A 227,952-nucleotide genomic window follows, 5' to 3' on the forward strand; every position below is an offset into this window, starting at 1 on the left:
CCCCGGGGTTAGAGGTGGGCCTGGAACAAACAGGATAGACTTGCTTTCCTCATCCATGCCAGCTCAGCTACCAGACTGCTTCTTCCCCTCTGTGCTTGCTCTACTGTGAACTACGGACAAGAGGGAGGAAAGGGAAGGAACAGATGCGGTAGGGCTGTTAAGAAAGGCACTCAGGGGAAGTCAGTGCTTGTGACTTGAGAAAGAAAAAACTAAAACTACAAAAAAGAATCAGAAAGTACGGTGCTCCCCCTGCTGCATGCGACCCCCTTTCTTTCCCTCTCACTTCTTTCTCAAGCAGGATTTGTGGTCCTGAAATCTGGAATCTGGTGCCCTTGGGTTCGGGTGGGTTCTAGTCTGATCCTTACTTTCATTAAAATGTTGATATTTTGTTCATCATGACTTTTTTCTTATTAATTTTTTAAATAACAACTTTATTAAAACATAATTCACATACCATAAAATTCATCCTTTTAAAGTGTACAATTCAGTGGTTTTTCAGTATATTTACATTTGTGTAACCAACATCACTATCTAATTTTAGAACATGTTCACCACCCAAAGCATTCATTTTAATTTTTAAAATATTACTTCGAATATTATTTATCTTGATTACTGAGTTTTTTGACCCCCTCCTTAAATTCTGCCCAAGGTGGCCAAGGAAAGCACTTCATTCATCTGACCCTAGTCTTGGCCCTGCTAGGCTCCACTGATAGATGAAATTTGGGGCATCTCTTATCTTTAGTGACTCTACTGGACAGAGGTACTCGTCAGCGTAGCAGGCAAAGGTAAAAGCATCTGTTGAGGACGGAAATGGGAGTCATGTTCACGGACTGCTTGCTGTGGGCCATGCGTTTAGTATATGCATACTACTTAATTTTTATAACTATGCACGGTAGTCATTACCGTACTATTTTACAGATGGGGAAGCTGAGACTCAGAGAGTTTGAGAAACTTGCCCAGGGTCACACAGTTAAAGATGGAGCCAAGATTTTCAGAGATCTATTTGATTCTAGATTATGAGTTCTTTCCCGTTGTTCTTCTTTTTGACCAGTAAGCAGAATAAACATGAGATCAAAGAAGGCAGAGAGGAAATAACAGATAAATTCAAGGGGTTCAGAGAATTATTTTCTGTAAGGTCTGTTTTGGGAAGGCAAAAAGGGTGGGATAGTTCCTATTTCTTCTAAGAAATAGGTTTCCTAAGCACACAGCTTCATAATTTGGGAAGACCAATGTTTGTCTTCTTAGGACAAAGGTTGATGCAGAAAAATGCTTTCTACACCACCTGATATTTTTAGTCCATTATCCATTATGAATGTGTATTTCACAAGTCTTATAAAGGTCACGATTGTTCATCTTCCAGTTTTCATTGAAACTCATGTAGCATGTTTATTATTTCCCCAAGTCCCACATTATGTTGTAGCAGATCTTCATCTTTTTCTAATTAATTTCATAAAGAATGCTTATTTAGTTCAAATGCTATGTTCATGCTTGTACAGATGGAGCTAAATAAAGATAGACCCACCTACAAAAGGTTAAAGTCTTAAATGGGTGGTTCAGAGAACCTCAAGCTGGCAAAAAATACGATCATAATGCCGTTTCACACTGAGCAGGATTCTAACCCTTTCGGGGTCTTAGATTGCTCTTCTCTAAAATAAGAGAGGACTGCACCAGAGAAGTATTTCTCAATTAGAGGAAAAAACAGTAACATCCAAGTTATCTAAGGAGCACTGAACCACTCTCTCATCCCCACTCTCAATCAAGGTCTAAGATTCTGTTAGTTATCACCCCCTCCCCCATTATCCTAAATGAGAACCACTAGCTAGCGTACCTCTGATCTAAACATTCTTCGGGTCTACAAATTTCCAGGACAGAGATGAATAAAATATTAATACTGTATATAAACAAAGAAGCTGGTATGTAGCCTCAGAGATGTGGCTTAGACTCAGGGATGCTAAGAGGGTGAACACACAAAACCTCAGTGTGGGGAACTTCCTTGGTGGTCCAGTGGTTAAGAATCCGCCTTCCAATGCAGGGGATGCGGGTCTGATCCCTGGTCAGGGAACTAAGATCCCAAAGGCCATGGGGCAACTAAACCCGCGTGCCGCAACTACTGAGCCCACAAGCCACAACTAGAGAGAAGCCCGTGTGCTGCAAATAAGAGCCTGCGCACCGCAATGAAAGATCCCGCGTGCTGCAACTATGACCCGACGCAACCAAATAAATAAATAAATAAATATTAAAAGAAAACCCCTCAAGGTGAACATTCTTGGGTAAACCCTTTTCTCCTGAGTTCCAAGAGAGCACATTGAAGGCCATGCCCAGGGCATAACTGAGGAGGCACTGTGTTGGAATCTCACTGCCCACTTGTGTCTCAGGCATGACTAACCCAAAGGGCAGGGACTGAAGGTCTTCTTTCATTCACATTCAACCTGCTCTGAGCCAGAACTCAGTGTATCTTCCTGGTACCTGGCGACAATGGAAACAGGATAAGCAGGTCAGACAGAAAAACTGCATAATGGTGACTTGGCATTCCTTCTTGTAGGGTCTTACTGTTACATAGGACCTACAGCACACACCTACTAACCATACATACACATGTGTCATAAACATGTGTACACTGGTCTATATGCCAACACAGTAGAGCCCCATCCAGTACATATACTCTGTCCTGATACACACAAACACACATACCCTTCTCTTACACTTGTCCAAACATAAACATATAACCTGTCCATACACAAATAACTTACAAAAACACATCCTACGCATAAATAAGCATAAACGTCCCAGAGGTAGCTTCCTCTTTCTCTCTCTCGCTCCTTCCCTCTCTCTCTCTCTCTCTCTCACACACACACACACACACACACACACACTACATCCAATCCCACACCTCTAAATATCCTATCACGTACATCCACATACTTTGTCCCTACCACTTTACCCCACACCATACACTTGGCTACCACCAACCATTTTCCCGTACACACACAAACATGCTCACAGTCAGTCCATTCACACTGACTTTTTCCTCTTTTATGTTATACAATTAGGGGCCCACACCATACTCACCTCCACCCTCATACAGACCTAAACCACATATACATCTACAACCTTTGCTCTACCATCCTATCCATATCACATACTTGGCTTCCACCTATCATCCTTATTTTTGCGTGCACACACACACACACACACAAAGCCTCTACTCAGCCTTCACATCTGACACACACGTCCCGAGCCATCCCATACTCCCTATCCTGGCCCCAGGGACATCACATAGCTTGCCCCTGCTCTCCTTTAACACTTTCTCTCCCTCCTCCTGACCCCACTGCCCACCAGCACCAGAGGCACTGCTCAGATATGCACAGTAACTCTATCCCAAATATCCTGTCCTTTCCTTCACACATTACAACATTAAAAGAATTGGGAGATATATAAGGATTCCAGGGTTATTGGGGGGAATGGTTATGCCTACTACACCTACAGTTACTTTTTTCTTTCATGTTGAGGGACTAGTTTGGGATTCCATTAGTGACTGTAATTTTGGGTAACACATAACATTTCCCCAATGGACATGTAGTCAGTTACCACACATTTTCAATTATTACACTGTGATCTTTTTGAAAAAGGCCAAGGAAAGCCTGGACACATATAGACACAGAAACACATAAATCAAAGATAAACTGAAAAATTAAGGGCTTTTTACTTTCCATTGACAGGAACTGCTTCCTTATCTTTATGCCCTACAAGATCTGAAACCAAAAGTAGTTGGCACATCGTTAATATGTGCATGCAACCGTTACACCTGCTAGGTCTCAGAAGAGGATTCAGGAACATAGGCAACTTTCAAGCTTGAAAAAAAAAGTGTGTGTGGAGAGAGTGCATTAGCATCCTTGAATCTTAGGGTTAGAAGTAGTCTAATAATTAATTCTCACTGCAGTCCAGAAATTCTGTCTGTGGCAGCAGCTCCTTACCAGGTGAGAATTTGGCTTCTTCCTGAACAGTTGAGCAGCTCTTGACTTCTCAACACTACCACTTTGACCTCTGATAGTAGGGAATTTGGGGCCGTGTTGAAGTAAAAACGATTTTCCTAAATGTTAACACTGTTGGCCATAGTCCTCCCCTCTGGAATAAAATAGAACACTCTGTTCCATCTAATCTAGCAAACAGTATGTAGGGAATTTATTCTTTAACTCATTCAACAAATATTTATTGAACTCCACTGGGTGCCATGCACTATAGTAGCATGGAGAAATAATGGTGAGAAAATGAGTCACAATCTCTGTTGTAAAATCTAATAAGCATGACTTCTCTGGGAGTACTTGGCAATGAAATTATGAAAGAGAACCTGAATAAATGTAAAGGATTAGTAATGTGACTTGGGAAAGATAGGTGATTGTTCAGTTAAACTCAGGATCCGCTAGTCATTCCTGCCCTCTTGATGAAATGGGAACTAGAGAGAGGAGGTGGAAATTGCAGGAGCCAGAATCTGACATTAGACAAATCCAGGAGACAGTTTTGGTTCCAGAAAATAAAACTGAAGAGATGCCAATGGACTCCAAGGAGGTTAGATGGTAGGCATATCTTGAATGTCTGGGGCAGCCCAGGATCTATGCGTGCCCATGATGCTAGGCTTCCAAGATAAAATACAGGACATTCAAACAAATTTGAATTTCAGCTAGATAACAAATAAAATTTTTAGCTAAGTATCTGTCATGCAATACTTGGAACATATACTAAAAAACGATCCATTGTTTATCTAAAATTCTAATATAACTGGACATCTTGTATTTTTATTTGCCAAATCTGGCAACTTTACATGATGCCACTGATAGGTGAAGAAGACAAGGTTCTCCAGTTTGTGTAACTGGCCTTTCAATGGGCTAGTAAACAGAAAGTAAATGGAGCCAAACTGAAGAAGCCTGGAACCTCATAGATTTCTAATGGGTAGAAAGAGACAGAAGGAGGAGGTCAGAAACAAGGGATTGGCAAGTGATAACGAAGCTGCAGCCAATGACCTAGGGCTCATTTCTTGTTGCCAACCAAAATCTACCTCAGGTCATGTGCATATCTTAATTTAACATTTGGGGCAGCTAAAAATGAGGTGGAAAGGAGCCAGAAGCTATAGCCCCTCTTAACTGTGCTAATAGCATTTTTTGGCTGAGTTCCAGTTCACTTTAGGATTAATCTGTAATCTGAAAGTTTATTCTTTTCTAGCTATTGGTGTAGCTGACATTGTTTGTTTGCTAGATCATCTTCATAGCAAAACTTCCTTTTGGAAAACTCCAACTGGTCTAAGAAGAAAAGAATGTTTTCTATACCCAACACTGGCTACATAATTTGTGAGGCTCAGTGAAAAATAAAAACGCAGGTGCCCTTGTTCAAAATTGTTGTGAATTTCAAGTGGGAGACATTAAACCAAGCATGGGATCCTTCTAAGTGTAGATCATACATCCACGAAGGCAACACTTTCCATACCTTAATCATGATAGGGAAAATCTGTATACTTATAGCTAGGGACAGTTATGGAAGAAATTTGGACTCATTTTAGAACTCACAGGGATAAAATAAACTGGGCAGAGACAGGGGACACAGGTAGGACAGACTGACCTTGGAATGGGTGAACTCATCTAGCAGGTCTCCTCCTCCTTGTTTCCTTCCAAGTTTTTTGGGTTTTTTTTTTTAACACTTTCATCTGACATGATTTATTTATAGACCCTCTTAGTTTTATTACCTCTCACTGTCCTTCCCTCTTCATCTACCTCTTTTCTGCCTTCCCATAGAAAATCATGTTTCACATATGGCCAGACAACACACAGTAGAGTAAGACAATTCCTCCCTTTGATCTGGACCCTACTTTCAATCACAGTCTAATAATATGTTAGCCTTTTCAACAGCTGCTTCATGCTTTGGACTTGTATTAAGCTAAGATTCAATTAAAACCTTTCAATCTAATCCACATGACCCAATCTAAGTCAGGACCTGAGTTTCTAAAAATTCCCTTTAAATTTAACATGTCAGATTTTATATCTGCCTGATTTAAATTTCAGTTTGTTGGTTTCATATAGCATTTCAGCCAACTGAGATCACTTTGGAAACTGATTCTATCATCTACGGTCTTAGCTGCCCTTCCTGGCTTTGATCCACCTGTAGATTTGGCAATTCTACTATCCATGTCTTCATACACATCTCTGTTTAAAATGCCAGACAGGACAGGGCCAAAGACAGACAGGATCCTCCACAAGAGGCTTGTTCCAGAGTGACACGGAGACAATAATACCATTCCTCTAGGTATGGTTCTGTCAAGCATGGGAGGAAGTATGCGAGGAATCGTAAGAGGAGGTAATTTGACATTCCTTGAGAAGTGAGCAGTCTGAAGAGTTATTTGAAATATTTTCTAAGGGAAAGTGTTAGAAACCCAAGTATCACCAGCAGAAAAATTTAGATGCGCAAAGAGATAGCTGTAGGCATAAGACAAATTAAGAAGGGAAAAAAATAGGGAGACAAAAGAAAAAGAGATTGGGCAAAAAGGAAGGATGAGGATCAAAAGGAAGGATGCAGAGAGATCAAGAGGGAAAGATGGAGAGAGACCTCAGTGATATCAGTTTTAAAAGTCATGTGACCTTGTTTTAAGATTTATCACTTCCTGCCTCTGCATGCAAAATGAGGCTAATAGCCAGTCCTTAAATAACCTCACCTCTCTGGTGAGTACAATAATTGGACTTATGGGCCACATCAGATAAAAATCAGGATTTCCTGCACCTAATCCAAACTGACGTGGAACTATTTGAGGTTTGGATTCTACTTGATACAAGTGGTCATATTCCTCTCTTATGAAAAATGGAATTAACAACCTTCTGAGTTGAATGAAATACTGCCAGGAAAATCAGCTGAGAATAATTGAGAAATTATTCCCGTGACTCTACTCCTATTAATAACCACTGCCCTCAGTGAAAGTTAAAGGGATGAAAAATTTCCTTTGACTTTCCTCTCCTGTATTTGGTAGTAAGGCACTTCTGATTAAATGATATAGAATCAAATTTTATTCTTGTCAGTTTTTTAAGGATTCTGCCAAGAAGAGGATTAAAATTAAGAGCTAATTTTATTTTTACTGCAACGCCATCATCAGAATAGGTGAGCAGGACTCCCCTTTATCCATATTCACACATGCTCAGCCATGCCACCCGTTTCCAACTTCATGTGCTCTCACTCTTCCATGGTGTGGCCCATGATGTCCTCCTGTTTGGAATGCCTTTTCTCCTTTACCTGCTTGGCTAATTGCTTCTCATCTTTTAAAGGATGAGTTCAAGCACCACCTCCCTAGAAATATTTCCTAATCACTCAGTTGAGTTAAGGAATATAGATGTCCTACCTGGGCTCCTGGATGTAGTAACAAAGTCTCTCCTTTCTCTACTAGACAGAGTATTAAGACAGGAACTGATTATTGTTCATCACTAAATCCTCAATAATTAATATAGGATGTGGAACATTGTGGGTGCTCAGTAAATGTTTATATAAAAGGAGGAGAGGGAAGAAGAGAAGAGAGGAAGAAGAAAGGGAAGGAGATAGGAATAGATGATAAAATCTCATCCTATGGAATGGCTTTTATAGTATAGTACCTGAAAAGAGTAGGTGACCTTTAAAAGACTCTTCTAGTCTTAGCATTCTAGCCTGTCTTTTCATTGACAGGTTTTCATCTATCTGAATTCTGTGCGATGACCTATGATTCAGAGAGAAGACAGATGACCATTTGGCAGCGCTGCCCTGAAGACAGTCAAGTGCACTGATGAACGTCATCCTCAAGGAAATCTTCAAGTTTCTGATGAATGTTCAAGTGCACTTTGTGATGATATTGATAACCAGTGTGTTATAGTGAAAAAATAATATGTTGATTAGTTTCAAGCAATAGAAGATAAATTTTAAATATGTAATGAAGTAGTTGAGGCTGAGAGAACAATTATCCATCAGAGAAATAAAGCACAACTTTATCTGAGTGAATCTGGAATATAATAAACTTCTGAGGAGTAGTTTCAACCAGAGGCCAAAGACATGCTACCCAAGAGCTCATCAGCATTTCTCAGCCTCTGCTTCTTTCTACCCTAAATGTAGCACATACTATGTTAGCAGATGTACTCCAAAGGGGAGGTTGACACATCTGTACATTAGTGCATATTAGTGCATTTTGACTCCCAGAGAAATAGTAAAGTTAATTTTTATCAAGAGTTTTGGGAGCCTTTCTTCTAATAAATATGGCTGCACATTGTCCCTAAGTGATTCCTTAATTATAGAAAAATATAAAATTCCCAACAAGGACCCAGAGTCACACTGTCATTTCCTGCTCTGTCATAAGACTAGGTAATTTTTTTCTGGATTCCACTTCTGGAGATTGAGATGAAATTCAGAGTTGTAACATGTGGGTTTTCAATACCACTGAAATATCTTTAAAATCAATGCATTAATATGCCAAAAACTTAAAAGCCCTTTGGAGGAGAAAACACTATGAAAAGAAATACTCAGGGACCACCCCCTCCGTCCAAGTTCATGCACAGTTACATGCCTTTGATGTATCAGAGTAAGGAAGAAATTTGAATGTCTCGGACTGACCTCTCTCCTAAAGATACTACATGTTTGCATCTCCAAACTTCCTACTTTACATTTATACTGGAATAGCCCATCAAACTGTGAATTTAAAAAACTAAATTCTCAGTTCCTAATTCCTGTTCCTAAAAATATTCCCCCTTTTCTGACTTACTTCTATCAATGGTGTCCCTGAAGAAATGCTCAAAGAGGATGTTTCCCAGGTGAAGCAAAGGCCTAGGGAACAAGGACCTACCTGGTCTAGAAGCTTCTGAGATGCAAGTAGAGAGGGAGACAATAATGACACTGAGAGTTAACTGATGGAGTAAGGCCCATGAGGAGGTGGAGAGGGATAAAATTCACAGCACAGGTAGCTTCGGCTTTAGATTAGCTTTTGATCAGAGGATTAGCTTTAGACCAGGGGAAGGAGGAAAGGATGTGAACAGATGAAGGTAATTTTGCATACTGGAGATGAGGAACAGAACCTTAAGTAATTACTCTTTAATACTTCTTATTTTCTCTGTAAGGTAGCAAATGAGGCCATCTTGTAAGAGTGAAGAAATAGGGTGGGACACAGAAGCAGTAGAGGTTTGAAAAGAATAGAGAAGTCTGAAATAACTGCTATCCGGAAATAGAAAAGAGAGCTGACCAGTAATGTGTCATGGAAGTCCCAGCTGTTTTTCCAGGTAGGTTAGGTAAAAGGTTAAGGGGACAAAAGAAAAGACACTTCTGTCAACACCGTAATAGATCTGAAGGGCTAAGAATTTAGGTTGGATAGGAAAGAGACAAATAGACTGGAAGAAAATGGAAGAATCAAGTACTGGGAGGTCTTGTTAGGACCAAAGAGGTCTAGAAGGAGCAAGGCATGAGAGAAATGGAAGATTGAAGCCACAGAGTAAGATACTAGAGTTTAAGATTCTGGAGATAGAGTAGTTTGGGGCAATTGACGAGATCCAAGATTTGTTTGTGAATGGGGGTGACTAAAGTTACATGGAGGTAGTGGGGTTGAGAAGGTCAAGAAGCTGTTGGATAGGTCATCCATATGGACATTGTGGTCACCCATGGTGATTGTGGGACTGGAGGTGGATCGGGGTCACAGGTAAATGTGGGGAAGGGACACAAGAAATATGGTAGTTTGAGTCACAGAAGGGAGCTGTGATATAGAGAGCCTGAAATTCAACAGAGGAAAATTATTTACTTGAGGTTATAGGAGTAATGGTCTGTAAATGACATTGGGATGTAAGAATGCTGCTCTTTCTTCTGGGTCTTGTGGTAGATGGAGTATGGAAAGGGCAGTAGGGGAAATAGTGTCCTTAGGGGAGAACCTATGTCATTTACAATAGGAAGAAAACGTCAAAGATGTAGAGGACTTTGGTTATTACGGTCCAGGGGTGGGAGTGAGGGGAAAGTGGGAAGCTGATCTTGTAAGTGGGAGTAGAGTATGAAAGACCACATCCTCCAGGGAACTTTTCCCCTCATTCCCCTTATCCCTCATTCTCTGCACTTCTAAAAATGAATGTCTTCAAGTATAGAAACTGAATGGCATTCCTCAGCATTCAGATTGTCTGAGTCATTGTAGAATGCTTCCTTCCAAGTATCCTCCTAGATTCTGATGAGTTACATACTGCCCTGAGTTCAGACTTCGTGAATATCCAAGCTTTCCTCAGCTGGCCCAGCAAGTTGAGAATGATCAAGGGTAGGTAGTCAGTGCATGCTCTGACTGAAAGAAGCCTTAGTAATCCCAACGCATCCTGATTCCTGCTTTTTTTTTTTTATGGCAGGGTAAATGCCAGAGGAACACTTACTGCAGATTCTCTGCTGTATCCTTTCTAAGGACTCAGGCCTTCAGCACCAAAAGCAAGCACTCTTAGGATTCAGGCATGAGCTCATAGCCAGGGGTAGCTCTTTTGCCTTTTCTTCTGCAAAATACTCTCCATCAGGTACTCCAAGTCCAGGTGAAGCCATTTGGTCCCTGACACAAGTTGCATATACTGTTCACAGCAGCAGACTGAAGTAAAGGCCATGAGCTAGAAATTCCAGAAGATGGTTGGGCCATGACCATCAAACTAACAATGCCAAGATGGCTGGTGATCAGGAATTCACAGACTTTCTGACATTAGTGGGCTTAGCTGTCCCAGCTGGCAGAGAGGGGAACTTGAGCTCTCTTATATGATCAGGCAGGAGATCTATAGGCAGAAAACTGCCTTTCACGTTGAATATCTTCTATTTGCTTTTATGGTCTTTCCTACCAGTTACAATGGTCTGTCTCAAGATAAGGTTTCTTATCTTGAGGACCTGAGGCTGGGTATATCTCAGAACCAGATGGTGCAAGTTCTAGGTACTGGCTCCTCTCCACCTACCCTGTTCTACTGCAGTTAACTGGGCCATTCTCAGCTTTGTTCTAGGATATGACAACCTATCATGTGGAGAAAAGATCATTATTAATAATAATAGACATTTATGAGAACTTATTATGTACCATACACTTTATGTATATAAATAGACTCACTTAATCACCTCAATAACCTAATCAGGTTGGCCTTATCGGCCCCATTTTTTAGATAAGGAAACAGAATTTAACTATACCCAAGATCACAAAGCCAGTAAGTAAGCAGTTGACTCATTCTTCAAAATCAAACAGTCTGAATATGGAGGCCTTGCTCTTAACCAGTACGTTATACCAACTTGCTTATTTTATAAAGATAGAGAAAACATACAGATGACCAACCGACTCCTGAAAAGATGCTCAACATCCCTAACCATTAGAGAAATGCAAGCCAAAACCACAATGAGATATCATCTCACACCTGTCAGAATGGCCATCATCAAAAATACCACAAATAACAAATGTTGGAGAGGGTGTGGAGGAAAGAGAACCCTTGTACACTGTTGGTGGGAATGTAAATTGGTGCAGCCACTGTGGAAAACAGTATGGAGGTTCCTCAAACAACTAAAAAAGAACTGTCATATGATCCAACAATTCCACTCCTGGGTATATATCTGAAGAAAATAAAAACACTAATTCGAAAAGATATATGCACCCCAGTGTTCATAGCAACGTTATCTACAATAGCCAAGACATGGAAGCAACCTAAGTGTCCATCAACAGATGAATGGATAAAGAAGATGTGGAATACATACATATATATATAAAATGGATACTGCTCAGCCACAAAAAGAATGAAATTTTGCCATTTCTATCAACATGGACAAACTTGGAGGGGATTATGCTTAGTGAAATAAGTCAGACAGAGAAAGACTAATGCTGAATGTTATCGCTTATATGTGGAATCTAAAAAATAAAACAAACTAGTGAGTATAACAAAAAAGAAACACACTCACACGTATAGCAAACAAACTAGTGGTTACTGGTGGGGAGAGGGAAGTGGGGAGGGGCAAGACAGGCGTAGGGGATTAAGAGGTACAAAATACTATGTGTAAAATAAAGGGTAGGACTTCCCTGGTGCCCCAATGGTTAAGACTCCACTCTTCCAATGCAGGGGGCACAGGTTCAATCCCTGGTCAGGGAACTACGATCCCACATGCTATGCGGCGTGGCCAAAAAAAAGGGTATATTGTACAGCACAGAGAGTATAGCCAATGCCAATGTTTTATAGTAACTATAAATGGAGTACAATCTTTTAAAAATTGTGCATCACTATGTTGTGCACCTGAAATTTATATAATATTGTAAATCAACTATACCTCAAAAAAAGAGAGGTAGGGACAGTGTGTGGTTGCTGCAGATTGTACATTTCACTAAAAGAGAACTCTCCACAGATGGAATGGGTGCCTAAGTGAGGGGGTAAAATTCCTCGAGCAGTGGCTCGGTATCAGGGACACCACAATGGGGCTTCAAATAATGGATGGATGGCAGGAGACAGTCAATTTAACAGAGTGCTGAGGCTGAAACTTAGGTGAACCTTCCAATGCCATCTGAGTGGACCCATTGGATGCTAAGCTCTTCCATCACACACATGTAGGATTATCACATCCAACAAAACCGGGGACACCCATCACTTCAGACAGAACAATATGTTCTTTCATTCTAATGAGACATCTCTTCCGATGAAACGCATACTGAAAAAATCTCAGGGGTGAGATTTTGAGCCACAAATAACCCAGTGCATACCTGTTTCACGCCTGAATTTGTGTCATTAGCCAGTCAACCCAGGGTGCAAAATTGTTAATTGTCTTTACTGACAAGTGCACCCTGGTGGGGGGCAGGGAGGATAGAGGGGAAGGAGAGGAAAGGAAGTGATCATGTATCAGCCAGGTCCAGTGCTACCTGCTTTTTAGACAAAATTTCATTGAATCCTCACAGAAACTCCATTACATAACATTATTATCTCCACCTTACAGATCAGGACACTGGGAATCAGTCACATAACTAATAAGGGGTGGAACCGGGACTTCAAAGCTGCTGGGTTTTTACTGTAGCATTCTGCATACTCATGTACAGGTGGGAGAGATGGCAACTTCCACAAGGCCTTAATGAACAAAAGGAGAAGCTGAAGCTGAAGTCGGTATAAGTAATGTTTGGTACGCCGAGAGCTATTATATCCTTGATTCACTCGGCTTGAACTGAATACGGAGAGAAGCCAGGGCTCTGTGCCTGTCAACCATATCTTCCCTCTTGTCCTAGATGCAGGCTCCGCAGAGCTTGCTGCCAGTTCACCTTTCTGCTTCCAACCTCTGGAAGCCAAACTGGGTATAACCGCAGCCTGACAGAACTAAATAAAGACCCAATCCTCTTATTGTACAGACCAAGAGACTGAAGCCCAGAGAGAGGTAAGGACTTATTCAAGAGCAGGCAAGAGTTAGCATCAAAGCCACGACTGGAACCTGGACCTTTATTCCGGACAGGTTTTTTAGGTAACAAAAAGGCTGGCCCTGGAAAATTAGCGATTCTGTGCCACATCTCCTTAAATCCTGTGTTCAAGTCTAATTGTATCTTTCTGGGGATTTACCACATGAAAACGTCAGTGAGGATGAAGATACATTGTATTTACGTTCAGGAGACATATTTATTTGGGAGATAAACATCAATAGGACTAATGTGAAGAAGTGACTGGGTAGAAACCAAGGGATCCATTATGAAGTCCAAACCCCAAGTAAGAAATGTATCAGGACCTTCAGAAAAACCCTGGCCCTCGGTTGTTTCAAAGAAGGGGACCAGGTGTGGATGGACAGTGATATTCACTCTGTACCTTGCTCTGTAAAGCCTGTGCTTTTCCACACAGTCTGTGTTCCCATTCTGGTTTATAACTCCCTGACCTTCCCATCAGAAGATTACAATCAGAGTACATGGATCTGCTTCTTTGGGGAGAATGAGAAAAATGTGCCCATCCTCTGGGTCCCTAGCCTCGTGTCTCAGTGAGCAGAACATGGGCTAGATTTCTGCCCTGACTTACCTTCTCCAGGCACTCCTCTACATAGCCCAAGTTGCTCAATCATCCTGGGCAGTGGCTCTTTCTGTCCCTCCCCCAAAGAGCCCGTCCGTGTACTTACAATTGCCCACAGAACCTTACCAACCAAGTGTGGGTGTAGGACAGGGTGTTACTCGGGCTGATGCAACTCTGATGGGAATTACTCAGTTTTAACTGAACTCTGTTCTACTTATTGCTGAGTTACGAGTCTGACAAAAACCCACTTCAGCTCCTGATGTTGGGATTTTTTAGACTTTCTTAAATTGGAAGTTGGCATATGATTCTTAGCACCTTCTTACTGAAGTAGTATCTGGCACACATAGCTCATATGATGTCTGGTGAGTGAAGGAAAGAAAATGGGAAGAAGGAAAAGAGGGAGGGAGGGAAGAGCAGGGATGGAGAATCTTCCGTGACAAAGATCATGTCTATGTGATGAAGAATATAGAATTCCCGGATCAACCTTGGGCCATGCTGTATCCAGATGGCTGATGCATGATTAGTTGGGTTGAATGGTATGTCTAGGTGACAATGACCTGCACATGTCTCTCCCCCTACCCCCAGTCTGCAGGTCTGCAATTGCCAGACAAAGCTTAGTGGACGTGTTCGGCACCAGGGAGACAGGAGCACATCACTTAATAATACGCTTTCTGTGCATGATACTTCGTTTGACTAGTTAGCACTTACGGCTTCCTGAAAGGTGGGTTCCTCCCAAACACGGTGGGTTGCTCTCAACCACAGCATCAACTACTGAATGGAGAGAATTTCTAGAGTCAGGGTTACCAGAGCTGATGATGAGATACCTGGAAAAACCCTTTGGGGGGCAGAATGATATGCTGAGAGAGTATAGAGGAGAGACTCTCTATAGCAGGGAGAAGCCATGCCAAGGGGGCTCAGCCCTGAGGGAAATGGGCAGTGGCATTGTTGACATGCCATTCTGGGGAAATCAGCGTGTTCACGCTTCACAAAGAAAGCTCCAGTGCTTTGCCTTATGGGATGATGAAATGAGTTCTTGCTCATCTCATTATTGGCACTATGATGAACATTATTTGCAGTAATAACACCGACGTCAGCACGTAGTTATTGGGTGCCTACTCTATAAAACTGTCAGCAGGATCTCTGGGCTTAGCTTCTGAAAGCCTTGCTCTTCTTAAAAACCCTTATACAGAGAGCCTTAAGATTAGTAATATTGTCAATTTTAGATTAGTAATATTGTCAATTTAAGATTTAGAGATTAGGGCTTCCCTGGTGGTGCAGTGGTTGAGAGTCCGCCTGCCGATGCAGGGGACACGGGTTTGTGCCCGGTCCAGGAAGATCCCACATGCCGCAGAGCGGCTGGGCCCGTGAACCATGGCCGCTGAGCCTGCGCGTCCGGAGCCTGTGCTCCGCAACGGGAGAGGCCACAACAGCGAGAGGCCCGCGTACCGAAAAAAAAAAAAAGAATCATCAACATAAATCATCTATACTCTTTATTGGTAATTGTATGGGTAGAGATGTAAATGTCACATTTCAGAAGTTTTTTTTTTTTGTTTGTTTGTTTGTTTTAATTTATTTGGCTGTGCCGTGTCTTAGTTGCAGCATGCGGGATCTTCGTTTTGGCATGCAGGATCTTGTTTTTTTTTTTGTTTTTTTTGTTTTTTTAGTTGCGGTATGCGGAATCTTTAGTTGTGGCATGCAGGATCTAGTTCCCTGACCATGGATTGAACCCAGGCCCCTGGCATTGAGAGCGTGGAGTCTTAGCCACTGGACCACCAGGAAAGTGTCGCATTTCAGAAGTTTTTGACAAAAGGAAACCATGTAAGGGTCAGTCTCTTTCAACAAGTGCCAGTTCACAAGAAATAAATGTTTCTGATGTTGTACAGACATTTAGATACCTCTCCATGAATGTCCTTCTAGTTAAATAAAATCTTAACTAGATTTTAACTCAGGATGCTGAAAGGAAATGCAAATTAACTTCATCATCTTCATAATAAATATTAGGTCTTTGCCATTATTATAATGTCTCCTTTGGCTTCGGTGAATCCTACCAGGCTCTTTGCTTCCAAACTTCTCCATGTTTATAGAACACAGGTCATAAAAACGGGGACTATTTTTCCCAAGCAGAAAGAAGCACACCATCTTCTTAAAGTTAATGGGCACCCATGTGACTGTCCCGTATCATGTGATATCAGAATGGCTAATTACTCACTGGCCTCAGACAATGTTCTCCTAGCACCAATTTGTGTCATCTGAAGGCTCACAGCGTATCCAACACAGGAGGAACATTATGTGCCAGCACCCTGCTGGTGCTTGTGCACCCCTGATCTCACCTATTTCCACAACAACCCTAAGAGTATTTTACACCTGAAGAAACTTAATATTAGAGTTTAAGAACTTTCCTCCTACGACCACGTAGCTATAAAGTGACAGAACCAGGACTCAGACTCAGACCTCTATGACACCAAGCCCAGGATTTTCCTGAGATGATATATGAAAAGTATTCAGAACAGTCTCTGATTCACAGCAAGTTCCATTTAATATTGGCAATTCTTTAAGTCATTATGAGACATTCCAGTGTTTCTCAAAAGAGCACTCCCTCTTTCTTCTGAAAATGATTCCCATTTGCCAATCATGGGGAAATGGTTGAATATGACTTTCTTCCCAGATCTCATTCATACCAGGAACTTGAGAACAGATATTGCCCAATTTATAAGTAAGGACATCCTATTTCCCACTTTAAAAGCCAGTTTTTAGAAGTCGTTTGAGATTATAACTTCCTCCTATATTTTGCCCTCCCCCTGACCTTTCCGTCAGATGGGAAGTTGCTGACATTTTCTTGAAGTCCCCAGGGGACACTGGGCCGGCTGTCATAGGTTCACCTCTTTCTTTAACTTTATGAAGACAGGATCACATCTTGTGACTTGTGTGGTGTGTGCCTCTAAAGCATTTAGCTCAGATACACAAATTTATGAATAAGGCAGACTTGTTCGCTCTTTGCTTGGGGGAGATACGAAAAGCCATGTGAGCAGCACATAGGAAAGACTCAAGTGCTTTCACCACAAAAAAGACACGATAATTATGGGACATGATAGTTGTGTTAGCTACCGCCCCAGTGATAATCACATTGCATTATATAAGTGTATCAAATCAACATGCTGTATACCTTAAACATACAAAATGTTAGATGTCAGTTGTACCTCAATTAAAAGAAGAATCAGGAGGGCTTTATTGATCTATAAGCTACTCTGCATAAAACTTCAATTTCTAATTAACATTCTAACACTGCTGATTTTTTACACACCAGAAAGGGGGCATAGAGTTCCTGCTCTAAAGGACAATATGAAATACGGACTTATCTTTTACATAAATGGTGTACCTGTCCAGCAGCCATACTGATAGCCACTCTGGAGTTCCCCCAAAACTACACCTGTTTTGCTGCTAAGTGTAGCTAGCCAATAAAGTTCAAGTATGTGTGAAACTAGTTTAATTTTTATGTTGAATTCCGCTCATATTCTAATGGATAAGAATGAAAAAAAGTAGCTGGGGTTATAGGAGAAGCCATTAGGAAACTCTAAGGAAATGAGGACAGAAAATGAGAAAGTAGATGCAGGGAGAGAAACTCTCCAGAACTCCCTTTTCCTCCACTTGTAAAATCCTGAGTATGTTTACACAAAATGTAGTTTATAATTAGGGTGACAATACTCCCTGGTTTGCCTGGGATAGCCTCCATTTGTTCTTGCTGCCCTGGCATGATTATTAGTTTTCTTCTTTAATTCTTAGAAGTATCAGGTTTAGAGAATAAATTATATGGTCACTTTATTTATAATCTAATCTTCAAAGTTCTGGCTTCATGCCTATATAGTATTTTTCAACTATCAAGGATTAGATTTCAGCAAGTCAAAATTTTTATTTATGTTGTGAGTATAGAAATGTTGGCACCATTCAAAGAAGGTTTGACAGACATTCCAGAATTAGCTGAATTAACAGAAGTTAAATAGCTTTAGCAGAACTTTTGAGATCATGTACTGTCTTTTAATACAAAATGGTTTGTTTTCTTAGATTGTCATATGAATTCCAAAGTCAGATTCTGTACAGGGTTATTTAGAACTGTCTTTATTTTTTTTGGTCAGCCTTCTGCCTTCACACCTGACTGGTTGAGGTAGGATGGTATAAGAGTGGGGAACAGTCCTATTCTGTAAAATAGATATGTCTGCTGGGATAGAGTGGTATTGGATCGAAGCCCAGCCAGACACCGTAGCTCAGAAACAAAAAAAAGTAAGTAGTAGTAGACAGACCACTTCAACATCCTTATTGTACCAGACCTACCTGCCTGGCATCAGCTCGTTATTGTTAGGTAGTCCTCACAAGACAGTTAGTTAAATCTTTCAGCATTCACACTTTAACCTAAGGTACTTTTACCAAACAGCCAGATCAAATTACTTTTGACTAAGAGGAACCTCTGCACATATCAAAACCCATGGGGTGGGCTTCCCTGGTGGCACAGTGGTTGAGAGTCCGCCTGATGATGCAGGGGACACGGGTTCGCGCCCCGGTCTGGGAGGATGCCACATGCCGCGGAGCGGTAGGCCCGTGGGCCATGGCCGCTGAGCCTGCGCGTCCGGAGCCTGTGCTCCGCAACGGGAGAGGCCACAACAGTGAGAGGCCCACATACCGCAAAAAAAAAAAAAAAAACAAAAAAAAACAACTCATGGGGTGATTATATCATGATACTTCTTAAACTCCCTCAATTCTGAATTTAGTGGAAGCCTCTATAATCATTGGAAATCAGAAACCGACCACCTGAAGCTTGAAGAAGCAAGTTTTTCTTAGTTTTCTAACCAGAATTTTTGACTATTTACTTAGAAATTTCTCAAAGGATGAACGTGCCCTTAAGATTTTACATCCAATTCTGATGTGTGGGTTTTTTCCCCATACCAAGCAATTTTCTGACACCAAGATGGGTATTCTACAATTCAATAAAATTCTGAAACTATATACCCAGAAAGAGCATCAGATCTCACAGGTTAAGGGCTCAGTCCTACAAGACTGCCTCCCACTATCACCACGACAGATGCCAATCGCAAGTCCAGGTTGTCACCAGTGCTTCTGACCACCTAGCTGTAGATCGGAGGGCGTCCAAGAACCTTCTCCTTGGGTTTGATCAAATTGCTTGATGGACATACAGAATTCACAGAAACATTTTACTTACTGGATTACCAGTTTATTATAACAGGATATAACTTAGGAACAGCCAGATGGAAGAGATGCATAGGTCAGGATACAGGGAAAGGGATGCTCTCTCAGAAAATGCTGCTCTTCCAGAATCTCCACATGTTCACCAATGCAGAAGCTCTCCAAACTCTATCCTTTTGGGGTTTTATGGAGGCCTCCTTACATAGGCATGGTTGATTAAATCATTAGCCATTGGTGATTGGACTAATCTCCAGTCCCTCTTCTCTCCCAGGAGGTGGCAGGGGTTGGGGGTTGGGAGGAGGTGGAGGGGATGGATGGAACTGAAAGTTTCAACCTTCAAATCCCATGGTTGGCTCCACTGTTGTGTTTTCTAAAAGTCACTCCATTAACATAACAAAAGATAACCTTTATCTCTCTCATCACAGGAAATCCCAAGGGCTTTAGGAGCTCTGTGCCTGGAACCAAGACAAAGACTAAATATATATATTTCTTTTAATAAATCACAATATCACAACCACATTCCTTTTGGAATATTTCCCAGGTATATATTTCCTTTGGGAAGAGCTGTACTCTCCCCAGCTTCCTCTCATCTCAGGCATCATTATATGTATTGGCAATCCAATTAACTTTTTCATAGCATTTTTCAATACTCTCCCTAGACTCTTAGACAACTGTACCTTAGTACCACAGACAGTTTCTCTGAGTCTATATTTCTCCCTTCACTGCTTACGTTAGAAACAACCCATCATTTGTGTTACATAAATACAGAAAATAAGAAATGACATGACTACGGGGTAGGGGGGAGTCAAAAAAAGGAAAATGAGGAATAGAAGTAAAAAGAAAATAATTTAAGAAAAAGAGGAATAAGAGACAAAAACATAGGGGGGAAAAGATGCAAGAAGAGAATATAGGCAATAAAAGCCTCAATAAAATTTAAGGGTTTAAGGAAGTTGCTCTTGGGACCTCCCTGGTGGCGCAGTGGTTGAGGGTCCGCCTGCTGATGCAGGGGACACGGGTTTGTGCCCCGGTCCGGGAGGATCCTGCATGCCGTGGAGCGGCTGGGCCCGTGAGCCATGGCCGCTGAGCCTGCGCGTCCGGAGCCTGTGCTCCGCAACGGGAGAGGCCACAGCAGTGAGAGGCCCGCGTACCGCAAAAAAAAAAAAGAATCTGCCTGTCAATGCAGGGGACATGGGTTTGAGCCCTGCTCTGGGAAGATCCCACATGCTGCAGAACAACTAAGCCCATGTGCCACACTACTGAACCTGGGCTCCAGAGCCCGTGAGTCACAACTACTGAAGCCCACGCACCTAGAGCCTGTGCTCCGCAACAAGAGAAGCCACCGCAATGAGAAGCCTGTGCACCGCAATGAAGAGTAGCCCCCACTCGCTGCAACTAGAGAAAGCCTGCAAGCAGCAACAAAGACCCAATGCAGCCCAAAATAAATAAATAAATAAATTTATTTTTAAAAAGTTGCTTTCAAAATCTGAAGTCAAAGCTATCTTGAGGAAGAACAAAGCGGGAGCCATCACACTTCCTGACTTCAAACTATCTCCCAAAGGAAGAGGGGTCCAAGACCCACATCAAGCTCCCCAGGCTGAGGGTCCTGCACCTAGAAGGCAAGCCCCCAGAACATTTGGCTTTGCAGGCCAGTGGGGCTTACTTTTGGGGGAGCCAGAAGGCTGTGGGAAATAGTCTCCACTCTTAAAGGACACACAAAATCTCCCAAGCTCTGGGATCCAGGGCAGAGCAGTAATTTGAAAGGAGCCTGAGTCAGACCCACATGCTGATCTTGGAGAGCCTCCTGGAGAGGCAGGAAGCAACTAGAGCTCACCCTGGGGATGCAGACTCTGGTAACAGCCATTGTGGGGAGCTTGGTCTACCACAAAGACACTGGTGCTGGCAAGCACCATTTTGGAATCCTCCTTCTAGCTTATTAGTGCTGAGAGCTGGCTCAGCCCACCAGCCTGTCAGTACCAGTACTGGGACACCTCAGTCCAAGCAACTAGCCTGGCAGTGACACAGCCCCACCCACCAGGCTGGCTGCCTTAAGACTTCCTGAACCCATAGCCTCCCTTAGGGCCCTGCAGCCAGAGACCCTAAACCTGGCTCCACCCACCAGAGTGACAGCACTATCCCCAGGACCAGCCTCATCCACCAGTTGGTGAGCACCAGCTCTAGGATCCCCTGGACCCTGGCCCCAACCACCAGTGGGCCGAAACCAAGACCCAGGACCACCACAGCCTGACATCCTGTCATGTCAGGATTCAGTCCACCCACCATCAGGCTGGCACAACCTGGGGACCCCCTGGGCCCTAGACTTGCCCAGCAGCAGTCCAACATGAGCTCTGGGACACCTTGGGCCCTTCAGCCAACTGCCCAAGGATGCAGCCCCACCTACCAGTGAATGACACAAGTGTTGGGACACCCCAGACACCACAGCCAGCTATGTTAGGAACAGGCCAGCCCTGCCTACCGGTGGGTTGACACCAGGCCTGGGACCCCCCGGGGACCCTACAGCCAAAGACTCTGGGGCCAAGGTCTGCCCAACAGTAGGCGAGCTGTAGCTATGGGACCCCCCTATGTCCTGGTCCCACCCACCAGCAGCCAGCACCAGTTCTAGGACACCCAAAAGAGAATCACACAAAGACACCTTGTAAGTGAAATGGCAAAAATGAAAGATGAAGTGAGAATATTAAAAAGCAGCAAGGGAAAAGCGACAAATTACATACAAGGGAACTCCCATAAGGCTATCAGCTGACTTTTCAGCAGAAACCCTGCAGGCCAGAAGAGAGTGGCCTGATATATTTAAAGTGATGAAAGGGAAAAACCTACAACCAAGAATATTCTTGTCAAGGCTATCATTCAGATTTGAAGGAGAAATCAAAAGTTTTACAGAAAAGCAAAAGCTAAAGGAGTTCAGCACCACCAAACCAACTTTATAAGAAATGTTGGGACTTCCCTGGTGGCGCAGTGGTTAAGAATCCGCCTGCCAATGCAGGGGACATAGGTTCAAGCCCTGGTCTGGGAAGATCCCACATGCCGTGGAGCAACTAAGCCCATGCGCCACAACTACTGAGCCTACATTCTAGAGCCTGTGAGCCACAACTACAGAGCCCATGTGCCACAACTATTGAAGCCCTTGTGCCTAGAGCCCGTGATCCACAACAAGAGAAGCCACTGCAATGAGAAGCCCACGCACTGCAACTAAGACCCAACACAGCCAGAAATTAAAAATTTATTAAAAAAAAGAAATGTTAAAGGTACTTCTCTGAGTGAAAAAGAAAAGGCAACAATTAGAAACATGAAAATTACAAAAGGAAAAAATATCATTGGCAAAGGCAAATATACAGCAAGGGTAGTAATTCAACCACATATAAGGCTAGTAAGAAGGTTAAAAGACAAAAGTAGTAAAATCATCTATATCCAAAATAATTAGTTAAGGGACACACAAAACAAAAAGATGTAAATTATGATGTCAAAAACAGTAAATGTCTGGGAGGAGGGGTGAGTAAAAACAAAGGGTTGTTAAAATGTGTTTGAACTTAAGAGATCAACAACTTAAAATAATCACATACACATATAGATAGATAGACAGATAGATAGCTAGCTATATATAAATCTCATGATAACCACAAACCAGAAATCTGTATTAGATACACACATACAAAAGAGAAAGGAATCCAAACTTAACACTATAACAGTCATCAAATCACAAGGAAAGGGCTTCCCTGGTGGCGCAGTGGTTGAGAGTCTGCCTGCTGATGCAGGGGACACGGGTTCGTGCCCCGGTCCAGGAAGATCCCACATGCCGTGGAGCAGCTGGGCCCGTGAACCATGGCCGCTGAGCCTGCACGTCCAGAGCCTGTGCTCCGCAACGGGAGAGGTCACAACAGTGAGAGGCCCGCGTACTGAAAAAAAAAAAAAAAAATCACAAGGAAAAAAAGCAAAAGAAGAAGAAAGGAACAAAAGAGAACTACAAAAACAAACCCCAAACAATTAATAAAATGGCAGTAAGTATACACCTACCAATAAGTACTTTAAATGTAAATGGACTAAATGCTCTAATCAAAAGACAGAGAGTGGCTGAATGGATACAAAAACAAGGCCCACATATATATGCTGCCTACAAGAGACTCACTTCAGATATAAAGAAATACACAGACTGAAAGTGAGGGATGAAAAAAGGTATTCCATGCAAATGGAAATCAAAAGAAAGACAACATAGCAATACTTACATCAGAAAAAACAGACTTTAAAATAAAGACTGGACACTAAATAATGATCAAGGGATCAATCCAACAAGATACAACAATGATAAATAAATAAATATATACATATGTACCCAACATAGGAGTACTTAAGTACATAAAGCAAATATCAACAGACATAAAGGGAAAAATAAACAGTTATACAATAGTGGTAGGGAACTTTAACAGCCCACTCATATCAATGGACAGATCATCCAGATAGAAAATCAATAAGGAAACACCGGCCTTAAGCAGAACATTAGAACAGATGAATTTAACAGATACATATAGAGCATTCCACCCAAAAGCAGCAGAATACACATTCTTTTCAAGTGCACATGAAACATTCTCCAGGATAAATCCCACACTAGGCCACAAAACAAGCCTCGGTAAATTTAAGAAAACTGAAATCATAATAAGCATCTTTTCTGACCACAACGCTATGAGACTAGAAATCAATTACAAGGAAAATAACTGTAAAAAACACAAATACACAGAAGCTAAACCCAATGGGTCACTGAAGAAATCAAGGAAGACATCAAAAAAATACCTGTAGATAAATGAAAATGAGAACACAATGATCCAAAATCTATAGGATGCAGCAAAGCAAAGCAGTTTTAAGAGGGAAGTATATAGGTATACAAGCCTACCTCAGGAGAAAAGAAAAGTCTCAAATAAATATTTTAAGTTACACCTAAAGGAACTAGAACAAAGAAAAACAAAACCCAAAATGAGTAGAAGGGAAGAAATCATAAAGATTATAAAAGAAATAAGTAAAATAAGAGACTAAAAAAAACAATAGAAAAGATCAATGAAATTAAGAACTGCATCTTTGAAAAGACAAAAAAAATTGATAAACCTTTAGCCAGACTCATCAAGAAAACAAGAGAGAGGGCCCAAGTCAATAAAATCAGAAATGAAAAAGGAGAAGTTACAACCAACACCACTGCAATACAAAGGATCATAAGCGATTACTATGAACAATTATATGCCGATAAAATGGACAACCTAGAACAAATGGAGAAATTCCTTGAAATGTACAATCTCCCAGGATTTAGCCAGGAAGAAATGGAAAATGTGAACAGACCAACCACCTGTAATGAAATTGAATCAGTAATCAAAAAACTCCCAACAAACAAAAGTCCAGGACCAGACAGGTTCACAGGTGAATTCTACCAAACATTTAGAGAAGAGTTAACACCTAGCCTTCTCAAACTATTCCAAAAAATTTCAAAGGAAGACTTCCAAACTCATTCTATGAGGCCAGCATTACCTGATACTAAAACCAGAAAAAGATATCACACACAAGAAAAGAAAATTACAGGTCAATATCACTGATGAGTATAGATGCAAAATATTAGCAAACTGAATTCAACAATACATTAAAAGGATCATACACCATTATCAAGTGAGATTTATCCCATGAATGCAAGGATGGTTCAATATCCACACATCAATCTGTATGATACACCACATTAACAAATTGAAGAATAAAAATCATACGATCATCTCAACAGATGTAGAAAAAGCTTTTGACACAATTCAGTATCCATTTATGATAAAAACTCTCAACAAAGTGGGTATAAAGGGAACATAACTCAACATACTAATGTATGACAAACCCATAGGTAGCATCAACAGTGAACAGCTGAAAGCAATTCCTCTAATATCAGGAACAAGACAAGGATGCCCACTTTCACCACTTTTATTCAACATAGTATTGGAAGTCCTAGCCATAGCAATCAGATAAGAAAAAGAAATAAAAGGAATCCAAATTGGGAAGAAAGGAAAACTGTCACTGTTTGCAGATGACATGATACTATATATAGGAAATCTTAAAGACATCATTAAAAGACACCATTAGAGCTCATCAGTGAATTCAGTAAAGTTGCAGGATACAAAATTAATATACAGAATCTGTTGCATTTCTATACACTAACAACGAATTATCATAGATGACACAAACAGATGGGAAGATATACTGTACTCATGGATATGAAGAATTAATATTGTTAAAATGACCATACTACCCAAGGCAATCTACAAATTCAATGAAATCTGTACCAAAATATCAAAGACATTTTCCACAGAACTAGAACAAATAATTCTAAAATTTAACAGAAACACAAAACACACCAAATAGCCAATAGAATCTTGGGAAAGAAGAACAAAGCTGGAGGTATCATGCCATCTGATTTCAAATTATACTACAAAGCTACGGTAATCAAATCAGTATGGTACTGGCACAAAAACCAACACATAGATCAATGGAATGGAACACAGAGCCCAGAAATGAGCCCACACTTATACAGGCAATTATTCTATGACAAAGGAAGCAAGAATATACAATGGAGAAAAGACAGCTTCTTCAATAGTGTCAGGAAAGTTGGAAAGCTACACGCGAATGAATTGAACTGGATTTCTCTCTTATTCCATGCACAAAAATAAATTCAAAATGGATTAAAGACTCAAATAAAATACCTGAGACCATAAAATTTCTAGAAGAAAACATAGGCAGTAAGTTCTTTGACATTGGTTAGTAATTTTTTTTAGATATGTCTCTTCAGGCATGGGAAATAAAAGCAAAAGTAAACAAATGGGACTACATCAAACTAAATAGTTTTACATGGCAAAGGAAACCATCAACAAAATGAAAAGGCCACCTACTGACTGGGAGAAGATGTTTGCAAACGATATACCCAGTAAGGTGTTAATATCCAAAATTTACAAAGAATTCATGCAACTCAACATCAAAAAACCAAACAACCTGGTATAAAAAATGGGCAGAGGATCTTTTTCCAAAGAAGACATACAGGTGGCCAACAGGCACATAAAAAGATGCTCAACATCATTAATCATCAAAGAAATGCAAATTAAAACCACAATGAGATATCACCTCACACATCTCAGAATGGCTATTAACAAAACAGCAAGAAATAATAAATATTGGTGAGGACGTTGATAAAAGGGAACCCTCATACACTGCTGGTTGGAATATAAATTGGTGCATACTTTATGGAAAACAGTATGGAGATTCCTCAAAAAATTAAAAATAAAACTACCATATGATCCATCAACTCCACACCTTGGTATTTATCCAAAGAAAATGAAAACACTATAATTCTTAAAGATATATCACCCATATTTCATTGCAGCATTATTTACAATAGCCAAGATATGGAAGCAACATAAGTGTGTATATATATATGAAATTATTCAGCCATAAAAATGAATGAAATCTTGCCATTTGTAACAACATGGATGGACTTAGAGGGTATTATGCTAAATGAAATGTCAGACAGAAAAAGATAAATACTGTATGATTTCACTTATATGTGGAATCTAAAAAAGAAAATAAATGAACAAAAATAACAACGGAAACAGAGTTATAAATACAGAGTACAAACAGGTAATTGCCAAAGGGGAGGGGGTGAAGGAGATTAAGAGGTACCAACTTCTGGCTGCAAAGTAAATGAGTCATGGTTATGGAATGTATAGTGTGGGAAACATAGTCAATAACTATGTAACATTTTTGTATGGTGACATATAGTAAGAAGACTTATTGCATTAATCATTTTGAAATGTATAAAATATCAAATCACTATATTGTGTAACAGGAATGAACATAGTGTTATAGGTCAATTATACTTCAAAACAAACAAGCTCATAGAAAAAGAGATCAAATGTGTGGTTACCAGCGGCAGGGGGTAAGTGGAGAGGGAAATGGATGAAGGCAGTCAAAAGATACAACCTTTCGGTTAGAAGATAAATAAATACTAGGGATGTAATGTACAACATGATAAATATTTAACACTGCTATATGTTACATATGAAAATTGTTAAGAGAATAAATCCTGAGTGCTCATTCACAAGGAAAAATATTCTTTTTTCCATTTCTTTAATTTTATATCTATATGAGATGATGGATGTTCACTACAGTTATTGTGATAATCATTTCTTGATGTATGTAAGTCAAATCATTATGCTGTCCACCTTAAACTTGGAAGGAAGGAAGGAAGGAAAGAAGGAAAGAAAGAAAGGGAGAGAGAGGGGCTTCCCTCGTGGCGCAGTGGTTGAGAGTCTGCCTGCCAATGCAGGGGACATGGGTTCGTGTCCTGGTCCGGGATGATCCCACATGCCGCGGAGCAGCTGGGCCCGTGAGCCATGGCCGCTGAGCCTGCACGTCCGGAGCCTGTGCTCCGCAACGGGAGAGGCCACAACAGTGAGAGGCCCGCGTACCGCAAAAAAAAGAAAAAAAAAAAAAAAAGAAAGGGGGAGAGAGAGAGAGGAGAGAGGAAGGAAGGAAGGAAGGGAGGTAAGAAAGGAAAATGACAGTAATTCACAGGAAAGCGGAGCCCTCTGGAGGCTGAAATTTCAGTTTAGCATTTTATTGGGACTGTACCCTATAATCACAATTAATAAAGTAAAAACCAACAGGAAGATAACAGAAAAAAATATCTCATTTGTAATAACAATGTATAAAACACAATTAAATTTAGTATGTAACATGAAATGCATACAGTATATAAACACATAAATCATTAGGTAGTACTTATATGGTACTTACTATGTGCTAGATACTATTTTAGGTACTTTATGTATATTAACCCATTTCATCTTCACAATAAGTCTAGGAGGCACTATTATTATTGTTCCCATATTACAGGAGGGAAAAATGAGGCACACAAAGGTGAATGAATAGGTTACATGATTAGTTAATGGCACAGCTGAGTTTGGAACCCAGGCGGTCTGATTCTTGCATACATGCTCTAAAGCACTATGCTCTACTAAAGGGTTCATGCATATACACACAGCTATGCAAAAATTGTAAAATTATAAAAGTAATGGGAGAAATGAGAGAAGGCTTGAGTAAATGGAAAACCATATCAGGGTTTCTGATTTTGAAGATTCAAAATCAGACGTATTAAATATGTCAATTCTCCAAATTAATCTGTAACTTTTATCCCATCTAAATCAGAATCCCAGTTTTTTTAAAAATGTGGAATCTTGACAAAAACTTTTCATATGCTGATTTTTTTTTCATATGCTGATTTTTAAGAGGGTAGCCAGGAATATTTCTTTTAAAGAAGAGTAGTAAATGAGATTGCCAGCCAGAAGTTAAAACTTTAATAATTAAAACAATATAAATAAATAAATAAAAACAGCTGAGGAGTAAACCATCAATAGAAAAAATGACAGATCTAGAAAGTTGATATATTTATACACATATGAGAATTTAGCTTATGGGAGTATGTAATTTAAAGTCAGAAGGGTAAATCAATAAATAACTCACTAAACTATATAAGAAAAATATTAAATTATAAACCTATGTTATGCCATACACACATACACACACACACACACACACAATCCCAGAGATTCTAAACATAAAGGATGACATGATTAAAACAGAAGAAGACATACTTGAATCTTTGGAATGGAGGTGGCCTTTCTAACCATGACCCTAAAAGCAGAAACAGTAAGAAAGAGAATGATAAATTTGGCTACATAAAAATGAAAAACAAAAATTGAAAAATTACTCTCCCATTTTCTTCCTACTCACTGATTTTAAATAACATAAAAAAACTCGTTTGTTAAAGGTGTGTGGCACTGGTGTTTTTAACTGGATAATACAGACTTCAACCTAATGTTGCCTAAGATATTTTATCAGAATGGGAGGGTTTGTTTTTCCTTCTGCCTAAATGAACAATAAATATCATGTATGGGGATGAGTCACATCCTGAAGTGCTCTTATTCCTGGTGGCCAATAAATCTCTCATGATTCTCAAACTGAAAGAATATGTTCTTAACAGACATTTACTCATTCATTCAGAACATATTCAATAACTACTCAGACCAAGGTAAAGTGCTAGAATATATGGGGGGAACCAAACTCAGAAGCCATAGGTAGTGTAGTAGAAAGAGCACTTAACTGGAGACATAACTCTTGGGCTAGAGCTTAGAACAATTTTGCTCTTTCGTAGGTCTCTTGATCTCTCTGAGCCTCAGTTCCCTTATCTTTTGTAAAGTATAATCACACCTTGGAGAATTGCTATGCAGATTAGAATCAAACAAACATTTATTGAGCTCCTACTCTTTGCCAGGTTCTTAGCATGTATAAAAGAGTTTTTGTAAAATTCTACACAAAAGTATGTTATTATTACATAACAAGTTCCCTGCTCTAAAGGAGGGCAAAAAGCATACATATGATTAATAATAACAAAGTCTGAAAGTGAGGAAAGCTCCACCAGGGGGATAAAAGGAAAGAAGGAAGGAAGGAAGGGGGAAAGAAGGGGTAAAGGAAGGAAGGAAGGAAGGAAGGAGGGAGGGAGGGAGGGAAGGAAGGAAGGGAAGAAGGAAGAAGGAGGGAGGGAGGGAGGAAGGAAGAGGGGAGGAGGAAGGAGGGAGGAAGAAGGAAGAAGGAAGAAGGAAGGAAGGAAGGAAGGGAGGATCAGAGAAGATTAGAGAATTCATCTGGGAAGTTTGAGCTGGGCTTGAAAGGTGGGTGTGTATTTGGACCTTTAGAGTTGTATGAGAAGGATGACATAGACAGAGGGTATGATACAAATGAGAGCAAATAGAAGAAAAGAAAGCAAAGAGAATATGAAGAAAACAACAGCACTTTAACAAGAGTGTGGGGTAGATGAAGGTCAGCAGTAACTGGAAAAAGTCTGGAGCCAGATCACAAAGAATCCTGAAGGCCCAACTAAGGAGCTTAGACTTGATTCCTTAGGGAATGAAGAGTTCAGTAAAATGTATGACTTTGGTATAAGACTGCCATGGATTTGAAACCTGGCTCTGCACTTCCTAGCCATATAGTTTTGACGCCACCTAACCTCTCTAAGCCTGTTTCTCTTCTATATGATGGAGATACTACTAACTTGGGTCAAGTTCCAAGCACAGCACCTTGTAAATAGAAGATGCTTGATATGGCATAGTTATTATGTATAAGCATTGGCTGACTGCTGAAGGACTCTGATGAAAATAGTGGACATAATCTAAATTCTACAGCACTATGCAGACTACATTAGAGGCTTAGGAGAACAGTTAGGAGAAAATTACAGCAGTCTAGGAGTCCTAGGGGATACAGAAAAGTTAAAAAGTAGAAGGATCAAAATAAGTTTTAGAGAATATTTTAGGATAGAATATAATTAAGCAGACTTTGGACACAGTGAAAATACAGTACAGCAGAGAGAATGACGATGTACACGAGAGGAAACAAGCTATGAACTAAAGTCTGGAGGAGCTGAGTGGGGATGAGATAAAGAATCGAAGAGAAGGGACTTCCCTGGTGGCACAGTGGTTAAGAATCTGCCTGCCAATGCAGGGGACACAGGTTCGATCCCTGGTCTGGGCAGATCTCACATTCTGTGGAGCAACTAAGCTGGTGCGCCACAACTACTGAGCCTGTGCTCTAGAGCCTGTGAACCATAACTACTGAGCCCACATGCCATAACTACTGAAGCCCACGCACCTAGAGCCCGTTCTCCGCAATAAGAGAAGCCACCACAATGAGAAGCCTGTGCACTGCAATGAAAAGTAGCCCCTGCTCACCACAAGTAGAGAAAGCCCGCGCAGAGCAACGAAGACCCAACACAGCCAAAAATAAATAAAATTAAAAGAAAAAGACTTGATGCTGAACTGTCTCATTCTAATAAAAAAATATTCATCAAAAAATTTTTTAGGGCTTCCCTGGTGGCGCAGTAGTTGAGAGTCCACCTGCGGATGCAGGGGACATGGGTTCGTGCCCCGGTCCGGGAGGATCCCACATGCCGTGGAGCGGCTGGGCCCGTGAGCCATGTTCGCTGAGCCTGCGCGTCCGGAGCCTGTGCTCTGCAACGGGAGAGGCCACAACAGTGAGAGGCCCGCGTACCACAAAAAAAAAAAAAAAAAAAAAAAATTTAAAAATTAATAATATAAATAAATAAGAATCCAAGGGGAATAGTACTCTTTGCCTGATTTCTTATCTGTTTTTATTCTGTGATAATGTATTTTTGTAGGTGGCATAATTTGGGGAATAAGGTAGGGCATAAGTATTGAACGAAAATAGTCTTGAAAAGAAAGAGAAATACTTATCCATAGAAAGAAGACAGTAAGAAAATGCCAAATGAGGATACATAGACATTTTGAGACAAAAAGAGAAAAGTGAAGGAACACAACTTCTCATTCAAGAAGAATGTGAAGCCATCTGCAAGGAATGCGGTAGGTTTTATATATAAGACTAGAAAAGTGTGGAAATAGTTTAGTCTTTAGTTAGTTAATATCAGGATTTCTCAACCTTGGCACTATTGATGTTTTGGGCTGGATAATTCAATCTTTTTTAGGGAAGATGTGGGGTTTTCCTCTCCTTTTTAGAATGTTTAGCAGCATCCTGGACTCTACCTATTAGATGGCAGTGGCAGCCTTTCCCCCCCCAGCTGCAACAACCAAAAATGTCTGCAGACATACTTACATGCCCCCTGGGAGACAAAAATACCTCCATTTGAGAACCACTCGTCTAGGTGTTGTTGGAATATGATAAGGGGCCTAAAGATACAGACATTGTCTTGTTTGAAGCTATTTCTCACATCTAGGACATTGTTGGCACATACTGACTCTCCAAATAGATAGACAGATAGATAGATAGATAGGTAGATAGATAGGAAGAAAATGAAGGAAAATAATGATTGATAATTGGCATTGAAGGACTAGATGAAGTTGCATAGCATATATTTGTAGTGGAACCAATGAGACTGATTTTACAGTTAATATTTTCTCCCAAAATTATGGAGGTTCCAGGTCCAGAAGAGGTGAGAGAAACCAGAAAGCTAGAAGTCAAAAGAGGAAAGTATTGGGGCTTCCCTGGTGGCGCAGTGGTTGAGAGTCCACCTGCCGATGCAGGGGACACGGGTTCGTGCCCCGGTCCGGGAAGATCCCATATGCCTTGGAGCAGCTGGGCCCATGAGCCACGGCCGCTGAGCCTGCGCGTCCGGAGCCTGTGCTCCACGACGGGAGAGGCCACAACAGTGAGAGGCCCGCGTACCGCAAAAAAAAAAAAAAAGAAAAAAAAAAGAGGAAAGTATTTAAAGGAGAAGTGTTAGTTGTTTTTGCTTCCAGCTATTTTTCTTTTTGTTCTTTTTTTTCCTGTAAAAGACAATACAAGTTGTTTAACTTCCTATTAACTTTGTACATACTGAGCACATAGTAGTTGTTAAAAAATTATTTGTTAAATTAATTTATATTCTAAAGTACAAGATTGGGTCTAAATTCAAAATATGAAGTGGTCTGAAAGGGAAGTTGAGAAATAGGATAGAGATAGGTTAAAAAGTAGACCTTAATTACATCCTTTGTTACTAAAAAACAAAACAAAACCTAGTTGAAATAAATAATAGAAAAATTGAATATTTGTTAGTTCTGGATGGTGGGAATATCTATGAAATATCAAATAAATAGAAAAATAAGGAAAAATAAAATAAAATAGAATAAAATATGAAGTGGTGAGAATTGCTGTTTACAATTCAAATCTTTTGATTTATGGGAAAAGCACTCCCTCAGTTTTTCATATAATTATTTTTCCTGCATTTGGAAATGTAGCTATTAATGTAATATCCTCTTCCCAAATTTAGTTTAATCTCCTCCATTTAAAAAATATAAAGTATAAATACAATCAAGGATGCCTCAAACAATATTAAGACTTCTTTTGGAGAGAAAAACAGAAGTAATAGTTTTCCCACCTTTTATAAGTATGATATTGGCTACCTTAGATATTTGTGACATTTGTTATAACTAATTATAGTTTGAATTTGCAAATTTAGACCTTAGGAAGTTATTTATTTTATGTTGGTTCATTTTTCATTAGGTACATAGTAGTACTGTTACTGCTTTTGTGGTTCAAACAGCTAGATTTCCTATAGTTGTGGTTAATCTGGTGAAATATCTAAATGAGTTACCTAATCAATTATTCTTCTGTATCTCTACAACTTACTTGTTAAAATAATACAACATTTTCTCCTTTTTATACTCCCATAACTCTCATGACATTAATTTTCTGAGGGAATAACTAGTTATTTATGTGAACGTCTTCTTTTCCCTGACACAGTGACATAGTAGAATCATCTGCTCTCCCCCAACTAGCATGGTTCCTCCATATAATATATGCTTAAAAATAATTGATGGAGGGCTTCCCTGGTGGCGCAGTGGTTGAGAGTCTGCCTGCGGATGCAGGGGACACGGGTTCGTGCCCCGGTCCGGGAAGATCCCACATGCCGCGGAGCGGCTAGGTCCGTGAGCCACGGCCGCTGAGCCTGCACGTCCAGAGCCTGTGCTCCGCAACGGGAGAGGCCACAATAGTGAGAGGCCCACGTACTGCAAAAAATAAAATAATAAAAAAAATTAAAAAATAAAAATAATTGATGGATAAATCAGTGACTGAACAATTACACCTCACTGGTTGAAGACTTGTGTTCTAGACCCACCTATGTAATTTTGGGCAAATCGCTTAACCTCACTGGACCATGAAGTACTGTAACTGAGCAGGACCTTATGGGGCCTTCCCAGGACAGACTTCTCCTCCATATCCTCTGCTTTAACTCCTCTCTGAAGTACCTACATAACAGTATCTGATGCATATTTCCTGAGTTGTTTTACAGATGGTAAAACCACCACCAAATGGAAGAAATGAACTACTTGATGATCATAAGCACGTAGCCCCCAGACCTACTGGCGCCTAAGGATTGATAATGTTGGCCCCTGTCACATGCCCTGTTACCTCACTATCAACCAGTCAGAGAATTGTGCATGAGCTGATCACATACCCTGGGATGTCCCTCCCTCACCTTGCCTTTTAAAATGCCTTGCTGAAACCCATTGGGGGAGTTCTGGCTTTTTGGAGCACTAGCTGTCTTGAACTCCTTCCTTGGTGCCCTGCAGTAAATGTTGCACCTTCCTTTACCACAACCTGGTGTCAGTAGATTGGCTTTACTGCATAAGGGTGAGTGGACTCAAGTTTGGTTTGATAACAATATGAAAGGTGTTAGGGTAAATGTTACCCAGGGAAGTGTTAAAGTGTAGAGCTGGCTTTTTCATTTTTCCTAAGGAAATGGACACTCAAGCATAACTGTTTATTCCAGCCTGTGTTTTCTTTGGTGGGTACAGAGTCAAATATAAGCATGGATAAAGTTTTCATCCTGGCCAGAAACTTCACTTATGTGAATTTTCAATGCGTGTGAAAGATCTGATAAACATGTAAGGTATGAGATGGCTCATAATTAGAAAAATGTTAAGGGGTTGGACATGTGGAACAGAGAAAAGTGATAGTGTTTATAGAGACAAATGTTGCAAAAATAAGCTACAATAACATTTGGCTTCTTCATGTAAAAAAAGAAGTAAACTCCATGAATATGAAATGTTAGGTTTCTCTTCTATACTTGAGAAAATTTCTTTACATGCTGATGCTACCACAGCTCTTTTCTAGCACTATTATCTAGGTTAATTAGATTAAATATGTTGTGCTAAAATGTTTGCTCTCAATCTATTTATGTGAAATAGTCCCTTACTGGTCAAAAGATAGTATGTGAGGCTACACCCATAAATTAGCAAACAAGACAATAAGCTACTTATGCAACATATTTGTGCAATATTATTTCATTTTATATATCCAGATTTTCTCCATTATCAGTTTCAGACTAATCTGCAATTCTGTTTCAAGATGATTATCTGCCATATTCATGCCATGTTCCCTTTGGCTGATGTGTGTGTGTGTGTGTGTGTGTGTGTAATATTTCATACACATTAGTGCTCTTGCAAAAACATCAAAAACCTAAAAATACCAAAAAAATTTTTTTTGATAGCTATTATTTCAAAGTGACCTAGTGCCAGATTTTAAGTAAATTAAATATTCATTTCAGAGCTTATTCTAGATAAAGCATTGTGCTAGTTACAAAGTATATAATTAAGACATGGTCCATGGTCTACCATCTCAGGAAGACTGCAGTCTAGTGGGGGAAGCAGACACAAACAAAACAATTACAATGCAAAGCATGAAAATTTCCTAAAGTGGGATGTTGACAAAAACTCTAAGAGTGCTGAAAAGGTAACAACTAATTCTAAAAGTATCAGTGGGAGGAGGAAACATTTGAACTGAACCTTATAGAATAAATAGGGTTTCAACATGTGATCAGAAAACAAAATAAAACAGCAGGAACAAAGACTTGGAAGTGGGAGGACCTGGGAGATGTTCAGAGAATGGTTAGTGGTTCAGGGTTCCAAAGTAAATGGGGTTGAGTGAGTAGTTGTTCCTTGGTAAGGATTTCAGATTTTATCCTGTATGTGAGAGAAAGATGAAAGAATGTGCAGCAGAATGATATTCTCAGTTAGTTGTTTTAGAAATATCATCCTGGCAGCAGTGTATAGAATTGTCTGAAGAGATGAAAAACCACCTCAGACGAGGATTTGTGAGCTTCCTAAAGGTAAAGATTTGTTTTCCTTATTTTTGCATCGTCAGTGCTTCGTATTGTGCCTGGCACAAAGTATGTTCTCAAAAACATTGAACATTATTACTATGGCCTCGACAGCACAGCATGTGAATATAACAATGAAGCTTAACATCATCACAGGAGATTTCCCCAAATGTGTGGAATTAATCTGGATAGAAAGGGAGTTTTCCCCCTTCTTTTATGGCTCCTCAACTTAGTTATATTCAAGTGTATCTAAACATTTATTTCCACCTAGATTCAAAATAATAATGGTGCAAATAATGGTGAATTAAAACTTATGGGGAAAAGTAATTGTACTAAGATTCTCTTTAAATGCATAATTTTAGAAATTATGCAGAAACATTACTGAGAAAAAATATAGATGATTTAGATATGATAAAATTCACTGTAGATATATAAAGAAAACTTTTAGAAATTTCCAAAGATAAGCAAAGAGAAAATATTCGCAAAACATACAGCAGACCAAGAACAAATATTCCTTTTAAAGAGTGTATGGCCTAGCTAAAAGCATGGATTCTGAACCAGACTGTCTGGGTTTGCAATTCTGTCTCATACTTTCTAGCTTAACACTACTTAAATTAGATACTTAAGTTCTCAATGTCCCAGTTTTCTTATCTGTAAACTGGGGTTTGTAATATGGTATCTAGTTTACAAAGAGTGGCAAAGTGTTTATAATAGTGTTTGTCACATAGTAAATGCTCAATGAAAGTTAGCTGTTTTTAAATTATTATTCTTAATGTGGCAGACACTTACTATGTATGTCCCCCAGATCTGTTCTCTCCTTACTATTTTAGTAATAGAATCTCCAAGTTGTAACTATGCACATGACTGTGCAGAATAAAACCTGAATCTTCTAATCTTTATTACAGAGAGGACTGACCATGTGACTAGGGCCTGGCCAATGAGAGGTAAGCAGAAGTGTCATGTGGAAGCTTATGGGAACCTTCCTTAAGAGACAGCTAGATACAGCTTCTTAAGGAACCTTCCTTAAGATATAGCTAGATACCAGATTCTCAAAATTAAATAGAATGAAATTGATCAGGGTCAGTGAGAATGTAGAGCAATAGAGCAAACGTTGAGCAATAGAGCAAATGTAGAGCAAACGTTGCTGGTGGGAATGTAAACTGGTATAATCATTTTGGAAAACAATTTGGCATTCTTGAGTTAAATGTAAAAATATGCACATTTCTCAATAATCAAGAAATTCATTCCGAAATTTATATTCTAGAGAATGGTATATGTGTACTAAGATACATGTACAAGGATATTGACAGCAGCATTATTTGTAATTGCCCAAAACTAATAATCCAAAGATCCATCAATAACAGAATGGATAAACAAGTTGACGTATATTTATACGAAGGGAGTAATTCAACAATGAAATTGAATTAACATATATACGTACAACAACATCCACTGAATGGAAGAAGCAAGAACCAAACTAACACAAACAGTAGGATTAAAAAATATGCGAAACTATATCATTTATAAATGCATACTTGGGTGAAACTTTAAAGAAAAGCAAGGCAATGATTATCATAAAGTCAGGATTATAGTAATCTCTAGATCTAGGAAGAGACTTCCTCTAGGGAGAGTTATGATTAGAAAAGGAAACGGAGAGCTCCTGAAATTCTTGTAATGCTGTTTCTGAGTAGAGTTTGCATGGATGTTTCTTTAAAATAATTTTTAAACTATACATTGTCTTATGGACTTTTCTACATGCACATTGTATTTCACAATTTTAATTACAGATTATATAAAGGAACATTGTGCTCTTGGTCTCTCCTCTTTTTCATTCCTTCCTCCATCCTGATGCCTGAAATATAGATACTGTCACCTGAGACCATGAAAACAAGGATCACAACCTAGGAATATCAGAGTAATGAGCTGGAAGGTAAGTCCCTGAGGACTTTGTGAGGACAGCTGCCATATCAGTTTTGAAGCTTTTACCTCTATGCTTCATTTACACGAAAGAGAAATAAATTTTATATTATTTTGGAATATTCTGTTTTTTACACAGCCAAACTTGATATTAACTAATATACCTATACTCAAGATCTTCAAAAAGACAACCTACTCAATAGAAAAATTGCCTGATCTCACTCACACATACACACACACACACACACACACACACACACACACACACACACACACACACACACACACACACACAATTCCTGAGCAATTAGTTCCTGGAAGAAGAAATCCAAAGGGCTCATAAACTTCTAAAAAGTGCTTAATCTCAGCAGCAATCAGAGAAATGCAAATTAAAACAAGATAGTATTTTTCACGTATCAGATCAGCAAAAATATTTAAAGAGCAGTATATTCATTTCTGTTGAGTATTCAGGAAAATGGTTCCTCTCAGGCACTGTTAACATAAAATGCATAAATTTGGGGGAGGTAAATTGGTAATAGCTATTAAATCTGAAATGGTCTCACTTATGTGAGTCAGCAAAACAACAAAATATATACCATAGAAATAACAGCAATAATATTCAAGACCATATGTCCAAGAATTCTTACTGCGGTATTATTTTCAAGGTAAAAAGCTGGAAACAATCTGTTAAAATCCATCAGTAGTAGAAAGTTTGGATAAATTATGGCACATCCTTACTATGAAATATGTGGCTGTTTAAAAATGAGTTAAATCTGTATGTCTTGATCTGGAAGGTTGTTCAGAATGTATTGTTTAGTGAGGGAAATAAGTAACCCATTTTTATATAATTGGCCAAACTATTTTGTGCATGCATACCTGTATAAATTTGTATGAACATGCAGGAAAGTGTGAAAAGATACACCCCAGATTGTTAACATCATCTACCTGGGAGTTGGGGTGGTAACAGAGATTACTTTTTCTGTATCCATCTTGGGATGGTTTTATTGGTTAGGATGAGTATAACTACTTCGTGTTACTTTTGTAATTTTTGCAAAATTAAATTAAAATTGGTTTAAAAAAAGGTATACATCCAAGAACACAGAATAATTAATGTACTTCAATGCCAGATGAACACCTTTACAACTGATTCTTGCTAAACATAAAATCCGTACCGCTGTAGCAAACTGCACAAACCTCTACAACGTAGAATGAAGTAGGTAACTTACTGTGGCTTAACCACTGAGTTTCATAATTAGTATTTCGTTAATAATTAACTTGAAAGAAACCCATGTGTTAGTAAAATAAATAAGTCTATGTTACTTCTTGCAATCCTCTGGGAAGGAATCAAAGGCCAAGCTATGTCAGGAAGGCAGGAGTTAGGAAATGGAAAGAAAGGGACAAGTCTCCTTCCTTCTCGGGTGGATCTAGGGACTCCTAAATGAGTCTGCCGGTGAAAGGGCGGCTGTGATCAAGGTATACAATTTGCATTTCCCCAGTCTAACTCGTTCTTTTCCTGCCCGTCCTCGAAGGTTCTTCTGCTAAGGCATGACCATCATCTAGCCAGAAATGTCTGGAGTCACGTTTGCCTCCTCCCTTTTGCTTTCCTTTGCCCCTGAATCTGGCTGCTAAATCCTCTCATCTGCCCTCCGGCTCGCCTCTGCCCTTGTCCTCATCTGGTCCCTCCGCGTTCGGCGCAGCCACACCAAAGAATTTCAGACTCCTGTGGCCGTCGCGACTTTTCACACTGGCTCCTCCGAGCTTCCCGCCACCATCCCCACGGTCACTGTCCATCTTGTGCCGCGAAGGTTTGCTCACCTGTGAGAACCTCGGCGCTGACCACGTCACGTGCTTGGGCCGTCTCCTGCCTGGGCGTCCCAAGACGTGGGCCACCGCAGACGGAAGTGCCCTCATACCGAGGGGCGGGGCAAGACGGCGTGGTGGGGCGACGCCAGGCCCGGCTGGCCAATGAAAGCACTGAGCGCACGGTCAGAGGTCACGTGTCCAGTGGGCGGGAATTTTCTCCTGGGAAGAGCGGGAGGACGCGATTTCACCTCTGGTGAAAACTCTGAGAGGCTGGAGAGAGGACGGAGGTAAGGTGTTCTCGAGCTGAGGGGAAGAAAAGGTCGGGCTGGGGCTAGAGTATGGCGGCTCCGAAATCTCTAGAAAACAGATTTGTGAGGCCCGGCTGATGTGGTTCTGTGGGGACAAGACCCCAGAACCAGCGCCCACCTAACCTAATTGGGCAAGAATAGAGGGTGTGAAGGGAACAGAAAGGCCAATAGGATTTCTAGCCACTATTAGGTTGTATAGATTAAACAACCGGAGAATATCCGTGAACCTTACCGCCTCTGCGATTTGACAATGGTGAAAGTGTGGTTTTTGTGCAAGGAAGTGAGGAAGGGAAGAAATCTCCCGATGCCTGAGGCTGGTGGAAGGAGATGGGAAGCCTGCAATCCACCCTCACCTCTGTGTGATTTTAAGTACTCTTGGGAATAATATTCCATTTTATATTTGTACGCTATAAATAGATACATTTTTTATTGTATCTATTCTGTCTCAATAAAGCTGGGTGGAAAAAACTAACTTCTCTAGCATTGTGCATAAGAGCCTGACCTAATGATTTGTATGCATTTCTATTCTGACCCAACAGAGTCCTGTCAGGAGGTAGCACAGGAGCAATAAAATTTTTAGGAATATGTAAGGAAAACTATTTCAGGAATTGCTGCAATTCAGAAGTTGATTATTTTAAGATACCTTCTCTCTAACCATGATTTTGCTTGTTTTCTCCCTTGTCTTGGATTTTAGAAGTAAGGCCAGTTTCTCTCTCTTCATGTCCACCCACCGCTATGAGATGGATTCAAATATCTATAATGCAATGAAATACAGTTGACAGATGAAAGAAATTTTATGAATGTATATGATGTCCGGTATCTTATTTAAGTACTATACATTTAGCATGAATTTAAATGATTAACTTCAATACAACAGTAATTATTGTTTAATGAAGTTGATGAGAGTGATGAATCCAAAGCTGATAGAATATTAGGCTTCACAAGAAAGGAAAATTTAAGATAAACGCTGACAATAAACTGAATGGATATACTAGGTAGAGGTGGTTGATTTTTAACTTTTTCTACTATCGGGCACATTCAAATAATTTTTCCTGAAAGTGCAATATCAAGAAGTAGAAATTCTAGAATCAATATTTGCTTCAAAGATCAGTGATACTCTGTATGGAAGTACAATGATTGGAAGTATTTCCAGAGAAGTAATCACCAGTTAGAAGATGCTTATGTTGGCATTAAGAGTGAAAGAGGGCACCAACACTATGTGTTCCCCACACTTGTTGATATCACAGAATCTAACAACATTAAAAAGTTTTCACATAACTTATTGGGTTTGTTTTCATTGGAATGCTTATTATAATATCCAAAATGTCTTCTGATTCATTAGTGAAATAAAATAATTGTGCTCTATATTAAGAAGTTTGCACTTAGATTTTTAACCCAGTAATTGAGTAGTTAAGAATGTTCACTTGACGATAACTGAAAATAGGAATAGATTCATAGCCAATTAACGTAAATGAGATCTTCAGTTCTTCTGGAGAGCAGTTTTACTATTTGGAAATAGGTAAACCTCAAACAGATTTTAAATGATAATGAAACTAAGCAAGACCATTTGGATTAAAATGTGTATTTCATTCACTGAAAGCTTACTGACAAACTACTACTGTATGGAAACTTCTAGTTTATATCTGAATTCCCAAAAACATTTTAAATGATTGATCAAAATGCTAAGAACTTTCTGATAAACTGGACTGTGTCCTAGAGTAAATATTCTAAGCTGTAATTCCTCTGATTCTCACGTAAATGAGAACCATTTTGGACTCATTCAGCATTCAAAATTTATTGAGACAATCTGGGACTAGCAGATGCAAACTATTATATATAGGATGGATAAACAACAAGGTCCTATCGTATAGCACAGGGAGCTATATTCAGTATCCTGTGATAAACCATAATGGAAAAGAAAAAAAATTTACTTCATTAGGTGAATTTGTTGATTTACTAATAATGACCCAATGACCTAAAAATAATATACTATAGTTGCTTTATTCCAAATGAGCTAGTAGGGAATTCTAACTCAGGCTTTTTATTTTCTAAGAGAGTGGAATTTTCCAAATCCTACTCCACTGAGCACAGTTTTACCCTTTTTCAAGATCACTTAGGAAATACAGTTATCCTGAGAAAATCACTATCAGTCTTGTGAACCCCAACCTCTTTTGCAACAAAATGATCACATTAAATATATTGCAATCCACCAGCTAGGAGTTGTATGGATAAAATAGTATGAAAAATATATGAACAATTTTATACCAATATATATTATTTTCATATTAGATTTAAATCACAGTAATAAATGTTATTTTCATAGTTAAATTTTTATCATTCAGAGCCTTTTTTAAAATGAATGAACCAATGGTTTGTGATTAAGAATGGTTTTCTGCTCCTGGCTTTGCTGTTTTACCAACATTTACTTTTAATTTTTATATTTCCGGACGTTGTAATTTGTACTGCTTCCAAAGAAAGAAGACATGTTTCCAGCATTCAAATATTGCGCAATAGACTATTCATATGAGGTAGAGTATTACTGGATCACTACCTGTTTACTAAAAATTATGATATAAAAATGTTATCTACGTTCACTATATGATTATGATTATTTTTCAGTAGTCCTTAGAGTAATCCTTAGTCTAATTACTTTGAAATTCATTTAAAATTACTTTCCACTTTTAATATACCTTAAAAATGCTACTTTGGGAAGGAAATTATTGACAATTTAACATGAATTTGAAGCTGTCAGCAGGAAAAAAATATAGAAACTCTTGACAAGTTTGGACTGCTTTTATGAATGATCTTGAGCGATCTTGAGACGAGTGGGGAAAAAGCAATCCCAGTTATCTTTATGATAAAATGACAGTAACAATATGTATTGGCCACTTACTATGGGCCAGATACTTCGCTCTTTTGATGGATTATATCATTTGATCACTTGCTCTTTTGATGGATTATGTCATTTTGATGATCATAACTACTCCATGAGGAAGATACTATTATCTTATCAGGTTTTACAGTTTTACAGGTTAGAAAAATGGTGTCTAGAGAAGTTAAATAGCTTGTACAAAGCTGAAATTCAAACCAGGCACATCGTTAAGAAACTAATTAAGGACTTCCCTGGCAGTCTAGTGGTTAAGACTCTGCGCGCCCAATACAGGGGACATGGGTTCGATCCTGGTGGGGGAACTAAGATATCGCATGTCACGTAGCAAAAAAAAAAAGAAAGAAAGAAAAAAGAAACTAATTAGAATAGTTGTCACACAACACAACAGTTCATAGTTCTTATGATCTTAATTAACAAGTTAAATTTTGGTTTTCTTTATAAACTTGACCCCCATCAATCAGGAAAAAAATTGCTCCACTATAACTAAAACTGTGTTATATTTTATAGGAAATAAAAAAGGTATATAGGTATCTTCAGGTTTTCTTATTCCCTCATAACCGAGGAAGGCAAATGTATCATTATAACACATATATGGTAGGGAATCAGAGGTCATCGTTACACAAATATTTATGAATGTATTCTCCACTTGCAAAATTAGTCTATACTCAAACATCCTCACACTTTCATCCTCACCAATGGTATCTTAGTTTCTTGCTGGTATCTTAGTTTCTTGCCATGATACAATACAGATATACTAATCAATGGCAAATCTTGCAAAAGATACTGGGTTTTGTAAAGTTCGTGAAAACAGTGTTGAAGAACCACTCAAATAACAGGTAAAGTTATTATCAGACGAAGATTTTACAAAATTAGACCAGATTACAGACAAGAGAAAGAGAATGGTTTGAATATCAAAGGAGTCAGAGATGCCTTGGGAAAATTTGATTAAATCTTCAAATATTTTCTAGAAATATTTATGATCAAAGGTGAAGTAATGACTAGTATCATGCATATCGTCATATAACACGGTTTTGAGGGAAATTATGACAAAAAATCAGTTATAAATATAAGCTAACTATGAACAAAATTTCATTAAATATAAATTTTAATTTTTATAACTTTATTTCATTTTTTAGACAAAGTTCTAATCAAGCTTTTCTTTCCTTTTTACTATGAATCTTTGGTCCTCATTTTATATAAATTACTTTAACTGAGCTTTTCTTTGTACCATTTATTCTTAGATAATGAAGACCTCTTATTTAATATGTTATTATACCTTCAGCAAACATAAAACTCTTGGGAAGTAATGCAAGAAACTATTATTTGTCCAAATACGTAGAATAATGAATTCTGTGGGAAGTTGAGAGTCACTGAGGGACGGCTTCATAGAGGAAATATTGCTTAAGATGAGCCTTGAAAGATGAATAGAATTTTGATAGCTAGAGAAGAGTATCAGGGCATTTTTCAGAGGCACAGTGTAGACCACAGTGTTGATGAGGAAGTGACCACTAAATGTTAACGGGGTAGTAATTGATCTATTTAAAGACTACAGTTAGTATTAAAGAGTAATGGGAAATAAAGCAGGAAACTAAAGGCAGACCCAAGTATAGAGAATTTTGATTTATAAGCTTACTTAACTGATTTAACATCCTTTTAAGGTTTAATTATTAGATTTTTAAAAAAATTAGTAACATATTTGCTGGATGTCACAAGTGAAACTGTGCAAAGATGTAGAAAACAAAAGTTAAGATAGCCATATTATACTGTTAAGTGAAAAACAGCACATTGCTAAATGGTATATAAATGATGTGATCCCATTTTTTTTGTCACACGCGCGCACACACACACACACACACACACACACACACACACACACATATTTTAGCCTAATCTAGAAAAGAAAGTATCTAGGAAAATACACCAAACTATTACTGATATGACTAGGGACCTTGACTTTCTCAGTTATGTGGTTCTGTGTTAGATATTTTATAGTAAGCATGTATTACCTTTAAATAAAAATAATATAAATTTGAGAGAATTTTAGTATTCTGAATATTGACAGATAAGTATTTTAAACCCACTATATATTAAAAGATTTTATAATCTTACTTTCTTACATAGAATGTAGTTAGAAAGAAGTTTTGCAGAGATGCTTTATTGCTTCGAATCCCTTCATGTTTATATCAAGATGAAAATTATCCTGCAAGAATTACTGATAATAAATTTAGGAAGCCATGGACAAGAGGTATGTTTTATTTTTATTTTTTAAAAATTTATTTTTAAAAGTGTTTCAGAGTTTAGCATAATAAATTATTAAGAAAATGCAGTGATTTTCTCATTATATAAAAGTGTATTCATATCAGAATTCCAAGAAGTTTACAAATTAATATTTTTATGACAGAATTTAGGTGACAAAGTAAGGAATTGGAAAGTTTGTACTAGATATGAATAGAATAAATAAAAGATATGTAGGTGATGAAGTCTTAAAATATTCTAACATTGTAACATTTGTTGTACTATAATAGGATCTTGTTCAACTGTAGGAAGGCTACTTTAAGTTGTAATAATACACTGAATATAAAACTATTTTTAAATGTATATGTACAAAATACCATCTTTTGCTTTTATCACGTCATAGACTTAAGAAAGACTAGCCTCCCTGGAGGATACAAGTCAGTTAACGACATTTATTTACCCTGTATTCTGTATAGGCACCGTTACAGGTGCTAAGAACACAGTTATGAATAAGTCATAGAAATAGTCCCTGCCTTCACTGGGTTTTCAGACAGGTAAGGAGGATGCAACAATAAAACCATTAAACATGTAAACTAATATTTGGTATTGATAAATGTATAGAGAAGATACATAGTGTAATGTTACATGAAATTTCAGGAGTAGGGAATGCTATTTCCTAAGATGGTTAGGGTAGGACTACAATGAAGAGGTGGACATTTGAGTTGAGATCTGAGTAATAAGACGGCAGCAGCCATAAAAAGATATAGGGGAGAAGCCTTTCAAGCAACTGCAAAGTTCCTGACTCAGGAGTAAACTTGATGTGTGTAAGGACCAGAAAATTAGGCCATCGTGACTACTTAATGAAAAAGGGGAGATCTGACAAGTAGGCAGATTCTGAAAGATATGAGGCTTTGAAGGCCATAAGATGGAGTTTGTTTGTTTGTTTGTTTATATTATGGCTGATATGGTAAGTCATTGGACAGTTTTAAGAAAAAGTGGCATAACCTGATTTTTGCATTGGAAAAACCATTCTTGTTGTTTGGAGGTTGGAAGGGGTAGGGATTGGGAGGCAAGGGTAGAGGCGAGAAAATCAATCAGGAAGCTACTGTATGGTTCAGAATCTAGACTACTAGGTGAATCTATACTCTACATAAAAGATGGTACCTTAAACTAGGCTTATAGTAATAAAGATGTGAGAAGTGGTTGAGATTGGGATAATTTTAGAGGTCCAGCCAACAGTGAGAGGGTTAAAAAAAAAAATAGAAGAATAAAGAGTTTCTTCTAGGTTTTTGACCTGAGCAACTGGTGGATGGCAGTGCTATTTCCTAAGATGGGGAAAGGCTTGTGGGGAAGCCTATTCGTGGCTGGAGTCAATAGCTCTGCTTTGGCCAGGTTAAAATGCCTATTAGGCATCTAAGTGGAGACATCAAGAGGCAATTGGTTATATTAATCTTGAGCACAGCTGGAGTTTCAAATTGGAGTCATTGATATGTAGACGCACATTAATTTGTAGAACTGTATGAAGTCACTGAGAGCATTAGTATAGATAGAGCGGAGAACCTAGGACAAAGCGGTAGAACACTCCAGCCATTAAAAGGCTGATATAGAAGGTGAAACCAGCTAAGAAGACAAGTGAGGTAGAAAAACCAGAAGAGTGTGGTGTTGTAGAAGTCTAAAGAAGAAAGTGTTTCAAGATGGAAGAAGTGGTCAAAAGCATTGGTCCCTGTTAAAGTGTCAAGTAAGATGAGAATTGTGTGTTGACCATTAGCTTAATTAAATGTAGATCATTGATGACCTTGGTAAGAGCAGTTCCACTGGAATATTGTGTATGAAAGCCTGATCAGAGTATGTTGAGAAGAGAATGGGAAGTGGGATGTGAGATGGTAGTTATAAACAACTCTTTTGAAGAATTTTGCTATGACGGTAAATAGAAAAATAGAGGTGCATTAGCTGAAGGGAGAAATGGGGTAAAGAGTTTTTTTTTTAGATGTGCGAATTAAAAAAATATATGTGTGATAAGGAAAGAGACTATAAAATGTTTGTCTGCCAATGGAAATAATCTTGGTAAAAAGAAAGAAAATGATGATGCAGGAAATAAAAAGGATAACTTAGTAAAAGAGGATAATATCAAGAGCACAATGGGAGGAGTTGGTATTAGAAGCCAGGATGGTTCTTCCACTATGATACGATAGGAAGGCAGGGTTTGTAGGTACTTATGGTAGTGAGATGTTAGAATTGGTGGTAGAAGATGAGGTCGTTCTTTTCTATTTATACTAACTTTTTGTGGGGAGGCAAGGACATAGAGAGTGGGTAGGGGGATGAGTATCAAAAATTTGAGGTGGGGGGAGTGTCAAATAGTTGTCCTGAAGAATGAGAAAGTCAGTTTTATTAAGAAGGATATTAAGATGAATTACCATTATCATCTGTCAATGTTGGATGCCCATTTAAAAGTTATGGTCAAAATCTCAAGTGAGCTTATTCAGAATGGCTGGGGTTTTTTTCTCCCAAATAATTTTCAGCTGTTCTAGTGTACATATACAAAGTGAAGAGTAGGGGGTTTCCTAAGTTGGTATAAGGGAAAGAGAGGCAAGGGAATTAAGAGTCTTTGTGAGGGAGTGATTGTGAGACTGGCCATGGAACCTAAGCTGTATGAGAAAGGAAGTGAGGACATGAGGGAGGATGAATATATTGTAAAAATGGAAGGATCAGTGGATTGAAGGTCTCAGTCAGGTTGGAAATAAAGTAAAGAGTAGCTTTCATCAAATGCTTCTCTAAAACTATAGAAGGAAAAAAATGAGTTAATTATTTTTCCTAATTCTTTTCCTTTTCTTCTTTTTAAAAATAATAATAACAATAACACCAAAATTTATTAGGCATTTACACCATGTCAGGCACCATTCTAAGCAATTTACATGTCTTATCACATTTAATCTTTACAACACTATGAAAAGGCCATTATTGTTCCTAATTTGTAGATAAGTAAACTGAGGTAGAAAGAGGTTAAGAGATTTACCCAAGATCATGCAGTTAATAAAGTAGCAGTATAAGTATCTAGGCAGGGTGATTCCAGAACCTGTATTCTTAACCACTAAACTTTTATATTTTCAGTGACGCACAGACTCAGATGTTCAGTTATTTGTTCAAGGTAACAAGAATAGTAAGAGCTAACTCTTAGGTAGAATACAGGTCCTTTGCCTCTTCACTCAGTTGCTGCTTCTGACACTAGCATATGACGTGGTTCCTCTTCTCAAGGAATGAAGGGTCTAATTTGGGAGACAAGCTATAGATACAAATAAAATTTTAAACTATGACTGTATATGATTAAGTACTGAAGTGAGTGCCACTGACAATATTATGGCCCTTCAAGGGGAATGTATCAGAGTGAGCTGGAATGGTAAATAAAGGCTTTATGAGAAGTTACATGAGCTGTTGAACAGGATTATCTGGGATGGTAGTGCTGTATAAGCAAAAGAGAGGCTGTATAAATGAGAATGCTCTGTTCAGGTGATATTGTTCTGACTGTGGTGAGGCGGGTTTTTTTTTAATTTTTTAGTGGGTGTTGTAATAATGAGAATGATTATTTAAGTATTTGGAATCTGGTATAACTTGAAAAAATTACATTTGTGAACAAATAAAGATAACACCATAATGTAAAAGGTGAATGTTTGGCTTCCTTGTATTAAGTTTAAAAGAAAATTCCAGAAGCTAACGTTTACCATTCTCCTTTCTAGTTTCAGCTGTTTCAGTTAGTGAAATGACAGAAATCTCACTCTTGGATCAATGGAAAGCAAGTCTCTTTGTGGAGGAGTTCCCTGCGAAGTATGTATCCTTAATCCCAAATTTCCCCTTTACATCTAGAAGATGAATAGTAAATTCTCCAGATAGCTAAGAGAGAAGATCCTTTCCTTTACATCCTCACAGGTTTTCTTCTTTTATCCAAAAAACAAGCCCTAGTCTGAACCACAAAGGAGGGGTTAATCGAAATGATTTACAGCCTCTTTTCTATCTTTTCCTCATTTGTCACATATTAACAGTTTTCTATGCATTTGTATTGGAAAAGACAGAAATAAAGCCAAGACGGTATTATGCTTTTAACAATAAGTAAACTTTTGGTGGAAAGTGTCTATAAAAAATCCTTTATATTAAAATCAGTCTTTTTAATCCCTGTAGTAGAAATGCAGATTAAGGCTATTTTCTAACATACTTTGTCAAAATGTTATTTATTATTAGTTCACTCATTCATCAGATATTTATTGCATACTATTCTGTATGCTGGATACAGGATAAAAAATGAATAAGATACAGTCTCTACTCTCAAAGAACACAAGAAAATAGGGATAGAGATTTATAAATAAATAATTACGATAGAATGTGGGAAGTACAATGCCAGAGATAGGAACACAGAGCATAATATGAGGAAGAACATCTAACCCATTCTATGATGTTCAGGTAGACATAAAGTAGAGATTTTAGTGCAAATGTAAATAATTTACTCTGCTGCTTCACTTCATGCAAAGAGTACTGATCAGACCCAGGAAGGATTTAGTTATTGTTCAGATTTCCAGTTTTAGTAATTTAAGTTTTCCTCAGTTACTCTTGAAAGAAACAAATAACCAACTTAAATGTGTCCAGCCTCTAAATACAGAGAAGCCCAATTTACTATTTCTGTCATCTAGGAATTTGAAAATCAGATTAGGAAGATAATATATGAGCAGAAAAAAATTAACAATGTTAAGAATTAAATGATAATATAAAATGACCATCAAAAGGTCTATCACAAGGTATAAGGTCACTACAAAGTATCTATCACATGACTAAACTCTAGAGCAGGGAGGAAGCAGAAAAGTGTAGTAAAAAGAGCTCTGCACTATGAAATAAAAGATGTGGACTTGATTTGAAAAGTCAAGTAGTGACTCAACAAGTCATTTTCTCTCTCTGATCCTCACTTTCTGTATCAGTATAATGATGATGAGTCAGTGTTTCTCAAACTTTAATGTACATATGAATCGCTGAGGATCTTATTAAAAATGGAGATTCTGATTCAGTCAGTCTGTGTTGGGACCTGAGATTCTGCACTTCTAATATGCTCTTAAGTGTGCTGATGCTGCTGGTCCAGGAGCCTACTTTGAGTTACAAGATACAAGATGCTCTCTAAAATTTCTTTTCACCCTAAGCGTTAGATTGGTAGGGCTGTGCCTTTATAAGCAGGAGAGATCAGCTTCACAAGGAAGTAGGAACTGAGCTTGAGCTGGACAAAGAAGGATAAACTAAGTTGAGAGAAAGCATTTCAGGCAAAGGAAACAGCCCGTCTGAATAGAAGCAAAAATGTGCAATAATTACTCAACAAAGGCAATGATCAGGCTCAAACAAAGGATTCCTGTATGAGAGAAATGCGAGGCCCTGAAGCAATGGGCACCCCATCATAACCGACCCTCCATTTTGCAGTACCAAGATCATGTCCATGGCAAAGAAGGTGGACTCTGTGGCACCACGTAGAATAAAATTTATATTTCTCTGCCTCCCTGTAGCCACGTGACTGAGCTTTTCCCAAAGCATATAATCAAAAGACGCTTATGCAATTTCTGAAGAATGTCCTTAAAAGGAAATGGTGTGTTTTTCTCCTCACTTTTCTCCTTTCTGATGTTATGATAGATTACAGATGTAACAATTGGTTCCAGCAACCACCTTGGAGTATACAGGATAAGAACTAAATCTAGGAATGGCAGAGTGGAACAAAAGAAGCCTCAGCCCCTGATGAATTGAAACTGTCTCACTAGCCATGACCTGCTAGCCTCGAGACTTTTTGTGTGTGTTTTAGTCATCATTAATTTCAAGTTTGTCTCATGAAGTGAAATTTAATTTTTAATAGCCTTTACTTTTTAGATCACTTTTTGGTTCACAGCAAAATTGAGCAGAAGGTTTAGAGATTTCCCACATCAAAATTTAATTTTAAATTCGGGAGCTTTGTTACCTAATGGAAATTAAGAATAAACATTCTGATCATTAGCACTACCTAGATTTCCTAAACCTTGCTTTTCCTCTCTTTCTCACCTCTGTTTCTTCCTCCTGTTTTGTTACTTCTTAATATTGATTCTAAGATCTCAGTTTTTTTACTTTTATTAATTTGTTGGTACACTGTTTTAACATATATAGGCTTTTTCTGTCATGTGTCCTGAAAAACCTTATGTTCTTCAAAACTGCACACTAAAAATAACAGGGCATACAGGAAAATTAGCTTCTGTAGTCACAGCTATGCTACTTGCAACAGAGCACTAATAAAAATAATAACTATTCTAACTTGTTTTAAAAAAAGACCACCAGCATACTTGAAAAGACATGTTAAATTCCTAACAAATAAATACATATTAGGGTAAATATAGAAATTTGAAAAAAATGAAGATATCTTAATGGGCAGGCTAAAGGAGGAGTTGAGGCTACTGAATTATGGAGACAAGGGCAAAATGCAAAAAGATCATGGAGAACCATGCAGTAAGCTTCCTAGCTTCCAGGACAGAGCTCATGGCCAACTAGAGCAAGAGGAAGAACATATAACAACATTCTCTATTCCTCTGTGGCTTGCTGCATTCAGATGAATGCAGTTGAATACAGGACATTGCACATATATTTAGTTCATGTACACCTCATAATAACTATGTGAGATGGGTATTACAATCCCAAGATTACATGTAAGAAACTAAGACTCAGATTAAGTCAATTGCCCACAGACATGTAGCTAGTCAATAGTTGGAGTGAGGATTCAAACCCTCAAACCCTAGTCTGTATGACCCTATACTCTGGTTTGGTTTATATAACATCTTTATTGAGATAAAATTCATATCCATATAACTCCCATTTAAAATGTCCAACTCTGGGACTTCCCTAGTGGTCCAATGGTTAACACTTTGCCCTCCAATGCAGGGGGTGCAGGTTCGATCTCTGGTTGGGCAGCTAAGATCCCACATGCCTTGCAGCCAAAAAACAAAACATAAAAGAGAAGCAATATTGTAACAAATTCAATAAAGACTTAAAAAATGGTCCACATCAAAAAAATCTTTAAAATTTTTTTAAAAAATTAAAAAAATAAAGTGTCCAGCTCAGCAGTTTTTAGTATATTCACAGGGTTGTACAACCATCACTACAATCAATTTTAGAGCATTTTCATCAACACAAAAGAAATCCAGTACCTATTAGCACTTACTCCCTATTCTTTCCCCCTTCCCCTGGACAAACAACCACTAGTCTTCTTTCTACCTCTCCAGATTTGCCTATTCTGTACATTTCTTTTAAATGGAATCTAACTAAAATCATACACCAATCCCAGCGGGGGCTGGGGGGGCGGTGGTGGTGATTTCCCCACACCATGAAGCAATGCTCTAACACCAGCTGGGTGTCTTACAGTTCAACTCAATTCTAACACTATCAACCTGGAGATAGCATCAGATACCACAAGTTAAGGGTTTAGTTCTATAAGACTGCCCCCGCACCCCACACTTTAGATGCCGTTTGCAAGGTTATCACCTGTGCTTCTGACTGACCATCTATAGACTGGAGGTTCCAACTCCCTCTTTGGGTTCAATCAACTTGCTAGATAGACTCAGAATTACAGAAACATTTTACTTACTGGATTACCAGTTTACTACAAAAGGGAACAGTCAGATAAAAGAGATACATAGGTCAAGGCATGGGGAAAGGGCATGGAGCTTCCATACTCTCTCCCATCACCCCACTTTCCCAGCACCTCCATGTGTTCACCAACCTGGAAGCTCTCTTAACCCTGTCCTTTTGGGTCTTTAGGAAGGCTTCATTACATAGGCATGATTGATTACATCACTGGTCATTGGCAGTTGATTCAACCTCCAGCCCCTCTCCCCTTCCTGGAGGTCAGAGGGGTAGAACTGAAAGTTCCAATCTTCTACTCACATGATTGTTTCTCGTGGCAACCAGTCCCCATCCTTAGGTGCTTTCCAAAAGTCACCTTATTCACATAACCAAAGATAACTTTATCACTCTCATCACTTAGGAAATTCCAATGGCTTTAGGAGATCTGTGCCAGAAACAGATATGAAGACCAAATATATATCTCATGTTATAAATCACAGTATCGTACATACAATATATGATCTTTTGTGACTGACTTCTTTCACTTAGCATAATGTTTTTAAGTTTCATCTATTTGGTAGTATGTATCAACACTTTTTTTTTTGGCCACGTGGCATGAGGGATCTTAGTTCCCTGATCAGGGATCAAACCCTTGCCCCCTGCAGTGGAAGCGTGGAGTCCTAACTACTGGACTGCCAGGGAATTCCCAGCACTTCATTTTTTATGACCAAATAATATTCCATTTGATGGATATACCACATTTTATTTATCCATTCATCAGTTGATGGATATTTTTTCCCCTTTCTGGCTATTATGAGTAATGCTGCTATAAACATTTGTTGACAAGTTTTTGTGCAGACATATGATTTTATTTCTCTAATGGTGGAATTGCTGGATCATATGGTAACTTTGTGTTTAACTGTTTGAGGAATTGCCAGACTGTTTTCCAAGCAGCTGTGTCATTTTACATTCCCACCAGCAGTATATGAAGTTACAATTTATTTACATCTTGTCAATACTTGTTATCATCTGTCTTTTTGATTATAGACATCCTGGTAGTTGGCTCATTGCATGTCATTGTAGTTTTGATTTGCATTTCCCTGATGGCTAATGATGTTGAGCATCTTTTCATGTAGTTATTGGCTTTTAGTATATCTTCCTTGCAGAAATGTCTATTCAAGTCCTTTGCCATTTTTAAATTGTGTTATGTGCCTTTTTATTATTGAGTTTTAAGAGCTCTTTATGTATTCTAGATACAAGTCCCTTATTAGATATGTGATTTGCAAATATTTTCTCCTGTGGATTATCTTTTCACTTCCTTGGTGGTATCCTTTGAAGCACAAAATTTTTAGATTTTGATGCAGTTCGATTTATCTACTTTTTCTTTTGTTATTTGTGCTTTTGGTGTCATGTCTAAGAAGCCTTTACCTAAATCAAAATCACAAGGATTTACTCCTATATTTTCTTCTAAGAGTTTGCCTGTGATATATATTTTTAAAGACATAAATCAGATCGTGAAATGTCTCAGTTATTGGTGGTTTATCCATTTCATCAGTGGTACTCAGTTCCAGTCACCCTGACCTTTCTGCTTTTCTTAGACTATGCCAACCTTGCTCCCCTATTTTAAGCCTCTGTATGGCTTACTCCCTACCATTATTCAGGTATCTGTAGCTCCTCAGAAGGCCATTTACTAACTACACTCTCTAAAATATACCTTTTGTCAACCCTCTGGCTGTTACTTGATGTTCTAATATCTCTTTTTATTTCACTCATAACAGTTTTTCACCACCTGACATTATGTTATTTACTTATTTATATATTTGTCTATTGTCCCATTAGCAGGTAAACTTCATGAGCGCAAGAACTTTGTTTTGTTCACCATTCCACTCCCAGTGCCTAAAGAGGTGTTAGCACATTGTAGACACTCAATAAATATTTCATTTAAGTTAAGGAATTAGTGAACTGCAGTGGATGAATTTACTCAAAAAGAATGACATGGAAAGAAAGCAAAGACAATATAGACTGGAAGCCTGGGAAACATCAGCACTGCAAGTTAGGCAGAGGGAGTGGCACCAATGAACAAAGAATAGATAATATTGGACAAGGAGGAGATCCAGGAAATACTGGTCTTTACAGTTCACTTATATCTAGGGAAAGAGAATTGATGGGGTTTTCTCAAAACTATAGTACCAAGGATTTTTATAAAGTACTGACTCTGTCAGTAATATTTATTTTTTTAAAAAGCAGTTATCTAAGCACTAAATTTAGAAGTCTATAGAGATCCACATAGGAATCAGTGTTCTTATGAGTAATATGGACCTCGGTGAGTTGAAATATTTTTTCTTGTACCTTGTATTTTCTTAAAGAGTAAAGCAGAAACTTTAGAGATTTTTCTATATATGATTTGGGTATGACATGTTCATTATTTTTCTCTAATTACATTGGGGAATTATATTGATTTTGGTTCTTTCAGTCTGTACAGAGAATTATTAAGGCTAAAATATTTTAGGATATCATAAAAATGTATATCAGAACGTGTAGCTCAATTGCCAATAATATATTTATCTGTTGCAAAAATCAGTGGAAAGATCTCTTGTAAGTCCAAATACCCCAATGATATAGACAATGGCAGATATACCTGGATCAATCAGGAAACAGGCAAGGTACAGGCAGGGTGTCAAGGGAGCCAAAAAAAAAGTTCCCAGGACTAACAACAGCTGGAAGTTGTTACCACCCTAAGCTTGAAGGAGCAGTAACCAAAACAGTAAGAACTGCAGCTATGGGAGAGAGGCTGTCTGATAAAAGATATAACTGTTGGTAGAAGAATGCAGCCACTTCTCCAAACTGTGGCCCAGGAGGGAAAGATTTGGAAAGAATAATATTTCAACCTGTTTGTTTTCCCACCTTTGATCTCCTGCCAGTGCTTCCAGTGGTTGAACGCAACCAGAAGACGGAGCAAGGGAGCCTAGTTGGTTCACAGAGATCAGTCTCCGAGGTTGTAGAACAGAATGTAAAAGCTTGGATAATGACATGGAAAAGCAGACATTCAATATCCAGCACAAGGGCATTTTGGCAATGCATGGCAAAGTCTAAAAATCTATGTATCTTTAACCTCATCATTTCCATTTTTAGGAACTACATTTTGAGAAAACGATTAGACAAGTGCACAAAGATATTCCTTGCATTGCTGCTCATAATAGCAAACAATTACAACAAGTTTACATTTCCAATACTAGGGAACTGGTTGAATAAATTATTATTTACCAATACAATGGGTTCTTGTTCATCCACTCAAAAATGAAATGAATGTACATTGATTGACATATAAATGTGCTCATGCTTCATTGTTTAGCAGGAGAAGAACAGGTTACAGAATACTATGTACTTGAATCCACTTTTATTTTAAAATATTCCAAAATAATTGAGAAAATACAAAATTTTAAAATTCATCTCTTGAATGGGGGAGCTATGGGTAATTTTTCTCTGGATCTGTTGGAATTTGATAATTTTCTACAGTGAACATATACTACTTGTTAATAAAGATGTTTTAAAATAGGACATACACAAAATCAGTAATTTTCTAATGTCACAGGAAAACAGTTACAGGAATGATGACCGAGCTTAGCTGTGAATTTGAGGAAATTGTTCCAAGTTCAAACCCAGACTCCCAAACTGAAGTAGAAGAAGCCAGCTTATATAACCATAAGGACTACAATGAATTCTTTACACTTGTCAACTGCTTAGAAGAATGTCCATTACTTCAAGCACAGAAGCAAGGTAAAACATTTGTTATTTCCATTGTTATAAAACATTTCTTACTAATATACAAATTTTCATTTCGGTGATTTTTTTCTTTTATCGGATTTTTAAATTTTTTATTTTGCTAAGGGTATTCACCCACAAAATTGTAATTCTGAGTTTCACATTAGTGAAATATTTTCTTTCATATTAATCCCCTTTTTGTAAATGTAGTTGTTTTTGGAGTTTAAGTGTGCTGAGCTTGAGAATAGCCTCAGAGGTTTGATTATAGGTTGCTCACAACATATTGCTATAACGATATTAGCATCTATGTACAGATCTGATGACACAGCAGTCTGGTGTAACATTAAAGTAGTAGATTATTAAGTGAGAGTTATATTTTATTTCCCCAAATATGCTAAACATTTTCAATCTTACCTAATTTATATGAAACCATAATTCAAAGTGGAGATAGAAAAGTTGCAGAATTAGGTCAAGAAATTCACTCTGTTTTTACAAATTTACAGTAAGTAATAATTAAAGATACATTTTATCCAAACTATATGCCAAATCTCTCATCTTACTAGAGGGTGATAAATTTTTCCAACTGTGTAAAAACTTGCTGAGAACTACCTTTCTTGTATGTATAACAACCTATTCCCTTTTTATATTGAAAAACTTATGTCTCCATTATATAATTGCTACTATCATTTAAGATATGCTTTAGCTTGAACATGAAAAATAATTTGGTTCTTTTAGTATTGTTTTTATGTAGATACATTAATGGTGTATAAAATTTTTAGTGTTGGCAAATATGTGTGTGATATAGAGAGAGTTAAATCCCTCTTATAGTTTGAGAAGATAGAGATTGCATTAAAGACTAAACTTGAGAGCATGCTATAATAGGAAGAGCCTGAATTTGGAGTCAGAAGATTTGATCATAGTCTAAATCTACTCTTAAAAAGTGGTACAATTTTGACAGTTATTAAAAAGTTTATGGTTTTCAATTTTCTTCTATAATTTCTTTCTTTTAGTTCATTCTTTTAATTTCTTATAAACAATTTTGTGGGGATCAAATTATATATACATACATGTAAAGATATGATTTGTAAAAAATAACAGGCTACCCAACCACAGCTGTTATTATATTAATGTGTCAAGCTAGAAGCATCTATTGGCAAATTTCATAATATCTGTCATCAGCTAGAACCAGAAGCTTCTTTAACTATTATACACTGAATGAAAATATGCTTGAGTTTCCCAAATACATATGAATTGTCCATATCCTATATCTCCTTAAGGGTCCTGTGTCATTTGACGTCACTTAATAAATTTAAATTTACAATTCCATTTATTTTCCTTGCAGTTATATTGATTGCTACCAGATTTATAGATACTTTGGTCTCACTGTCTAAATTTAAAGGAATGTATTATACTTTGAGATTCAATTGATACTGTAAATTTGCTCTGTCTTATAAGAAATATAGTTATTACTAAATAATAAGTTAATTCCAAACATATTTCTTTAAGACATAAAAACAGTGGGTATTTTTTTTATTATTTGTTGGTTTGTTCATATGTACTAATTTTTCTATAATATTCACATATTATTTGTCAATAAATGTAACCATTTTTATGAATATCCTTTTAGACATCCCAGGAATATATAAATAAATACAAATTTTTAATTTTTAAAAATAGTACATGTACATAGTTTAGAGAGTCAAATAGTTATTCAATGTTTATAATAAAAAGCAGCAGCCCCCTAGCTTCATCAACCACCCACATGTATTTTAGCTTTATAGAGGTATAACTGACAAATAAAATTGTAATGTATTTAAAGTGTACAATGTAATGATTTGATATATGTATACATTATGAGCGGATTCCCACCATCAAGTTAATTAACACATCCATCACCTCACATATTTACCTTATTTTTTCTTCTCTTGTTTTTTGGTGGGAACACTTCAGTTCTACTCTCTTAGCAAATTTAAACGCTACAGTATTATCACCTATAATCACCATGTTATACATTAGATCCTCAGACCTTATTTACTTATAACTGCAAGTGTGTACCCTTTACCAACCTCTTTCTATTTCCCCCACACCCCAGTTCCAGACCCTGGCAACCACCATTCTACTCTCTGTTTCCATGAGTTTGGCTTTTTATTTTTTAATTAAAAAATTTTTTTAGATTCTGTATATAAGTGATACCATGTGGTAGTTTTGGTTGTTCTCTAACTTATTTCACTTAGCATAATGCCCTCCAGTTTCATTCATGTTGCAAATGGAAGGATTTCCTTTTTCAAGGCTGAACAATATTCCCTGTGTGTGTGCGTGTGTGTGTGTGTGTGTGTGTGTGTGTGTGTGTGTATCACATTTTCTTTACCCATTCATCTCTCAACAGACACTTAGGTTGTTGGCTATTGTGAATAATGCTGCAGTGAACATGGGAAGACTCTCTTTGAGATAGTGATTTCATTAGACATCTGTTTCTCCCTTTACGACATTTACATCTTTTGTGGTATTACTATGCTGGCTAGGATCTCCAGTACATTGTTCAATAGAAGCAGTAATAGTTGCCATCCTTGTCTTGTTTGGATAGTAAAGGAAATACTTTGTTTCACCATTAAAAATGATATAAATATTATTTCAATGTTTACATCATTTTCAACGGCGAAACGTTAGAAAAACTTACATACTTTATTGGGTTGAGGAAGCTTCTTCTATTCCGAGTTTGCTAAGCTTTTGATCATGAATGAGGACTGAATTTTATCAGTCCTCATTCATTTAAAATTTTATTAATGAATTTTATGTTTTCCTACATCTTAAGTATATAGAATGTCCCTTTACTAAAAACTTATAATTCTATAATCTAAACAAAATTGTTTTACTATTGTGATCTTATTGTATATGCCTTATAGTATTTTTAAATGTTAACAGTATTTTGGAAACATTTCACCATATATTTAAGTTTTCTTCCAAATCATGGCTTTTAATTACTGCAGCTTTTAATCTTATTCATGTATTATAGATTTCCCAATTAATGTTGTTTTTAATTTAAAGTACGTTCCTAAATGTATTGTTGACCTGAAATAAATAGATTGCCAGATATTTCTCCTGCAAAGATGGGTTTATTTGGGATCAGCAGAGAATTACAATTCCAGGTCTGCAACCATGGTGAGCCACATGTAAGTCCTTGCCCAGCAACAGGGGAACTCTTTTATAGATGGGAAAAGGAAGTTGGGAGGGCTATAGTAAACAAAGAGTCTATGGCTTTTCATTGGCTGAGTCCTTGCCAGGAAAAAAGAGGCGTCTTCCTTCTGTTGGGCTCTGCTATCATAGCAGAGCATGAGAGCTTCCCCTGATCATCTCCCAATTCTATTTAATGAGGTTTCTGTTTCTTAATTTTTTGCATTATGTTTCCACTTCCAATTATTTCCTTAGAGTGAATTTCTGGAAATGAAATTATTGATGTAAGCATTTTTTGGCTATACGTCCACTAGCATGGTATGAGAATACCCTATTCATGCCAGCCTTATCATCATTACTATTGACGTTGTAATACATTTATCCAATGTGATGGGCAAAAAATTATATTTTTACTTGCATTTTTAAAATTACTGGTGTTTAGTGTTCATTTGCATATTTTCATGTTGTGAGATGATTCTCTTCTTTGTCTCTTTTTCTATTCTTATATTTTATCTTTATGTATCAAAGATATCAATAACCCCAAATATATTTAATTTGAACCTAACCAGTCCTGTCAGTGTTTCCTTTATGATTTCTTTCATTGTTTTTAATACTGAGAAAATTCTTCCTTGGATTAAATAAATATTTATTCATATTTTGTTTGAGGTTTTCTTCAAGATTTTAGCATATGTTTAAAAGTAAAAATAAAAAAATTTTTTCCTAAATGTTTTGGCAGTTTTCCCAATATTGTTTATGGAATACTCTTTCCTTTCCCCACTGATTAGAAATACCACTTACATCATATGCCAAATCCTCATCCACATTACTGTTTGTTTCTGGATTTTCTATTATGTTCTATTGATTTACCTATTACTGTGTCAGTATCATACAGTTTTAACTATTTAATACACTAGTGTAACATGTATTAATAGTCTCCTCATTTTTTTCCTACTCTCACGTCTATATTCTTCCAGACTTACTTTGTAATCAGTTTTCCAAGTTCCAAGACAGACCACTTGAGATATCGAAATGTTATTGGTACCTTTTAGAATTTTTACCATAGTTAGTCTTTTTAGCCAGGAAAACGGTTTATCTTGCCTTTTCTTCAAGTTTATTGATTGATTGATTGATTGATAATGCTCCTCACTAACATTTTATGGTTTCCTCCATATACTTTCTGCACATTTTTGTTATGTTTATTCCTCAATATTTGCATATTTGTGGCCGTCATGAACGAGTTTTTCCGTTAATTTTTGACTAGGTTTATATATATATATTTGAAAACCATTGATTTTATAATTTTTTATCAGACACTTTAGTGAACTCAGTTGTTTCATTTCGTTATCTTGGGTTTTCTAAGTAGACAAAAGTATCTTCTGCAAAGAATAACCCTATCTTCTTTCCTGTCAGTAGACCTCTTTCCTTCTGCTTTTTTTCATAGTTAACTAGCCAAAATTTTGTTTCCTCATGACAATTTAACACTCCTCTACAATAGAGGAAAACAGTCTCCTCATATCTGTGTTGGTACATATACTAGTGGTAATAAGGTAAGAAATCCAGGGTATGCTGGATTTCGTAGAATATAAGGAAGTAACACCCCTAGTAAAACCTTTGATAGTTATAAAGAACATTAGTTGTGGTGTGATGCTGCCCTCAAGTGGCTCCAACAGAAAAAGGTGGTTACAATGTTCATTGCAGCTCTATTTACAATAGCCAGGACATGGAAGCAAGCTAAGTGTCCATCGACAGATGAATGGATAAAGATGTGGCACATACATACAGTGGAGTATTACTCAGCCATAAAGAGAAATTGAGTTATTTGTAGTGAGGTGGATGGACCTAGAGTCTGTCATACAGAGTGAAATAAGTCAGAAAGAGAAAAACAAATACCATATGCTAACACATACATATGGAATCTAAAAAGAAAAAAAATGGTTCTGAAGAACCTAGGAGCAGGGCAGGAATAAAGACGCAGACGTAGAGGACGGACTTGAGGACACGGGGAGGGGGAAGGGTAAGCTGGGACAAAGTGAGAGAGTGGCATGTACATACATACACTACCAAATGTAAAATAGCTAGTGGGAAGCAGCCACATAGCACAGGGAGATCAGCTCGGTGCTTTGTGTCTACCTAGAGGGGTAGGAAAGGGAGGGTGGGAGGGAGACACAAGAGGGAGGGGATATGGGGATATATGTATACATATAGCTGATTCACTTTGTGATACAGCAGAAACTAACACACAGTTGTAAAGCAATTATACTCCAATAAAGATGTTAAAAAAAAAAAAAGGTGGTTAGAAAACAAGACCTCATAACTGATATGAGGCATCCTCATGGACTCCCAGAAATACCAGGATGAGCCTGTAGGAAGGAAAGACGGCTAGAGGGGCTGTGTTTGAAAGTGGAAGGTGGAGATGGGGATATAAATGAATGCTGTTTGGGTTTTTACTGTTAACATGACTTCATTAGCACTTACGGAATGGATTTACGAACAAACCGTCTTTAAATCGTCTCAGCTAAACCCTGCTTAGACATGGACCTGATTTTGGATAGCTTTCTGCTGTGTATCATGCGTGGGAAGCTCTTGGCCACAGGATTGTCAAGAACTTAACAGGTTCCAATAAACAGATGAACAATCTCTTAGGAGGCTAGCTTACACAACAAGTTCTCTTTTGGTATTTTAAGTTAGCACTAGGCAAAGAGATGGTCCCTGCCTCTCTACTCTACACCACATATTTATTAAGCACATGTATACCAGTGATGTAACTGGTCATGGGAGACATCACTTCATGCTATCCTTCTCTCATACCATTCTAAAATTACTTAACTGAAAGGCCACTGCCCAAAACAAGAGACCATTGCTTCCCCTTCAAGGTGGCTTTCGCTTTGGGGAGCTTGGTTTTCTGAGTAGTTCCTCATCTGAGTTTATATTTTCCTCTTTCTTTTTCCACTCAGAGATTATTGAGGAATGGGAGTAGGTTTTATGTTCTCTCCTGGGCCTAGAAACTGCTAAAGCACTGACACTGTTAGCTAAGATTCTAAAGTGGCCCAAACATGATAGGGTGGGGATAGAGAGGAGAAAGCTTTTCCAACAATTAACTGTTAGCAGTCGTGTTTCCTAATATGCAAGCTGTGTCACACTTCTCTAGTAGATACTTCACTACACAGCTTCCATTGTAATTAATTTTATAACAAACGTGTTTGAACAACCTTAGCGTGCTAGAATCAGAGTTGGCCTCATTTATAGGCTTTTTAGACCATCTCCATTCCCTACATGTCAGTCTCTGGGGATGAATTGGAGACCTTAAGAGATAAAATCTTACAGAGAAGAAAACACTAGGGTCAGCAGAAGTCAAATGCTTTTATTTCTTTACAATCTTGCTGAGGCTAACCCTGGCTGTTTTGAGGCATAAGACCACAAGATGTTTTCCTCCATTGATTACATTAATTTTGTTGGAAAAAAATATGAGCCTTTACAACTCTTTCAGGACATTTGGTTACTACTCAGTGTACTAAATAATGTTACATTTTATTGAGCTTCTGCCTGTGTACCAGTACTATGCTACATGATTTATTTGCACGGTACAGTGAGGAACTAGAGAATTTAAAATGTGTTTGACTATTATGTATAAAATAAGCTATAACAATATATTATACAACACAGGGAATATAGCCAATATTTTATAATAACTATAGAGTATAACCTTTAAAAATTATGAACCACTATATTGTACACCTGTAACTTATATAATATTGTACATCATCTATACTTTAAATAAATAAATAAATAAAATTTTAAAATGCGTTTGAAAACCCCGACTGTATCAATGGCTGACTACAGTAACTATCTAGATCCTTTTGTATAACTTTTAGATTTCTTCTTCTTCCTTTATATTTCTTATTTATTTTCAGATTTGTATATTGATGATGAAGAAATAATTTTTGTAAATAATTTGATGACCTATAGAAGTCAGCTACCAACTTCGCATACTCTGTTGAGTAGGCTAAAACTATTTTTGGTAAAGGATCCCCTGTTGGATTTCAAAGGACAGATGTTCACAGAAGCTGATTTTTTCAGGTACTTAGTTGCCCAGTGTTGTGAATATTTTTAAGAGAAGAAAATATTCTTTGTATGCTCACAAGTCTAGATGTTATCAATCATAGTATTTTATCATTGTTTACCTCAACTCTAATTTTAATCACTATGTATTTTGATTAACTACATTTGGTATGTACCTTGCTTTTAGTAAACACTAATTTAATGTTTTATTTTTTTGTTAAGGGAGTGTTTCTCTTTTCAAGGAGATATGAAAGGTTTTGTGGAAGATTTTTACATGGATAAAGAGAACTTTTGTCAGGAGAAGCTAGAAGATACAGTAGGTTTAAATGAAGCTGTAATATTTGCTTTCAGTAATTTTTAAATAAAAGTTAGTAAATCACACTTTTACAAGATGTAGTAATATACATTGGCCGTTTACTATTGTCAAGTTAAAAAGACTTGATAACGGATTGAGCGTGTATCAATTAAAGAGTCAAATTTACTTCAGAGACAGTGGTCTAAACCTTGGCTACACATTGGAAGTACTTGATAAATTTTAATAAAATTCTGAAGCCTGGATCCTACTCAGATATATTCTGATTTAATTGGTCTGGTGTACAGCCCAGATATAGGGAATTGTTTTGTAATTTTAATCAATATACCTGGTATGGGACATTAAGTGGTCATATACATATTGGTCTTAAGGCATTTAAAGGTTTTTTTTTTCTTTTTACTAAAAACTTTAACACACATGGTAAAAAAATTAATTCACCTATTAGCCCCTTTTCTCCAGTCTCCCTCTTCCTCCCCTGTTAATTCTGAGAGTTATGCACATACAGTCTCACTTGTTGAAGAATCCAGTTCTGTAGGAATGAAAGAGAAATAAATTCTGTGGAATGCAGTAAAGATCCATTCCATTCCATCTGCTCTTTTTACTTCTCCATTCACCAGCTCTCATTTGCTGCAGTGATTGTTTTTAATTTAGAATTTTGAAAATTTGTTATTAACATGAAAGAAGATACTTCTGCATCTAGGGATATTGTATGTCACTAATGTAATCGGTGGCCATGAAGGATATTACTCAGAGAGAACATTGCTTGTAATATATTTTTTTGGCTGCTACACTTACTTTTTAAATAAAATGTATGCAGAGCATTAAAGTTTTTGAGTGTGGGTTTAGTTTAAAATTTGGTACACCAATTAAGCAAATGTATCTATTTATGAACTCAGAAATATTTATTTGGAAAACCTCACTAAAAACTAGTTTTACCTATATGTTATTTCAGGCATCAGTTTTTCCTGAGTGTGAATTCTTAATATCTGCAAGCCTCAAACAAGAAGTTGATATTCCATCACTCTCAGAACTGAAGGAGTCATTAAACTTAATGCCAGAAATGATAAATTATGTAGATGAAAATGAAAAGCTTTTCAGAAGAGGTGAGAGTTAAATTTAAAATCTATTACTTGTTAGAACTACTTAATAATGTTTGTTATAAAAATTCTTGTTCATTAAACTTTTTTCTGAACCTTCAGATTTTTTAAGTGTCCCGTAAATTTGCACAACGAAATCTCAAAATTATTATTGATAAGACACTTTTCTCATTGTCTCCTCTTTATACACTTGCAAGCTTAAAATGTCTCTGAAATTAATTTAACATTTCAAGATAATTATAAAAATAGAGCTAAAACACGTATGACTGTATTAATTTTTTTGAGTTATTTTCTTATACATAGTGACAAAGCACTAACAACTTCTATGCTGACTTTAGAAGCTCAGAGTAAGGTTATGATTCATGGAATCAGATGACTGGGAGAGTCATAACCTAGAATTTAGATGGTTTCTTCCCGGTTAAACTAGTAAATATTGTCGAAGTCTTTTAATATAATTTGAGCCCAAATGTTTAACTGTCCTCTCATACATTCCAGTTGAAATAATCGAAGATAAATAACATTAGGGAGGAGTGAAGGGGGATTTGTGATATCCATTGAGAATAGGGATGCTTGCCATCAACAGACTTGAAGGAATTCTTGCAGACAAGAGTAAATCAGGGGATTACTGATGAGCCTACAAGTCAAGCAAGGTAATGAAAAGCCAACCTAAGTAAATAGATCAAATTTATACCAGAACTTGAAAGTCTAGCAGAGCTCAAAACTGCAGGTGGCCCATGGGCTTGTTAGAAGGACACAAATCTATGCATGGTAATGGAAAAGGACAGGTGAATGTACTGAATGACTGTGGTGCTACACTCCCTGCCTTCACTTGGCCCTGATGGTGTACTAAATGACTCCTCAGAATCATTGCCACTGAAGAATGAACAAGACTACAGAAAAACTAATATCATAGTACTTTTGCTGGTAGTAGGCTTTTTCCTTTTTTTTTTTTTCCCCAGATCTTACTATCAAGCATGGAATTTACATTGAGGATATAAAATGCAGCTCCACAGAAATTTTGGCCATTCAAAGCCAATGTGAATCAGAGTACAAGGAACCAGGTAGAAATTTTGAATAAATCATGGAGCTTATCAGGGGATACCTATATATGATGTAAAAGTACAATACATTCACATATAAAGTCTACTATGAGACAGTTTTCATGTTTAAAATTTGATTATTGCAAGCCAAGTTGTTCTTTTATCTACCCCTTTACATTTGTTACTATCATTAACATCCTAGCATCAAAAGAGGAGATTTACAAAGATTGAGGAAGAGGAATGGAGGAAATAGCATTAATATTAAAAATAGAAATCTTGTAATTTTATAGCTCAGTTAAAAAGAACTTTATATTTTACCTCAGTATTAGCAGTCTTGCTGACCCTTGTTATACTTTTGTAAATTTAACTTTTTAATCCCCAAAGCAATCCCATCATTATTGTTACTATCACTATCCTACCAAATTTGGAATCTCAGAATCATCTCTTGTTCCAGTGTAATGCCAGATTGTATTGCTCCCTAACTATGTTGATGATGCTGTTATTTAGTTACATTTATATCTGATCATGTTAATCATCTATTTGGAAGTATACTGCTTTATTTATGAAAGTGACAGAAACACACTGACTACTTATGATAAATGAGGATTAGTTTTTCAAGCCCACCCTATAAAAGATATAACTCTGTGCTAGGCCACCTAGACTCCATACTTTGTAAGGTAAAAAATTACTGTCTATTAATACTATTTGTTTAACATCACCAGTATTTAGTATGGAGATAAAAATAGTACTACCTCTTAAGTACTGACAACATAAGTTGTCAGAATTGAAAACATTATTACACATAAAGTCTTAGAATTTATCTTATATAATAAACAATAAAGTTTAGTTGCCAATGTATTTTTTAAAAATCACTAGTATATAGTTGAGACACCATGTGGTATATGTGTAATCCTTTATATAGATGGAAATTTAAAACTGTTATTTTGTGTTTCAAACAACCCAAATTTCTTTTGATTGAAAATTTCTGTTGTAACACAATGATCAAACATAATAGTTGCTTACAAAAAGTTATGAATTATACATAATTTTATTCAATGTTTATGTAACATGATTTTTTTAATTTTTATATATTCTAGTAGAGTTAGAAATGCCATTAACTCATCTACACCTAACAAACCAACATTCTTCAGTGAATTCATTATGTGCAGAACTTCAGAAATTTCCATCTTCTCCTGCTTGTAAAATGTAAGTAAAGATTAAATCTAGAACTCAAATTGCAATTCAGAAGAAGCAATCTTTAATTAAATCTCTCCATGTAAAGTCAATTTCCCAGATAGCTCTGTGAAAAAGAATGTAAGAGATTAAATGGTGTTCATAGTAAGCAACTGAAGGGAATATATGAATATATATGTACATAATTGTTTTTATATGCATAGAATATCTTTAGAAGGGCACACAAAAATCAGGTACTGTTGGTTGAGCCCAGAAGGAAACTGGGTAACCTGGCAATATAAGAGGTAGTAAGTGATCAAGCTAGGCTCTTTTATACTTTTAGTATTTCGAATGTGAATATATTACCATTAAATATAAACAACTTAAAAATTTTAATTTTAAATTTAAAATTTAAATAATCTGCTTAGAACATTGCCAGTGGATGCTTACCAATGACACTGCCTCTATTGTCACTCACTACCATGAAATACAGTGTAGCAGTATATAGGTTTGTTAGGGCTGCCATAACAAATACCATAGACTGGCTGGCTTAAACAACAGAAACTTGTTTCTTCACAGTCTAGAGGCTGGAAGTCCAAGATCAAGGTATCAGCAGGATTGGATTCTTTCTGAGGCCTCTCTCCTTGGCTTGTAGATAGCTGTCTTCTCCCTTTGTCTTTTTTTTTTTTAAACTTGCTTTTTAATTAATTAATTTATTTATTTTTGGCTGTGTTGGGTCTTCGTTTCTGTGCGAGGGCTTTCTCTAGGTTGCAGCAAGCAGGGGCCACTCTTCATTGTGGTGCGCGGGCCTCACTATCGCGGCTTCTCTTGTGGAGCACGGGCTCTAGGCGCACAGGCTTCAGTAGTTGTGGCGCACAGGCTTAGTTGCTCCGTAGCATGTGGGATCTGCCCGGACCAGGGCTTGAACCCGTGTCCCCTGCATTGGCAGGCAGATTCTCAACCACTGCGCCACCAGGGAAGCCCCTCCCTTTGTCTTCATGTGGTCTTTCCTCCATGCACGTCAATGTCCTAATCCCCTCTTCTTAAAAGGATACCAGTTATTTGGATTAGAGCCCACCCTAATCACCCCGTTTTAACTTAATTACCTCTTTAAAGGCCCTAGCTCCAAATACAGTCATTCTAAGGTACAGAGAGTTAGGGCTTCAACATATGAATTTTGGAGAGGACAAATTCAGCCCATAATAAGTAGTTAAGAGCCCTGAACTAGAGCCAGATTGCCTGGCTGTATCATTAACTCTCTGTGATCTTCATTGCCCTGTGCCTCAGTTTCCTTATCTGTAATATTGGGATAATAATTGTACATACCTCATAGGGTTGTTTTGGGGTCTTCCAAAAGATTTGTCATACCTCTCTGACCAGGAAGAGCCAAGGATAACAGAGCAGTGTGTTCAGTGGTTGAACAATAGATTTGGCTTTCAACTTACTTCCCTAGGAGTACCAGAGATCACATCCCCTCTCTAACAGAGGACATCCACTGACCTTCTTTACCTGTATCAATGTGGTACTGGTGTTGGGGAAACCAGATACGTAGAACCAAATACTGAGCCACAAATCTGTTCAGTACAGCCCAGGATGGTCTGTAATCTTCTCAGAATTTATACTGCAGGGTTAGATCATTGTATTCTAGTTTGAGCCAAAGTTGCATAGCTTAATAGCCCAGCATCTTTGTCCTCTGAGTCTGAGATAGCTTTGACTGCTATCTTATACCATACAGCATACCTGTAATTTAATGTTTTTTATCTTAGATTAGTCTGCCATCCTGGAATAAAGTCACCTCATTCCCCTACTTCTTATGCTAGTTACACAACTAAGAACATAACCAGTACAACCCCCTTTATCCCCACTGTAATCCTGGAACTTAGTATGTCCTAAAATAACACATTTTAAGGAAAATTACAGGAACATCTCCAAGTCTCTAATAAATTATTCCCAGAGTGGACACTGTGTGCTGGGTTTTGAGTTCTTAGCTGTGATTGGCTGATCTGCCAGAGGAGAATGCTCTTGGATTACTGGAAGCAACTGGAGCATCTCATCACTAGCTGCTCAGGCTTCTATTAATGGTCTCAGGAAGGTGTCACAGCATAAGATGGAGGAGCCTGACTTTGAGGGCCCCAATTATCTTCATCTTCTGGCAAAGAGGTATTTCCTTTGGGGGGTAAATTTGTGCTATACAGAACTCTACCATGAACTAGAACTGCCCATATCAGATATGAACTCTAAAAAAATAGCATGGGATGAGTACAGAAACTATCTATAATTGGTTTAAATATTTTTAATCCCTTTGTTAAGGTGCAAGGCGTTTATTTGCAGGACATGTACTTCTTTTTTTGTGTGCTCTTTTACTCTTGTTTTTACTCCATATACCCTAATCCATCTGTTAAGGCAGATTGGCAGTTAGAAACAAAAACTAGCTGAAATTAGTATAATCTTGAATTTCAATCTGATATTGAAAGTATTTACTTAAACTGCAGTAAACTCTTTAATCACACAAGTCATATACCTACTTATTGTTATAATTCAAATATCTAATGAGAATTTATGAAACTTGTCTTATCTGTGTATTATGATTTGCCAAAGTTAGAACAAAAAGACTTTTTTTTGGTGTTTTAAATAGCTGTGTTATTTTATTTTATTTTATTTTTTAACATCTTCATTGGAGTATAATTGCTTTACAATGATGTTAGTTTCTGCTTTATAACAAAGTGAATCAGCTATACATATACATATATCCCCATATCTCTTCCCTCTTGCTTCTCCCTCACTCCCACCCTCCTTATCCCATCCCTCTAGGTGGTCACAAAGTACCGAGCTGATCTCCCTGTGCTATGCGGCCACTTCCCACTAGCTATCGGTTTTACATTTGGTAGTGTATATATGTACATGTGTAGAGAAAAGGGAACCCTCTTGCACTGTTGGTGGGAATATAAATTGATACAGCCACTATGGAGAACATTATGGAGGTTCCTTAAAAAACTAAAAATAGAACTACCACACGACCCAGCAATCCCACTACTGGGCATATACCCTGAGAAAACCATAATTCAAAAAGAGTCATGTCTATTTACAATGGCCAGGACATGGAAGCAACCTAAGTGTCCATCAACAGATGAATGGATAAAGAAGATGTGGCATATATATACAATGGAATATTACTCAGCCATAAAAAAAACGAAATTGAGTTATTTGTAGTGAGGTGGATGGACCTAGAGTCTGTCATACAGAGTGAAGTAAGTCAGAAAGAGAAAGACAAATACCGTATGCTAACACATATATATGGAATCTAAAAAAAAAAAATGGTCATGAAGAACCTAGGGGCAAGATGAGAATAAGGACGCAGACCTACTAGAGAATGGACTTGAGGGTACGGGGAGGGGGAAGGGTAAGCTGCGACAAAGTGAGAGAGTGGCATGGACATATATACACTACCAAATGTAAAATAGATAGCTAGTGGGAAGCAGCCGCATAGCACAGGGAGATCAGCTCGGTGCTTTGTGACCACCTACAGGGGTGGGATAGGGAGGGTGGGAGGGAGGGATATGGGGACATATGTATAACTGATTCACTTTGTTATAAAGCAGAAACTAACACACTATTGTAAAGCAATCATACTCCAATAAAGATGTTTAAAAAAAAAAAGAGAGTCATGTACCACAATGTTCATTGCAGCACTATTTACAATAGCCAGGACATGGAAGCAACATGTGTCCATTGACAGATGAATGGATAAAGAAGATGTGGCATATATATATACAATGGAATATTACTCAGCCATAAAAAGAAACGAACAAAAAGACTTCTAACACTCGTTCAAAGCGTTACACTCGTTCAAAGCGTTACGCTTCTTAAAACCCTACACTCGTTCTCTGTCTAGCTGTGACCGGCTGAGGCAGCATAGGGACGGCATAGGGACAGTAGCCTTGCCTGGCTACTGCAGCACTAGGGTGTCAGTTGGTCCCGCCCAGAACACTTCATTTCTGCCCTGCAAGGATATATTTAATAACTGATTGTTGTGTCCCTTTAATACAAGAAAATGGAAACTGAACAGCCAGAGGAAACCTTTCCCAACACCGGAACCAATGGCGAATTTGGTAAACGCCCTGCTGAAGATATGGAAGATGAACAAGCTTTTAAAAGATCTAGAAACACTGATGAGAGGGTTGAATTACGCATTCTGCTTCAGAGCAAGAATCCTGGGGAAGTGATTGGAAAAGGAGGCAAGAATATTAAGGCTCTCCGTACAGACTACAATGCCAGTGTTTCAGTCCCAGACAGCACTGGCCCCAAGCGCATATTGAGTATCAGTGCTGATATTGAAACAATTGGAGAAATTCTGAAGAAAATCATCCCTACCTTGGAAGAGGGCCTGCAGTTGCCATCACCCACTGCAACCAGCCAGCTCCCGCTCGAATCTGATGCTGTGTAATGCTTAAATTACCAACACTATAAAGGAAGTGACTTTGACTGCGAATTGAGACTGTTGATCCATCAGAGTCTGGCTGGAGGAATTATTGAGGTCAAAGGTGCTAAAATCAAAGAACTTCGAGAGAACACTCAGACAACAATCAAGCTTTTCCAGGAATGTTGTCCTCATTCCACTGACAGAGTCGTTCTTATTGGAGGAAAACCTGATATGGTTGTAGAGTGCATAAAGATCATCCTTGATCTTATATCAGAGTCTCCCATCAAAGGACGTGCTCAGCCTTATGATCCCAATTTTTACAATGAAACCTATGATTATGATGGTTTTACAATGATGTTTGATGACCGCTGTGGATGTCCCGTGGGTTTCCCATGTGGGGAAAAGGTGGTTTTGACAGAATACCTCCTGGTCAGTGTGGGCATCCCATGCCTCCATCCAGAAGAGATGATGATGATAGGAGCCCTCGCCGAGGACCTCCTCCACCTCCTCCTGGACGAGGGGGCCCGGGTGGTGGCAGAGCTCAGAATCTTCTTCTTCCTCCACCACCACCACCTGGAGAAGGAGATCTAATGGCCTATGACAGAAGAGGGAGACCTGGAGACCGTTATGATGGCATGGTTGGTTTCAGTGCTGATGAAACCTGGGACTCTGCAGTAGATACATGGAGCCCATCAGAGTGGCAGATGGCTTATGAACCACAAGGTGGCTCTGGATGTGATTATTCCTATGCTGGGGGTCGTGGCTCATATGGTGATCTTGGTGGACCTATTATAACTACACAAGTAACTGTTCCCAAAGATCTGGCTGGATCTATTATTGGCAAAGGTAGTCAGTGGATTAAACAAACCCGTCATGAGTCAGGAGCTTCGATCAAAATTGATGAGCCTTTAGAAGCGTCCGAAGATCAGATCATTACCATTACAGGAACACAGGACCAGATACAGAATGCACAGTATTTGCTGCAGAACAGTGTGAAGCAGTATTCTGGAAAGTTTTTCTAAGATTAGTGAAGAACTGAAGGAGTCCTGCATCTTTTTTTTTATCTGCTTTTGTTTAAAAAGCCAACATTCCTCTGCTTCATAGGTGTTCTGCATTTGAGGTGTAGTGAAATCTTTGCTGTTCACCAGATGTAATGTTTCAGTTCGTTACAAACGGATGGGGGGTGGGGGAGGGTGTGCAAAAACCCTGAAATTTTGAAACAGCAGCAGAGTGAGTGAATTTTAAATTTTGCTTGTTGGTGGTGGTTTAAAAAAAAATCCCCCCATGTAATTATTGCGAACACTTTGCTTTGTGGTCACTGTAACATTTGCGGGGTGGGACAGGGAGGAAATAGTCCACATGTCCCTGGCATCTAGTCAGAGCAGTGTGCAGAATGTAATGCTCTTTTGTAAGACACGTTTTATGATTTTTAAAATAAATTTAGTGAACCTAAAAAATAAATAAATAGATTAGCCAAAGGTTCCAGGGCCATTTGAAACAACTTAAAGGAATTGTCTCATCACTGGCGAAATGTAAATAGTTTCCATTGGTTCATGAATACAAAAACTTAAAAATCCCTATTTAAAAAATAGATTTACACCTCAACTGTGAAACTAAAAACAAAGAGAAAAAGTGTTTTAAAAAAAAACAGAAAGGAAAAATAATATGTAATGTTATTATACTCTTAATTTGCTTTTATGGCCCTAATTACTTTTATTTCAGAACACAACATTTTGGCTGGAGGTATGCCCAGTTAACAAATATTCTGAGTTCCTGCTACATATAAAACTCTATGCTAGATTTTATGGTGCTAAAAAGAAAAGTCTGTGTGGCATTACGTCTTTATTTCCACACTGATTACTGAATCGTGAATATATTTCTATACATGAACAAAGAAGATATCAAATTCAGACATATCTTCAAAAAGCTCCATTAAGAATGAGAATAGGGACTTCTCTGGCGGTCCAGTGGGTAAGACTCCACGCTTCCACTGCAGGGGGCACGGATTCCATCCCTGGTTGGAGAGCTAAGATAGCTTTATGCTACGCAGTGCAGCCAAAAAAAAAGGAATGAGAATATTTGTCTACATTATTGTCTTCTGCTGAACATGGCTTGCCTAAATATTTTCTCCTCCTTTCACTTTAAAATAATCGCCTACAATATGAGGTGTCTAGTTGTCAAAGAGACCTTGGTAAGGTTGAAGAATTGTCTAGATTCTCAAATATTGCCACCACATGCCAGATTTTTTGATTATGTGGGTAAATTGGATGGTTTAGACGTAAGACTTAGTTGTCTGCTACTACTCAGAACTGTCAATTTAACTAGCAGTACCTACAATTAGCATGCTCATGTATGCTCCATATGAACAGAGAAACAAAATACAATTCTCACTTAGGAGGGAGTGGGAGGTTTGGGGCATAGATTAAAGGGTTCGTGAATTAATGGTCTCTTCCCTACCAAGGCTAATAACTTCATACCTACTAATAAGCAGTATTTACTGATTTACACTGCTCGTCGTACATACTTCCTTCTCTCCTCAGCACCCAAAACACACAAACAGACAGACATCACTCACTCACACACAAGACTGAAGGACTTGAACTAAACTTTAGGACCTGTCACTTCCTGAGAAGATAGAGCAGACAGAACTTTTTCATAGTTCTGATCCTCAGCCAGTAGAAGCTCCAGAAATTCTGTTTAGAATGGACTTGGTGGGGACAGCGATTTTATAAAAATTTGTGTTGAAGCTACCATTTTGTATGATAAGCAAGATAATTTTATGTAAATCGCATTTTTATTTTGGGTGGCTTATAGTGTTGGTGCTAGCATGTTTTACGGAAGGAAATGCTAAAACCCTCCCAAGTCAGCCCCCTCTGGCTCCAGCTTCCACTGAAGGAAATGGAAGGAAGTAGAAGTAAGTTACAGGAAAGCAGGAGCAGTTAGGGAGCTGACAAACTGACAAACCTTCCTAGGGTAGGAGGAAGTAAGCATTTGAAGTTTGGTCTATGGAACTCTCTACTTCAGTTTACACATTTATAAAATAGAGTTCATTTTTTTAAAATAAATTTATTTATTTTATTTATTTTATTTTTGGCTGCATTGGGTCTTTGTTGCTGCACGTGGGCTTTCTCTGGTTGTGATGAGCGGGGGCTACTCCTCATCGCGGTGCGTGGGCTTCTCATTGCGGTGGTTCTCTTGTTGCGGAGCACAGCCTCTAGGCACGCAGGCTTCAGTAGTTGTGGCGCGTGGGCTCAGTAGTTGTGGCATATGGACTTAGTTGCTCCGCGGCATGTGGGATCTTCCCGGACCAGGGCTGGAATCCGTGTCCCCTGCATTGGCAGGCGGATTCTTAACCACTGCGCCACTAGGGAAGCCCTAAAATAGAGTTCATTTTTGACATGCTTTTGAGTGTAGAAAATACTTAGAAAAATACTTTTCTTGAAATTTTATTATGCAAAAAGACAATATAATTAATAAATTAAACTTTAACTCTTCTTTTTCAGTAGTTTGCTTATTGCTGAAGAATCAGCTAACAAATACTGTATGGTGTGGCAATCAGAAAGCTGCAGAAGCTCTTTGAATCCATTTTTGTTTAGAGGTAAAGGTTAATTGATTTTGAATGCTAAATAGAAAGTATAGATAAAAGGTACAATCAGTAGAAATGTATTGTCAGTATTATTATTATTATTATTGAAAATACTGTCATTATAAAAGGCACCATTCCAAAATTAGGATTTCAAAATTTATAATCCTAATTTTGGGTTGAGGCTTGTAATGCAGTTAATAATATTAAGTAGTTGTGCTACTTCAGTTCCTCCACACAATATTCTGTGTCCCTACTTAGGCTAAAAAGTAATGAAGCAGAGGGTTCTGTGTCAAAATATTTAAAATGATAGTCATCATAAAAATCTGATAAAATATATCATCTTGTTTAGGCTCATTATAATGAATTGGAATTTCTGATTTAATAAATCTTACGTTAACTCTTCAAAATATTGTCGAATGTATTAATTTAGTAATTACTAAAATGGTCAAACAAAATAATAGTTCCATCTCCTACTAAATAGTAGAATAATTTGAACTTCATGATATTTCCGTAAGTTGAAATAAACCTTTATGTAACTTCTATTGCTATAATATTTTGGACTTTTACAAATATTAGCATCTTGAAGATGAAATACTAGACATAACTTTATTTTAGTTTTTTTCTAATTTGTAAAAATCTATTTTGTAAGAAATTTCCAGTGTGGTTCTGTTTATTGTGTTTTTTTTATCTTTTTTGCCCTGTGGACTGTTTCTCACTATTTGTTTTTTGGTTTGTTGTGGTTTTTTAAGTGCCAAGAACTGGAGAGCCCAACAGTCTATATTCAGTTGTAGATTTTAAAAAGATATTTTCTATTGAAGGAGAAAGCCTTGTGGTTAATCCTGAAAATGCAGAGTGGTGGAAACAAGCAGGACTAAATCTGATAATGACAGAAACTTTGGAACATCTAAGTACATATCTGTATCATAATCTATCTTCTGATGATAGTAAACTGGAGACATTTTTGCCTACCAATGTGCTTCAATTAAAATGTAAGTATGTAATAGTAAATATCACTTGTGTAAACATTTTCAGAATGAGATGTTAGATACTGGCTTTCCGCTAGGTTATTGGGAAAATAAAACTAAATTCCAACATTAAATATAGCTCTGGCTCCGCCAGAATTTATAACTTCGACCTTCACTAAGCCTCATTTTCTTCCTTGAAAAAATGAGGAAGTTTGACTAGCTAATCATTAAATCTCTTTCTGTCCTAAAATTCTGTAGTCTCAGCTTTAAATGTCTAGCCATTTTCAATTAGTGTCTTTGTTTTCTTTTATAAATGATTAATTTCTAGCCCATTTTCTGTTTACATCAGCCTAGATACAAACCAGCACTGTTATTTTTCAGCCTGACAGCTGAGCTTTAAGTGTTCAATCATATCTAGTAATCTCTCTTCAACAATAGAAAATCTTCCTTTGTTACCAAAAATTTTACTTATTAAGGGTTTTTTACTTGTATAATTTAAGAAGACAAAAATGTCTTTTGAGTTAATTTTTTTTCTTCTTCTAGGAACTTTATGTTCTCCCAAGTTCTTTGAGCATATTTATGATTATTACCTTGAACTCTTTATTGGGTAGATTGCTTATCTTCACTTCACTTAGTTCTTCTTCTGGGGTTTTATCTTGTTCCTTCATTTGGAGCATAGTCCTCTGTCCCCTCATTTTGCCTGATTCACAGTTTTTATTTCTATATGCGTGATAGGTTGGGTATGTTTCCCAGTCTTGTAGAAGTGGTCTTTTGTAGGAGATGTCGTATGTGTCCCAGCAGCACACTCCCCTCTGGCCACCAGAGCTATATGCACTAGGGGTGCCTCTTATGTGGGCTGTCTAGGCACTTCTGTTGTGGCAGACTGACTAATGTGAGTGGTCTGATAGGCGTGGCTGGCCCCTTGTCCAGTTGGTTGCCAAGCCCTGCCCTTGTGTGGAGGCTGCGGGCTACTAGTGGGCGGGCCTGGGTCACAAGGTGGCTGGAGCTCTGGGGGCCCCCGGGGCTACTGCTGGCCCACTCATGGGCAAAGCCAGGTCCCAGGATGGCTGGTTATAGACCTGGGGGTCACAGATCTAGTGTCAGCCTGCTGGTAGGTGGGGTTGGTTTTTGACACTTCAGGGGCCTGGGGTGTCCTGAAGCTGATGTCTGCCAGCTGGTGGGTGGGGTCAGACCCTGAGGTGGCTGACTGAGGGGCCAAGGTGTCCCAGAGCTGACATTAGCCTACTGGGGGGTGGCAGTGGGACTCAAGGGATCCAGGGCTAGTGCCCACCCACTGATAGGTGGAGACAGGTGCTGGGGTCTCTGGCTGCAGGGTCCTGGGGTGTCATAGCTGGTATTGGCCTGCTGGTGGGCAGGGCTGAGGCCTAGGAGATTCTGGGGCTGTTGTCCAGCCACTGGTGGGCAGGAATGGGTCCTGGGCCTTCTGGTGGGCAGGACCAGGTCCCAGGGTGGCTAGGGGTTCAGGGGTGCCTGCTGGTGGGTGGGGCTGTGTCCCCACGCAGCTAGCTGGTTGACCTGAGGCATCCCAGTACTAGTCGACAGGCTGATGGGCGGGGCCAGTCCCAGTGCTAATAAGCTAGAGGGAGGATTCCAAAGTGGCACTTGCCATCACCAGAATCCTCATGGCAGAATGAGCTCCCTAAAAATGGCTACTGCCAATTTCTGTGTCCCCGCAGTGAGCTCCAATTGCCGCTGGCCTTTTTGGAAATCTCTCCAAGATCAGCTGGTGGGTCTGATCCAGGCTCCTTTCAAAGTACTGCTTCTGCCCTGGGTCTCAGGGTGAGTGAGATTTTGTGTGCCTCCTTTGAGAGTGGAGACTCTTTCCTACAGCTCTCCTGCTCTCCCCAAATTAAGCCCTTGTGGTCTTCAAAGTCAAATGTTCTGGGGGCTCGTCCTCCTGGTGCATGACCCCAGCCATGAAAGCCTATGTGGGGCTCGGACCCCTTACTCTTTGGAGAGAACCTCTGCAATTAACCTCTGTAATTATCCTCCCATTTGTGGGTCACCCGCCCGGCGGGGGGGTATGGGTGTCGACTATACTCTGTCTCCACCCCTCCTCTCTGTCTCGTTGTGGTTTCTTCTTTATATCTTTAGTTGTAGAAGATCTTTTTCTTCTAGTCTTCAGGTCTTTCTCATCAATAGTTGCCCTGCAAATAGTTGTACTAATTTTGGTGTGCCCATGGGTGGAGGTGAGCTCAGGGTGTTCCTGCTCCACCATCTTGGCCACTCCCCCTCCTCTTTTGAGTTATTTTGATTGCTATGTGTGCCATTATAGTAAATGGAACATACTTAGACTCAATTATACCTCTTTGAAATATGTATTGTTTTAAATACGTATTGTTTTCAATACGTATTGTTTTAAAATCAGTTTGTGCAATAGTTAATAAATTTAGCTTTTAAAGGAGCTGGGGAAGTTTACTTTTATTTTATTACAGAGTAAATAAGTATATTTAAAAGTGAATTTTAGGGACTTTCCTGGTGGTGCAGTGGTTAAGAATCCGCCTGCCAATGCAGGGGACACGGGTTCGAGCCCTGGTCTGGGAAGATCCCACATGCCGCAGAGCAACTAAGCCCGTGCATCACAACTACTGAGCCCACATGCCACAACTACTGAAGCCCACGTGCCTAGAGCCCGTGCTTCACAACGAGAGAAGCCACCAAAATGAGAAGCTCGTGCACCACAACGAAGAGTAGCCCCCACTCACCTCAACTAGAGAAAGCCCGCGCACAGCAACAAAGACCCAACGCAGCCAAAAATAAAAAAATAAGTAAATAAAATTTTTTTAAGAAGTGAATTTTAGACATTATTGTGTACGTTGGAAGACTGCTCTAAGGAGATAGGAATTGGGGTGAGAATTGTTATCAAGGGATGTTTCAAAGACAGAAGACAGAGGGCTTTGGATGTGGTAGAAAAGAGGGTAGATAAACAGACTATGTCAAGCAAATGCACACCAGTCTATCCTAAGACCCAGATGGTTACCCATGGTAGAAGAAGAATTTTAAAAGAGATGAGGTCAGATTGTGAGACAAAGAAAAGAGAGAAGATGATTTTATGGAGTCTTCCAATATCCTTAATAATGTATTAAATCTATAAAATTATGTATAATCTTTATTATGATATATAACTATATTGAGGTTAAAATGAAACATATAACTCATCTTGTTATCTAGTAGAATTATGAATCCCTAAGTTTCATCCTGAAGTTTAAAAAGCAATAACTTTATCAGGAGCCCGTGGCCACGTTGTCAGGATAGGGGTGGTTAAAGAGAGTAGTAGAGGAAAATAATCAGAAAAGTGAAATAGTAAACAGTTCCTATTTACCTACTAAACACTCCAGAATATCTCTAGAAAATATCTTGGAGGTTGCAAATTGGTAGCACTCAGATCCTGTTCAGCCCACATACTGTTGACCCATATGGTATTTTAATTAGTTACCAGCATTTAAAATTTGGAGGGTTGTACGAAACTGATCTGTATTTTGAAATTGTCTTTAAAATTCCAAAAATCAGACTCAGATTCTCACATGGCAACAACTGGTTAGGGCTGGTAGTAGCTCACCATTTAGACAGACCATGCACCCTCCAGTTCACCGTAGTTCCCAGCACTCACAAATTGAGGCCAGGTATTGGTTGGTATTTAGCATTACTCTTGCACTTTTGTCTTATATTTATAATAGTTAAGAGAAAAGTAAAATGTTTCCGATACCAGTATCTCTAATAAAAGCAAAAGCAAAAAAATTTATAGACCACATTATGGAAGAAAAAAACAAAATCTATCTTCCCAAAGATGATGATTTAAGCACTGGCCCTGTACTTCACTCATTTACATATTTAGCTGGCCTATAAGGCACTTATGTTTTTTTCAAATAAACTTTGAAGTATAAAATGCACTTGTTCTAACTGTACAGTTTAATGAATTTTGACACATGTATTTTTATACCATGAAACTATCACCACCATTAAGATATAAAATATTTCTATCACCAGGAAGTTCCCTTGTGCTCCATTGCATTCTATAGTGATTCTCCTTCTATCCCACCCTTCTCCCCTACCAACCTTCACCCCTGACTTCAAGTAACCACTGGTCTACTTTCTGTCACTATATATTAGTTTCCCTTGTTCTGGATTTCATTTATGGAATCATACAGTATGAACTCTTTTGCGTCTGCCTTCTACTCAGAATAACATTTTTGAGATTCACTCATGATGTTGTGTGTATCTGTAGTTCATTTCTTTTTTATTACTGAGGAATTTTTCATTATATGGATGTACCAAGGTTTGTTTATCAACTCTTCTGGATTTTTTTCTAGGTTTTTACTGTTATGAATAAAACTGCTATGAATATTCTTGTAGAAGTCTTTTTGTGGACATTTGTTATCATTTCTCTTCAGTGAATATCTAGGAGTATAATTGTTAGGTTTTATGGTAGGTGTATGTTTAACTCTTTAAGAAACTACTTTTTTCCAAAGTGGTTGCTCTGTTTTACATTTACACCAGCAATGTGTGAGGGTTTCAGTTTCTCTATATCCTTGCCAACTCTTGGCATTGAAAATCTTAAATTTTAGCCCTTTTGATGGGTATGTTGTGGTATCTCATTGTGGTTTTAATTTGTATTTTCCTGATAATTAATGACGATGACCATCTTTTTACAAGCTCATTGGCTATATTTATATCTTCTTTTAAAAAATATATAATAGCTTTATGGACATGTAATTCACATACCGTATAATTCACCCATTAAAAGTATATACCTCTCGGGCTTCCCTGGTGGCGCAGTGGTTGAGAGTCCGCCTGCCGATGCAGGGGACACGGGTTGGTGCCCCAGTCCAGGAAGATCCCACATGCCGCGGAGCAACTGGGCCCGAGTGCCATGGCCGCTGAGCCTGCATGTCCGGAGCCTGTGCTCCACAACGGGAGAGGCCACAACAGTGCGAGGCCCGCGTACCGCAAAAAAAAAAAAAAAAAAGTATATGCCTCTCTGTGAATACACTAAAAACCATTGAATTACCATTCAAAGTTAGTATATTCACAGAGAGGTATAATCATCACCACAATCAATTTTAGGAGATTTTAATCCTCCCCCAAAAGGAATCTTGTACCCATTAGCAGTCACTCCCATTCTCTGTCTTTATAGATATGTCTGTTCTGTATGCGCCATAGAAATGGAATCATACAATATGTGGTCTTTCGTGACTGCTTTCATTTAGCATGTTTTCAAGATTCATCCATATTGCAGCATGTGCATATCTTATATGAAGTATTGATCAAATATTTTGTCAAATTTTTAATTGACTTTCTTTTAAAATATTATAACAGTTCTTCAAATATTTTGGATACAGTCTTTTTTTTTTTTACGGTATGCGGGCCTCTCACAGTTGTGGCCTCTCCCATTGCGGAGCACAGGCTCCGGGCGCTCAGGCCCAGCGGCCATGGCTGACGGGCCCAGCCGCTCCAAGGCATGTGGGATCCTCCCGGACCGGGACACCAACCCTTGTCCCCTGCATCGGCAGGTGGACTCTCAACCACTGCGCCACCAGGGAAGCCCGATACAGTCTTTTTTAAAGTATATGTATTACAAGTATTTTCTTCTAGTCTGTGGCTTGCTTTGTATGTAAGTTTTTGACCCTTAGAATAACTGTAGGTATGATAGCTCCAAGGCTATGACTTGTTGTTAGACTATTGACAATAGTCTGGAATTCTTTCTTTGCTCAGTAACCTTAGCTCCAGTAATAGGAAAAAGAGGTGCTGAATTTTTATCCTTTAAAAATCTATTTTATTCAGACGAAAAATTGATTTTAAAAGCAGTAAACAAAGTACTCGTAAGGATCAAATTATATTAATAAGAACCCAGAACTAAAGGTTATCTTAATACCCTAGTAGAACATTCATTTAGGCATGAAAGTCATTGGATATTTTCATTTTCTGTTTTCAGTATGGCTAGAACATAAAAGTTGTTCCTCACCTATTAAACTTATTGAGATATCTACAAACGATCATTTATCACCTTCACAAAAGACTCCACCTCTGTCAAAAGCAGTAACAGACTCGTATTTTTCTGATGAATATGTTGCTGTTGAAAGACCACGAAAAGAAGAAAAGCCAAAGATTGACCTAGAACTAGGTTATAGAATAATCCGAACTAAAGAAAATAAAGATTACTTGGAACTTGACAGCACAGTACCATCTACTGAATCATCTTCCTCTTCCAAAATTGAAGAAGCATCTTTTAAACATGGTAAAAAACAGGAGAATAATTTGGACCTTTTGAATGACTTTATTATGCTGCGAAATAAGTATAAGACTTGCACCTCAAAGACTGAAGTCACAGACAATGATGGAAAAGACGGTGAGTAATTTAATATTTTGGTGTAGGTATGATAGCTTCAAGGACTAAATGTATAATTTATTATAGAAGGTAAAGAAATAAAGCTCTTCAGATAAAACACATTATTCTTCAAAGAAAATGTCATTGATTCATGACACATTATATACGGAGATAGATATGGGATATACAGATATAGATGTAGATATGTATTTTCCAAAAAATTTAAAAGTGCATTTGAACTTTTAAGAAAAGCCACTATTTGTAAAAACTCACTTTCTACAACTTGGTCATACAGATTCATAACATTTCTAACTTTTGCTGATCATTCTGCCATTCTTTTTTCTCTTTTAGCTCGCAGTTCTACCTCCATATTTTAACTTATATTTTAATGTGTACTTAAGAACCTTTTGCCTGTTTGATTGCCTATTACTCTTTTTAACTTTATCAAAGAGTTTCTGTTTGAGTTGTAACTGTTTTACATTCATCGCTTATAAACATATCAAAGTAGTATAATGCGTCATATCATTTCACTTCTGGTAAAAAAATAAAATTCTAGTATTCTAGAATGTGTTTGACACAGCTTACCCAAATGAAATAAGTACAAAAATATTTATTTGTGAGAGTTAGAGTATACCTAGGTCTTACTGTCCTATGTATTGATACTGTTAATATACACAAGGTCTTGCCCCTGAATAAACTATAAAATAAGACAAGAAGTAAAATATATACCAGAAATTAGTTTGAGAGTCCAATGAGCTTGCTAACTAAACACCAGAATTGTGCAGAGTACCTACCCAGACCCAGACTATGCTGGACTGGGCCAGGATTCCCCATGGTTGGGGAGCTGCTTGGGAAAAAGTCATGACATAGAAAAGCAGAAAAGAATGCTTGTTCTTTGTGTGCAGCATGATATGACAGCCTTTTATAGATCTATATAAAGTTATATTACTTTGTCCATCAGTGCATTTTCACAATGAAAAATTCAACAAAAATTCAGAAAAGTATTTAAAGATCTCAGAATTTTGTGACCCTTTATGTTTATATATATTTGTCATAAAGTTTCTTTTTGTGTAATTGTTTGACCGCATTATAACTTACCTTGTTAGGTGACAATTCTATATGTAACAGATCTTTCTAACCAATTTGCACCATAATTCAGAGTATAATTTCTACATGAAAGAATGAGCAAAATATAAAGAATTATCTTATGAATGTGATGCATAAATAGGAATTTGTTAAAGATTTGTTTTTTTCAGGTTTGTGAATGTTTTCAGATTCTATTCATATTTGAGGCCAAAAAACAAACAAAAAAAGGAAACCAATCCAAAATTAGCACTGACACCCTTTTCTGGTTTTCATACTTGTGATGATGTCTTGTAACAAGGTATATTGGCAACAGAAAATGAGAGAAAGCAACAAGAAAGTAGACAAAGATAAAAAGAATATTTTCTTATTTTAAAAGTTAGCCATTAATTAAACAATTAAAGGAATACTGATGTTAGGTGGGAATGCTCTGTACTCCTGATTTTTTCTCTATAGTATTATGTTCCTGGCCTCTTTGCCCTTTAATGTGTTCTCCCCAGAGGCACTGAAATTAATTATCTGTATTGTAAATTTGAAAAAGAATAAATTGGGCATAAGCTTGTAGGAATGAGCTGCCTCACAAGTAACAGGCATTCTCCTCTGCTTCTCTATGTCATGAATCTTTCCCAAGCAGTTCCCCAATAGTGCAGAATCCTGGCCCAGTACAGTATAGTCTGGGGCAGGGTAGGTAACTCTAATTCTGTTGTTTAATTAAAAAGCTCTTTTGACTCTCAAACTAATCTCCTTTCTCCAACTTAGTTTTTATTAGTAACAGAGGTAATATTTTGATATATATTTTACTTCTTGTTGATACAGGGGTGAGAAAGAATGCTACAACTTATTAGGCCCCCTCAAAAACTCTAATAATTTGTAGTATTTAATCATAGCTATTTAGATTACTTATAGTTAATAAAAAGTACACTTGAAAATAATAAAAAGCTAGTTTAGGATATTTTACTCTTTTTGTTCACTGTGTATTTAAAGCTCATATATTCAAACGTTTCAAGATGGCAATGTTTTTCTAAAATTATCTTGTAATCATATTATTAATGGATAACATTGCAATCTAGTTAATATAACTCTAATCATAAATAAATTATATATATATATATTTTTTAATCCTCTACAATACTTACAAATGAAGGAAGAAAACTACAGTTATTGAACCTTGTGTGCCAGGCACTAAATCACATATCAGAGATAAATATGATAACGTTGCTGACCATGAGAAGCTTACAGTGGACCAGACATGCAGATAATTTCCATACAACATTGTCAGTGCCAGGAGACTATGCCAAGTGCTGAGGAAACAAAAAGGAGCGGCACTTTGCTGGCCTGGAAGTAGAGTGGGCAGTGTTTTTGGGTTTTTTTGCAGTACGCGGGCCTCTCACTGCTGTGGCCTCTCCCGTTGCGGAGTACAGGCTCCGGACACGCAGGCTCAGTGGCCATGGCTCACGGGCCCAGCCACTCCATGGCATGTGGGATCTTCCCGGACCGGGGCATGAACCCGCGTCCCTTGCATCGGCAGGCAGACTCTCAACCACTGCGCCACCAGGGAAGCCCCAAGTGGGCAGTTTTATAAGGCTTCCTGTAGAAAATGCCTGGGAGCTAAAGGGTAAGTAGTAAGAAATGACCTTATTAAGAAAGGATGGAGACAGGTAGGGTTTGGGGCATAGGAGAGAATTAGTAACAGAGGAAGGGTCTGTGGACAGTCACAGAGAAAAGATGTAGAACAGTATGTGCCCTTTAGATGTCAGGAATCATCCTTGGTATTTATAACACCTTATAACAATATTCGAAGTAGGTATATTAATCAATATTTTACATATGAGGAAACTGAGGCTAGTGTCAGAACTGGGATTGAAACACTGATCTGATGCCAAAGTTCCTTCCTTTATTACCATTCAGCTTCCTACCCAGTACAGTAAGTCCATTGACCTGAATAGTTGCTCAATTTAATACTGATGCATTTCAAAGAATTTTAACAATTATGATCATATTACAAGAGAGCATTTTAATCAACATTAAGTTTCCCTGAACAATGCAAATTAATATTTTTATTAGAACTTCAAGACAAAGAAGAACATTCTTTAACTCTTCAAGAAGAAAATCCTATTGTTTGTACTAATGAAACACTAGAGAAAGCAAATCAGGAAAGGAGAGCAGATAATGTCATTGAAATTCAAGCATCAGGTATGCATTATGCTTTTTAAATACATTCAAATTAAGTAAATTTGAAAGCACTTTCCTGGGTATCTAGGACACACCTTATTTTCCATGTAATTTTCTTCACTTGTTTCAGATATTTCTTCATTCCAGTCCTACTTTCAGGTTATTTCCAAACCTGGAGTGCCTTATTCACTGCCTCTGCCCCTCCCTCCCCATCGCCCTATTCCAGTCCACTAAGTGTTATTTCTTCCTTCATTGAAACTGCTGCTTCCCTACATGCATCAGAGAACAGCAAACTGCAGCTCCTCACTCAGACTTTTCTTCCCAGTCTGGAAAAATGAACTGTTGATGGTTGCCCTCTCCGTTCTCTTACCCACCATCAAGGTGGTGTAAATAAGTTATTATTGATTCCTATACCAATTAAAATTATTTGTTCTGCTGTAAAGAAAAATATTCTTTACATTGACCCCTTAAGAACATCATGCTCACTATTTAAATCGATAAGGAAATATGACACTAGTTCTTGAATATCATTTCATTCTTTTGGCTAAATTTCATTTATGACCTTTAGATGACAATGCAGATCTTTAAATATTGATATTCTAGTGAAAACTAAAAACAATTTGTCATTGTTATAAATGTGTTCATCTTAAGGTTGTAAGCTAATAGTGGAGGGAGAAGAAAAAAACTGTGATTCTCTTCCTCATACTTGCCCTGCCAAATTAGTCACTGAATAAATCATTTCTAATAAACAAGATAACCATAAAATTATATTAATTCTACAGAGGGTTTTTTTGGTTGTGTTTTTACTAGTTTATTTAGAATAAATATCCTAAAATAAGCCTCTATAGAATCTAATGATTTTTAACTCAGAAAAGAATTTGGATAGAGTTCAGGTTTCCATGAAGTAACATGTATGATTGATTTGTCAAAAAGAACATACCATCCTTATAAAAACACTGCCTTTAATGCTTTTATTTTTGCAGATAGCCAGTGCCAAGCCTACTGTCTCCTAGAAGCAGCAGCTTCTCCTATCTTAAAAAAACTTGTATGCCTCTGTACTCTTCCTGCTGCTAACTGGAAATTTGACACTGTCATTTTTGACCAAACAAGGTTCCTCTTAAAACAACAAGAAAAAGTAATAAGTGATGCTATTCACCAAGGTGAGTACAAATAAAAGTCACATTATTTTAAAGGACATAAATTTATGGATTATTAGAAAATGCAGAAATTAGTCATAGATGGAGGCATAACTGTAATTCAGCATATGACACCCACAGACCAATGCTGGAAAATCAGCTAAGCAAGGATAAAAAGGTAAGAAATACAAGTGTCACCTGCTTTTCATGTTTGCTTTATGTCACTTTGATTTTATGAAGACCTACATTAATATCTGTTTTCACTAACTGAAAGAAATCAAAGAGGATTTTCGTTTTTATGAAAAAAGGTATTTGCTTCTTTACTCCATTTCAGCTTACAAAAGGTTTCATAGGAACTCTCTATTTTCAGATAGTGGGGGAAACCTGTATCATCTGGCATTGCTTCTCAGTAAAGCTCCTAGTTGACATATATATTACTTGACAGATTCCTATTGCAGAAACCAAATTAACCCTATTACTGTTAGCATCTGAACCACTTAGGTCCCTCCCAAATAGGTGGGGGGAGGTCAACAGGTAAATTGATTAAAGTCAATCCTGGACTTTTGCTTCTGGCCAAAATGGAATAACAGGGATTGAATTTACCCTCCTTCCAGAAATAACAACAACAAACAAAAAGACAAAGACAAAATAGATGAAACCAGTTTTTAAGATCCTAGACATCAGGCAACGAAGCACAATGATTCCTGAGAGATGGGAGACAAGTGAGGTGAGCCTTACCATTGCCCTAGCTTACTGCCTTGAAAGAAATGCCAGGCCATGGCACAGGGAGAGGTACCAGAGGCAGAGCTCAGGGGACAAATCTGAGTTGAAGAAGCAGAGCTAAGAGTCCAGGGAGACCAAGGCAACTAAATTTCAAAGGATAGAAGGTTAGGGGCTTCCCTGGTGGCAGAGTGGTTAAGAATCTGCCTGCCAATGCAGGGGACATGGGTTTGAGCCCTGGTCTGGGAAGATCCCACATGCCGCGGAACAACTAAGCCCGTGTGCCACAACTACTGAGCCTGAGCTCTAGAGCCTGCAAGCCACAACTACTGTGCCCATGAGCCACAACTACTGAGCCCACGTGCTACAACTAATGAAGCCTGTGCACCTAGAGCCCGTGCTCTGCAACAAGGAAAGCCACTGCGATGAGAAGCCTGCACACCGCAGTGAAGAGTAGCCCCTGCTCGCCACAACTAGAGAAAGCCCATGCACAGCAATGAAGACCCAATGCAGCTAAAAATAAATAAATTTTTTAAAAAAGGTAGAAGGTTAGAGAGCAGAGAGCTTCACAAGAAGAGTCTTAGAAATTTGCAGAGAGTCTCCCTGAAGTATTCAGCAGAGTACTGATCCAAGAGTATATGTGAGGACAATAGCCAAAACATAGAAACAACCTAAATGCCCACTGACAGATGAATGGATAAAGAAGATGTGGTACACATATACAATCGAATACTACTCAGCCATAAAAAAAGAATGAAATAACGCCATTTGCAGCAACATGGATGGACCTAGAGATTATCATACTAAGTAAAGTAAGTCAGACAGAGAAAGACAAACACCATATGATATCACTTATATGTAGAATCTAAAAGATAACACAAATGAACTTATCTATGAAACAAACAGACTCACAGACATAGAGAACAGTCTTGTGGCTGCCAAGGGGGTGGGGTGGGGGAAGGATGGATTAGGAATTTGGGATTAGCAGATGCAAACTATAATATAGAGAATGGGTAAACAACAAGGTCCTAGTGTATAGCACAGGAAACTATATTCAATATCCTGTGATAAACCATAATGGAAAAGAATATGGAAAAAAAAAAAGAACAGCCATCTCAAAAAAAATAAATGTGTATGTGAGGAACTAACCTACAAGAGATTGGGAAACAAACCATCTGAAAGGATTAGAGGGAATAGTACTCTGAATTCACACGGGGCAGGAAATAATGTCTGTTCCCACCAGCCAGACTAGAAAAACTCATAGTTCATGGAGTATTGATCACCATACTTAGAGAAGTCTTGTCTCAGTAGTGGGGAATAATTATCCCTAGATTTAGCACTGCTCTGGACCTGCCTAAAAAAATCATAAAAGCAAGACTCAAAGTTATCAAACTATTTCCAAGGAACTTAACTGCATCCCAGAACAAAGCTTAAGACTATTTATATGAATACAGGAATATTTAGCACTAACAAGGTAAAATTCACAATGTTTGACATCTGATCAAAGATTGTCAAGCATAACAAGAGACAGGAAAACACAGCCCATAAGGAGAATAATCAATCAAAACAAACTCAGAGCTGACAAAGATGTTAGAATTATCAGAGAGGACACTGAAACTTATTATAACTGTATTCCATACATTCAATAAGCTAGAGACATAAAAGAGATGCAAATCGTAGTTTTAGAGAATAAACTACAATGCATGAGATGAAAAATACACTGGATGGAGTTAATGGCAGATTAAATATTGCAGAAGAAAAGACTAGCTAACTTGTAAGCATAGCAATAGAAACTATCTAAAATAAAACCCAGGTGGATAAAAGAATAAAAAAGAAGGAAAGAAAAGAGCATAGTGGGCTGTGAAACAACTTCAAATAGCCTTATATACTAGCATTAGAGTTCTCAAAGGAGAGGCAAAAGGGGGTAAACAGATAAAATATTTGAAGAAATAATGACTGAAATTTTGCCAAACTCAGTGAAAACTACAAACCCACAGATCCAAGAAACTCAATGAACCCTAAGCACAAGAAGCATAATAAAGCTACACCAAGGCATATTATAATCAAGTTGCTCAAAACCAGTGATAAAGAGAAAATTGTAGGAGCAGCCAGAGGAAAAAAATATATGCTGCAAAAGAGAAACAATGACAAGGTTGACGTCAAATTTCTTGTCAGAAATAGTGCAAGTGATGTTGAGCATTCTTTCATGTGTTAGAAGAAATGCAAATCGAAACTACAATGAGATATCATCTCACACCAGTCAGAATGGCCATCATCAAAAAGTCTAGAAACAATAAATGCTGGAGAGGGTGTGGAGAAAAGGGAACACTCTTGCACTGCTGCTGGGAATGTGAATTGGTACAGCCACTATGGAGAACAGTATGGAGGTTCCTTAAAAAACTACAAATAGAACTACCATATGACCTAGCAATCCCACTACTGGGCATATACCCTGAGAAAACCATAATTCAAAAAGAGTCATGTACCACAATGTTCATTGCAGCACTATTTACAATAGCCAGGAGATGGAAGCAATCTAAGTGTCCATCAACAGATGAATGGATAAAGAAGATGTGGCACATATATACAATGGAATATTACTCAGCCATAAAAAGAAATGAAACTGAGTTATTTGTAGTGAGGTGGATGGACCTAGAGTCTGTCATACAGAGTGAAGTAAGTCAGAAAGAGAAAGACAAATACCGTATGCTAACACATATATATGGAATCTAAGGGAAAAAAAGGTCATGAAGAACCTAGGGGTAAGATGGGAATAAAGACACAGACCTACTAGAGAATGGACTTGAGGATATGGGGAGAGGGAAGGGTAAGCTGTGACAAAGTGAGAGAGTGGCATGGACATATATACACTACCAAATGTAAAATAGATAGCTAGTGGGAAGCAGCCGTATAGCACAGGGAGATCAGCTCGGTGCTTTGTGACCACCTGGAGGGGTGGGATAGGGAGTGTGGGAGGGAGGGAGACACAAGAGGGAAGAGGTATGGGAACACATGTATATGTATAACTGATTCACTTTGTTATAAAGCAGAAACTAACACACAATTGTAAAGCAATTATACTCCAATAAAGATGTTAAAAAAATTTTAAAAAAATAAAGAAATAGTGCAAGTGAAAAGAAGATGGAATAACATCTTTAAAATACCTGAAAGAAAAAAACACCAACCTATTCTGTACTAGGCAAAAATACATTACAAAAACAAAGGGGAAATAGAGGTGTTTTCAGACATACAAAAGCTGAAAGAATTCATCGGCTGCGGATCTGCACTGTAAGAAATGTTCTCCCAAAGACAGAGGAAAATGATACCAAATTTGGTTTCTCTGTTCTCTTCTTTTCCCTTCCTGGTCATGATTGACTTGTTTACACAAGTCCTTCCAGGGGCTGGAGGTACTACCCATAACTGGTTTTTCTGTTGCTTCTTGATTCCCAGTGACCACTGATTATTTGCTTTGATCTTCATTGCTTAAATCAATAGTTTTCATACTTTTTTTTTAACATCTTTATTGGAGTATAATTGCTTTACAATGGTGTGTTAGTTTCTGCTTTATAATAAATTAGGCCTGGAATCTGGTCTTCGTGGCCCCACTTTTGCATGCAGTAAAATCCAATCTATCATCTTCAATAAGCTTGGAACTACATGGAATGTATTAATTAGATAATTGTCTTGTCTCTGTAAGTACCTCTTTTGTTTGAGTCATATCTTTGGACAAATATTCCCAGGTGTCTACCTCCATTTCAATGTATTGCTTTACGTTATGATCCTCCACCTTTATCTAAACCAGTTGGCAAGTTATGAGTTTAATTTTCTTCTTGTTTCATAACTGGGAATCATTGTCCTTCTTCCCACCAAGAGTAGAAATAATTGAACATTCTTTGGAAGCAGCAAAGTATGAACTCTGAGGTTAGCTGTAGGGGTTGGAATGCCAGCTCCATCATTTATGCACAAATAGACCTTGGGCAGTTACCTAACCTCGTTAAGACTGTTTTCTCATCCATAAAATCAAGATCATAGTAAACTTGTCTGATAGGGTTATTGTTAGAGATTCAATGAAATAAACAGATTATATACAGCTTGGCACATAGTAAGCACTCAATAATAAATGTTATCTATTATTGTTAAGCATTCTGATATATATTCTAAAATTCTCATGTATATTCTGTCTTTAAATATGTTTTTGCTTACCTAGGTAAAAATGTTGAAAGAGAAATGACATTCAAGTATGCTGCCCTCTTACACCTTTTGGTAACAATTAGAGATGTCCTTTTAACATGTAGCTTGGACACAGCATTGGGTTGGTGTGAAAATTTTTTATTTCCCCTTTTCTTCCTATTGAAATATTTTGTCTGAAGTAACGTTTACTTTTCTGAAAAAGATGCACTTTGTAAGAAATTATGTAGTTTTTTTCCTGCATTAAACATTATATATATAGACATAATTATCATGGAATATATATTTTATTCTCCTTATATTCATTAAAAGAAATTTTCTGTAACAACAATCATCACCTAGAAAAATAGGTGTAAGATTCTCTATTCTAGGCCTGAATTACAGACTCCTAATGGCCTTAAGGGATTTGACTGTGTAATCATTATTATGCACTGCATTTTTTTTCAACATCTTTATTGGAGTATAATTGCTTTACAGTGGTGTGTTAGTTTCTGCTGTATAACAAAGTGAATCAGCTATACATATACATATATCCCCATATCTCCTCCCTCTTGCATCTCCCTCACACCCTCCCTATCCCACCGTTCTAGGTGGTCACAAAGCACCGAGCTGATCTCCCTGTGCTATGTGGCTGCTTCCCACTAGCTATCTATTTTACATTTGGTAGTATATATATGTCCATGCCACTCTCTCACTTTGTCCCAGCTTACCCTTCCCCCTCCCCGTGTCCTCAAGTCCATTCTCTACACCTGCATCTTTATTCCTGTCCTGCCCCTAGGTTCATCAGAACCATTTTTTTTTTTCAGATTCCATATATATGTGTTAGCATGCTGTATTTGTTTTTCTCTTTCTGACTTACTTCACTCTGTGTGACAGTCTCTAGGTCCATCTACCTTGCTACAAATAACTCAATTTTGTTTCTTTTTATTATGCACTGCTTTTTAATGTAAGATGACACTTTGACATATACATTTTAGGTCCTCATTGAATATCTGTGTCTTCGAATCTTTGCTAGATGCAATATAGCTATATAGCAAGATCTTCTGCAATTTCCCTTTTTAGTTGTGCATGTAAGTTAGGATATGAATTACTTGAGTATTAAAAATCAAACTATTTTGAATGTATTGAAAATTTTAAATATTTTGGAAATTTTTTCTAAACTATTAAAATCCTTAAAGTATCTGTCTTACTGCATTACTGTTTTAGGCCCCTTATTGCAGGTTGTTTAGACTTGTTTAGTAATGGTATCTTTTTAGGATTATGTTTTATAATTTAAAGTTTCTAGAACCCATTATATACAAAGTGAAAATATTTTTTCTCTGATCTGTGACGCAGACATTTTTTCTTATCTGTGACTCAGACAAATATTATTTCTCTAATCCAAGGTTTGGATAAGTACTGGGCAGCAGCGAGTTACAACTGTACTCCTTCTACATCACTGGGAGTTGTAATACTTGGCCAAGCATTATATTAGTATTATCTGGCCAGGTATTGTAACTAAGTTACAGCTACCTTTAGAAAGCCCAACATGGTGCTTTTCCTTTCTTCTCCAATTAAAGCATTTGAGTGCTGATGCTGGATCAAGTTGTCTTGTCTCCATTCCCAGACAACTATAGCCCTAGTTTACAGTATCTGTAGCTAGTATAATGGTGTAGTGTCACATGCTTCTGTTCAGTCACCTGTCTTCATTATAATTTTCAGCTGCCATAGAAGATTGTCAGTCCTACCAACAACTAAGCTAACTATAAAAGCATAATAGTAAGGCAGAATGTCAGAATCTAGAATATTTGGACTTCTAGGGAGAGTACAGTTGTGACTCACTCGTGCTCAATACTTATCAAAATCTTGCATTAGAGAAATAATATTTATGGAGGATTGCTTAAAGTATATTCACCTTTAAGTACTCTATATTTTACCCTAGGATTAAGTGAGACCATTGAGAGCTATATACTTGAACTGAATTGTTTCTGTTCCTCAAAGAAATGCCTTTACTAAATCAAACTTTGGCATTACTATTTGGCTACCTTGAGGAATACTTATAAAAGTAAAATCCTTGTTGGAAAACATAACTTCTTAAACCCTAGGTACCAAGCCATAATGAGTAACCTTGCTGCCTTGGACACTTTTAGTAGAAGGCTTTCTCACTCCTCTAAACCTCTCAAAATCAAAGAGCAAGTTAGGTTGTCCTCCTTTCTTTCTCTGTGAATAGTGACAGAGGAAGAAAGGTCCATGTGGGTCTGACTGCCTACCCTGGACCCAGAATTCTGTATTTTCTCCCAGCTTCCAATTTGCTTCTTCTCCCAAACTAGCAAGGTAATTAGTTTCAAGGTTAAAAGTATAGAGTTTCACTTCTGGGCTTTAACCCAGAAATAAATTCAGTATTGTGTAATGGGTACTGTAGTAGAGATACAGAGTAATGGCACAAAGGATGGTGACTGTTACCCTTTCAAGCTGAATTTTTTTTTTAAATAAGTAGGAGTTCGCCAAGTAAATAAAATATGAAAGGGTATTGTAGGCAGAATTAAGAGCCCAGAAGAATGACTTAGTGGGTGTATGACAAACAGTTCCATGTGGCTAAATTGAGGAGTACAAGGTGGAAAGCAAAGAGAGCTAAGCCTGAAGAAGTAAGACAGAGCCAAATCATGAAAAGCCTTTTAAGCTACACAAAAGAGTTCAGTCACTACTCTGTAAATGATAGGGAGCCGTTGAAACAGGGAAGCTACTGGATTAGGTTTGTCTTTCAGAAGATTACGTCTAATGGCAGTATGGAGAATCAGTGGGAAGTTTGGAGATTAGTAAGCAGAAAGAACGTAAGTCAGTCTCTAAATTGCCCATCATTCTAGCTGTATTAATATAAAATTATAATTAATATGTACATAGTATAAAAATATGAACATGAACATTAACTTTTTGATTTATTATTGTCCAGATATTCATTGAATACCTGATCTACATAAGTTACTCTACCAGGTGCTCTACTTCAGTAATTCACAAAATTCACTGTGCAGTAGAATCACTGGGAGAAGTTTTACACATAGGAATCCCTGGGACTCAATCTAGATTTCTTGAATTTGAACCTTCAAGGATAGGTCTCAGGATTCTGTGTTTAAAATTGCTTTTAGTGAGTCTGAATTTAGGCACTGCTGTTTTAGCAGCTACATAAATTAATTATGCTTAAATATCATGGATTATGAGAGCTTATAGACTAGTGAGGTTGTTAAGTCGTATACATAAATAACCAGAAATCAAGTGCAAAGCTGTATCGATAGCATACCAAGAAAATCTCAGTGAAATGCATTACCACAGGACTTGCATGTAAGTGTAGATTCTAGGGTTTAGGAAGAAGGCAATAGCATTTAACAAGCCAGAAGGCAGGAAAGGATGAGAAATATTCAGAGAATATGTAGAGTATATCCAGTTATATTGGTATTATGTAGCTTAAAAATAAACATTTGCTACATATTTCTCAGCTTCACTTAAACTTAAGGTTTTCATTAGTTTCTATCTTTGATCAAAATCAGAAAAGTAGTAAAGGGAAATTTAACTGTCTCTGCTATGACCCTTATTTCCTTTTAGGTTTTTACCATGCAGTTTCTAAAAGAACAAAAAGACATGCTTTTTTTCCCACTTTTGTTCTTAACAGGATATTTGTCAAATGCAAAAGATATCTACAAAAGCATTTTAGGCTCCTATTTGGATGACATTTGGCGACAACTGGAGATTGTACAGTTTATTAGGGAAAAAAAGCCTGAAACCAGCTACAAGATACAAGAATTGCAATGTCAGATACTAAATTGGATGCAAAGTGGACAGCAAATTAAGGTAAGTACTGAAATAAAGCAGATAACAGCAATCAGCTTATATAAGAATTGGATGTAAGATAAATTTTTGCATTTAATTTGAAATTATGAAATAGTATAGTATATACTATTTGGTCCCTTGACAGTTTTCTCCTTGAGTAAGTTAACAGGACAGAATCAGACCCAGAGAAAGGATCATTGGCATCATTATTTATATGTCTTGAATTTTTTTAATACTTTAATTTTTATTATACATAGTTTTCTGTGGATTAATCCTTTAAATCTCAAAAATTTTGTTTTCTACTTGTAAGTTCATGAACACATACCAACAATAGAACTACAATAATTAATTTTTAGATATTGAGCCAGAATCTCATCTTATATAATTCTAAAAAAAAAGCACTTGTTTATTTCTTGGATTATGTTGGAAATTTTTTGCCCACTCTACATCAAGCATTGAACAAAGTTTGCATAAGTAAAGATTTAAGAGAAAATACTTTAAAAAATATTTTCAAGCAGAAAAGCATCTCAAAATCTTTACACTAAATCTGGAAACAAATTTGGCCTTTTTCTTCGTTTTCCTCTGTCCCTGCTGGGGATATTCTTATCCCCAACTCTATGGTTACTTGGGTAACTTGCCTGTCATTAAAACAAATTAAATCAATCAGTAAGAAATTTAAAATTGGGGAGTGATGTCAGCATCATGGCAGGAAGAGATGCTCTCTCGGCTCTCCCCTTCAATCTGCAACCAGGAAAACATCCACAACTCAACAAAGGGGCCTTTGCCTAACACCAGGACACTGGAGAGTTCCACCCATCTGTACCTGTAAAGATAGGTGGAATGGAACCCATAGAAGAGGCAGAACTGGAGGATCAGCATAGGCAGTGCCTGCAATTTTGGACCCTTGGCTGTAGCAGCTGAACCCCAGTCCAGAGAACCCAGTAGCAGCGAGGGCGGCATCCCACATGACCCCGGCCTCCCACTTGCACTGGTACCCACAGCCACAGATAGCTGGAGCAGCCGTGGCACGAGGCCTATGACCCTGTCCCTCCAGCTCAGAGCCACCCACAGCTCTGGCGCCCCACCCTCCATCAGCAATGAGTGAGCCCAGAAACCCAAGAGCACCAGAAAAGGAACGGCACACATGACCCCAGTTCCTCCTCCCGGCCTTCCTGCTCCTCCTGCAGTGGCAGAGCCTGTGATTCAGGGATCCCAAATGAGGCCACCGTCCTAGTACTCAGGCAGTGACATCAATAACACCAGAAACAGCAAGGCACCAACAACCCCAGAGGCACAAGCAGTGACAACAAATGCTTTGGGTGACCCCTCTGATGTAGACACGGAGGGTAGAAAGTGCCAATACTCAAACACAACCAGAGGCAGCACAGGTAAGAGAAAACAATGTTCTATAGTGCCACCTACTGGAAAATAAGAGAAAGGCTTCTATTTACAATGGAGAAAAGACAGCCTCTTCAGTAAGTGGTGCTGGGAAAACTGGACAGCTATGTGCTAAAGAATGAAACTAGAACATTTCCTAACACCATACACAAAAATAAATTCAAAATGGATTAAAGACCTAAATGTAAGGCCAGATACTGTAAAACTCTTAGAGGAAAACATAGGCAGAACACTCTTTGACATAAATCTCAGCAAGATCTTTTTTGATCCACCTCCTAGACTAATGAAAATAAAAACAAAAATAAACAAATGGGATCTAATTAAACTTAAAAGCTTTTACACAGCAAAGGAAACCATAAACAAAACAAAAAGACAACCCTTAAAATGGGAGAAAATATTTGCAAATGAAGCAGCCGACAAGAGATTAATCTCCAAAATATACAAATAGCTCATGCAACTCAATATCAAAAAAACAAACAACCCAATCAAAAAATGAGCAGAAGATACAAATAGACATTTCTCCAAAGAAGACATACAGATGGCCAAAAAGCACATGAAAAGATGTTCAACATCACTAATAGGGACTTCCCTGGTAGTCCAGTGGTAAAGAATCCACCTTACAATGCAAGGGACACAGGTTCAAAGCCTGGTCAGGGAACTAAGATCCCACATGCCGCGGGGCAGCTAAGCCCGCGTGCCACAACTACTGAGCTCACACGACTCAACTAGAGAGCCTGCAGGCCCCAAATTACAGACCCCACGCACTCTGGAACCCGTGCGCCACAACTAGAGAAGAGAAAACTAGTGAGAAGCCCATGCGCTGCAACAAAGAGCCCGAAGTACCGCAACTAAGACCCAATGCAGCCAAAAATAAATTAAATAAATAAATAATAAATAAGTCTTTAAAAAATTCACTAATTATTAGAGAAATGCAGATCAAAACTACAATGAGGTATCACCTCACACGGGTCAGAATGGCCATGATCAAAAGATCTACAGGGCTTCCCTGGTGGCGTAGTGGTTGAGAGTCCACCTGCCGATTCAGGGGACACGGGTTCGTGCCCCGGTCTGGGAAGATCCCACATGCCGTGGAGTGGCTAGGCCCGTGAGCCATGGCCACTGAGCCTGTGCGTCCGGAGCCTGTGCTCTGCAAAGGGAGAGGCCACAACAGTGAGAGGCCCGCGTACCGCAAAAAAAAAAAAAAAAAAAAAAAAGATCTACAAACAGTAAATGCTGGAGAGGGTGTGGAGAAAAGGGAACCCTCCTACACTGTTGGTGGGAATGTAAAGGGGTACAGCCAGTATGGAGAACAGTATGGAGGTTCCTTAAAAAACTAAAAATAGAACTACCATATGACGCAGCAATCCCACTCCTGGGCATATACGCAGAGAAAATCATAATTCGAAAAGATACATGCACCCCAGTGTTCATTGCAATGCTATTTACAGTAGCCAGGACATGGAAGCAATCTAAATGTCCATCAACAGAGGAATAGATAAAGAAGATGTGGCACATATATACAATGGAATATTACTCAGCCATAAAAAAGAGCAAAATAATGCCATTTGCAGCAACATGGATGGACCTAGAGATTGTCATTCTGAGTGAAGTAAGTCAAACACAGAAAGACAAATATATGATACCACTTATATGTGGAATCTAAAAAAATGGTATAAATGAACTTAGTTACAAAACAGAAATAGAGTCACAGATGTAGAAAACAAACATGGTTAACAGGGGATAAGGGAGGAGGGATAAATTGGAAGATTGGGATTGACATATACTCACTACTATATATAAAATAGGCAACTAATAATAACCTACTGTATAGCACAGGGAACTCTACTCAATATGCTGTGATGGCCTATAGGGGAAAAGAATCTAAAAAAAGAATGGATATATGTATAACTGATTCACTTTGCTGTATAACTGAAGCTAATACAACATTGTAAATCAAGTATACCTCAATGAAAATTTAAAAAAGAAAGAAAGGAATAGAAAAGATGGTATGGAATTTGGAGCATGGCCAGGCCAGGAGTGCAATTTCTCTGGAATCCTCTGCCCCAGTCCCAGAGGATGCATTAGGTTTAATGAAGAAAAATGACTGACAAATTACTAGGTCACTGAGTGTGAAATTTATATTTTTTGCTTCTTGCTTTCACCCATCCAATAATTGTATCGACCTAAACAGTAAAGATATTGCTATTGTCTTCTTTATTGCAGCACCTCTGAAAAGGGAACTGCTGTGTCTCAGTAGATTTTTTTTGCTGGATAAATCTTTTCCTTGTGATAAATAAATCTCCTAACAGGGTCTTATGTTTTTTTAGAAAAAGAGAACGGCTTCTAGTTTATAACTTGTTGGTTCATTAAAATCAAGTAGAAAAAATTATTTTTACCTAAAGAAGAAAGGTGTTCGCTACTTCAGATGTGTCAGCTGAGGAACAACTTATCCAGCACCATGAAGAACCACAGCAACACTGTATCACAAAAACAAAATGACAATTCATCAGAAATCAAACTTAAAGTCATGGAATATTGCAATCTAACTGATAGAGAATTCAAAATAGCTGTCATGAAGAAACAACAAGCTACAAGAAAACTCAGAAAGGCAGTTCAATGAGCTCAGGAGTAAAATTAATGAACAGAAGGAATACTTTACCAAAGAGACTGAAACTAAAAAAGAACCAAACAGAAATTCTGAAGCTGAAGAGCTCAATAAATGAGATTGAGAATTCATTAGAAAGCACTGGAAATAGAGAAGACCATATGGAAGAAAGAATTATTGAGCTCAAATTTAGAAATCTAGAGATGGTACAGGTAGAAGAGGAAAAAGAATTAAGATATAAAAAAGGGGGAAATTTTATGAGCGTTATCTGACTCTTTTAGGAAGGGCAACATTAGGGTAATGGTTATCCCAGAAGAAGAAGAAACAGAGAAGTTAGCAGAGAGTTTATTTAAAGAAATAACAGCTGAGAACTTCGCAAACCTGGGGGAGGAACTGGATATACAAGTCTATGAAGCTACAAGAACACCTAATCACCTCAATGCAAAAAGATCTTCTCCAAGACACTGTCAAAAGTCAATGAAAGGGCTTCCCTGGTGGCGCAGTGGTTGAGAGTCCGCCTGCCGATGCAGGGGACGCAGGTTTGTGCCCCGGTCCAGGAAGATCCCACATACCGCGGAGCAGCTAGGCCCGTGAGCCATGGCTGCTGAGCCTGCGCGTCTGGAGCCTGTGCTCCGCAATGGAAGAGGCCACAGCAGTGAGAGACCTGCGTGCCGGGGGAAAAAAAAAGTCAATGAAAAAGAATTTTAAATGCAGTCAGTGAAAAAAGGATGCAACCTACAAAGGAATCCCTATTAGCAGATCAGCAGATTTCTCAGCAGAAACTCAACAGGCCAGGAGGGAGTGGAATGACATTCTCAAAATACTGAAAGATAAAAACTGTCATCCAAGAATACTCTATCCAACAAAGTTATCATTCAGATACGAAGAAGAAATAAGGGCTTTCCCAGACAAACAAAAGCTGAGGGATTTTTATCAACACTAGACCTGCCTTATAAGAAATGTTGAAAGGAGCTCTGCTGCCAGAAAAAAAAGGCAAAAGTACACAAAACTTTAAGGTGATAAATAGATGAACAGAATCAGAAAATTGCAACTCTGTATCAGAATAGGTTTTTAAATACTTTATTACAACATAAAGGTTAAAGGGAGAAATATCAGGAAAAAAACAATAGCCACTTCAATTTGGTAACAAATGTAATATAAAAAGGAATAATTTGAGACAAGAAAAACATAAAAGGGGAAGAGGAAAAGAAGGGAACCCATATAGGCAAATGAAGATAAGATACTATCAGCAGAAAAAGGACTACTTTATCTATGATACATTTCACACAAACCTCTTGGTAACCACCAAGCATAAATCTAAAACAGAGACACAAAACATAAAAAAAAGAGGAAACAGAAAAACATCATAGAAAACTACCAAACCAAAATGGCAGACAGAAACACAGGAAAAGGAAACAATGGAGATATAGAACAACCAGAAAACAAAATATAGAATGGCAGTACTCATCTATCAATAATCACCCTAAGTGTAAATGGATTGGATTCACCAATCAAAAGACACAAAGTGACTGGATGGATTAAAAAACAAGAGCCAACTATATGCTGCCTCTGGGAGACTCGCTTCAGCTCTAAAGACAAACATAGGCTCAAGGTAAAGTGATAGAAGATGATACTCCAAACAAACGACAGACAAAAGAAAGCAGATGTAGCCATACTCATATCAGACAAAATACACGTTAAGCTAAAAAAAGGTAACAAGAGACAAGGAAGGATATTATATTCTGATAAAGGGGATAATTCATCAAAAAGATGTAATAGTAAAACAAACAACAAAAAAAGACATAATAGTTAGTAATATCTATGCACCTAACATAGGAGCACCAAAATATATAAAGCAATTATTAACAGACCTAAAGGGAGAAATTGGTGCAGCACAATAATAGGAGGTGACTTTAACACCCCACTTACATTAATAGATAGATCATCCAGACAGAAAGTCAACAAGGAAACAGTGGTCTTAAATGAAACATTAAACCGGATGGATTTGATAGATTGGTATAGGACATTCCATCCAAATGCAACAAAATACACATTCTTCTCAAGCACACATGGAACTTTCTCCGGGGTAAACCGTATGTTGGGACACAAAACAAGTCTCAATAAATTTAAGAAGATTGAAATCATATCAAGCATCTTTTCCAACCACAACACTATGAGACTATAAGAAGATAGCTGAAAATATCACAGATATGTGGAGACTGAACAACATGCTACTGAGCAACTATTGGGTCAATGAAGAAATCAAAGGAGAATTTTTAAAATACCTTAAGACAAATGAAAATGAAAATACAATATACCAAAATCTATGGGATGCAGCAAAAGCAGTACTAAGAGGGAAGTTTATATCAATACAAGCCTATCTCAAGAAACAAGAAAGTCTCAAATAAATCATCTAACCTTACACCTAAAGGAACTAGAAAAAAACAAATGAAGCCCAAAGTCAGTAGAAGGAAGGAAATAATAAAGATCAGAGCAAAAATAAATAAAATAGAGACTAAAAAGACAATAGAAGAGATCAGCGAAACTAAGAGTTGGTTCTTTGAAAAGGTAAACAAAAATGACAAACCTTTAACCAGACTCACTAAGAAAAAAAAAGAGAAGGCTCTGATAAATAAAATTAGAAAATAAAGGAGAAAAATAACAATGGATACCACAAAAATACAAAGATTGTAAGAGAATATTCTGAATAGTTAGTAACCAACAAAGTGGACAACCTAGAAGAAATGAAGAAATTCTTAGAATCATGTAACCTTCCAAGACTGAATTATGAAGAAATGGAAAAATTAATAGACCAGTTTCTAGTAAAGAGATTAAAACAGTGATGAAAAAAAAACCTCCTAAAAAACAAAAGCCCAGAATCAGATGGCTTCACAAGTGAATTCTACCAAACATTCAAAGAAGAATTAATATCCATCCTTCTCAAACTCTTCCAAAATATTGAAGAGGAGGGAACACTTTCTAACTCATTTTACAAGGCCAGCATTACCCTGATACCAAGTCCAGACAAAAACAATACAAAAAATATACATTACTGACCAATATCTCTGATGAATATAGATGCAAAAATCCTGAACAAAATATTAGCAAACCAAATACAATACATTAAAACGTTCATATAGCATTATCAAGTAGGATTTATTCCTGGGATGCAAAGATGGTTCAATATTCTCAAACCAGTGTGATACACCTTAGCAAAATGAAAGATAAAAAACATATGGTCATCTCAATAGATGCAGAAAAAGCATTTGACTAGATGCAACACCTATTTATGATAAAAAAAAAAACTCTCAATGAAATGGGTGTAGAAGGAGTGTATCTCAGCATGATAGAGGCCATATATGACAAACCCACAGCTAACATCATACTCAATGGTGAAAAGCTGAAAACTGTCCCTCTAAAATCAGGAACAAGACAAGGATGCCCACTCTCACCATTATTATTCAATATAGTATTAGAAATTATAGCCAGAGCAATTAGGTAGAAAAAGAAATAAAATGCATCCAAATTGGAAAGGAAAAAGTAAAACTGTCACTGTTGCAGGTGACATGATTTTACGTGTAGAAAACCCTAAAGACTCCACCAAAAAACTATGAGAAATAACAAAACAAATACAGTAAAGTTGCAGGGTACAAAATCAACATATAAAAATCTATTGTGGGCTTCCCTGGTGGCACAGTGGTTGAGAGTCCGCCTGCCGATGCAGGGGACATGGCTTCGTGCCCCGGTCCGGGAAGATCCCACATGCCGCAGAGCGGCTAGGCCTGTGAGCCATGGCCACTGAGCCTGCGCGTCCGGAGCCTGTGCTTTGCAATGGGAGAGGCCACAAAAGTGAGAGGCCCGCGTAGCACACACACAAAAAAAATCTATTGCATTTCTATATGCTAAAAATGAGCTAGCAGAAAGAGAAATTAAGAAGACAATCCCATTTACAATCACAACAAAAAGAACAAAAAATACCTAGGAATAAATTTAACCAAGGAGGTAAAAGACCTGTACACTGAAAAGTATAAGATATTGTTGAAGGAAATTAAAGATGCAAATAAATGGAAAGATATTCCATGCCCATAGATTGGAAGAATTAACATTGTTGAAATGTCCATATTACCTAAAACAATCTACATATTCAATGCAATCCCTATCAAAATCCCAAGGACATTTTTCCACAGAAATAGAACAAAAAATCCTAAAATTTATATGGAACCACAAAAGACCATAACTAGCCAAAGCAATCCTGAGAAAAAAGAACAAAGCTGGAGGCACCACAGTCCCTGATTTCAAACTACATTACAAAGCTATAGTAATCAAAAGAGCATGGTATTGGCAGAAAAACAGATACATAGGTCAGTGGAACAGAATTGAGAGCCCAGAAATAAACCCACACATATATGGACAATTAATTTACAACAAAGGAACAAAGAAGAAACAATAGAGAAAGGATAGTCTCTTCAATAAATGGTGTTGGGAAAACTGGACAGCCACATACAAAAAAAAAAAGTAGACCACTGTCTCACACCATACACAAAAATCAACTCAAAGTGGATTAAGGATTGGAATGTAAGACCTGAAACGATAAAACATAGGCAGTACACTCTTTGACAGTCTGAGCAATATCTTTCTGGTTATGTCTCCTCAGGCAAGGGAAACAAAAGCAAAAATAAACAAATGGGACTACATCAAACTAAAAAGCTTCTGCACAGCAAAGAAAATCATCATCAAAATGAAGAGACAGCTTATTGAATAGGAGAAGATATTTGCAAATTACTATATTCAATAAGGTGTTAATATCCAAAATATATAAAGAACTCATACTACTCAACAACAACTACAAAAAAATTTAAAAATGGGCAGAGGAGCTTCATAGACATTTTCCCAAAAAAGACATACAGATGGCCAGTAGGCACATGAAGAGATGTTCAACATCACTAATTGTTAGGGAAATGCAAATCAAAACCACAATGAGATATCACATCACACCTATCATAATGGCTATTATCAAAAAGGCAAGAAATAATAACTTGGTGAGGATTTGGAGAAAAGGAAACCCTCATACACTGTTGGTGGGAACATAAGTTGGTGCAGCCACTATGGAAAACAGTATAGAGATGCCTCAAAAAATTAAGAATGGGGCTTCCCTGGTGGCTCAGTGGTTGAGAGTCCGCCTGCCGATGCAGGGGACACGGGTTCGTGCCCTGGTCCGGGAAGATCCCACATGCCGCGGAGCGGCTGGGCCCGTGAGCCATGGCCGCTGAGCCTGCACGTCCGGAGCCTGTGCTCCGCGACGGGAGAGGCCACAACGGTGAGAGGCCCACGTACTGCAAAAAAAAAAAAAAAATTAAGAATGGAACTCCCATATGAACCATCTACCCCACTTCCGGGTATTTGACGGAAGAATACAAAAACACTAGTTTGAAAAGATACACCCTTATGTTCATGCAGCATTATTTACAATAGCCAAGATACGGAAACAACCTATGGTTGATTTGTTATCTCCACCCTGCACGCCCCCAAAACTGTAATGGTAAGTAGGAAAGTATAGCAGCAAATCATTGGTTTTCTCCAGCAATTCAAACCTGCCTGGGTTAAATTTAACACTTACAGTACAGGCAGAGACAACTTATATATAGTCACCTATATTGGAATTCTTGAGGAATACTAAGAATGCCCTACTCCAAAATACTTTCCTCATTAATATTTGATCTTACCAGAATTTATTCCTTTGTGTTCAAGCACTGATATCTTTTGCAACACAAATATTTACTTTGCCACCTTATTGTCGTTAGTTTCATGTAACCAATTAAGTTTGTTATTTTTGTCACTGTAGCAAAAGAATATGAAAAAGAATCATTCAGATATACATGTATATGAAATTCTTATTTTTGAACAGGTGCTGATTATAATAAGAATGGATTCAGATGGTGAAAAACATTTACTTATTAAAATCCTTAACAAAATAGAAGGTAGGGAGTTTTAAATTATGCTTCATTTGATAACAAATGCTTGAATATATAAAAATGTACTGATCTAACCAAGTTTTTAATTAAGATATGATTAACACACCATAAAATTCATACTTTAAAAATATATAATTCAGTGGGATCTAATCAGTTTTTAAATCAATGTGGACTATATTAGTCTGCAATATAAATATACTACAATGTACTTATATGTACATTATCATTACTGTTAATTACTATTACCAATTGACACCTTTTATTGTCTACTAATCGCTAATATTATGGACTACTTACAACTCTATGAATAGGTTTTATTAAGTCAGTTTTTACAAATGAAGAAACTAAAATTCATAAAAGTGATGTATCACGCCAAAATCACAGGTAGTAAGTGAGGGAATCAGGATTTGAACCTAAGTCTCTCTTGTTCCAGGATCATTTTTCAACTCTTCTACCCACTACTGCCCCCTCTGCCAACCCTTTCCACCTTGTGCTGTGGAACGCATTGCTAAGATGTAAACTTTTCTCCTTCTTCATCTCCTTGTCTTAAGTGAAACCCAACTTTCCCTAGATGATAATGCTTCCCCTGTATCCCTTTCATATAGAAGCTGATAATTTTCTCTCTCTGTGTATAGGGATGAGAAGGCCATTTCTTGCTTTCCATTATCCTTTCCAGAACTTTATTCCTCCATCCTTTGAGGCTATGCCATATTGCCATGTCATTCTCTACTACCCCACAATCATCCATGGACAGTTTTGCACCTGATTCATGGTACTCTCTTTAGTCCTGGTCCTGCCATTATCCTAGGTGTCTTTAATGTGAATGATTTATTCAATACCCTGACCTCTTAGTTTCGTTGACCTTCACAACAAATATGATATTCACTCCTTCACCTTGCTATCGACCTTGTGATAATACAGAGCTGTCCTGCCTCTAAACTTTAAACTCTGATACATTGTTCTCTGTCTACAGCTACCTCTAGCTCTTTCATGATCTTCAGCATTCTAGAGATTTATAAATTGTCAACTCCTTTTTTCATTTTTTTCTACTTCCAGAATTGGGGATGGCCATCACTTTAATCAGTCTTGTTCTTCTATTGTATTGATACCTTCCATTTAAACTTCAGCCCTCAATCAATCAAGATTTAATCTCTCTATTCCTACACCTGAGCTGCTGAGCATTACTGGAGAAAATCAGATAGATTGGTACCACTACAAAATCACGTTCTCTGAACTTATAAGGGCTTTTAATAATTCTTAACAATCTTTCTATATGTTCTTAGTTCCCATTCCTATCATACTAATGGCTGTACCATAAACCCGTAACATGCCACTCGTCCCCTCATTTTGAGAAGGGAATTATGCCTTCTAACGTCCTTTAGTCCAGTAATAATCCTCCTCAGTTTCATCTTCCCCACCATCTACAAACTTATATTTATTTCTTCTATTGTTTTATCTTTCCTCCTTTCTCTACAGAGGAGGTGAATCTCCACCCTTTGAGAACCAATCTATCACTTGTGCTGTGGATCCCATCTCTTCATGCAGTCTCAAACACTTTATTCCATCAGTTATTTCCCAGCCAGCCTTCTTCTCTAATGACTCTTTTTTTTAATCTTTAAGGCTTCCAGTCTTAAAAATAAAATAAAATAAAATAAAATACCACCCTCAAACTGTGTCAACCTTTATTTATTCTCTTCCCTCTATGAACTGCATCTTTTGTCATCTCCCAAAATATTTCTTTGCTCTAACCCTACCAAACTATTTATCTTGCTGTCTCCTATCTCCATGCCTTTACCCTTCCTGTTCCTGCTATCATAATGCTCTTCTCTCTTCTTTAGGAAGCTAACTCCTACACATCCTTTAAAAATTAGTTAAAACATTTGTTTAGGAAACCTTGATTTAAATACTTTCCCTCTCTACTCTCAGGGTATTATGTACATCCTTCTAAGACACTTCTTACCATCCTGGGCTATAATAACTGATTATCTTGTCTGTTTTCCTCACTAAAATTTCAGCTTCTGGAAGGTAATGACCATGCCCTGATTTGTATCTCCAGCACCCACAAAAATGCCTGGAACATGGAAGGCACCTCATAAAGATTTATTGAATAAATGAATAAGCTAATGAATACCTCCCTATATACCCTACTTAGACTAAGACTAGTGAGAAAGATTTAACTGAAATATATGCAAGTATTGTGACGAATATCTGCTACTCTGTGAAGTTAGTAAACTATTAAAACATATCAATAGTAATGTGAGAATGGAAAGCTCTTTTAAGCAGAGCCTTATATGGTGCTATTTCTTGACAATGTTATCATGTGCTAGAGTCCAAATTTTCAAGCTTGGATCTTATTATTTCATTCAGTTTTCCAGTCCTGGGAAGATAAATTCATATTTACCAAATCACAAGATCCTTACTAGTGCCAAAATGCTAGAGCAATACTTAACAATTGAGGAGCTGAAGCTGCCACAGTTGTCTAGACAATCAGGGTAATTGGAAACTTTTTTTTTTAATTGGGGTATAGTTGCAATGTTGTGTTAGTTTCTGCTGTATTGCAAAGTGAATCAGCTATATGTATACATATATCCTCTTTTTTTTGGATTTCCTTCCCATTTAGGTCACCAAAGAGCACTGAGTAGAGTTCCCTGTGCTATACAGCAGGTTCTCATTAGTTATCTATTTTATACATAGTAGTGTATATTGCGCTGACCAATGTTAGCATTATAAAACAAAGGGGGATATATGTATATGTATAACTGATTGCTGTACACCTGAAACTAACACAACATTGTAAATCAGCTATACTCCAATAAAAATTCTAAAAAATAAATTTTAAAATATTAATAAGACAAAGGGATTTGGATAACCAAAGGAATATTTTTGTGAAGAAGCTGAGGAAATATTCCTGTCCCACAGAAAAGAATACTTAAACCTACTTAATGAGACACATTTTCCTTTGATGTCACGTAAGATATAGTGGCAAATTATTGCTGTATATATATCGGTTCTTATGTAGGCTTCATGCCGAACATTCCTATTTCTCCTGACATTTGGGATTATATCATTACTACTCTTATTGTTTTGTTTCAACAAGGTCTGCTGACACAAAAATATTGACTCTATATACTGAAAAATGTTTTTACTCTGTTTGTAACTGGCAACTATCCTCTGTATCTAGAAGCTAGGCCTTTTCTTTCTGTCTAGTGTTAGAAAATAAAGATGTGGTTCCATCGTTCCACGTGTTTGAAAGATCCTAGTAATGTGCTCAGCAAGTAATCTGCTTTGGGATCAAAGCTAGTACAAACCACTTAAGGAGATTAGGTTTTAAATAATATGACCTCATAAATTATAAAAGTGAAATACTACTAACTCCGTTCTTATCATCACCAAAACTACTGTCATATCAAGTAAACATGAAATTATTAAACATTACTCTGCCATTATTACATCACACTTTTGGGAACTCTACAGTTGACAAAAGTTCACTAATAGAGTATAGAATTTATTTTTACTAGAATTAGCTACTCTTAAATCAATTATGTGTACCAAAAATAAACTGTATATGTGGGTATAATAAAATTTTTAAGTTTATTATATTTGGTTTAAAATATAACATAAATAATATAAGTAATTTAAATTATAATTGAGAAGCAGGAGTGAATCTATGAAACAGGTAGTGTCCAGGAAGTCTTCTTTTTCTTATACAGCAAGGAGAAAGGAAAAAAAAATTCCTACTGCACTGAAATATAGTCTCTTGCTGTTTAGTTATGTACTTAAATTTTTGGCTAGAAAAAAGGTAAAATCTACCGTAATTTTTAGCAAAATAAAATGAACTGCACAGAATTGGTGAGTATTTAGTTATTTTAACATTAAGTTTTTGATCTCTTTTATTATTTTACATAATAAATTCAGAATTTCCAGGCTTATATACACACAACATACATACACACCAGAAACAGTGCCCATGGCTCAAACTTTCTGATTCCCTAGACTTAGAAAAATAATCCTTGTTCACAGATCTTTAATTCATTTCTATGGTAGTGAAATATATGACACACCTAAAAATATATATGAACAAAATATTGAAAAAAACTTTTTGTATTACTCTTTTTTCCAACAGGTTTGACACTGACTGTCTTACATTCGAACAAAAAAGATTTTCTGGAATCCAAAGGTGTTTTAAATGGGTAAAAACATATTTGTTCATCTGTGGGGAGGAGACATACCAGTTCCACGGGAAAAGTGCAGTTTCTCCTAGAACTTAACTTTTTAAAGTTTTTTTTAGCCAATTTTTAAAAATTTATTTATTTACTTGTTTGGCTGCGTCAGGTCTTAGTTGCAGCAATGGGATCTTCGTTGTGACATGCGGGTCTTTTCGTTGAGGCGCGTGGACTTCTCTAGTTGCAGTATGTGAGCACCAGAGCGCACAAGCTCAGTAGTTGCGGCGCACAGCCTTAATTGCCCTGCAGCATGTGGGATCCTAGTTCCCCAATCAGGGATTGAACCGACATCCCCTGCATTGGAAGGCAGATTCTTAACCACTGGACCACCATGGAAGTCCCAAAAAAGGTTTAATAAAACCTGAAATTAATCAGTGTCTCCACTCTCTTCCTGAAAAATGCTTTAACTAAGTTTGTTGCCTTGTGTATTATGTATTACTGTCGTCCAGAATTTTAGTTCATTCTTTCTTTAATATCTCCAAATTATCATTGTTGTCAGTACAAGTAGTACCTATTTAGACTTACACTTGTTTCTTTCTAACCAGTGTTTTTGCTCAGCATTGTCTCTTATATTTTCTTCATTCCTTTTGAGTTTCCTTCTTCTTGTAGTACATCACTTAGAAATTCTTTCAGTGAGAGCCTGCTAATAATAAAGTTAGTGTTGGCTTGTCTAAAAATGTTTTCATTTTGCCTTATTTTATGTAGAAATTATTTCTAGATAGAAAGCAGCAGTAGAGAATTTTAATTATAGTAAATTCTATGTTATATGAAATTCGAAGATGGGAAAGATAAACTTACGATATTTAAGTACCCACCTTTTTGTTGTTAAATCACTTATGAAGCCCATTGAGGAAAAAAAAGCCATTTCAAAGTCATCAGGAAGGGACTTCCCTGGTGGCACAGTGGTTAAGAATCCGCCTGTCAATGCAGGGGGCAAGGGTTCAAGCCCTGGTCTGGGAAGATCCCACATGCCGCAGAGCAACTAAGCCTGTGCCCCACAACTACTGAGTCTGCGCTCTAGAGCCCGGGTGCCACACCTACTGAAGCCTGTGCACCTAGAGCCCATGCACCGCAACAAGAGGAGCCACCGCAATGAGAAGCCCACGCACTGCAACGAAGAGTAGCCTCCGCCACAACTGGAGAAAGCCCACATGCAGCGATGAAGACCCAATACAGCCAAAAATAAATAAATAAAAATAAATAAATAAAAAACAAAGTAATCAGGTAATATTCTACTATATAGATTCTCAAAGATTAAAATCTCACATTTATAAGAAAATGAGGTTGATTTCTCATGGTGATTTGTGTATTACTGATAAGACTCAGGTAATAAAATAGGGTCCCTTGCATATGAGGATGTGAAATAGTCCAGTTTTTTTATATCCTGGTTGTTTTTTTTTTTTTAAGTATGACCATCAAAAAGAAAGATAAAAAGATTAGCACAATTGGAAAACAAGTCAACAGAAAATACGCCAGTGTCCTTCCAAGATAAGTAGGCATAGATTAGAGAAGAATAAAATAGCAGAAACAGTCATCTTTTAGCATTCCAAGTGTATAATGACACAAGACTAATTCTATTTTCTTGGCTTTCTTTTGTCTTCAGTACAAGTTTCTGTGCAGTTGTACACAATCAATATATTGGAGCAGATTTCCCCTGGAGTAATTTCTCTTTTGTGGTGGAATACAATTTTGTAGAAAACTCTTGTTGGGCTGAACATTGTGAAAAATTGAATATTCCTTACTTGGCCTTTAAAGTGATTCTTCCAGACACAGTTTTAAAGAGTAAGGATATAAACCAAAATTCCTTTTTTGTTCCATTAGCATGAAAATTTGCTGCTTTCTATTTCTGATCTATGGAAAGAGAATAAACTATAGCATTAGAAGACTTGAGTTCAAGCTCTAACCTCACCACCAACTGTGTGACCTTGAGCAAGACCTTTAACTATCTCTTGCCTCTTTTGTAAAATAGCCTTTACTGATTCTATTTGTCTTCATCTGTTTAGCTTCTAAATTTTACTTATAATAGCACTATTAAATTATAATTATATCTAATCCTAACTGACTTTTATGCAACAATATTTTTATTGAATTTTAGGGAAAAATATGTCATAGTATGTTGACTGACACAGAGAACTTTTAATACACAACAAAAAATTATGCACAAATGCTTGGCAAAGAGTCTAAACCACTTTGCATAGCATTTGGTTTCTTTGTATTTCTCAGTAACGCTTCACATGACTAAGGTTGTGAATTCTCAGATCCATTAAATTAAAAATCCTGTATATTTTTAGTCCCAGTGCATCTCTCATTCAAAACTTGCCATAAGTCACTTTCCATCCACCTCAAGTATGAGTAGGAAGTTTGAATTCTGAGACATTCCAACTCAATTCTAAAAATACAACCATAATTATTACTCTGGAATCTTTGATACAGAAATTTAAGCATTAACTTCATTAAATAATTAAAACATGGGTTCAAGAAAGGATAAAAGGTAAACATTCATCTTTAAACTGAATTTATTCAACCAATTCCTTATTTGGGTCATTTATAATGCTTCAATTTTCTACTATTATACCACAAGATTTATAGTAGTTTATATATCTTATATATCTTTATGTACTTGTTGTAAGAAGTAAAAATTCCAGGGTAAAATGAATTGCTGGTTCAAAGGTATACACACATTTATATATTGCCAATAGCTTTCCAGAAATTCTATCCCAATTTATATTTATGCGGAAAGTGTGAGAGAATCCTTTCCCTCATATTTTTACTACAAGTAGGTATTATTAATCTTTTAAATTTTTGAAAGGATTAGAGGCAAATAATATTTTATAGTTGTGTTATTGCATTTCTTTGATTATCCATACCATTTCATAAGTGAATTGATCTTGTATAGCCATTCTTTTATAAATGGCCAGTTTATGTCCTTTGTCCACTTATTTGTTGAGGTATATGATCTTTTTCCTATTGATCTGTAGCATTCCCTATGGATTATTGTGCATAATTTTAAATTTTGATGTAAATCAGTATATATATTTATACAGGAAATGTCCAATATGTACTAATTGAATAAAGCAGATATTAACATTCAGGTAGAGTATGATCCTGTTTTTTCTTTTCCTTATTTTTTCAAGTGAATGTACATGTGTAAGTATAGACAAGCAAACATATAGAAAAAAGTGTGGAAGTATGTGTTAAACTCTGTTTTTAGTATATAGTAGTTTTAATAAATTCTATTAACTATTATTTCTAGGAGTAGAATAACATGATTTTTATTTTATTCTTCAGACCTTTCTTTATTCTGAATTCATATTTTTACAATGAATATGTTTTATTTTTATACTACTCCTTGAGCATACACCTGTTATTCTCATGTTTAGTAAAAAGAGAAAGAACCGAGGGATGAGAAAAAAGAGAAATATTTATAAATTTTTTCATATTTAGGAAGCACCTTGCTGGATAGTTTTGGTGGTTTTCTTTTGGAAATTCAGATTCCATATGTGTTTTTTGCATCTGAAGGACTTCTTAATACTCCAGAAATACTTCAGTTGTTAGAAACCAAGTAAGTTATTGACTTCATAACTTAGGAAAGATGTATATACCCTAATTGGCTAAATATTATGCTATATATGTGGCACTATTTCTCTCTGATTCAAGCCTGGAATTATATCACATAGGAATAGTTTTCCATAGAGTTTATGTCAACTTATACTTCTCTCCCTATAGTACACCATCATAATTATTGAATATTGTCTTTTTTTGGTTATATATCAATTTTGTGGAGAAAAAATAGTTAATTATTATTTCAATTCATTTTTAATTGCATTTCTTTTGTTACCAGCAAATATGAGGATTTTACGTGGGGGGTTTTCTGTGAATTACATGGTCATGTCTTTGGGTCATTGATATTATTGAGAATGAGTATTCTTATTTAGAGGACTTTAAATACTGACTAGGAAGCAAGATTATGAAGTTCTAAATGAATTCTCAAGTTTTTAGACCTTTAGTTCTAACATCATACCAACACGGAGCATTTTTAAATGATCTAAAACACTATCATAGCGTACAAGTTGTCACAGGAAGGTTAGACATTGGGCTATATATCAAGGAAGGATAATTATGCTGTGACCTTCATTAAAATGCAGATCTATTTTCCATACTTTTGTTTTTATATCTTAAGGCTGTGGGGCATTCACAGAAAACTTGAGCTTATAAAAGATAGTTTAAATCTAGGCAACTTTTCAGGAGAAAAAAGGAAATTCTGATAAATGCAGAATGTTTTAGTCTCATAACACAATGTTTTAATTTCATGAATTATTACTTACAGAACCAGAATAAATTGGTCAAGACATTTATAATAGGGGAATTCCCTGTCAGTCCAGTGGTTAGGACTCCACACTCTCACTGCCAGGGGCCCAGGTTCAGTCCCTGGTGGGGGAACTAAAATCCCACAAGCCACGTGGGTGTGGGCAAAAGAAAAAACCCAAAAAAACAAACAAACAAAAGAAAGACATTTATAATAGTATCATGTACAGTAATATTTAGCAAAATATCTAAGGCAACACATATCTCAACTAATTTGTCATAAATGGAATAATTCATAATTTCATTCCTCAAATTTCTTAAGTGGAATAAATTGAGGTATGAAACTTGAACAGTAGTTCAAATAATTTAATATGCAGGAGGACAATACAGTTTTTCTTAAAGAATTTTTCTTAGCCATCTGTCACCCCAAAATATTATATTTTACAGGTATAATATCACATTGGTGGAGAGATGCTGCAGTGAGTCACTGAAACTTTTTGGAGGTACAGAGCATTATGTAGTGGTGACAATTGATGAGGACACCACCATAATTTTGCAGGTAAAACTATACAATAAAAAATATAAATCAAATATATTAAAATACATGTGTAACCATGTAATCTATTAGCTTTAGAGAGCTTAACTATAATCTACTCATGATTTCTTCCAAAACTTTGCAAATGGGCCATAAGTGCTAAAATCATCACCGTGGAAAATGGCTATTACCAAGCTTTTTCAATGCCTTGTAATTTTTAACGTACTTTAAGAAGATAGAGCAAATATAGTATCTTTAACATTATGTATTGACCTTTTTTTAAATACATTTATAGAATAATTATAGTGTTGAAAACTTTAAAAATCAAATTCTAGCCACTGTGTTTCTTAAAAGGAGGTAACATATTAATTTGTAATTGGTAATACGGGATTTCCTCTAAAGTAAGTGGGGATTGCCTATAAATTAGTCAGTTTTTAAAAAGAGAGAGAAAATCTCTTCAAAAATCCATATATTTTAGAATTTAAGATGTATGAATCTCCCTGATATGTTTGCTTGATTGGAGTACAAATTACAAAGAAATTAATTTAATAGTGTGGGAGTGGAGAGCAGAAAGCAGTTTGATGGTATGGAGTATAAATTAATGGCACATATTATGGTAAGGTAGAAGTCTGATTTAATAAGCAAATGTTAATACTATAAGAATTATATGACGGAAACAAAAAAGCTCTGTTAGAAAGATTCTTATGGAATATTGTATCTTGCATATTTAAGGTTATTAAATAACAGTTATTTGTGGGAGGGAAATCCTGTTTGGGAAAACTGTTTTAATCCATGCTTACATAACTTACTGTTAGAATAAAATACTTCTTGAATTATTCACTCTATCAAAAATTAATATTGTTAAAGGAAAAAAGAGATTCTAGATCATTAGAAAGACATTCCTATAAGTTCATTAACTGCTGATTTTTCATCTTCCTTAAGTAAGCATTAAGTGCAGATTATCCCATGGGTTTTTGTCCTTAAGAGTAGCCAGATCCCTGTCTACAAAGAACTGCCCAGATAGGAGCACTCTGTAGACTGCTTGCTTCATGTCTAGGACTTTGGGAGATTCATGAACCCCCCTTGCTGAGTCTATCATTAACCGTTTTACAACTACTGTAGCTTTTCCCCTACTACTTCCAGTGTGACTTTAATTTTTCCATAAAATGGGAACCCATACCCATGCTTCTTCTCAAGTTATAATTTATATATCATAGATTCTAGAAATATGGCAACAATAATTTCGTAACAACTGGTCAACCTAGTGAATCTTTTTATTTTATTTATTTTCTGGTAGGACCTAGAAGAATTAAACTGTGAGAAGGCATCAGACAATATCATTATGAGACTGATGGCATTATCATTCCAGTACAGCTATTGTTGGATAATTTTATATGCCAAAAAACCATTAAACTCAGAGTAAGTAAACACGTCTCCATCCAAAGTCACATATATATCTTTTAAGTTATCCCATCTTCTTCTTCGAATAAAAGTAGGTATGTAAATTTTCTTTTTGCTCATCTAGTTTGCTTTAAGTAAGGGATTCTCAAGGTGAAGGCATGCCCATAGGAAAACAAATCGGAATTTTGGAGATGATATCTTTCCCCTGGACAGTCAGTGCAAGTCATGCTCCCCACCTCTACCTCACTAAGAATTGCTGCTGTGAGTGTTTCATATTTTATTAATTTTTAATTCTGGACTCGTCTGTTAAAAAATGTCATTCTTAAATCACTTCTCTCTAAAATTTTATTAGATATACCAACTAACTAGCATCTTACTATACTTTCTTTCATTGATGTGCTTAACTGAAAAATTGCCCCCAAATCCACGCCAAGACACTGGCTCAAATTATCATTATATGTCTCTCCTTTCCCTCATTCTAAATTTTATGAACATACTGCTTTCACTTTCTCCTTTTATTCTTTGCAATCTGGCTTTTCTCTCTATCTCTATTCTGATCTCTGTCTCTCAGATGTCACTCATCATTTGTGACTTTCTTATGATCATATCCAAAAATATTTTTATCTTTCACTGCTCTGAAGTATTTAAGACTATTGTCAGTGCTTTCCGCCTTGAAACTCTTCAGTTCCATGGCACTTCAATGTTTTTGATCTTCTACCTCTCTACTTCTTGTCTTTTCCTCTTCTTCTTCCTTGTCCCAGTCTCCAGATAGATATGAAATCTCTTTTTTTCTTCTATTTTGTCCATTAAAAATCTTATCTTCTCCGCTAGCTTCAGTTATCGTCTTTCTGCATATAATTATTATATTTCTATCTGCAGCTGCAGTCTCTGTTTGAATTTCCTGACCTAATATCTCTAATTTTCTATATAATATTTACACTCTGATATTCCGCCGGCTCTCAAAGTTAACATAGTATGAGTTCATTTTATTCTCTATTCCCTCCAAAACTGTATCTCCTCTTTTCTGCCCTTTAGCTATTTATGACCATTGCCTTTCTTTTAGTCATCAAGACTGGAAAACAAATCCTATAGATTCAACCACTGGACTTTCATCTCTCCCCTCGCTCCATTTATATTACCAACATCTTAGTTCAGTTTCTCATTATTTTATGTGGACTGTTATAACAAATGGTTTTCACACCTCCAGATGACTCTCAACATTACTCTTCATAATCTGTCATACACTCAATTAATATTCCTAAAATCAGGCTCTTATTATTTCACTCTGATGAAACACCTTTACTGACTTCCCCGTTATTTACTGAATATATACAGACTACTCACCCTAATATTCAAAGTCTTCGGCATATAATCCTAACCTATATTTTCAGGCTTACTTTTCACTGCTTTCCATTTCAATCAAAAGTTCTGCTCATTGGCTTGCAAACATCCTCCTTGCTTTCCTACTTCTACTTTTGCTCATACAGTTCTCTTCTTCCTACGATATTCCTTCCTTCCTCCAGCTATTCCATCTGGTGAAATTGTGCCTATTTTTCAGGACCTATCTACTTTTTCTATTCAACCTTTCTTCAGTATCTCCCACTCTTGCATATAAACAGATATTTAGTTGTAACCTTTCCAACCTTCCAACTCCTTAGCTCCCTGTTTTTTCCTCATCTTTGATATTATCGTATTTTGTTTTGTATTATCATTTTGGGGCACTTGCCCTATATCAATGACCACATTGCTTTCATATGACAGATGCTTGGTAAATACTGTTTGATTGAATGAATGAATCCTTCCAACTAAATTGCACACTAGACTTATTCACTTTTTTGATCTCTACAATACTACATTACACATACCACACACATCACAGTAGAAGTTTCAAAAATATTCTTTAGTTATTAGATAAGGTACAGGTATCTTATCTTATTTAACATTACATTATCTGTGTGATTTTTTTCCTTTATTGACTTTCTTGTTTGACTCCATTTTTGTTTATCTTACTGTACCAAGCTCTTTGTATAAAATTATTATCATGTGAGGTTAAGTGTAAGTTAGAATCTAAGTATACAAACAACTTGGTTCTTATTCCTTCGTCTATTAACAATAACCTCTAGTAGTCACTTAACATAGTTTTTCCTTTCTATCAGAACTGAAAAATTAAAATAATTATTCAGTTCTAACAGAGGGATGGGAAAGCTGGGACAAAGTGAGAGAGTAGCATTGACATATATACACTACCAAATGTAAAATTGATGGCTAATGGGAAGCTGCTGCATAGCACGGGGAGATCAGCTCGATGCTTTGTGACCACCTAGAGGGATGGGATAGGGAGGGTGGGAGGGAGGCTCAAGAGGGAGGGGATATGGGGATATATGTATACTTAAAGCTGATTCACTTTGTTGTACAACAGAAACTAACACAACATTGTAAAGCAATTATACTCCAATAAAGATACTTTTAAAAATTATTCAGGTCTAAAATCTTCATTCTGAAGATTAATAAAGGCTGTAAAGCATTTTAAGCTTTATCAAGAACTTGGAAGTATTCTGGATAAATAATTGATGTGAAATTTTTTAAAGTTGTTTTTAGATTGGTATCCACCTAGAGGTGCAATTGAAGTACAAGAGATAATAATAGGAGATTTACACTTATTTTTATCCAGATGTTCATGAAAAAAATTAATTATGTAACACTCTGAGATTGTTTTGTGTTCAGGATAGAATTATCATTTATTCACAATAATATATTATTATAAAATGTAATTCTTTTCAGACTTCTAGGTATCCTGGTTTCATATTTTTAGATCATTGGAACATTTTTAAAGTATCTTAATCAACTGACCAAATGAGGAGAATTGAAAATACAAAATAAAATTTTTTAATTACTTTAGTAGTTCATGCCATTAGTTCCTGTTTGAGGAAATGTGTCAGGAGTCCCCAAGACAACCCCAAGTTGATGATTTGTTAGGAGTATTCACAGCACTGAAAATATTCTTGTACTCAAAGCAAATTCAGCAAAGGGAGAAAGGGCATGGATCAAAGTCCAGAGGAAACTAGGAGGAAGCTTCCAAGAGTCCTCTACTAGGAGAGTCACACAGAACATGCTTAACTTCCCCAGCAACGAGTTGTGATAACGTTTGTAAAATGTTGTCTACCAGGGAAACTCGCCAGACACTCAGTGCCCAGGGCTTTTATTAAGAGCTAGTCACGAATCAAAACTCTAGATTCCAAAAAGAAAGCAGGTGTTCAATAGAAACCATATCGTTTGAACAAACAGTTTAAGCACAGTGTGTCTCTCTTATCAGCCACTCTTTTGAAAAGAGCTTACCTGAGAAAGAAGCCAACAGAGGAAAGAAGAGCAAAGAGATTAAGAGAGCCATTGTCTCAATGACATTGTTTGAGTCCCTAGGTCCAAAAATGTCTTGTCCTGGACCCCTTAGTAATATAAGCCAATAAATTTCTTTTTCGTTGCTTGGAGTACTTAAAGTGGATAAAGATAGTAGGAATATCCACCCACAGCTCGAGTCACATCTGATGTGCTTAATAACTATAGACAGGGAAATAGCAGTGTTTTTTAAAATTACTGAGATATAACTGAGTTATAAGATTGTGTAAGTTCGAGGAGTACACTCTGTTGATTTGATACATTTATATATTGTAATATAATTACCACCTTAGTGTTAGTTAACACCTCTATCATGTCATATAATGATCATTTAAAAGACTGTTTTTTCTAACAGTTCAGGGAAAAGACCCAGGGAGGATTCTAGTTATCCTGGCTCTGGTTATATGTTCATATCTGAACCTGATACCTTGGCCAGGTAGTTGGCTAGGCTTCAGTCACATAGCCATCCCTGGGGCTAGTAAGGGGATGAATTAAACTTTTCTACACACACACACACACACACACACACACAGACACACACACACACACACACTCAGCATCTCCTAGATTTAACGGTACTATTGAAGAATGGCGGTGGAACTGTTCTTACAAAAGAGTGCTGAGTGGACAAAAAAAATGAGTCTGCCACACAAGCATTGTTTTAGCCAGGTTATTCTAAAAACTTTATAAAACGTGAAAAATAAAATGAATTTTAATAAGTATAGTCAGACATCAAATGAGTAGAATATAATAATATAATTTTTTTTAGGTACTGTCTTACAGAAAAGACACTTCATCACCTAGCTTTGATTTATGCAGCTTTGGTTTCATCTGGGCTAAAATCAGAAGAACTGGATGTAAAGGTATTCTTTTTCTATATGTTTGTTTGTATTTTTCATAAGCCAAAATTTATGAAATCTGAAACTCAGCTGCCCAGTGAGAATAAACATTAAATGGTTAAACTAAAAAACACTTAAAAGCCATATAAAGAACAGTTTCAAATTAACAAATATTCTTTCCACTTAAATTTCTGCTCTAAAAGCCTTTAATGAATTTAAATTCATATTTTATCTCTTCATTACTACTTAGATTTTTTGAAACAGGTCAGGATATGAATAAAAATAAATATCCCTTGATCAAAAATGTTCACTTATGAGAGACATACTGTTTTTATCTGCTGTAAAATGGAAATCTTATGACATATGAATAGAGCAATATCTTGGTGATCTCTAATCAGTCTCCTTTCTTGGCTTTTTTTCAATGTCCCACTCTGAAGTTTATGTATTTCCCCAAAATTCAGGGCTCAGTCCTCTACTATTATCACTTTATATTCTTTCCTTAATAAACTCAGACATTCCCACAAATTTAGCTTTCATTTTTAAGAAAATCCTTAAAATTTTTCTAACTTTTCTTAAGGTCTGCACCTATATTCTAGAATTCTTCTGGAAATCCCCACATGAATATCCCACAGGTACCTCAAATTCTGCATATCCAAAACATAACTTCTCATCCTCCCCCAAACTTGATGTTGACCTAAAACAAATAGACTGCCAGTTATTTCTGCAGCAAAAATGGGTTTATATGGGATCAACAAAGAATTGCAACTCAGGGCCTGCAACCATGGCAAGCCATATGCAAGTCTGGGCACAATAAGGTGAGGTGAAATCTTTTAAAGAGGGGAAAAGGAAGTTGGGAGGGTTATATAGTAAACAAAGAGTCCATTGGAGGAGTTGAGAGTTTCATTGGCTGAGTTGTGACAGCCTCTTATTGGCTGAGCTCTTGCTAGGAAAGAAGAGGAAGTCTTTCTTCCTATTGAATTGTACTATCATGGTAGGGCATGAGAGCTCCTCCTGCTGGTCTCCCAACTCTATTTTAATTAAGGTTTCTGTTAGTTTTTTACACCTACTTTATGGCATCACTATTCTAATCTAATCAGTAACTAAATCTTCCTTTTAACTCTGCAGTGTCTCTAGAGTATGCCTCTCTTTTCTACTCCCATTGCTATTTCCCTAAATTCAGGCCTTCACCTCTCACTTGGCATTCTAAGGTAACTTTCTAATTAATCTCTTTACTTCTACTCTTTTCCCACTCCCGTGCATCATGTATATTGACACCAATTACATTTCTGAAATACAGCTGTGAATATTTCACTCCCTAGACTGTAAGCATAAAAGAAAGGGAACATGCTTTTCATTTTTGTCTTCCTAGCACCAAGCACAGAGCCTACGTAGTAGCCTCTTGATAAATATTTGTTGTTGAATTGAATTTTTGTGCTCAAAAGACCTTCTGTAGCTTCCTACTTCATCAAAATAGAGTTAACCTCAGGTGGATTCAAACTCCTCTATGATTTGACCCCTAGTAATCCTTCCTTTAACATCATTCTACTCACCTTTTCCTGAATATGCCCCCACCTCTCAGCCATCTGATTCTGTCCTGTCTTCCCCCAGAAATACTATTCCCCATCCCCTTACTGCCAGTCTTCATAGTTCTGACTTTTTCTACCCAGCTCAAATACCACCTCCTTTAAAAAATTTGCACCAGTTATACTCTCTCAAGATGAATCTCTCCTCCCATCCTCCTAATAATGCTTTATACCTTTATTATAATATGAGGTGTTTGTTCATATATCCTCCACCCTGGATGGTGAGAACTAGGCCCTTTTCTTTGTAAAAGCTATAACATCTAGCAAAGTGTTTTGTACACAGTAAAAATATTCAACAAACATCTGCTAAACAGAATTCAGTGAAAGCAGAACCTGTTAAGAAAATCAACAAATGATCTATTTGAAATAGAATCCAGATAATTTTGATCCTGTGATGCATGTTAAACATAGAAGTAAAATTCTTGGAAAAGTTATCTAAATAAATATAAATTTGTCTCATTTATTCATTCAAGTGAGGTTTTACCACTTAATCAGCCTCTTTTCTCTTCAGCTAATAGAAAGCAGTCATATACAAAATATGCTTTAGAAAATCATTTTAAAAATCTATACATGGGGTATCTGATACCAGAAAGTTACCCTATTCAGGTACAGTGACATGATCCACAGAGGACATGTTCCAAGGAAGGCATTTGGAGATGAAATAGGAGGTACTGCTCAGGCACAATCCATTCCAAATGAAATGGAATGGATTGTTTGTTCCCACCTGGATCTAACTACTCCAAAAGCTTTTCAAGTTCACATGATAATCTTAAAAGTATGTCCACTTTTCCATGGAATTTGAGAAACAAGATGATTAATTTGCTCTAATTCTTGTATCAATGTATCACCAATACTCAAGTCTCCCATTCTCCTAACTTGATGACCTTATGACATTAAAGGGGGTTCCCTAGACTCGTATTATTTTAGAATACATTTAGTAATATGGCTTTTGGCCTCTTAGGCCAAAAAAATCCATCAGGTTGGATTATTTTTTTATTTCCAAGCATCTGGAGAGCCTAGCCATAAAGGGAATATTAAGAAATTTAAGTACATTTTCTTAAACTAAAAGAAAATACAGCTAGTAGTGTCATGCCATATTTTACTTTAATATAAAAAAAATTCTATAAATTTCTTATGAATGCTCTTTGCAGAAAAATGCTTAGATACACACATATGCAAATTTTTGAAAACAATGTTAGCAGGGGTTCTTGAATCTCCCAAAGTCTAGCCATGAGCTCCAGAATCCTTACCCTTAAGTTAAGGTAATATTCATTACCATTATAAAATTATGCTCTTTAAAATAAAATTTATATTTAAATAAAAGTCTCAAATCTTCTCAAAACGTCCAAAACTTTTAATAAAATAAATTTGGAATCAAACAGTGTATTTCTGTGTACTCTATATATTTCATATAAAAAGAAAATCCTTCTTTAGCATGCATATACCCCCAGGTATATGCTAGCAGTTTCGTATTTGTTATTCTTGTGGAAGAAAAAAAATGTCATAATTATTTTGTGAGGTTTGTACAGTCTTTGTTTCTTAAATTTCCACTACAGGACAGAATATTCATATTTTTAAGATGTGATTGTTTAGGGCAGTGTTCTCTATCCACATTAAACTGCTAACCCATGAACTATCTTTCCTTCAACCAAAGCCAAAAGACGAAGAATAAGATAAAAATAGAAATGAAAGGGGAAGGAAAAGGCTGGCATTGCAGAAGAGGGAAGGGCATAGAGGAAAACATAAGAGACAGACAGGAAGTAGGACATATTAAGAAATTCTTTTTAGAGTTAAGTTTAACACACACATCACACATTTTTGTCAGGGGTATCTTACCATCAAATAAGCCAAGATTGGATGAACAATTCCAAGAATACTCTAAATCAGAACATATTCTTCTTTTTGAATACAGCATCAAATTAATCTGTAAATATCCTTATTTTTCAACTTTGTTTTTGAAAAATCTTGCACTATTGTTTAATTCTTATTTTTATTTGAGAACTGTTAAGTTTAACCTAGAAAAAGCAAAATATTAATTATTGCTAGTGACATCCAAATTGCTTTTTTTCTAATACAGATGAAATAAAACACCAAATACGTTTAAAAGACTTTATTAATAAATGCCAAATGGAAGTGAAGAATAACAATTTAGATCCAAAAATTAGAAACTACAAGGATATCATATTTAAAGAAGGAAAGTAAATTGTTTATCCTCACAAATAAAACATCCTGGATTTCACATAGATAAATTAGTAAATTATATCTAAAATAGTGTACAAAGATTAGAATCTTCTGGGGGTTTTTTTCTCCTAATTGCAAACAATTTTTGAGTGATATATTTTGTTTCCTAGTATTTCCTATAATCTAACATAAAAAATATATTTTAGCTTCTAATTGCCCCAGGAGTGGAAGAGACTGCACTGCTAATTCGACAAATTGCTGACCACAATTTAATGACCTCGAAGAGGGATCCTCACGAATGGTTGGATAAATCCTGGCTTGAAATCTCACCATCTAAGGTTTATTTCCTAATATATAAATTAGATATTTGCAAAGCAAATATAAATACATGTACTTGAATTCTTTTTCTGGTAGCATTTTCTTGTTCTATCATGCTTGCATGAATATATGTAACAATAGCCATAATGCACAGCATTTATTTAGACAGTTTTCCAGAATTATGAGTATTTTTCAATCTCAAAGAACTGTTTTTTTATAAATTTATTTACTTTTGGCTGTGTTGGGTCTTCGTTGCTGCATGTGGGCTTTCTCTAGTTGTGGCAAGCGGGGGCCACTCTTCGTTGTGGCACACAGGCTTCTCATTGCAGTGGCTTCTCTTTGTTGCAGAGCATGGACTCTAGGCAGGCGGGCTTCAGTAGTTGTGGCTCGCAGGCTTAGTTGCTCCGTGGCATGTGGGATCTTCCCGGACCAGGGCTCGAACCCCTGTCCCCTGCATTGGCAGGCGGATTCTTCCAAGAACCTTTATTTGGTCACACTGAAATCTGATTTCAATATAATTTTCAAATGTCACAAAATAGTCTTTTCCCCCCCCCCAACCATTTAAAAATGTAAAAACCGTCCTTAGCTCTTGGCCTGTTAAAAGGTAAACAGGTACATTAAAATCCTGAAGTTGATTTGAGGGCAGGCAGATTCTTAACCACTGCACTACCAGGGAAGTCCCTCATAGAACTATTTTAATGGGATCTTTTATAATGAACTTTCAAATCTAACTTATTATAAGGTGATCTAATGGCTTCAATGTCTAATATTTTTAAAAATATAATAATTTTTCTAATTCCTACATTTCAGCATTCAAGAATAGTAGGTATGAGAATAGCAAAATTCTATCATTCTGTGATTTGTCAGTAACTCAATTATATAATTGAAAGTAGAGTTATGAAATACTTATAAGATTAAATAGTTAATTTTTAGAAATTCCTTTTGTTTAAGCATAAATATTTCCAGGCTTTCATACCAACCTAGTGTTTCTGTTACCTTTATTTTCAATATATTCAAATCCTGAAGCCATGAGAAAAGAATGATGAAGATCGTTATGTACTAACTTGGAATGACCTTCAAAATATATTAAGTGAAACATGAAAGTTGCAGTGCAGAGCATGCAGTACACTACCATTTGTGTAAAACAAGGGGAAATTAATATTTATATGTATTTGTTTTTAAATGTATAAAATATCTCTGGAAGGATACCAAGAAATTAATTATCTCTAGAGAGAACTGAGGTAATGGAGTAGGAATGGGACTTTTCACTGTATACCTTTTAGTGCCTTTTGAATTTTACCTACGGAAAAAATAAAATTATAAAACAAATAAATAAAATAGTCATATATATTAAATCACAGGACTTTTACATGCCTAACAGAACATAACACTATCAACAATATGGGTATAATTAATTATGACATATATGTATGTGCAATTTCCTTCCTACAAAGGCACGTCCAATCTACTCACGTCTGTCGTTTGATAAACTAAAAGAGGGTGCAAAAAGCCAGTGTAACCCAGGAAAAAAGAAAGAAATTTGGCAATAAAGATGGCTGCTACATTTCTAGACATTTATGAGATCTCTCTGAAAATGTGTATTTTTAGACTGTCAGGGTCAGTTCTGGTTGATAGTAATTCTTCCTGTACTTTTCACAATAAGCCTTTCCTGAAATTATAACATCTGTTAGATATCATAAACATGGTTCATTTAACCAAACCATGATAGTATATGGTCTACAAAGGGAGAGCTAAAGAAATCTTGAGCTATATAACTAAGTACCCTAAAACAGCAGTCCCCAACCTTTTAGGCACCAGGGGCCGGTTTCGTGGAAGACGGGTTTTCCACGGACTGGGGTGGGGCGGGATGGTTCAGGCGGTAATGCGAGCGATGGGGAGCGGCAGATGAAGCTTTGCTCCGCCCTCTGCCACCTCCTGCTGTGCGGGCGGGGGGCTGGGGAACCCTGCCCTGAAAGGTAGAAGAGCTGTCATTAGATAAAACGATTGTTTGAAGGAAATGGACTGTAATGAGTCTCTTTGGATGAGTGATTAGACTGAATGAACTTTAAGATCCTTCCCAATTCTGGGTGTGTGAATCTTTACTGACAAAAAAGTTTCCTTCCTCCTGGCCATACTCTTTCCCCCAAGCATCTCAAATTGAGTGGTAGGTGCAACAACAAAAATTTTAATCTGCTGGAGTGAGTAGAGTAAGAAAAAAACACTGGCTGATTATTCCTTACACTTTTTTCTAGGAAGAAATGTACTTACTTGATTTTCCAAGTGTTAATCCATTGGTGGCTCAGCTCATGTTAAATAAAGGACCTTCACTGAACTGGATACTATTAGCAACTCTTTGTCAACTTCAGGAACTCCTACCTGAAGTTCCAGAAAAAGTGTTAAAGGTTAGCTATTTAAGATCCATATTCTTCTATGAATTTATTTCCTTTGCATTTGAGTATCTATTTTTACCATAAGGGTTTTCAAAATGAAGTTATCCAAGTTTGTTTTGGACTTCACAGAGCAAAGAAATGATTTACTTAAACTAAATTTCATACAGAATTCTCATTGGTCGTCAGTCACATTATATATTTTAAAGCTATCTTATATAGATAATTCTGTACAGATCATTTATCACACTTCAAATCATTTTGAAGTGTTATACTGCCCACAGATATTCAATTACACACTCTATTCATACGTGTTTACATTATCTCTTCCAAATAATCCTGAAGCCCCTCTTTATAGTAGTAGCTAAAGAGAACTTTAGCCTTATCAGTAAGTTTCTTTAATTTTTATGAAGGAAATGGTATTCATGTAAATTGTGTAACTAAAAATTTTATTTTAAGTGATTAGAAAATAGATGCAAATTACAATGTATTTCTTTTAATGGAGCCTAATTATGTTCTCACTACATGGATCAATATAATACCTTTGGATGGACTACTTATTTATATTTTTCTTATTTCCATTTAGATAAGTGTCATCACTTATATTTACTTGACTGATGTTTATGTTGTATTTTTATTATATTAATTAATTTTTAAAATTTTTTTAGCATTTTTGTGACATCACTTCCTTATTCAAGATTAGTCCTTCTGTAACAAAATCACCTCAAATTTCATCACCTCAGGAAAATAGGAATCAAACTAGTGCCTTTACTTCTCAGACTTCAGCTTCTGGCTCTTCAGATTCTGTCATTCAAGAACATAATGAATATTACCAATATTCAGACTTAGGAGAGACAGTGCACGAAGACACAAACGCCACTTCAAATTATAACTCTTCCCTTATGAAACTAAAAGAAATGCCATGCATTTTACCACCTGTGACTTCTTGCAATCAGACCAGCTACTGGAAAGTGTCCAGTTGTAACCCTAACATAATGCAGAATAATTCTTTCCTGACTAATATAGAAGCAAGGAATGTGTCTGGTAGTTCCTTTCTGAACCAGAATGATTCAGAGTCAGATGTCTTTTCTTTGGGTCTAACAGCAATGAATTGTGAAACCATGATATCACCAATTGACACTCAGAAGAGAGTTACCCCTAACTTTATAAATTATCAGAAAAAGGAAACACATGAAGCAAAAGGACCTACAAACAAAGAATTGTCTGCCCCTGTCTTTTCACTAGAGAGTTCTCAATCTCCTCTTCATTGGAACTTTAAAAGAAATGTATGGCAACAACAGAATCACTCATTCAACTTACAATATGGTGCAGAGCAGAATACGTGTGACAAATGGTCCTCTCAGAAAGATAATTTATTCACTAATCAGCAAAAATGTCTATCGGATGAGTTAGAAGGCCTCATACGTGAAAGTTCAAATGCTGAGACTAAAAAGACTTTCTGGAAAGAATTACCATCCGTCCCCAGTTTGGATTTATTTTGTGCTTCTGATTCTAATGTAAGTCAAAAAGAATTCAACAGTCTTTATTTCTACCAAAGAGCTGGAAAATGTTTAGGACAGAAAAGGCACTCTGTATCTTCATCTAACTCAGGAGACAAGAAATCATTAACAGGTAATACTGTCTATAGTTGATAAAACTACTCTCTAGTGTAATTTTTAAAGATAGACTCATCTCCAAGTTAAAAAAATTTTTGTTTTAATTACTACACTTAAGAATCTTCAATAACTTTGGCATCAAAAAAAATCAAAATTCTAATTATAGACTTTTAAGAAAATAAAGGCAAAGAAAATATGTCAAATTCTCATAGCTTTAGATGAACTAAGCATTTAACTTAAGAAGTTACAAGTAAAAACATGGAACAAATCTAAGTCAAGCAGAAGACTAAAATTAACAAAGATTAAATAAAGAAATTAGTGAATTAGGAAAGTAGCCTCTTTGTCAAGCGGGGATATTTAATGAGCTAACATTTATTAAGAACTTATTATATTTCCTTTATGTGGATTTAATTTTGACAATCCTATTAAATAGATACTACTATTGGCTATCTATTTTACAATTGATGTTTCTGAACATTTAGTCATATCAATTTTTTAAAACAATTTTATTTTCTCACTTCTGGTAATTATACCTTTTATTTCTGTGTTATTTCTTATTGCCTTGGCCTAAGCATTTAGAACAAAATATTAAGTTCTGATGGTCATACAAAGGTGGCCTTACTATGATGGGGAAAAAACAAAAAGAAAGGAGAAGCTGGAAGCTTCAAAACTCCTTTTTTGGGCTTCCCTGGTGGCACAGTGGTTGAGAGTCTGCCTGCCGATGCAGGGGACACGGGTTCGTGCCTTGGCCCGGGAAGATCCCACATGCCGCAGAGCGGCTGGGCTCGTGAGCCATGGCCACTGAGCCTGCGCGTCCGCAGGCTGTGCTCCGCAGCGGGAGAGGCCACAACAGTGAGAGGCCTGCGTAACGCAAAAAAAAAAAAAAAAAAACTCCTCTTTTGCCCAGGCCATTTTGTGAGGCCAAAAGGGGCCCAGAAAATCTTATATTCTTTGTTTTATTAAAAGAGGAACACTCAAACTATATAAGTCCCAGACTCACAAAACTTGGATTTGGTCCCATTTAATAGTCATAATTTGTTTTGTTCCTGATTTTAAGGGAAAATATTCTATCCCTAGTTTTGTAAGAACTTTTGTGAGGAATAGATGCTGAATTTTATTCAAACTCTTTTTGGTCCCTATTGGGGAAAATCAAACATGTTCTCTCTGTTGACATTAATGTAAATGTTTACAGGTTTACTAATAATCATTTTTGTCATTTCTGTGATAAACCTAATTGGCTTTTTTAAAAAATATCTTTATTGGAGTATAATTGCTTTATAATGTGTTAAAGTTTCTGCTGTACAACAAAGTGAATCAGCTGTATGTATACATATATCACCATATCCCCCTAATTGGCTTTTAAGGAATGATTTTTTAACATATGCTATTAAATATGGTTGCTAATATTTATTTGATTTTCATATCTACATTCATAATGAAATTAATTTATTGTGCTCTATTTGTACTCCGTAACAGTCTGACATGAAGGTAATTCTGGCTTCATAAATGAACTGGATGAAAATTTCATCTTTTTTCCACCCTGGAACAAATTAAGCATGTGAATTACTGTATATTTTTTTAACATAGGGCATCCCAGTGTATGAGATAACCCAATTTTTCAATAAGAAGATCTCAGAAATTATTTTTTAATAAATTTTATTATTTAAGGTTTTAGGGTTATAGATGGAATAGTCAATGTCTACCTATATTTTAATTCATTAATTTAGTTATAAATATATTTTAAAATCATATGTCATATAAATAATGTTGGTTTAAAAATATTGCTTTTTTCCACTTTGCAATTATTTTTATAACTTAATTCAAACAGTTAACAAGAATCTTTTTTTTTTTTTTTTTTTTTTGCGGTACATGGGCCTCTCCCGTTGCGGAGCACAGGCTCCAGACGCGCAGGCTCAGCGGCCATGGCTCACGGGCCCAGCCACTCCGCGGCATGTGAGATCTTCCTGCACCAGGGCACGAACCCGCATCCCTTGCATCAGCAGGCGGACTCTCAACCACTGCGCCACCAGGGGAGCCCTGCATTCCCTTTCGAATTTGCTTATAAAGGCATCCAACTCTTGCCATTGAGATTATATGGCCAGGAATAATTACTACTGTTTTAAATATTTTAGCCTCCCTTTTTATTGATTTAATGAATCAATATCCATAAGTATCCAAATCTAGAATATTTCAGGCTAATGTGTCATATAAAATACAATCATAAAAGATGAGTCTATACATGATCACTACCTATCATATATCAGAGCTCAGGATAAATTTCACAACATTACAGATATGCATTAAGAAACAGGCTTAATGAAGGAAAACTTAAAAGCAAGAGTCTTAAATCCAGGGAGATTTAATTGTTTGTACAAGGCATGAGCATACAAATACAAATACATGTATCTAACACTAATCAGTATTGGGCCTTTAAGAACAAGCACATATATGCTAAAAAATGTAATTTTTAATAATTATTTTATCTCAGTTTGGAAATTTTAACACTTTGTAAATAGATGATGAAGAGACAGGATCCACTTGAACAGCTGGAAAAAAAATACTTATATGTATTATTATCAGCAATAAAATGGTTTTCCTTTTTCTCCTTTTAACAGATTTCACGTGCTCACAACTACCACCATTCAAAAAACGACGTCTAGTGTATGAAAAAGTCCCTGGTAGACGTGATGGACAAACTCGTCTGAGGTTTTTTTGAAAGAAACGATAGTGCTTCATGCCACATTTCATTCTTTTTTATGATAAACTAGTAATAAAATGATTTAGGTTTGCTCATAAATCAACAAAAATGCACTTGTTCTTCGATGTTCTCGGTGTTTCTACATTAAATTTTCATAATATATATCTTGCCTTATAGTTTATATCTTTGTAAGTATTCTAATTAACATAATATTGTTATAAGATCCAAATAGCTCCCAGATTCACCGAAACATGAAAAGCCTTTTTTTCTTTTTAAGATAAATAGAAAACCTTGCCGATGTATATCAAAGGGTTGTTTGTTGTCTCCTGAAGGGCCTGCTGCCTCCACCTTTCCTCCAGCAAAAAGCCTTTGAAATGAGCCTCCATCTCAGTCTGACCCTCTTGAGTCCAGAAGTGAAGATCACCACAGTCAACCCTCCACCACCAAGAAAGTTAAAACCTAGGGCAAAATTGAAGTTAAAGAACTTCCAATTTAAATGCTGTCTTCGTAAACAAAATTTTCAAACAAACCACTGAGAGAAAATATTTGCAACCCACATGACAGAAAAAGGGCACACATTCCTAATATACAAAGAATTCCTACAAATTGATAGGAAAAAAGACAACCTAATAGAAAAATGGGCAAAATATATGAATAGATATTTCACAGAAGAAACAAAAATAGCCAATAAACATTTGAAACAATATGTATCTTCATTATTTATTAGGCAAATGCAAATTAAAACAATAAATTACTGCTTTTTCACGTATCAGATCAGCAAAATTTTTGAGAATTCCAGTGTCAGCATATGGGAGAAAGAACGCTTTCCTGTATTGTTGGTACAACATTTGGGGAGGAGAGTTGGTATATTTTTACATGGATGATTGTAGGTTTCTAATTAGTATTTGTATTCCATTGAATACATTTAAAAGAAAGATGTAATAATTTTATTTTAAAATGTCAATATTTCTAATAAAATTTTATTCTTTGCAACTATTCAAAGTTCTGATGAAACTTTTACATGTCAACTCTAAAATGGAGGTACATGGATTTGGGACATCTTTTTGCAAAAATGTTTGAAGACCACAAGCATTCTCTCTCTCTCCTGGCTTCCAAAATTATCACCCTGTTACTACCAAAATTGACCTCTACCTTTTTAGACCCAAAGGACATTCAGACATCACCTCACTTGATTTCTCTTCAGTGTTTGATACTGTTAATCACGTCCTCCTTTTTGAAACTGGCTTAACTTGACTTTAAACCAACTCTCTTACTCTTTTATTACACTTTTATTTATAGGATGTTTGGTTTTGCTTGGGTGTGTGGAGGGTGGAGACTTCAAAAGGAAACTATTTCTGGAAATTTTATTGGAATTTCTGTTGTGCTTTCTTAAAGTTTTGGCAGGATTTCTCCTAAACTAAGGTAAGGCTGTCTTACCAGTTTGCGGATCTCCTTGATCCCATCTTTTTTAAAAAAAAAAAAACTTTTTAAAAAAAAAACTTTTTTAAAAAATTTATTTACTTATTTATTTTTGGCTGCATGGGGTCTTCATTGCTGCACCTGGGCTTTCTCTAGTTGCAGCGAGCAGGGGCTATTCTTTGTTGTGGTGCGCAGGCTTCTCATTGTGGTGTCTTCTTTTGTTGTGGAGCATGGGCTCTAGGCACGCAGGCTTCAGTAGTTGTGGCACTCAGGCCCAGTAGTTGTGGCACACAGGCTTAGTTGCTCCGCAGCATGTGGGATCTTCCTGGACCAGGGGTGGAACCCGTGTCCCCTGCATTGGCAGGCAGATTCTTAACCACTGCGCGACCAGGGAAGTCCCTTGATCCCATCTTTAATCAGCTTGCAGAGGAGAGGAGTTTCTTTATAGGCCCTAGACTGGGGCAAGCTTAGGCCAAGCTATCAACACCCACACCCCTGCTTCCTCACCAAATAGAGTGAAAGCGTCTGAGTCCTCCTGCCTGTATTTCTCAACGATGCTCGGTGTTTAAGGACACATTCATTCTGCCTGGGTCTGGAGCAGCCTCTAGTGCTGTTGCCCATCAGAGGTATTACTGGGAGGCAAGTGTTGTGTTGGTAGCCTGGGAACAGAGGATAAAGTAAATGAGTTCTGCTTCAGCAGAGCACTCCCAGGGAGCGACTGTCACATGACCGATTGGGTTGGTCCATAGGAGAAGCCTGAAGGGTTTGGATAGGTCCTTGTTAGGGGGTCAGAATTGTCAGTCCAGCCTCCAAGATCCTCTCCCAAACACCATATCACATGGAATTATTTAGAATAGGCCCAGCTTCCCAGGTTGGCTCTTGCCATGGAAACTTCGATTATCTGAGAGTGTTTCCCCATGAGGTTTTTCATGTTCTAAGGGGAGTTACTTGCCCTTAGATCTACGACTGGTAGCTGTGATGCTCACCTTTGAGGGCTTTTGAGTGGCCTTACCCCCAAGTTCCTAGGCCCAGCCCAAACACTGTAGGACTCATCAGAACATCAGCTGTCCCTTCCAGTTGTGGGTGGACATAAGATACTCCTTCCCTCGTCAGTGAGACTCAGCGTACAACTGGGGATCAACACCAGGGTGTCGCACGCCTTGCCTCTCACAGTAAGAGCCCAGTTATTCTCCCCAAATAACAAGCCTGCCCTAAAGCAAAGTATCCAACAATTTTAATAAATGGAGTAGCCTAGGTTGGAGGGGATGGGGAGTGCAAACTGTAGCAATCCAAAATGAAAGCTGAAAAAAATACGTTTTCTGTCTTTTGCTTTTTTATTTGGTTTATCAGTTTTACCGTACAAGAATTTTAAATTCCATACTTAATTATGTATTTAAATTGCTTATTTATTTAAATTTAATTTGATCATCAAGTATACATATCTTCTCTTTTTTGATTTCTGGGTTTCCTGCCTTGCTTACGAAGCCCTTTTTTACCCTGAAGTTACACAACTATTCTCCTAACTTTTCTTCTAATGCTTTTTTATCACCTTTCTTTAACCTATGGAATTTTTTTTGCATAGTATAATACAGGACCAATTTTATTTCCTTCCAAATGCATAGCCAATAATGCCAGCACTATTTGTTAAATTAACTATATTTTCCACTGAATAGAAAAAAAAGTCAGGTCTATTTCCGAACTATTATGATCCATCCAATCATCTATTTGTCTAGTCCTATACTACAATAATATTGTTTATTTTGAATTTTTTGTTTTGAATATTTTGTTTTTTTAAGTCATATTGTTCTGATTCAGCAGCTTCAAAGTAAGTTAGTATCTGGTAAGGCAAGTTTCACCCTCCCACGTTTCATACACACACATGCACGATTTTGTTTTGTTTTAATTAATTAATTTATTTTTTATTTTTGACTGTATTGGGTCTTCATTGCTGCATGCGGACTTTCTCTAGCTGCAGCAAATGGGGGCTACTCTTCACTGTGGTGCATGTACTTCTCATTGCAGTGGCTTCTCTTGTTGCAGAGCACAGGCTCTAGGCCCACTGGCTTCAGTAGTTGTGGTGCATGGGCTCAGTAGTTGTGGCTCACAGGCTCCAGAGCGCAGGCTCAGTAGTTGTGGCGCATGGGCCTAGTTGTTCTGTGGCATGTGGGATCTTCCTGGACCAGGGCTCAAACCTGTGTCCCCTGCATTGACAGGCAGATTCTTAACCACTGCACCACCAGGGAAGTCCACATGCACAGTTTTAAAAGCTATTCTTGGACACTTGATTTTCCATATAAACTTCTAGATATTTTAACCAGTTTCCCTTAAAAAATAAAATAGGAATTCCACTAAATTTATAGAAATTTTAGTAAGATTGCATTTTAATGAAATTGTCCTAATATCCTGAAATTTATTTGGACCCTGTTCTATAAACATCAGTAAAATCTTTTATGATTCTTGCACGTTTGTTAAATGTATTTTCAAGTATTTTTTATAGTTTTGTCATTAAAGTGGAAATGGGATAGTTTCCATTTCTATTTTTTAAAATTATAGTTGATTTACAAAGTTGTGCCCATTTCCATTTTTAACTAGCTATTGTCAGTGTAGAAAATGCTTTTTATTTTTCTATATATACTTTGTATCCAGCCAGCCTCCCAAATTGTAATATTACAAATTTAAGTATTTCTTTTACTAAACTGAGTTTTCAAAGTGTAAAATTATATAATCCATAAATACAGATATTATTTCTTCTTAAATGTTTATGCCAGCAAGTCATTTGATGAAATCCAATAGCTGTTCTGAATAAAAACTAAGTGAATTAGTGAAATAAGAGAAGGAAATTAAAGATGATAAAGACAGTTTACTAAAATCAACAGCAAATTTCATATTACATGGTGAAATGTGGAAGCATTCAGCATATTAGGAACAAACAAAATACTTTTTATCACCACTATTATTCAGCACTACTTTGGAAGTCTTAGCTAATGCAGTAAGATGAAAAAATGAAATGATGTAAACATTCTCTCCTTTAAACCCTTCATGTAATGAATGACATTGATTTGCTTATGTTGAATTAGCTTTGTAAGGCTGTATCTTCTCTTGATAAACTACAGAACTTGACTTGCTTATATTTAAGACGAATCTATACTCATAAGTGAGATATCTATAGTTTTCTTGTACTATCTTACCAAGTTTTTGCCAAATGGAAAGTGAAATCAAGAGATTTTTTTTGACACATAAAAAGCTCTACATAATTAACGTATACAACTTAATGAATTTGGAGATACGTATACACCTATGAAACCACTAACATAATCTATGCCATAAACTTACCCATCACCTCCAAGTTTCCTCCTGCCTTATTATTTTTTGTCATAAGAACAATTAACATAAAATCTACCCTCTTACCAAATTTTAAAGTATCCAGTACAGCAGTGTTAACTATAGGCACTGTGCTGAACAGTAGATTTCTAAGATATACTCATCTTTTATAGCTGAAAATTTGTTTTTTGTTTTTGTTTTTCGTTTTATTTTAGTTGCGGCACGCGGGATCCTCGTTGCGGCAACGCGGGATCTTCGTCGCGGTATGCGGGATCTTTTAGCTGCGGCATGCAGGAATCTTTTAGTTGTGGCATGCAGGCTCTTAGTTGCAGCATGCGGGATCCCTGACCAGGGATCGAACCCGGGCCCCCTACATTGGGAACATGGAGTCTTAACCACTGGACCACCAGGGAAGTCCCGAAAATTTATTTTTTAATGGAGATTTTTTTTTAATGCTTTTTGTTGTTAAGATGGAGAATGGAACATGTTTAAATGCTGATAAAAGGATGCAGTAGAGAAGTTGAAGATAAAGGAGAAAAGGGCTAACTGATGGTGTGACATTTCAGAGGTGAAACGGATCCACAGAATAAGAGGGTTAGAAAAATGACACCTGAATTTTGACCGAATGGAAGGGATTCAGATCACTTAGATTTGGAAGTTTAGTGGCTGGAAGTAAAAGAAGTTCCATCTTATGACTTCTACATTCTCTACTATAACACTACTTATGTTCAAATATATTCTCATTTATTTATTTATGGATTTATACATAGCTATTTCAAAGAGTAAATGTTGCCAGTAATTGAGATATTTCTGCATGTTATACATATATCTATTTTTCACAAAATTCTGTGAGGGCTTGTAAACAAAAATTTCACCTCCCACTACCAGCATTCAATCTCACAAGCAAACAAAATCTATGAAGCCTTAAAACAAAATCAGACACAAAATGTTGCTGTCATTAGCAGAAATTAAGCAGAAATTTTATTTCCAAGCTCTTCGAAGATTATAACAAACACATATAAAGTATTCTTTTAAGTGTCCCAAATTAAATCAAAGGCACATCATCAAAGTAAAACACTTGTGACATTGAGAATTCATTTAGGTTGTAATATTTTCCCATCACTTTTTTTTAATCATTTGCAATATTCTGTAGATGACATTTAAACATTGGTTTAAAGACATGAAATAATTTAGTATTTTTTTTAAGTAAAACCACCATTATAAAATAGAGAAACTTAAGAAGACAAAGATCAAATCTGCTTCATATACAGGATGGGGCAATCTAATACACAACACAACATTAATCCTTTCAAACAAGTTTGCTAAGAAACAGCTCCCATATTTAGTGTTAAAAATAAAACAATCTTCTCATTTAGAAAAATCAAGACATCATTTGATTAATAAAGCCCATTCTTCCCCAATTTTATACTTGCTTGTCTTCATTTAGAAATTATAAATTCATGAGAAAAGAACAAATTTTGTTATGGTATAAAAATCTTAGTCGGGAACAACAAATTACAAATATTTAATTTTTTTAACAAACAATACTGTTTTCCTTCCAAAAATGTAAACATCTAGTAAATAAAACATATGTAACATTCCAGGTATAGAAACGTTAGTAATTCACTTAATGAAAGAGGTGTATTTTGGTATATTTGGTGGTAAGGTTTTTGTTTAAGTATAAAGCACTTAACAAAGAACCAGGCCGTTATTTTTTAAAATCTACTCCTTCACCCAGTTTCCTTGAGTAGAAACTCATAAATTTCCATAGAATTTTGGCTAAAGGACCAGGCCACAGGAAAGGTCCTGTGAAATATCTAAAAGTCATTTGGCTGGAGAAGTGCGTTCTTGAGATTTGGAGGCAGTCATTCATCACCTGGTGCTTGAAAGCATTCCTCAGCGGACTTCTTCCCTATTGGAAAGAGAATTTGGTAGGCTTTCATTTAGTAAAAGTTATACATAAAATTAACTAGTCATCGGGCTTCCCTGGTGGCGCAGTGGTTGACAGTCCGCCTGCCGATGCAGGGGACGCGGGTTCGTGCCCCGGTCCGGGAAGATCCCACATGCCGCGGAGCGGCTGGGCCCGTGAGCCATGGCCACTGAGCCTGCGCGCCTGGAGCCTGAGCTCTGCAACGGGAGAGGCCACAACAGTGAGAGGCCCGCGTACCACAAAAAAAAAAAAAAAAAATTAACTAGTCATCATTTCATAGGTCACTTTAGGGTTCTCAAAGAAGAAAGTAACATGTTAATACCAGAAAATCCAAACTACAACCATTGAATAAGTAGGACCCATGAAAGTGCTCTGTAAAAAGAAAAATGCTATGCCAGCAGAAGACTATTATTTTAATACCATAAATATGAACATTTTCCATTAAAAGGTACAATAGTACCTGATAGTATGATTATTTCCTTCTTGTTAATGTGAATAATTTCCTTTTCAAGTATATGAAAAAAGACCTAAGATGATTACTTCCTGTATAAACACCCCTTAGAACATGTAATTTGAAATATATTGGCCCCAAAAGACTCTAATAATTTATGCCCTGCCCTGCTCCCCCGCCTCCAAAAAAAACAGTGAAAATGTGAATGAGACCCCATACAACACACTAGAATCCAGGAAATTTATTATAGGCCACCAAAGAGGTGTTTTCATTTCAAGAATAAATTTTTAAGGTTCTTTTAACCCTACTCACACTTTCCCCAGTTACTCCATTTCTTCCTCCATTAAAACACAGAAATACATTCTGAAAGCTTCTAGGAAAGAAATCACAGCTGGTGATGGGACCAAGTCTCCTCTGGAGAGTCCTTAGTCCCAAGAGTAACAAGTCAGTTGATAGCACCAAGCAACAAATCACAACTCCAGGATGGTGTAAGGACAGAGAAGATGGTATTGAGGTCAAGAAATTATTATTGGCCAGCTCAGTTCAAAAGCTCAAGTACACAAGGATATTAGCATCTCATGAGTTAGTGCAAAGAGCATTGAGACTCTTCTAATTAGATATATTCCACAAGCAGCAGATGAGAGTCATCCTTCAGGTAAAGTTGTGCATTTTGCTGCGTTTATTTTAATTCCCCCAAGAACGGTAGATATTTAAAACTCAGTTGCCCAAGTCCTTTGAGAAGCCCCATGATAATGCTATGGCCCCAAGACGGCCTGGTGTATCATTACTCACCAGTCTTCAGAGTAAAGCACAGGATCTGTGCTCCCGAAAGGGGTTGCTTCCGGCTGGAACACCTACCAGCAGGGCGTCCTTACAGGCATTCTGCATGCAGTACTGTTGAAGCTCTGCGGCCGCCTGAGAGACCTGAAACAAAGGGACAAGAGCTTGACACGCTGCTCACAGCCAGATCCATCCAGCAGTCACTTGAGACTCTGAAAAATGATCATACAACCTGACAAAGGTCATACTTTGTGCAACCTCCAAGAGTCTTTTTTGCTGAAAGTTCTAATAATTGAACTCCAAAGAGGAAAGGTTACAATTTCTATAACCTTGATTTAGGGTATTTTTGGTTTAATGGCTTACTCAACAAAGGAAAGATAAAGCCGTATCTTTCATCCATTTAGAATCCTAGTTTTGAGACTGAATTTGAAAGAAATAGCTTATCCTAGTGTGCCCTTTACAAATTTTCACTTATAAAGCATGCATTGATATATCCAGGTCTGCCATGTGAACAGACTATTTTAATGTTTACAAGGCTGGATGGAGCCTTATCTGGTCTGCTCAAAACAAGTGACGAGGTCCCTCCATCATGTTTGTCTTGTTTTGGGGTTTGTTTTTTTTTTTTGCGGTACACGGGCCTCTCACTGCTGTGGCCTCTCCCATTGCGGAGCACAGGCTCTGCACGTGCAGGCTCAGCGGCCATGGCTCACGGGCCCAGCCGCTCCGCGGCACGTGGGATCCTCCCGGACCGGGGCACGAACCCGCGTCCGCTGCATCGGCAGGCGGACTCTCAACCACTGCGCCACCAGGGAAGCCCTCCATCGTGTTTTTGAAGCAGAACAGCTTATTGGTTAAGAGTGCAGTCTCTGGACAAGTTACTTAACTTCTCAGTACCTGTTTTCTCATCTGTGAGATGTATTTAGTAACAGTGCCTACCTTCCTGAGTTGATGTAATAATTAAATGAGTTAATGCAAGTAAAACACTTAGAATAGTGTTGACACTAGTTAGCAATCATTTGTGGCAGACTGCAGAAACAGTCACAATATTTTGCAGCTCCTACCACCAAGAAGTAAAGTCTTTATCCACCCCTTGAATCTGGGCTGGCCTTGAAACTTACTTTGACCAGGACAATGGCAGAAATAATGGGCAAGTTCCAAGCTTAGGCCTCAAAAGCCTTTGCAGCTACTTCTCTTGCTATGGTTGCAACCGTAAGACCACCATCAAATGAACCCAAGCTAGCCTACTGGAGGTCTTGTGGAGGAGAACCAGTCAGCCAAACCCCAGCCACCTGCCTACTAACCTCCAGACATATGAGTGAGGCCATCCTAGATCATCCAGCCATCAGCTAACCCTCCATTTGATGGCAGATGCACAGAGAGCCCAGCAAAGACCAACAGAACTATACAGCTGAGCACAGCTTAAACTGTTGATCCAAGAATTGCGAGTTTATAAAGGTTGTTTTAAACCACTAAGTTTTGAAGAATGTATTAGGCAGTATTGACACTATATTATTCTACCTTTCTTCTTAGCGTCCATTTGATGGATATTTGTACTTGGAGGCTTTCCTTGCTTTCCATTTTTCTTGTACTGAAAAAGTGTTTTGTATAAAATCTCACCCATATTGTACAAAAATGTTCCGATTGCGGTTCAAGTATTACTACTAATTTGTGTTAATTTTCCAAGCTTCCAAATAACTGAAAAAATCGATTCCTTAGGTGTCAGTTACTATCTAGTTTCTAGAATACTTTAGGAATTTTAGTTTCATTAATGTAATGACAGTTTATATCATATAAACATGTAATAGAATGTTGCCAAACTAATGTTTAAGCTTGCCTTTCCCTCAACAGAAGTTCTGACATTTTCATGTTAATTATAATTGGAATTACTGATTATATATATATGTTATTAATTCAAAAGAAATTTGGAACCAATTATGCTCATACTTATTATCTCAGCTTCAGAGGGAACGAGTGAACTCCACACATGATGGGTGGAAAGAGACTGTCTCCCAGGACTCCCAGAGAAATGGGACTAACTACACCCTAGCCTAAAGAACATGTCAAAAAGTTAAGGTGAGGGATATGCAAAGCAAATGAGAGAAGAGTAAAGTGGTCAGCATTTCTCTAGCACTTTGAAGGGGAAAACTCTGGCCTGGGAGAATACAAGCCCAAACCCTTAGAAGTTGTATCCTCCCAATGGAGGTGGGATAATCCCTACCCAAATCATATGACTTTCCTTGGTTTGAGCCCAGGCTGACCCATCAACTTCTGAGAGACTTCTCCAAAGCAAAGAAGGGGTCCTTGGAAGGATACTGAGCACTGAAGCACTGGGAGGGGGTGCCCTCCATCATATGCTAAGAAACTGGTATTCCGGTTTATTTACCAGTTAGCAAGTCTGTGAAAGAGGAGACGTCTCTGGGTGTGCTGAGAACTTCCATCCGTCACTGAGCCCTGATATGAGTCAAACCAGACCCTGGAAGGTTGTGACTCCCTAAGGTGCTGCCTGAGAAAAGCCCTGCCAAGCACCCCAAACCATACTCCCATGAGGACACTCTGCAAATAAGCTTATTATCTGTGTGACTTTGAGCTATTCACTTGACTTCTCTGTGTCTCAGTTTCACCACCTGTAACTACTTTTTAAATGTAGATAAGAATACCTTCCCCAGCTACTGCACAGGGTAGGCAGGCATCTGGCTCACAGTTTTTCTTTCCACTTCAGGTCCCCACATCATCTTAAACATTTCCAACAACCCTAGTTTCATTTCCCTGAGCTCCTCTCTTCAAACAACCTTCTCCTCAACAGCAGTAGTTACAGCCAATACCTGTAACTGCTCCACATCTGTAATTTCACACTCCAACATCCTGCCTTCCGATCACAATCTCTCCTGCCCATCCAGGGTGCTGCTTCCTTTCTCCTCACTACACCTGCTCTTTGACCTCAGGGGGAACATCTCTTCCTTTTTTGTCTGGCCCATCACAGGGAGGCTGGCTCTGTTCCTTCTCCATTCAGCCTGGGTTCAGCCTCTTTCCGGCCAGACGCTCAAATTCCTTGCTCTCCACTCCCATTTCTATCTTTCTGGCAAAACTCCCCCGCTAACCCACTACTTGGATCAACTACCATTCACCTTGGGCACTCAGATTCCTGGGCAGCCAAATACTGCTGGAGACAAAAAAAAAAAAAAAGTAGGACAATCAATCTCACAGTAGCTGGGTCTTCAGAATCACAAAGTGTCTATGATTGTGCCTGCTAGGTGGTCCTCTCCCATTCCCAACAGCACTCTCTCCCTCATCTTCAGCGCTTGTGACACCATAAGTTCCCTTTTTTCTGCCTTAAAAGAAAACTTGGCCTCCTATTTCACAAAGAAAATTGTCATCATACAAGGTATTAAGGCCTTATCTGGAAACATCTATGTTAACACATATCCTTCCTCCTTTCTTCCTGCCTCAGAAGGTGCCCCTCCAACCCCAGACCCCCTTAGACAGACTACCTGTCTCTACCTCCAGTTCTTCTTCTCCATTTGTTTCTCCCCCTCGACCTAAAAATAGTGTGTTCCTTCCTCTCAACCTCAAAATACAACTTTTCATTTCCTAAATTAAAAAAAAAAAAAGGTTTCCTCTTTAAAACCAGATTTTTTTTTTTTAAAAAAGTCTTTCTATCCTATTACAAATTAGATTCGGCACCTACTACTACATGTCACTGAAACCTCTTCTGCATTCCACAGCTCTCTCTCTACCTTGTTTTAGAATCAATTACATCAATTACTCTCTGAAATTATTTTATTTATTGGTTAGTGTGTTTATTGTTTATCTTCCCCACTAGAATGACGTTTTCTCAGTACCTAGAATAGGGCCTGGTACAAAGAAAAGGCACTACTGAGGTCCACAGACTATCGCAGCAGTGTCCATTCATTCACACACACATTCTACAAATAATGCTATATACTAGTTGGTAAACACAATTACACATCAGATGCTTTTTAATCAACTGACTAAACACTGGACACGTTGACTAAGCCTCAGAATTGCGAAAACCCCTCCTTCCTTGCTTCAGTACCCTTGCTTTCCCTTGCTTCCCTTCTCGCGGGCATCTCTTTCGGCGGGTCCCTGGGTTCCACACTCTGGTCACTCCCTACAGCTTTCACTCCTATACGTTCTCTCAGCCTCGTTCTCTGAGCTTCGGCCCAGGTAGCCAAACACCTCCCGGGCATCCCCTCAAAGTCCACGTATCCGAAACTTTCGCATCATCTCTCCTCCTTACCGTAGCGAATGGCAACGCCATCCATCCTGTCACCAGGCCAGAAACCCGAGCAGCGCCCTCCTCCCCCCTCATCCTATCAACCCATCACCGAGGCCCATCCATTCAGTCTCCTCCGCAGCTCTGGACCCCATCCTCCCGCACCAGCCAAGCCCGGGGGGGCCACCAGCACGTCGCCCGCATTCCTGGTGTCCTCGCGTCCGTCGGGCACCCCAAGTCATTGTCCCCATCACTGAAACATGACCGCGCCGGGGCTCTCGGTCCCGGACCGCCCTCGCGGGGACAGGTGCGTTTCTCCCGGGCGCCGGGGTCCGGGCCCGGCCCTGCGCGGACTCCCGCCGCCCGAGGCCGAGCCGCGAGCCTGGTCGGGCGCCGTCCTCAGGGCCGCCCACAGCGTCCGGCCACCCGGCTCGCGCTCAGGCCGGCCCCGCAGCTGTCCGCCCGGGCGCGGCCTCCTCCTCCCAGGCCCGCGGACGGCCGGGCGGTCTCCGCACCCCGAGGCCAGACGCCGGCGCGGGCCTCACTTTGATTCTCTCCACGCCGGCCTCCAGCTTGAGCTGCTCCACCAGGCGCTGCAGGGCGCTTACGCTGGCCCCGGAAGACATGGCGGCGGCCTGAGCTCCGAGCGAGTGAGCGAGCCGGTGGGCGGGCGGAGACGCGAGGCCCCGAGGCCCAGCGCCGCCCCGGGGCGGGGAAGCCGCTGCGCCTGCCCCGCCGCCCGCCGGCCGCTGCGCCTGCCCCGCCGCCCAGCGGTTGCTCCCGGCCTCGCCCGGCAGCCGCTCCCCTCAGTGGCAGGCGCAACAGGTAAGCGAAACCTTGGGGTCTCGAGCTGACGGACACCTAACTCTGCGTTCTAAGCCGGGAGGGCGCCTGCGTCTACCCCGGCCCCCGAGCCGCGTCGCGGGGCCCACACAGGGCGCCCACCTGCACATCGAAGCTTCTAGGAGGAGCAGGAGTGGGTGTGGGGGATGGAAAAGGAGAAGACGCTCTCCTGGAGACTCGGAACTGTGACTGCGTGTGGATGGAGCAAGGTGTGGAGCGAGTGGCAGAAATAAGGGGCCACGTGTGAAGGCTTCGAAGCCCTGCGAGGGAGTTATCCTCGGGTAGGTGAGGACGGTCGATGGGGTTTCCATGCAACAGAAACAGGTTTCTGCGTTAGCCTGTGACTGTGTGACGGGAATCCTAGCGGTTCGGCAGGGTCAGTAAAGTAAGAAGGGTAAAATCGCAGGCCCTGACATATTTGCAGAACATACAGAAGAAAATTAAATTCAGCCCCCCTCACTCCCGTCTCACCGTTCAACTGTAACCATTGTTTCTCTTGTGCTGCATTTTTTTATAGTGGACATTAGTGTGTTTCACAAAACTGGCATCATTACTATATGTAAAACGTGGTTTTTGTTTTTTTTTAATTAATTTATTTTATTTTATTGTTTATCTTTGGCTGCGTTGGGTCTTCGTTGCCGCACGAGGGCTTCCTCTAGTTGTAGAGAGTGATTGCTTCTCTTCATTGTGGTGCGCGGGCTTCTCATTGCTGTGGCTTGCCTTTGTTGCGGAGCACAGGCTCTAGGCGTGTGGGCTTCAGTAGTTGTGGCAGGTGGGCTCAGTAGTTGCGGCTCACCGGTTCTAGAGCACAGGCTCAGTAGTTGTGGCACACAGGCTTAGTTGCTCCACGGCAGGTGGGATCTTCCTGGAGCAAGGCTCGAACCCGTGTCCCCTGCATTGGCAGGCGGATTCTTAACCGCTGAGCCACGAGGGAAGACCCAAACGTGTGGTTTTTGTTGATTTTGTTTTTCACTTAATGTGTTATGAATATTTCCTGATTATTCTTGTGCGCCATTGTATTTGTTAGAACCCACTTAAATTGAGTAATGCAAAAAGGTAATACACTGGCTTGTGTAACTCAAAAGCCCAAGGACTTTAAAGTAATGGGTTTAATTGCCCAAATAATAGCTGTAGGGCTCTCATTTCTCCATCTCTTGGCTTTGCTTTTTCTGAGTGTTGGCCTTGTTTTTTTCAATGGTAAATAGACTCCCTCTAGTGCTGCGAAGGAAAGTTTTATTGCCCCGGCCTAGGAACCCCAGGAGCAGTAGCACCTCTTTTCTGTCTTTCTAATTGCTGCAGCAAAAATCCCCATAATGGACCTCACTGACCTTATTGAGTCATGTGTCCACCCCTGAACCAGTCGATTTGAAGGCAAGGGTTTGTGTGGTGTTGGAATGCCCCCGGATTAGCTGCCCCTGGCCGAGAGCAGGATGTGGGCTGGGGTCAGCCCCACCTCTAGTGGGCCCTGTGGTGTGCCACCCAATTTCCCATTTAGGACCAAGGCATTCATTGCCCCACCTGCCGGGAGTAGCAGCAGCTGATGCCTCTCAGCTGAGTCCCTCTGGAAACTGCCCTTAGCCCGAGAGCCACCCCTCCCAGGGTCATCTCTCATCCAATGACGGAAGTGTGGGATGCATAAGATCTGCACCCCAACCCCCTTGCCTCAAGCTGGCACAACAGTGAAGGATGATGGCAGCTCAGAGCTCCCCCTGGGGTCATCTGAGGCCTTTATGGCAGCTGCCTCACAGTTCGGTGCCTCCCTCTGCCTAATCCCCAGTTCCTGGACTGCCCTACAGGTGTTGATCTTCACACTCCACAACAGACTTTCTGCATGAAAATCTCCATCTCAGAGTCTGTTTCTCTGGGGAACCCAAACTAAGACACCCACCCAAACCATATGGACTGAAAGGGGAAGATCAGTTCCCTAAAGGAAAACCAGGATGCTGATACTAGAAGGGGGCCAGGGGGAGTCAAAGAAAAGATCTGCTCTTCAGCTATTATTTTTAATGACTGCATGATATTCCATTGTACAACTGGGTCATAATTTATTTACCTGTTGCCCTATTAGTTAACACTGTGGTGGCCACCTTAAACATACAGCTTTGTGTATGTTTTTTATTTCCTTATGATGCATTCCTAAAAGTGGAATTGGTGGATCAAAGAATATAAAACGGTTTTTAAAACGTTTCCCTTCTTTATCCTCCAGAAGGTGGTAGCAATTGCTGTTTCCACCAGAAGGCTGCCTGTTTCTCTGCACCCTCACAGTTCTGTATTGTGGTTCTTTATCCCTAAAAACCTAATAGATGAAAAATGGTGTCTTAAGTCTTTTAGATGTCTTAACTGTTGAGGCTGCATATTTCTTCTGTTCCTTTTGTGAGCTGTGTTCAATCATTGAGGTGTTAAAGAGTTTTTCTTATCTCATGACAAGAGCAGATTAGCAAATTTTAAAGCCCTCTCCCGTGGGCTCCCTCACCACAAAGAACGTATATTCTTGTCAAAACATGAAAGTACACGTTAGAAACGTGACTAAATTGGTGACAGAATAGAAAAGTTGTGTGTCAGAAAGATGAGGCAAAGAACTCAGAGCAAAGATATAGACTGGAAGGATCAGGAAAAGCTCATCTTAGATGGTGAGACCTAGACCTTGGAAACATGTGTCCTGCAGATGGCAGAAAGGAAGGGGGAAAGCAGGGAGAACAGGAGGCCATGCACACGTGGAATGAATTCGTTGATGAATAAAAGGCTCTAGTGAGTAACAGAAAAGTCACAGAAAACCTCGTAAGAAACAGGAGTTTGCGGCAAACAGCGGGGTAGCCACGTGGTAAGACATTTTAGGATAGAAAATGAACTGAAGCTGGGGAGACAAGATGACTTCAATAGTAGTTTTGTCTTTTTGGTGGAGTGGCTGGATCAAGGCCCTAGAGAGGACTGTGAAGGTGGGATGGAGAACAAATTCAAGAGACTAAATCAGTAGGACTTCATTGTAGTTACGAAATGCAAAGGAAAGTGGGCAGAGCCTTCTGAAGCAGAGAATAGGTGAGATCTGATGCCTGTAACAGAAATTAGGAAACAGGACTAGGTTTGAAGGTAGGAGCGAAGAATAAGGATGAGTTTGGCTTAGGAGAAAGTCAGTCTTCAACTGTACTGCTTCGTGCCTCTAGGCTGCTGAAAATGTTTAGTGGCAGATGTTGATGTGGGAGACATCTGCACAACCTATAATGGTAGCTGAAGAAATGAAATGATCTCTAGTTAGAAAAGGGGGCTTCGGGGTTGCCCACGGTGAGGAAACACCCAAGGAGATACTTGTGTGTCAGCCAGGAGGTAGCAGAAAAGGTCTAGGAGTGTGCCCCATCTCCCTCCTTCGTGCCCGATCACACCCACCACCCTGCTTGCTGCTGTATGATTGATGGTGCTTTTCTCGGAGAGAAGTGGTCTGGCTTTGAAAGAAACAGCCAGGTTTTAGCATGCAGCCTCCTGCAGTGATCCATGGACAGGCAGGCTAGGTGCCACTTGTTAACGGAGGGCTGAACATCTGTGCTTTGCTTTATACGTCACCAAAATGTCTTCTCATCCATTATTTTTGCATCGTGGAACTTCAGGGTAGAAAGAGACCTTCAGATAAGGTAGTCCATTCCCAATTTTAGAGACGAGGAAACTAAGGCCCACTAAGAAAAGTGACTTGCCTAGTATCACACAAAGTGGGAGGAAAAGAACTTCCATTTTAGCTTTCAACAGAAGTCACTGCTCACCTGGAGGCCTAGAGTCTGTCCCCACAGATGCAGTTATTTCCAGAGCTCTGAAAGGTGAGGCGTGGGGACAGAGTATCCTTTCCTCCTCACCCCAGCTAAAATGCACAGGTCACCGGTATATTATTTTAGAGAATTTGTTACCCATTTATTTCTTGGTTAAGATAAAAACTTACAAATTTCCACTGTTTCTAAGAGTCTCAGTACTTTTGAGAAATGTCAGTGTCCTTGTAAAGACAAACATTTCATTTGTTTTCCTGTTGTGATCTATAATTCTTCACTCCTGACGTATTTTGTCACCCTTTTACTAACAGTAGGTTATTTTTCCAGAAAAGCAGCTTTAAATCACTCTTCTCCATAAAAATAATGATAAAATGGGAAGGTGTTTCTGCTACCTTCAGTTTTCTAAAAAAGAAACAGGGAAACACATTAACAACTATATTTAATGTGACACAGTATAATGTACCAAAAAAAAATCATTTCACTTCCTTCTACCCATTGCATTATTTTTAGAACTTAATGACTCAGGAGTGAAAGATTCACCAACAGGTGTGTGGATTCAGCTTCTCTGGAGAGATTTTTACAGGCTGCTTGAGACTTTGAGAGGCAGTGTGACTTAGGGCCACTTGACGTTCTTTTGAGCAGCCATTCCAGGCATGCCTCTGTATCTCACTGGAAGTGTCCCTTCTGTAAACATAGGCCTTGAACTAGTGAGTAGCAGATTATTCTATTCGCTCTGAAAGTTCTTTCTTTCCTGAGTTGTCATCTCAGCTGCTTCACCTTGTACCCCAGGGTACAACAAGGGGCAGGCGGCTGCTTTTAAGACACACAATTCCAATCCTAAGGAGCATCACTTTTTCACTCTAGCACAGTACTCTGCACAAAGTAAGGGGTTCAAATATCTATTTAAATAATAAAGAAATAACGGGTTTGTAATCATCACTAAACACTCCATTACCATGGATTTTAACAAACGAGACTCTTTCCTATTCCCTCTGAAGCATTAATATATGCTAGCCGCCATTTTATCCCATCTTATTTAATTCTCATGATAATCCTGTGAAGTAGTTAGTATCCCCACTAACTATTAGAGATGAGAAATGAGGTTCAGAGGTTAACCTGCCCAAAGTCAAACTATTCGTTGCAGAGCCAGGAACCAAACTTTGGTCTATCTGGCTGCAAAGCCTGAGCCATTCCCCTGCATCCTACTCCCTCTTCTTGAGGTTATAAAAGGAGACACTGTCAAATGGGAGGAAGTTTCTTCATCCACTAATGAAACTGGGGAGGAGTCTGTAGGAAATCCCATACGTCACTGCTGTAAGACTATGTGATCCACTCCATACATAATTGTCAAGGATACTCTGAATCCGTTAAGAAACTGATTAAAGTTTATGACAAATCATATAGGCTTTTTACTTAAATACTCATAACATTTCTCAGTTGCAGGCAATCTAATCTCCTTCAGACCCTAAACCTATGTAAATTCACAGGCTTATAGATTTTTAAGTCCTAATTATCTAAAAAGATCCCCTGGGGCTTCCCTGGTGGCGCAGTGGTTGAGAGTCCGCCTGCCAATGCAGGGGACACGGCTTCGTGCCCCGGTCTGGGAAGATCCCACATGCCGCAGAGCGGCTGGGCCTGTGAGCCATGGCCGCTGAGCCTGCGCGTCCGGAGCCTGTGCTCCGCAACAGGAGAGGCCACAACAGTGAGAGGCCCGCGTACCGCAAAATAAATAAATAAATAAATAAAAAATAAAACGATCCCCTCATTTCACAGATGAGGAAACCAGAAAGGTTAAATTTGTTTAGCAAATTTTATTTAGTTATCAGGGGCTAGATTTGGCCTTAGCCCATATTTAAATGTGAAGAGTATCACACTTCTTAAATAAAATTAATTATAATTCATCCGGGGCCTTCCCTGGTGGTCCAGTGGATAAGACTCCATGCCCCCAATGCAGGGGGTCTGGGTTCGATCCCTGGCTGGGGAACTAGATCCCACATGCATGCTGCAACTAAGAGTTCACATGTCACAACTAAGAAGTCCGCGTGCTGCAGCTAAAAAAAAGAAATTCATCCGTACACAGCTATTTTGTATCAATACCAACATTTATCTGCCTCAATTGCACAATTATAACTCAACAGAGACCATCTCTGATTTAAAGTCTTTAAGTAGCTAGACCTGTTCGTACTAATGTCTAATAAAAGCTATTTCTCTTTAATTTCCACAGAACTTTCAGTATGGGGCTGGCACACTGGTCCATAATACTAGCTGCATGTTAGCTTAGCAGTTGGCTTCTACTCAAGGAAATATTTCCAATGTGTGGGTGTTAAAAGTTTCCTGCCATTTCAGTCCAAAAAAATCTCAAAGTAAATAAAACCACTGTTTTTCTAAACATAAATTCAGTAGTACTAAAATAGTTAATTCTATAAACTGAATTATTTTTTCATGTAACATTTTAAATTTCTGTATACCACTTGTAGTGTTTAAAATTCTACTCATGGCCCCTACTTGATAGATGTGTTATGAAACTGCAACCCAGGATTTGTAGAAATTGGAGAATTCATAAAGAAATGAGACCAGTGAGGGAAGGGTCAGTTTTAGAAACTGCTGTGAGGATATCTGACATGAATGTAAGTAACCCTAAGGGTAATTTTAGCACAGACCTCAGTTATAGGAAGTGATAATAGAAAGCAATAAGCAGCTATGCTCTATAAACCCCTGAATTCCAAGCAAGGAGGAAATGGTGATAGCCCTAAAATGAAGCACAAGAGCAATTTTCTAACTATAGTGGGGTTCTGGGATCCCCTACCCAGGATTCTTCTCCAAGTGTTTCTGAAATGGAGAAGCTTTTGGTTCTCTGGTGGGGGACTGGCAGAGTATGGAGATAGTAAAGATACCCAACATATGTGAACGACACTTGTGACACAACTAATTGCCCTTCCTTTCCTCCAGGATTTTGAAGCATAAAGCCATTTTGTTGAGGGAAGGGGAGAAAAGAATCATAGTCCTTCCGTTAAGGAGAGTCCATGCATCTCACCCATACAGGGACCATGATTCCAAAAGACCAACCAAACTTTTACCAAGTGAGCAGGCTGCCAGGAACAATTCCAGAAATAAGACTTCTATATAAAGACAGAAAGAAATACAGCCATCTAGCATATATGCAAAATAATATCCAAAGATACATAGTTTTTATCAGCCAACCTTTATGAACGCTAACATATTCAGTCCTCCTGTTTTTCCTTATCACTAGGTTTTTTTGAAATACAGTTAATCATACATTTATTTGAAATTTTAACAGAAGGGCAAGAGCCTCCATTTCTTTCTGGTCTGCATAACATATGGTACCCACGTCGAACCTTAGGTGATAATGCTGTTGCGTGGTACGGGTGTGGTAACATCTCCACTGGGACAGGGGTTACTGACTGCAACCACAGCACTTTTCAAAGGCATTTACCTATGGTTTAGAGTTGGGCATTTGGGGTTTGAAGCACAGCTTCCTACAATTTAGCACTGTAATTTCTCCACCCTCCCAAAAAATAATGAATGCATAAAACACTTTCATCTGAAGTTTACAAAAATATAAATATTATATAATTTCAGAATTTTAGAGCTGCAAAAGGCCTTAGTGATAATCTGGTCAAACTCCTCCCCTAATTTTCTAATGAGGAATTGAGGCCTTCACTCACAGGCTAAATAACCCACCTCAGGCCTTTTGCTGTGTTAGCAAGGATGGAACTCTTCCCTCCTGCATCTCTGTATGTGTCACATATTTGAGCTGAGCTCTTGAAAGGACTAGTTTACTTTGAATAGAAACAGACTCTGCATAGCTATGCTACACTTTTATGCTATGTCTTTTACAGTTATATAATGCAAAAGCAATATGTTAATCTTTGACTTAAAATGTCATACCAACAAACTTGTGATATATTGCAACCGTTTTATTAATATGATGGACTGGGATATGTCTTTTAACAGGAGTATTGATTCACTACCATGAATGTGTTTCAATACTTTGCTGCAGTATCATACTTGATTCAGTCAAATTATGTGTGAATTACTTTCACTTTCACACATATAAAACATTTACATTTCATTGTTTGATAGAACAGCACACAGGCACGCACCCCTTCTTTCTGGTTTATATGCTCACATAAAATGTACTTTTCACCACTCAAGGACTTCGTAATATATGAACTCTTCATGACACTATGTCTGCTTTTTTTTTTTAATTGAAGGGGGGTAAAAACAATACTGTGGTACAAAAGACCTTCTTACAAGGTTCTTTCTGGAGAAGTGTTTGAGAATACAGTTATAGTCCTATAATGACTGTAATCAAGATCATCCTACAAGGACATGAAGGTAGATTCACTCTCCCGGAGAGTTTCTGATCTTAGTAAGAATATTATGACTGGGGGGAGATATTATAAAGACAGTCCAGCAGAAGACTCTCCTAGAGAGATATTTTGAACATAAATCAAACCTATAATGACTGTCGTAAAGATGACATGATAGTTGAATAGTTTTGCTGAAGAAGTCTGTGTCTAGAAAGACACTCAAAAATGTAATTAAATGCTGTTATAATTTTTATGTTTTGTGAAACTAATAGAGGCCACAAAAGCAGAAAAATGGAGCACTATAACAAAATAAGGAAACACTTTTGAAGAATAAACACTTAACACGTAAAATTTTTAAATGGTATCTAATAAATTTTCATGTCAAATTTTTTAACCAAACATATAAAATTTTTAAATGGCAACTAATAAATCTTCATGTCAAATCTTTTAACAAAATCCACAAATTGATTATAAAAATTGAACAATCATAAATGTCTTATGTATAAAGTTTGAAGGGAAAGTTTAAATTTCTACATTATACTGTTTAATCAAATACTTGAGGAATTTTAGTTACTGCTGAGGAACAGTCAGTACATTTCTAAAATAATTCAGTTATGAAAATAGTATCACAATTAAGGTTTGGCATAGTAGCATTCCAGCAATCTTCAGTCATCCACAAACATTAACCGTCCAGGCCCTTCATTCTTCATCCACCTCCTATATCTCTTCCATCTAGGATCATTTGCTAATCTTTTCTTTAGTTCCTCTTCTTGTTCTTGTTTGTAGACCTGTAAGTATAAATAACATAAACTAACTTGACAATCCAAAGAGAAACATTTGTCATTAGCTTTATGGCATGTCTATATTTTTCAAATATAACTTTAGGTAAAAGTTTCCAATGAATGTATTGGTTTGTCTTCTGAAGACCATGCACCTAAGACTACTAAGCAATTAAGCACTTTAATGTTCAATGTTAAATAAAAAAGAATAACTTGTGCAAGAACTAGTAATTTTTTTCACTGATTTCTGTAACCTGGAAATACATTCTTTTCCTCCTTGAAATCATATATAAGCTGAGTTTAAAGGGTTTAAACATTTCCTCTCTACGACTAATGTCCAATATTAAAGAGTCAACACTTTATTTTTCTAACGTGGTACTCTGTAAATTTAACAGATGACTTTCAGTTTTGTTGATCCTAACCAAGGAACAAAGTGACCTTATAAATACATTTGTCTCCAAATTGAACTTACAACTAATTTTATCTTCAATGATAATTATTGGTTTTTCAAAATATTTTTAAAGTTCCCAAAGAAGGTTAAATAAACCACAGAGGTTAAGAACAAAGAACATCTTTAATTTCTATAACCTTTCATGTATATCAGTTGAAGCTAAATGGACAAGTTTTCATAACCAATTTCACAGCCATATCAAATTTCAGAAAGAAATTATTTCACTTCCAAATTTCAGGAAGTAACAACTAAGATAACCTCATGTAATACCATGATAATTCAGCCCAGGATAGCACTCTATGACAGAGAGTTTACTGTATAGTGGGCAGCTTCAAGTACTTAAAAGTGAAAACTTATCAAATAATTTAGGAGCTACCATGTTACCTTCCATTTATATGTTCTTTATAAGTAGGCTGAATATATCTACTTGCCAAATCATTCTGGCAATTCATAGTACAGTTTAACACAACAAATTAGACCATACTTTAAATTTTTAGCATTAGTAAATTAAAGTATTTGAAGTTCATCTTTTTTGTGTGTGGTACGCGGGCCTCTCACTACCGTGGCCTCTCCCGTTGCGGAGCACAAGCTCCGGACGCGCAGGCCCAGCGGCCATGGCTCACGGGCCCAGCCGCTCCGCGGCATGTGGGATCTTCCGGGACCGGGGCACGAACGCGTGCCCCCTGCATCGGCAGGCGGACTCTCAACCACTGTGCCACCAGGGAAGCCCTGAAGTTCATCTTTTAAAAAGACAAATTATAGGTTAAAAACCCACTGTTCCACTACTAAATATAGTCATACAGTCAACAAAAGTAAGATCTTTCTATATTTAACTCTTCGATTTCAGAAATTTGAGCACACTTCTGTGATCCCTTGTCACATACCTAGTTTTAAGTTGGTAAGGAAGGTTACAGTAATTACTCACCTCATAATTCTCCTTTATCCAAAGCTCCCGTTTAAGAAAAGTTTCTTTCTGATGATCTTCTAGACTATCAAACTGAGACTTTGACATCTTCATAGATTTACGTATGATATATAGTCTTTCTTCTTCCCCATATTCTTTGCCTTTGATGTTAAAATTATAGATCCACCGGCAATACCAGACTATATATGAGCACAGGTGAAAGGGAGCTAAGAGAATTTGAAACAGGAGAAGGTCACGGAACTGGGGTTTCTGATAGCCTCCCTTTATATCTATTTTACTTTTTATAATGTTCTTTATGATGTTCTCCTCCTCGTCGCGAATTTCCTCTTTGGACTTTTTGTTTCTGCCCTTCTCTTTGGCTTTTCTCAGCAATCCCTGCTGCTTGGCAATCTCCATGGCTTGGATACGGTACTTGGGCACCGTGGCCAGGTAGCTGATTGCCTTGTTGTAGCTGTTCCACCAGCTGAAAAACTAGAATATTTAACAAAGAAAACTGGGTCATTTTTATTACAAAATTCACCTTGGTGAACACAACCCCCCCGCCGGCCGCCAAAACCTATTCTGATTAAAAACAGGGACCTCAAAAATCTTACTCTGTAAGTTGAAGATACAGTTGAATAATGCCCATGTGGACACGGGATCTCCAGCCCTGATAAGTCAGATAAGCCCTGAGCTGAGCCAAAAAGCCACCGATTCTCTACAGGAGACACCCAGGATCAGAGGATGGATCGTTGGAATCACATCACACCTGTTGATTTCACATCTTTACCATTTGACTCTTCCCTAGATCACAATTAAGAAATCCCTCTTCTTCTATTTTTTTTTAAGATTGCAGTCTACTTACTGGAGGAAGAATCGAATGGTAAAACTAGCTGGTGAGGAGTTTCTTTCAAACAATCCCTGGGTATAGACTCGGGCAACTCTAAACCATCTGCACATACCACAGTAACACTCGTCACATTCTGAACTGAAAGATTCAAATATGTTTGAACTCTTTACTTATTTGGACAGGAAGACATTAAGTCACTTCATAAATATATTCAACCACAAAGGGTTTTATTATCAGAAAAAGTCCTACTCCTCATATAGTATCGCCACACATTTCAGCTATTTTACTGAATAAATACAGCAGTTGTACCAATAATATCCTGAAATATTATAGTAGCAATCTATTAGGAATAGCAAAAAAAAAAGTGATTAGGGTATTACATTATCTAAAACAGAAAAGTAAAGTTGCCCTTCCTCTCCCTGTTGAAAAGGCAACACTACAAAAGCTGATACGTTTAAAATATACAGCTTTAGGGCTTCCCTGGTGGTGCAGTGGTTGAGGGTCCGCTGCTGATGCGGGGAGCACGGGTTTGTGCCCCGGTCCGGGTGGAATCCCACATGCCGCGGAGCGGCTGGGCCCATGAGCCATGGCCGCTGAGCCTGCGCGTCCGGAGCCTGTGCTCCGCAGCAGGAGAGGCCACAGCGGTGAGAGGCCCGTGTACGGAAAAAAAAAAAAAAAAAAAAGTATATATATATATATATATATACAGCTTTAGTTTTCAATAGGAATTCTTTTGTCATATCGATTGAATTTCATTTCTGGGAATTAAACTGGAGAAGTAATTCTGAAACTAGCAAATTGCTTCATTCTAGTCACTTGGCTTTCTTTTTTCTTCTAAAGGAGGATATGATAGGTGTGGTTAGTTGAGGAATAATAGTAGGGAAAACTCATTTCAGGCTAAACTTGTATTTCTGTGATATTTTAAAACAACATAAAAAGTTACTGTAGCACTTTTAGTCTATTTCAGTGGTTCTCATACTGAGCAGGAGTGCCCTTAGCCGTCATGTGGAAATGTGTGAGACATTTTAGTTTGTTACAATGATGGCAAGCTCTACACTCCTGGCATTTGGCAGGTAGGTGCCAGGACTTGTTAGGCCATATTAAGGAGTTTGGAATTTTCCCCAAGTTTAATGGGAAATCATTGAAAAGTCCTATGAAGGTAGTTTGGTCCTCGAACAATGCGGGGGGGGGGCACCACCCCGTGCAGAGTCTGAGTGCAGCATATGGTTGGCCGTCTGTATGCACGGCTCCTCCCTATCCTCCGATTCAGCCAACCTCAGAAGGTGCACTGCTGCGGGTCGGCACTGCAGTTAGTGAAAAGAATCCGTGTGTAAGTGGACCACTGCAGTTCCAACCCATGTTGTTCAAGGGTCACCTGTAAATGATATGGTCTAGTTGGCATTCACTCTGGCTGTTATATGGAAAATACTCTAGAGGGGGTAAAAGAGAAAAAGATCTGACTTGTTTGTTTGTTTGGTTTTGACAGTTATATAATGACATTCATGATTTCTTAGACTGCCTGCCAACAAAGATTCCAATGTTATCAATTGGTTAAATAAATATTTTTCTAATGTAAAAAATTAATCTCACCTGGAAGTAAAATTCTACAAAAAGGTACTTCTAGTTCAGTTTTAACGACTAGCACTAGCCAATGTGCACTCCTGCACATGCACGTAGATACACACATCCGTCAATACACACCTGAAACACTGAAATAGCACACACACTGACCAAGATCACAACTCTCACATCCACTTTAGGGGCTAAGCGCCTGCTGTAGTAGTGGTAGTAATGGCTGTAGTACTCTTCTGGGTGATCCAGCATGTAATCATAATCTTTTCGAGTTTCTTCATCCTGTAAAATAACAAGATATCCAGTTTCATAGGACAGCTCATAAAATGGTCTTAGTTAATAATCTGTTAAAGTCAAATCTAGAATTTTGTAATTATGTAATCAATCTGAATAAAAGAACAAACTGTTAAAATCAAAAAATTTCCCATAATTCCTCAAAGGGACACACAAATTTGTTTCCAGAACTTTAATACTAGGTATAAAGCATAATAAAAAAATTTCCTCAAATTCTTGAGGAGTATTAGTCCTCCTGGAAAAAACAAAAACACTTCAGTAGCAATGAACCATGCCTTTTTAGCCAGTGCTGTGGTGCTAATAAGGATGTCGCCGTGTTCTTATAATTTAAAAGCGTGTTGACACCTACTCTCAGTAACTGTTGATAGAAAAAAAAGAATGTTTATCTCTGTTGTATATATTCACAATCATTTCCCAACCTTGTATAGAAGGTTTTCTTTTGAAAGCAATGATTAAAACAACAAAAAAGTAGACAAAACCAGTCTATGCCCTCAAAATTGAATTATGCTCATCCCAAGGAAACATTGAGACATCGATGCAGTATAATGGTCAAAGTCTAGCTTTGTGATATCAGGCAAAAATTTTAGCCTCTCTGAGCCTCACTCTTCTTCACTTGTAACTTAGAGATATTAATAGCTGCCCTACTAATTTTACAGGGTTATTTTGTACATCAGATGACATACAGTATACAAAAACAGGTTAAAAATATGGAGTATTCACTATTATAACACATTTTCACAGCCCAGTTCATAAATAAGGTAATATATCGCTCTTTCTTAGTCATGCAAACATGTTGGAAAAATTATAGCAGTCTGAAATGCTGCTCAAATGGTCACAAATAAAGCATTTCTTAAAACCTTCTCTAATTTTAACCAGTTTCTAAAAGGTATAAACGCCAATCTTTTACTGAGATACATAGGTTGAAAAGCTACCAAACTAGGTTATGATTTGCTTTTTTTTTTTAAGCCCACAGGAAACCTATTTTTCAGCTTGTCTTGTTTCCAAAAAAGTGTTAAAGACTAAAACTACAGCAAATTCTTTACTCTGTATAAGTGAATACAACATAAACCATTATGAAAAAAAATCTTTCTTTAACCTAGATGATTTCTTTCTATGATAAATTAATTATTCAACATACATAAAGTTGCAGATTATTAGCTCAACATTTCAAAATCTGCACTTAGTGCTTTGTCACCACAGAGGCGCTGGGGTCTGTTCAGGGCCTCCTCCCGAGTCCTCCAATATGCTGTTTCTTAGATTTAAAATAAGAAGTTTGCTAACGATAAATCTTTCCTGTACCCATTAATATCATTATATATTTTCTATTAAGAATTCTGAATTTGAATGAGCACATTCTCAGTAACAGTTCCTTTTTTTAAAAAAATAAATTTATTTATTTTTAATTTATTTTAATTTTATGTTTGGCTCCGTTGGGTCTTTGTTGCTGCGCGCAGGCTTTCTCTAGTTATGGCGAGCGGGGGCTACTCTTCGTTGCAGTGCGCAGGCTTCTCATCGCGGTGGCTTCTCTTGTTGCAGAGCATGGGCTCTCGGTGCGCGGGCTTCAGTAGTTGTGGCATGCGGGCTTCGGTAGTTGTGGTTCACAGGCTCAGTAGTTGTGGAGCACAGGCTTAGTTGCTCCGCGGCATGTGGGATATTCCCGGACCAGGGCTCGAACCCGTGTCCCCTGCATTGGCAGGCGGATTCTTAACCACTGCGCCACCAGGGAAGCCCTCAGTAACAGTTCTTACGCTCATTACATTCAAAATATTTTTTACCTCTGACTAGAATTTGAAGCTAGGTGAAGTAGTATCTAGTATAATTAGATGTAAATATATTTAAAGTCTATTCCATGGCACTGTATGGAGGGCCAATATGCGAATCATCTATTATATAAGGAAAGCTGAACTCAGGCTGATATTATTTTCAAATTCACTCCTTGTATGTTCTCTTCCATTAGAAAAGATTTTCTCGGGAGTTCCCTGGTGGCCTACTGGTTAGGATTCCAGGCTTTCACTGCCGTGGCCTGGGTTCAATCCCTGGTAGGGGAACTGAGATCCCGCCAGCTGCGTGCCACACGCCTCAACTGTCAGTCCATTCCTCCTATAAGCCATCATCATATTCTAGAGTTTCTAACCGAAAGAGGGTAAAACGTTACAGGTCATACAGATAGCTCTGAAGACTAAAGCCTATGTCCCTTGATGTATTTCATTCTGAGTACTTCAAGACATCCTTTGAGAATTTTTCCATTCTCCCTCCATTTTTTTGCCCTTTTGGCTAATTTTATAGATATGCTCTGCTTCTGGCCTGAATTCGTTGCCTTTTATACTCAGCCTCCCAATCTTGGCAGATGCTTTTTGAAATGTATTTCTTCAAACACGATTCTTCTCCTTGCTCCAACTAGATTACAAGTAGTTTTGAAACTAACTGCCCCCCTGAGATGAGATTCCTACAGTCCTCCAGCATCACTATCTCTGCACAGTCCATTGCCCATTCTGACTGTCTGTACTCCTCCTGGTTGAAGTATACAGCAAGATCTGTGAGTGTCACTGAAATCTGCTCTGTGAACGTCATGCGTCTAGTGGCTGTTCTCTCGTTTGTTCTCTTATCTTAGTGAAGGTCACAGTCCACAGAATGCAGATATCCTTCTTCAAGCTTTTCACCCATATCTTCCCCCAGAGTCACCATCTTCTCACTGGTCCCTAGATTTGTGACAGAGCTTCATTTAACAGGATGGTCAGCTAATGCTCCAGTACCAGCAACTCCAAAATTTATACCTTACGTCTAGCCTCTCTACTGTAACCAGAGCCTGTAGGGTCTATTCAGGGCCCTCTATAATGAGTCCTCAAACTACCTCATCCCTGTAAAAGGTTTCAGGGTCAAGTCTGACTTCTCTTAGAATGGTTTTCTTTTCCTTGGGGCCACCATAATTTCATGACCGTGTTTTGGTCATGATTAGAGACAAGAAGGTCTGCGATCTCCTTGTTACAGCGTTTATTCAGCCACAGTCTTCTTTCTTTAATGTGTTTAAAGCTTTCTCTCCAGAATGAAGAAAATGGATTTTAGGCTGAGGCATGCATAATACACTTTACAAGGTTGTTCAAGGTTGGCACAAATTGAAGAGTTAGGGATTCTCAACAATCTAAGTCAAAGTCCTACTCTTCAGTAGCCTACTAAGTTTAGAATCAACCTAATATGAACACAGGATACCAGGAATATTAGCAAAAAAGAAAAGACAGACTGGGACCCAATTAGAGAGTTTCACGTACATTCTTACATATTTTTATTTTTAATACCATATATATATATTTTTCCTACCCATCTTGGGACTAAAGTAGCCTCACAGTTTTTTTGTTTGTTCTGTCCAATGCTTCCCAGTGTCTAGTAAGGCAAGTTCAATTTTCCTTGTCATGCCACAAGGCCTCCATAACTGACCCAAACTTACCTACTTAAGAAACATCTTATCACTCTCCCTTCTTTTGCCCATAGCAAACATTCAGATAGCAATTTCTGGAATTTGGTGTGTTCTTCAAGTACAGCATACTCTTTTATATCTATGACTGAACAGATAATTCACTTTAACTCAAATGCCCGTGCCTTTCTTCCAACCTCATGCGCTCCTATTAATCCTTTAGAACATAAACATTAGTAGACAGATTTAGACCACTCTTATTACACTTATTACCTATTTATTATAGCACTTATCACATTGTAATCATCAGTTTTTTTCTTTTCCTTGAATGAGAACTTCTAGACGGCAGGTAGGGTGGTTCCTTAATCTCTGTATATCCAAGGCCTAGCACAGTGCCTGGCATTCAATAAATATCATTTCAAAACTGAATGAAATTTTGTAAAGGCTCTCCCTTACTCTAGACATCTCTCCAGCCACACAGGTCTCCATCTCAAAAGGAAGGCGAGACGGGTGATTAGGCCACAAAAACTTGGGCTTGGCAGAAATGACTGCTTGATTTCATAGCTTATGAAGATACGCTAATGTGGCTAAAATAGCTTAAACCTTAAAACAGTGTAATATCTTACCTTTCAATAAGGTAGTACTTTTTCTTTCAGCAATTTTGTGGATCTTAAGGTCCCAGGGTCAGGAGATTCCAACTTCTTTCCAAAACCAAAACCTTTATACTTGTTTCTTCCTCCTCTCTGTCCTGAGCCTTGACAAGCAGGGCAATAAGCTCCTTGTTTCTAATCTCTACAGGAAAAAATGGTGCTTCTGCTGGTGTCCACTCCACTCCCAATCCTCTTGGGCATATGCAGGAGGACTGGAACATAACCACCAATATCTAGATCAAAAGTGAACAAGAGGAAACCCACAAGCAAAGAAAGCACTGAACCCTTCCTTCTCTTATGAAAATGATCATTCCCCCCTCCCCAGAGGCAAAAATATATTATGTTCTTGTCCTTGAAAGAAATAATGAATTGTTTGGTTTCAATAAACATAAATTGCAATAATTAGATATTGCAGCCAGGTTCACATTAAAAATCTTCGATTATACAAATAATAGAAACCATTTAGGATGGCAAAGGCCAAGAATCAATAATATATGAAAATATAGTAATCGTTTGTTCATTCTTAAATATATATAGTAATCCTGTTTTTAAGAGAAATACACATACAAATGATCCTTTAAAAAAATAACATCTGTTCCCCTAAATTTTTTTCCAGGCCATTACACCCTACTAAAGAGGAAGAAAGTTAACTGCTCTGAGTTTTCATTTCTCTTCCTGTTCCCTACCCACCAGCCACTCGTGCAACTATCTTCTACGTCTTCTCTTCTCAGTCTACATGTGGTTATAGCAACTTCCATCATTTGCAGTATCACCTATATATCATATACGAGTGACACTCAGATCTGTTTTCCCTGCTCCTACTATTTTCAGATACCTCCTGAACATTTCCTAAATGTAACATAAATATCTCAAATTCAACATGCTCAAAACCCAAATCTGCTCCTGTGTCTCAGTTAACGGTATCGCCATCTACGTGGTTACCTGAGCTTTAAAAAGCCTTAGTTATTTTCAGTTCAGAAAATAGTTATGCAGGGCCTTAAGCCATGTGCTGAGCACAAAGGAGGATAAAAAAACAAATAAATTAAGGACCTGGCCTCAGTAACTCTCCCATCTACAAGAAGAATCTAGCAAGCAAGAAGAGCACAATTCAATGTACTAAGGACTAACTGTGCCTGAGAACACTGGTAATGGGATTCACAGAAGACGTGAAATGAGTGCTAGATCCTGAAAAGCACGTAAGATGTGGTAAAATTTGTTCCAGGCAAGGGGAACAGCAAGTGTTAAGGTACAGAAGCATCAGTGTAGAGAACAGATTCAGTGAAGCTTAAGCACTGGGGAAGTTTAGGGAAGAAAGGAGTAGTAAATGTGGCCAGGAAGACAGGTTTGGATAAGAACCACAGGGGATCTTATATGCCATGCTAAAGTGTTAGGGTGTTACTGTCTGTGCTATTCAAACATAACATGTTTTCAAGTATGAGAAAAATAAATAGCATTGAGTAGAAGTATATATTTTTGGACGATAACTCTGACAGTATTGTAAAGAAAGGAATGAGGGAGAAACAGATTTTAGAGACCAAGAAGTAGAACAAATAGGACTTAGTGATTAAAGGGGTACAGGAATCAATCATGTTAAGCATGATACTGATGTTTCTAATTATAGTCACTGTGTGAACCATGTTATTCTAAGAATAAAGGAAGAGGACAGCAAGTGTGGAGAAGATGCAGGGGAAAATTGTGGAAGATTTTGAAATGGGGAGGAAAGAAAATTACTGGATAGCTTTTCAGTGTCTGGAGCCTCCAAGGATTATCTTTTCCTGTAGGAGGGGTGTGCCTTTATTTGTCTTTGAAAAGTCTATTTTAACTTTGTAGAGAAAGAAGTAACTTGTGGAAACCTGGAAGTAATGCAAATAATTCTTATTCACAAAAAGACAAATTGTGACCAGTGGAATTAAGGCAACTGATAACTGCCTTGTCATATTGACCGGTATTACAGGCATTTCAGCACTCCTTGTCTTGACTGTAAACTGTGTGGCACTTTTTCTCTTTTGAACCAGTTTTAATATCTTACTGGTTCCCTCATTAATTAATGAGTTAAATAAAATCTTTGACACGTGTTTATTTTGTATTTGTACAAGAGTCAACCTCTTTTAAAATTTATGCTTTAACAAAGAAAACAGGATTAGTTTCATGTGTAATTTTGGGTACCTGTGCTACAAATGAGAGACAATTGAAAAATATGAACCTAGAGAATACACGGATTTCAGGGTTGTCAAGGATGTAGTTGAGTTTCATCAGGACGAGCTTAGAAAATAAAAAGAAGAGTCCCCAAAGGACAGGACTCTAAGGAAATACAATGTTTACGGTGAAGGCAGAGAAAAAAAAATACAGACTAAAAGAAATGGCTAGAAAGCTTGGAGAAAGGGGAGAGAATTACATGAAGGGAGTCAAGGGAGAACAGCTTAAAGAACTACGTGGTCAACATCAAATGCCACAAATAGTTCCAAAAGGAAGAGCAGCCCTCTGATCTGATGCTTAGAGCATCACTATTCATCTTAGGAAGAACAGCTCCAGAACGTGTGCTGATGCACATGTCAGTCTATGACAGTTTAAATGAAAGGGGGACGAGGAAGTAAGGATAGCCAACAATGAGGAAAGAAGAAAAATGTGACCGTAGCTTTAAAAGAAGCAAAATTAAGGAATGAGAAATGAACCAAATAAGAGATTCTTAAGTTACCAAAGAGGAATGATGAGATTCCAGAAGACTAAGACGGAAATAAAATGAGTTCAGCCAAGAATACCTTCCTGCCTTCCCCAACCCATCTTCCATGTTGTTCCCAGAACTTTCTTTCTGAAACAAACATCAGATTGTGTTACTTATGCACTTTAAAACCTCTGGTAACTCTTCAATACATCAGGTTCACATGCCTGAACACAGCTTAAAGGGTCGATCCCAAACTATTTCCAGTCTCCTGAAACATTCTCCCTACCATGCACCTGACAGGCTTCTAACCTAGAAACAGTAGATCCCCTACAGTCTCTAAAAATACAGTAAGGGTCTTTGTGCTGTGACTATCTCAGTATATTCTGTTTACCCATGATAAATTTGCACAAGCAAAATTAAAACATCAAGTGCTTAGTTTCTGGCTAGAATTATATCAACTCAGTAGTTTTTGTGTTACTCAAAAAAGCTCTGATGGGTTGTTGATACCATCATGTGTCAGGTAGTCACAGCACTAGATTTAAACACATCTGGTGTATGATCAACCTTGGCCATAAGTAGGGAAGAACAGGTGAAATTTTAAGGGATGAGTAAAAAATGAAAAACACTTATGGGTTCACAGCAGAAATAGCAAATGTGGCACATAAGGTACCACACCCTTCTTCTGGGCCCATGGGAGGACAGTTTAACATGTCATCTTTTCCACTAAACCCAGACAAGGCCCCCAAATTTACAAGTGTTACATGGAGTCGAGACCAATTACAGTTGGCACGTGAAATGAAAATTATCTGCCATCAAGCTGACTTGACTTGCCTGTGTATCAGCCTCACAACTGTGATAGAAATTTACATCATTTCTATTAGTTTTATGAATACCCAATTATTATGAAGGACTGACTAAAATCTGGATCGATGCTGGAAAAGAAAAATAGTAATACCGATAAGTGCAGTTAATTTTTTTCCTCCAGAACGAAGAGTCCCTGGGAAAAGCATAATAGAAGTGATCCTACATCTCATTCCTGGAAACAGCCTTGTACACTCATGACTCCACGTTTTCGTGGATCAAGACTTGTCTCTACCAGAAATGTCCCTCCACAGTCAACCTTGGGGACTGTTCTAGATCCAGATCAAAGAGTGCATTCTTCTCCAATCCCCTGAGAAGAAATAATTGTGTTCTCTCAGTGCTGCAATATAAGCTACACGTTTTTATTATATAACTTAGATAAATAATAACCAAACAATAAGTATCTGTATCCTTCTTATATTAAAAGCTTAAAGGCAGGAACTGTGCCTTTTTCATTGTTATGGTCTCCTCCCCCAGCATCTATGTCAGTACCAGCGAGAGAAAGGGTTAAGCGAATATACAAAGGGAGAACAATAAACAGTAACCCTAACAGGGCAGGAAGTTCATACTCCCCTTTTTGTCAAATCATTCTTAAGTGCTAAAGCCCTGCCACATCAACCAGACTGGCAAAAAGAAACTGACGTGTTCCTGTGACTTTCCTGCCAAGACAAGGCTGGAGGAGCACAAGGCTCTCTCTACACATCCCTTCAATTTATCAGATAACCTGCACGCCAGTAATACCTCCAAGACCTTTTCTATGTTCTTCTCTCACGATCTTGCAAAATGCTCTCAAACTCTACCATTTTCTACCAATTGCAGTTTTTCTAAGTGCGTCCTTACCACCTGTTCCCTCATCTGCTGATTTCTATGCCATCCTTCTCATTTTATCTAATTCATCCAGTTTGTATCTATATCAAAAATAATTAATGTTCTCTAAAACCCTGAGAAAATAATTTCTCCTTAAAAACAGAAGTATAATTTTTCTCTCATGCAGGAATTTTTCATTCATACCCATCCAATCTACTTTATCTGTACCACTCTTTAAGACTACAATTAATTTCGGGTAAAATGCCAAAGTAGGCTTCACATAACAATGTCAAAACGCCAGAAATCCACTTTCGATTTCCATCCTATCTGAATCTATCTCCAGATAGGAGTTTTTATTTTACAAGCATTCATTATCTATGTGCCAGACACTGTGCTAGGTGCCATGGATATACATGCAAAAATGAAGTTTAGTGGAGAGGGGAGAAGGGCTACTCAGGATTTACAGTGCAGTGTGATAAGTGCTATATCCACATAAAAAGATCCAATGTTGACACAGCGAGTGAGAGTCTGTTTACTTAACTTCCAAAGTCCATGTGTCCCTGAATCCCCAGTAGTCAAATACACTAAATAGTTATTTCACCGGCTTAACTCATATTATGAAACAAATATAAAGCAGTGTGTAAAATCATAATGGTTTCAAGTCCTGCTGAGATCTAGAGGTTTTAAGTTATTTGAGAACATGAACTAAGCATGACTTGGTAAAAGCATCTGACAGGTCCCTTTGCCTTCCATTATTACCCGTCCTTCTTTTTCTGGTTTTTCTCAATCTCTCTATTCACAGGTAGAATCTCTGTTGCTATGAAAACAATGACCAAACTGTGATAATATCTCCTTGTCTGACCAACTGCATTTAAATCATGTCAGTATCCTTATTTTTTAACAATTTCCATCTAAAAAAACTCTCTCTCAAAGAGGCATTTATTTAACCAAGACAACTTCAGAGTCATAAATCCACTATATCTTACACAAATATAATTCTCATTTTGGTTATTCAGAGATGCTTGGTTGTTATAAGTTTTGATGGAACACCATTGTAAGATTATAATGAGGATATAATATAGCTTTTTATATTATACATGTTAAAAATGCTAAGAGACTTGAACAGACCAAGAATAAGAAATTAAGAAGGTTATCAAAAAATTATGGGGAGAGAAAAAAGGCTCCTCCTGGCTCCAATGAATTTACAACTAATTTATTTCAGATTTCACAAAAGAAACAATTTCTGTTAGATACACTGTTCCAGAGATGGAATCTACCTGGGCATTCTACAAAGCAAATATAGAATCAACTTTTCCCTTCATATGCCAGCAATAACTGAACATGGCTGTGAAGGAGGACACAGTCTTCCCAAGGCCCTCCCTCCTTTTCAGCTCTCACAGGGTTTATTGCTATTCTTTATGGAGAAATACATAGTGTATAACAAAAAGAGCAAATAGAAATGAAATGCGGTCCCAGGTCTGCTGTTGCTGCCCCCATGAGATGATATATGGAATTTCAGGTAGGCTTCTGCGGCTCGTCTTCATTCCAGAGCCACTGGAACTTATCAGCTTCTCCCACTATTCTATCTGACCTGCTCGTAGTAAAGGCCAGGTGGACCTCTTATCCCTCACAGGCCCTCTTTCCAGTCTGTGGATATAATCCAAGCAAAACAGTGGTTGCATCCCTGTTGCCTCAAGGGGATGACCCCAGTTTATCAGATCTCTGCATTACCCAGAAATGATATCTTCCGGCAACCTTCTCACAATTCTCCATTATGACAGCAATAAAATCAGACCACCCTGTTTGTCTTTAATAACTTCTTCCACACATGGCAAGTCAAAGTCCTCTTCCTTATTCCAGGAGAGAGCATCTTCAATGAAGTTTTTTAAAAAGTTTCTGAAGGTGTTCCACTTGGAAGTGGAACCCCTATCTATCTCTATAAATTTAACATGGGAGTTTTCATAGAGCCCAACTAAGTCTGATTTCCATGGGTCCAAACCAAGCCCAGACACCCCTTTTCTCTCACAGATAATTTCCGTTCTCCTGCAGTAATAACGAGTGGGGTTGGGGAAGCTATAGAACACTCTCTCCCACCCTCCATCAGTGCAACTACAATTCTAGTTTCCTGTTTGGAGGCATGTGCAGCTACCGCAGACCTGTCCCAATCAAGAGTTAGTGTTACTTCTCCAGACATACTAGTTTTTAACTGCCTCAAAGTTCCTTGTTCTTGAGTGGACACATTATTTTATTGAGCTTTTTATTAGCTGACAAATCAGTGCTAAACTCGTAGCAGCATTCAGAGGCAACCATTACAGCCAGTTCAGCCTCTGAATTTGTCTCTTCGAGAAAATGGCAAGAATATTTAGAGTCCTGGGATTCCTCCCAGCCAGATTTTCTATAGTCTCCATTTCTTGGCACTTTTTTTTCAAACTTCTTACTATCATGCTCACCATTTTCATGCCAAATCTCCCCATCTCCAACCCCAGCAGAAGGGAACAGTCGCCACTGTTTTTGCTGCCTCTCTTCTGGAAGTTCTCCACCTGCCCAGTGCTCCCTCTTGTGCCACGAGGGCTTTGGAGGACCAGTGGCAGGCCTTCTGGATGCCCGTCTGGACCACTATCTTTCCTCACGGCAGAAAAGCAGACTGGAGCTTCACATGCTGGGCTGCCTTGAATGAAGTTCTTTCCCATCTTTCTGAAGTCTTTGCTCAATCACTCTCTATCCCAAATAATAGGCAACCAAGCCCTCTGGCCTCAGCACTTTCCCAAAACCCCCATTCCTCAGTTAACTGCCAATAAAAATTACAATCTCACCAATGCTGGTGAGAATTTAGTGAATTTTATGACTCCATATTATCCAAACTGCTCTGGAAAGTAAGCCATTAACTCCTTGACTCAGTATTTTCAGCTCTGGAAATCTAACCTGGAAAAATAATGCATGGTTAAATTATAGCATACCCACTCAAAGTAGTCACTAAAAGCAGACGATACAGCAACATGGAAAACTCTGCCTCAAAAAGAAAAGAAAAAAAAAGCTAGAAAAAAGTACCCTACAACTGCAACTGCTGTTGCATTAGCATGATGGGGCCCTTGAAGCAGTAACACTTCCACCAAATATGTTTTGTACTTAGTGATTTCTTATGGTTTGCTTTTCCCAGCAGTAAAAGAAAACAGGATCAGGCTAAATCTCCCCATCCCCACAAGACTCAATAAAACCTTTGGCAAACGACTACACATATACTCACAAAATATTTCCTACTAGAAATTCTCAGTCTTGAAACCCAAGTCATTAAGCACCTATTTGCAGGTCCTGTATAGGGGGTTTCTCATTCATCATTTAACCTCATAACAACCCGTGGAGCAGGCATCATGGCCTTAATTGTGCCTATGAAGAAACAGGTACTCTGACCTATTAAGTCACTATCCAAGGTCATACAGGGGTGTTCAGAGCCGGAGTCAAACATCCGTTGTTCTTCTTAGTATTTTTCTACATCCTTAAACCCAAGCTAAATGTCACAATTAATACCATCCCCAGAAACCAAGTTTCTGTCGACTCAAATTCGGGCGATCTCACTGTCACTGGAGCCCTTTCCTGTGTTCTATCACAGATCTTGGTAATAATAATCACCCTGCTTTCCGAGAGTGAGCTGCACATTATTAAAACATTTTCACTAAGTCGTAAGAAGCCCAAAGCTTTGCATAAAAAAGACTGTAACAGAAAGGAGGGGGCTGGCTGCCCTCCAAGACCGAGGGGGTTCCCATCTTTGTCAGTGGGCCGTATGCGCTCTCTCACGTGGGCAAGCGCGAGCATCCTAAGGGTGGTGGCGGTGGTCGCGCCCGGCGCCGGAGTCACAGGGAGGCTCGCTCCACGGGCCAGGGGCCGAAGGGGCCACGCCGCTCGCTTCGCCAGCGGGTCCTCGCAGCCCATCCGCGCCCCCAGGCTTACCTTAAGAGTCTCGTAGGCGGTGGCCACCAGCAGGAAGGCCTCCTCAGCGCTCTGCGGCGTCCGTCCGGGGCCCTCGTCGCCGGGCTCTGGCCGGTAGCGGTCGGGGTGGTAGCGCCGAGCCAGCTGGCGGTAGGCCCGCGCGATCTCCGCCTTGCCCGCCGTGCGGCTCACCCCCAGCACCTCGTAGCAGTCCCGCGTGCCGCAGTAGAGCCCTTCCACCAGGGCCGCCGCGGGCCGCGGCAGCAGCACCGCCAGCAGCAGGGGCGGCAGCAGCACCAACCAGCCCCGGCCGGTAGCGCCGGCTCCCCGGCGCGGAGCGATCGGCGTCGCCATGCCGGCTGGGCCACGGCTCCCCTAGCCCAGCCGCACCCCGGCACTCCACCGCGCGCCCGGGTGGGCTGCTGGACCCAGATCCACGTCAGCACGCGGCGCCTCCGCGCAGGCGCACCGGGCGCGGCTGCTTCAGCCACTTCCGTCACGACCGTTGCTAGGGGAGCAGCAGGACGCCTCAGCCGCCCGGCTGCTTCCGCTATGTCTGTGAACGCGTTCCTAGTCCCAGCGGCCAGAGGATTTGTCCTCAGGTGGACGGACCAAAAGGATGTCTCTGTGTCTGAGGTGCACTTAACCAGTGTATGCAGAGTGCTTTACTGTCCACAGTGCCCTTCCCAGGCAGTCTTTTAGGCATCATGACTTCGTTTGTTGCCATTGGTTGGTAGTCTGGCCCTCTTGCCCTCTGGTTATCAGCCTCAAGATGTGTGCCCAGGGTTTTAAAGCTGGGTCTCAGCCCCGACTCCGTCTCACTAACTCCATTCTCCCTTTCCAAAAGGAAGTTTAACTTAGAGATTCTAGGCGCTCTCTGCCTTAAAGTTCATGGCCATCTAGTTCCGGGTTTCTTAGCCTCCGCACTATTGACATTTGGCCTGGATAATTCTTTTCCTTGTAGGGACTGTCCTATGCATTGTACGATGTTTAACAGCATCTCTGGCCTCTACACACTAGATGCCAATAGTACCACCACCTCAGTCGTGACAATCAAAAATGTATCCACGTATTCTCAAATGTGTTCTGGGGGTACGGCTGCCAGAAAAGATGCAAGTCGCTCAGTTAAATCTGAATTTCAGATAAACATTTTTTTAGTATATTATGTCCAAAATATTGCATGGGACTCTATAGCAACATGAAGAACTTTACCTCAAAAAAAGTTGTTTCTATCATTCACTCAGTAAATATTTCTTGAGTCTTTACTATGAACTAGACAGTGTTGTAGGCTCTGAGGACATAGTGGTGAGCAAGGTAGACAAGGTTCTTAATCTCAAGGAGCTGGTGGAGGATGACAGACAATAAACAAGCAAATAAACTTTAAGAAATAATAAATTCTTTTAAGAAAATGGAACAAAATAAAGTTAAAAATATAGTATGGGGCTTCCCTGGTGGCGCAGTGGTTGAGAGTCCACCTGCCGATGCAGGGGACGCGGGTTTGTGCCCCGGTCTGGGAAGATCCCACGGCTGAGCGGCTGGGCCCATGAGCCATGGCCGCTGGGCCTGCGCGTCCGGAGCCTGTGCTCCGCAACGGGAGAGGCCACAACAGTGAGAGGCCCGCGTACAGCAAAAAAAAAAAAAAGACAATCCATATGGCTGGGATGGGGGTGGAGCTGGGGGATGAGGAGTGGAGGGGATGAAACTGGAAAAAGCCAGATTATGAGGGGTCATTTTGTTCCATGTTGAAGAAATTGCTATTTATCCTAAGAACAATGGAGAGCCAGCGTAGAGTTTTTAAGTAATAAAGTGACACCTTAAGATTTGCATTTCAGAACAATTACTCTGCCTGAGAAAACGAGCTGGGAGATATCAGGAAGACCGTTATGAGACAGTTATAAGAGTCCAAGTAGAGTTGCTACAGGTGTGTTTCAAGGTAGTAGCATTGAGAATGGAGAAAAGTTGAGACGCATTTATGAAGCAAAATGGGTAGTATTTAATCATTGGTTGTGGAGGAGTGAAGGAGAGCACTGAGTCCTGATGACACTAAGGTTTCTAGATTATGAAATCAGGTGCCATTCCTGAAATAAGTAACACAAACTTACAGTGTAAGATGATGCATTCATTGATACGTGTTGTGTTTTGAGATGCCAGCCATCTCCACATCAGATCATGTTGTTTCCATACTTGAAACATTTGACGATTCTCATTGAACCTTGTCTCCCATGAGGTTCTTCAGCTACGCAGGTTTCCCAGTCCACTTCCTTTGTGCACACTCCTCCTATAGAAGCTCATTGCTGCCTGTTCAGGGCTCTCCTTCCCAAACAGAAGGAGTTCCCATGCTGCCTGGAGATAAAGGAAATTTTCTACATTACAAATTTGGTCATGTTACTCTTACCCAACTTCACCCTCAGATTAGAGTTCAAATACCTTAACGTGGCTTTCAGAATTCCATAACAACCTAGGGTCTCCCATGCTTTGCTTCTGCCCATACTGGTCCCTCTCCCTAAAATATCATCCCTCTTCCACTTCAAGGCCTTCCAACCTGCTATAACCTACCAGACCTAGCCTAAGCATCTCCTCCCTTTGGACTCTTCCCTTCCCAGGTTTTAGTCCCAGAGCCGATTTAGAGCTCCGTAGTCAAGCTAAAACTAACGTAGGGAAGGCTCACTTCAAAGCAGACAGAACTTTAGTCCGTGGCTGTTATGAATTTATTGCCTCTGAGCTGCAAAGCCCATCATCCCTTGCCCCAGGGAACGGCACTCTGCAGACTGCATTTGCCTGTTGCCAGCTGGCTGGATGTTAAACTCTGCCAGTAGAGGGTGCTTGAAGCACACTGCAAGGTTGGAAAAGGAAACGTGGACTTTTTTTTTTCCCTCAAGTAAACAGGTCTATGTGCAGATTTCTCTGTGTGGCATCAGTTTTCTTTGCCACCACATTGATGATGACTCCTGTTGTGGGTCGAATTGTGTCTCCCCAAAAAGATATGTTCAAGTCCTAACCTCTGGTACCAGTGAATGTGACTTTATTTGGAAACAGGGTCTTTGCAGATGTAATCAGTTAAAATGAAGTCACTGAATCCAGCGACCTTATAAGAGGAGAAAACAGAGACGTGCACACAGGGAAGACAACCATGTGAAGCCAGAAGAAGAAATTGGAGTTATGCTCCCACAAGGCAGGGAGCACCGAGGATTGCCAGCAACCACTAAACGCTAGGAGAGAGGCGTGGAAGAGATTCTCCCTCAGAGGTCCCAAGAGGACCCAACCCTGCCAACACCTTGATTTCAGACTTATAATCTCTAGAACTGTGAAACAAAAGTGTGTGTACACTTTAAAATGGCTAAGGTGGTAGATTTTATGTTTACACATAACAGAAAATTTTAAAAATAGTAAATACAAAGGGTAGCCACTACCCCTGTGACTGAGGGAAATGGAAATAAATAAGGAACTAAGAAACGCAGAGGAGGCTCTTGCCCCAAGTCTGAGATTATTTTTTTTTGTTGTAGAAAAATATACATAACAAAATTTACCATCTGAACCAGTGTATGTATGTATGTATTTATGTTGATGTATAATTGACATGCAGTATTATATTAGTTTCAGGCATACCATTTTAAAGTGAGTGTACGACCCAGTGGCATGAAGTACTTTCACAAAGTTGTGCAACCATCACCACGATCTAGTTTCAGAAACTTTCATCACTCCAGAAGGAAATCCTGTACCTATAAAGCACACATTTACTACTTCTTTCCTCTATACCCCTTAGAGTTCTCTTTTACCCCTTTTGGTTATTAACCATGACCAGCATCATCAAGGAGGATGCCTAAGCTGGGGTTAGAACTCTGAGAGAAGGTAAGACAAACTAGATGGCAACCAGGGAGGACCACAGAAGGGCCAGGCCAGGTAAGAGTCAGATGATAGACTAGTCATGGGGGTGCTACATCCTGGACAGAATTACCCTACTCAGAGAGGTGGACGATGTGTTTGAAAAGTGCTGACCTGCTCAGGTTTCATTTCATCTCTCTCATTGTAGAAAACTCCATGAAACAGAATCTAGAATAAAATATTAGGAAAACCACCAAATAGATAGTAAGTTGAAAACATGGATGGGATGCAAAAGTTCCTAGAAATATATAAAATGCCAAAAGTGATGCTTGTATAAACATTAAGGAAAAAGTCATCAGACTGTCATCAGACTGTTGATGACTGAAAAAGTCATCAGACTGTTCTCCTGAAAAGAACGAATTGTTACAAAAACAAATAGACAACTTTCAAAACCTGCCTACTCGTTTTATGAAGTTAGTGTAATATAGATTCCAAAACCAGATGAGGGTAATACAAGAAAATAATAACAGCTAATTGAATCCAACAGTATTTGTAAAAAGCCCTACATCTTGATCCAATAGGAATGGAACTGCAGCCACAGGGCTATCCCATTTGTCATGTTTTCCCCACAACCCTTTTTTTTAAAAATTTGGTTGTGCTGGGTCTTAGTTGCAGCAGATGGGCTCCTTCCTTGTGGCTCACGGGCTCCTTAGTTGTGGCTTGCGGCTCCTTAGTTGTGTCTTGAGGGCTCCTTAGTTGTGGCATGCGAACTCTTAGTTGCAGCATGCATGTGGGATCCAGTTCCCTGACCAGGGATAGAACCCGGGCCCCCTGCATTGGGAGCATGGAGTCTTAACCACTGAGCCACCAGGGAAGTCTCTTTCCCCACAACCGTTGTCCACAGAGCAGAACTACTTCTTTCCTGACTTTCTTTCCCAAGGCTGTACTAGAAGAAGCAGGGAGGCTTATCAATCACTGGTTCATTTCATACTAGAACCCGGGGAATGGGGTTTAAGAGCTATTACCTCCTGTGGCTCAACTGCTCAGGTAAAAACACATTCAATAAATCAACAAAACCCTAACACAATTAGGGTTGTGTTGACCGATATTAAATTATTTAAGCAATAACATCTGAAACCAAAACATCCTTATTATCTAATCTCTGGCCTTTGGCTCTATTTATTTTAGTCCAAATTTCAAGATTAGATGAGCAAACATGGGATTTTGAGATGTAACCTATACGTTCTATTCCTTATTTATCTCTTCCTTGGATTTCTTTATAAAAGGAGAAACGATGGCATAGTAAACAGTGATTTCCTCACAGACGATCTCTAGTCAAATGACCTCAGTGAGTTAGTAGACTTATAGCCTAAAACAGAGTTCATGATTAGCAACTTGATCACAGCTGAATTTTGGATTCTGGTAACTGAGATTGACCTCTACAGCATTTCTAAGTTTTGATAAACAGTATTGGAAAGTCATGTGGAATACAATTAATTTTCTAGTATCAATATGGACTTGAAACTTCCATAAACTTAATTTTATTTCATTTGACGTTAACTTGTCACAGACTAAGCACACATACTTATTCCAAAATAGAAGTCTCTATTAACAGTAACATTTGCAGATTTGCAAGTGCACTCGCAACTAATTCACACACATTGCAGGAAGTCTCAAAATCTTTCTTTTCCAAATGAAGAAAAAAATGCTCAATGCATATATAATTTAAAAATAAAATCACAGATTCAAAAGCTATCACAACTTGAGTATGTTGGTGACTTTTAACAATACAACACCAAAAGCACAATCCATGAAAGACACGATTGATAAGTTGGACTTCATTAAAATTTAAAAACTTCTGCTTTGTGAAAGACAGTGTTGAGAGAATGAGAAGACAAGCCACAAACTGGGAGAAAGTATTTGCAAAAGACGCATCTGATAAAGAACTGTTAGCCAAAATATACAGAGAACTCTTAAAACTCAACAATGAGAAAATGAAAGACCTGATTAAAAGATGGGCCAAAAAGCTTAAGAGACACCTCAACAAGGAAGATATACAGATGGCAAATAAACATATGAAAAGATGTGCCACATCGTATGTCATCAGGGAAATGCAAATTGAAACAACGAGATACCACTACACACCTACTAGAATGGCTAAAATCCGCAGCACCGACAGCACCAAACGCTGAGGGGGCTGGGCAGCCGTGGGAGCTCTCGCTCGCTGCTGGCGGCAGCGCGAAAACGTGCAGTCACTCCGGAAGGCAGCTCGGCATTTTCTTATGAAACTAAACATACTCTTACCTTACACTCCAGCAATTGCGCTCCCTGGTATTTACCCAGAGGAGTTCAAAATGTGTCCACACAAAAACTTGCATGTGGATGCTTGTAGCAGCTTATTCATAACTGCCCAAACTTGGAAGCACTAAGTTTGTCCTTCAGTAAGTGAATGGATAAATGTGGTACATCCAGGCGATGGAATAATATTCAGAGTTAAAAAGAAGTGAGCTATCAAGCCATGAAAAGACATGAAGGAAGCTTAAATGCATATTACTAAGTGAAAGAAACCGATTTGGAAAGGCTGCAGACTGTATGATTCCAACTATATGACATTCTGGAAAAGGCAAAACTATGGAGACAGCAAAAAAAAAAAAAAAATCAGTGGTTGTCAGGGGTTGGGAGAGGGAGGGATGAATAGACAAAGAACAGAGGATTTTTAGGGCAGTGAAAATACTCTGTATGATATTATAATGATGGATACATGTCATTATACATTTGTCCAAACAAATAGAATGTTATACAGGAATGAATGGATGAGCCCTAGTGTAAACTATGGACTTTGGGTGATTCGGGTTGTGTCACTGTAGATTCATCAGTTGTAACCAATGTCCCACTCTGGTGAGGGGATGTTGATAATGAGGGAGGCTGTGCATGTGGGGGAAAGGGGTGTATGGGAACTTGCTGTACCTTCCCCCCCTCAATTTTGTTGTGAACCTAAAACTGCTCTAAAAAATTGTCTGTAAATAAACACTAAGGCCATAATGCCTTAGCATTCAATAGATACTTTTTTTTTTTTTTTTTTTGCGGTACACGGGCCTCTCACTGCTGTGGCCTCTCCTGTTGAGAAGCGCAGGCTCCAGACGCACAGGCTCAGTGGGCATGGCTTATGGGCCCAGCCGCTCCGCGGCATGTGGGATCTTCCCAGACTGGGACACGAACCCGTGTCCCCTGCATCAGCAGGCAGACTCTCAACCACTGCGCCACCAGGGAAGCCCAAGGTTCCAGTACTTTTAACGGTGACCCATTCCCACAACCATTCCTCTGTGTGCTGGGATTTACCATGAGTCCAGCTTCTCTTGAATAACATTCTCTTGTTATCTATTCTGTGCCCTCATTGAATTTGGCGTGCCAAAGAATGGTAAAAGACAGAGTAGATACACTGGGTCCAAAGGGCCTTGGCCTGATGACTTGCATCCTTTGAAAGAACCCAAGTAGCTGTCCTCCAGCTTTAGACTTGGTCATGTGTAAATTGCGGTGGGAGAACCAGGCAGTGTCCACCACTTGGATTTTCTCTCTGGAGCTAGTACCAGTCATCATTTTTCTAATAGTGGTTGCCCCTCCAGAGGGTCTCCCTTCTTGGTGGCCTATATTCTCTTAGGAATGAGTCAGTCATCAAGATGTCAGTGGTGCTGAGTGGGTTGAGGAAGTAACAGGGGCAAAACTATAGTTGCTATGAAATAAGGTGTTCTGGAGGAAGACGCTGGGAATTGTGCATCGTATGCTGGAATGGTGAGGAAGGGGTCAACTGAGATCCTGGGGGAAGTTCAGAAATGCAAATTCTCTTCAAACCTTCTGCAGCTCTACCATTTGGCCACTGATTAGTGGTTTTGAATAATGGCCAGGTGGATTTAGATTCCAAAGGTCATTAATAGTACCCTTCAAACCAGAAGATAAGACAGGGGCCATGGTTGCATGGGGGAGCAGCTGGATGGTGCCGAGGTTGTGCAATAAGAAAACTATGAATTGGATCCTTTCAAATATTCATTTAGAGATGGGAGTGAAAAATGAAATTACTTTTTCTTTTGGCCACGTGGCTCATGGGGTCTTAGTTCCCTGACCAGGGATGGAACCCGGGCCCTTGGCCATGAAAGCACAGAGTCCTAACTACTGGACCACCAGGGAATTCCCTGAAATTACTTTTTAATTACTTTAATTAAATTACTTTTGGTTGACAAATTGCACTTCTTTAAACATGACTGCATGCTTCTGAACCCTGTAATTGTCAAGAACTGTGAAAGGGCTGAGATTTTTAACCTTCCTTTTGCCTGCCACACAGATGCTCGTAGAAGACTCAAAACTCCTGGGTCAGAGACAAAGGACTTTATTACTTACGGCACAGCAAGCAGCATGAGGTTCATGTTCATGTTGGTTTCCTCTTGCCACCCCTAAGTTCTCAGGGGAAAGACAGAGGGGCCCATGTGAATGCCATGCTTGCAGAGGATTTGCATCACAGCTGAGGAGCTCTGAGCTCAGGGAGCCCAAATCTTGATAATAGACATTTCCACCAAAGGGAGACATTATTACACTAGAAAGAAAACAAAACTGCCCCCTGCTCTGGAGGGAGACCCTGTATCTTCCAAGGCTGTTTGCTATACAAACATCTTGGAGAAAATAGTCCAGAACAAAGGTGGTCAGTGCCTCTGTTCCCAGGACATGCAGAAACATGGAGAATTGTCTCCCAACAAAAATAATAGTAGCTACACTCCTATAGCTTACTGTGCATTAAGAGCAGTTCTAAGTGCTTTGCTGCTTTATATACATTATCTCACTTAATCCTCACAATAACTCTGTGAGGTTATCCTCATTTCACAGATGAGAACATTGAATTTTATAATGATACAGAATTATACAGTCATGGAAATGATACAGAAATAGACAGTCATGGAAAGGGCATGATGTTTATTTTTAACAAGCCCCAAAGATTATTCTGATAGACACCAAACCTTAAGAATCACTAATTTAAAAGATAAGCATCACCTTTTTAATTCCATTCACTATTTAACAAAACTTTTTACTCTTCTCTATATTTATGCTTACCTAATAAAGCCAAGAATTTTATTTCCTTTTATTTAAAACATAGGATTTGGAGTTCTTACTGTGTAAGGAAGACAGAATCAAAAAGGAAAAAAGCATAGATTGTTTGCAATAAAAATGTTTAAAGAAAGTCCAAGCTTTGAAAGGACTGGCTCACTATATTAACAAACACAACATGTATTTAAATGAAAAGAAAATCACAAGATTGCCAACATTCCCAAGTTTACACTCAGTATGTTCCTAGTGGAAAAATATTTTTTCTCACGTGATTGTGATAGCCCTGAATGTTGCAAATCTGCAAAAGGTCAGCATTGAAAATGCTGCGGATGGATTTATGTCAGGGAGTAAGTATATAGCTTACAGGAAAAATTCAAGGGTCATTTATTTTGGCACTAAAAGTATGCAGGGTGAAAAAGAAGTTTGCAGGGTGATGACTCTGGGTTTTTGTTTGCTTGTTTGTTTACAGTTCAGAGCTTTCTTTACTGGATTGAGAAATGTGGTGTGCATCTTTCCCCACAATGGTGACGTGGCAAGGTGTCATTTGCATCCATGTATCTTTGGGAAGGGTTCCTTTTCCCAGTTTCGTTAATTTAAACCATTTGTCTAAACTATCTGTTTTTACTTATTTTTTCTTTCGAAGTCAATGTACTTTCATATTTTTTACAGTAATTACACAAGTTAATTAGACTGAGCAGCCTCCTCCTAGCAGGAGTCAGATGGCACACCCACCCAAAGGGCAGTGTGCAGGGAAAAAGGAAACCAACAGGGCCTGGGAAGACCCCTTGGGCCCAAAGGTGTCAGGGGAGGGAGGTGTGCCACGGGCTGCCTGAAGGAACTGTGGCTTTTGTTAGAAGGACACAGCCAGTCCAGTCCGAAGTGACCTATAGGGAGAATCAACACCAGACCGGCCCAAACCAAGCAGAAGCTTAGGGAAGGGGGCTGGATTTGTGAGAAGCAGGGTGGAGAGTGGATCTGGAGGGCAAATGGAGAAAATCTAAATAGGGTCAGCTTCCTGCCTCTCCTTGAAAGTGGGTGTTTTTTGTTGTCTTTTTTTTTTAATATATGTATTTATTTATTTTTGGCTGTGTTGGGTCTTTGTTGCTGCACGCGGGCTTTCTCTGGTTGCGGCAAGCGGGGGCTACTCTTCATTGTGGTGCGCGGGCTTCTCATTGCCGTGGCTTCTCATTGCCGTGGCTTCTCTTGTTGCCATGCGTGGGCTTTCTCTAGTTGAAGTGAGCAGGGGCTACTCTTTGTTGTGGTGCGCGGGCTTCTCATTGCCGTGGCTTCTCTTGTTGCGAAGCACGGGCTCTAGGCACACAGGCTTCAGTAGTTGTGGCACGTAGGCTCAGTAGTTGTGGCTCACGGGCTCTAGAGTGCAGGCTCAGTGGTTGTGGCGCACAGACTTAGTTGCTCCACGGCATGTGGGATCTTCCCAGACCAGGGCTCGAACCCATGTCCCCTGCATTGGCAGACAGATTCTTAACCACTGCGCCACCAGGGAAGTCCCAAAAGTGGGTGTTTTTGACTGCTTATTCCTATCACAAAGCACTTTGGTCCCTATATTAATAATTATAAACAATTATTTATACAGCCCTTTGAAGTTGGAGATTGTTTCCATGTACCTTGTGTCACAACTCTGTCAGGGACAAGAATATGTATGTATGATCCTGAGAAGAGATGTGACTTACCCAAAGGTACAAAGCAGGTAAGAGGCCAGGCCAGCCTTCAGATCAGATCTTCTGCTCTTCCCACCCAGAGACAAATGCCTGTGGGTCTTTCTGCACAGTCTTCAATAAGAAAAGTAAACATTGTTTTCATATACTCACCACTTAAAATAAGCAAATGAAGAAGACAAGGGTGATTTTTTTAAAAATCTTTAGTTAATATTAACCAAACAATAACGAATGAATTCCTGATTGATTCCCTAAATGAATTTCTTTCCTAGAAAATTGCCATGTCAGAGACTGATACAGAGAGTTTCTGCTCGAACTTGACTAGGACTGCATGGAGGCTCCCAATTTAAATTATCTTTCTTTCATTCAGCAAATGCACAAAAATACTGCACTGGTTTATGTTATTTTTAATGTTATAATAAGAAAACAAATTGTTACTGTATAATTTATGAGTTCTGTATCATTAGTAACTTCAACCTGAATAACAAGAGCATTCTAAAAATAATTTGCCTTCACCCAAAGTTCTTTTGGTTTAAACAGATTTAAAAAGCTTTGGGACAGATTTTATTCTATGATAATGAGAAGCTAGGGCAGATTTGAAATGTCTCTGAATCCTGCCTCCTTGCCTTCCAAAATTTGGGGGAATTTCTTTTCTTTTTTCCTTCCTCTTTTTGACTCCTTTCTTCCATCCCTCCTTCCTTCCATCCCTCTCTACCTCCCTTCTCCCTTCCTTCCTTCCTTCCTTCCTTATATCTACTCTGGGAAATAAGTTTTCCTGTGTTTCAGGTGCATACATCAAAGAGTCCCACTGAAAGGTGATCTGTAGTAATCTATATAATAGTAAGTCTATAATCTGTATTTTCTAGTTATTTGAAGGAAAATTTGAAACAGGTTTGCTGTTGTCCTGTTTCTCTCACACTTCCCTCTTGAATCTCTTTATCAATTTGTCTGTGTTTTCTTTTGGGGAGTGTTCTAATCCTTGGCGGTTAAAACTGCCTTAAAGGAACCCTCCTACACTGTTGGTAGGAATGTAAATTGGTGCAGCCACTATGGAGAACAGTATGGAGGTTCCTTAAAAAACTAAAAATAGAGCTACCATATGATCCAGTAGTCCCACTTCTGGGCATATATCCAGAGAACACAATAATTTGAAAAGATTCATGCACCCCAATGTTCATTGCACCACTATTTACAATAGCCAAGACATGGAAGCAACCTAAAGGTCCATTGACAGATGAATGGATAAAGAAGATGTGGTACATATATACAATAGAATGTTACTCAGCCACAAAAAAGAATGAAATAATGCCATTTGCAGCAACATGGATGGACCTAGAGATTATCATACTAAGTGAAGTCAGACAGAGAAAGACAAATATATGATATCACTTACATGTGGAATCTAAAAAAAATGATACAAGTGAACTTATTTACAAAACAGAAACAGACTCACAGAAGACAAACTTATGGTTACCAAAGGGGAATTGTGGGGTGGGAGGAGGGATAAATTAGGAGGTTGGGATTAACATATGCACACTACTATATATAAAATAGATAATCAACAAGGACCTACTATACGGCACAAGGAACTCTACTCAATACTCTGTAATAACCTATATGGGAAAAGAATCTGAAAAAAAAAATATATATATATATATGGATAACTGAATCACTTTCCTGTACACCTGAAACTAACACAACTTTGTAAATCAACTATACTCCAATATAAAATTTTAAAAAATAAAAAAAATAGTAATATACAAACTAAAAAAAAAGTGTTAAATACATACAATGAAATATTATTCAACCTTAAAAAAAGAAATCCTGTTACATAATACAACATGGATAAACCTTGAGAACATTACTCTTAAGTGAAGTAAGCTAGTCACAAAAAGACAAATACTGTATGATGTCACTTGTATAAGCCATCTCAAGCAGTCAAACTCATAGAAATAGACAATAGAATTGTGGATGCCAGGGTTTGGGGGTGGGGGAGAGGGGAATGGGGAGTTGTTCAGTGGGTACAGAGTTTCAGTTTTCCAAGATGAAAAAGTCCTAGAGATCTGTTACACAATAATGTGAACTATACACTTAAAAATGGTTAGAATAGTAAATTTTGTTACATTTTTCACAGCAAATTTTTAAAATGTAAAAAACATTCTTAGCTTGCAAACCATACAAAAATAGTAGGCTGGGGGACTTCCCTGGTGGTCCAGTTGTTAAGACTCCCCACTTCCACTGCAGGGGGCACGGGTTCAATCCCTGGTCAGGGAACTAAGATCCTGCATGCTTCACAGTGCAGCCAAAAAAGCAAAAACAGTAGGCTGGATTTGACCAGAGGGCCATATGTACTTTGCCAACTCTTGATCTAATCTGTAGGGCATATTCAAATTTCACAGTTGTTTCAATCATGCCCTTTATAGCTATCCTTTTGCCCCCAGCCCAATCCAGTTTCCTGCACTGCATTTAATTGTCATGTCTCTTTAGTCTCCTATAATCTAGAAAATCAATTCCTCAGTTTTCCCTTGACTTCAGCCTGGACACTTTTGAAGATTACCGGCTAGTTATTTTATAGAAGGTCCTACAATTGGAGTTGGTCTGATATTGCCTCATAATGAAATCCATGTTATGCATTTCTATCAGGATACCACAGAAATGATGTTGTGTGCTCGACACACAATAGAAAGCACAGATAATGTCCGTTTGCCTCAACACTGATGTTGACTTTGAACGGTTATCTGTCCTGTTATTCTACTGTAAAGTGACCTTTTCCCCTTTAATAAATAACTTGTGAAGAGATACTTTTAGACTTATTCTAGTCCTCCTCAAACTTTCACCTGCTTATCTAGCTTCCATGATTTTTGCCTGAATCAATTATTAATACAGTGGTTGCAAAATGGTGACATTCTAATTCCATCTTTCCACCCACATTTATTAGTTGGTATTCTATTGTAAGGAAGATCTTTTCCTTATCTCTACATTTATGAACTCATGGTAACTTATTTTATGGGTGATAAAATATGTTAATTACATTAACATATAATTGTTATTGTTAATCATATGGGCGCTAATATGTTAATTTTAAATTTGGGGGGGAGGATATACATTTTTGCCTATAATAACGTCTGTGGGGTTTTTTAATTTTATTTATTTTTTTAATTAACATATAGTTGATTTACAAAGTTGTGCCAACCTCGGCTGTACAGCAAAGTGACTCAGTTATACACATACATTCTTTTTGAATGTTCTTTTCCATTATGGTTTATCACAGGATATTGACTATAGTTCCCTGTGCTATACAGTAGGACCCTGTTGTTTAGCCATTCTTTGAATTTGTTTTGATGTTCAACTTGTCTTAGATTTGGCCTATTGCAGCTCCTTTAAGAGGGTTTCTATGTCCTTTTGACATGACCCCTATCCTTTTGTGTCCCCATCATATTTTACATACTTTCTTACTTGTACAAAATGATGTTTCAGGTTCATCTTTTATTTTCTCTGCCCCAGTCCCAGCACCTGCCATCATGAGGCAGAAAGAAGACTGCCATAGAATTGCATCAGACCTTAGCCAAGTGGATAGGAGGATGGCAGAGGGACTAAGAGGGAAAGCCAGGATGAGAGAGTGACATCCCAAGATGTTCAGTGTCTTTGGAAGCGAGCAGAACCCTGCAGGGACCCTCCCAAGTACAAAGGCCCCTCCATGTCCCCTGCCTCTTGTTTGTAGAAAAGCTGAAATCTCCCAGGCCTCCCTGAGTCCTAAATGAGCAGGCTCAAACAGTTAATGATGAGGACAATAGAATCACAGAATTCTTCAGTGTCTGATGCACATTCTGGAGTCATTTTACAGATACTATAACTGCCACCGGAGGGGAAAAGCTAACTGCATGATGACCAGACTGCAGCCATGACATAACGCTGCTCCATCTTGAGCAGTACTGAATGTATGGCTAGCACAATTCCAGGAACTGGCCTCAAGAGAATGGGATTAACACTACTGCTCATAATAATCTATAGCTTTGTGGGCATCAAAGTAATTGTAGCTTGTTCTGCCCATATATGTAAGCGGGCAACTAAAATTTTCAGCAAAGGGATGCTACAGACCCATGTCAACATTTTCCACTCTAAGAATACAGTGCCGTATGTCAGCATGAAGAAGTTACAGAAGACGGACCTTTGCCCATAATCCCGTAGAAATGGAATCATGTTCTGACAAGTGGGGATTTGTAAGCAGCTTTTGGCAGGAAAGAGCTCCCTGCAGGAGGCCCCTTTTGTCTTGTCTCTTTAGCAAAACTATATTGTAGCTAACCTTTAACCAGTCACCCCATGCTCTACTCATCTCCAGCCCAAGCACACCTTTCAAATGTTTTGATCACATTATACCTTGCCAAACTTTCTTTCCATAGTTCTTTCCATAGATCAAAGAAGTAGAAATGAATAATAAGTAATTAACAGATGACCAGCTCTCTTCCCCAGCTTCACCTTCAGTAATCTCACAAACAAACTCTGTGAACAGATAGCATAAAAAGAAAGATCACGAGGAGGCAACAAGCCTGCATGCAGTGGGAGATGGCTATGAGTCTGATCCCCTATCTCAGTGACTGAGATTACTTCCCTTTTTCCCTTTAGACACTTTCATGGCCAAGCAGAGTCTTCAGAGTTGGTTTTGGGACATGAGCCTACCTTCTCCCCAGATTGCCCAGTTTTCTGATTAAAGCAACTTTCCTTTCTACCAACAGTTGCCTCTTGAGTATTGGCTTTTGAGCAGCAAGCAGCCGAACCTGAGTTTGGTAACATATTTGCATGTCTCAAATAACATTATTGGGCTTCCCTGGTGGCGCAGTGGTTGAGAGTCCGCCTGCCGATGCAGGGGACGCGGGTTCGTGCCCCGGTCCGGGAAGATCCCACATGCCGCGGGGCAGCTGGACCCGTGAGCCATGGCCGCTGAGCCTGTGCGTCCGGAGCCTGTGCTCTGCAGCGGGAGAGGCCACAGCAGTGAGAGGCCCACGTACCACAAAAAATAAAAAAAAATTAAAAAATAAATAAAATAAAATAACATTATTGGGACTTCCCTGGTGGTCCAGTGAGTAAGACTCTGCTCTCCCAATGCAGGGGCCCCAGGTTTAAACCCCAGTCAGGGAACTGATCCCACATGCCTGCCGCAGCTAAGAGTTTGCATGCAGCAACTAAGAAGTCTGCATGCCACAACCGAGAAGTCCACATGCTGCAACTAAAAGATCCCACGTGCTGCAACTAAGAGCTGGCACAGCCAAAATAAATAAATATTTTAAAAAGGAAAAAGAATAAAATAACATTACTAATCATAGTTTACAGATATCCCATAAGTATGACCTTTCCTAAATTTGCTCTTACCTATTAGAGGAATCTGTCTTGCCTGTATTGGAAAGTAAAACAGAACAGTGAAAAGTATGGGGCTTTGGAGCTTGTTAACTCAGATTCAAATCTCAACCCTGCGACTGACTAGCAATGTGATTGTGTCTAAGTTATTTTACTTCTTAGAACTTCAGTTTCCTTAGGCTCTGAGGAAGATAATAAGAACAAGTGCTTCCCTGAAGTGTTATAAGGACAAGAAATGCTAGGTACCAAGCTCTTCTCTAGGATAAGGCTCACAGTTGGTGCTGCACCAATGTATCTCCTAGTACTGTGGGAAGAGGCATAATCATCCTCCCCTGAAATGCAGTGTCTTACATGTATTAAGGGGCTCTTTCAATCATGAGAATAATATTACTACCCAGTTTTATAATTATTTCCCAAGCATTATCTTACCAGGCCAATGCAATGGAAGTTGTAGAGAAGGAAGAGGAGATGAGTGTCTATTCTGAAAGTGCGTTGCCATAGAAAAACGTCAGAAGGAATCCTCCCCAGAGAACAAGGACTTTTGCTTCTTACACTGTATGCATCTGTAGTGTCTGAATTATTTGACAAGATGCATCCTCTTATTACTTCTGTGATTGTATTTAACAGTGAATTGTTCCCTCAGCTAGCTAGATCAGAGCTCTCTGAACCCTAAGGCTGGAGGACTGAACTGAATTTGGTTTTGTCTCAGAGCAAAGTAAGGGAAAATGCTCTCCCTTGACCTTTTCCCCACATTCTAATTCTGTCTGTGATGACTTAACAACCATGACTTAGCTTAATCACCATGACTTGGCAAATTTCAGTGATTAAGCCTGACAGAGTCACAATGACTGGGATCCTGTTTGACCTGGTGTGGCCAAATCTTATCCATACCTTCTATTTGAAATCAAGTGGGTAAATGTATTTTTTTTTAAAAAAAACAAATAAACAAAAAATGAGTAAATGTTTGAGGGATACTTTGTTCCAGGCACTTTATTGCTATAATTCTTATTGCTTTCCAAAGACTTTTCACACCAGTGATTTTGTTAACACTTCCAGTGTCCAATAACAAAGAGTGTCTTTCTCATCTCTGATTCTCTGATATACCTGAAACATGCTTTGTTCACAGCTCAATATTTTTAAATATTTAATTTTTAAAAAGTCATTATAGAGAAGAGAGGAAGGAAGATGTTTAGGGGGCTTGCTACTTGCCAGTCCTTTATGTCCCATGTCACACAATCTTTACAACAATCCTGTTTAACAGTGTAGTGGACATGACAGATGTTTCCCTAAAATCCACTCCACATATGCCACATACGCCAGGTAAGCTTTGGAAACACACCTCACAGGCAGAGGGGACTTCCTGACCAATTGCCATGATATTCCTCTCTTCATCTGGAAGAAGGATGGACTTCATCAGTTCTCACCAGGGAACCAGGGAGGCACAGGCTCACCTGCTGCATTTGCAGGGGGTCAGGGCTGGATTCAGTGGTTCCAGAAACCCAAACTACAGTGGCTTAAAAAGCACTTTGTTTTCATGTAACAAGGAGTCCAAAGAAGGAAGTCCAGGGCTCATGCAACTACTTAGGAAACCAGACATCTTTTCCCTTTCTCTACTGCCACCTGTCGTGAGTGGCTCCATGGTCACAAAATGTTTGTTGCACCACTGGGCAGCATCTCCACATTTCAGGCAGGAAGAAGGGCAAAGGACAAAAAATGCATGTCTATTGAGTTTCTCCCTTTTTATTTTAATTGGGAAACAATAAGTTTCCTAAAAGCCCTACCCATTAGATTTCTGCTTGTCTCATTGACCAGAACTATGTCAAAATCCCAGCTACAAAGGAGCCTGGAAGCAGAGTTCTTTAACTGGGTACACAGCTACCCTAAACAAAATTGGGGTATGTATGTAGGAAGGACAAAGAGGATATTGGATATTGGACAGGCAACCAACATGGTCTGCCACTGGATATACCAGGCGTGAAATCTTTTTCAAAGTCTTTATATCTGGCTCTCTGCCATTAAGTGTACATACTTATTACTTTGGTTACTTTGCAATATTTCTGTTAGAGAATAGAGGAAACCATACATTTTCTGAGCCCCAAATGGGAAAGCATATGTTGCAACTGGATGTCACCACTTGGGCCAATGTCTCAGATAAAAAGAGGGAAGCAGGTTGTCTTGTGTCCATGGCACTGGACTGTAGTTTGCTACAGAGGTTTTGACCTCTCTCTACCCTCTGTCTGCTAAGAAGATGGGGGAGGGGTGTCTTGATTTCCTCACTGCGTATTTCATTTTGGACTGAGGGCCAGAGGGTTGAGTTCTTCATACTCATCAGAGTTTACAGTGTATTATCACCACTGGTCTGCCAAATTCTCTCTCACCCTCTGTCTCTCATTAATTTATGTGCCTTTAAAAAGCAATCCCCATTCCCTACTCTTCTCCTCCTGATACCACAGGCAACTATTGTGATGTATTTAATATGTAGTTTGTATTTTTTGTAAATGTTCTTGCATAATGTGCACTGAGGGCTCATACTTTTAGTTTATAGAAGTGATATCGGGTCACACACTTCTTTCTGTTCCTCATGCAGCTTTGTGTTTTTAGGATCCATCCAGGTTGCTTTATGTCCATCTAACCCAGTGCTTCTGATAGCTGCATAATACCTCCCAGGGTACATCCACCACACTTTACCCATACGCTCTGTTATGAGCTGAATTATGTTCTCCCAAAATTCATGTGTTGAAACCCCAAACCTAGAACCTCAGAATATCATCATTTTTGGAGATAGGAATTTAATGAGGTAATTAAGTTTAAGCGAGATCATATGAGTGGGCTGTAATCCATGTATCTGGAGACAGGGCTTTTTTTTAAAATTTATTTATTTTTGGCTGCTTTGGGTCTTCATTGCTACAGGAAGGCGAGCGGGGGCTACTCTTCGTTGCGGTGCGTGGGCTTCTCATTGCGGTGGCTTCTGTTTGTGGCGGAGCACGGGCTCTAGGCACGCGGGCTTCAGTAGTTGTGGCTCGCAGGCCCTAGAGCACACGCTCAGTAGTTGTGGCACACGGGCTTAGTTGCTCTGCAGCATGTGGGATCTTCCTGGACCAGGGCTCGAACCCACGTCCCCTGCATTGGCAGGCGGATTCTTAACCACTGCGCCACCAGGGAAGTCCCAGGAGACAGGGCTTTCAAAGAGCTGATTAAATCCAACTGAGACTGTTAGGTAAGGTTATAATCCAATATGACTGGTGTCCTTAAAGAAGAGAGAGAGACACCTGGGATGTATGTGCACTGAGAAAAGGCCATGTGAAGACAGAAAGAAGGCCGCCATCTGCAAGCCAAGGGGCAAGGGTTCAGGAAAAACCAAACCTGCCAACACTTTGATCTTGGACTTCCAGCCTCCATAGCCATGAGGAAATAAACGTCTGTTGTTTAAGCCACCGAGTCTATGGTATTTGTTATGGCAGCCCTAGCAATCCAATATACACTCTTTCAGAGACATCCAGATTTCTTTCAACTCCTTTGTGGAAAGTTTTTGAAGCCAGCAAACAATCTTTCCTGCGAATCTGGCAATACTGTATAGCTAACATCTGATATTACTTAACGCTATCCTCTTGGAGTTCTGAATCTTTCACTCAGTGCCTTGTTAAAAAGAATCCTATCCCTGATTTAGATAACCCAGGCCTAAGATTTTCAGTCTGGGAAAATAAAAAAATAAGATGCAGAGTACCAGCTTTAAAATGATCACGTGTTTGTGAAAACGGGGTGGGGGGGGGAACCTTCTAAGTGAATATGTCTGAACGACTGTGGAGAAGAGAGGGAAAGGGTCAACACTGGACTGGTTAACATCTGTTACCTTTCGGAGAGGGTAATGCAGGAGAAAGGGCGGTGTTCTTTAAACATCTTTGCATTATTTCACTGTTTATATGACCGACCAGGATTGGGCTCGGAGTTGGGGGTATACAATTGAATGACGCAGTGTGGGGTGCCTGGGACTGACTCAGGGCCAGTGGGGAAGTCAAAAGATTGTTACCAGGATCTAGTGTTTATTGAGCTTACCACGCGCCAGTATTAGTCTAAGCACTTGGTGTTAACTCATTTTATTCTTTAAAAAGACTTAATTTTCATAAAGCACTACTCTTATCCCGATCTTGCAGATGGGTCAATTAGGCAGGAGGGGGTTAAGTAGCTCATTCAGAGCTGCACCGTTAGGAAGTGGTGGGCGCAGGCTTGGAACCGAGCCCGGGCACCTTTGCCTTGCGCACACCGCCTCCCTGGATCCACCTTTCCTCCAGGAGTCGGCGGGGAAAGGCCCTACCAAGGGCTGGGTGTTGCAGGGCTGCGGCGGGGTGGGGCGCCCTAGCTGCAGGGGCGCTAACTCCTGCCCGGGAGAGTCTGAGACTCACTGAGTAGGTGAGCCTTGAATTGGCTCTTGCAGGGTAAAGAGGTGTTCATCAGGGAGACTGGGGGCAGGCGGGCACGGGGCCAGCACCCGAGTGCCAGGGTCGGGGCGTGGACGCCGGGCAAGCTGCGGGACTGAGGAGGAGCCCCCCGGCCGCGGCCGCTGGGGGAACCCGCCTTCGTCCCCCTGCTCCCTTTAGGTAATGGAGCCTGCGGACGTTGGTAAGTAAATATCCCCACCCCACAGTTTTAGAATCTAGACTCCCCTGTGGCGGAGCGTTTGCGTGCTGCTCGCCCTCTCCTAGTGCTGAGTAACCTCTGCGTCTTGCCCTCGGAAGAAACTTGGAAGCAGGACGCCCGGGCCGATGCTTCCTGGCCCGTGCAGGTTCTTGGAGAGATCGGAGACGGCTGCCGGAGGGAAGGGCGTGGCCTGGCAGTATTTTGGGTGCCTGGCATAGCTGCCTGCACCTGGGAGGGGGCTGGCGAAGGAACGTGCGGGACTACAAAAGTGGGACAAGTGTGGAAGGAGAAGAAAGGCAGGGGTCGGAATTCATTTAACGGACGGGTATGGGCGCGGCGAGGAGGTGGGATCCGGGGGCGAGTGCGCCTGGGCCGGGCATCCCACCTGGCCCCTTTCCTCTAGCGGGGGGGGCTCGTCCTGATCCTCGCCTGCCTCTGCAGTCGCGCCCTTTCCACGGGTGCTTCTGGACTTATGGCGAGTCCAGAATTCTCAGCGGCTGCCTTTTTTGGGAAAAAAAGACAAGTAGGAACAGGAAGGTTTCGGGTCGAACCACCTCGATCGCTCCAAGCAAAATGCCCTGAGAGCTCAGGGCCGCCTGAATCATCTTCTCTTGGCCTTGTCTGCAGGCAAGTTTAAACCCAAACAGACCCAAATTGACTTCCCCGTTGGTGCCAAAGAAAACTCGCGCCTGAAAATGGGGCTGAGCGCAGCGCCACCCGGCGGCTGTCAGATGTTCCTGAGACTGCTTGCCTTAGAACGCAGCGCTCTGGCCCTTGGAAAAGATGTGCATGGACGTCGGTTCTTTGTGTTTGATGCTTTTTCTTAGAATTCGCTTCATATGAGGAGAGAAATGGGGTATTTGCACTCCAGGTAGTTGTTCAGTGCCCTAGCGAAACCTTAGCAGTGGCTAGGAAGAATTCGTGTGGGTTAACATTGTTCCTTGCCTTGGAGACTTCTAAGGTAGCCTCAGTTTCCTCTTCTGCACAACTGTGCACTGGCAATGATAATAATACCTATCTTATAGGGAGATTATGAGGGTAAACTGAGATGATAAGTATGACGTGCTTAACACACCAATAGAAACAGTGAATACTACTAAATAAACGTGATTGACGTTAAACGATAATGGTAAAGTTGATGACGGGTAGACCCTGCTGTGTGGCCTCAGTGCAACACTTGGGAGCCATAAGAATCCAGTCACTTCATGGCATTGACTACATGTTCACTGTGTTCTAGGAGCTTCAGGATGGTTCATGCTAAGAGCTGGACCCTGAAGAAACACTTCGTAGGCCACCCTACTAATAGTGACTTTGAACTGAAGACAGTCGAACTCCCACCCTTAAAAAATAGAGGTAAGTCATACTCATTACATTTAAGTTGGAAGAGACTATATCAGTTTGCCTTTGCTGGGTAACAAACTACCTCCACATTTATTGACTTCAAACAACAATCATTTATTAGTTCACAATTCTGTGGGTTGGCAGTTTGGGCTGGGTTAAGTTGGTGGGCCTTGTGTAGGTCTCATCTGGGCTAAATGGTTAACTTAGGATGGTCATCACTCACATGTCATGTTAGCCGGCTTTCTGCTCAGGTGCACGCCTCACTTCTCCTCTCTGTGGCCTCTCTAGCTGGCTGGTTTGAGCTCTTTGTTTTCACTGTGATTTCATAAATCTAGAGCAGCAGGAATTGGCAAGATCCAATATGCAAGCACTTTTCAAACTTCTACTTATATCATCTTTGCTAATATGATGTTCATCAAAGCAAGCCCAGATTCAAGGTATGGCAGTAGACTTCTTGATGGGAGGACGGGAAAGAAGCCCACACACAGGGATGGGTGGTATCTGTGGCCCTTGTGCAAACGGCCGCAGAGACCTTTTCAAGGCTGTGTGTGTGAAGCCTCAATGTCAAGTTAGAAGATCCCTCTACTTCCCTTGAAACTTCCCTGAAACGCATGCTTGGGTGCATTGTTCTTCCTGACTTTCGCTAGCCCATGAGGAGAATTTCCTCTCTGTCCCAGTGAGCCCCACGATGACAGTAGGGCAAGAACTGCCTAGCAGCAGTGTGAAGACCTCAGACTATCCCTGTGAGTAGACAATATCCCTGCAGAAATTGAAGGGAGAGAAATGGCGACACATCCCATCACATGTTTGGAGATAAGCTTTGCAGAGCACTTGCTAAAGGGTGTCTTTAAGGGCTATTTTCAGGTAGGTAAGCTTTGAGAAAAGGGCGTGCAATCAAGTAGCATGGCAAAGTTATCGATCCCATCTAGGTTGGGATAACCTGGAACTCAGAACCAAAATTCCCGAGGATGGGTGCATGAGGGTCACTCCAGCAAAATGCATGTATTTTTTAATACTAACTGAGGCTGGTAATAAAACCCTATGTGAGCCCTGTAACACAGTGGTTACAGATGTGGCCCTGGTCAAAATACTTAACCTAAGCTTAAATAAAATGGAAACAATAATTGTTCAGAACATCGTGTGAAATAATCTATGTAAAGCATGGAGTGAGTGCTGAGTAAACAAACATAATTTTAAATTTTATTTAAAAATTTAAAAAATAATTTTTACTTCTATTAACTGGACTGAGCCCAAGGTGAGAGCTCTTCTTGGCTCTTCAGTAGGAAGCACAGATGAGAGGGCAACCCTGAAGCAGAGAGATTGTCTGTGTTTATTTAGAAGGCCAGAGACGAGGCATCAGGCCAGGGTTTCTAATTGCCTGTGGAATGCTTTATTTTGTAGAGGTCCTGCTGGAAGCTTTGTTCTTCACTGTGGATCCTTATATGAGGTATTATTTTCCTCCAGAAAATTCTTATGTTGTGCACTGGACTCTAGTTTGACGTGGTCAATCTTTTAAAATATCCAGCTGATTCAAGACACTATGGCTTCCCCGTTTCTCCCAGAAGGATGTCAGTGATGGGATTCACGGATGCTCATCTTTTTCAGGCGAAAGTCTGAGCGGAGCAGTGAGGGATTACACTGGCCCCTTTACTTTACAACCATCCCCTATCTTCATGTGCGCAATTTACCTCTCATTGGTCACCAGAATTCCTTCCCAAAAACTTAAAAGAAGAAAGAAGCCAAGCTCGAATTTCTCCATTTCACTACTGGCAAATAATTTGGGTAGAGAAAGACGCTAAGACTAAAATTAGGTTTTCTTGCCTTTCCTTTACCTATATTCTTTTAATTTAGGTAATCTGCAGTCGACTCAAACGTGTGTACTCAGTAAACAGTTCAGGGAGAGGAGAGAATACACGCTTTCACTGGCCACTGACTCAGTAACTTTTTGCCTAGGTAAACAATGCAGCCATCATTCTTTTAAATAATTTTTTTCATAGTTGATGGTAGAGATTAAAATCTAAAGTGAGGGCTTCCCTGGTGGCGCAGTGGTTGAGAGTCCGCCTGCTGAGGCAGGGGACACGGGTTCGTGCCCCGGTCCAGGAAGATCCCACATGCCGCGGAGCGGCTAGGCCCATGAGCCGTGGCCGCTGAGCTTGCGCGTCCGGAGCCTGTGCCCCGCAACGGGAGAGGCCAAAACAGTGAGAGGCCCGAGTACCGCAAAAAAAAAAAAAAAAAAAAAAAATCTAAAGTGAAAAATATGTTTCCAAATGTTAACTAGCATCCCTTTTTGTGTATCTAGTGTTTTGGGTAACAAGTACCCAGTGGTACCTGGCTTATGTTTTTTTGTTTTGTTTTTTTTTTTTATTAATTTTTATTGGAGTATAGTTGCTTTACAATGTTGTGTTAGCTTCTACTGCACAGCAAAACGAATCAGCCATACATATACATATACCCCCTCCCTTTTGGGTTTCCCTCCCATTTAGGACACCAGAGTGCATTAAGTACAGTTCCCTGTGCTATACAGTATGTTCCCATCAGTTGTCTCTTTTACACATAGTATCAATAGTATGTATGTGTCAATCCCAATATCCTAATTTCTCCCACCCCCCCGCTTTCCCCCTTGGTATCCATACGTTTGTTCTCTACATCTGTGTCTCTATTTCTGCTTTTCAAATAAGGTCATCTATACCATTTTTCTAGATTCCACATATATGCGTTAATATACGATATTTATTTTTCTCTTTCTGACTTACTTCACTCTGTATGACACTCTCTAGGTCCATCCACATCTCTACAAATGACCCAGTTTTGTTCCTTTTTATGGTTGAGCAATATTCCATTGTATATATGTACCACATCTTCTTTATCCATTCCTCTGTTGATAGACATTTAGGTTGCTTCCAACAGTGGGGGTGGAAGGCAGGTTGCATTGGGTTATCAAGTGAATGGGAAGTGAAGAAATTTGGCTGTTAAAAGAAGAGAGAGAGGGGCTTCCCTGGTGGCGCAGTGGTTGAGAGTCCGCCTGCCGATGCAGGGGACATGGGTTCGTGCCCCGGTCTGGGAGGATCCCACATGCCGCGGAGCGGCGGGGCCCGTGAGCCATGGCCGCTGGGCCGGCGCGTCCAGAGGCTGTGCTCCGCAGTGGGAGAGGCCACAGCAGTGAGAGGCCCGTGTAACGCAAAAAAAAACAAACAAACAAAAAAAAAAAAAAAAGGAGAGAGAGAGACAAGGTAGAGATAGGATGAGATTGTAAGAAAGGGACAGTAAGAGAGGAGAATGTTGAGGATTCAAAAGAGAGGAAGGGCTAAGAAATGGAGGGTAGCCTCTGAAGAAGAGAAGAGGCTGATGTCCAGATCACCTCGAGCCAGAGGATGAACACCTCTTGCTTAGAAGAGTGAGTGACGACAGGGACAGATGCTGGACCAGTCGAGAATTCCTCTCTGAGGGCCCATATTTTTCCTTGAGGAGGAGACACCAATGGCTAAGAATTCAGATGGAGAGATGTGGTAGGGTATTAAATCACGGAACGTGAAACTCAATACCCCTTTGTGACCACTAACCATGCAGCATCGGACTCACTTGAAAGGAAAGGGGTTTCCCGTATCTGAATGTGCTGTCCCTTTCAGGGTTGTGGAAAGTAAGAACTCAGCCTTCCCAACAGGAACAACTGTAGTGGCTCCTTCGGCTGGACGGCGCACTCCATTTCTGATGGGAAAAACCTGGAAAAGCTGCTTGCAGAGTGGCCGGACACGTTACCACTGTCTTTGGCTCTGGGAATGGTTGGCATGCCCAGGTGAGTTTCATGGGTTTATTTCACTCATTTGAATCCCTGATATCCTGGTTTTCCAAAATGGTTGGTCCAGAACTTGATCAACGAGAAGAGACTCGAGACGTTCTAGGCTCAGGGACTGATTAGAAAGGATGATGGGACTAAGAAGGGAAGAAGAGGGGCTAGAGTTAGCCTTGGGACTGAAGGAGAGAGAGGGGAAATCAGGTACAAAGAGAAAGTGCTGGTGAGGGGCAGCATGGGAGGGAGAGGAAGCACAGTCCCTCTCAAGCCTCTGGCAAACGGTGTGACACGAAGAAACCAGCTCCTTCTGTCCCTGGAAAGGTCTTGGCTTCACCCCTCACTCATGTCTGCCTCCATTTCAGAGTTTAAAAAGGGAAAAGGAGTTCAGTGTACCTTGGCCTTTCTGTACTGTCTCTGATACCTCACCTCCTTTCCACATCTGAGTTTCCAGAGGTGTCAGGGGATCTGAAGTTCAAATACCTGAGATGAATCACAGTGTAGTTGTACCGTCAGTGTGGTGCAGGTTTAAAACACTCAAGTGTCTCTTGGCCTTATCCCTCAGGAAGACTCCTGGTCAGTTCGTCCTGTGTCTGCCCTCCAGGGCCCAGCTGCACTTTGCACCTCAAGTTTTCCTCTCATGTCCTGGAGAAGCAAGGTCACCTGAATTCCCTTTGAAGTCCCCCAAATTTTCCTAGCCTGGAAAGTTTCTCTAAGTAATTTCTCCAGGTTGTGTGATCCTTTTCTTTCTTCATTCCTTCTTCCCACCCTTCCTCCCTCTTTCTTTTCACCCTTTGAAGGACTTCTAAAGAATGAAACGGAAATATATATATCCCCAAATGATCAGCCTCCAGCAAAACCAGTCCCTCACCCCCCAAGTTCATATAACACACAGGATTTGAGCTCCTCAGCATTGCCACAGCCAAGAGACAACATTGTGAAATTAGAGGATGCTTAAGGCAGTAAACAGAATGACAGCCCTTTCCGGTCTGTCCTGCCTGCCTGTACCCTCTACCAGTGAGAGCTCTTCCTCTCCCACCTTGTTATCCCACCCATCCTTCTCTAAATGGTGAGCTGGGGGTAGGAGCACGGGGGTGAAGGCGGACATGGGGAAACCAAGGAGCCAGTTTCCCATGACTTAGCTGGAGAGAAAGTAATTGGTAAAACATTAGGAGATTTGAATTCTAAAAATAGAGGATAATCTATTCATTTGTGAGTATATTTCTCATTCGCCCGTTTCAAGCCCCTAAGCAGTATGCTTCTACTCCAGGTAATCAGCTTCATACCAGTGGTTCTCAAAGATTGAGGGGGAGGGGTTACATATGCCATGTTTCTAGCCTCCATGAGCAACACACCACCAATTCTTTGACAATTCCTGCCATTATGCGCCCTTACCAGTGGGATGGGTCAACCCTTCCAGAATGCTGGAACTTCTGCTATAAACTATAAAAGAAGTTGAACTTTGAAACCTAGGGTCTTTCAGCTGTCCAGGCTCCAAAGATTTAACATCCTCCCAAAGTATCGCATTATTTCCTTCTATAGGATCTCTGTCTTCTTGTTAAGCTGGAAGAGTTCAAGTGTTTTGCTCTCCAACCTGTTGATTCTATCCAGTCCCCCTTCGTCCAAAGCATACCTTTCATTTTCCCTCTAGGATTTCTTTACTGCTGGCTTCTTCATCCTATCTCCATTTTACTTTTAAAAGGAGGTGATGTTTGGGAAAGACCTTGTACATCTTAGGTCAGTATGTCTAACTGAAAGCCGATTTTGCAAACATCTAGACGGGAGATTGGGGGAGGGGGTGTACGGGCTGTCATGGGTGGAATGACCCAATCTGAAAATGTACCTTCTGCTTCTCTTTGGGAGTTAGGCTAACTTGCCCAGCATACTCAGATATCAGCATTCATTACGGCGGTGGTTCTCAGTTGCTTGCATTCATAAGAATCACCTAGAGTCCTGTTCAAATTCATATATCCACATCCCAGTATTTTTGAATCAGTGGGTTTGAGGCAGGGTCTGGGAATCTAAATTTTTAATAAAGCTCCAGGTGATTCTGAGACAAGTGGTGTTCCATCCATCTTTTGAAAACAGTGGGTTAAGGGAATATTAGATATTTGGATCCTCAGAAGAAGTGCTGTTTGCCTTTCACTGCTTTCCCTTCTCCCAACTCTAACGAGCCCTCAGACGTAGTCACGGCTGAATAAGCTTAAGTCACGCCAACGTGTAGTTTGTTTTACACAGAAATGGCTTTATGTGAATTGTCTGAAATTTTTGCCAGTGGCTTAACAATCACCGTAATGGGTATAAATTTCATGGGCTCAGACTCAGGGGTGAAAAAATAGAACTTAAAATTTTTCTACTCCTGTACTTCATTTCTATCTCAAGCTGGTGTAATAAAATAAAACCTCCGTTAAGCCAGTGATTTCTCCCATCATTTCAGGTTTAAAACTCATAATTTCCTTTGTCTTCTCTGTAGGGTTGATGCAAAGCTCACAGGGCTAACACAAACCCAGCAGAGGGGGGACAACTTCTTGCTTTTGATCTTAGTTGTGCGTTGGTCCCCCCTCTCAAAGTGTAACTTTTCTCGGGCTTCCCTGGTGGCGCAGTGGTTGAGAGTCCGCCTGCCGATGCAGGGGACACGGGTTCGTGCCCCGGTCCGGGAGGATCCCACATGCCGCGGAGCGGCTGGGCCCGTGAGCCATGGCCGCTGGGCCTGCGCGTCCGGAGGAGCCTGTGCTCTGCAACGGGAGAGGCCGCGGCAGTGAGAGGCCCGCGTACCGCCAAAAAAAAAAAAAAAAAAAAGTGTAACTTTTGTCATTGAGTCCGCAGCCACATCCCCTTCCCAGCTGGAAATCCACTGAAGTGTGGTGGTTTCTTGACCTAATAATCCCCATTGGTGCTATGTGAGCTGCATCTGTGCAGGCCCACTAGTCGTTTCCCTGCAAGCTAACTTCGGCATCTCACTAGGGATGAGGTGGGGGAGACTGCAGATGTTCTTTCATACCACTCTGGAGCCATGGGAAGTTCAAGGTGTTTCTTCCTGACCCTCTCAGGCCTAGACACCATATACCGTTACATCTGTTTATGATGTCATGGAGGCTTTCCCCAGGAAGCTCGCCATCTCCCTAGAACTTACATAGGAATGAAGCATAAGCTCTCTGTTCTTGGATCCCTACAGTTTAAGGGGATCTATTTTCTTTCACCCCTGAAACTTGGCCTGGGGGTGGACAGGATGCTTCCCCCCTTCCAGCCACCTCTCTGTTCCCTCCCTAGTTCCCATCATCTTCTTTCCTCTCCTGGAGGTAAAGAAGGAGGAGGTGGACCATTAGTGGCTAGTAATATCCATTTCCTATATTTTCTGTCTTTTACCTGGACCCATGGCACTGAGCTGCTGAGAAGGCCTTCAGGGTATATATAAATGAGATACAGGGGAAAGAAACAAATTTATCCCCATAGCCTTACTTTTCTTCCCTTAGCCTAACAGCCTACTCTGGCCTGCTTGACATCTCTGGTGTGCAGGGTGGAGAAACAGTGCTGGTGAACGTGGCCGCAGGAGCAGTGGGCTCCGTTGTGGGGCAGATCGCTAAGCTCAAGGTAAGTGTCTTCCTCCATAACAAACATTTACTCAGAGCCCACAGCGTGCCCTGGGAATGCAGAGGTGAACACAGCAGACCTTTTGTCGTCTCAGGGAGTTTGGTCTACTAGTCGATTTCGTTGAGAAGCTGGAGATTGGGAATGATTGAGGAACGTGGGGGGAATGGGGAAAATGGCGCAGCAAAGATGACCTGAACATTGTAATTTGATACCACTGTAGGTCTCAAGTCAGGAATGGCCTCTGCTAGAGTAGTGAATTTGTAAGCAGTAACTATTTTCATAGTTTTTACTGAACTTTTCTTGTTACAACTTAATCTCCTTTCTTCATGATTGCCCCCAACAATTAAGAGGGACTTGATATCAGCCAACCAAGAGTCATCACCCACACGGCCCCATTGCAAAGGCTACTGCAGTCAGCCCAGAGCGGTGGGGCCTCAGCTTGGGAACTAACTCATGGGAGGCACGCAGGGCATGGAAACATTGCCTCTGATCTGGACAGGTGTCTGTGCTCAAGAGGTCTGATTTGATGGTAGGGGTACAAGACATCAGGCAGCTCACACATGGTCAGGATGTATCACATAGTGGAAATGTTCCAAGGTGATCTGGTTTGGCTTATCCTTTGCCAGAGGCTGGATGTTGGATGCAGGATCTAGTTTCTAGGGAAAGAGGGAGAATAGAGATGAGTACAGGACTACAACCAGCAGCCAAGGGTTTGGGCTGGTCTCCAGTGCTAATGGGAGCTTGGAATACAAATAAAGAGATGAGGCTGTCATACAGGTTGCAAATTTTGCAGTTAAGGAATTACATTAGTTTTCTAATGTTAAACCATAATAGCATTCTGAAATAACCATTATTTACCAATGGTGTATTATGAATTTATACTTATGGATTTGATTTAATAACATTTCATATAGAATTTTTGTATCTATATTCATAGGTGAGTTTGGTTTGAAGTTTTTTGTTTGGAACTTATCAGTGTTTAGCTTTGGGTTATGCTAGACTTAACAAAATGAATTAGTAATACTTCCAAAATTCAAATTTTAAATGTTTTATTAAAACTTCAAGGGATTTTTGTTTCAAAAATTTGATAGGACATATTTTTTAATTAGGGAAGAGCCGTCTCTCTCCCTTTTCTTATCTTTTTCTTTTTTCTGGCTGTGCCATGCAGCATGTGGGATCTTAGTTCCCCAACCAGGGATCAAACCTGTGCCCCCTGCCATGGAAGCACAGAGTCTTAACCACTGGACCACCAGGGAAGTCCTGATAGGACTCATTCTTAAACCTATTCTTTTAGAAACTCCATTAGAGATTGCCATACTAAGAAGTTTGTGCTTAATCCTTGGAGGAATGACATGATTAATTCTGCATTTTAGAGAAATCTTTTTGACCCTGGGAGGTGAATAGTTCATAGGGACACAATACTAGAAACAAGAAGTCAGATTAGGATGCTCTTACAATAATTCAGATGAAAATTATGATACCCTGACAGTGAAGATGGGACGTCAGAGGCAGCTTTTAAGGATATTTGTTGAAAAAGAACAAACACCTGGTGATTGGATGTGGCTAGCAAGAGAAAGGAAAGCATCTCCTTTGACCCACATGTTTCAGGTTTGGATAACTGCGTGGTATCACCCACTACAATAGAGGATAGAGGAGGAACAACAGGTAAGAAGCAAGGGAAAAAAAAGATTCCATTTTAGACACAATGATTATGAGGCCCCTTAGGCTCTCCAAGTGAAGATTGTTATAGGTCGCTGGAAATACTGATTTGGAACTCAGGAGAGAGGCATGGCTGGAGTTAATAAACAAGGGAATCATCTGCATGAAGGTGGTAGTGAGGTCATAAGAGTAAATGAGATCATCTTATGAGAGTATAAGGTTAGAAGGCAAAAGGACCAAGGATAAGAGATTTTGCAAAATTGTTTTTTCTTGAATCATGAAGGAATGGAAAAAGCATATGGCAGTCGTTTGTACAGATACATGTACGAACCCAAAGGCCTTTCCCCAATTGAGAGTGAACAGAGGCTGATATTCTGGTCTTCACGATACATTCAGAATAGAAGAGAGCTTTCTGAAGATCTACTCTCTATGTACCAATATAAGCTCTAGTCTCAACCTGAAAGTGCTTCTCAGGATGCACTCCAGTTCCTCTATGATTAGGCAGCACCTAGTCCAACGCTTTGGGCCAAATCACAGAACACGGGGCAGTTACCAGGAGGGCTGTCTTTGATATGAGAGTCCCAGGGCAGAGCCAACATTATAGTCTAAAGAGTCACTGCACCAAGAGATAGCATGCAAGTCATTGCAAGGGAGAAGAAGCCCCAACATAAACAGGAGAGTCAAGGGCTTCCCTGGTGGCGCAGTGGTTGAGAGTCCGCCTGCCGATGCAGGGGACATGGGTTCGTGCCCCGGTCCAGGAAGATCCCACATGCCGCGGAGCGGCTGGGCCCGTGAGCCATGGCCGCTGAGCCTGCGCGTCCGGAGCCTGTGCTCCGCAACGGGAGAGGCCACAGCAGTGAGAGGCACACGTACCACCAAATAAAAAAAAAAAAAGAAAGAAACAGGAGAGTCAAGCCAGCAGGTTGAAATGAGCTGCAAACCACCTAAACATAGGAGGGATCGGTAGGGTGGTCAGAGGCAAGCTGAAGTGATGGTTGGGTTGTATCATAGGCTAGTTTAGGGACGAATTTCGCCTAGGGGGTCTGTTGGCCCATTATATATGTGGCTCAGCACCTAGGAGGGTGTTCTGGAGGAACCTGGCCATTCTAGACTAGGAGGATAGACTTGGCCCATGCTTGTGGTTTATAAATGGTTTCCATTTTTCTCCCCATTTAAGGCTGCAAAGTTGTTGGAGCAGCAGGGTCTGACAAAAGGGTTGCCTGCCTTGAAAAGTATGGATTTGATGTTGCCTTTAACTACAAAACAGTAAAGTCTTTGGAAGAAACTTTGCAGAAAGCCTCTCCTGAGGGTTATGATTGTGATTTTGATAATGTAAGTACAAATTGGACTTAATATCTGATTTACTAGCAAAGCAACTAAGTACTATATGAGGGAATCTACTTCTAGAGTTTCCATCTAAAAATATATGAGGAAAGCACATATGCCTTTTTTAAAAAACAGCTTTATTGAGATATAATTTACCTGTTTAAAACATAGAACTCGGTAACTTTTAGTGTATTCACAGAATTGTACAACCCTTGCCACAATTTTAGAACATTTTCATCACCCTGAAAAGAAATGCTTGTGTTCATTAGCAGTCACTCCCCTTTGTCCCCCCAAAAGTGATATTTTGTGACTGGCTTCTTACACTTAGCATGTTTTCAAGGTCCATCCATATTGTAGCATGTATCATTTTTTCATTCCTTTTTTAAAAAATTTTTATTGAAATATAGTTGATTTGCAATGTTACTTCATTTTCTTTTTTAAAAAATAAATTTATTTATTTATTTTGGCTGCATTGGGTCTTTGTTCCTGCGAGCGGGCTTTCTCTAGTTGCGGTGAGCAGGGGCTACTCTTCATTGTGGTGCGTGGGCTTCTCATTGCGGTGGCACAGGCTCTAGATGCACAGGCTCAGTAGTTGTGGCACGTGGGCTTATTTGCTCCGCGGCATGTGGGTTCTTCCCGGACCAGGGATCGAACCCGTGTCCCCTGCATTGGCAGGCAGATTCTGAACCACTGCACCACCAGGGAAGTCCCTCATTTCTTTTTATGGCCAAATAATATTCCATTGTATGGATATATCACATTTTATTCATCCATCCATCGGTTGATGGGCAATTGAGTCATTCACACTTCTTGGCTATTATGTATAATGCTGGCTATGACCATTCATGTACAAGTTTTTGTGTGGATATATGTGTTCATTTCTCTTGACTACAATCAGAATTGTTGGGTCATATGGTAACTCCACGTTTAATATTTTGAGGAACTGCCATACTATTTTGCAAAATGGCTGCACTATTTTACATTGTCACCAGCAATCTGTAAGGGTTCCAATTTCCCCAAATCTTCAGCAGAGTTTATTATCTGTCATTTTGATTGTGGCTATCCTAGTGAGTTTGAAGTGATATTTTGTTGTGGTTTTGATTTGCATTTCTCCAATGGCTAGTGATGTTGAGCATCTTTTCATGTGCTTATTGGCCATTTGTATGTCTTCTTTGGAGAAATGTTTGCTCAAATCCTTTGACCATTTTCAGTTGGGTTATTTGTTGAGTTGTCAGAGTTCTTTATATATTCTGGACCCAAGTCCCTTATCAGATACAGTCAATTCTCAGTATTCCTGGTCTATAAGTTCCTATAGAACTTTATGTTCTATAAAGTCACCACAAACACTGAACCATTGCTCCTACTGGAAGTGTGCACACACATGCACATATCTTACATAGATTACAATCTTTAGTCCTTCCTATAACTTCTCTTTTTATTTTAAAAGAGAAAATTTTTGTTTAAAAGTGTTAAGTAACTTGTCTGAGGCTGCCCCAGGACTAATCCTCCCACAGTTGGGATTCATACTCCATTCAGCTGGCCCCAGAGCTGGAGCTTCTTGAACCACTCTGCACTGCCCCCTACTGTCTTCATCCTCTGGTAATCTCGGTATGAGAGCTAAAAAAAGAAGGCAGACCCTTGGCCTTTTTTGACCTCAGCTGGGAACTTTGTGTCTCTTTTGCCACTAGCCACTCTGTGTATGTCTGCAAATGAGCAGGGAAAGCTCTATGAGTATTGGGGTTATAAATAATACTAGCAAGTAGTCCAGTTCTCAATTATGGAATATACTTAAAATGAGGATCATTAGTAATAATATCTCCTGTATAGGGTTTGCAAATATTTTCTCTTATTCTGCGAGTTGCTTTCACTTTCCTTTTTTTTCTTCCACTTTCTTGATGGTGTCCTTTGAAGCACAAAAGTTTTAAATTTTTGATGAAGTCCAATTTAGTTTTTCTTTTGTTGCTTAGGCTTTTGGTGTCATGTCTAAGAAGCCTTTGCCTTATCCAAGGTCACAAAGGTTTACTCCTATGGTTTTTTCCTAAGAGTTTTATCGTTTTAGCTCTTATATTTAGGTCTATGACACGTTTTTTTTTTTTTTTTTTGGTACACGGGCCTCTCACTGTTGTGGCCTCTCCCGTTACGGAGCACAGGCTCCGGATGCGCGGGCTCAGCGGCCATAGCTCATGGGCCCAGCCACTCCACGGCATGTGGGATCTTCCCGGACCGGGGCACAAACCCGTGTCCCCTGCATTGGCAGGCGGACTCTCAACCACTGCGCCACCAGAGAAGCCCTATGACATGTTTTAAGTTAATTTTTGTGTATCGTGTAAGGGAGGAGTCCTATTTCATTCTTTTCCGTGTGGATGTCAGTTGTTCTGCACCATTTGTTAAAAAGACTGTTTTTTTCCCCTGTTGAATTGTTTTGGCACTCTTGTCAAAAATCAATTGACTGTAAATGTAAGGGCTTATTCTGGACTCTCAGTTTAGTACTATTGATCTATATTTCCGTTCTCACACTGTCTTGATTGATGTAGCTTCGTAGTAAGTTTTGAGATCGGAAACTGTGAGTCCTCCAACTTTGTTCCTGATATATGGCTTCTGAGTTATTTTTCCATACTTTTAGATAAAGCAATGAGATTACTGAACTGGTCAGAAAACCCCAAATTATAATGAAGTAAAATTTACAAGTTATATAAGGTGTATTTCTACAGTCAAATGAAAATGCCTAGTTTCTAATGTCTCTTTCCAACTGCGATTTTCTGCCCTGCGGTGCTAATTTAATCAGTGTTATTGCTGCTAAAACAAGTATTGTGAAATGATCATTGTGAGTTAATGATTCTCCTGAATCTTCTAGGGTTTAGATTATTTAAAGGTTTTGGTTTTTTGTTTCCCTGTCTGTTTAGGTGGGTGTAGAGTTTTCCAACGTTGTTATCCCCCAGATTAAGAAATTTGGAAGACTTGCTATTGCTATACGTGGGCCCATCTCTACATATAACAGAACCGGCCTCCTTCCCCCAGGTAATGAGCTCACGCACATGATCACAGGTGTAGAAAGACGGGACAAGGAGGAGATTCACAGATATGGTGTAGGCCAGTGACTATCAAAGTATTTAAAAGATTTCCTAATATTCTTGATGAAATAGTATTTATTAAACTAAAAACATATAATTGTGTATATCTGTGCTAAATCAGCTTATATTGGATTTTGACATAGAGAAATAACAGGCGCTGAAAATATGGAAGAAACAGAGTTATTAAAAGTTTTAGTTTTTTACTTACTGTTTTCTGCAAAGTTGTGAAAAGCCATGATTTGATTTAGAAATAGAACACGTTGTCCTGGCTGGAAAAAATGAGGGTTCTTCAGGATATTCGAGATGTGCTGGAGGTTTGGGGGTGGGTAGACGGTGGCTTAATGTGGGTGAAGGGAAAACAGGCTGCCATTTCCTTCAGACAGTAGTGGGCAGAGTTTCCTGCAGCAGCACCAAACTGACAATTTCCACTACAAGGGAAAGGGGCATGCGTTTTCTCTCGATCCCTAGAACGTCCTTGTTTTGCTTCTCCTGTCCGCTGCCAGGCCCTCCATCCCTCACTTCTCCACTCTCTTATGCTGAGACCTTCCCCTCCCACCTCCATGCCCAAATAAGTCCAAAAGCAGTATCAACTAGAGAACTATGTTCATTAAATCTCAGTTTTCTAAGAGATGTCCTATAGGCCTCTTATTTTACAGATGGGGAGATGGATGGCCCAAAGGACCAGAGACTCTTTCAATCCTATTAGCGACAGACTCAAAATAAAAGCAGATCTTCTGAACTCCTCATACAGAGTCCTTTCTGCTACAAATGATTCTGTGCTATTGGTGAGATTACAGATTTACCTGTGGTCTAAAAATTTTAAAAAGGAGAAAGGGCTTCCCTGGTGGTGCAGTGGTTGAGAGTTCGCCTGCCGATGCAGGGGACACGGGTTCGTGACCCGGTCCAGGAAGATCCCACATGCCGCAAAAAAAAAAAAAAAAAAAAAGGGAGAAAGAAGAACAAAAAGGAATCTTCCAGATTACCATCAGGATCCAGGCAACCACAAATAAATGGGTCATTTGTTCTATGATGGGCTTCACTCGTGGGAATGAAACCTTATAACCCTGCTAGTTAACAATACCTCGGCTACACTGAGACAGGTGGATGGGAGTGGAAGAGGCTGAGGAAGGCCCACTTGTAGATTCCCTGTTGGGTTGTGAAAAATCAAAGAGGCTACTTTCTCCAAGAAAGATACTCCAGGTGCACCTGGCAATCTTATTAGGGACTTTTTCCCCCCATATTTTTCTAATTGATGCTAAGCTAGCATCCTGGGAAATCTTCCTGCCAATTGAGCAGAGGTCCAGGATGCATTTTCCTGACCACAGCCCAATATTTTGGATACAGTAACTTGATCTAGGCTTTTAAGCAATTAGTCTTTGCAAGTTCAGCGGCTCAGGGCTCAGGTTTTTGAGACCTATCTGGCCTTGTGGACAAGCTGGCCTTGTCCATTCCATTTTAATCAAGTGAGATTCTGCTCTGCCTCTGATCTCCAGAAATTCTAACATATTTCACTGTTAGGAGAGCTCGGAGGCAAGTACTTGTTTCCCCCAGCTTTCATGCCACATTTGTTTTCTACTCGCAATAAAGAAACCACATCCCCATCAGCATGCACAATCCCAGAAACAGTATTTCATCCTCTTCCAAGATGAGAAAATGAGGACTCCACTCCTTAACCCAAGAGAAATATGGCTGGGGTGAGTCTTCCGGAGAAGCACTCTTTCTGCAAGACTAATCTAGCATTTGGATGTGTCCCTCTCATGTCTCACTCGTCTTGCATCAGTTTCTTTTGCTTCAGAACAAAGCCCTACTTTTCCTTCTTTATCTCTTTTTTTTTTTTTTTTTTTTGGCTGCTTTGGGTCTTCATTGCTGCAGGCGGGCTTTAGTTGTGGTGAGCGGGGGCTACTCTTCCTTGCGGTGCGTGGGCTTCTCATTGCAGTGGATTCTCTTGTTACGGAGCATGGGCTCTAGGCGCGCAGCCTTCAGTAGTTGCAGTGTGCGGGCTCAGTAGTTGTGGCTTGCAGGCTCTAGAGCGCAGGCTCAGTAGTTGTGGCGCACAGGCTTAGTTGCTCTGCGGCATGTGGGATCTTCCTGGACCAGGGCTCGAACCCATGGCCCCTGCACTGGCAGGTGGATTCTTAACCCCTGTGCCACCAGGGAAGTCCCAAAGCCCTACTTTTCTGACTGCTGACATTGCTTTCTTCAAAGTAGCAAGTGGGAACTTGAGGCCTGAGTAATACCAGTTACGAAGGAGGCTGAAGCTAGATTCTGCCAGTCACCTGGGCTCTTCCGGCCCTGATATTCCCTGGGCATTTTCACCTGACTTCCTGGAACTTGTAAGACTATGCTCAGGTGCCATTCCCTCAGTTTCTGGTCACTTAGGATCCTTGGGAAAATAAACCAGGCAACCAATACAACCTTTTCTCTCACGCACAGAAGAGTACTATCTTTTTTACAGGCTGCAGGGTAGCCCTGTGCTTTTTCTACGCTGGTGGTTCTCAAAGTGTGGGCCCAAGACCAACAGCATCACCATCTCCTGGGGACTTGTTAGAAATACAAATCCTCGGGGCCCACTCCATCTCCACAGTCAGAAGCTGGATGAGGGGCGCAGCAATCGCTTTTCACAAGCTCTCCACGTTATTCTGACACTTAGGGAAGTGTGAGACCCACTGTTTCAGGCTAACTCTTGGTATCTTGAAATGGCGAGGGCAGGGGCAGGTGTGGGATTTGCTGAGCCCCTTGATCTATTCTCTTCTTGGCTGGTAGGCCAGGGGAGGACACCAGTTGTTTTGCATCCGCTTTGAGAACAGAACAGAAATTGATAGATTTATGCCATAAAATGACTGTATTGAGCCATAAAGAAGAACACGCTAAGTATTGTGAATATCAGGGTATTCACCCTTGAGCAGCACAGAAACGTTTCACACGTTATCTTCAGGACCTCGTTCTGTTCCCTAGAACTGTTTGGGAAGCTTTTGGTGGACCTTGCTTCTGGCAGGTGACGGATGAACAGTTCCTGGCTGCCCGGCCTGTACAAGGACTCCACGTGTGTGTCGGTTTCCCATGGCTGCTGTAACTATTACCACAGACTCAGTGGCTTAAAACAACACAAATTTATTGTCTTACAGTTCTAGACGTCAAAAGTCTAAAATGGGTCGGCAGGGCTGCATTCCTTCTGAAGGCTCAACAAGACTTGTTTCCTCGCCTTTTCCAGTTCCAGAGGCCGCCTGCGTGCCTTGGTTCACAGTCCCTTTCTGCATCTTCAAAGCCAGCAGCACTGCATCTCCAAATCTCCCTCTCGCTCTCCCTCTCGCTCTCCCTCTCTCTCTCCCTCCCTCTCTCCCTCCCTCTCTCTCTCTCTCTCCCTCTCTCTCTCCCTCCCTCTCTCTCTCTGTCCCTCTCTCCCTCCCTCCCTCTCTCTCTCCCTCTCTCTCTCCCTCCCTCTCTCTCTCCCTCCCTCTCTCTCTCCCTCCCTCTCTCTCTCTCTCTCTCTCTCTCTCTCTCTCTCGCTCTCTCTCGCTCTCTCTCTCGCTCTCGCGCTCTCTCTCTCTCTCTCTCTCTCTCTCTCTCTCTCTCTCTCTCTCGCTCTCGCTCTCTCTCTTTCTCTCTCTCTCGCTCTCTCTCTCGCTCGCTCTCTCTCGCTCTCTCTCTCGCTCGCTCTCTCTCGCTCTCTCTCTCTCTCTCTGATCTCTGCTTCCATCATCACATATTTTTTCCCGACTCCAGTTTTTCTGCATCCCTCTTTCCCTTACAAGGGCCCTCGTGTGGGCCTACCTGTATAATATAGAATAATCTCCCCATCTGAAGGTTCTTAACGTAGTCATATCTGCAAAGCCCCTTTTGCCACGTAAGGTAACATATTCACAGGCTCTGGGAATTAGGATGCGGACGTCTTTGGGGGCCATTATTCTGCCTACCACAGAGTGCATGTTGATTTGTGGGCAGTCCCGTGGGTCATAAAGGGTGGAGGAAACAGAAGGGAGCGCACTGGGAGAACTCTGACACGCCTCGTACCACCTGTGTTTTCACCACGGCCACCCGCCTGGACCCTGCTGCCCAAATGTGCCCTCCTGTTCACAGGCCCACCCCGGAGGCCGTCATCTTTAAGGAGCTTCACTTCGAAGGCCTCCCCGTCTACTGCTGGCAAGGAGAAGTCCGCCAGAGGCTCTGAAAGGCTTGCTGACAGGGGTCTCAGAGGTGAGAGGCTCCAGGGCCACTCCTCCACCAGATCCCCTTCCCTTTGGATGCTGCAGATTTCATTTCCACTGGGAATATGGGTTCATCTCACTGCTCCCCCTTTTATAACAAAATACCTGGAAGTCTTGTCTGCACTCACTGTCTGCAGCCCCTCTTTCCATTCTTTCTTAAACCCGCCTGTCGGATTTTGCACTGTCGCCATTCCACCAACACAGCTTTTGTCAAGGTCGCCGATGCCCCTCACACTGTGAACTCCAGTCATCGGCTCTTAACGTCATTTGGCTGTGGAGGGTATTTGACAGAGAGCATCGCTCCCTCCTTGCTTCCTTTGGCTTCCCTTAGCTCTTGGTTTTCCTCACTGATTGGTCCTCCTCAGACTCCTCTGCTAGCTTCTTTTCTTCTCTCCAAATTAATAACAGTGTCCCAATGCATGGTCCCTGGGCCTCTTCTCTCCTCTGTCCACACTCTCTCAGCCCTTTGTTATCTCATCCATGCTATTGCTTTTATTTTCATTTTTTGCGGTACGCGGGGCTCTCACTGCTGTGGCCTCTCCCGTTGCGGAGCACAGGCTCCGGACGCGCAGGCTCAGCGGCCATGGCTGACGGGCCCAGCCGCTCCGTGGCATGTGGGATCCTCCCGGACCGGGGTGCGAACCCATGTCCCCTGCATCGGCAGGCGGACTCTCAACTACTGTGCCACCAGGGAAGCCCCACGCTCTTGCTTTTAAATATCAGTATGCTGACAGCTCCCAACTGTCTGTCTCCAGCCTAGATCTCTCCCCTGAGCTCTAGACTGTTCAGCAGCTGTGCTTGGATGTGCGATACGCTTCTCCATCTCTGTCTTAAAGTGTTAAAAACCGAAAACGTCTTGATCTTTCCTGCCAAACTTGCTCTATATATAGACCGCACCGTCTCAGTTATGACAACCTTTTTAGTTGCTCAATTCAAAAACGTTGAAATTATCTTTGATTCCTTTCGTTCTCTCATATCCATGTCTAATCTGTCGGCAAATTCTGGTGGCCCAACCTCGGAGATACATTCAGAATCTGCCCTGTTTCCCCTCCTCCACTGCCACCATCCTGGTCTAGGCCACCATCTTGTCTGGCCTGGATGTTGTGGTGGCCTCTAAGCTGCTCTCCCACTTTTTCACCCCTACAGACAATTCCCAACACAGCAGCCAGAGTGATCTTTTAAAGCATAAATCACACCAAGTCATCTTACGCTCAAAACCCTGCAAAGCTCCCCATTTCACTTAGAATAAACCCTGCGAGGCTGGACACTATCTGGCCTCCGTTACCTCTCTAGTTTCATTGCTTACTGTCTCTCCCCACACCCCTCCACTTCTCCGTAACTGCTTACTTAATTCTCACCCCCTCCTTCAAGTTTTTGCTGAAAACTGCCTTCTGAATGAGGACGCTTTGAACATGACCCTATTTTATATTGCAATCCCCCTTCACTGGTTGAGCCTCCTTATCTTACTTTGATCCATAGCAATTATCATCTTTTAACATAATATACACTATAATTCACTTAATTGTCTGTCTCCCTCCCATGAGAATGTAACCTCCCCGAGGGCAGCAATATTCACGCATTTTGTTTACTGATGTATCCACACCACCCAGGATGGTCTGAATAGGCACTAGGTGAACATTGTCAAGACGAAGGAGTGTTAGAGGGGCGTATATTTTGCCATGGCTCTTCCAGGTCCTAGAGTGGAGTCGTCTTATAGCCGTGCCTTATAGATCCAGAGGAAGAATCCAATCGCTTTGTCCTGAGCCGTGATCATTTTCCCACCTTACGCCATGTGGAGTTTTAGTCAACAGAAATCTGAATAACCGAGGTGGCATGATTTTCGTTTCCCAGGAGAAAAGTGGTACCATACTTCCTAACCCCTGGCTTCCTGATCATTTCCAAATTCAAAGACATAGATGGCTCCCCTGGCATCCCCTGGAGCTTGGCGTTTTTCCCAGTCTAACACTCTCCGAGTGCTGGGCTGGGCTCTTTCCAGGGAGCTGGGAAGAGTGGGATGCGTTTAGAGTTCCCAGTGTGTAGCCTCTTTGTCCCTGTTGGTGAAATCAAACGTGATCACAGCTGACAGCAGACACCACTGTGCTGGTGTCCCAAATGCTTTCTTCCTACAAAGTGAACCTAATTATAATTTTGTTCTAAGTAACTAGTGAATTGGTTTAATTTCTCTCTCATCTACTTCTTTCTTTCTCATCCCTCCCCCTTTCTTTTTTTTTTTTTTTCTTTGTGATACACGGGTCTCTCACTGTTGTAGCCTCTCCCGTTGCGGAGCACAGGCTCTGGACGCGCAGGCTCAGCGGCCATGGCTCACAGGCCCAGCCGCTCCGCGGCATGTGGGATCTTCCCGGACCGGGGCACGAACCCGTGACCCCTGCATCAGCAGGCGGACTCTCAACCACTGTGCCACCAGGGAAGCCCCCTCCCCCCTTTTTAAATACACTTTTTATTTTAGAATAGTTTTAGAGTTACAGAAAAATTCCTGAGAGTAGAGAGTTCCCATATACCCTGTATTCTATTATATCCTAATTTCCCATATTATTAACATTTTATATTAGTATTCACCCTCTACTTTTAACCTCTAAACTTTTGATTATAGCTTTTGACCCTTTCCAGGTTCTTGGCCTCTTCAAGCACAGGAATGAGCTGGGGCTTTCTATTGATAGTTAAGTGTTCAAATCCCAGCTTCCCTACATACTAGCTGAGTGACCTCAAGCAAATAAATAGTCCCTCCATAAATCCATAAAGGATGCTAAACCATCACTGGATACATTAGGGAAAAATAGTATAAGGTGACTTAGGTCTCCACATAGGACCTCTTTAAAATAATGTGAGAATGTGAATTAGTTCTATTTAGTAGACTGTGCCTTGTAGAAAAAAGAGAAATGAAAATCCTTCTTCACTAAATGAACTCTTCCCTCCCACACTCCTAAATGAATGTTAAACACTTACTGAACAAATCTCGGCTTGAAGGGAAGACATATTTTTAGACTGCCATCGTATTTACATTTCCTGAACAGGTTCTGCCTCTTCAGGGGTCAGACAGAGGTAATGATGCTACAGCATTGGGCTACTGGAAAGATGAACACAGATGATACCCTGCAAGGATGTCCCCTGCTCCATATGCTTCCGCCTCTTCTGAGATCATTACATTATTAAATTTTTTGTTCAATTTACTTAGAAATTAGTTAATTGCTTCCTTGTGACATTTCTCGTATTGTTATGCTGTGATCTGATGCCTATTATTAAACTCTTATGTGTGCTGTAATCTGTTACATACACTGTGTATGTGGGTCATGCCCCCCAAATGATATAAGTTCAAAGAGGACAGGCTCTCCACTTCCTAGTTCCAAGTTTCCCATGATGTACTGATAAATTTGTTGCTACAGTGAGAAGAGTATATAATTTAGAATATGAAATTAATCTATTATGTTTGTTGTTGTTTTGATACAGGGTAAAATCCAGTACCATGAACACATCACTGAAGGATTTGAAAGCATGCCAGCTGCATTTATGGGAATGCTGAGAGAATTGGGGGAAGCAATAGTGAAAGCATGAACAAAAATGACACATGGAATCTCGAAATCATTTGGATGATTACTTAGTTTCTTTATAATCATTTAGTAAAAGGTATGCTGTCTTCATGATCTAAAAAACATTCATTGTAATGCATCTGATCTACCTAATAAAATACATTTAAGTGGAATATAATTAGCAAGAGAGAGGGAAAATTTCATATTGAACAATGGCCAAGTGAACTTACTGCCTGCTATAGTTCCCTCAGGGTTGCGGTAGAAAATAATGGCTCTCGAGTCCAAAAGTTTACTGCTTCTGTGACCTTGAACTTCTGATTTTTCATCTGTAAAGTGAGGACAGTAACATCTGCTTCACATACATATTATACATTTATTTAAAACACCAGCATAACACGTGGCATATATTAGGTACTCAGTAAGTGTTAGCTACCTCCCTGCAGAAATCAGTGAATTTGAAGTCAAGATCACCACCCCTATGGCTTATGGTTACACAAGGAGAAATAACCATTGCTGATGTACACGGACTCAGGGGAGCCCCCATTGGTCCTCTGCGGGCAGGTCTAACGTGGCAGACCAAGGAAGGAATCTATCGCTCACAACAGTTACAAAAAAAGATAACATATGGGAATCTTTATAAGCCAACAAAAATGTGAGAGATTATTATGAAGAAAGCTTTGAAACATGACTAAGAAACACAAAAGAAGACTGAACATATGGAAGTTACCATGCTCTTGGACTGGGAGATTCAGTATCATGAAAATGTCAGTTCTGTTGATCAATTCTGCTACCAAATAGAGGAGGGATCAAATTGGAGTACCAGGAAAAAATAAGAGAAAAAAGTGCGATTGTGTGTGTGTGTGTATAAAACCTCTGGAAAGATGTAATAACAAGAACTGAGGTGTGCCTGAAAGATGGGGGATAAGAGAAAAACTACACTTTTGTGCTTTTTGAATTCTGAATCTAATGAACAAATTTATTCACTATTACAAATTCAATTAAAAAAATTAAAGTCCCTGTGCTTCTGTGTCCCCTTCCCATGTGGGGGAAATAACATATGCATGAGAAAAAACTCAGGAAAAAGTGGGGTCACCCCTACGGCTGGGCACCCCCTGGTGTTTTTATCTCTCGAACTTGTCCACAAGTTTGAGCCTCCAGCAGTGTGTCAGCTCCAGGTGAAGGGTTCCTGCCCCAGCACTGGGTCCCGTGGTGGGTTCTGTTCTAAGGCTTCTACCCCAGTAGCTTGTGACTCTCGGTATCTGTCTGACTCTCCCACTCTGGGGGCAGTGGTTTACCCCGTGACCTAAGGTCTCTGCTGGATCTCAAGAGTTGTTGATTTTTTTATGCTCAATGTTTTTCTTGTTAGGACAGACTGATGACACCCAAGCGCAATACATGCTGGACCAGAAACCAGAAGTCAAGAGCATGTACGTATCTATATACATATATACACATATATATATTATAAACATATATATATTAGTTGTTTTTTTTTTTTTGGCCTCCCTGTGTGGCTCACTGGATCTTAGTTCCTCGACCAGGGATTGAACCCATGCCCTGGCAGTGAAAGTGCAGAGTCCTAACCACTGGACTGCCAGTGAATTCCCAAGAGGATATATTTTAAATTTTGATAATACTTACCATTTTTTCTTTGATGGTTAAGTGCTTTTAGTCTTTCACCTAAGAAACCTTTACCTATCTGTAGGTCATGAAATTTTTCTCCCATATTTTTATTCTGTAAGTTTTACCCTTTTAGCTTTTATGTTAGATCTGTGACGGAGCAGGGAATAGGGGATTGGGATTGACTACAAAGGGGCAAAAGAGAATTTTCTGGGGTGATTTCAATGTTCTGTTTGGATGGGGATGACATAAGGGTGGATATGTGTCAAAACTCATTAAACAGTACATTTAAATGCATGCATTTATTGTATATAAATTATACGTCAATAAAGTTAACTTTTAAAAAGAAGAAAAATAGGTCCAGTACAAAATTTAGGCCACAAGACAGGAGCTTCCTTGCTACCAAAGTGCTATGGACTCCTGGCTTACTTGTAGGGAGAAAGAAGTACAATAAGCAGCCAAAGAAAGGCCAACATCTGTAAGATCCACAATCACACGTTACATTCTTCGTAGGGAAGCCTCCCAAGTGGGCACTGATATATTTCACCTTAAGAGGAGACAGGAAGAACAAAGATCTTCATGTTTCCCCCGTGCCCATCTAAATCTCTTTTCAGAATTTATTTTGGGCCCAACAGTAAAATAGGTAATTTTTTCCAAGAGACAAGCTAGTTTTTCATACACCACTTATGGAATATTCCATCTTTCCTTTACAATCTATTAATAACATGGTTCCACATCTAGACTCATCTGTTCTTTTTTTCCGTTACATTTTTAATTAATTTATTTATTTATGACTGTGTTGGGTCTTTTTTGCTGCGTGCGGGCATTCTCTAGTTGCGGCGAGGGGGGGCTACCCTTCGTTGCAGTATATGGGTCCTAGAGCACGTGGGTTTCAGTAGTTGTGGCACACGGGCTTTGTTGCTCCGCAGCATGTGGGATCTTCCCAGACCAGGGCTCGAACCTGTGTCCCCTCCATTGACAGGCAGATTCTTAACCACTGCACCACCAGGGAAGTCCCTCCATTACATTTTTGATTGGTTGTTGCTGGAGTTCTGGACAGTTTTTAACTACACCTATCAATCTATGCACAATTTGTGCATTTCTGAAATAAAGTATTAAAGAAAACAGTGCTCTTTTGAATACAGTATTTCAGATTAATGCATTTAGAACTTTTGCTGCAATATTTTAGCCTGATGCTTATGGCAAATCCATAACTGCTGCCAGGTAGCTAACTGGACTTGATATAACTCAACTGCATCAAGAAAATACGATTTTTGCCAGCATGTGCTATTATTCTACAACTCAGACATTTAGTTTATGTTCTGTGAACTGGTGTATATCCCAGGTGTACAAATCTTTTTCAGTGAAATCTTGATAGCAAAGTGGTGGTCAACATTCCATAGACATTCCCTGGTAAGAACCAGGCAGGATATCACCAATGACAGATTTTGTCAGCCCCACTGAAAAGGTTAAGCAAGATCTACAGGGATTCCAATTTTAAGGTAGTAAAGAATTCTGCCTTCTCCTCTGGAAAATCCAAAACAATATAGATGATAAGAAACAAAAATGGGGGGGAATTCCCTGGCGGTCCAGTGGTTAAGACATGGGCTTTCACTGCTGTGGACCCGGGTTCGATCCCTGGTCGGGGTAATAAGATCCCACAAACCACGCGTTGCAGCTCCCCCAAAAAAATTTTTAAGAAAAATTTAGGGGAAGCTGTAGAATGTTGTAATAAAAAAGACAGAAAATAACAGGTGATGGTGAAAAGATGAAACAATGATTTTACCGATTTACTTATACACTCCTGGTGGAATGTAAAATGGTGAAATTTAAAGAGGTGGTATTTTGCAGCATTATTCACAATAGCCAAGGTATCAAAACTACCTCAGTGTCCATCAACAGATGGATTGGTAAAGAAAATGTGGTGTGTGTGTGCGTATATATATATATACACACACATACACATACACACACACAATAGAACATTATTCAGACTTAAAAAAAGAAGGAACTTCTGTCATTTGCAGCAACATGGATGAACCTGGAGAACATTATGCTAAGTGAAATAAATCAGAGAAAAACACTGTATAGTACCGCTTACATGTGGACTCAAAAAAAAAAAAACGAATGCATAGAGTAGAAAGTAGAAAAGTGGTTGCCAGGGTTGGGTAAAATAGGGAGTGGTTAATCAAAAGGTGTAACTGAGTTATAAGATGAATAAGGTCAGAGGATCTAGTGGATAACATGGTGACTACAGTTTTTAACACCATATTGTATAGCTGGAGTTTGCTAAGAGAGTAGAACTTACATGTTCTTGCCAAAAAAAAAAAAAAATGTAAATATGTGAGGTGATGGATGTGGATGGTGTGGACTCATTTCACAATGTATATCAAATCATCATGTTATATACTTTACTTACATTTTTGTCAATTGTACTAGATTGACAAAATCTGAAAAGTGAATTTTATGTAAATTCTATCTCAATAAACCTGATATAAAAATTAAGAGACATATGTAAGCCCAAACAATAATATTTGAAGACATATACCGTTTGGAAGAATTTTACTGACCAGGAGAAAAAGCCACGACTGCCTTCCGAAAAGGTACTGATGAGATCCAGACGATTCACAAGGTGGAGGAAATCAGGGACTCAAAGGAGAGAACGTGCTTGAAAACACGCATAAGAGCGGTTCAAGCCCCAGATGCCACTCCCACCCTTCATGGTCAGGGACTGTCCATCACCCTATGAAAATTTCACCCCCATAGAAATCTGAGGTATCATCTTTCACCAAAGAGAACTTGAGAGGCTTTTAACTTGGGGACCCTGGGCCTGGAGGACATAAGGCTGAATACAGATTAAGTGGAATTCTGTATACGGGTGAACTCCAACCCCATACTACCATGCAGCTTTCTTCCACCTGTTCCAGAAAAATAGCCAGGCTTATGGCGCCTGGAAGCTTAAGTCCTTCCCTAGAAAAACTGTAGACCCTTCTGAAGAAATAACACTGCTCCAAGGACTGAGAGACACTGACATTTAGGGTCCCAAAGGCAAAATCTAAGTGAACACCCCCATCACCCTTCTGTGAAGCCCACAAATTGACCTAAGTCCATGCTCCCATGGACTCAAACTTCCAACCCAGAGACCCTGGACTTTGAGCTGGGAACATGGATCGAATCAGACTTCGGACTGTCTCTCTTGGGGAAAGTATGTACAACATGTGGTGTGGGAAGAAGGAAAGGGTGTGGTTATCAGGACAGACTGGGGCAGAAGCAGTGGATGTGCTCACAAGGGGAAAACTATTTCTCAGCCTCCCTTGCAGTTAGCTGAGGTTCATATGACTGATGTCTGGCCAAATGAAGAGTAGAAGTGATTTCTAAGCCAGAGGTTCCCAAACTTTCTTGGTTACAGCATCCTTAGTAGCACAATCCTTTTCTCACAGTGTCCCTGGGCTAAAAGAAATACCTGACAGTTCCATTTGCTAAATAGTTAGGTCCAAGCAACATAATAGTATTAGTTGGTGCCATGTCCAGTAATTAGAGCTGTTTCCCTAAAACTTAAAATATCCTAGGAAGCCCCTGTGAATTCTCTACAGTGCCCTGGGACACCTTTGCACCAAAATGGGACCCAAGGTTCCAAGCTTTTCCAGGCCAGTGCTTAGAAACATTGTATAATGTTCCAGGTCTTGCTTTCCTTGTCTCTGGGACCTTGGAGGCCATATGTTCCAGATGACATGACTACAAAATGTTGGAAAGAAAAAGGTGGAAGTCTGACTGGGAAATAAACTTGTACTGAGTTAACGTCACTCTGATTTGTTGGGTTCTCTGTGGCTCACTGCGTACTCCAACTCTGTACTGTTCAATATGGTAGCCATTTAAGGCGACTAAGAACTGGAAATACGGATGGAGTGCCACATTTCAAGGTTTAAAAAACTGAGGCAGAGTAAATATTTTTCCATTAAACACAACTTTATTGTTTTGGTAGAACTACAATTCACTTTAACTGTTGCACGGCACAGGACGTTGCTGTTGTATTGTAATGCTTGTATAGGAACGTGCATGACTTCTAGTATTACAGATAAACACTTCACCAATCTAGTCAGTATCAACAGACTGATTCAGTTCAGATGATTTTTTTCTATGCACTGAAGTAACATCACAATGTGTCTACTTGGATATTTTATGTAGATAGTACAAGTTAAAGAACACCTATGCAGACAGCACAAATTACAGTGACACCTATATGTAAACCATAATCATAAATTGAGATACTTATTATTTTAACTGTAATATAATAAAATTATCTAGATTAAAAATCTGGAAAAATATTTAGATTTTTAATGAAGGCATATTAATGAGGCAGAATTCAGTGCAATACAGAAGCTAGTACCACAACGAGTACAGCAAAGAAAAAAGAGTGCAAGAGGGTACAGTGCACATTCGATGATGAGTAGCAAATGCAACTCACTGCAGGCACAGGAAAATGAGAAGGCTGTTTGTTGTACACAAGTGTTCAATACAGTAGACAATATTTAAGACAGCAGCTAATAGTTATTTCATTTTTTCAGCAACAGTTTATGATAAGTATTCTCCCAATAGTCAAAAAAGAATCCACGAAATAAGTCCTATGAAATGAGAATTACATTTCCAACAAAAAATTTAAACAATTTTTTTAACAATTTTTAGCAGGATTTCAAGCTTATACTTGGCCAGCTATAAAATGGTTTGAATTCTTGCATGTGTGCACACACGCACACACACACACACACACACACGAATCTTCGATGGAGAGATGATAAAAGAAATGACCATTTTAATTATGATAATCTAGTTAGAAAATTATGAGGAAGACTTTAAAAGACACATAAAAATTGAAAATTTTAATTAACCTTCTAATTTTGCTCACAGAAGACAAGAAATTTCTTGTAATATCAAAGATCAATTGGTTCAAAATTAGAAAAATTTCAAGTACTTAGCTTTAGGTGTGTAATATAAGACACTGCCAACTGAAAACTCTGAGTACATTCTGTCTCAAAGAACATCAAAATTTATAAAGAAATGTCAATTCATTGTCTAAAAACTCAAACTCATGACAGATATTTTTGACAATTTTCCACCTGATAAAGAAGAAATTTCAGCTAGAGAAAAAAATTCGTTTCTATCACAAAGATAAGACTGAAGCTGTGTTAGGTCCAAAGACAGATATACTGGAATTTTAAAGCAAGAGAATGGTATTTCCCTCATTGCTTTGTTCCACTATATGGTAACTATTGAAAATATCTGTTCAGTTTTCTGAAGCAGACTCCAAGAAGACAGACATGAATACAGATGTTAAAATTCTTCCGTACATGTGTGCAAATGATATAATCACTGCTAGTTTATGAAACTGTTGAAAATAACGTTTTTAATGATCTTGTGTTCTTTACTGATACTCCTTGGTTGAATCATAAAAGAATTTTACAAAGATTTCCTGTACTGGGAATTCCAATTCAAGATTTTCTTGAAATGAAAGGAATGATTGCTAAGTATTCGAAAATCAAAGACAAAAAGTGGCAGTATCACACTGAATATGAGTGAGCTACATTTGAAGCGTCTTAGAGTGGGAAAAACTTGTGACCTACTCAGGTGAGAAAAATTAGTTAAAATTGAAACATTTCATAATATAAACAAAAAATAATGACTTTAGACATTTTTCTAACATGAGTCAACATGCAAATTGTCAATGTAATCAATAGCATTGTATAAATTGGCTGCAAAATACAAGAAAAATGTGAAGAATGGTTGATACTGATAAATTTAGTTTTTCCATTTATGCAATACATCATTGAATTTAATGGTAGTAACAGAATTGACAGAAGAGTTGAATTTATTTAAACAGATATTGCTTTGAAACTATATGCTTTTGTTTCAAAATCAAATCAATTCTTCCGATAAAAAGATGAACAACTTTGTAAATGTGGATGCAAATATCGAAGGAAAATAATTTTCTGATACTTGAAAAATTTAGGTATATGTAGACTAACAACAAAGTGCATTTGGAAGAACTATGTAAATCTACTTTTCAACTCTAAGTTTTATTAATCTCAATATGGCTCAAGTATTTCAAATAAAAATTTAGTGTATGAACTAAGATGTGCTGCAACTGTAAAATACACATGGGGTTTGGAGACAGTGCAAAAAAATAATATAAAATACCTCACCAATAATTTTTTATACTGATTATATGTTGATATAATATTATGGATATACTGGGTAAAACAAATTATATTATTCACCTGTCTCCTGTTACCTTTTTAGAGTGGCTACTAGAAAATCTGAAATTATTACGTGGCTCACATTCTATTCCTAATGGACAGTGCCACAGTAACTGAAACACCTTCCAAGTGGTGTTTTAGAGCCCTCTTCTTAAATGTGAGTAGTCAAAGATCACCAGAAGTTTGAGGAAAGCCTCCAAGGAGAAAGAGAGAAAACAAGTAAAAACAACTCAGAGGAAAGATAATGAAGGGAGCGGTAACACTAAAGGATACCATATTAGCATCCTCAGAGAAATGAGTATTTCACCCATGACACAAACAGAATATGATTTTTTTAAAAAAGGAGTAAGCAGAGAATCAGAAGATGCACTTGGAAATATAAATATGACAACAAAAATAAAACATTCAAAACATTTAGTAGCAGAGCTGGAAGATAAAAGTTGACAACAGCTTCCAAAAAGAAGGATAAAAATCAAAGACATGGAAGGACTGATGTCAGGGAAGATGGAGCAGTAGGAGGCGCCAGGAAGCCATCTCTCCACCTAGACAACAACTGTACTGGCAGAAAGTACCTAAAGTGATTATTTGGAACACAGGAGTCTATTTTAAGGCTTGTAGTGTCCAGGGGAAATCTTAAGTGGTAAACTGCAATGAACAGTGGTGGATTTTAGCCTTTAGCAGAGTAGCAGCTACCCATTCCCCATCAGCCAGCCCAAACATTTCTAGTTTGACTTGCTGGAGCCAAGGTGGGCAATAAAGACCTTTTCCTCCAAATACCAGGGTCCCAGGTCCTGACTGTGGATGGTTGCTTCTGATCAAGAAGAAAGAGCAGACACAGAGGTGAGTGACCATTCTTCCAACTACCCCCACTGGCTAAAGTGGCTCCCAGGGGATTTAAAGCAGGGGTCCCCAAGCCCTGGGCCACAGACCGGTACCGGTCCACGGCCTTTTAGGAACCGGGCCACACAGCAGGAGGTGAGCGGCGAGTGAGCAGCGAAGCTTCATCTATCGTTCCCCATCGTTCCCCATTGCTCGCATTACCACCTGAACCATCCCCACATGTGTGGGAGAATTTAGAAAGCCTCTGCCTCTGCCCAGGGAAAGACAGGCTCAGAAAGGACCTGAGAAAAGTCTAAGCATTCACCACAGACTGATCATTGGCAGAGAGACGACAACAAACAATAAAAAAAAAATCTGAGAAGGAGAATCTGATTTCCAGAGCTACCACACTACAGTAGTCCCCTGCCTTATCCATGGTCTGGCTCTGCACAGTTTGTTAACAGCTGTCAACTGCAGCCCGAAAACATTAAATGGAAAATCCCAGAAATAAGCAATTCATAACTTTTAAATTGCACACCATTCTGAATAGTGTGATAAAATCTCACACCATCCCGCTCCAATCTGCCCGGTATTCCCAACCAAAAACATCTTCTGCTCTCAACATCAATCCATCAACATCATGTTCGGTGATCCAGGATCACCCAAAGCAGATGATCCTTCTTCTGACACAGTGTCAGAAGGTCAGTAGTAGCCTAATGCTATGTCACACTGCCTGTCATTCACCTCATTTCATTTCATTACATAGGCATTTTATCATCTCACATCATCATCCTAAGAATGGGCACAGTAGAATAAGACATTTTGTGAGAGAAACCACATTCACATGTTTATTACACAATATTATTATAATTCCACTTTATTATTTTTTTTTTTTTTTGCAGTACGCGGGCCTCTCACTGTTGTGGCCTCTCCCGTTGCGGAGCACAGGTTCTGGATGCGCAGGCTCAGCGGCCATGGCTCACGGGCCCAGCCGCTCCGCGGCATGTGGGATCTTCCCGGACCGGGACACAAACCTGTGCCCCCTGCATCGGCAGGCAGACTCTCAACCACTACACCACCAGGGAAGCCCTCCACTTTATTATTACTGTTAATATTTTATTGGGACTAATTTATAAATTAAACTTTATCACAGGTGTGTATGTAAAGGAAAAAACATAGTATATATAAGAGTTCAGTACTATCTGCAGGTTCAGTCATCCACTGGGGGTCTTGGAACGTATCCCCTGCACATAAGGGGGGATGACTATATAAGATTCACATGTCCAGTTTTCAACAAAAAAAATCACAAGGCGTACAGAGAAACAGGAGATATGCCTGAGGAACTCAGACCTACTAGACAAAGACTTTAAAATAACTGTCAAATATGCTCAAAGAGCTAAAGGAAGGTTCTGAACATGTTAGCAGATCAAGAGAGAAAATGAAGAAGATTCTTCAAAGCAGGAAAAAACTGGGGAATATGTATCCATTAATGATTAATTTAAAAAGGAATGCTCTCCTTGGTCGCACTTTACAAAAAAACAAACCCATAAACATCTTGAATATTAATGGGGAAAAGCCCCAGAAGAGCTACAGGTAGATTTAGCAAAGCTGTAAGTTATCAGAACCACTCTATAGGGAGAGACACCTAAGGACTCCAGCCTGAAATAATCTTAGAACTTGTGAAAACAAATAAAAGAAAAACCTCATGCAAAATGAAGCCTGGAAGCCCTGAAGGGAGAGCTCTCAAGCACATACCAGCTTACTCTACATTCCTCAGCAGGAAGAAAGACTTCTTCCTCGCCAACAACAGCCCAGCCAATGAGAAACCACTGCAACTCAGCCAATGATAAGCCACCACAACCCTGAATTCTCATTCTCCTCCAATGAACTTTCATTCAAAACAGCCCCTCCCAACTTCCTCCATTCCGCTGTAAAAAGAACACTCCTGACCTTCCTTCTCCGGACATGTCTATAAGTTTACCATAGTTTGCATGTCCCAAATTGTAATTTCTGTTATTCCCAAACAAACTCAATTTTGCTGGCCCCTGGGGTAGCCTTTAACTCTATGTTCATTAATGGGTTGAATAGGGATCTTTCTCTTCTAGTTAAAAGGACCAGGATGGAATGGGAAATTATTTCCACTCCAGATTTATTTAATTCAGTAAATCAGCTCACCGGCGCCACAGATGATTCAACTAAAAGACCGACCACTAAAATCCTCAATTTTCAACTCCACCAAGTAGAGGCCCCTAAATGAAACACAAACCCTCCTGGTCTTTGCCATTAGTGCAAAAAGCCAGGACATTGAAGGAAAGACTGTCACAAGCTTAAGTGCACCAGGCACCCTCAATCCTCTAACCAGCTTCCCCAGTTCCCAGGGAATTACAGGGTTTTTCCCCAATCCTTCCCCTCAATCAACTTAGAGAAACCACTCTCCAGCTTGGGAATGAGTCCCTCCATCCTCACTGACACCAGAGCTACAGTCTTGGGGCTCAACCTGTTACTCAAGAGCCCCTGACTCAGAGGATTAAAATGGTTCCGTGGGGGGGGGGGGGGTCTCAAAATAAACCTCCCCAGGTCCCTGTCTGTTAACCTATCTCCTTTGGTTTAGGCTAAGAGATAGCTACCCTTTTCTCTTTAGTTCCTCTATCCCTGTTCATTTATTGGGCCAAGATTCCTTAGAAAAAATGTCATGCTGGCATTTCTGCCAAAAGGAGACAATAAATCTAGAACTTGATAGCAGCAACCAAAACAGCCAACTGGATGAATCAAATGATCTAGCTTTTAATACATTACAGGAAAGCTTGATAAATCTCCCTACTGTTGATCAACTTCCCTTTTTCCTCTTCATACAAGAGAAGGAGAGAAGCACTTACTTACCCAAAAGCACGGGGATCACCATCACCCCATAGGGTACTAGAGTTGGCAGCTAGACCCTGGGCACGAGGATACCCCTTTTGCCTTAGAGTTATTCCTGCTACTGTCCTTTTAGTTAAGGCCACCAAAAAAATAATCATGGGATCCCCTCTAATTATCTCTGTACCCCCTACAGAAGCCCCACCTGTTCAACATATAATCCGGGGAAACCTGTCCGCACTGCCCCCAAACACTTTAAATTGCCATTAGAGTGGGAAAATGGACTTTATGCAGCTATCCTCACCCCATGGATACAAATATGTCTTGGTAATGATTTGTATGTTTTCCCACCGGACTGAAGCTTTCCCACGTAGACAAACTATTGCCTCTTCAGTAGCTAAAACTTACTGGAAAAAAATATCCCTACCTGATGAACCCCTCTTGAGCTCCACAGCAACCAAGGGACTTGTTTTACTGGTCAAATATTACAGCAAGTATGTGTTGTTTGGCCAAATCTTCAGTACTTTCACTGTACACATCATCACCAGGCTTCAGGACTAATCAAATGAACTAAGTGTCATCAAAACTCAATGGGGGGGGGGGACTTCCCAGGTGGTGCAGTGGTTAAGAATACGACTGCCAGGGCTTCCCTGGTGGTGCAGTGGTTGAGAATCTGCCTGCCAATGCAGGGGATACGGGTTCGAGCCCTGGTCTGGGAAGATCCCACATGCCGCGGAGCAACTGGGCCCGTGAGCCACAACTACTGAGCCTGTGCATCTGGAGCCTGTGCTCCACAACAAGAGGCCATGACAGTGAGAGGCCTGCGCACCGTGATGAAGAGTGGCCCCCGCTTGCCACAACTAGAGAAAGCCCTCGCACAGAAACGAAGACCCAACACAGCCATAAATAAATAAATTAATTAATAAATAAATAAATAAATAAATTCATAGTGGCCGCACCAATTTACATTCCCAACAACAGTGTCAGAGGGTTCCCTTTAAAAAAAAAAAAAGAATACGCCTGCCAATGCAGGGGAAACAGGTTTGCTCCTCCATGCTGAGAAGCAACTGAGCCCACGTGTCACAACTACTGAGCCTGCGCTCTAGAGCCCGCGAGCAACAACTACTGAGCCCACGTGCCACAACTACTGAAGTCAGCACGCCTAGAGCCTGTGCTTCTCAACAAGAGAAGCCACTGCGATGAGAAGCCCGTGCATGGCAACAAAGAGTAGCCCCCGCTCACCGCAACTACAGATGGCCCATTTGCAGCAACGAAGATCCAACACAGCCAAAAATAAATAAGTAAATTAATTTTTTTTTAAAAAACACAAAAACTAGAGTTTAAAAAAGAACTTAATGGAGGGGGGCAGCAGAGTCAAGATGGCAGAGTAGGAGGACATGGAGTTCGTATCTCCTCACTAGTACAAGAATGCATCGAGGGGCTTCCCTGGTGGCAGAGTAGTTAAGAATCCTCCTGCCAATGCAGGGGACATGGGTTTGAGCCCTGATCTGGGAAGATCCCACATGCCGCAGAGCAACTAAGCCCATGCGCCCATGCGCCACAACTACTGAGCCTGGGCTCTAGAGCCCATGAGCCACAACTACTGAAGCCCGTGCGCCTAGAGCCCGTGCTGTGCAACAAGAAAAACCACTGCAATAAGAAGCCTATGCACCGCAACTAAGAGTAGCCCCCCACTCGCAGCAACTACAACAAAGCCTGTGTGCAGCAATGAGGACCCAATGCAGCCATAAATAAATTAAATAAATAAATAAAAAATTTTAAAAAAGAATGCATTGCAGCAATCCTTGCAGAGCACCTACTGGGTGCTAGTGGGGACCCTGGACACCTAAGGGGATGGGAGGAATCACTGCACAACCAGACTGGGGGTCGGGCCTGAGTCCCTGTGGTGGGAGCACTGAATCCAAGACACTAGACTAACAGAGAACGTTAGGCCCCAGAGAATATTAATCAGTGTGAGCTCTCCTGGAGGTCATCATCTCAGCACCAAGACCCGGCTCCACCAAACTGCATGCAAACTCCAGTGCTGGACACCTCAGGCCAAACAACCAGCAAGACAAGAACACAGCCCCACCCATCAAAAAAAATGAGATGACAAGAAAATACGTTACAGATGAAGAAGCAAGGTAAAAACCTACAAAACAAAAAAAATGAAGAGGAAATAGGCAATCTACCTCAGAATTCAGAGAAATGATAGTAAATATGATCCAAAATCTCAGAAATAGAATGGAGGTATGGATCAGGAAAATACAAGAAATGAAAATACAAGAAATGAAAGACCTACAAGAACTAAAGAACAAACAGTGATGAACAACAAATAACTGAAATGAAAAATACACTAGAAGGAATCAATAGTAGAATAACTGAGACAGAAGAACGAATAAGTGAGCTGGAAAATAGAATGCTGGGAATAACTGCCAAGGAGCAGAATAAATAAAAAAGAATGGGGCTTCCCTGGTGACGCAGTGGTTGAGAATCTGCCTGCTAACGCAGGGGACGTGGGTTCGAGCCCTGGTCTGGGAGGATCCCACATGCCGCGGAGCAACTAGGCCCATGAGCCACAACTACTGAGCCTGCGCGTCTGGAGCCTGTGCTCTGCAACAAGAGAGGCCACGATAGTGAGAGGCCTGCACACCGCGATGAAGAGTGGCCCCCGCTTGCCACAACTAGAGAAAGCCCTCGCACAGAAACGAAGACTCAACACAGCAAAAATAAATTAATTAATTAATAAACTCCTATGCCCAACATCTTAAAAAAAAAAAAGAAGAGAAAAAAGAATGAAAAGAATCAAGGACAGTCTCAGAGACCTTTGGGACAATATTAAAGCACCAACATTCAAATTATAGGGGTCCCAGAAGAAGAGAAAGAGAAAGGGTCTGAAAAAATATTTGAAGAGATCAGAATCGAAAACTTCCCTAACATGGGAAAGGAAATAACCACCCAAGTTCAGGAAGCACAGAGAGTCCCATACAGGATAAACCCAAGGAGAAACATGCCAAGACACATATTAATCAAAATAACAAAAGTTAAATTCAAAGAAAAAATATTAAAAGCAGCAAGGGAAAAGCAAAAAACAACATATGAGGGAAACCCCATAAGGTTATCAGCTGATTTTTCAGCAGAAGCTCTTCAGGCCAGAAGGGAGTGGCAGGATACATTTAAAATGATGACAGGGAAAAACCTATAACCAAGATTACTCTATGCAGCAAGGATCTCATTCAGATTTGACAGAGAAATCAAAAGCTTTACAGACAAGCAAAAGCTAAGAGAATTCAGCACCACCAAAGAGCATTACAAAAAATGCTGAAGGAACTTCTCTAAGCGGGAAACAAGAGAAGAAAAAACCCACAAAAACAAACCCAAATCAATTAAGAAAATGGTAACAGGAACATACATATCGAAAATCACCTTGAATGTAAATGGATTAAATGCTCCGATCAAAAGACACAGACTGGCTGAATGAATACAAAAACAAGACCCATATATATGCTGTCTACAAGAGGCCCACTTGAGACCTAGGGACACATACAGACTGAAAATGAGGGGATGAAAAAAGACATTCCATGTAAATGGAAATCAAAAGAAAGCTGGAGTAGCAATACTCATATCAGACAAAATAGACTTTAAAATAAAGACTGTTACAGGAGAAAAGGACACTACATAATGATCAAGGGATCAATCCAAGAAGGAAACATAACAATTATAAATATTTATGCACCCAACATAGGAGCACCTCAATACATAAGACAAATGCTAACAGCCATAAAAGGGGAAATCAACAGTAACACAATAAATAGTGGGGGACTTTAACACCCCACTTACACTAATAGACAGATCATGCAGACAGAAAATAAATAAGGAAACACAAGCTTTAAATGACACAATAGACCAGACACACTTAATTGATATTTACAGGACATTCCACCTCAAAGCAGAAGAATACACATTCTTCTCAAGTGCACATGG

The 227,952-nt window shown here is 39.2% G+C and overlaps 5 protein-coding genes across 5 annotated transcripts; 3 read left to right on the plus strand and 2 right to left on the minus strand.

Moving 5' to 3' along the window:
- Nucleotides 1–42,370: 42,370 nt before the first annotated feature.
- Nucleotides 42,371–131,140, plus strand: SHOC1 (shortage in chiasmata 1; the record flags this gene model as incomplete). The annotated part of the gene is made up of 27 exons (XM_082656743.1): nucleotides 42,371–42,415; nucleotides 44,899–45,022; nucleotides 48,744–48,831; nucleotides 56,204–56,388; nucleotides 63,456–63,621; nucleotides 63,826–63,937; nucleotides 64,869–65,019; nucleotides 65,973–66,074; nucleotides 67,151–67,259; nucleotides 75,150–75,244; nucleotides 75,982–76,221; nucleotides 82,151–82,564; nucleotides 85,700–85,819; nucleotides 86,782–86,958; nucleotides 91,862–91,966; nucleotides 95,486–95,664; nucleotides 105,552–105,624; nucleotides 109,742–109,808; nucleotides 111,445–111,623; nucleotides 113,286–113,403; nucleotides 114,594–114,705; nucleotides 115,979–116,100; nucleotides 120,245–120,338; nucleotides 124,285–124,416; nucleotides 126,649–126,798; nucleotides 127,452–128,415; nucleotides 131,015–131,140. The coding sequence occupies 27 exons, from the start codon at nucleotides 42,371–42,373 to the stop codon at nucleotides 131,113–131,115; spliced, it is 4,524 nt and encodes a 1,507-aa protein (XP_082512869.1). The 3' UTR covers nucleotides 131,116–131,140.
- On the plus strand, nucleotides 71,152–72,777 carry LOC309824018 (heterogeneous nuclear ribonucleoprotein K-like). Its single transcript, XM_082656744.1, is given in 3 exon segments — nucleotides 71,152–71,667; nucleotides 71,671–72,040; nucleotides 72,043–72,777. Coding segments are annotated over 3 exon segments (1,386 nt in total). The 5' UTR covers nucleotides 71,152–71,277; the 3' UTR covers nucleotides 72,669–72,777.
- Nucleotides 131,141–136,792: 5,652 nt separating the features above from the next.
- GNG10 (G protein subunit gamma 10) lies at nucleotides 136,793–143,892 on the minus strand. The gene is made up of 3 exons (XM_082656812.1): nucleotides 143,778–143,892; nucleotides 139,011–139,142; nucleotides 136,793–137,749 (listed from the first exon to the last, which is right to left on the minus strand). Exons 1-2 carry the CDS (start codon nucleotides 143,856–143,858, stop codon nucleotides 139,017–139,019), a joined length of 207 nt encoding a protein of 68 aa, XP_082512938.1. The 5' UTR covers nucleotides 143,859–143,892; the 3' UTR covers nucleotides 136,793–137,749; nucleotides 139,011–139,016.
- A 389-nt stretch (nucleotides 143,893–144,281) lies between these two features.
- Nucleotides 144,282–213,844, plus strand: PTGR1 (prostaglandin reductase 1). The gene is given in 13 exon segments (XM_082656868.1): nucleotides 144,282–144,356; nucleotides 191,135–191,250; nucleotides 192,640–192,685; nucleotides 194,865–194,914; nucleotides 194,917–195,031; nucleotides 198,499–198,620; nucleotides 201,453–201,607; nucleotides 204,505–204,619; nucleotides 208,750–208,752; nucleotides 208,755–208,829; nucleotides 208,832–208,866; nucleotides 212,343–212,519; nucleotides 213,789–213,844. Coding segments are annotated over 11 exon segments (927 nt in total). The 5' UTR covers nucleotides 144,282–144,356; nucleotides 191,135–191,144; the 3' UTR covers nucleotides 212,448–212,519; nucleotides 213,789–213,844.
- Nucleotides 151,470–169,675, minus strand: DNAJC25 (DnaJ heat shock protein family (Hsp40) member C25; the record flags this gene model as incomplete). The annotated part of the gene is made up of 4 exons (XM_082656811.1): nucleotides 151,470–152,946; nucleotides 154,314–154,784; nucleotides 156,844–156,996; nucleotides 169,343–169,675. 4 exons carry the CDS (start codon nucleotides 169,673–169,675, stop codon nucleotides 152,824–152,826), a joined length of 1,080 nt encoding a protein of 359 aa, XP_082512937.1. The 3' UTR covers nucleotides 151,470–152,823.
- Nucleotides 213,845–227,952: the final 14,108 nt, after the last annotated feature.

Source organism: Grampus griseus (genome assembly GCF_964374135.1).
Source record: "Grampus griseus genome assembly, chromosome: 6".
In the NCBI taxonomy this organism is placed as follows: domain Eukaryota; kingdom Metazoa; phylum Chordata; class Mammalia; order Artiodactyla; family Delphinidae; genus Grampus; species Grampus griseus.

What these genes read in the sequence shown, in the direction of transcription:
- GNG10 (XM_082656812.1), bottom strand. Translation starts at nt 143,858, where the DNA reads ATGTCTTCCGGGGCCAGCGTAAGCGCCCTGCAGCGCCTGGTGGAGCAG. An exon ending in CCGGCGTGGAGAGAATCAAA is followed by an intron (nt 139,143 to 143,777) that starts GTGAGGCCCGCG and finishes CCTTTGTTTCAG; the next exon opens with GTCTCTCAGGCGGCCGCAGA.